This window comes from Camelus dromedarius, chromosome X, assembly GCF_036321535.1.
Source record: "Camelus dromedarius isolate mCamDro1 chromosome X, mCamDro1.pat, whole genome shotgun sequence".
In the NCBI taxonomy this organism is placed as follows: Eukaryota; Metazoa; Chordata; class Mammalia; order Artiodactyla; family Camelidae; genus Camelus; species Camelus dromedarius.
Genome location: NC_087472.1, coordinates 72,016,317 through 72,304,674, shown reverse-complemented (window position 1 = coordinate 72,304,674; position 288,358 = coordinate 72,016,317). Strand labels below are relative to the sequence as shown.

The 288,358-nt window shown below is 36.3% G+C and overlaps 3 protein-coding genes and 2 non-coding genes across 9 annotated transcripts; 3 read left to right on the top strand and 2 right to left on the bottom strand.

Annotated features, from left to right (window-relative positions):
* Nucleotides 1–14,548: 14,548 nt before the first annotated feature.
* Nucleotides 14,549–16,476, bottom strand: SPIN2B (spindlin family member 2B). Of its 3 annotated transcripts, none has more exons than XM_064483101.1 (2): nucleotides 16,125–16,476; nucleotides 14,549–15,497 (listed from the first exon to the last, which is right to left on the bottom strand). In XM_064483101.1, the coding sequence occupies exon 2, from the start codon at nucleotides 15,493–15,495 to the stop codon at nucleotides 14,719–14,721; it is 777 nt and encodes a 258-aa protein (XP_064339171.1). In that variant the 5' UTR covers nucleotides 15,496–15,497; nucleotides 16,125–16,476; the 3' UTR covers nucleotides 14,549–14,718. The 3 variants fall into 3 exon arrangements, with proteins under 3 accessions (XP_064339171.1, XP_031300893.2, XP_031300892.2); XM_031445033.2 differs by having other exon boundaries at nucleotides 16,120–16,474; XM_031445032.2 differs by lacking the exon at nucleotides 16,125–16,476 and adding an exon at nucleotides 15,961–16,042.
* A 9,382-nt stretch (nucleotides 16,477–25,858) lies between these two features.
* On the bottom strand, nucleotides 25,859–27,569 carry LOC116150678 (spindlin-2). 2 transcript variants are annotated; one of them, XM_031445029.2, is made up of 2 exons: nucleotides 27,430–27,569; nucleotides 25,859–26,807 (listed from the first exon to the last, which is right to left on the bottom strand). In XM_031445029.2, exon 2 carries the CDS (start codon nucleotides 26,803–26,805, stop codon nucleotides 26,029–26,031), a length of 777 nt encoding a protein of 258 aa, XP_031300889.2. In that variant the 5' UTR covers nucleotides 26,806–26,807; nucleotides 27,430–27,569; the 3' UTR covers nucleotides 25,859–26,028. The 2 variants fall into 2 exon arrangements, with proteins under 2 accessions (XP_031300889.2, XP_031300888.2); XM_031445028.2 differs by lacking the exon at nucleotides 27,430–27,569 and adding an exon at nucleotides 27,271–27,352.
* Nucleotides 27,570–63,114: 35,545 nt separating this feature from the next.
* LOC116151141 (U6 spliceosomal RNA) lies at nucleotides 63,115–63,221 on the top strand. Its single transcript, XR_004134917.1, has one exon. It is a non-coding gene; the product is annotated as a U6 spliceosomal RNA (small nuclear RNA).
* Nucleotides 63,222–72,855: 9,634 nt separating this feature from the next.
* FAAH2 (fatty acid amide hydrolase 2) lies at nucleotides 72,856–272,942 on the top strand. 2 transcript variants are annotated; one of them, XM_031445025.2, is made up of 11 exons: nucleotides 72,856–73,166; nucleotides 81,246–81,328; nucleotides 106,072–106,208; nucleotides 151,194–151,403; nucleotides 167,170–167,289; nucleotides 192,534–192,669; nucleotides 194,602–194,719; nucleotides 223,991–224,110; nucleotides 226,081–226,192; nucleotides 228,477–228,671; nucleotides 272,529–272,942. In XM_031445025.2, the coding sequence occupies exons 1-11, from the start codon at nucleotides 72,975–72,977 to the stop codon at nucleotides 272,702–272,704; spliced, it is 1,599 nt and encodes a 532-aa protein (XP_031300885.1). In that variant the 5' UTR covers nucleotides 72,856–72,974; the 3' UTR covers nucleotides 272,705–272,942. The 2 variants fall into 2 exon arrangements, with proteins under 2 accessions (XP_031300885.1, XP_031300886.1); XM_031445026.2 differs by lacking the exon at nucleotides 167,170–167,289 and having other exon boundaries at nucleotides 72,857–73,166.
* Nucleotides 272,943–273,702: 760 nt separating this feature from the next.
* Nucleotides 273,703–273,809, top strand: LOC116151054 (U6 spliceosomal RNA). The gene has a single exon (XR_004134848.1). It is a non-coding gene; the product is annotated as a U6 spliceosomal RNA (small nuclear RNA).
* Nucleotides 273,810–288,358: the final 14,549 nt, after the last annotated feature.

Below are 288,358 nucleotides of genomic sequence, written 5' to 3'. Positions count from 1 at the left end.
TGCTGTGTGCTCCGCCTCGGGTCGGCGCTCCACAGGCTGGCTCGGGGAAGACAAAGGAACAGCCCTGTCCCTGCTCCAGGCCAAAACCCAGCTCCTTGTTTGTCTTGGCAGAGCATGTTCTCTGAGGGACCAGGATGGAAGGATCCTATCTACCTCGAGCTGTAGCCAAGTCTCTGTCTGGCCTTTGAGGCTGCTAAGCCCTTATGTGGGGATGCAGGTTTCGCCCCTGCCCCCGCCTGTGTGCTAAGCGCCGGAGGATATGGCGGCTGTGCCTGAGCCTCGCGTCTCTTCACCGGAAAACTTCCCATGGGTTTTCAGAGATCAGCGTATGCACCCTTCCCCCCCAGGGCACATCAGTCGTGTTGTTTTATGGAGGGCCCAGGTTGTTCTGCCCTGTGCACCCACAGCCACGGCACGCAGCCCCCTGCAGTCTCCCAGGGCTGCCTCAGTGCAGCCGTCTCCGTCCTCCTCCTGGCTCGGGCAGCCTGCCCCTGCCCACAGCTCCCAGGCCGCATCTCAGGCTGGGTGTCACGGGAACCCTCTGTGCCCATTTATCTTAGTTATGTCAGTCAAGGCCTGCTCTGTACAGATCCAAGCCTCAGAGGTTCCCCTTCTGACCCACTGGCCTGTCGGTTGGAGAGGGTAGACCCAGCGAATGAGTGCCAGTCCTCCTTTGCCGCTCCCTCCCCGCAGGACCCATCCTGCCCTGCTTTGCCTTTTCTTCTTTCTTTTTTCCTTTTCTCCTACCAGATTGTTGGTGTCTCTATCTTTTGAAGTAGATGATGTTCTGTCGGAGTTCCACAGGTGCTCTGGTTGGCTGAGTGGGTCTGTGGATGTGAGTCTTTGTGCATTTGTGGGAGAGGGTGAGCTACAAGCGTCCTTCTACTCCACCATTTTGGCCTCCATCCGATATTCTGTATTTCTATGTTATTTGTTGTTATTTCTCCAATTTCCTTTGTTATTTCGCTTATTCGTGCTCTCTATTTTTTCTTCTTTGTATGTTTGGCCAGAGATATGTGGATTTGTTTTTTTACTTTTTCAAAAAATCAACTTTTAGTTTGATTGATTTTTCTTCTTTTTTTAATGTCTATTTCATTTATTTCCTCCCTGATCTTAATATTTCCTTCCTTCTGCAGACTTTTTTTTTGGCTCTTATTTTTCTAATTCTTTCAGGTGCTGGTTTAGATTGTTTATTTGAGTTTGTTCTTTTTTGAGGAAGGCTGTATTGCTATAAACTTTCCTCTTTGCACTGCCTTTGCTGCATCTCATAAATATTGTGTGGTTATATTTTCATTTTCATTTATCTCAATGTAGTTGCAAATTTCAATTTTGATTTCATAATTGACCCATTGTTTTTTTTTTTTAATAGCATGTTGTTTAATTTCCATGCTTTCCTTTTTTTCTCCTTTGTTTCTCTGTAGTTGATTTTTAGGTTCATGGTATTGTGGTCAGTATAGATGCTGACATAATTTCTATCTTTTTAAAATTGTTGAGGCTTCTTTTTTGCCCAAGTGTATGATCAATCCTAGAAAATGTTCCATGTGCACTTGAAAAGAATAAATGTCCTAATTTGGAGGGTATAATGCTCTGAAAATATCCACCAAATCTATTTTTTCTATTGTGTCATTTAATTTCTCTGTTGCCTTACTTATATTTTGTGTGGAAGATCAGTCTAATCATGTTAATGTGGTAAGTTCTCCAACAATGATTGTATTCCCAATAATATCACTTTTTATCTCTGTTAGTAACTGTTTTATGTACTTAGGTTCTCCTATATTGGGTGCTTATATATTAACTAGCATAATATCCTTATCTTGTATTACTCCTTTAATCATTATAAAATGTTCTTCTTTATCTTTCTCAATGGCCTTTGTTTTAAAGTATATTTTGTCTGAAATCAGTCTGTTACACCTGCTTTTTTTGCTTTTCCATTTGCATGGAATATCTTTTTTCATCCTTTCACTCTCAATCTATATGTGTCCATCTCTCGAATGTTGGTCTCTTGTATGCATCATATTGAAGGTTCTTGCTTTACTATCCAGTTTGCACTCAATACCTTTTGATGGAGCATTTAGTCCACTGTGATTTACAGTAATTAATGGTACATGTGTGTTTATTGCCATTTTGAACTTATTTTTGAAGTTGATTTTTTATTTCCTGTGTTCCTTTTTCTTCATTTTGTGGTTTGGTGATTTTCTTTTGTATTATCTTGAATTTTATTTAGTTTTTGTGACTCACTTGTAAGTTTCTGGCTTGTGGCTTTCCATTTTTGTAAGTATATTAACCCATTAGTATAACTGTTTGTATCAAAAAGATAGTAATATAAGCTCTGACCCATCCTAACAAGAACAAAAAATATTAAAAAGAAAATAAAGTACTCTGTATTTTCTTGTTACCCTCTCCCACTCTTAGTGATTTAGATTTCTTTTTTTACAATTTCATGTTTTTTCTATTTGTAATTCTTTATACTTATCACCTTTCCAGTTATGAGTTCCTCATTTTTGTATCATCATGCTTCTTTTCTATTTAGAGTAGACCTTACATTATTTCTTTTAGCATGTGTTTAGTATTGCTAAACTCTTCTAGTTTTCTCTTGTCTGTGTAGTTCTTTGTCTCTCCTTCTATTCTAAGGGATCACCTTGCTGGATTAAGTAGCCTAGGCTGCATCTTTTTTTCATACAGGACTTTGAATATATCTTGCTACTCCCTATTGGCCTGTAGTGTTTCTGTAGGGAAATCAGCTGAGAAACTTCTGGGGGCTCCCTTGTAACTCACTCTATTTTTCTCTTGCTGCCTTTAGGATCATTTCTTTATCCTTGACTCTGGCCATCTTGATTATGATATTTCTTTGCATGGGTCTGTTTGTGTTCTTCCTATTTGGGACCCTCTGAATTTCTTGGATATCTGATTCCTTCTTTAATTTTGGGAAGTTTTCAGTCAAGATTTCTTCAAATACCTTTTCAATCCCCTTTGTTCTTTCTTCCCCTTCTGGAACCCCTATTATGTGTAGGTCAGCACACTTTATATTATCCCATAGGTCCTTTATTTTGTTTTCATCATTTTTTATTTGTCTTTCTCTCAGCTGTTCTGATTGGGTGCTTTCTATTGTCCTGTCTTTTAGGTCACTTATTCGTTCATCTGCATTATCTAGCCTGCTTTGTACAGCCTTTAGATCAGCTCTCATCTCAGCAAATAAGTTTACCAATTCTACTTGGCTCTTCTTTATAGCTTCAGTTTCATTTTGACATATTTTATATCTCTAAAAACTATCTATTTTAGTTACTTCAGTACTTTGATCACTCCTTTTTTGTAATCTTGGTCTTGTAGGCAATCAATGTCTATTTCATTGATCATTCTTTCATGGGATTTCTCTTACTCTTTTAATTGGGAGTGGTCCTCTGCTTCTTCATCTTACTCATATCTCTCTGGCACTGTGGCTTATGCAGTATCAGTTATTTATTGTGTTCCTTAAGGAGTTTATTTATTTATCTATGTAACGCCTATGCAGGTATCAAACTTAAAAAATAAGCGATAAAATTTTTAAAGAAAGGAGAAAAGAAGTTTGAAAATAGTGTATAATCAATAATTCAAGAGCCAGTTTAATCAGAATAGCAATTGAGTTGAGACTTCTTTTTAAAACCTTAAAAAAAAGAGAGAAGAACTGAAAACAATATTTGAACCATGTGTGTAGTCAATAACAGGAGATCAAAACCAAGAGGGATAAAAATGAAATGAGATTGATTTTTCAAAATAATAATGAAAATATTTTAAAAAAATTTAAAGGGGATTAAAACTGGAAGCATATATAATTGTTTAAAAAGTAAAAATTTTAAAGGTTATAGAAAATAGAACAGATTAAAAAAAGGGGGAGGAATGTGTTCTCATGGAGACTGTGCACGCTTAATGATTTTATCAAGAGGTCTTTCTGTCTTCACCCTGTTTCGCATACTCAGCTCACTGCTTACAGAGGTCCTCCCATCTGTGCTGCTACCAGTGCCTGTTGTCAAACAGATCACACCCCCTCCCATCACCATGGTCAGATGCTGCACTCTTACATGGTGGGTGTGTGGGTCACACCCGATCCCTGCACCAAATTCAGGTGCTGTGTTCCTGCCAGGAGGGCAGGTGGCCACCCACCATCTCCCAGCACTGGTCTCTTCCCTGCTGTGTACAGCTGCCCGATTCACCGTGGGTCTGAGCTCCATTGGTAGGCTCTGGGAAGATCACAGAACAGCACCACCCTTGCTCCAAGCCAAAACTGATCTACTTGTTTGTCTTGGAGGCTTGAGTTCTCTGAGGAACCAGGGCAGAAAATGCTATCTGCCTCAGGCTGTAAATAAGTCTGGCCTTTGAGGGTGCAAAGCCCTTAGATAAGAATTCAGGTTTTGACCCCACCTCAGTCTGGGTGCTAAGCCCCAGAGGATTTGGCAACTGTGGTTGAGATCTGCCTGTCTTCTCTCATAATCCTTCAGTGGGTTTTCAGAGATGGGGGTATGGCACTCTTTCCCCCAGGATACATCAGCCATGTTGTTTTATGGAGGGCCCAGGTTGTTTTGCCCTGTGTACCCACTCATCCACAGTACACAGCACCCTGCTGTCCCCTGGGGTTCCCACAGTGCAGCTACCCTGGTCCTCGGCCCGGCTCAGACAGCCTGTCCCATCCCCAGCTGCTGCTTTGCCTCTAGGGCTGGGAGTTGCAGAGACCCTCTTTGCCCATTTAACTTAGTCCTTTTGGTCAAGGGGTGCTCCATACAGACCTGAGGCTGAGAGGTTCCCTCTCCATCCTGCTGACCTCTCCATTGGAGATTGGGAGACCCAGCAAATGACTGCTTTTCCTCTTTTGCTGCTCCATCCCTGCAGGACCAGTCATGCACTGTTTTGCTTTTTTTCTTTGCGTTTCATTTTCTCCTATCAGGTTTGTGGCATCTTTGTCTTTTGAAGAAGGCGATGTTCTGTCGGAGTTCAGCAGGTGCTCTGGTTGGCTGGGTGGGTCTGTGGATGTGAGTTTTGGTGTATTTGTGGAAGAGGTTGAGCTATGAGCGTCCTTCTACTCCACCATCTTGGCCCCTCCTCCAGTCTCACCTTTATTTCTGAAGAACAGTTTTGCTGAGTATAGAATTCTTGGTTGACAGCTTTTTTTCTGTCAATATTTTAAATATATCATCTCATTCTCTCCTGGCCTGAAAAATTTCTATTAAGAAATCCACCCAGGACCTACTGTATACCACAGGGAACTACATACAATTTTTTCTAATAACATATAATGGAAAAGAATATGAAAAGAAAAAAAATATATGTGTATGTGTATGTATAACTGAATTGCTTTGCTGTAACCTGAAAGTAACATTGTAAATCAGTTACACATCAATAATAAAATAAAATAAATCCACCCATAGTCTTTTACTTGTTGGGGGAGTCCCTTGTATAACTTATATCTTTCCTTTTCTTTCAAAATTCTTTCTTTGTCTTCACTTTTGACAATTTAATTATAATATGTCTCAGTATAGCTCTATTCAAGTTTAACATATTTGGGGTCTTTAGGGCCTCATAAACCTGGATGTCCATTTCTCTCTCCAGGTATGGAGTTTTTAGTCATTATTGTTTTCAACATACTTTTTGTCCTTTGTCTTTCTCTTGTGGAATTTCCATAACATGGACATTGTTTCTTTTGTTTGTGTTCCATAAGTCACATAAGATTTATTAATGCTTTTTCATTCCTTTTTCTTATTGCTCCTCTGACTAAATAATTTCAAAAGTTCTATCTTCTAGGTCACTTATTCTGTCTTTTACATGTTCAGGTAGCCTTTGTAGCTCTCTACTGTATTCTTCACTTCTGTCATTGCATTTTAGAGCTTTAGGTTTTCTGTTTTTTGTTTTTTTAGTAGTGTCTCTTTCTTTGTTAACCTCATTTTGTTCATGCATTGTTTTCTTAACTTAATTTAATTGTATATTTTTGTAGTTCACTAAACTTCTTTATGAGATTTATTCTGAATTTTGTCTGATAGCTCATAAATCTTCATTTCTTTATCTTACCTATTGGAGATTTACTAATTTACTTCAGGGATGTCTTGTTTTTCTGATTGTTTATGGTCCTTGATCCTTTATGTTGGTTTCTGTGTGTTTAAGTAAGCAGTCTCCTCTTTCAGACTTTATAGGTTCTCTGTTGAAGAGACAGTCTTTCTCCAGTCAGTTTGGTTTGGCTTTCTGTACATAGCTGCTGGTAATGTCCTTGGGCAGGTGAGGCTTTCCATCAAGGTTTATATTTTTGGGTAAGGCCACTGTCAAGCTCTGAGATTAAGGGAGGGTGATGCTGACTAAGAAAAGTTGTACGTGACTGCTGACTTGATTTGCTGTCCAAGCAAGGCTGTAGGTTGGGTTCTGCAGTTTTCTGGGTTCTTTGGTCAGACTTCCTAGATCACCAGGACTGGGTACTACACTCAGCAGTGGGTGGAGCTATGAATTAGTTTCCTGCCTGGTGGGGCAGCTGAACAGTTTTCAAGTTCTGCATGGGTTATTGTTTGGGAACATGAATACAGCTACAATGTGCACTGAATTCTCTGGCCAGACATGACCACAAGTTTTGCTCTGATGACAGGGAAAACCACTGGTTGTGGTCTCTGTTCAAGTGCAGCCATAAGCAGGACTGTTGGGTAGACTAGAGAGCTTCCTGTGTATTCTGGTTAAGTTCTCTTGTTTGGAAGACTGAATGCTGCATCCAGCAATTGATAAGGCTATGAATTTGTTTCCCTGCTTGGGCAGAATGGGAGAACCAGCTCTCAGGCTATTCCACTCCCCAATTCCTTGATTGAACTGAGACACTGGCTTTGCTCTGTGGATAATCAGCTCTGCCTGCTGAGCTCTCTGCTCAAGTGTTGCTGGATTACCCAGCTCTCCAGGTGTTCTGGCCAGGCTTTCTGGCTGGGTGGGGCTGGCGGGTAGATTCAGCACTGTGGGACTACAAATTAGCTCTTCTGCCAGATGGTGCAGGGAAGCTGCATCCAAGAAGCCTCCCAGGTGCTCCCTGTTACGCTTTCTGATCAGGGAATGTCCAGGAGCTACACTCAGGCATGGACTGGGCTTTGACTATCTCCTCTGCTTGGCTAGAGAGTGGGCAGAGCAGGCTCCAAATCCAGCAAGGCTCTTTGTTTGAGACCTTGAATCAGGCAGACTTGCACCCAGCCAATTTCTCTGGTCAGACTGCACTACTGTCTGTTTTCTGCAGATGAGAAAAGCTGCTGGTTGGGACAACTACATGAGTGCTACGAGTAAGAACTCAGTCTGCCTAGATCTGTGTGCTGGTTGTTGCAAGCACCTCCTTGTTCTCCATGACAACTGGATTCCCAGTGGTCAAGCCTTACACATTTCTCCACAATCCCTGTGAAGCAAGATCAGAATTTGGACACCCAAGAAACGCCCAAATGACTACACTGGGTTCTCTTTCCTCACTGGAGGAACTGTAATCTTGGGGGGATCTCTTGGTGTGGTGCAGTACCAGCCTGGGGGAGTGACAATGCAGTTGGCATGTGGCCACTCCTCTTAACATACTAGTGTGGACTGTCTTGGTCTCTGTGGTGCTGAGGGTAAGGAGGTACTCTAGTTTCATTCCATGTCTATTACTTTCTCAGTGTTATTCTGTCCATGTGTAGTTAGTTGTTCTTATTGTGAATGGGAATGAAGTTGGGACAATATATGTCACCATCTTGGTGATGTCATTTCTCCAGTTCCATAGTTTGAAGCCTCATAGACCCATATCTTCAATTTGCAATACTGTATCTTTCCATATGGTAGATCAAACTGTTACCAAACCAAACTTGGGGGGTCTGCTTGTCTGCACACAGTAAAGTCAATCACTGATACTGGTCTGTGGTGGAGGAAATTGCAGCATTTATTGTAGGGCACCATAAGAGGAGTCTGGGGACAGCTAGTGCTCAAAAAGTTGAAATCCCCAATGCATTTCAGCAAAGCAGTTTTAAAGGTCAGGTGAAGGAGAGGCATCTCAGGGTATGTGATCAGCTCCTGGACAGTTCTTTGATTGGCTGATGGTGAGGTAACAGGGTGGTGTCACAGGGGTTAACATTATCAATCCGTAGGCACCAGTAGGTTTGGGGGCTACATGCTTATGGTCATCAAGTAGTTAATTTCTTCAATTTGGTGGGGGTCTTAGCATCTCTAAAACAACTGAGGAAATGTGCATTAGATACTATTATCTAGGTACTTCAGAGAGGAGCTAAGGCAAAGGATATGGGGGAGGGGGTCTGTCCTGAGAAGGCTCCACAGGGTCCTGCTTGATTACAAAAAATCTAAGCTATTGTCAAAATGTCATGGGTCATTAAAAATATGACAAACTTCATCTAGGGGAGTATTACCGAGACCTATGAAAATGCCCTTGAGTCTGGACCCTGAGTAGCATGACCATCATCTGCTTTCAATTCTGCTTAGCTGATAGTAAGATTGAACATATGCAGCAGCACAGTGGACACCACCAGGTTTCAGGCTATCCAAACCATCAGTGAACTAGGCCTAGGTATTTAGATGAAACTCTAAATAAGTTGAGGCCTCACTTAGCTAGCAGATGTACTTCAGGTGGCAGAGTGGTTAATAGAGTTTCCCTGAAAGGTGTAATATCTACTTTTTCACCTAAAGTCTATATGTCATTGGGGTGAGGATGGGTAAGGTTATCAATATACTATTTACCTTTTTTTTTTTTTAAATACTATTTACCTTTGACAAGCAAGACTTATCTTTTCCCACTGTTATAGGTGTTAGGTTGTAATTAACCATTGCAAAAAAGGAACAACAGGGTAGAGAGACACAAGGCCTCCGTGGTTTAGGTGTTCACTTTTGAAAATAGATGCTTTTCAAAGGGGATATATCTAACATAAATATCAAAGAGAAGCTGAGTCCAAAATCCCAACTTACACCTCCAGGCAGAGAATGCTTCCCTTTGCCAGACTCCAGTTGGACAATTATCAGTTACAGGGACTTAAAGCTCAAAGTGGTTGTTATGAATGTAGGGCCCTAAATATAGTGTGCATGAAACAGCTTGCTTGACAGTTTCTATAGCAGAACGTTGTTTTGGGCCCCACTCAAAAGTTGCTAATTCTTATAGGTTAGCTAATATCAAGGTTCAAGCAGAATGCCCAAACAATCACAAGCTGTCTCCATTATCTGAGGAATCCAACTTGGTGACAGGCTTCCCTTTTAGTGGTGAGGGGCTGAACAGACACAATTTTTCTTCAACTGCCTGAGGACTCCATATTTTGAATTTGCCTAACAAAGTCTCAAGAAACATTACTGGGAAGCAGGCTATTGAATTTTGTTGAAGGTTTTCATCCACTCTTCCTAGGGAATGTGTGATAATACCACAACCAACACTTTTAAGACTGAAGCTTTTGAAGGCCAACTACAAGAACATTATGTATATAGTGAAAATTTTATGATTCAGAGTATATAAACACTTACACTAAATTCTGACCTCTTTCATTTTCAAAAATGACAATGAAGTTTAGGTAACTGAGAGAAGGTTCAGCTTCTCATTCTTTAGTGGCTAACTTCATTAATCAAATCTTGGGCAGTAAGAGCCTGAATACTACTCAATGACTCATTTATGGTGACTACAGGAGTTTGTTTATCTTAGAAAATCTCCCCAAGAGGGCCAAAATTCCCTTAAGCAGACAGCAAACACTACAAAAAGCAACCAAAAAACCAACAAAAAGTAACTGAATTATTTGCTGTTATCGCTGAATATATCTCAGGTTTGTATGATCATGCAAAGAATAGGCTGTCATAAGAAAGCTCAGTTGTTTACATTGTTCATTTACAATCATTATTTGCCCAGCCCTCTCATCTTCCAAGGCAACTACCAAAAGTTCTAAGGATTCTCCAGTTTCTGCATATGGTGCTTGTGATTTCCTTCCTTTAACTCTATCATTGTGTGTCTCTGTCACTGTTATCTGAAAAGACACCAAAAGTTCTGCTTACCTAGGATCAATCTTAGTACTATTTGTTATAATGGAGTGGGCATGAGGCTAATGAACAGATTGAGGAGTTTTATCACCAGGATTTGAATGATCAACAAACAATTCATGCTTCCAGCCTCTGCTTTGAACCTACTTCCCGGTATTCATCTTGCAACCATTTCCTAAATTCCTCTTTGTTAACAGTTCAATATTAGTCAGACTATCGGCAATTTTATCCTAAATCCCAGAGCCCCACTTAACACAAGGTGATAGGAAGTGGGCACCTGACACATATATACACAGTAGATTGCATTAGAGGAAAGGAAACTAGTTTAATTAACTTAATCTTTAAAATGGCCAGTAAACATGCTTTCCTTTTGCTCTGGAAGGAGACATTATATATATTATATTGCAGTAAACATTCATACCCATTACTACAGAGGGACGAACCACTACCCCATCTTGCAAAGATATTTGTTACTCAAACCTTCAAAAGAATGTGGCAAACAAAAAAAAATTCATTCCCTTACTTACAAAATGTACAGAGAGAGATCGATACAGAACAGTTCTTTAACAATGCAGAAGAATAAAATTGCTGAAAATATGTCATCTTCAAACTCACTAGATGATGGCAAACTTATTTCCAACTGAACTCCCACCAACAGTGTATGATACCTTCCACTTTTTTAACTGGTTGACAACACATATTTTTGAACTTCATACGTGAGATCTGATGCATATAAAAGTGTACATCATTCTAATTTCCAGTTTTCTGATTCCTTGGTGGGACATAAAGTCAAGAAATATTTACTAAGCATCTCCCATGTGTCAGAAACCATTTAAGTATGTAGGAAACCTCATTTAAAAAAAGAAGGAAAATCAAATAATTATAGACTTTATATTCTGGCAAGGAAACAAATAAAATTATTAACTAAGTAAGTTGTATATTATATTATAAGATCACATGACTTACGGGAAAAATAGAGTAAAGAAATGGAGAGCAGATTAAGATAATGCATACTTAATGACCACATAATGTCCTATTTTGGGAATGTCTGTTCAAATATTTGCTAATTTACCTATGGGTGGTTTGTTTTATTCTAATTGAACATATTTTTATGTATTTCATTCCTTTTAGCTATCACAGATTGTAGTCTAATCTTACTATATTCTAATACGCCAGTATACAGAATATTTTTGCTAATTAGAGGGATTTGGATTTTAAAAAACATTGATCAAATTTGCCATAAATCCCTGTCCATTTTGTACTTTTAATCTAAATTTTCACCACTCTCATAGGAAAAAATATAAACGCACTCTTCCATTTCACTCTAAAATGTTATAAATGTTAACTGAAATTGAGTATTAAATTTTTTTCCGACTTGGAATTTATTTGGTGTGAAAGGAGTAATGAACAGATTTGAGCTTATTTTCATGTATATGAAAAGTAGATTAATAGCACTGTTAATTGTAATAAAATATTATTCCCAACCATCTGATATGTCATCTCAATTACGATTCTAGTTTCTTATATGCAAATCTGTATATTAGGCGTCTCCTCTGTTTCACTGAAATATCTAACGTTTCTTTTTTAACCCTATTACAAACTAACTCCAGCGTTGTCAGAGTGATCCTATCAAAATATGAGACAAATCATGTTGCACATCTGCTGAAAACACTCGAACGGCTCCCCAACACACTCAGTGTAAAAGCCAAATTCCATTCTAGGCGCTCCAGGGCTCTAAGCTATCTGCTTCTCCCAGATCCCCATCACCTCTCTGAACTCACATCCTGATATTCTCTAACTTGCTCACTCAGCTCCAGCCATGCTGGTATCCTCGAGTTCTTCCAACGTGCCAGGCCTACTCCTGCCTTGGAGCCTCAGCACTTGGTGTCCCTCTACCTGGAATACCGCTTCCCCAGGGCCAGTTGTCTCACTACCTTCAGGTCTTCACTCAAAAACCAGTGCTCTCAGCGGGGTCCTCTCTGGCTTGCTTATCTATCCAACTTCAGCCTCCTCCTTGGAATTTCAATTCCCCATTCTTGGCTTCATTTTTTCCTTCTTGGCACTTATCACTTTGAAAATACTTTCTATTTTACTTACTGTATCTTGGCTACTGTCTGTCTCCCACGCTAATGAAAGTTCCATGAAGGTAAGGTTGTTTTATTTATTTCTTTTGTTTATAACCATACCATAAGTCCCTGTGCCTAGAAGACTGCCTGGCAGAGAGCCCACCTGAAGTAAGTACTGGTGAGATGAAGATAAAGCAAACAAATTAAAAAGCCAACGGGGTCAAAGTAAGCCAAAGAGGGGCTAGGCAGTGTCCCCTGGGCCTAGCCCCAAAGCTACAAATGCATTTGCATCCAGGGAACAACTGGGCATGTTATTAGAGTGAAGCAGACCGGCTGGGGGCGTGGCCAACTTGAGAGAGAATCCTGAGTCTAAAATGGGCTGAGCCTTTCCTCAGAGTCAGCTGCTTGTATCCTTGTTGGATTTGGGCCCTAATTCTTGGTTTATTGTTTTTGTTTTTCTCAGGTAAGCCAGAAATGTGGACTTCTGTCATGGGAAATCCCCCAAATGTTTAAATAGTTAATTGAAAGATGGAAAATATATAAAAACATGAAGATCAAACAAAATATGACAGCTGGCTGAAACTGGCCCACCAGTGGCCTGCAGTTGTTTGCTAGACTGAATTATGTGATGTATGAAAGAAAACTTATCCCCATTATGGTGAGGTGGGCTTGCCTTGTGGAGTTCTTGAGGCAAACAGCTGCAGGTCATGTTGGGTGGAGAGAATGACCTGGAGTTACCACCTTCTTTCAATTCCTGGAAGCTCCCTGTCTCGCCCTCCCCCTGCTATGCATGGGGTTAGGGATGCCTGGGCAGTGAGGAGTCACCAGAGCTGTTTCTTTGAGGGCAGGGGTATATTTTAGCAAAGTGTGGAGTGGAAAACAAACCAGAGAGAGGGTTTTGAAGGGGACTTCAACAGCTGGACTGGAGAAAGGCAAGGAGGAGAGGAAGAGAAGGACAAAGACCTATGTGTTGAGATACCATATCTCTGAGGGAATTTATTGCGGGTTATTGCATATTCTTCTCACCAACCACCACTCCTCTATGTGGCACTATATAGCTGAAGAAATAGCCATACAAAGTCACAACTCCCAGCCCAGTTGCCCATGCCATCTATCTCAGCTGGAAGGAGACCTAGACAAACTTCCATCACAGCTCCCCCTGTGCTTGAGGTGGGCAAGACTGGTCAGGAGGTACCTCTGAAGGGTCAGTAGCCACTGGCTTTGTCAGGGTATCACCAGAACAGGGCTTCTGGGGGCAGCAGACTTCCATTTGGCAAAGCACTGGGTGGGGCCACCTGTAGTTTCAGGCAGCTGCTGAGAGAAGCATGGACAGTCAAGTATTCCCCATGCTCTAGAGAGAAACTTTGGGGTCAGTCCTCTGATGCCCCTCCTCTGCAGGGAGGCCAGGTATAGTGCAAGAGGAAGCAGAACAGTGAGGGGACTGCTATTAACCGGGTTCAGCAAGATTCTATTTTTCTGGATAAAATACTTTCCAAATGCAAGGTGGCACATCTCTTAAGAGCTCAGCACCCCACTGACCCGTTTCCCACAAGAATCATTTATTCAGTGTAGAGGAAATGAATCAAGACCTTCAGGTCCAAGATTTACTGCACTTGGATGCTCTGGAAAATGTGAAGAAGCTGCCCACAGCCCCCTGCTTGTGGAGCACCACGTTAGTGTGTTCAGGCTGAGGGTTGGGGTTCTGCTCAGCAGCTGTGGCATGAACTCTCTGAAATAAGAAAAGCCTTTTAGGTATAAACTTGGCTCCTGCTTAACCCCTGAGACATTCCTGTCAAAATGCCCTTCTATAGAACAACCGGTCCATCTGATTTCTTTGCCTCCTGCCACATCATTTGTGTACAGGGCCAGGGAGGGTAATTTGGATACTGCCAGAAGTCGTACTTTTTCCTGGGTCTTCCCATCTCTTGCGCCCCACGCCTCACACTTCTTTTCCTGTATTCTCACTCTCTGTCAGTCTTTCTTAGAATTCTTCCTTCCTTGGTGTCCCTTCAGTTCTGGCCCCACACTCATGTATAGACACTCCCTTTTAGTATTCTTTAGCTTCTCCCCAGATCCCTGTCAACTTCATCTTTCTTTCCCTAGCTCTAGATCTCTTCTTGGCTTCTTTGTGTCCCTCTCTACTCAGTTTATTCTGTCCATTTTCCTTAAGCCCCAAGATCTCACTCTCCCTCTGTTATTCTTCACCTCCTCCCAGTTGAGTGCCTTCCCCTCTTAGGTCATCCCACTCCCTAGGGAGCCTCTCCATTTCTGGCCCCTCCCCACCTCCTTCTAAGCACTCACCTCCTGTTCTCCCTTCCCCCACAGCCCATCTCTAGTTCCTTCTCCTCCCCTCCTCCCTAGGCCTGACCAACTAAGTCCTATTCCATTTTTAGATGACTGATTAGGACTCTAGCTGAACTTTATTCACAGCCTAAATTTACAGCTGTTCCTTTCATGCCCCATTCACCAAACACACCCAATCTTTTCAACATGACAAATTCCTTACACACAGCATGTCATGTCCACATACATTTGTATTTTTCAGAACAAAACAACAGTTATGCTGGCAAAGATCTTGGATTAACAGGGACCCTTAAGCTTTCAATACACTGAAAAGTCACATTATTTTGCATGTCTACAGAGTACACATTCGTTTTCACAAATGTGGCAAAGTTTACCCTAACAATTAGGACTTTTTCACTAAATCATAGACATAGATATGGAAATCATCATCAAACTTGATGAAATACACAGAGGGTTTGGCTTCCACTTGGTGAATGACCATGCCGATCCGTTTGGAGCCATCTTCTTTGGTATATTCCACATGTTTACCTATCAGGCCATCTACAACTCCTCCAGGCTCCCTCTCCGCTGGAGGAGACTCATTGGACTCTGGCATGATTCGGAGGTCTCCTTCTTTATAGTCATCTAGGAGCTGGTACATGTACAAGACAGGATCTTTCTCATAGGTAATATAAAACCAGGCTTTCATAATAGGTGCTTGGGCTAAGACCATTCCTCTCCATTCATCCTTGGAACCATGCTCATCCTCAAACATATGTTCCACAGCTTTACCAATTATGGTATTTGCAAGGTTTGCATCACTGACTTGAGATGATGCCACCCTGTCGGAAAGAATTTTAAGAGACAAAACTCTTTCATCTCTGTGAAGTTCCAGTCCATAGACACAGTCAATTCCATCATATTTCACCAGATAAAGAGAAGGATTTATAGGCACCTGATCCAAAACGGTTCCTTTCCACTGGGTGATGGGCTCATCGCCTTCCTTCCATCCGTGTGAAATTCTGCAGCCCACGATGTTCCTGCGGGGCTGGGACGAAGGTCTGCCTCTCTGCTTCTTCTGGGAGGCTTTTTTCTTTGTCATGTTTGCAGACCCAGCGGCCCGTCCTGCAGCTGCCCTGGTTTGCTGCCCTTCAGCCTCCTGTGCGTTGGGGGTCTTCATGTCTGCAGGGAGAGGAGTGAAGATAAGAGAGGAACATTCAATATGCCATAATGTGAAGTTCTCCCGACAGCGATGTCTCCAGGTACCCTGCGCTGGCGCCTAGAATTTCCCCATGAGCCTGGCAGCAATGCTGGAAATCCTAGCTGTGTGCCTGAAAGTGCTCTCCCTCCTAGATTCCTTTAGGCTGCGGGGAAGGGAGACAGAGGCAGCGGTGCTGGCTGGGGTTAGGAACGCTGCAGGAGGAGGGGGCGGGTTATCTCCTTGTTCAGAGACCTCAGCCTCCACCACCCGCTACTGGCGCCCACTCTCAGTCCCCTGCAAAGCGCCTATCCCTCCACTGCCTTGCCTTGCATGCACTCACTGTCCTGCTTCTCTCAACACCCCAGTCTGCTACCCACACTCCCCCTATCCCTTAATCGCTTTCTTGGCCCTTTGCCCCCAGCCCCCTCGCAGCACGGTGCTCACCTTCAATGTCTTGCCTGGCTCCTAACGCCATCCCCTTTTCCTATTGCCCATCGCCATTTCCCCCACCCCAGCCTCACCGGGCTCCTGCCTCCCCTCTTATCTCCTGCAGGAGTTCGTCCCATCCCCCTTCTCTATCCTGGCGCCCACCAATGGCCTTGCCTTGCCTGGCGTCCACCGCCCCGGATCCCGGGCCTCAAGTGCCCAAATCGGACGCCTCGCTGCTTCCTTGGCGGTGAGCCTGTGTCCAAAGAGGATTGGCAGGCGGTGAGCAGGGTGCTTGCGGGAGCTGGGCGGGTGTTGGATTCCTAGGCGAGGAGCGCGTTCAGGAGGGAGGTGGGGTAGGTGAGAGGGATGGCGGCGTTGTCTCCAGTGCTGTGCTCGCGGGCCCTCTGCCTCCCTGTTGGTGGCGGCGGCCCCTCTGCCACATCGGTCTCCCACCAGCAGCTAGTGCTGCAGCAGCAGTCTCCTCCCTCTTTTCGTAGCGCAGCTTCCTGCCAGGATAGAGGCCTCCCCTTCCTGCCAAACACTGCCTGCCCCACCTCAGCTCTCTAGCTCACCACTGCCTTGGGCCTGGGAGGTGCTCCTTTTCTTTTGATCCCGCCTCTTTCCAAAAGTAGGAGCAGCTGGGCCTACAATCCTCCCTCCTATTGCCCCCTCCCCTCTCTTCCCCATTTCAAGGCCCTCTGGTTCCTGTGGTCCACCTCCACCCTGTCAGTGCCTCTGACCCATCTGCTTTCCACCTCCCAATAATTTGTCTTTTTTCCCCTAGTGCCCTCATGTAGTTATTATTTTAAATAAACATATATTTGTCATTCACAAGGATTTGTGGTAGGAAAGGAAAAATATGCTCAGTCTGCCATCTTGACCCAGTCTTTATGTAATTTTTCCTTGCTGGTCATTCCTCAACTTTACTTCTTTAGTATGTCTCCCCTTTTGTCTCTTTATTTTAAACTACTGCAAATGAATCTCTTCCACAATGTTAATACTGTGTACATTTCAGAAAATTGATATGGAGAAAATTATAATAAAGTGCAATTCTAGCTCCCATTCCCTAGGACTCAGAGCAAAATATTAATAGTCTTTTTTTCTTGCCATTTTTTCTAGGCTCTTACAATACTGGGATCATTTTGCATGAGCAAGTTAATACTCTAATTTTTTTCCATATAGAATATGTATTTTTTCAGAATATTTTGAAAACTATTATTTCTTTTATGCATTCATTAAACATTTATTGAGCACCTACTGCATATCTGGCCTTTGGTCCTGAAAACTGAATTTTACAGGGAGCACAATTTAACTTTTCTCCCATTACCAAACATTTGGAATTATGTTTCTACAATAAGTGGTAATGTGGTCAATTTACCAGAAAAGAGAGCTTTGGGAAAAATAAGTTTATAAGAAATAATTAGGTAAAATGATGGTTTTATATTTTAGTAGAGAATTATTCTTAAGGAATGATTCTTTAAAATTTCCAGGAAAATTTTACACTGAATTCATTCTAATATCAATAGATTTATTAAAATGTAAAATGCAACAGAGTAATACAGAAGAAAAAGCAAATTAATAAACTAGAAACTCAGTAAACAATATGAAAGTTTAATAATTACTTTTGATATATGAATCAGGCGATGTGTTAGTTGTTAACAGAACAACTCAGTTTAAAATAATAAAATAATTACTCAAAAGGAAAATAAGATCATAAAAATTTGATTCAACAAAGTATAAACATGTTAATATGATTGAGCAGGACAGAAGCACTTTGCATCTAGTGCTGATGCAAATTAAAATTCATAAAATTTTTTTATGGAAAGCAAATTGCAAACACACTTTAGTTTATGGGAGGGTTTATTTAGTTCTGGTTAACTTTATTCCTAGGATATCATCCTTGGAGTCCCAAAAGTAAAGGGATTTTACCAGGGCTCTGGACTTCAATTTCTTTCTCCTTAGCTTCAACAAAAGTCATAACCTCTTCTGAGCTCCTATGCCTTTGAGTAGTTCCCTTTAGAGTGGTTAAACATCCTCAAGGGAAAAATGTCCACCAAATACATTGTCTCTTTGATCTGCTCTCCTCCATATCTTAGCTGGGTAATTATTTCCTATCTTCTTAGTTTTCAGATGCTTCTGAGTTTACTTTTTACTATTTCATCCAGCCTTCATTGTTTCATTAATGAGAAAGTTGTTTTTGAATTGCTTATTCTCCTATCACTACAATCCAAAACTCTATGCTTTATTATAAAATGTGTGTGTTCAACTATTTGTAATAGCTCCAAACTGAGCATCACCCAAATTTCCATCATCAGTAGACTGCATTTATTGTGGTATATTCATACAATGGAATATCGTAGAGGATTGAGAATGAGCAAACTAGAAATACATGCAACAACTTGAATCAATCTCACAAATATGTTCACCAAAAAAAGAAGACAACAAAAGGGCACACATTTTCTTTGCAATTTATTTAATTTTCAAAAATAGTGAATAGTCCACTGCCTTAAAAATCAAAATAGCAGTTATTCTTGCAAAGATATTTTACAAAGAGATGATAACAATTCATATTCCACCAGTAAATGATGAAAGAACACAATGGAGGCATTCTTAATGTGTATGTATGGCAAGAATGGTTTATATAGATGCTGAGCCCCAAAATGTGTTGAATTGTAACATCATTTGGTGTTGCAGTCTAGCATTCAATCATACCTCTTCTGGTAATAGTGTGCCCATTTTGCTCTGGGGAACAACCTAAATCTGACTTTTCAGAGCACTGAAATACCCTCAGAGTGATTGTTTTAAGACTAAGCACCCAACCTAGTCAGAGCCAATGAGGCACAATGATGTTTTGAACAAACTCCTGGGTGTTATGTAAAATGATCATATCCACTGAAGATGAGTGAACCAGAGAAGATATGAGGTTCAAGATGCTCAGTTCACCTTACTATCATCTAGAGACTGAGGACAAAGCAGCACAAAGAGATTAGAGCTAAACTAAGCAAAAAAGGGAGACTGTTGTCCTAGTGACACATTCTGTACCTGTAGGTGGTCATGGCCACTGACTTTCCAATATTTATCCCATTGTAAAATGTTCCTCTAAGCTAATCGTGGTATTGCTATCCCCCACTGCAAGTGATTGGCTTAGCATGGGGCATATGATCTAATCCTGGCTGATTAAACATGCTATGTGTTGGCGGACTTCTGAAAAAAAAAAAACATTATTCTTAAGGGAAATTGGGAAATTATGTTTTATTTTCTTCTTTAGGATGATGCTATGTCTGCGTATGAGCCTTGGAATCTCTGTAATCAGCCTGAGGGCAAATCCAGCACACTGAAGATAGCAGAGGAGGGAATGGGAATATTCTGAGCCCTTTGATCAGTTCATTTAGCTGCTTATCATACCATTCCTGGAGTCCTAGTTCTGACTCCAAGTTATAAGAAACTTCTTTATAGGTAAAGCAGTTTGAGTCTGGGTTTTCTATTACTTGCATTTGAAGGTATCTAAAATGGCAAAGTGTCTATTTAATAAATGTATGTATAACTGTGCTTTATACATAAAATACATACACATAAAAGTAGCAGGCCTTATGTAGGGTTAAGAATGAATAAAATTTGAAGATAAAAGTTAAATTTAAAATTAGCAAACCATTAACTAGCAAACTATTGACATGTAACTTAACTGTATTTGTTGAATGACTTTTAATGGAATTTATTTACTTATATAAGTTATAACGTATAAAATTTACCTATTGCAAATAAGCAATTTATATATATATATCAGTATAATCAAAATTTTAAAAATAATTCAAAACCTATTTTTCTAGCAAAATAATGGAAAATTTTAATTTCTTAAAAGTTATTTTTAGTGAATTTGACTTTTAACTTTTGTTTGATGTGAGAAAATACGTTTTAACTCGCTGCTAGATATTCATTCATATTCACTGACGTTTTTTCTTTTTATCATTTGACATAATAAATGATATGCTGAATAACTTTGTAGAATTAAATAAATACTATTTTTATTTAATTCTCAAAGCCCAAGTCACACACAAGGGCATAGAGGACAGAATATAAGGGCTTTCAGTGGTAGCCAATAGGCACACTTAGGTCACTTCTCAAGATATGACTTCAGGAATGAGCAATGAATTGAAAGTCCTCTGATCACAGCCATTTTTCTTTTTTTGCTATGGTTTTCTAGCACTGATCTTGCATACATTTGGTATATTTCTATGAGCTCAATGCCATTGTTGCTCATGCAATATCCAAGAAAACCCAATGAGAGTAATTAAATTCTAAGGAATAAGATTTTGTCATATACAGTTGAGTTTTGGAAGGCCACAAACCATTGTAATAGCTAAGATTTTTTTTCACCTCCCATACCAAGGATCAATTTTCTCTCCTTTGGGGGCAATATCATTCTGGTTGAGAATGCACGATCTAGAGCTTGCAGGGCAAAGCAAGAAGATTGGATTGTATATCAACTGTAATAAGAAGCCTTTAGAGAGTTTTAAGCAATCTCATTTACAGTTTTAAAAGATCACTCCAGCTGTTATGGGGAGAATTGAAGGCAAGGAGACCTTCATTCCCAATACCCAATTTAGTCTTCTTTTCTAAATCCTTTAGTTGCTGAGATAACATCTTTCTCTCTTCATGCTGCCAAAGCATCAGGTCATGTGCTTACTGCTTTTGTTTTCAATTCTTTCTTCATTGTTGGTCTCTGGGGATTTTTCTCATAATCTTTAAAGCTCAGCTATATATTTAAAAGGAGATCTGTCGTATTTTACCCAACATTTTTAAGTGATTTAGTGAAAAAATTTTCCTCTACCCATATTTTACACTTTTTTAAGCCAGTGAGTTTATTAGCCACTTTTGTGGTCAACTACTGGTATACTTCTCTCCCTTCATGATGATTTATCTTCAAGAAGATTATATGAGAGTCAGTGAAGTCATGCCCAGACTCTGTGAAGACCTTCCTTCAAAATCTACTATTGTTTTTTTTTTAATGAGTGAGCTAGGGAGTTCTTGGTTTATTTCATATCCTCTCAAATTGACTTTAAAAGGACATTAAAGCCACAATGAAAATATTAATCCTTTGAACTATCACCCATTGCAAATTATGCCCACGTATGTTGTACAACCTATTAACTGCACAAGTTAAAAAATGGTGGGTGAAATTGATGAAGGGAGTCAAAAGGTACAAACTTCCAATTATAAAATAAATGTCATGTACAACAAGGTGACGAAACTTAATAATATTGTATTGTATACTGAAAGCTGCTAAGGGAGTAGATCTTAAAAATTCTCATCACAAGGAAAAAATTGGAATTATGAATGGTGATGGATATTAACTAAACTTACTGTGATCATTTTGAAAAATGTACAAAATCGAATCATTATATTGCATACCTGAAACTAAATAATGTTATATGCCTATTATATACCTAAAAAATAAAATGTAACTTTAAAAAATAAAATAGAAGTAAAAAATATTTTTTAAAAGGAGATTTCATTTTGTTTCTCCTGCAAAGTACTATGTATAGTGGTTGTCAAATAGGACCTTCATTCCCCTGGCTTCATATCTCCCAATGACTACTTTAACTGGTGAGTTTGAGAGGTTGGAAATGTGAGAATTCTTTTGAGTTGTTTCTTATATTTGTCTCTTTTAGGCATATTTTAAAATTTATTTTCAAATACAGAGTAAGTTTTGTGGGCCAGGGGCACCTGTACCTATCAGAGAGATTTGCTTTGCCTGTGAGGAATGAGGAAGTACTTATAGCTCCATAGCTAAGCATGTCCTCCAATCCAGCTTTTATCAATTATAAAGGATAAATTTTAACCTCCACTTGTGTCATTATTGTGCCAGTCTTTCAAATGGTTACAAACTTGCAATGAGAAGAAGGTTTTTACTTATTTGTCCTTTGGAACCTCAACCAAACATGTTGAGCTGTGGCACAAATTCAGTCTGGAAGGGAAGGAATAACCACTGCAAGTATGCCAGGAGCTGGCATTACTTCTCTAAGATAAATACAGGATCTAGGTTATTAGAGGGTGTACTGCCATTTCTAAGACATAAAAGGAAACATTTGGCATTCCAAAGTGGCACTTTGCAATTGTCTCCAGTAATGATCTGGGGAAAAGGTAGGGATATTCTGACAATATCTTTCTGATAGTAATGCAAGCACAAACCAAGACTGATAGTGTGATTCCATCACTAATGATCAATCACTAAAACCATACCCACCTCCATTTTAATTCAGAAAGGACAATATCATTTGGAATTGGAGAGGGAGGTTGGGATGTGATCTAGGAAATGTATTTAAAATAATTATACATTAATATAGGGATCTGTTCTTTTCCCAGAGAGGGTAAAATTTCAAGGCCTGTCCAAAACCTGCCTCCTTTTGAACAGCCAGATATATTAAATCCTGTGCTGTCTGATTTAAACCCATGACAAACTCTGTTTGGGATACCTGCTACCAATTACCATGATAGCAAATTTTAGTTCTTATCAGGTTCCAACAGAACTAGGGCACATTCCAAGAAGGTGAAGCAATAGTAGGAATGTATACAGTTTTTCTTTTTTTTTTTTTTTGGTCTGTTTCTCATTCTTACTTCATCAGCATTATACACCCAATTTAAGGTGGGAAGAGCCCAAAAGCTTCATCTGTTCTTTATCTTGAGAGACTGTGGCTCAAGGATATTAGGAAAGCTACTGTTGACATTGAAATTCCTGTGTTTATCTTTCACAAGATAATCTTGCTTAAGGGCAAATTAGGGAGGCTACTCTGCAAAATATAACCAGAACAAGACAAATTCAAATCACACCCACTGCTGCCAGACTGGTTTAAACTACGCTATCTCTTACCTGCATTATTGGAATAGTCCTGCATTGATGTCGCTTTTTCGATCCTTGTACCCCATTACAGGCTACTCTCCAGATATGCCAGAGTGAAACTGTCAAAATATGAGACAAATCATGTTGCACATCTGCTGAAAACACTCGAACGGCTCCCCAACACACTCAGTGTAAAAGCCAAATTCCATTCTAGGCGCTCCAGGGCTCTAAGCTATCTGCTTCTCCCAGATCCCCATCACCTCTCTGAACTCACATCCTGATATTCTCTACCTTGCTCACTCAGCTCCAGCCATGCTGGTATCCTCGAGTTCTTCCAACGTGCCAGGCCTACTCCTGCCTTGGAGCCTCAGCACTTGGTGTCCCTCTACCTGGAATACCGCTTCCCCAGGGCCAGTTGTCTCACTACCTTCAGGTCTTCACTCAAAAACCAGTGCTCTCAGCGGGGTCCTCTCTGGCTTGCTTATCTATCCAACTTCAGCCTCCTCCTTGGAATTTCAATTCCCCATTCTTGGCTTCATTTTTTCCTTCTTGGCACTTATCACTTTGAAAATACTTTCTATTTTACTTACTGTATCTTGGCTACTGTCTGTCTCCCACGCTAATGAAAGTTCCATGAAGGTAAGGTTGTTTTATTTATTTCTTTTGTTTATAACCATACCATAAGTCCCTGTGCCTAGAAGACTGCCTGGCAGAGAGCCCACCTGAAGTAAGTACTGGTGAGATGAAGATAAAGCAAACAAATTAAAAAGCCAACGGGGTCAAAGTAAGCCAAAGAGGGGCTAGGCAGTGTCCCCTGGGCCTAGCCCCAAAGCTACAAATGCATTTGCATCCAGGGAACAACTGGGCATGTTATTAGAGTGAAGCAGACCGGCTGGGGGCGTGGCCAACTTGAGAGAGAATCCTGAGTCTAAAATGGGCTGAGCCTTTCCTCAGAGTCAGCTGCTTGTATCCTTGTTGGATTTGGGCCCTAATTCTTGGTTTATTGTTTTTGTTTTTCTCAGGTAAGCCAGAAATGTGGACTTCTGTCATGGGAAATCCCCCAAATGTTTAAATAGTTAATTGAAAGATGGAAAATATATAAAAACATGAAGATCAAACAAAATATGACAGCTGGCTGAAACTGGCCCACCAGTGGCCTGCAGTTGTTTGCTAGACTGAATTATGTGATGTATGAAAGAAAACTTATCCCCATTATGGTGAGGTGGGCTTGCCTTGTGGAGTTCTTGAGGCAAACAGCTGCAGGTCATGTTGGGTGGAGAGAATGACCTGGAGTTACCACCTTCTTTCAATTCCTGGAAGCTCCCTGTCTCGCCCTCCCCCTGCTATGCATGGGGTTAGGGATGCCTGGGCAGTGAGGAGTCACCAGAGCTGTTTCTTTGAGGGCAGGGGTATATTTTAGCAAAGTGTGGAGTGGAAAACAAACCAGAGAGAGGGTTTTGAAGGGGACTTCAACAGCTGGACTGGAGAAAGGCAAGGAGGAGAGGAAGAGAAGGACAAAGACCTATGTGTTGAGATACCATATCTCTGAGGGAATTTATTGCGGGTTATTGCATATTCTTCTCACCAACCACCACTCCTCTATGTGGCACTATATAGCTGAAGAAATAGCCATACAAAGTCACAACTCCCAGCCCAGTTGCCCATGCCATCTATCTCAGCTGGAAGGAGACCTAGACAAACTTCCATCACAGCTCCCCCTGTGCTTGAGGTGGGCAAGACTGGTCAGGAGGTACCTCTGAAGGGTCAGTAGCCACTGGCTTTGTCAGGGTATCACCAGAACAGGGCTTCTGGGGGCAGCAGACTTCCATTTGGCAAAGCACTGGGTGGGGCCACCTGTAGTTTCAGGCAGCTGCTGAGAGAAGCATGGACAGTCAAGTATTCCCCATGCTCTAGAGAGAAACTTTGGGGTCAGTCCTCTGATGCCCCTCCTCTGCAGGGAGGCCAGGTATAGTGCAAGAGGAAGCAGAACAGTGAGGGGACTGCTATTAACCGGGTTCAGCAAGATTCTATTTTTCTGGATAAAATACTTTCCAAATGCAAGGTGGCACATCTCTTAAGAGCTCAGCACCCCACTGACCCGTTTCCCACAAGAATCATTTATTCAGTGTAGAGGAAATGAATCAAGACCTTCAGGTCCAAGATTTACTGCACTTGGATGCTCTGGAAAATGTGAAGAAGCTGCCCACAGCCCCCTGCTTGTGGAGCACCACGTTAGTGTGTTCAGGCTGAGGGTTGGGGTTCTGCTCAGCAGCTGTGGCATGAACTCTCTGAAATAAGAAAAGCCTTTTAGGTATAAACTTGGCTCCTGCTTAACCCCTGAGACATTCCTGTCAAAATGCCCTTCTATAGAACAACCGGTCCATCTGATTTCTTTGCCTCCTGCCACATCATTTGTGTACAGGGCCAGGGAGGGTAATTTGGATACTGCCAGAAGTCGTACTTTTTCCTGGGTCTTCCCATCTCTTGCGCCCCACGCCTCACACTTCTTTTCCTGTATTCTCACTCTCTGTCAGTCTTTCTTAGAATTCTTCCTTCCTTGGTGTCCCTTCAGTTCTGGCCCCACACTCATGTATAGACACTCCCTTTTAGTATTCTTTAGCTTCTCCCCAGATCCCTGTCAACTTCATCTTTCTTTCCCTAGCTCTAGATCTCTTCTTGGCTTCTTTGTGTCCCTCTCTACTCAGTTTATTCTGTCCATTTTCCTTAAGCCCCAAGATCTCACTCTCCCTCTGTTATTCTTCACCTCCTCCCAGTTGAGTGCCTTCCCCTCTTAGGTCATCCCACTCCCTAGGGAGCCTCTCCATTTCTGGCCCCTCCCCACCTCCTTCTAAGCACTCACCTCCTGTTCTCCCTTCCCCCACAGCCCATCTCTAGTTCCTTCTCCTCCCCTCCTCCCTAGGCCTGACCAACTAAGTCCTATTCCATTTTTAGATGACTGATTAGGACTCTAGCTGAACTTTATTCACAGCCTAAATTTACAGCTGTTCCTTTCATGCCCCATTCACCAAACACACCCAATCTTTTCAACATGACAAATTCCTTACACACAGCATGTCATGTCCACATACATTTGTATTTTTCAGAACAAAACAACAGTTATGCTGGCAAAGATCTTGGATTAACAGGGACCCTTAAGCTTTCAATACACTGAAAAGTCACATTATTTTGCATGTCTACAGAGTACACATTCGTTTTCACAAATGTGGCAAAGTTTACCCTAACAATTAGGACTTTTTCACTAAATCATAGACATAGATATGGAAATCATCATCAAACTTGATGAAATACACAGAGGGTTTGGCTTCCACTTGGTGAATGACCATGCCGATCCGTTTGGAGCCATCTTCTTTGGTATATTCCACATGTTTACCTATCAGGCCATCTACAACTCCTCCAGGCTCCCTCTCCGCTGGAGGAGACTCATTGGACTCTGGCATGATTCGGAGGTCTCCTTCTTTATAGTCATCTAGGAGCTGGTACATGTACAAGACAGGATCTTTCTCATAGGTAATATAAAACCAGGCTTTCATAATAGGTGCTTGGGCTAAGACCATTCCTCTCCATTCATCCTTGGAACCATGCTCATCCTCAAACATATGTTCCACAGCTTTACCAATTATGGTATTTGCAAGGTTTGCATCACTGACTTGAGATGATGCCACCCTGTCGGAAAGAATTTTAAGAGACAAAACTCTTTCATCTCTGTGAAGTTCCAGTCCATAGACACAGTCAATTCCATCATATTTCACCAGATAAAGAGAAGGATTTATAGGCACCTGATCCAAAACGGTTCCTTTCCACTGGGTGATGGGCTCATCGCCTTCCTTCCATCCGTGTGAAATTCTGCAGCCCACGATGTTCCTGCGGGGCTGGGACGAAGGTCTGCCTCTCTGCTTCTTCTGGGAGGCTTTTTTCTTTGTCATGTTTGCAGACCCAGCGGCCCGTCCTGCAGCTGCCCTGGTTTGCTGCCCTTCAGCCTCCTGTGCGTTGGGGGTCTTCATGTCTGCAGGGAGAGGAGTGAAGATAAGAGAGGAACATTCAATATGCCATAATGTGAAGTTCTCCCGACAGCGATGTCTCCAGGTACCCTGCGCTGGCGCCTAGAATTTCCCCATGAGCCTGGCAGCAATGCTGGAAATCCTAGCTGTGTGCCTGAAAGTGCTCTCCCTCCTAGATTCCTTTAGGCTGCGGGGAAGGGAGACAGAGGCAGCGGTGCTGGCTGGGGTTAGGAACGCTGCAGGAGGAGGGGGCGGGTTATCTCCTTGTTCAGAGACCTCAGCCTCCACCACCCGCTACTGGCGCCCACTCTCAGTCCCCTGCAAAGCGCCTATCCCTCCACTGCCTTGCCTTGCATGCACTCACTGTCCTGCTTCTCTCAACACCCCAGTCTGCTACCCACACTCCCCCTATCCCTTAATCGCTTTCTTGGCCCTTTGCCCCCAGCCCCCTCGCAGCACGGTGCTCACCTTCAATGTCTTGCCTGGCTCCTAACGCCATCCCCTTTTCCTATTGCCCATCGCCATTTCCCCCACCCCAGCCTCACCGGGCTCCTGCCTCCCCTCTTATCTCCTGCAGGAGTTCGTCCCATCCCCCTTCTCTATCCTGGCGCCCACCAATGGCCTTGCCTTGCCTGGCGTCCACCGCCCCGGATCCCGGGCCTCAAGTGCCCAAATCGGACGCCTCGCTGCTTCCTTGGCGGTGAGCCTGTGTCCAAAGAGGATTGGCAGGCGGTGAGCAGGGTGCTTGCGGGAGCTGGGCGGGGAGGATTTCTAGGCGAAGAGCGCGTTTTGTAGGGGGCGGGGTAAGCAAGGAGGATGGCGGTGGTGTCCTTATTGCTGGGCTGGCAGGCCCTCTGCCTTCTAGTTAGTGGCGGTGGCCTGTCTACCACATGGGGCTCCCACCAGCTGCTACTGATTTAGCAGTCTCCTCCCTCTTTCAGCATAGGACTAGGCTCTTACTTCTCTGTCAGTGAAGAGGCTTCCCCTTCCTGAGAACAGTGTTTTGCCGTCCTCCCTTGACCTGGAGGCGCTGGTGGGCTGCTCCTCCACTTTCCAAAATTCTAATCTCTGGAACCTGTAAGTTGTCCTTTCTCCTTCAGGTCTTTCCCACCTCCAACCTCTCAGGCTCTCTAACTCCACCCCTAGGCTCCTCTGCTAGAGTGCCTCTTCATTTTTCACACATTTTTCACATTTTTCTCATACAAATTCACGGGAAGCCTATCTGGAAACAGAAATCCTTTATATTCATACACAAATATATGTATATGCATATTTTTGTATATATATTTACAAATATTTATATTCAGAGGTACATAATCATTAAATACACACCTTTACCCAATCACATCACATAGAGTTGTTTCCTTTTTTTTTTGTATACACCTACACAGAAATACATAGAATATTTCTTCAAAGCAGGTGTAAGCATCTTTTAGTTTTGGAGATCTAGTATGGAGAAAGAGTGGCTTATTTTAAGTTTAGAGAGTTATTGTTGAATATGATTGAAATTTGTAACAAACCTTCTCTAGTTTTGCATAAAGTAGAATCCATTTTGAATCTGGTTTGTATACTTTTTGTTATGTATAGTTTTTTCCACGATATCCCATAATTCTTTAAAATATGAAGATTATGGTGTTATATTTGTAACATGTTATCAGTTACATGCAATTGGAAAGCATCTCAAACTGATTTAAATTAAATAAACTTATTTGGAATTTGAATAATTGAAAGGCTGTCAGATTAGGCTTAATCTAAATGCTTAGTGTTACTGGCTGAATAATTTCCCTTCCAAATTAATATGTTGAAGTCCTAAGCCCCTAGTACCTTAGAATGTGAATGTATTTGGAAGTAGGGTCTTTAAAGTGGTATTTATAGTGAATTGTGGTTGCATGGGAATGCTTTAATACAATATAACTTGTGTCTTTATAAGAAGAGATTAGAACACAGACTCACGTAGAAGAAAGTCCATGTGAAGACAGAGAGAGAGTATGGTTATCTTCAAGCCAAGAAGAGAGGCCTCAGAAGAAATCAAACTTGCTGACACCTTGATCTTGGACTCGTAGTCTCCAGAACTGTGAGAAAATAAATTTGTGTTGTTTCAGCCACTGAATTTGTGATACCTATTTTAAATGACAGCCCTTATAAATGAATATATGAAGTGCTGTTACCAAAACCTAATTTTGTTCTTTTTTCTATTTTCTCTCTGATGTCAGTTTCATTCTGAAGCTTATGTTTCAATATGGCTATTAGCAACTTTGGTATTTATATGTTCCCTATTCATATGCAGTGACAGAGAGAATCTCTTTACAGCAACTTTTGATCAAAATTTTGTTTTACTTTTACTGTGACCTTCATAGGTCATTTGCCTGCTGTTGTACTATGGCCAAAGACAAGATTATACTTACTTATTTTAGGTTCATTGTGTGTGCTTTTTTTTTAAGAAACAATCATATTAACAAAGTAGATATATTTGAATAATTGGCTTATGCTAATCAAGTGCCACTCTTGAATTTGGAGTTGGGGTCAATCCAACCAAAATTCCTACACAATCAAGGAGGATTGAAATGGATACTTGTGGGGCAATCAATAATGTCTGCAACAATTCCAGGTTATTATTTTGGAAAGCAACCTGAAAGTTTTTATTCTTTTAAAATTTGGTGTTTCTCTGATCCTATTCTTAGATATGTGAGTGCCAATTAATTGCAGATTTGTTCCCATTTTTTTGATTAGGTAGTAACAATTTACCCCCTTTCAAAATTTTTATTTCTAAATTCTTTCAGCTTTTTGGTATACTTACATTATTCTCTGTGACATCTCCTGTCCTTAAGTTTCACTTATGGAAATCTTCCACAGAGAATTAGACTAGTCTCTTTTAGTCATTCTTTCATAGTCATGATTTTTTTAATTGAAATATAGTCGATTGACATTGTTGTGTTGATTTCTAGTGTACTGTGTAGTGATTCAGTTATAAATATATATATATCTTATCATATTCTTTTCCATTATAGGCTATTACAAGATATTGAATCTGGTTCCCAAGTTTATACTTGTTTATCTATTTTATATGTAGTAGTTAGTATCTGCAAATCCTGAATTCCCAATTTATCCCTCCCTACCCCCTTTTCCATACCATAATTTTGTTTTCTATGTCTGTGAGTATGTTTCTGTTTCATAAATAAATTCATTTGTGTCATTTTTTTACATTTCACATATAAGTGATATCATATGGTATTTTTCTTTCTCTTTATGACTTACTTCACTTAGGATGACAATTTCCAGCTCCATCCAAGTTGTTGCAAATGGCATTAGTTTATTCTTTTTTATGGCTGAGTAGTATTCCATTGTGTGTGTGTGTGTTTGTGTGTGTGTGTGTGTGTGTGTGTTTGTGTGTTATATATCATATCTTCTTTATCTAATCATTTGGCAATGGACCTTTAGTTTGCTTCCATGTCTTGGCTCTTTTAAACAGTGTTGCTATAAACATTCCTCCAGATATATGTCCAGGAGTGGAATTGCTGGATCATAGGGTAAATCTATTTTCAGTTTTTCAAGGAATTTCCATACTGTTTTCCATAATGGCTGCACCTGTTTACATTCTCACCAACTGTGTAGGAGGTTTCTGTCCCAATAAGTATAACCAGTAGGGTTAGATTAGTATGTTAAATGTTTCAGATCATCAAAGCTTATACTGTATTTATAAATCAAAACAAATATCCACTCCTAAAATACAGCCTTCTGACCTTTTGTTGCAGGTCAATGTTTTCAAGGGAATCTGGAATAATTAGTGAGTGCTCAGCTATGTACCTTCTTGGGAATTAAGGTTGATGCAGGAATAATTTGATAATAGGTCCATTGGGTATCTACAGGAAGAACTTTAATGTTGTCTTAGAAAGTATTTCTCCCAGAGCCAATATAGCTAGAAACTATGCAATGTGTAGGAATGGTCCCTTAAATACTGACCAATGAGAAACTACCTTTCCAAACTGTTTTCATTTACACCACCTTGTTCTTTCTCCAAACCACAAAGGTTTTAAGGCCAGTTATATTTCTTATATGCTATATTTCTTTTGTCTTGGCCTTATTTATTTCTTTCTCAAAGTGACACCCACATCTTGCCATTTGCCTTTGAGATCACATTGCCCACAAATTTCAGTTTTCTTGTCCTCCTTTAAGACAGTTACTACACCTCAGATTCACCCTGAAAACCTCAGAATTCCACTGCACTTTCTTCATTTTCCCTGTGTCAATTTGACCATATATATATTAGGAAATTCCAGTTAAGTTCCTCAAGCTGAACATGTATGGCATTACATAGAGCTGTGGTACAAACTCAGTCTGGAAGAAAGCAAAAACCATTTCACATCTATGGTTTTTGGTCACTGGACTAGCACCTTACTTTTTAAAACACAAGTTTTTAGGGGACACAGTTGAAATGATTTTTACGAAAGGGGGAATTTTGTTGATGCCCACAACTACGTCTTTCATTGCTTTGTCATACCATATTGAGTTCTTCACTGTCTTTGGTTTGCTGTACTAGAGAATAAGGGCAACTTCTCACCATGAATGACATTTGGTAGAGTTGTCCAAAGACTGACTGGAGCTGGGATTACTGGCCTGGATGTGATAATTGTGTAGCCTATTCAGAAGTCTCATTGAAAGTATGTATAACCAATTTATGTGTGTTTGTGGACTTTCTCATCACATGTTCAGTTTCTTATAAAACTACATCTCACCATGATGCTATGGCAGGAAAGTACTGTCCAAGAAAGCAACAATGTTCTTTATATTTATGCATGTGGCAGACACTATACAGACTTTTAATATCTCAGCTTTTTGTTGGGGTAGATGACTTGATGGCTAAAATTCACAGAGTCATGAAGAGGAAGACATTCTAGAGCTGTGCTTTACATATGTCTGGAGTTTTAAGCTGAGAAGAAAAGGTTGGGTGTTTCTGATAATATTTATTTAATTGTAATGCATGAAAAGAAACAGGGCTGATTGACCTCATTACTCTATCTGTATATATTACCACTTCACCCATCCTAACTCACATTGAACCATTCTAGTGTGGCTTGGGAAATGGGTTGTGCTATGGACAGAAGTGTGTCCTTCCCCTAATTTTATATAATGAGACTCCAACTCGTGATGTTATGATATTTGGAGATGGAGCTTCTAGGAGATAATATGGGTTAGATGCTGTCATGTGGGTGGGGCCCTCATGATAGGATTAGTACCCTTATAAGAAGAGGAAAGGCATCAGTCCTGTCTCTACCATGTAAGGATACAGCAAAAAGGTGGCCATCTGTAAGCCAGAAAGAGAGCTTTCACCAGGAATCGAATTGCTCACACTTTGATCTTGGACTTCCAGCCTCTAAAATTGTGAGAAATAAATTTCTCTTGTTTAAGCCACCCAGTCTATGGCATTTTGTTATGGCAGCCTAAGCAGACTAATACAGGTTGTGACATTGGCAATAAGCCTTTAACAATTCTCCCTTCTACCCCTTTCCTAGACATATGTCTGCCCTGGGTCTTGATCTCCTTAAAAACAACTAATTTATTTATATCCTGCCTAACAGTTATAAGTCCTTGCCAAACTCACAATTGTACCTTACTCCTTACTGTTGGAAGTACTGGATGTGGAAGTCTCAGTATGTTAAAACCTTTTCCCCCCTCAATTGTAGGCTATCCCTTGATTTCTATGGAGACAACCAGTTGTCTTTGATTTCTGTCTTCCCAACAGATAAGGGCTTTAGCACAAAAAGAATCTAAGGATTACAATACATCCAGTCTACCGTGCATAAGAGTTTGGGATGATCAGCTTTGGGCAACCATGCTGCAATTCTTGGGACACTTTAGAGTTGAACTCTGCTTCAAGGCTTTAGGATTCTGCAGTAGAACATGAAAAACATTTCTACAGGGCATCTTATAGAGATAAGAGTATTCACCTACACTGGGAGACAAACTTTAGCCCAGTGAAACCAATTTCTCAGAGAAACAAACTCAGGAGTATTTGGCAACAGGCCAGAGTGGGCCTCCTGTATTTATATCCATTACATCTGAAAGAGTTCCTGAGGATGTTTAAGATCAATAGAGAGCATCACAGTCTCAGCCAAAGGAGGATCCCCACAGGCCTTGGACCCATGGATCCATTTCAACAGGTTTTGGCTGTGATCTCAGAGAATCTATGGGAAAATGATGGTAGCATATCCAATCAACTGTTAGGGGTGCAACTGACTCTAATCTTCCTACAAGTATTGTTAGTTAGCAGCAAGTAAGTGAAATAAATTCAGGTTTATACAAATCGAATTTCAAACAACTAGAATGGTTTCTTATTCTTCCTTGGTGTTCTGAAGCCATTGGAAAATCCTTTTAAGGGTTACTTTTCCCCTGCATGATTACATTCTAAGAGGTCATCTCTGTTGGCCTGTTAATTGTAAAGCAAATTGTTTAAAATGATAAGTTAAATTTGTGAATTGACAGTTATGCAAGGGTAATGAGTTTAGATGTAATTAGAAAAGATTTCACTGAGATGATGTGATAATAACTGCTTGCATTGGGATTTCTGATTAAAATATATTCTTACACAATAAGATATATAATATTGCCTATATTGTATATATACAATATTGCCTGCATTGGGATCCTGGTTGAAATAACTGTAAAATAATCATAAAATAAGAATTAACTACTTAAAGTAGTTTAAATTTCTTATTGAAGTACATTGAAAATATTTATAAGAGATTGACTTCCCTTGGAGCTATAGTCTCTTTTTCTAAATGATGATAATTAATGCCTTTGTCCTAGACTCTAGATGATATAGCCTAAGCCCTCCTAGAACTCAAACTTTAATGTGCCTAAGAATCAGCTGGGGGTATTATAAAATGCTGGTTTTGATTAAGTAAGTCTGTAGTAGGGCCTGAGATTATGCATTTCTAACAAGCTCCCAGGTGATGCCCATTCTTCTGGTATATTGACTACACATTGAGGAAGAAGGGGTAGAGTTTCCATTCAATAACTTCTTTGCCAAACAAAACTAGGATAGAATGTCTCCTAAGGAGCCTCAGTTAATGAGGCTTTTGTTTTCTCAATATGAAAAGAAGACTTGGTTATGAGAACTATAAAAGGCTACAAGAGTTTATTACCTGTATTTCTCTACCTATTGCACCAATATCTAGGATGTTATTTTGTGATATGTTTTATCTTATAAACCTCCACATATTCTTTGACAACATGAGATGTAGGTGTGGTGGATATCTACAAATGAAATTCATTAAGCTTGAATATATTGGTCTTTTGTAAGTCAACATCTTATAACAGTAGGCTTCAAACATTTTGACTCACATACTCACTGGGAGTATTCTGAAATACCAATGTACCCATTCACACTTTTTAGGGTGATATCAAAATGATTTCATTACAAGTGTATGTATTTACAAAGAAGACAACATCCTTTGTATTGTCAATACTGAAATTTTTAAATGAGATGGTTACATTACTCTTTTAAATGGAGCCAATTAAATAAAAATATCATATGTATTTGATATCTGCCATTATCCATTAAAAAATTAATGCACACAGTTTTCTTTAACTATTGGAAATTTAAAATAATTTATTTCTTTTTGAAGTTGAATTTCTATCCTACATTCATCACAGAATTTTATCCTAGTGTAGATTATTTTTATACATAAACACTTTTCACTCTCGCATTGCTTTGCTGCAGAAACATGCATATTGAAATTAAAAATTTAAAAATTGCTCTAGTGACCATACAGCATTATTAATTTTTTCTTCTAGATTGAATTATTAAAATTATTATTAGTATACAAATGCATACAATGGTATAAATGTATTATAAATATATATCATTAAACAGAAGGTAAAAATTTAGTGGAAATTCTTATCAATGCAGTCTATGCTGCTTTTTCCCCCACACAATTCGTTCATATGTTCAATTATTTATTGCTAGAATGAGACAAAATTCAGAACCAATATCAGCTCTATTTATCATCTGTATAAATGTAAATGGAGAGAATACTTATTCACATAAAAAAGCAGATGGGACTGAAAGGAATTTTGATATAAAAATACCACTCAATTCTCTAAATTCTAAGCTACATGACAAAAAACCCTTAGTAATCATTCATAAAAATTACTTTTTAAATAATATATCAGTGGAACAACTTAAGGGCTTCCAGGTGTTGGTTGAGAGCCAGTTAATTGTAAACGACCTGACTTGCGAAAGTATTTGTTACCCACTCATTAGAGTCAATTACTTTTTAGATTCAATCTTGGTGGACTGTATGTTACCAGAAACTTGTCCGTTTCTTCTAGGTTATCCATTTTGTTTTTATAGAGATATTCATAGTATTCTCATATGATATTTTGTATATCTGTGGTATTGGTTGTAATTTCTCCATTTTCCTTTCTTATTTTGTTTCTTTGTGCACTCTCTTTTCTCTTCTTTGTGAGCTTGGCCAGAGGTTTGTCAGTTTTGTTTAATCTTTCAAAAAAACCACTCTTGGTTTGATTGAGTTTTTCTACTTTTTTAATCTCTTATTTATTTCCTCCCTGATCATTATTATTTCTTTCCTTATGCTGACTTTTAGTTTCATTGCTCTTCTTTTTCTGATTCTTTTAGCTGGTAGGTTAGATTGTTTATTTGAAATTGTTCTTTTTTGAGGAAGGCCTGTATCACTATGAACTTCCCTCTTACGATTGTTTTTGCTGCATCCCAGAGATACTGTATTGTGTTTTCATTTTTAATGTCTCAAAGTATTTTTTAATTTCTTCTTTAATTTCATCATTGACCCATTGGTTTTTTAGTAGCATGTTGTTTAATACCCATGCTGTCATTTTTTTCTGCTTTGTTTTTCTGTAGTTGATTTCTAGTTTCATGGCATTGTGGTCAGAAAAGATGCTTGAAATAATTTCTGTCTTCTTAAATTTGTTGAAGCTTCTTTTATGCCAAAGTACATGATCTGTCTTAGAAAATATTCCACATGCACTTGAAAAGAATATATACTCTATTTTGGGAGGATGTAATGTTCTTAAAATATAAACCAAGTCTAATTATTGTATTGTACTATTTAATTTCTCTGTTGCCTTATTTATTTTCTGTCTGAAAGATCTGTCCAGTGATGTTAATCAGGTGTTAAAGTCTCCTACAATGATTGTATTCCCATTAATTTCTCCCTTTATATCTGTTAGTATTTGCATTATGTATTTAGGTGTTCCTGTATTGGGTGCATATGTTAATGAGTATAATATCCTCATCTTGTATTGTTCCCTTAATCATACAATGCCCTTCTTTATCTTTCTTTATGGCCTTTGTTTTAAAGTCTATTTTGTATGAAATCAGTATTGCCCACTCCAGCTTTCTTGTCATTTCCATTTACGTGGAATATATTTTTCCATCCTCTCACTCTCTATCTATGTGTGTCTTTCATCCTAAAGTGGGTCTCTTGTATGCAGCACATAGCAGGTTCTTGTTTTATTATCCATTCTGACAGTCTATGTTTTTTGATTGGAGCATTTTATCCATTGGCATTTAAAGTAATTATTGATAGATGTGTGTTTATTGCCATTCTGAACTTCATTTTGCAGATTATTTGGTATTTCCTTTTTTCCTTTTTGTGGTTTGATGATTTTCTTTTGTATTATCATGTTTTCTTTTTAGTTTTTGTGATTCTATTGTAAGTTTTTGGCTTGTGGTTACCCCGTTTTGTACATATATTAACCCATTACTATATCTGTTTACTTTAAACAAATAGTAATAGAAGCTAAAACCCATCCTACTGAGAACAAATGAAAAAAGAAAAAAAAGATAAAAAAATCTATAATTTCTTGCACCCCTCTCCCACAATTGAAGCTTAAGATGTCCTCTTTTATAATTTCATATTTATTCTGCTGTAATTCATTGTAGTTTTTGCCTTTCCAATTATGGTTTTCCACTTTCTGTAGTATCCTGCTTTTTGTTTTTATTTAGAGTAGATCTTTCAATATATCTTTTAACATAGGTATAGTGTTGCTAAATTATTTTAGTTTATGCTTGTCTCTGAGGGTTTTCTAAATTTTTTTTTAGCATTTTTAAATTGAGTTACAGTCATTTTACAATGTTGTGTCAAATTTCAGTGTAGAGCACAATTTTCTAGTTATACATGAGCAAACATATATTCATTGTCACATTTTATTTTGCTGTGAACAGCCACAAGATGTTGTGTCTATTTCCCTGTTCTATACAATAAAATATAGTTTATCTATTCTACATATGCCTGTCAGTATCTACAAATTTGGAACTTCCAGTCTGTCCCTTCCCACCCCATGCCACCTTGGCAACCACAAGTTTGTATTCTATGACTATGAGTCATGAGTCTGTTTCTGTTTTGTATTTATGTTCCTTTTTTTTTTTTTTTGATTCCACATATGAAAGATCTCATATGGTATTTTTCTTTCTCTTGCTGGCTTGCGTCACTTAGAATGACATTCTCCAGGAGCATCCGTGTTGCTGCAAATGGCATTATGTTGTCATTTTTTTAAATTTAAATTTAATTGTTTTTATACTGTTATATTGCCTGGTAAAAAGACTATACTGCTATTGTTTTAACTTGATTTATCTTTTTTTTTAAAGCTTTTAAAATTGAGTATATAGACATTTTACAATGTTGTCTCAAATTCCAGTGTAGAGCACATTTTTTCAGTTATACATGAACATATATATATTCATTGTCACATTCTTTTCTCAGTGAGCTACCATAAGATCTTGTATATATTTCCCTCTGCTATACAGTATAATCTTGTTTATCTATTCTACATTTTGAAATCCAAATCTGTCCCTTCCCCCCCCTGCCCCCTTGGCAACCACCAGTTTGTATTCTATGTCTATGAGTCTGTTTCTGTTTTATATTTATTTATTTATTTAACTTCGCATATGAGAGATCTCATACGGTATTTTCCTTTCTCTTTCTGGCTTACTTCACGTAGAATGACATTCTCCAGGAGCATCCATGTTGCTGCAAATGGCGTTATGTTGTAGGTTTTTATGGCTGAAAAGTAATCCATTGTATAAATATACCACATCATCTTTATCCAGTCATCTGTTGATGGACATTTAGGCTGCCTCCATGTTTTGGCTATTGTAAATAATGCTGCTATGAACATTGGGGCGCAGGTGTCATTTTGAAGTAGGGTTCCTTCTGGATATATGCCAGGAGTGGGATTCCTGGGTCATAAGGTAAGTCTATTCCTAGTCTTTTGAGGAATCTCCATAGTGTTTTCCACAGTGGCTGCACCAATTGCATTTCCACCAGCAGTGTAGGAGCGTTCCCTTTTCTCCATAGCCTCTTCAGCATTTGTCATCTGTGGATTTTTGAATGATGGCCATTCTGACTGGTGTGAGGTGATACCTCATTGTAGTTTTGATTTGCATTTCTCTGATAATTAGTGACATTGAGCATTTTTTTCATGTGCCTATTGATCATTTGTATTTCGTCCTTGGAAAATTGTTTGTTTAGGGTTGGGTTGTTTGTTTTTTTCTTATTATGTCACATGAGCTGCTTATATATTCTGGAGATCAAGCCTTTGTCAGTATCATCATTCACAAGAATTTTCTCCCATTCCGTAGGTTGTCTTTTTCTTTTACTTATGGTTTCTGTTGCTGTGCAGAAGCTTGTAAGTTTCATTAGGTCCCATTTGTTTATTCTTGCTTTTATTTGTTTTGCTTGAGTATACTGCCCTAGGATAACATTTTTGAGATGTATGTCAGATAATGTTTTGCCTATATTTTCTTCTAGGAGGTTTATTGTATCTTGTCTTATGTTTAAGTCTTTAATCCATTTTGAGTTGATTTTTGTATATGGTGTAAGGGACTGTTCTAGCTTCATTGTTTTACATGCTGCTGTTCAGTTTTCCCAACACCATTTGCTGAAGAGACTGTCTTTATTCCATTGTATATTTGTGTGTCCTTCGTCAAAGATTAGTTGACCTAATGTTTGTAGGTTTATTTCTGGGCTCTCTATTGTGTTCCATGGGTCTATATGTCTGTTTTTGTACCAATACCATGCTGTCTTGATGACTGTAGCTCTATAGTATTGTCTGAAGTCTGGGAGAGTTATTTCTCCAGCCTCTTTCTTTTTCTTCAGTAAGGCCTTAGCAATTCTAGGTCTTTGATGGTTCCATATAAATTTTATTATGATTTGTTCTAGTTCTGTGAAATAGGTCCTGGGTAATTTGATAGGGATTGCATTAAATCTGTAGATTGCTTTGGGCATTGTGACCATTTTAACCATATTGATTCTTCTAATCCAAGAGCATGAGATAACTTTCCATTTTTTAATGTCTTCTTTAATTTCCTTAATAAGTGTTTTATAGTTTTTCATGTATAAGTCTTCCACCTCTTTGGTTAGATTTCTTCCTAGGTATTTTATTACTTTGAGTGCTATTTTAAAGCGGATTGTTTCTTTACTTTCTTTTCTATTGATTCATCATTAGTGTAAAGAAATGCAACTGATTTTGGAACGTTAATCTTGTAACCTTGTTGAATTCTTCAATCATGTCTAGTAGTGTTTGTGTGGACCTTTTAGGGTTTGCTATATATAGTATGTCGTCTGCATCTAGTGACAGTTTTACCTTTTCTTTTCCAAAATGGACCCCACTTATTTCTCTCTCTTGCGTGATTTCTGTGGCAGGACTTCCAAGACTATGTTCAATAGTAGTATTGATAGTGGGGATCCTTGTCTTGTCTCAGATTTTTGTGGGAAGCTTTTGAATTTTTCACCGTTGAGTACTATGCTGGCTGTAGGTTTGTCATTTAGAGCTTTTATTATGTTCAGATATATTCCCTCTATACCCACTTTGGTGAGAGTTTTTATCATAAATGGGTGTTGAATTTTATCAAATCCTTTTTCTGTGTTGATTGAGATGATCATGTGGTTTCCGTCCTCATGTTCATGTGGTATATTACATTGCTTTATTTGCACATGTTGTACCACCCTTGTATCCCTGGGATGAAGCCAACTTGGTCATGAAGTGTAATGTTTTTTATTTGCTGTTGGATTGTATTTGCTAATATTTTCGTAAGGATTTTTACATCTATGTTCATCAGTGATATTGGCCTATAATTCTCTTTTTTTGTAGTGTCTTTGCCTGGCTTTGGTATCAGGATGATGATGACTTCATAGAATGGGTTTGTGAGTATTCCCTCCTTTTCAACCTACTGGAGGAGTTGGAGAAGGAGTGGTTTGAGTTCTTCTTTGTATGTTTGGTAGAATGTCCCGGTGAAGCCATCCATTCCTGGACTTTTATTTGTTGGGACTTTCGTATTGCTAATTCGGTTACTTTTCTAGTGACCAGTTTGTTCAAGTGGTCAGATTTTTCTTGATTGATTTCTGTTTTTATTTCTGTTAATATTTGTCTTACATGGTGTTTCTATTTTAAGTGCATATATATTTATGATTTTTATATTTTCTTCTAGCTTGATCCTTTGTTCATTAGGTAGTATACAACTTTTTCTCTTGAAACAGTCTTTATTTTAACGTCTATTCTGTCTGGTATAAGTATTGCTACTCCAGCATTCTTTTGGTTTCCCCTTGAATGGAAAACTTTTATCCATTCCCTCACTGTGATTCTCTATGTGTCTCTAGATCTGAAGTGAGTCTCTTGTAGGGTGTATCTATATGAGTTTTCTTTGGTATCCATTCAGCCACTCTATGTCTTTTGGCTGGAGCTTTTAGTCCTTTTGCATTTAAGGTAATTATTGATGTGTATATTTATTGCTATTTTGTTAATAGTTTTGGGGGTTTTTTTGTAGATATTTTTTCCTTTCCTTTCTTTTTTTCTTCTCTTATTTTGTAATTTGATGACTATTTTTAGTGTTATGTTTAGATTCATTTTTCTATTTTGTGTGTATATCTGTCATAAAGTTTTTTTGTTTGTGGTTACTATGAGTTTTTTTTTTATAGCAGTCTGTATACATACAAAATTCTTTTAAGTTGCTGATCTCTTATTTTCATATACATTTAAAAAACCCTGCTTTTGTTTTCTCCTCCCCTCATAATAAGTGTTTTGCTATTATATTTTATATATAATTATTTTGTGTATCCCTAAATTCTTATTTTGTGTATGTGTGATTTTAGTACTTTTGTCTTTTAATTTCCCAATTAGTTTGCGTGTGGATGATTTCCTCACTTTATTTTTGCCTTTACAGGTGACCTTTTCCATTTTATAATCTTCTTGTTTATAGATGTGGATTTTTCTTTCCCACTTAGGGAAGTTCATTTAGCATTTTTTGTAAACCTGGATTGATGCTGCTGAATTTCTTTCAGCTTTGCCTGCCTGTAAAGCTTTTGATTTCTCCATCCAACCTGAAGGAGAGCTTTCCTGGGTAGAGTATTTTTGGTTGTAGGTTTTTCCCTTTCTTTACTTAAATTATTTTAATGGAAGTATAGTCAGTTTACAATGCTTTGTCAATTTCTGGTGTACACCATAATATGTCATTCATGTATATGCATACATATTCATTTTCATATTCTTTTTCATTACAGGTTACTATATGATATTGAATATAGTTCCGTATGCTATACAGTATAAACTTATTGTTTATATATTTTATACATAGTGGTTAACATCTGCAAATCTTAAAGTCTCAATTTATCCCTTCTACCTCTTGTAACCATAAGTTTGTTTCTATGTCTGTGAGTCTTTTTCTATCTTCTAAGTTCATTTTCTTTCTCTTTTTTTATATTCCACGTATAAAGATATAATATTGCTCCACTCCCTTCTGCCTTGCATAATTTCTGATAAAAAAAATCAGCTGATAGCCTTATGGGTATTCCATTATATTTTATTTATTTCTCTTCCCTTGCTGCTTTTAGTATTCTCCCTTTAAGTTTATTGTTGTCATTTTGATTACAATGTGTCTTTGTGTGTTCCCCTTTGTGTTAATCCTACACTTCCTACACTTGGCAGTCTTTACACTTTGTGGGAATCCTACACTTTTGGACTCTCTACATTTCCTGGACTTGGGTGACTGTTTCCTTTTCTAGGTTAGGGAGTTTTTCAACTATTATCTCCTCAAGTATTTTCTCAGGCCCTTTCTCTCTCTTTTCCTTCTGGGTCCCCTATAATGCAAGTATTCTTGTCCTAGATGTTGTCCCAGAGGTCTCTTAAACTGTCCTCATGTCTTTTCATTCTTTTTTTCTTTTTCTCTTTTCAGCATCAGTGATTTTCAATACTTTGTCTTCTAGCTCACTGATCCATTCTTCTGCCTCATTCAGTCTACTATTGATTCCTTCTAATGTATTTTTCATTTCAGTTACTGTATTTTTCATCTGCTTGTTTTTTTATATTTTGTAACTGTTAAAATTCTAATTTCTTGCTCTTTGCTTTATTCCTCTCTTGAGTTCTTTGATCATCTTTATGATTATTACTCTGAACCCTTTCTTAGGTAGATCGCATATCTCCACTTCAGTTAGTTCTTCTGGGGTTTTATCTTTTTCCTTCTTATGGAACGTATTCCTCTGCTATCTCACTTTTTCTAAGTTGCTATCTGCATTTTTTTTGTATGTGGTAGGTTAGTTACATTTCTTGACCTTGGAGAAGTGGCCCTCTGTAGGAGACATTCTAAGTTTCCCTGCAGTGCAGTCCCCTCATCATCCAGGCTATATGCTCTACTTGTTCCTCCTAACATGGCTGTAGGGGTCCTTCTGTTTTGGCAAGATAATTATGTGGGCAGCATGGTACACATTTTTAGCCTCTAGTCTGTGTGGTTGCCAGGCTCTGCCTTGTACTGATGCTTCTGGCTGCTGTTTAATGGGGTCTGATCATGAGGTGACTGGTTACAAAACCATAGGGCTCCTGAGGGCTAATGCTCCCTCACTTGTGTGCAGAGTCAGGATACCAAAGATTCTGGGTCTATTTCCTGCCCACTGGAAGGTAAAGTCATATACTGGGATTTAGTGTCAGAGTACTAGCAGTCAGTGTGTTACTGTAGTCTGCCTGCAGGTCCTAGGACTCCCAGAGTTTGTTTCAGATCTTTGAGTAATGGGGTGCTTCCTGCTACAGTTGGGTATGGGTTCCATAACATCTTGAAAAATTTCATTGGTTTACTAGTGGGAAGGGCTATAGGCCAGCTTGTTGCAGGGTAAGTTATGGCCTGCTCTTGGTTAACTGGTTCAGCAGGTTGCAAGACTGTAGTTTTCTTTCTTCTGTTGTTTTCTGTCTGGTGGATGAGGCTAGTCTTGCCAGACTGTGCAGGCTTCCTTGTGGCAAGGGCTGGTGCTTGCCCACTGGTGTGTGGAACTGGGTCTTGCCTCTCTGGTAGGCAGAGCCAAGTCCATGGTGTGTCTTGAGGCAGCTGTGATCTCACTAAGTCTTTAGGCAGCCTGTTTGATGATGGGTGATGCTCTTTGACCTGAGGCCTTCCAGTATTGACACCTACAACTGTTGGATGGGGGTAGTTTATGGGACTAATTAGCCAATATGGCAGCTACCAGAAGTTTTAATGGGGTTGAATATTCCCAAATATGTCTGCTGCCAGTATCTATGTCCCCAGGGTGAGCCATAGCCTTTCCTCACCTCTCCCAGAGACTCTCCAAGACCAGCAGATAGGTCTGGCTGAGGCTTCTATCAAATTACAGATTTTGCCTTGGGTTATAACCTGCATAAGATTTTTTGTGTGCCCTTTAAGAATGAAGTCCCTATTTCCCCCAGTCCTGTAATTAAGTCCCACTGGCCATCAAAGCCAAATATTCTGGGGCTTCCTCCTCCCAGTGCCAGGTCCTTGGGCTGGGGAGACTGACATTGGGCTCAGAACTCTCTCTCTTGTAGTAGAACTTATGCAATATAATTTTTTCCAGTTTATGTGTCACCTACCTGGGGAGGCAATAGGATTTGATTATATCATTGGTTTACCCCTGTTATGTACATCTATCTCATTGTGATTCCTTCTTTATGTCTCTAGTTTTAGAAAATCTTTTCTGGTAGGTTCTAGTGTTTTTCATCAATAGTTTTTCTGAGTATAGTTGTGATTTTGGTGAGCTCATTAGAGCAGGCTTGCTCAGGGTCTTTCTGCTCTACCATCTTTCCTATTGTCTCAAGGCAATATCTTTTATCTTCTTTTTGAACTCAGGGTCTTGAAGGGTGAGGTCTGTTTAATTATTTGTTCTTTCAGGAAATTTCTTTTGTTCTGTAAATTTAATTCCTCTTCTTTTTCTTTTTACTCAACTATCTTTGTCTCTATGAATTTAGGAGAATCAGTTGTCTCCTGTGGCCTTTAATTTGTGTTTTTATGTGAAAGTGTCCCTGTATAAATTGTTTGAACCCAATATTTTTTATGGGAGAGATAGTTTTGGTATGGATATTAGTCACATCTTTCCTCAGAATGTGCTGGCCGTTATCCTCTTGATAGGGGGTATGATTATATTTGTGGTATCCAGAGCCTGCCTGGATGTTGTGTGGGGCCTCCTATTTGTTCTGTGGCTGTCACAGCCCTGTTGAAGGTGGAGTTTGCTCCCCTATTTTTGGAATAGAAGCCCCAATGGTCAGGATCAATCAGTCTCTGTTGCCTTGAGTACTTTCCCTGCCCCATATAAGGGGACACTAAAGTAGGTGTGGACAGGTGTATGCACTGCTTGTGCAGGTGTATGCAGTTCCTCCCTGAAGCAGCCCAGGGTTGTGTTCCTTTATCCATTGTATTTGTCCCAGACCTAGTGATCGTCTGTGGTGTGGAGTAGGCTTGGAATGAGGACCAGAGCATTGTGGTTGCAGGAACCGATGTGGTTGTGCTACCATCTGGGACCTGGGCTATCTCTGTGACAGACCTCTCTCAGAACCTGTCTGCCTCAGATTTTGCTCCAAGCTGAGGTGTGAGGTGGGTGTAGCTGGAGCCCACCTCTTGGGAAAAGAACCACTGCAGACTCCTTCCCATGGGCTTTCCACCCAAGATCTGTGTTCATGTTACACCACTTTATTCACAGGCAGGCAGCATTCACCATAACTGGGCCCACCCTTGCCTGTGTGCATGCTGACAATGGGCTGCTTGTTTCAGTCTAGACCAAGCCCCAGAGCCCTCTGGTTGTTCCCCCATCTTTGCTGCTCCTAGTGCTGGTATGTGGGTGGGTTGTGCTCCATCTGGAAGCTTTCATGTGTCACTGCTTTCTGCAAGGTAGGCGGGTGGGTCATGATGCCCCGTCTCAATGCTGTGGTCCTATACCATGCTTGTGCAAGTAGACTGAGGAATCACTCCCTTGTTCATTGTTGCACCCCATGCTGCGTTGGGTTAGAGCTCCTTAGGCGGGCTTAGAGATAGCAGCCACACCAGCACTTGCCCCTGTTCTGTGCCAGAACTCTGCTTCTTGTTCATTTGTCTTAGAAGCTTGAGTTCACAGAAGCACTGGGGCAGAACGTTCGTAACTGCTTGGGTCTGTAACAAATCTCAGTCCAGCCTATTAGGTTATGGAGCCCTTAGATATGGATTCAGGTTTCAACCCTGCCTCCACCTGAGATCCTTACACCTGAGAATATGGTGACTGTGGCTGAGCTCTGCCTCCCTTCTCCTGCAAAATCAACAGTAATAGTGCTGAGGGTCTGCAGAGTCAAAAGCTACAGTGCCTCTCCCCCCAGGGCACACTAGCAGTGTTGCTTTACATTATTTTTTCATATTTTATGGGGGACCCAGGGTGTTCTGATCTGTATACCTTCCCAGCAACAGCACACGTACACTGCAGTCCCCCAATATTGCCTCCACAGAGTTGACCTGAGTCCTCAGCCTGGCTCTGACAGCCTGTCCCATCCCACATGTGCTGGTTCACATCTAGGGCTGGGGGTTGTGGGGACCCTTTGCACCTGTTTAACTTAGTTCTGTTAGTCAAGGGGTGTTCCACACAGATCCAAGTTTCAGAGGATCCCCCTCCATGCCGCTGACCTCTCTGTTGGAGAGGAGGAGACCCAGCGTAAGAGCACTATTCCTCCTTTGCTGCTCCTTCTCTGCAGGACAATCCTGCATTATTTTTTTTCTTCACTTTTTTTCCCATTTTCTCCTACCAGATTGGTGGAGTATTTTGTTTTTTGAAGAAGGTGATGTTCTGTCAAAGTTCAGCATGTGTTCTGATTGGATGGGTGGATCTGTGGATGTCATTCTTCATGTATTCATGGGAGAGGGTGAGCTATGAGCCTCCTTCTACTCTGCCATCTTGGACCTTCCCCCTATACTTTTGTCTTTTATTTTCTATATTTGAATTAAAAGTGATTTTTGTACCACCATTGTATTGTTATTGAGTATTTGTCTATATATTTACCTTTTCCAGGAGACCTTAAATTTTATATGCTTTTTTTTCCTGTTCTTTTTTATTAAAATATGGTTCATTTACAATGTTGTATTAATTTCTGGTGTACAAGATTCACTTTTTAGACTTATTTTTCATTACAGGTTACCACAAGATATTAAATATGTTTCCCTGTGCTATACAGGGAAACAGAAGGACTTTATTACTTATCTATCCTGTACATAGTAGGTTGTATCTACCAATCCCAAACTCACAATTTATCTGCTCCCCCAGCAACTGTCATTCTCTTTTTCTATATCTGTGTGTCTCTTTCTGTTTTATAAATTAATATGTTTATGTCAATTTTCTAGATTTCACATATAAGTGATATTATAAGATGTGTATTTTCCTCCAACTGACTTACTTCACTTAGTATAATTATCTTTAGGTCCATCCATGTTGTGGAAATGACATTATTTCATTCCATCTTATGGCTGATTTATATTCCATTATATATATATATATATATGCCACATTTTCTTTCTCTATTAATCTGTCAGTGAATATTTAGGTTGCTTCCATGTCTTGGATATTGTGAAAATGACTGGCATGAAAATTGGGGTACATTTATCTATTTTTTTGGATAACAGTTTTCTCCAGATATATGTACCCAGGAGTAAGATTGCTGGCTCATAAAGTAACTCTATTTTTAGATTTGTACAAAACCTGCATACTGTTCTCCATAGTGGATTCATTATTTTGCATTCCTACTAACAGTGTAAGAGGGTTTCTTTTTCTCCACCCACTCTCCAGCATTTATTATTTATACTTTTTGATCATGACCATTCTGGTCGGTGTGAGGTGATACCTCACTGCAGGTTTTATTTGTATTTCTCTAATAATTGATGAAGTTGAACATCTTTTCATGTGCCTGTTGGGCATCTATAGCTCTTCATTGGAGAAATATCTATTTAAGTCTTCAGTCCATGTTTTGATTGGGTTTATTTTATTTGATACTGAGCTTCGTGAGCTCCTTGTATATGTTAGAAATTAATCCCACGTCAGTCATAACATTTTTAAATATCTTCTCCCATTCAGTAAGTAGTCTTTTCATTTTGTTTATGTTTTACTTTTCTGTACAAAAGCTTTAGTTTAATTTGGTCTCATTTGTATAATTTTGTTTTATTTCCATTACTGTAGGAAATGGATCAAAATATATTGATGCAATTTATGTCAGAGAGTGTTCCAGCTATGTTTTCTTCTAGAAGAATTATAGTATCTTGTCTTACATTTAAACCTTTAATCAATTTTCAATATAATTTTTGTATGTGGTTTTAGAGAATACACTCATTTATTATTTTCCATATAGCTATTGAGTTTCCTCAGCATCATTATTGAAGATATTGTTTTATCCATCATATTCTTGCCTTCTATGTCATAGATTAATTAACCATAAGTATATGGATTCATTTCTGGATTTTCTATCCTATTCCATTGACCTATATGGCAGTTTTTCTGTCAGTACAATAGTGTTTTGATTACTGTAGCTTTGTAGTATAGTCTGATGTCAGGGATCCTGATTCCTCCAGTTGTGTTTTTCTTTCTCAAGATTGTTTTGGAAATTTGGGGTCTTTTTTCTTTAAAACAAATTTGAAAAAGTTTTGTTCCAGTTCTGTGAAAAATACCATTTGTAATTTAAAGTGTATTGCATTGATTCTGTAGATTTCACAGGGTAGTATGACCATTTTAACAATATTGATTATTCCAATCCAAGAACATGGTATATCTTCACATCTGTTTGTGTTATATTGTTTTTTCATCAGCATTTGATAGTTTTTAGCATACAGATCTTTTAATCTATTTTATTTTTTAACATTTTTTATTGATTTAGAATCATTTTACAATGCTGTGTAAATTACAGTATAGAGCACAATTTTTCAGTTATACATGAACATATATATTCATTGTCACATTTTTTTCCTCTGTGAGCTACCATAAGATCTTGTGTATATTTCCCTGTGCTATACAGTATATTATTTATCTATTCTACAATTTTGAAAACCCATCTATCCCTTCCCACCCTCCAACACCTTGGTAACCACAAGTTTGTATTCTATGTCTATCACTCTTTTTCTGTTTTGTATTTATGCTTTTTTTTTTTGATTCCACATATGAGCAATCTCATATGGTATTTTTCTTTCACTTTCTGGCTTACTTCACTTAGAATGACATTCTCCAGGAGCATCCATATTGCTGCAAATGGCGTTATGTTGTCAGTTTTTATGGCTGAATAGTATTCTATTGTATAAATATACCACTTCTTCTTTATCCAGTCATATGTTGATGGACATTTAGGCTGTTTCCATGTCTTGGCTATTGTAAATAGTGCTGATATGAACATAGGGGTGCAGGTGTCATTTTAAGTAGTGTTCCTCCTGGATATATGCCCAGGAGTGGGATTCATGGGTCATACGGTATGTATATATCTAGTCTTTTGAGGAATCTCCATACTGTTTTCCATAGTGGCTGCACCAAACTACATTCCCACCAGCAGTGCAGGAGGGTTCCCTTTACTCCACAGCCTCTCCAGCATTTGTCGTTTGTGGATTTTTGAGTGATGGCCATTCTGACTGGTGTGAGGTGATACCTCATTGTAGTTTTGTACTGCATTTCTCTGATAATTAGTGATACTGAGCATTTTTTGATATGCCTATTGATAATTTGTATTTCTTCCTTGGAGAATTGCTTGTTTAGGTCTTTTGCCCATTTTGGATTGGGTTGTTTGTTTTTTCCTTATTAAGTCGTATGATCTGCTTATATATTCTGGAGATCAAGCCTTTGTCGGTTTCATTTGCAAAATTTTCTCCCATTCTGTAGGTTGTCTTTTTGTTTTACTTATGGTTTCCTTTGCTGTGCAGAATCTTGTAAGTTTCATTAGGTCCCATTTGTTTATTCTTGTTATTATTTCTATTGCTTGAGTAGACTGTTCTAGGAGAACATTTTTGAGATGTATGTCAGATAATGTTTTGCCTATGTTTTCTTCTAGGAGGTTTATTGTATCTTATCTTATGTTTAAGTCTTTGATCCCTTTTGAGTTTATTTTTGTGTATGGTGTAACGGAGTGTTCTAGCTTCATTGTTTTACATGCTGCTGTCCAGTTTTCCCAACACCATTTGCTGAAAAGACTGTCTTTATTCCATTGTATAGTCTTCCCTCCTTTGTCGAAGATTAGTTGACAAAAGTTTGTGGGTTCATTTCTGGGCTCTCTATTTTGTAACATTGGTATATATGTCTGTTTTGGTACCAATACCATGCTGTCTTGATGACTGTAGCTCTATAGTATTGTCTGAAGTCTGGGAGAGTTATTCCTCCAGTCTCTTTCTTTTTCTTCAGTAATGCTCTGGCAATTCTAGGTCTTTGATGGTTCCATATAAATTTTATTATGGTTTGTTCTAGTTCTGTGATATATGTCCTAGATAATTTGATAGGGATTGCATTAAATTGGTAGATTGCCTTGGGCAATGTAACCATTTTAACAACATTGATTCTTCGAATCCAACAGCATGTGATATATTTCCATTTTTAAAAATCTTCTTTAATTTCCTTCATCAATGTTTTATAATTGTCTGTGTATAATTATTTCACCACCTTCGTTAGATTTATTCCTAGGTATTTTATTACTTTGGTTGCTATTTTAAAGGGGATTGTTTCTTTATTTTGTTTTTCTGTAGATTCATCATTAGTGTGAAGAAATGCAACTGATTTTCAAAAGTTAATTTTGTAACTTGTTACTTAGTTAAATTCTTCGATCAGCTGAAGTGGTTTTTGTCTGGACCTTTTAGGGTTTTCTATATATAGTAACATGTCATTGACATATAGTGACAGTTTTACCTCTTTCTTTCCAATTTGGATTCCTTTTATTTCTCTGTCTTGCCTGATTGCTATGGCTAGGAATTCCAACTATGTTGAATAATAGTGGTGGTAGGGGCATCCTTGTCTTGTCCCAGATTTTATTGAGAAGCTTTTGAGTATTTCACCATTGAGTACTATGCTGGCTGTAGGTTTGTCATATATAGCTTTTATTATGTTGAGATATGTTCCCTCTATACCCACTTTGGTGAGAGTTTTTATCTTAAATAGGTGTTGAATTTTATCAAATGCTTTTTCTGCATCTATTTTTTAAACATTTTTTATTGATTTATAATCATTTTATAATGTTGTGTCAAACTCCAGTGTTCAGCACAATTTTTCAGTCATTCACGGACATATACACACTCATTGTCACATTTTTTTCTCTGTGAGTTATCATAACATTTTGTGTATATTTCCCTGTGCTCTACAGTGTAATCTTGTTTATCTATTCTACAATTTTGAAATCCCCGTCTATCCCTTCCCACCGTCCAACCCCTGGTAACCACAAGTCTGTATTCTATGTCTGTGAGTCTATTTCTGTCCTGTATTTATGCTTTGTTTTTGTTTCTGTTTTTTAGATTCCACATATGAGTGATCTCAAATGGCATTTTTCTTTCTCTTTCTGGCTTACTTCACTTAGAATGACATTCTCCAGGAGCATCCATGTTGCTGCAAATGGAATTATGTTGTCGGTTTTTATGGCTGAGTAGTATTCCATTGTATAAATATACCACCTCTTCTTTATCCAGTCACCTGTTGATGGACATTTAGGCTGTTTCCATGTTTTGGCTACTGTGAATAGTGCTGCTATGAGCATTGGGGTGCAGGTGTCATCCTGAAGTAGATTTCCTTCTGGATACAAACCCAGGAGTGGGATTCCTGGGTCATATGGTAAGTCTATTCCTAGTCTTTTGAGGAATCTCCACACTGTTTTCCATAGTGGCTGCACCAAACTGCATTCCCACCAGCAGTGTAGGAGGGTTCCCCTTTCTCCACAGCCTCTCCAGCATTTGTCATTTGTGGATTTTTGAATGACGGCCATTCTGACTGATGTGAGGTGATACCTCATTGTAGTTTTGATTTGCATTTCTCTGATAATTAGTGATATTGAACACTTTTTCATGTGCTTTTTGATCATTTGTATGTCTTCCTTGGATAATTGCTTGTTTAGGTCTTCTGCCCATTTTTGGATTGGGTTGTTTATTTTTTTCTTATTGAGTTCTATGAGCTGCTTATATATTCTGGAGATCAAGCCTTTGTCGGTTTCACTTGCAAAAACTTTCTCCCATTCCGTAGGTTTTCTTCTTGTTTTACTTCTGGTTTCCTTTGCTGTGCTGAAACTTTTAAGTTTCATTAGGTCCCATTTGTTTATTCTTGCTTTTATTTCTTCTAGGAGAAAATTTTTGAAATGTATGTCAGATAATGTTTTGCCTATGTTTTCCTCTAGGAGGTTTATTGTATCTTGTCTTATGTTTAAGTCTTTAATCCATTTTGAGTTGATTTTTGTATATGGTGTAAGGAAGTGTTCTAGCTTCATTGTTTTACATGCTGCTGTCCAGTTTTCCCAACACCATTTGCTGAAGAGACTGTCTTTATTCTATTGTATATTCTTGCCTGCTTTGTCAAAGATGAGTTGACCCAAAGTTAGTGGGTTCATTTCTGGGCTCTCTATTTTGTTCCATTGGTCTATATGTCTGTTTTGGTACCGATACCATGCTGTCTTGATGACTGTAGCTCTATAGTATTGTCTGAAGTCTGGGAGAGTTATTCCTCCAGCCTCTTTCTTTCTCTTCAGTAATGCTTTGACAATTCTAAGTCTTTGATGGTTCCATATAAATTTTATTATGATTTGTTCTAGTTCTGTGAACTATGTCCTGGGTAATTGGATAGGGATTGCATTAAATCTGTAGATTGCCTTGGGCAGTGTGACCATTTTAACAATTTTGATTCTTCCAATCCAAGAGCATGGAATATGTTTCCATCTTTTAAAGTCTTCTTTAATTTCCTTCATCAATGGTTTATAGTTTTCTGTGTATAATTCTTTCACCTCCTTGGTTAGATTTATTCCCAGATATTTTATTACTTTGGGTGCTATTTTAAAGGGGATTGTTTCTTTACTTTCTTTTTCTGTTGATTTATCGTTAGTGTAAAGATGCAATTGATTTTTGAAAGTTAATCTTGTACCCTGCTACCATGCTGAATTCTTAGATCCACTCTAGTAGTTTTTGCTTGTACCTTTTTGGGTTTTCTTTATATAGTAACATGTCATTGGAATATAGGGACGTTTTTACCTCTTCTTTTCCAATTTGGATCCCTTTTCTTTTTCTCTCTTGCCTGATTGCTGTGGCTAGGACTTCCAAGACTATGTTGAATAGTAGTAGTGATACTGGGCATTCTTGTCTTGTCCCAGATTTTAGTGGGAAGCTTTTGAGTTTTTCACCATTGAGTAGTATGCTGGCTGTAGGTTAGTCATATATAGCTCTTATGATTTTGAGATATGTTCACTCTATACCCACTTTGGTGAGAGTTTTTATCATAAATGGGTGTTGAATTTTATCAGATGCTTTTCCTGCATCTATTGAGATGATCATGTGTTTTTTGTCCTTTCTCTTGTTGATGTGATGTATTACATTGATTAATTTGCAAATGTTGAACCACCCTTGTGTCCCTGGGATGAACCGCACTTGGTCATGATGTATAATCTTTTTTATGTGTTGTTGGATACAATTTGCTAATATTTTTGTGAAGTATTTGGCATCTATGTTCATCAGTGATATTGGGCTTTATTTCTCTTTTTTGGTAGTGTCTTTGCCTGGTTTTGGTATCAGGGTAATGGTGGCTTCATAGAATGAGCTTGGGAGTATTCCCTCCTTTTCAAACTTCTGGAAGAATTTGAGAATGACTGGTATGAGTTCTTTGTATGTTTGGTAGAATTTCCTGGTGAAGTCGTGCGGTCTTGGACTTCTATTTTTAGGGAGGTTTTTTTTATTGCTATTTCGATTTCATTTCTAGTGATTGGTTTGTTCAAGTGGTCAGATTCTTCTTGATTCAGTCATGGTGGACAATGTGTTTCCAGAAACTTGTCCGTCTCCTCTAGGTTATCCAGTTTGGTTCCATATATTTTTTCATTATATTCTCGTATGATATTCTGTATTTCTATTTTATTTGTTGCAATTTCTCCATTTTGCTTTCTCATTTTGCTTATTTGTGCTCTCTCTTTTTTCTTCTTTGTGAGTTTGACCAGAGGTTTGTCGATTTTATTTATTTAAAAAAAAAAAACAGCTTTTGGTTTGATTAATTTTTTCTATGGTAGTTTTTAATCTCTATTTTATTCATTTCCTCCTTAATCTTTATTATTTCCTTCCTTCTGCTGCCTTTTTGGGTTTTTTGCTCTTCTTTTTCTAATTCTTTTAGTTGGTGAGTTAAATTGTTTATTTGACATTGTTCTTCTTTTTTGAGGAAGGCCTGTATTGCTATAAACTTCTCTCTGAGCATTGCCTTTGCTGTGTCCCATAAATTTTGTGTAGTTATGTTTTCATTTTCCTTTGTGTCAAGGTATTTTTTAGTTTCAACTTTGATTTCCTCATTGACGCATTGGATTTTTAATGGCATGTTGTTTAATCTCCATGCTTTCCTTTTTCTCTCCTTTGTTTCTCTGTAGTTGGCTTCTAGTTTCATGGCATTGTGGTCAGTAAAGATGCTTGTGATAATTTCAATTTTCTTAAAATTCTTGATGTTTCTTTTGTGCCCAAATACATGATCAATCCTAGAAAATGTTCCCTATGCACTTGAAAAGAATGTACATCCTATTTTGGGGGGCTGTAATGCTCTGAAAATATCCACCAAATCTAATTTTTCTATTGTGTTATTTAATTTCTCTGTTGCCTTATTTATGTCTGGAAGATCTGTCTAGTGATGTTAATGCAGTGTTAAAATCTCTGACTATGATTGTATTCCCATCAATATCCCCCTTTATCTCTGTTAATAATTATTTTATGTACTTAGGTGTGTCCTATATTGGGTGCATATATATTAATGAGTGTAGTATCCTCATCTTGTATTACTCCTTTAATTATTATAAAATGTCCTTCTTTATCTTTCTTTATGGCCTTTGTTTTAATGTCTATATTTTGTCTGAAATCAGTCCTGCTACACCTGCTTTTTTGGCTTTTCCATTTGCATGGAATATCCTCTTCTATCCTTTCAGTCTCAATGTATATGTGTCCTTCTCCCAAAATGGGTTTCTTTTATGCAGCATATTGAAGGTTCTTGCTTTATTATCCAGTCTGCCACTGTATGTCTTTTCATTGGAGCGTTATATCCATTAACATTGAAAATAATTAATCATAGATGTGTGTTTATTGCCATTTTCAGCTTATTTTTCATTTGATTTGGTATTTCCTATTTGTTCCTTTCTTCTTCCTTTTGTGGTTTGGTAATCTTTTCTATTATCATGGATTTTGTTTAGATTTTATGACTCTCTTGTAAATTTTTTGCCTGTGGTTACCCTTTTTTTGTTAATCTATTAGCCCATTACTATATCTTTAACCCCTCTTACCGAGAACAATTTAAAAAAGAAAAAATATTTCTGTATTTTCTTGCTACCCTCTCCCACTCTTAATGATTTAGATGTCTTCTTTTCCAAGTTCGTGTTTATTTTATTTGTAATTCATGAGTTATCATCTTTCCAGTTATGAGTTTCTCATTTCTGTAGCATCTTGCTGCTTTTCAATTTAGAGTATTCCTTTCAATATTCCGTTTAGCATGGGTTTAGTGTTGCTAAGCCCTTGTAGTTTTTGCTTGTCTGTGAAATTCTTTTTCTCTCCTAAGTGATAGCCTTGCTGGATACAGTATCCTAGGCTGCATCTTTTTTTCATTCAGGACTTTCAATATAACTTGCCACTCCCTTCTGGCCTGTAGTGTTTGTGTGGAGAAATCAGCTCAGAGCCTTATGCGTGTTCCCTTGTAACTCACTCCTTGATTTCTTTTGCTGCCTGTAGGATCATTTCTTTATCCTTCAGTCTGGCCATCTTGATTATGATATGTCTTGGTGTGGATCTGTATGAGTTCTTCCTATTTGGGACCCTCTGAGCTTCCTGTACTTGGATATGTGATTCCTTCTGTAAGTTTGGGAAGTTTTCAGTCATTATTTCTTCCAATACCTTTTTCAATCCCCTTTGATCTTTCTTCCCCTTCTAGGACCCCTATAATGTGAAGATTGGTACACTTTATGTTATCCCATTGGTCCCTTATGTTGTTTTCATTTGTTTTTATTTGTTTATCTCACAGTTGTTCTGATTGGGTGTTTTTTGTTGTCCTGTCTTCTAGGTCAGTTATTCGTTCCTCTGCATTATCTAGTCTGCTTTGTTCAGCCTTTAGATCATTTCTCATCTCACCCAATGAGTTTACCAGTTGTTCTTGGCTCTTCTTTATAGGTTCAATTTCATTTATGACATATTTTATATTTGTAAATACTATCTTTTAGTTCCTTCAGTACTTTGATCACTCTTTTTTTGGAATCTTGATCTAGTAGGCTATCGATGTCTATTTCATTGATCATTCTTTCATGGGATTTCTCTTGTTCTTTTAATTGGGAATGGTTTCTCTGCTTCTTCTTCTTGATCGGATCTGTCACTGTGGCTTAAGGTGTATCTGTTATCTATTGTGATCCTTAAAATTTTTTTATTTATCTATCTAATGCCTATGTAGGAATGAATCAAAAAAAAAAAAAAGGAGAGAGAGAGAAACAGGATTTTAAAAGGAGGGAGAAACAAGTTTCGAAAACAGTGTTTAATCAATTATAGAAGAGCAATTTGAATCAGAATAGCAATCAAATTGAGACGTGTTTTTAAAAACTGAAAAAAAGGAAAAAAGATCAAAAAACAATAATTGAAAACTCTGTATAATCAATAACAGGAGGTCACAACCAAAAGGAACGAAAATGAAATCAGGTCTGTTGTTAAAAATAATAGTAATATAACTACTTTAAATGAAAAAATTAAAAGGAATTAAAACTAAAAGCATATACAATTGTTCAGAAAGTAGAAATTTAAAAAGTAAGAAAAAACAGTACATGTAAAAATATATGATAAAGAGAGAATTTTAAAAAAGGGAAGAAAAAATGTTTGAAAACAGTTTATAATGAATAATAGAAGAGAAATTTGAAGCAGAATAGCAATTGGGTTGAGACGTCTCTTAAAAACCTTTAAAAAAGGAGAGAAGAGGAAAAAATATATTTGAAACCTATGTATAACAGGAGATCAAAACCAAGAGAAATAAAAATGACATGATGTGGATTTTTAAAAATAATATTAATTACATTATGTTAAAAGAAAAATTGTAAAGGGATTGAAACTGTGAGAATATATAATTATTTAAAAATAAACATTAAAAAGGTAATAGAAAATATAACAGGTAAAAACAGATTAAAAAAAGGGGAGGGGTGTTCTTCTGGAGACTGTGTGCTCTTAATTAGAAGTCTTTCTGTGTTCTCTCTCTTTCACGAACTCAACTTGCTGTTTCTAGAGGCCCTCTGTGCCCTCATCTGTGCTGCTCCCAGTGCCTGTTGGCAAGCAGATCTCGCCCCCTCCCAGCACTGGGTCAGGTGCAGCTCTCCTTCGATGTGGGCGAGAGGGACACTGCCCCTCCCGACGCCGCAGTCAGATGTTGCAGACTGACCACGTGTGTGGGCAGATCGCGCCCCCTCCCAGCACCGCAGTCAGGTGCAGCGTTCCTGTTGGAAAGGCAGGGGGCCACCCGCCATCTCCTGGCACCAGTCACTCTGCAGCTCTGTGCCACTTCGTGCTCTGCCTCAGGGCGGGGGGGCCACCCGAACTCTCACAGCGCCGGTCGCTCCGCAGCTCTGCACGGCCGTGTGCTCCACGCCGCTGAGCCCTCCGAGACAGGTCCGTGCTCCGCAGGCGGGCCCCGAGAAGACCGCGGAACAGCCCCGCCCCTGTTCCGTGCCCAAACTCAGCTCCTTGTTTGTCCTGGCAGCGCGAACTCTGTGAGACACCAGGGCGCAAGGATCCTATCTGCCTTGGACTGCAAGCAAGTCACCGTCTGGCCTTTGAGGCTGCTGAGCCCCCAGGTGCGGATTCAGGTTTTGCCCCTGCCCCCACCTGGGTGCCAAGCGCTGGAGGATATGGCAGCCATGCCTGAGCCCCACCTCTCCTCGCCAAAAACCTTCTGCGGGTTTTCAGAGATACGGGTATGCACCCTTCCCTCAGGGCAAATCAGCCATGCTGTTTTATGGAGGGCCCAGGTTGTTCTGCCCTGTGCAACCACTCATCCACGTTGTGCAGCACCCTGCAGTCCCCCGGAGCTGCCTGAGTACAGCTGCCCCCATCCTCCACCCACTCGGTCAGCCTGTCCCGGCCTCCAGCTGCTGGCTCGGGTCTCCGGCTGGGTGTCGCAGGGACCCTGTGTGCCTGTTTAACTTAGTTCTGTAGGTCAATGTCTACTCCATTCAGATCTGAGCCTCAGAGGCTCCCCCTCTGTCCCGCTGGCCTCTCCTTCGAGAGGGGGAGACCCAGCGAACGACCACTAGTCCTCCTTTGCCGCTCCCTCCCCGCGGGACAGTTCCTGCACTGTTTTGCCTTTTCTTGTTTCTTTATTTTTCTTTTCTCCTACCAGAAATTTGGCGTTTTGTCTTCTGAAGAGGACGATGTTCTGTCGGAGTTCTGCAGGTGCTCTGGTTGGCTGAGTGGGTCCATGGATGTGAGTCTTTGTGTATCTGTGGGAGAGGGTGAGCCACGAGCGTCCTACTACTCCTACATCTTGGCCTCTTCCTCTATCTTTAATGTTATGTTTGGATTCTTTTTTTGGGGGGATGCATATCTATTATAGACTTTTGGTTTGCTGTTACTGTGAGATACATACATATATATATATATAGTTTTAAGTTGCTAATCTCTTAATTTCAAATGCATTTTAAATACCCTGCATTCATATTATCCTACCCTCATGATGACTAGTTTTAATATCATATTTTACAACTAATTTTTTTGTGTACTATTTAACTGTTTATTGTGGAAACAGATGGTTTTACTACCTTTGTCTTTTAGCTTTCCTATTAGTTTGTGTGTGGATGATTTCCTAACTTTATTGTATGTTTGTCTTTAATGGTGAGCTTCTCTGTTTCTTGTTTTTCTTATTTCTCATTGTGACCATTTTTCCCCACCTAAAGAAGTTACTTCAGCATTTGTTGTAAAGCTGGTTTGGTGTTTCTGAATTATTTTAGCTTTTGCTTCTCTGTAATGTTTTTGATTTCTCTGTCAAACTGGAATGAACGCCTTGCTGGGTAACATATTCTTGGTTGCAAATTGATCCCTTTCATGATTTTTAATATATTGTGACACTGTCATCTAGCCTGAAGAGTTTCTGCTGAAAAATCAGCTGATAACCTTATGAGAGTTCCCTTTTATGTTATTTCTTGCTTTTCTCTTGTTGCTTTTAATATCTTCTCCTTACCTTTGTCAATAAGACTATTATGTGCCTCCGTGAGCTCCTCTTTGGGTTAAACCTGTATGGCACTCTCTGGACTTCCTGGGCTTGGGTGACTATCCTTTTCCAAGATAGGAAAGTTTTCAGCTATTATCTCTAATTTTTTTTTCAGGTCCTTTTGCTCTCTCTTCTTCCTCTGAGAACCCTATGATGCAAATATTAGTGCCTTTGATGTTGTCCAAAAGATCTCTTTAACTATACTCATTTCTTTTCATTCTTTTTTCTTTTTCTGTTCTGGAGTAGTGAATTCCACTACTGTCTTCTACCTCACTCATCTATTCTTCAACTTCGTTTAGTCTACTCTTGCTTCCTTCTAGTGTATTATTCATTTCACTTATTGTATTCTTTACCTCTGTTTGGTTGCTCTTTATATTTTTGAATTCTTTTCTAAAAACTTCTATCTTCTTGCTCTGTGTATCAATTCTCCTCCTGAGTTCTCTAATCATCTTCATGATCATTACTCTGAAATTTCTTAGATAGATTGCCTATGTCTTCATAACACTTTTTCTGTGATTATATTTTGTGACTTTGTGTGAAACATATTCCTCTGGCACCTTATTTTGTCTAAATTTCTATTTGTATTTTTATGTATGTTATAGGTTAGTTATGTTTCTTGACCTTGGAGAAGTGGTCCTCTCTAGGAGATGTTCTATGCATCCCAGCAGTGCACTCCCCTCTCATTACCCAAGGGCCAAGAGCCAGGTGGTCTGAGGGTAGAGTCTGGCCTGTGTTTGTAGACTCAATATACAGGTTGTGGGATTGTTGTTTTCTTGCTTCTGATCTCCCTCCCCTGGTGGATGAGGCTGACATAGTGACTTGTGCAGGCTTCCTGGGGGAGGGATTGGTACCTGTCCGCTGGCAGGTGAAGCTGGGTCCTGTCCCTCTGGTGGGCAGGGCCATTTACATGTTCATGTCTGGAGGTGGGTGTGGGCTCAGGAAGACTTTAAGCAGCCCATCTGCTGATTGGTAGGACTGTGTTCCCAGCCAATTTGTTGTTTGGCCTGAGGCATTCCTGAATTAAGCCTACAAGCTATTGGGTGGGGCTGGTCTTGGTGCTAATGACCCAAGCAAGATACCAGCCTCTAGATGTTTACCATCAGCTTTTATGTCTCCAGGGTGAGCCATGGCTATTCCCCAACCTCTCCAAGAGACCTTCAAAAACTAGCAGGCAGGTCTGGCCCAGGTTTCTATGAAATCACTACTTCTGCTATTGGTCATGGTGCACATGAGATTCTGTGTGCACTCTTTAAGAGATTGAAGTTTCTGTTCCCCAAGTCCTGTGAGTCTTCTGTAATTAATCCCTGTTGGCCTTCAAAGACAAGTGTTCTGGGGGCTCCTTTTCCTGATGCTGGACTCCCAGACTGGGGTGCCTGACATGGGGCTCAGAACTCTCACTGTTGTAGGAGAACTTCTCCAATATAATTATTCTGCAGTTTCTGGGTTGCCCACCCGGGGAGTATGGAACATGATTATTTTGTGAGTATGCCTCTCCTACTGTTCAAGTGTGGTTTTCTCTTTATGTCTTCAATTGAAGAAGATCCTTTTGGGTAGGTTCCACTCTTTTTTACTGATGGTTGTTCAGCAGTCGGTTGTGTTTTTCTTGTGTTCATGAAATGAGGCAAACTCAAGGTCCTGCTACTCCACCATCTTGCCAAGATTCCTCTCATATGCTTTTATACAACTTTTTAGAATCTCTTTATTTCAAATTGAAAGAAACTGTTTATTATTTCTTGTTAGGTATTTCTAGTATTGATGGACTCATTCAGATTTTATATGGAAAATTATTTATTTTATTTCATTTTTAAAGAATAATATCACCAAATATACTAATATAGCTTGAAGATTTTTCTGTATGCACTTTTAGCATAATATCTCACTCCATTTTGGATTCAGAGGGTTTCAACTGAGAGAATAACAGATAACCTTATGGGAGAATTTCTGGCACGTAAGTTTCATTTCCCTTGCCATTCAAAAAATACTCTCACTGTTTTAATTTTTACCATTTAAATACAATATATCTTTCTGTGGACTTCATGGGATGATCCTTTATGGTGATTTTTGGGTTTTCTTTGATTTTCTGTATCCATTTTTCCATCAATAGATATTCAGTTTGCTTCCATATCTTGGGTATTAAACATAATGCTGTAAGAGCATGACCATTCATATATCTTTTTGAGTTAATGTTTTAATTTTCTTCAGATAAATACCAGGAAGTGGAATTGATGAGTCATATGTTAATTCTATTTTTAATTTTCTGAAGAAACTCCATTCTGTTGTCCATAGTAACTGCACCATTTTACATTGCCATCTATAGAGCATAAGATTTCTATATTCTTGACATTCTCACCAACCCTTGTTATTTCTTGTCTTTTTGATAGTAGCCATTCTAATAGGTGTGAGATAACATCTCATTCTCATTTTGATTTGCAGTTTCCTGAAGATTAGCATTATTGATCATCTCTTCATGTACCTGTATATTTTCTGAGGAAAAATGACTGTTCAAAACTTCTGCTCATTTGTAAATCAAATTGTTTTTGGTATTGAGATGTATGGGTTCTTTATATAATTTGTATATGAATCCCCTATCATATATATTATTTGCAATTTTTTCTCCCATTCAGGAGGTTGCCTTTTTATTCTGTTGATGTTTTCCTTTGCTGTGCAGGAGCTTTTTAGTTTGATGTACTCCACATTGCTTATCTTTGCTTTGGTGCATTTGCTTTTGGTGTCATATTTAAAAAATATCACTAATATCTTTGTCAAGGAGCTTATCAGCTATATTTTCTTCAAGGCATCTTATGTTTTATGGTATTACATTAAGTCTTTAATCCATTTTGAGTTGACTTTTGCATATGATTGAGGATAGTGCCCCAAGTTTCTTCTTTTGCATATGACTTCCAGTTTTCCCAACACCTCTTATTAAAGTGACAATTATTTCTATATTTTATATTCTTGGCTGCTTTGTCATAAATTAAATGATCATATATATTTGAGTTTATTTCTGGACTCTCTGTTCTGTTCTATTTGTGTACATGTCTGTTTCTATGTCAAGCCCATACTGTTTTACATATTATAATGTTGTAGTATACTTTGAAGCCAGAAGCATAATGCTTCCAGCTTTTTTTTTTTCTTACTCAAGATTGCTATGGCTGTTTGAGGTCATTTGTGGCTCCATACAAACATTAGGATTGTTTGTTCTATTTTTGTGAAAATTTTCATTGGAAATTTGACAGGTATTGGGTTAAATCTATGCATTGCTTTGGGTAGTATGGACCTTTTACAACATTACTATTTTCAATCAATGAGCAATGGGATACCTTTATTTTTACTTTTGTCTTTTTATTTTCTTTCATTTCTGTTTTGTAGTTTTCATATACATGTTTCTCACCTCTTTGATTAAATTCACTGTGAGATTATTTTCTTTTTTGATGCAACTGTAAATTTTTTTCCTTAGGTTCTTTTTGTTATTAGAATAAAGCTAATTATTAGTATAAAGAACCACTACAGATTCTTGAGGACAGATTTTGTACTTTGAATTTTCTGAATTTATTCATTAGTTCCAAAAAATTTTGGTGGAGTTTTCTGGGTTTCTCATGTATAATGTCACATCATCTATAAATATTAATCATTTTACTACTACTTTTCCAATTTATATAACTTACTTATTTTCCTTACCTAACTGTTCTGGATAGGACGTCCAAAATTTTGTTGAAGAAAAGTGGTAAAATGAACATCTTTTTTGTGTTCCTGATCTTAGGAGAAAAATTTTTAACTTTTTACCATTGAATATGGTGTTAGCTGTGGGCTCATTATATACGACTTTTATTATGTTGAGGTACATTCCCTGTATACCCATTATGTTGAGAGTTTTATCATAAATGGATCTTGAATTTGCCAAGTGATTTTTCAGAATCTATTGAGATAATCATATAATTTCATCTTTATTTCATTTATGTGATGTCTTACACTGACTGACATGAAGATGTTGAAATATACTTGTACCCTTGGAAAAAAACCACTTTGACTGTGGTGTGTGATCTGTTAAATATATTGTATTTAGTTTGCTGATATATTGTTAAGGATATTTGCATCTATATTCATCAGGGATATTGGACTGCAATTTTCTTTTTTCATGGCATACTTGCCTGGTTTTGATATCAAGGAAATACTCACCTTAAAAAATACGTTTAGAAAATACCCTTTCTCTTCTATTTTTTGAAAGAGATTGACAAGCATAGGTATTAATTCATCTTTGAATGTTTGGTAGAACTTACCAATGAATGTTTGGTAGAAATTATCAGTGAAGCAAGCTATTCCTGAATTTTTGTTTGTTGGAATTTTTGAATACTGATTCAATAACATTAGTAGTCATTAGTCTGTTCAGATTGTCTATTTCTTTCTGATTCACTAGTGGAAAATATCATATTACTAAGAATTTATCCATTTTTTTCTAGATTGTCTAGTATGTTGGGATATAATTTTGTGTGGTGTCCTTTTCCCATCACTTGTACTTCTGTAGCTTCAGCTGTAATTTCTCCTCTTTTCATTTGATTTTTTAATATGGATTCTCTCTCTTTATTTTGATACATTAGGATAAATGTTTCCAAGTGTGTTTATCTTTTCAAAGAGCCAACACTCAGTGCTTGCTTAGGCAGCACATATACTAAAATTGGATCTATACAGAGAAGATTAGCATGGCCCATCCACAAGGATGACACACAAATTCGTGAAGCATTCCATACATTTAAATTTATGGGACGCAGCAAAGGCAGTGCTAAGAGGGAAGTTTATACCAATTCTGGCATTCCTCAAAAAAGAAGAACAATCTGAAATAAACAATCTAACTCACCAGCTAAAAAAATTAGAAAAAAGACCAAAGAAACCAAAAAAGGCAGCAGAAGGAATGAAATAAAGATCAGGGAGGAAAAAAATAAAATAGAAATTAAAAAAAAAACAAAATAATCAAATGAAAAACTGTTTTTTTCAAAAAGTAAATAAAACTGACAAACCTGTGCCCAAACACAAAAGAAAAAAAAATAGGAAAAGCACAAATAACCAAAATAAGAAAGGAAATTGGAGAAATTACAACAAATAACATAGAAATACAGAATATCATTTGAGAATATTATGAAAAACTATATGGAACCCAACTGGATAACCTAGAGGAGATGGACAAGTTTCTGGAAACATACAGTCCACCATGACTGAATCAAGAAGAAACTGACCACTTGAAAAAACCGATCACTAGACATGAAATTGAAATAGCAATTAAAAAACCTCCCTACAAATAGAAGTCCAGGACCGGATGGCTTCACCAGGGAATTCTACCAAACATACAAAGAAAAACTCATACCAATCCTTCTGAAACTCTTCCAGAAGATTGAAAAGGAGGGAATACTCCCAAACTCATTCTATCAAGCCACCATCAACCTGATACCAAAACCAGGCAAAGACACTACCAAAAAAGACGATTACAGGCCAATATCACTGATGAACATAGATGCTCAACATATTAGCAAATTGTATCCAACAACACATAAAAAAGATTATAAATCATGACCAAGTGGGGTTCATCCCAGGGACACAAGGGTGGTTCAATGTACACAAATCAATCAATGTAATACTTTACAACAACAAGAGAAAGTACAAAAACCACATGATCATCTCAATAGATGCAGGAAAAGAATTTGATAAAATTCAACACCCATTTATGGTAGAAACTCTCACCAAAGTGGGTATATAGGGGGCATATCTCAACATCATAAAAGCTATATATGACAAACCTACAGCCAGCATAGTACTCAATGGTGAAAAACTCAAAAGCTTCCCACTAAAATCTGGGACAAGTCATGGATGCCCACTATCACAACTTCTATTCAACATAGTCGTGGAAGACCTAGACACAACAAACAGGCAAGAGAGAAAAATAAAAGGGATCTAAACTGGAAAAGAAGAGGTAAAAACGGCACTATATGCCAATGACATATTACTATATATAGAATACCCTAAAAGGTCCACAAAAGAATGACTACAGCTGATTGAAGAATTCAGCAAGGTGGCAGGTTACAAGATTAACGTTCAAAAATCAGTGGCATTTCTATATACTAATGATGAATCAACAGAAAAAGAAAGTAAAGAAACAATCCCCTTTAAAATAGCACCCAAAGTAATAAGATACCTAGGAATAAATCTAACCAGGGAGGTGAAAGAATTATACACAGAAAACTATAAACCATTGATGAAGGAAATTAAAGAAGACTTTAAAAAATGGAAAGATATCCCATGCTCTTGGATTGGAAGAATCAATATTTTTAAAATGGTCACACTGCCCAAGGCAATCTACAGATTTAATGCAATCCCTATCCAATTACCCAGGACATAGTTCACAGAACTAGAACAAATCATAATAAAATTTATATGGAACCATCAAAGACCTAGAATTGCCAAAGCATTACTGAAGAGAAAGAAAGAGGCTGGAGGAATAACTCTCCCAGACTTCAGACAATACTATAGAGCTACAGTCATCAAGACAACATAGTATTGGTACAAAAACAGACATATACACCAATGGAACAGAATAGAGAGCCCAGAAATGCACCCACAAACTTTTGGTCAACTAATCTTTGACAAAGGTGGCAATAATCTACCATGGAATAAAGACAGTCTTTTCAGCAAATGGTGTTGGGAAAACTGGACAGCAGCATGTAAAGCAATGAAACTAGAACACTCCCTTACAGCATACACAAAAATAAACTCAAAAGGGATCATAAGACTATATACAATAAACTTCCTAGAAGAAAATATAGGCCAAACATTATCTGACATACATCTCAAAAATGTTCTATAACAGTCTACCCAAGCAGTAGAAATAAAAGTGAGAATAAGCAAATGAGACCTAATGAAACTTACAGGCATCTGCACTGCTAAGGAAACCATAATTAAAACAAAAAGACAACCTACAGAATGGAGAATATTTTTGCAAATGAAACCGACAAAGGCTTGATCTCCAGAATATATGAGCAGCTCATATGACTCAATAAAAAAAAAAACCCAATCCAAAAATGAGCAGAAGACCTAAACAAGCAATTCTCCAAGGAAGACATACAAATGATCAATAGGCATATGAAAAAATGCTCAATATCACTAATTAGTAGAGAAATGCAAATCAAAACTACAATGAGTTATCACCTCACACCAGTCAGAATGGCCATCATTCAAAAGTCCACAAATGACAAGTGCTGGAGAGGCTGTGGAGAAAAGGGAACCCTCCTACAAGTGCTGGCGGGAATGCAGTTTGATACAGCCACTATGGAAAACAGTATGGAGATTCCTCAAAAGACTAGGAATAGACATACCATATGACCCAGTCATCTCACTTCTGGGCATATGTCCAGGAGGAACACTACTTCAAAATGACACCTGCACCCCAATGTTCACAGCAGCACTATTTACAATAGCCAAGACATGGAAATGGCCTAAATGTCCATCAACAGATGACTGGATAAAGAAGAAGTGGTATATTTATACAATGGAATTCTATTCAGCCATAAAACCGACAACATAATGCCATTTGCAGCAATATGGATGTAAGTGAAGTAAGCCAGAAAGTGAAAGAAAAATACCATATGAGATCGCTCATATGTGGAATCTAAAACAAAAAAATAAACAAACAAACAAACAAAGCATAAATGCAAAACAGAAATAGACTCATAGACATAGAATACAAACTTGTGGTTGCCAAGGGGGCGGGGGGTGGGAACACATAGACTGGGATTTCAAAATGTAGAATAGATAAACAAGATTATACTGTGTAGCACAGAGAAATATACAGAAGTTCTTATGGTAGCTCACAGAGAAAAAAATGTGACAATGAATATATATGTTCATGTAAAACTGAAAAATTGTGCTCTACACTGGAATTTGACACAGCATTAAGTAAAATGATTATAGATCAATAAAAAATGTTAAAAAATAAAAGAATGGGAAAAGGAGATATTACAACCAATAGCACAGAAATACAATAAATGATAAGAGAATAATATAAACAATATATGTAAACAAATTGGATAGCCTAGAAGAAATGGAAAAGTTACTAGTAAGAAATCATCCCACAAGACTGAATCAAGAAGAAATAGACCCCTTGAATAGGCTGATCACTGCTACAGAATTATAATCAGCAATAAAATAACACCTGTGAACCAAAGTCCAAGATCACATGTCTTTACTAGGGAATTTTACCAAACAAAGAAAGAATACCTCATATTGATCCTTCTCAAACTGTTTCTAAAGATTCAAAAAGAGAGTACTCCCAAATGCATTCTATGGAGCCACCATCACCCTGATACCAAAACCAGACAAGTCACTATCAAAAAAGAAAATTAGAGGCCAGTATCACTGATGAATATAGATGCAAAAATCCTCAACAAAATATTAGTGAACAGAATCCAACAGAACATGAAAAAGATCATACAGCATGATCAAGTTGGATTCATCTCAGGCACAAAAAATGTTTCAACATATGGAAATCAATTACCATATCAACAAAAGAAGGGACAAAAACAACATGATCATCTCAAAAGATGTAGAAAATGCATTTTATAAAATTCCACACATGATTGTGAAAAAAAATACTCTTACCAAAGTGGGTGTAGGGGAACATCCCTCAACTTAATCAACATTCTTCTGCATTTATGGGAAACCCACAGGCAAAGTAATACTCAATGTTGAAAAGCTGAAAATCTTCCCACTAAAATCTGGAAGAGGACAAGGATGCCCCCTTTCACCACTTATATTCAGCATAATTTTGGAAGTCCTAGCTATAGCAATCAGGCAAGAAAAAGAAAGAAAATTGATCCAAATTGGAAGAGAAGAGGCAAAATTGTCACTATATGAGGATGACATGATACTATATATAGAAAACCCTAAAATCTCCACACAAAACATAGTAGAGATATGAGAATTGGCAAGTTAATAGTATGCAAGATTAACATACAGAAATCAGTTGCATTTATTTACAGTAACAATGAATATCAGAAAAGGAAAATAAAGAGAATATCCCCTTTAAAATTGCATCCAAAACAATAAAATATTTAGACATAAATCTGACCAAGATTTTGAAAGACTTACACATGGACAACTGAAAAATATTGATTAAGGAAATTAAAGATGATTTTATGAAATGAAAAGATACACCATGCTATTAGTTTGGAAGAATCAATATTATTAAAATGGCCATACTGCCTGAGGCAACCTACAGATTTAATTCAATTTCTATCAACTTAGCCAGGATATTTTTCACAAAGCTACAATAAATAATCCTAAAATGTATATGGAATCACAAAAGACCCAGAATTGCCAAAGCAATACTGAAGAAAATGAATGAAGCTGGAGGATTAATGTTCCCAGACTTCAGCCAATACTACAGAGCTACAGTTTTCAAAACAGCATGGTATTGGCCAAAAAACAGACATATGGATCAAGGGAACAGAATAGAGAAATGCAGAAATATACCCACAGACCTATTGTTAATTAATTTTTGACAAAAGAGGGAAGAATATACTATGGAGAAACAGTCTCATCAGCAAGTGGTGTTGAGAAAACTGGACAGCCACATATAAATCAATGAAGTTAGAACACTCCCTCACTCTATACACAAAATAAACTAAAATGGCTTAAAGACTTAAATATAAACTGTAAAGACACTATAAACCTCCTAGAAGAAAACATAGGCAAAACCTTCTGTGACATAAATCTTAGCAATATCCTCCTTGGGCAGTCTACCCAGTCAATAAAAATAAAAGCAAAAATAAACAAATGGGACCTAATTAAACTTCTAAGCTTTTGCAGAGCAAAGGAAACCATATGTAAAATAAAATGACAATCTATTAAATAGGAGAAAATAATTGCAAATGATGCAACAGACAAGGGCTTAATTTCCAGAAACAGCTCATGCATCTTAATAACCAAAAAAAACCCCAAAAACAACTCAATGCAAAAATAGGCAGAAGATTTATGCAAATAATTGTCTGATGAGACATCCGAATGGCTAGTAGACATATGAAAAAGTGTTCAATATCTCTAATTATCAGAGAAATGCAAATTAAAACTACAATGAGGTATTACCTTCCACCAGTCAGAATGGCCATCACTAAGTCCACAATCTATAAATGCTAGAGAGGGTGTAGAGGAAAGCGAATCCTCCTACAGTATTGGTCAAAATGTAGTTTGGTGTACTCATTATGGATAACAGTATGGAGACTTCTCAAAAAACTAAAAATAGACTTACCATATGATCCAGCAATCCCACTCCTGACCATATATCCAGAGGGAACTTTAATTTGAAAAGATGTGTGCACCCCAGTATTCATAGCAACACTATTTACAGTAGCCAAGACACGGAGACAACCTAAATGTCCATTGGCAGATGACTGAATAAAGAAGTTGTGGTATATTTATACAATGGAATACTATTCAGCCATTAAAAATAATAAAATAATGTCATTTACAGCAACATCAATGGACCTTGTTATTGCCATTCTAGGTGAAGTAAGTCAGGAAGAGAAAAGAAAATACCATATATCACTTACCAGTGGAATCTTAAAAAAAATTAACTTATTTACAAAACAGGATCAGACTCACAAACATAAAAACATAGTTATGGTTGCTGGGGAAAAAATGGTATAAAGGGATAAATTGGGAGTTCGAGATTTACAGATACTATTATATATAAGCTAAATAAGTTTATATTGTATACCACAGGGAACTATATTAAATATCTTTTAGTAACCTATATTGAAAAAGATTATGAAAATGAATATATGTATATATGTGTATGAGTGAAAAATTATGTTTTACACCAGAAATTGTCACAAAATTGTATACTGACTACACTTCATTGAAAAATAAAATCTGAGATGTCTTCTCTGACCATCCATGTTAAGTGCCCTATTTTTTATTCTTATAATATCTTTTGTAGAGTTTACCAAGTTTTTATTTGAAAAGAAGTATGATTTTTTGGTTTAATTTCTAACTGTCTGGATAACTGCTTATGAGAGGAGAAATATGTCTATCTTTTTCACTCATGTAATGCTAGAAACTAGCATAGTGGTTACTTAATAAATGAAAAAAAATCATATTCTTCAATTTCTTCCATTGTTCCTTTCTTTCTGTCTTTTTTCTGTGTTCTTTGCTTGTTTGTTCATATCATTCTGTTCCATAATGTACATTTAATATTAGTCCATATAATATAATCTTAACATTTGTATTAGCACAGAACATTATAGTTTATATATAGATATATACAAATATATTAGTGAGCATGCTAATTATTTTAAATAGTAGTTACATTTTGGAGACCACTATTTTAGAGAATTGCAAATAGTTTGCTTTAGTTGGAGCAATGAATGTGTGTGTGAGAAATTGGCAGGAGGTAAAACTAGGAGAGTCAGCAGTCTCCATGCCCTAATGGTCCCAACTCCAAGAAAGCATCTATGTGCATCTTTTACAAAAACTCTTTGCAAAAAAGGAAGTCACAAAAAAACAGGGAAAATATATGTGAATTGTTACTGATATACAATTGGGAAAGGATACTAAGGATAATATTGGTGGATGTAATGATAAAGGGAAAATTCAACTGATATGTTTACACAAATATTTAAAATATCTTTACATTTGAATAACTTTTAATAGTATTAAAAGTTAGATAACTTACTGGGGACATTATAAATATGTAAGTAATATACAAGGTTAAACCCTTATTATATTAAGAATTCTTACAAATTAATTTTTTAAAAGTTAAAAATCTAATAGAAAAATTGGCAGCAGACATGAACAGGTAAATCACAATAGAAGGGATGTAAATGACCATTAATCATATAAAAAGGTGTTCATCATCACTCTAAATCAAATAAATATAAATTTAAATAACACTGAGGATCAATTCTTCACCTATGAAATTGGCGAAGATTATACTACCCTCTTTCACGGGGATAAAAATGCAGGCCAAATATATATAGTATTAATAGGAGCATAAATTACTTTATCTGAAAAAAATAAAATTTAAATGAAGTGCATGGTTTTTAAAAAGGGACAGATTGAAGGCAATGTAACACCAATTAGGAAAGTATTACATAATTCAGGTAAGTAGCAGTGGGAGCGGAAAGTAGAGAATAGGTTACAGACACAGTAAGGACATAAGATCTATAGTGGAAAAAGATTTACGAAGGAGTCAAGGATAACTTTTGAGTCTCCACTTTTGATTGCTAATGAATGGTGGAAATACATAAATCCCCCTGACTTTCATACCACCTTGCCCAGCAAACACACAATATTTCTTTTATTTTCTCCTCTGGAACAAAATGTAGTTTCTCCCATCTCTTTTCCTTAAAATTAGAGTGTTTCTGTTTCTTTGCCTAGTACAAACAAATATAAAGAGTTTTGATGCACTTAAGAGGCACTGTCAGAAGATTTACATTCGTATCTGATTTAATCTTCATAACACTATAAGGTAGCTGTTAATGTTATTTCACAGATGAGGAAATACAAAGACATTAAGTGATTTGTACAAGGTTGCAAACATAATGAGTGGTAGGTCTAGGATTTGAATCCAGATCTACCTAGTCAGTGCTCCATCAGTGAGCATTCTCTGTATCACAGAGTCACATAATGGTCATTTACAATATAAATAATGTATCAAAAGTAAGTCACTTTTTCACTTTGACAAAGACTTTGGTACAGAAGTTTCACTCAGCTACAGATTTTGCTTAAAACTATAATGGAGCCTAGATTATGGCAATCTACTCTATTAGATGATTTTACTGGATCTGTCAGATGTTCCTATTATGATTACCCTACATTCCACTAGGTGCTTCCATCTAGGCTAGAGGTGCGGCAATGACAACTTCAGAATGCAAGTGAAAAGTAAATGCCTAGAATTACTCTTCCATTTCACTTAACCCAGGACATAAATGCCAAGCTTAAGTCTTATCTTCACATCAGTCACTCTTTGATAAACTCATACCTTCAAACTACAAACTTGTACTGACTGCATGCCAAGCCCTGTGTTGGGCTCTTACAAAACAAAGATGAATTAGAATGACCCTGTTTTTTAAGGAGTTCACATCTAGGTAAGGAGTAGACACAAAAGTCTAACATGTAAATAACCTAATTCTAAGGTTATGAATGCTGTGATATTGTTAATCTGTGGAGTGTGGGGTTACAATAAAGTGGCACCAAACCTGTTTGGGAGTTCAGAGATTTCCTGGAGGAGGTGGTACTTGTCCTGAGCCAGATGGAGAGGGACTTGTGAAAGCATATGCAAAGATATGGAGGGGAAAGAGACCCTTCAAATAGTTCAATTGAGTAGGAACATGTGAGTGATGGAATGGGCTAGGGATGAGTTACAAGGGTTTTCAGACATCAATTATTAGATCTTTGAATACCAAAGTAGATGGGGCTTGAACCTGAGGAAAACTGGGAATTACTGCAGTCACTGCATGGAAGTAACATGATTGGATTTGCATATTAGAAAGAACATCCCAAACAAAGGCAGGGTGATCAGTTCGTTATGTGTAGAAGTTCATGTAAATGTCAGTGAGATCTGAGCTAGGGCTGAATTAGGAGGGAAAGGTATTTACTGGACTTAGTGATGATTCATGAAGATGAGAGAAAAGGAAGAATCTGGGATGATTCCCAGATTCTTGGCATGGCTGACTGGGTGGATGAAAATATCATTCATGAACCTGGAGGGGCAGCAGGTTTGGGAAGATGATGAGTTTTGGACATGCTGAGTTTGAAGGAAACTGAAACATTCATATGGAAGTGTTAAATAGGCATTGGATTCAAGTATCTGGAGTTTAGGAGAGAGATCTGGGTGGAAATCTGATATTCATCAGTACTGTCTGTGATCTTCTAAGGATTAAAGTATATGGATATACGTAATATATATATGCTTGTTATTTAGTTGTTTGTTGAACATACCAAGTACATACAAAGGTATATTTACATCACTTTTTTTCACAGGTACAAATGCAATAAATTATAATGAAAATCACTTAAATCACACTATTTACCATGAATTGTGCTAAGTGTTTGATTATCTAGTGTTTAACATGATTTTTTTTTTTGATGTGGGAATAATTACTCTCCTGTTTTCATAAGAGCAAACTGACTACCAGAAGTAAAGTGTAAGTTGGCCAACGCCACCTAGTGGCAGAGTTGGGAACTCCAAAGCCAGTGTTTTATATCTCATTTTCTGGGCTGGATTACTCTAGCAGTAACAAAGAGTTTCACGGCACACAGGCCGTTGCTAGGAAGACAACTCCGCCCCTATCTCTGGCCCAGAGCCCAGCAGGTGATGACAAATAAGCCCCTGTGGAATTGTGGGTAGATACTGGACTTGGAAGGGATTCCTAAACACTTCCTTGCTTAGTAATTTATTTTCCTTTTGCCCAGGGTGCACGCAACCCTCAAGCACTAGGACCCTGCGGAATCCAGGCAGCGATGGCACCTCTGTTCACCGTCAGAATCCAGTTGCTGCTCCTGCAGGCTGTTGGCTTTCTCATAGGTCTCGTTGGCCAAGCTGTTCGAGCCTTTGGCAGCCCCAGGTTTAGCTCAAGGACGACCAGGCCTGTGACTGAACCATTACTCCTGCTTTCTGGGGTGCAGCTGGCCAAGCTGATCCGACAGAGGAAGGTGAGAGTGCTATGGAGGCTAATCAAAAGAGGGTGGGGGACAAGTCTTTCTCTGGACAACTACAGGAAGTTCGGTGATAGTGGTTGTTGCGGTAACGAGTTTGCGTTTGGTGGAAATCAATTTCCTTTCCATCCTCTACTAGGGCGACATAGGAAAGGCATTCATTCATTGAGGATGAAAGGCGACTTCTGGGAGTTGTAGTATACTTATACCCAGGCATTTGCTGTGGATATCAGTGGGACTATTTTGGCACCACTCATCCTTGTCCATTTGTCCTGTTTAAGCGTAATAATTCTGTCGGGCTAAATCAGGTGCAGTTTATAAGCTGATTTTCAGTCTTGGAAATTTTCTATCTCTCTCTCTGTATCTCTGTGTATGTCTCTCTCTCAGAAGTGGTTTACAAACTGACTCTCAGTCAGTGGCGCTCTCTCTCTCTCTCTCTCCTTCTCACCCTCCCTTTCTTTCTTTTTATCCTAGGTCTACTTGCCGCTTCTTGTCTAAGGGATTTTTTAATTGAAGAAATGTAGTTCCTGTTCTAGGATAATAATAGAGTGGCTAACCATAGTACATATCAAATATCATGCTGGTGCTTAAACATATCTTTTCTCACTCATGCAGTTATCTAGGTAATATCTCCATTTTACATTTGAGGGAACAGAGGTAAAAGGATTTGCACAAACACAAATATTGATGGAAATTCTTAATCCAAAGATTTAAGCATCTCAAACAATTGTTCTCTCTAGAGTTGTTCAGGCAGGGCCATCTATTTCTGTATCATATTGGTAGCTAGTTCCCCAAAGATAGTGGACCATAGTATTATTTCTATATTTTCCTCTTGTCTTTATTACTCTGTTCTCTCATTTGCTTTTCCTCATTGTTTTATTACAGTAATCTAGAATGCTAACTTACACTCCTGGTAACATTTCAGTGATATTTTCTATTTGGTTCCTGTATCCCCTTCAACCCCCTATTCTCCATTCATTCTTTTCCTAACAATTGGGGATACAGTGAGATGTAGTGGAAAGACAATGAGATGTAGTGAAAATTTTGGTCTACCTCTCTATACCTGTGAGATCCTGGAGAAGGTGTGCTATGGAAATTGCAGATAGTGCACATCAAGCACCTGGCACAGAGCAGACTGTGTAGCACAGTGATTAGAAGGGTGGGCTGTGGAGACAGACTGCCTGAGTTTAGAAATCCTAGCTCTCCTACTAATCTAGCTATGTAATCTTGGAAACATTCCATAAACTTGTTGTGCCTCCAATATTCTGTAAGAAATATACACTTGATAATAGAATCTACCTTATAGAGTTTTTAAAGGTTTAAATGAGTTTATAAATGTAAAACTCTTAAAAGTACTGCCTGACATAATAGTCCTGTATGAGTCTTAGCTGTTATTACTATCATCACACTTTTTGAAAAGAGCCATTAATAATTTTTATGCTTACCCATGAGAAGAGATTATCTACATGTAGTTTATTTTTAAAAAAGTATTCTGAAGTGGAGAATTGGACAGGATACAAAGTCTTTTTTGTCTTAGATTTCCCTCAGTTTCTCCAAGGTTCTGCCTCCCACAATGTGGATATTAACAACATCTGCCCTTCTTTGTTACAAATTGTTTGACATTTTCTTTCTTTCTCTGGAGCAATAGTTTTCAACTGGGGCAGTTTTGTCCCCCAGGGGATATGTTACAATGTCTGGAGACATTTTTGGTTGTTACAAGTTGGTGAAGATGCTACTTGCATTGAGTGGGTAGAGGCCAGGAATGTGGCTAAACATACTACAATGTACAGACAGGATAGCTCACTCCACAGCAAAGAATTATCTGGTTCAAAATGTCAGTAGTGCCAAGTCTGAGAAACACTGCTCCAAGACCACTGAGTATTTGAGAAAACTGGCTTCCTTTCAGTCTTTGTTAGGGCCTGGGAGGAAGTCACTAAAAATGATTTAACCTATTTCTTATGTAATATTAGGTCAGTACCAGTCATATTTTTTGTTAAGTTTAGGGCTCTAAAATTTACCATTTCAGAGTGTATACTGTGTACTAGAAACTTTGCATATTTGATCTTCAACTCTCATATTAAACAGCAAGAAATTACTCCAAGATGGAAGTGTAACTATGAGGGAACTGACACCTTTTTAAAGAGAATTAATTCCAACAGATTGTATATATTCACTGAGATGTTACCCATATGCATTCAGATGTTATCTTTTTGTGCCTGAATATATGAATGTGTAAATCCTGTACACTGGGTGAAGAAAGTTATAAAGTACTGGTATCTTCAGCTTGTCTTGACACCTTCCTCATAAAAGTCAAATGTTTTTGTTACCAAGTCCAAACTCATTCTGCTCACTGCATGACAGCCCAATAAATCAGGAGATGAGGTGTTGGAGCAAGGCAAGGAGTAGAGACTTTATTTGGAAAGCTGGCAGACCAAGAAGATGGCAGAATAATGTCCTGGAGAACCACCTTCTCCAAGTCAGAATTCAAGGTCCTTTTATACTAAAAAGGGCAGAGAGTGTGGTTGGTTGTTGCAAACTTCTTGGTGTAGGAATTCTTTCCTCTTGGAATCCTTTGTTCTCGCAGCTGTCCATGTGGTTCAGTTCATGGTGTCCCTTTATAAAACCTCCAACAAAACAAATGTTATTCTCTATTCTGCAACTTGTTATCTTTATAAGAGTGCAAAAGTTTTAATATCCTTCAAGGCTAGCGCCTTGAGAATAGGTTATCCTGTATATTTCAGGCTATAGGCAACATTCTTTTAGAAAAAGTGCCGAGCCAGCAAGACTAAGCCTAGAAAACAGGGCATAGGTTTAAAGCCAAAGGAACAGATCTAATATGGAGTCAGATTTTTTCTTTTCTATTACAATTCCCCACTGTCAATGTCCATTCCACAATCTTGTGGGAAAAGGTGTAACAACCATTCTGGCAACTTCCTGCTGAACAGGGGCAATGAATGGGTGATTATGGAATGGAATTGATTAGCTTTGGACTGGGAACATTCCTTAGAATCTTTAGTCAGTAGTATAATAATCTTTTTTTCCCTTTATTTACAACTATTTGAACCTGACAAAACTTCTTAGTACTTTGTTGAACTTGGAGTTTTGGTTCCAGTTCCCTATATATATCTATTAATGTTAATTTTTTACTGTACCATAATTACACGAGATTCCTGTGCTATTCATTTAGATAAGATTAAACAAATAGGTTGACCTTTTTCAAGCTACAATGAAATTATAATCTCAATACTTATCTTTTTAAAAGAGTAACCTTAAGTCTTCTAAGGGTTCACAAAACCATTGCTCCTCAGGCCTCTCAGGGATTGGGTTTGATTCTGATGACGGTGGTGCTGCTTTAGTCCAAGTGTGATGACTCCACAGCTTTACTCCAGCTAACTTGACAGATGAGTGCATAGTAATACCATGTGTGGTCCTCTCCACCTTGTAGTCAGCTGATGTTCAGGCCCTTGTTTCTCTGGTTTTAAGTAGGACTCAGTCTCCAGGTCAGAAAGGTTGTAAGACTACTTCAGTTGGATAGGCAGGCCTGTTGGAGGCAAACTCATGAACAGAGTTTAGTAAAGTGCCTAAAGTTTTAACATAATTTACAACTGCTAAGTCTTTTAGAGCATTTATAGATTCTCCTGCCCAGGGAGACACCTGGAATGGCCTACTACACGATATTTCAAAGGGACTTAATTTAAGCCTGCTTCTGGGAGCCACTCTGATCCATAGCAGGGCAACTGGCAAGGCCTTATCCCAAGTTAAATTAGACTCTTAACATATTTTAGCAATACTCCTTTTTAATGTATAATTCATTTTCTTGGTTTTTCTTGATTCTGGGATAAATTTATCTTACGGTTAATTTTCAATATTTTAGACACTTACTGAGTTATGCTAGAGCAGTCTGTTATCACTTTGGAGAGTATTAGTCAGTCCAAATTGAGGGATAATTTCTTTTAGGAGGGGTTAACAACTTTGGACTGTGTCCAATATTTCCAATATGTAACCTTTGTTTCCATGTCTGTATAAATGCCCATGAAAACTCAACAAAAAGTACTTCTTTTATTAATAGTGAATCATTATTGTAATTTCTGGGGAAAAAGTTTGAAAATATTCAGCCTTCATGTTAATATAGGTTAGGCCACCCAAAAGACAAAGCAAAGAGTTAACATTAAGTCATGGTCCAGGGTTTCACTTATGAGAAACAAATACAAGACTTATGGGACTTTATAAGTAAAGACCACCAAAGTAAACTGTATTTCAAATTCATTTATATAAAAACATATTAAAGATCACTTTAAAATAGTGTCCATCTTTTCTTTTAAATGGGTATACATTCATCTGCAATCATGTAAACTCAAACTCATGCAGTAAACTCAACTAATAGCTTTCTTAAGCTTTTAATACAAATGCAATTCCTTCTTTATGCAACCCAACAAAATAGTATAAAGTGAAGTTGTTAGAAAAATATGGAGCTTTCTGAATCTATATTGCATTTTTAATTTAAATTGGAAAACACTGTTCAGATCATATGAAACACATGAATTTCAGGTTTTAAGATTAGCTGTATCTTACAGAATATTAGCTATAGTCTTTATTTTGGCTGAAATGCAAAAATATGATTAATTTCTCAATAACAGATTGGTTACAAATACTTTCCATTGATAGCAGTGCCAGTCCTAGAACAAAATATGAGTGAAACATATTTGTAACTCATTTGTCTTTTAGTGCCCCAAATATGTAGATCCTAACACTAAGTCCTTAATATGCATCTGCAAGATGAGTGAAGGGAAAGCTCATATGTCTGGAAAACTGGAATTTAAACAATCCTGTAAATAGTTAAAATTTGAATTCAAAATTTAAGTAACGTTACATATTTTATTTAGACTAAACTTATGGTTAAATTAACTTGTGACACATTGGGTCATAACCACTAAATATGTAAAAAGATTAGAAAAAACCCTGTATGCAGAGATGAAACTAAACTCTGTAAGTGGTGCATGCTGAATAACCATTCACTGCAGCTGCTCTTTTGTTTGGCACAGTGACAGTGGTCAGATGCCTCAGGTACAGAATATCTCTGAACTCCAATTTCTATTTAGTTTGTTACCCAAGAATTCCTCAGGTACAGAATATTCAAGTACACACCTAGGTAAAACCAAGTCTTCTGTTTAGATTGTTTTTAATGGCAATAGCAAGACCTGTAATTCAACTTTATTTTCTTTGAATGTCATCACTATTTTTCAAGTGTTTGAAGGACCAGAGACAGCAAATTTTGACAGGGCTTCATTTTGGCCATTTTTTCCCCAAAGAGTTGATAGCAGTACACAATACCAGTTGAAATACCAAAGAGGCAGCCTTTCTCGGATTCCCATACCACTTGCCCCTACCACTTGTCAAAGTTACTCAGGGCTCCTGTGGGAAAATTGGAATTGGGTGCCTCAAGTCCAAGGGAGCCCCTGGGCCTCTTCATTCATCAGAATGTTTCTCTCTTTTTACCATATGAGAGGCACCTGTCCTATTTAATTGTTTTCCTGGATCAGACTCATAATTATGTATAATGTACATGTTGATGGGTAGAACTATGTATCCCAGAAAAATAAAAGGCACTGCATAGGCAAAGAATTGATACAAGAAGCCACCTCAAGGAAGCCCTAGCATTAGTCCTAGTCCAGAAAAAGTGTCAAGGCTTCCCAAAACTGTAGCCACATTATTTGGAAATGCCTTTGTAAGGATAGAAGAAGATGAAGTTATTGCTGCAGCAAAAGGTATTGAATCAGTTATTCTCATTAGAAAATACATAGCAATAAATGCTGGTCCTTTTAGAACTTGGTCCAATACAACAAAGAGAACTGTAATTTCTCCTGAGACAAATATTCTTGATACAAACACACATTTTACTCCAATATGTACATGATACTTTTCAAATACCAAAGATGCCAGCAAGTCCAACAAAGCATGATATCCAAGGATCATACTAATGATCTTTCCAGCCTTCTTGGGGAAAAAAAAGTGGAAGGATTGAATAGCACATCATAGAAAATAAGTCAGTGGAAGTTGCTGATACCAATATAAAAATCTGTTCTCTCAAAAGCAACCTGATTAAGTTTCTAAATATCAGAAGCCATTTCTTTAGATGTGGCATTTTATTACTGAGTAGGCTGAATGGTGGTGAAGAAATGGCATAGAATAGTTTGGCACTAATACAAGTCCCACATACCCAGCTGGTAAATTAAACTTCTCTAAAACAAAGAGGGACAGTGTAGGATCAAGGAAGCAAAAACATGAGCTGAGTGAGGTGATGATGAAGGCTATAAGGGCAACCTTGGGTAAAGGGATGAGTTTCCAGAATGAGTGTTTTCCTGTTGTTTAACACTTTAAGAGCAACATCTACCAATTGAGAAGGGTTTATTTCAAATACATCATCTAATTTTTGCAGTTTTATCATATTCATCATTCTAGCATTCTCAGGGGCCTTGGAATCTGCTGTAGACCTGATAAATCCTTTCCAAAAATTCAAAGGTGGTCTTTATTTGTTTTTTGCTGGATTTCTTTAATTTTGTTAAACCCATACTACTGGCTATTTGAATTTAGGTCCCCTATGGGATAATGTAGAAGAAATTGTCCTGTGCCCAGAGTGGTTCCTGGTTCAAACTGGGTGCCCTGTCAGGTCTTATATGGCAATACCACACCAGGTCTCTGTGCCCCAGTAACTAACATAGGATTTTAAAATTGATCCGTATGAGGAAAGGAAGTCAGTCCAACCACTTCCTGAGCCCCAGTGTCAGGAATTGGGGATGGCTGTGTAGAAATGGGAAGCAGTGGAAATAGTGCATACATTAACATAGCAGCCAGAGTGGCTGGGACAGCTGGCTCAGCCAGAGAGTTAAGGACATACTTATACTAAAAATTATGTGCTATTTATCTGAAATTCAAATTTAACTTCATATCCTGATTGTATCTAGAAACTGTGCCTTAATGGGCTTTTATGTCTCCACTACTCAACTCCTGGATTTTGCAAATCTGATGTATAATGTTAAGGTTCAGGGTATTACTATAAAATGATGCCTATTATGATACTGGTTATTTACTAGAAAATGTACTCCCTAGTTGAGTATATATACATAATATCTCTGAACTCCAATTTCTATTTACTTTGTTACCCAAGAATTCCAAGAATGGAGACTTGGTTAAGGCTAGAAAAAGGAAAAAAAAAAAAAAGCTTTTATTTGGGGTTTGTTAAGATTGCAGCAGAGGAAGTACGAATCCAAGAAAGCACCTAAATTGTGTTCCACCAGACTATAAAATGGAAGAACCTTATAAAGTTAAAAACTGCAAGGCCACAGTTAGTTACTTAAGTTGTTTGTCAAGAATTACAAATGGAGCTAGTAAGAAGTAAGGGTGGTTGTTAAGCAAGGTTGGAGTTTGAAATGATAATGATTACATAGTTGTGAAGTGGGGTGGGGAGTTTGAACCTATCAGATTGCAGCTAGCAGTTGCTAGCAGATACTGTTTGTTTTTAATGAGGGGGAGGTAATTAGGTTTATTCATTTATTTATGTTTAGAGGAGGTACTGGGGATTGAACCTAGGACCTTGTGCTTGCTAAGCATGCACTCTACCACTTGAGCTATACCCACCCCCCTAGCAGATACTGTTTTGAAAATGGCTGGTGTGGTCCTTGAATTTGATACAGTTCAGAAAGTTCAAGTTCTCAGTGATGTAGGAATGTCTAAGATAACATCCACAGTAGTTACCTTGCTCCATTTTGTCTGCCTGAATCATAGTTACTCCATTTTTATTTATAAATGATCTTAAATATGTCATCAACTTAGAGGGGAGTTTATGCCTTTTATCTCTACCTATCAATCAGAGCCTTCTAATACTGGTATACTATTGATTACTTAGCTTCAAGGTAGACATCTTTTATCTCCTCACAGTGGACTGTACTAGATAATTCACTGAAGATGTCCCAAATAAAAAGTGGTTGATGCACATACCAAACTTTCATTAAGTACTTGTTGAACAGATGAATTGTTCAATAAATAAACACCTGCTAACTAAATTATTATATTTTGCAGGTGAAATGCATAGATGTTGTTCAGGCTTATATCAACAGAATCAAGGATGTGAACTCAATGATCAATGGAATTGTCATGTACAGGTGAATATTTTTACTTTCTCATGGTTTTCCTTCTATTTCTATTGACATGCCAGCTTAGCATATTTCCTGGGTTGCTCTTCCCCTGTTTCTTTCCTTTGATTTCCTACTTGGACCTCCCCTGACTCCTAATTCAGCACTTCCTACCCTTTGTTGAGCATTTATATTTATATAATCTGCCTCCTCCTGCCCTCTATTGACTGTAACATCTTTGATAGTAAGGAATGAATTTCAGTGGATTTTACATATCTAATATCCGTAACAAGGCCTGAAACTTGGTAGACATCATCATCAAATGCTTACAAAATAAGTGAGCCTTTGGTTCTAATAAGAGAACCTTTCTTTCACCCCACATTTTCCAATGTAGATTTTGTATAGTAGAAGGTATTTTTTAAAGGTATTATATGTGGAACTTCTAGATCTCAGTTGCCAAGTAAACCTTTTTAGGGAGCTATGAGGTATTAAAGGGATAAAACTTGGATTTGTTTCCTGTGTCATTCTACGCACTGTCTAGAACAATTCTTATTGTATCATGACATAAGGTGGCATTTCCCAGATCTCCATCATTCATATACCATCTTTAGGATTTCTGTCTTGTTTGCACAGCAACTCTGTTGTTGTTAACTAATATACTTAATAAAACTGAATCACTTATTTTATATGTCAATCATTTTAAATGAAAATGTATATTATTACAAAAAATTGAAAAGTACTATCACGTGACACAGACAGTTACTGTATATTGACCTAAAACAGATAGCCAGATATTTCTCCAGAAAAGGTGAATTTATTTGGGATCAGGAAAAAATTGCAATTCAAGGTCTGCAACCATGGGGAGCCAAGTGCAAGTTCCTCACTTGGCAAGGGAAAGAGAAAACACTTTTATAGAGAGGAAAAGGGAGTTTGGAGGGCTATAGTAAGCAAAGAGTCTGTGGCTTATTTTTGGCTGAGTACTTGCCAGGAAGAAGAGTCTTTCATCTTACTGTTGGGCTCTACTGTGGTTGCAGAGCATGAGAACTCCCCATTTTAGTCTCCCTATTCTATTTGATTAATGTTTATTATTTTTATATGTATATAAAATTTTAAAAGTCACATTGTGAAATTATAAACATTTAAAACACATTTATGAACTACAAGCAGTACATCAAATTGATTTGCATTATACTAGTTACTTTGCTACAGATGTGAATACTGTGACCCAGAGAAGTTATTTTCCTAGGGTCATACAGCTATTATGTGACAGAGCAATGATCCAAATATACAGCCAATATACAGCCAAAAAAAAAAAAAAAAAAAAAAAAGGAAGTACATAAAGTCTTTCTGTTCTAGGAATTCTCCCTAGCCCTTTTCCTTTTTCTATGGACTGGTCCTATGTTCTAACACATTCAGCAGCTCTTCATCCCAGAAATATTTCCCCAGATTTTGCACTGGGTTTTTATTTGAAATGTAGTTTGGGGTTCATTTACTGATAGAATATGTCTTTAAATATTTGAGAAAGAGAAGGACCCCAATTCTGCTATTTTTATTTCTCTATTACCTTTTAAAGAGTGATTCATAAGGAGAGAGGTCTTTTGTTTCAGGGCTTGTTTCTGTGTGGATACTATTAAAGTTTTGACAGATTTAAATTGTCCTTGTGGAAAGTGATGATTTGGACCTATGAACAGGAGACTGCAGAGGTTGCTGGTGGGTGGATTGGAGGAGCAGGGCAGGACAGTGGCTATCAGAGACTGAAGATATGGAGAGAGATAAGACATGGATGCCTCTAGGAGAGATGTTCAGAAATAATTTTATGAAGTTTATTTGTCCTATGTGTAACATCAGTGTTTATTCCTATCTTAAAACACTCAAAATTGCTTTATTACCCTAATTATGTTTCTACTGTACTTGAAATAAGAATATTTGCAGTAAAGTGAAAAAAAAATATATGTAAGACATCTAGCATAGAACCTTAAATCAATCACTCCATGTTAGCAATTGCTCTTGTTATGGTTGTTATTACAAGAGAAGCTCAGTAAGTGGATCTGACCTTATGGTTATACAGTTTTACTGTATTACTATTCTTCATTTACTTGGCACTAAAACTTATTCTTAGGGCAGTTCAGTGATTAAAGTCACACAGCTATGAAATAGGAGGAGGGAATATAAACTATAATTCTGCTGGTTCCTAGCTTCCTCTTTCTACTCTTAACTGATCAGAAAATGTTCATCATTTTATCACCTTCTTCCCAAACTTGTTCTTCTACCCAGTCACACAAGTAAGACACCTGACTATAACAGTGGGCTCCAACTTCTTCCCTCCTTTCCAAAGTCTATCACTCAACCCTAATTAATTTAAAAGTTTTGCTAGCTCTTTTTCTTATTTCCCATTATGCCAACATTCTCTGTTCTTTTATATTCTACTCTTTTGTAATATTGGACTACTCTATTTCCCCTGACTTATTGTGCTCTCTCCTATCTCCATAACTTTACATATGTTGTTCCTTCTCACTGGAATATCTTCCCTTTCCCCACCTCTTGTATATTTGGCTGACAATATTTTAGAGCCCAGGTTAGGTCTCAGTTCCACTTTATTTCATCATCTTAGCCTGTTTGAAGCATCTACATTTGCGCTCCAAGAGCACATTGTGTACTTGTGACAATTGTTTCATTCAGGGTCCAGAAACCACACTATTTTAACAAAGAATGTAAATATGGAATTGTTGAAATAGATGTTTAAGAATTAAAAAATAAGGAGACGGAGAAGATGGCGGAGTAGAAGGACGCTCGCAGGTCACCTTCTCCCACAAATACACCAAGACCCACATCTACAGACTCACTCAGCCAACCAGAGCACCTGTGGACCTCTGAGAGAACATCGCCCTCTTCAAATGATAAAGACGCCAAAAATCTGGTAGGAGGAAAGGAAAAAAAGAAAGAACAAAAGGCAAAGCAGCGTGGGACGGGTCCCGCGGGGAGGGAGCGGCAAAGGAGGACTGGCGCTCGCTGGCTGGGTCTCCCCTCTCCAACTGAGAGGCCAGCGGGAAGGAGGGGGAGCCTCCGAGGCTTGGATCTGTACAGAGCAGCCCTTGACTAACAGAACTAAGTCAAACGGGCACAGAGCGTCCCCCCAACAACCAGCCTGAGACGCGGCCGGCAGCAGTGGGCAGGGCCAGGCTGCCCAAGCCGGATGGAGGACAGGGGCGGCTGCACGGAGGCAGCCCTGGGGGAACGAAAGGGGCTGCGCGCCGTGGCTGTGGGTGCACAGGGCAGAACAACCTGGGCCCTCCATAAAACAGCAAGGTTGATGTGCTCTCGGGGGAAGGGTGCACACCCCCATCTCTGAAAACCCGCGGAAAGTTTTCGGGGGAAGAGTGGCGGGGCTCAGGCACAGCCGCCATATCCTCCCGCACTAAGCACCCAGGCGGGGGCTGGGGCGAAACCTGCATCCACACCAAAGGGCTTAGCAGCCTCAGAAGCCAGACTGAGACTTGCCTACAGGCCGGGGCAGATAGGATCCTTCCATCCTGGTCCCTCAGAGAACTTGCTCCACAAAGACAAACAAAGAGCTGGGTTCTGGCTCAGAGCAGGGACAAGGCTGTCCCTCGGTCTTCCCCGAGCCCACCTGTGGAGCGCCGACCAGGGAGGAACGTGCAGCCGCACAGAGCAGCAGAGCCACGGGTGCAGGTAGAGGGAGAGCGGCCCCCCGCCTTTGGGGCAGGAACACAGCCCCTGACAGTGGTGGTAGGAGGGAGCACGACCCGCCTTCCTACCTGGCCAGTCTGCAACATCTGACTGCGGCATCGGGAGGGGCAGTGACCGGCCCGCCCACAGCAGAGCAGAGCTGCACCTGACCCAGTGTTAGGAGGAGGCGCGATCTGCTTGCCGACAGGTGCTGGGAGCAGCACAGAAGAGGGCGCCAACGGAAGGCCTCTGAAACAGCAAGCTGAGCTTCCAAAACAGGACTAAGACAGAAAGACTTCACATTAAAAGCACACAGACTCCAGGAGAACACCGACAAACCCCCCCCCCCCTTTTTTTTTAAATCTGTTTTTACCTGTTCTATTTTCTATTACTCTCTAATTTTTACTTCTTAATTCATTTCTATTTCTCTTGGGTTTTGATGTCCTGTTATTGATTAGACACAGGTTTCAAATACATCTATTCATCTCCCCCCCCTTTTTTTGTAAAGGTTTTAAAAGGACGTCTCAACCTGATTAATACTCTGCTTCAACTCACTCTTCTATTATTCATTATACACTGTTTTCAAACCCTCTTTCTCCCTTCCTTTAAAATTCTTTCTCTCTCTCTTATTTTTTTTTCTTTTTTTCCTAAGTTTTATTCCTAAATAGGTATTAGATAGATAAAATCCTTAAGGACCAAAATAAACAACTGATACTTCATAAACCACAGTGCCAGAGAGGTATGAGCAAGATGAAGAAGCAGAAAAACCTTTCCCAATTAAAAGAACAAGAGAAATCCCCTGAAAGAAAGATCAACAAAATAGACATCGATAGCCTACTAGATCAAGATTTCAAAAAAAGGAGTGATCGAATTGCTGAAGGAATTAAAAGAGATAGTGTTTAGAGATATAAAATATGTCAAAAATGAAATTGAAGCTATAAAGAAGAGCCAAGTAGAATGGGTAAACTAATTGACAGAGATGAGGAATCATCTAATAGCTGAGCTAAGCCGACTAGATAATGCAGAGGAACGAATTAGTGATTTAGAAGACAGGGCAATAGAAAGCACAAATTCAGAAGAACTACAAGATAAGCAAAAAAAAATAATGAAAATAGCATAAGGGACCTATGGGATAACATAAAGCGTCCCAATCTTCGCATAATAGGGGTCCCAGAAGGAGAAGAAAGATCAAAGGGGATTGAAAAGGTTTTTGAAGAAATCATGACTGAAAACTTCCCAAACTTAAAGAAGGAATCAGATATCCAAGTACAGGAAGTTCAGAGGGTCCCAAACAGGAAGAACCCAAATAGACCCACACCAAGACATATCATAATCAAGATGGCCAGAGTCAAGGATAAAGAAAGGATTCTAAAGGCAGCAAAAGAAAAGCGAAGAGTAAGATACAAGGGAACCCCCATAAGGCTCTCAGCTGATTTCTCTACACAAACATACAGGCCAGAAGGGTGTGGCAAGATGTATTCAAAGCCCTGGATGAAAAAAAGATGCAGCCTAGGATCCTTTATCCAGCAAGGCTATCCTTTAGGATAGAAGGAGAAATAAAGAGTTTCACAGACAAAAAAAAAAATCTACAGGAGTTTAGCAACAATAAACCCATGCTAAAAGAAGTATTGAAAGGTCTATTCTAAATAGAAAAGCAGCAGGATGCTACAGAAATGAGAAACTCACAACTGGAAAGGTGATAACTCATCAATTACAAATAAAGTAAACATGAAATTATAAAAGAAGACATACAAATCACTGAGAGTGGGAGAGGGAGGCAGGGAAATATAGAATATTTTTTTCTTTCTTTTTAAAATTTTTTTAACAGTAGGATGGGTTTGAGATCATGTTACTATCAGTTTAATAAAAACATTTATAGTAATGGGTTAATAGATTTACAAAAAAGGGTAACCACAAACCAAAAATTTACAAAGGAGTCACAAAAATTAAATAAAATCCATGGAAATACAAAGGAAAATTACCAAACTACAGAAGTAATAAGAAAGGAACAAAGAGGATATACCAATTCAACTGCAAAGATAAGTACAAAATGGCAATAAACACACATCTATCATTAATTACTGTAAATGTTAATGGACTAACTGCTCCAGTCAAAAGACATAGAGTGGCAGACTAGATAATAAAGCAAGAACCTTCAATATGCTGCATACAAGAGACCCACTTTAGGGAGAAGGACACATATAGATTGAAAGTGAAAGGATGGAAAAGGATATTCCATGCAAATGGAAAAGCCAAAAAAGCAGGTGTTGCAGTACTGATTTCAGACAAAATAGACTTTAAAATAAAGGCCATAAAGAAGGACATTTTATAATGATTAACGGAGTGATACAAGATGAGGATATTACACTCGTTAATATATATGCACCCAACATAGGAGCACCTAAGTACATACAAGAATTACTAACAGAGATAAAGGGGGATATTGATGGGAATACAATCACAGTTGGAGATTTTAACAATGCATTAACATCACTGGACAGATCTTCCAGACAGAAAATAAACAAGGCAACAGAGAAATTAAATACTACAATAGAAAAACTAGATTTGGTGGATATTTTCAGAGCATTACACCCCCAAAAATTAGGATATATATTGTTTTCAAGTGCACATGGAACATTTTCCAGGATGGATCATGTACTTGGGCACAAAAGAAACCTCAACAATTTTAAGAAGATAGAAATTATCTCAAGCATCTTTACTGACCACAGTGCCATGAAACTGGAAATGAACAACAGAGAAACAAAGGAGAAAAAAAGGAAAGCATGGAGATAAAACAATATGTTATTGAAAAAACAATGGATCAATGAGGAAATCAAAGCTGAAATTAAGAAATACCTTGAGACAAATGAGAATGAAAGCACAAACACTCAAAACCTATGGGACACAGCAAAGGCAGTGCTAAGAGGGAAGTTTATAGCGATACAGGCCTTTCTCAAAAAAGAAGAAAAATCTCAAAGAAACAATTTAACCCACCACCTGATTGAATTAGAAAAAGAAGAACAAAAAGCCCCAAAAAGCAGCAGAAGGAAGGAAATAATAAAGATCAGAGGGGAATTAAATACAATAGAGATTAACAAGACCATAGAAAAAATCAACCAAACCAAAAGGTGGTTTTTTGAAAAAGTAAATAAAATCGACAAACCTCTGGCCAAACTCACAAAGAAGAAAAAAGAGAGAGCACAAATTAGCAAAATAAGAAAGGAAAATGGAGAAATTACAACAAACAAAATAGAAATACAGAATATCATACGAGAATATTGTGAAAAACTATATGGAACCAAACTGGATAACCTAGAGGAGATGGACAAGTTTCTGGAAACATACTGTCCACCAAAACTGAATCAAGAAGAATCTGAACACTTGAAAAATCCGATCACTAGAAAGGAAATAGAAATAGAAATTAAAAACCTCCCTACAAATAAAAGTCCAGGACCGGACGGCTTCACTGGGGAATTCTACCAAACATACAAAGAAGAACTCATACCAGTCCTTCTGAAACTGTTCCAGACAATTAAAAATGATGGAATACTCCCAAACTCATTCTATGAAGCCACCATCACCCTGATACCAAAACTAGACAAAGACACTACAAAAAAAGAGAATTATAGGCCAATATCACTGATGAACATAGACGCCAAATTCCTCACCAAAATTTTAGCAAATAGAATCCAACAACACATAAAAAAGATTATACATCATGACCAAGTGGGGTTCATCCCAGGGACACAAGGCTGGTTCAACATACGCAAATCAATCAATGTAATACATCACATCAACAAGAGAAACAACAAAAACCACATGATCATCTCAATCGATGCAGAAAAAGCATTTGATAAAATTCAACACCCATTTATGATAAAAAATCTCGCCAAAGTGGGTATAGAGGGAACATATCTCAACATCATAGAAGCTATACATGACAAACCTACAGCCAGCATAGTACTCAACGGTGAAAAACTCAAAAGCTTCCCACTAAAATCTGGGACAAGAAAAGGATGCCTATTATCACCACTCCTATTCAAGTTAGTCCTGGAAGTCCTAGCCACAGCAGTCAGGCAAGAGAAAGAAATAAAAGGGATCCAAATTGGAAAAGAGGAGGTAAAAGTGTCATTATATGCTGATGACATGTTACTATATATAGAAAACCCTAAAAGTTCCACACAAAAGCTACTAGAGCTGACTGAAGAATTCAGCAAGGTAGCAGGTTACAAAATTAACGTTCAAAAATCAGTTGCATTTCTTTACACTAACGATAAATCAACAGAAGAAGAAAGTAAAGAAACAATCCCCTTTAAAATAGCACCCAAAGTAATAAAATATCTGGGAATAAATCTAACCAAGGAGGTGAAAGAATTATACACAGAAAACTATAAACCATTCATGAAGGAAATTAAAGAAGACTTTAAAAAATGGAAAGATATTCCATGCTCTTGGATTGGAAGAATCAATATTGTTAAAATGGTCACACTGCCCAAGGCAATCTACAGATTTAATGCAATCCCTATCAAACTACCCAGGACATATTTCACAGAACTAGAACAAATCATAATAAAATTTATATGGAACCATCAAAGACCTAGAATTGCCAAAGCATTACTGAAGAGAAAGAAAGAGGCTGGAGGAATAACTCTCCCAGTCTTCAGACAATACTATAGAGCTACAGTCATCAAGACAGCATGGTATTAGTACGAAAACAGACATATAGACCAATGGAACAGAATAGAGAGCCCAGAAATAAACCCACTAACTTTTGGTCAACACATCTTCGACAAAGGAGGCAAGAATATACAATGGAATAAAGACAGTCTCTTCAGCAAATGGTGTTGGGAAAACTGGACAGCAGCATGTTAAACAATGAAGCTAGAACACTCACTTACACCATATACAAAAATCAACTCAAAATGGATTAAAGAGTTAAACATAAGACAAGATACAATAAACCTCCTAGAGGAAAACATAGGCAGAACATTATCTGACATACATCTCAAAAATTTTCTCCTAGAAGAAATAAAAGCAAGAATAAACAATGGGACCTAATGAAACTTAAAAGCTTCTGCACAACAAAGGAAACCAGAAGTAAAACAAAAAGACAACCTACAGAATGGGAGAAAATTTTTGCAAGTGAAACCGACAAAGGCTTGATCTCCAGAATATATAAGCAGCTCATACGACTCAATAAGAAAAAAGTAAATAACCCAATCCAAAAATGGGCAGAAGACCTAAACAAGCAATTCTCCAAGGAAGACATACAAATGATCAAAAAGCACATGAAAAAATGCTCAATATCACTAATTATCAGAGAAATGCAAATCAAAACTACAATGAGGTATCACCTCACACCAGTCAGAATGGCCATCATTCAATAATCCACAAATGACAAATGCTGCTGAGGCTGTGGAGAAAGGGGAACCCTCCTACACTGCTGGTGGGAATGCAGTTTGGTGCAGCCACTATGGAAAACAGTGTGGAGATTCCTCAAAATTCTTGGAATAGACTTACCATATGACCCAGGAATCCCACTCCTGGGCTTGTATCCAGAAGGAAATCTACTTCAGGATGACACCTGCACCCCAATGTTCATAGCAGCAGTATTTACAATAGCCAAAACATGGAAACAGCCTAAATGTCCATCAACAGGTGACTGGATAAAGAAGCGGTGGTATATTTATACAATGGAATACTAGTCAGCCATAAAAACCGACAACATAATGCCATTTGCAGCAACATGGATACTCCTGGAGAATGTTATTCTAAGTGAAGTAAGCCAGAAAGAGAAAGAAAAATACCATATGAGATCGCTCATATGTGGAATCTAAAAAACAAAAAGAAAAAGAAAAAACAAACAAACAAAAACAAAGCGTAAATACAGGATAGAAATAGACTCACAGACAGAGTATACAGACTTGTGGTTACCGGGGGGTGGAGGGTGGGAAGGGATAGCCTTTCAAAATTGTAGAATAGATAAACAAGATTACACTGTATAGCACAGGGAAATATACACAAAATGTTATGATAACTCACAGAGAAAAAAATGTGACAATGAGTGTGTATATGTCCATGAATGACTGAAAAATTGTGCTGAACACTGGAACTTGACACAGTGTAAAATGATTTTAAATCAATAAAAAATGTTAAAAAATAAATAAAAAAAACCCCATCTCATCACACACACACACACACACACACACAAAAGAATGAGAAAACTAAACCATAGCACTAGAATAACAGAGAAATAATGACTGCAGTAACCAACTTCCACCGCTGAGTCTGAGAGAAGAAAGGAAAGAGATTGGGATTATTAGAACCTTAGAAACTCAAAGGAGATGCCTACAGATCTTGGACTCATACGTATGTGAATAGGGTGCTGCCTGGCTGCTGCTGCTATCTCAGAAGCTTAGAGAAGAAACCTTGTAGAGCTGTGGTTCCAACCTGTGAGGAGCAGTTGCCAGCTGACTGATAATGGTACTTCTGAGCAGGTGTAGTAAGGCTGGTTCTATAGTGTGGAAAGAAATAGAAAGCTGGAATCAACTATGTTGCCTGGATTAAAGGCCATTGTTTAGGTAATGTTGTCAGGAGCAGCAAACAAAGTGGAGGTACCAAATCTCTTCACTTTTTGCCTTGCTTTCCAGCCTCTAGGGCACTGTATTTGAAGAATCGAAGAAGACACCAGTTGGCAAAAGAAAACTTAGTTTTAACTTAGGAAAACTTTCCCATCACAAAGTGAGGGTATTGAATGCTTGGTTTGGGGCTGAGAGATGGTAGTATAATAACTGATTCAACTCTACAGTGACGCTGTGGTCTTAATTGTCTCACCTACTAGACTGAACTTCTCAATGGCAGGAACCATAAGTGATTCACCTTGATATTCTCAATTTCTTGCACATGTTCTGACATAATTGTTCTTAATTAAATGATGCATTTATTTGTTTTCTTAGGCTATGCTCATGTTTTAACTTAAAATGAGGCTTCCTCTTAAGCCCTGCAAACTGCCACATTTCCAAGTCCTTCTGAACTATGACTTACAGTCCACAGTTTCTCTTCCTTGTCTGGAAAAGTACAGATTTCCTACTAGTTTTAGGCCTTGCTCTTTAGAGCATATATGGTCATGCATTCCAGCCAATAGATACATTCTTTCCAAACATTGCACAACATTGAAAATGGTCAAGGCAAGCTTGCTGGGAGGCCTAGAATCCAGAGATCATAAGGCTAGCAAAAATGCATACTTATGGAGTCACACAGACCCAAGTTGGAATCCTTCTGTTATTTAGTAGTTGTATGGCCTTAACCATGTTTCTGAACCTCTCTGAGTCTTTGTTTCATTCTTTATAAAATGGAAAAATAATATAGACCCTTAAGATATATAGTTTTATGAAATTAAATGTTTATAAAACACCTGACACTTTCTCTCCTTTATCCAACAAACAATTGTTGAATTCCTTCTGTGTGCCTGATATTGTGCTAGATGTTAGGGAATACAAAGGTGAACAAAATGCAACCCCTGGCCTCTTTCACCTGACAGTCAAGTGGTTGAGCCATAAAAATAACTATTGTTTACAGCACAATGGGATTAAGGCTCTAATAGGATCAGAAGAGGATACTGTAGAAGCATAGAAGAGGTGTACCTATCCAGGACTCTGATCTTTTGTTTCTCTTCCTTCTGCTAAACTTGGTCTTAATTTGTTTTCATTTTTCTACTTCCATTAGGTTTAAAGTTACATTACTGATTTGAGATCTCTTTTTTATTTCTTTTCTAAAAATATTTTTATTGAAGTATAGTCAGCTTACAATGCTGTGTCAATTTCTGGTGTACAGCACAATTCTTCAGTCATATAGGAACATGCACATATTCATTTTCATATTGATTTTCACCATAAGTTACAAGACATTGAATATAGTTGCCTGTGCTATCCAGTATAAACTTGTTTATCTTTTTATATATAGTAGTTAGTATCTGCAAATCTCAAACTCCAAATTTATCCCTTCTTACCCCTTTCCCCCTGGTAACCATAAATCTGTTTTCTATGTCTGTGAGTCTGTTTCTGTTTTGTAAATACGTTTGTTTGCCTTTTCTTTCTTTTTCTTTTCTTTTTTAGATTTCACATATAAATGATGTCATATGTTGTTTTTCTTTCTCTTTCTGGCTTATTTAACTTAGAATGACATTCCCCAGACCCATCAGTGTTGCTGCAAATGGCATGATTTTATTATTTTTAATGGCTGAGTAGTATTCCAGTGTATTAGGATACCACAGCTTCTTTATCCAGTGACCTGTCAATGGACATTTAGATTGTTTCCATGTCTTGGATATTGTAAATAGTGCTTATATGTACATTGGGGTACATGCATCTTTTTGAATTAAGGTTCCCTTTGGATATAAGGCCAGGAGTGGGATTGCTGGGTCATATGGTAAGTCTATTTTTAGTCTTTTGAGGAATCCCCATATTGTTTTCTATAATGGCTTCACCAAACTACATTCCCACCAACAGTGTAGGAGGGTTCCCTTTTCTCCACACCCTCTCCATTTTTTATTGTTTGTGGATTTGAATGATGGCCATTCTGACTGGTGTAAGGTGATACCTCATTATAGTTTTGATTTGCATTTCTCTGATAATTAGTGATATTGAGCATTTTTTTCATGTGATGTGCCTTTTGGTCATTTGTATGTCTTCTTTGGAGAATTGCTTGTTTAGGTCTTCTGCCCATTTTTGGATTGGTTGATTTTTTTTGTTATTAAGTTGTATGAGCTGTTTATATATTCTGGAAATTAAGCCCTTGTTAGTTTCTTTATCTTTTGTGTATATATGTTTAGGTGCTATGAACATGAGTGCATATATATTTACAATTATTATATCAACTTTGTGGATAATGACTTTTTTATCTTGTTACACTTTTTGATAAAAAGTGTGTTTTATTTAAGTATAACTATTCATGTTCTCTTCTGTTTTCCATTTGCATGGTATATCCTTTTCTTTCCTCTCTGTTTTAGCCTGTGTGTGTCTTTAAGTTAATATTAGTATCCTATAGGCAGAATTTAGTTGGGTTTTCTTTTGTTTTTTCCCCCTCAGTCATTCTGTTTTCTGATTGGATACTTTAATCCATTTAAATTTAAAATAATTATTGATAGATAAGAATTTAGCATTGTCATCTTGTATATTTTTTTCTAACAATTTCATATTTCTATTTCCCTTCTATCTTCTCTTGCTATCTTCTTTTGCAATATGGTAATATTCTTTAGCAGTATGCATTGAATTATTTTTCTGTATCTTTATCAGCTTTTTGCTTTGTGGTTACTATGAAGCTTACATAAAACATCACTTAATTGCAACTGGCTAATTTAGATTGATAATGCATTTTATCACATACAAATCTTTACCCTTTTACTCCCTATTCCACATTTTGTGTTTATCATGTTTCAATTTATAACATCATATATTACATATATATTACAAATTATTGGACTTACAATAATTTTTAACATATCTTCCTTTTAAACTTTATACTAGAGGTAAATGACGTATACACCTTCATAACATTGTGACAGTATTCTTAATTTGACTATATGCATATCTCTACAATTGAGTTTTATACTTTCTTTTTTTAAAATCTTTTATTGATTTATAATCATTTTACAATGCTGTGTCAAATTCCAGTGTAGAGCACAATTTTTCAGTTATACATGAACATATATATATTCACTGTCACATTTTCTTCTCTGTGAGCTACCATAAGATCTTGTATATATTTCCCTGTGCTATACAGTATAATCTTGTTTATCTATTCTACATTTTGAAATCCCAGTCTATCCCTTCTCACCCCCCACCCCCTTGGCAACCACAAGTTTGTATTCTATGTCTATGAGTCTATTTCTCTTTTGTATTTATGCTTTGTTTGTTGTTGTTTTTGTTATTATTATTATTATTATTATTAGATTCCACATATGAGCAATATCATATGATATTTTTCTTTCTCTTTCTGGCTTACTTCTTTACACTGACATTCTCCAGCAGAATCTATGTTGCTGCAAATGGTGTTATGTTGTCAGTTGTTATGGCTGAGTAGTATTCCATTGTATAAATATACAACTTTTTCGTTGTCCAGTCATCTGTTGATGGACGTTTAAGTTATTTCCATGTCTTGGCTATCGTAAATAATTCTGCTATGAACATTGGGGTGCAGGTGTCATTTTGAAGTAGGGTTCCTTCTGGATAGATGCCCAGGAGCAGGATTCCTGGGTCATACAGAATGTCTATTCGCAGTCTTTTGAGGAATCTCCATACTGTTTTATACAGTGGCTGTACCAAACTGCATTCCCAGCAGCAGTGTAGGAGGGTCCCCTTTTCTCCACAGCCTCTCCACCATTTGTCATTTGTGGACTTTTGAATGATGACCATTCTGACTGGTGTGAGGTGATACCTCACTGTTGTTTTGATTTGCATTTCTCTGCTAATTAGTGAAATTGAGCATTTTTTCATGTGCCTATGGATCATTTGTATTTCTTCCTTGGAGAATTGCTTGTTTAGGTCTTCTGCCTATTTTTGGATTGGGTTTTTTTTTTCTTATTAAGTCATATGAGCTGCTTATATATTCTGGAGATCAAGCCTTTGTTCATTTCATCATTTGCAAAAATTGTCTCCCATTGGGTAGGTTGTCTTTTTGTTTTAATTATGGTTTACTTTGTTGTGCAGAAATTTGTAAGTTTCATTAGGTCCCATTTATTTATTCTTGCTTTTATATCTATTGCTAAGGTAGACTGCCCTAGGAGAGCATTTTTGAGATGTCTGTCTGATAATGTTTTGCCTATATTTTCTTCTGGGAAGTTTATTTTATTTTGTCTTATGTTTAAGCCTTTCCTCCATTTTGAGATTATTTTTTGATATGGTATAAGGGAGTGTTCTAGCTTCATAGTTTTACATGCTGCTGTCCAGTTTTCCCAACAACATTTGCTGAAGAGACTGTCTTTATTGCATTGTATATTCTTGCTTGCTTTGTTGAAGATTAGTTAACTAAAAGTTTGTGGGTTTATTTCTGGGATCTCTATTCTGTTCCATTGGTCTATATGTCTGTTTTGGTACCAATACCATGCTGACTTGATGGCTGAGCTCTATAGTATTGTCTGAAGTCTGGGAGAGTTATTCCTCCAGCCTCTTTCTTTCTCTTCAGTAATGCTTTGACAATTCTAAGTCTTTGATGGTTCCATATAAATTTTATTATGATTTGTTCTAGTTCTGTGAAACATGTCCTGGGTAATTTGATAGGGATTGCATTAAATCTGTAGATTGCCTTGGGCAGTGTGACCAATTTAACAATACTGATTCTTCCAATCCAAGAGCATGGGATATCTTTCCATTTTTTAAAGTCTTCTTTAATTTCCTTCATCAATGGTTTATAGTTTTCTGTGTATAATTCTTTCACCTCCTTGGTTAGATTTATTCCTAGTTATTTTATTATTTTGGGTGCTATTTCAAAGGGGATTGTTTCTTTACATTCTTTTTCTGTTGATTCATAAATAGTGTAAAGAAATGCAACTGATTTTTTAATGTTAATCTTGTATCTTGCTAACTTGCTGAATTCTTTGATTAGTTCTAGAAGTTTTTGTGTGGACCTTTTAGGGTTTTCTATATATAGTATCATGTCATCTGCATATAGTGACACTTTTACCTCTTGTTTTCTAATTTGGATATCTTTTATTTCTCTCTCTTGCCTGATTGCTGTGGCTAGGACTTCCAAGACTATGTTAAATAGGCGTGGTGATATTGGGCATCCTTGTCTTGTCCCAGATCTTAGTGGGAAGCTTTTGAGTTTTTCACCATTAAGTGTTATGTTGGCTGTGGGTTTGTCATATATAGCTTCTATTATGTTGAGATGTGTTCCCTCTATACCCACTTTGGATAGGGTGTTGAATTTTATCAAAAGCTTTTTCTGCATCTATTGAGATGATCATGTGTTTTTGGTTTTTGGTTTTGTTTTCTCCTCTTGATGTGATCTATTACATTGATCGATTTGTGTATGACACAACACCCTTGTGTCCCTGGGATGAACCCCACTTTGTTATGATGTATAATCTTCTTTATGTGCTGTTGGATTGTATTTGCTAATATTTTGGTGAGTATTTTTGCATCTATGTTCATCAGTGATATTGGCCTATAATTGTCTTTTTTGGTAGTGTCTTTGCCTCATGTTGGTATCAGGGTGATGGTGGCTTCATAGAATGAGTTTGGGTGTATTTCCTCCTTGTCAGTCTTCTGGAAGAGTTTGAGAAGGAGTGATATGAGTTCTTCTTTGCATGTTTGGTAGAATTCCCTGGTGAAGCTGTCTGGTCCTGGACTTTTATTTGTAGGGAGGTTTTTTTTTATTGCTAATTCAATTTCATTTCTAGTGATTGGTTTGTTCAAGTGTTCAGTTTCTTCTTGATTCAGTCTTGATGGACTGTAAGTTTCCAGAGATTTGTCCATCTCTTCTAGGTTATCCAGTTTGGTTCCATATAGTTCATCGACGTATTCTTGTATGACATTCTGTATTTCTATGTTATTTGTTGTAATTTCTCCATTTTCCTTTCTTATTTTGCTTATTTGTGCTCTGTCTTTTTTCATGTTTGTGAGTTTGGGCAGGGTTTTGTCAACTTTATTTCCATTTTCAAAAAACCAGCTTTTGTTTTGATTGATTTTTTGTATGTTTTTTTAAGATTATATTTTATTTATTTCCTTCCTGATCTTTATAATTTCCTTCCTTCTGCTGAATTTTGGGGTTCTCTTCTCTTCTTTTTCTAATTCTTTTAGCTAGTGAGTTAGATTGTGTTTTGAGATAGTTCTGCTTTTTTGAGGAAGGCCTGCATTGCTATAAACTTCCCTCAGAGCACTGCCTTTGCTGTGTCCCATAAATTTTGTGTGGTTTTGCTTTCATTTTCATTTGTCTCAAGGTTTTTTTTTTTTTTTAATTTCAGCTTTGATTTCCTCATTAACACATTGGTTTTTTAATAGCATATGGTTTAATATTCATGCTTTCCTTTTTTTCTCCTTTGTTTCTGTAATTGATTAGTAGTTTCATGGCATTGTGGTCAGTATAGATTCTTGAGATAATTTTTACCTTCCTAAATTGTTGAGGTTTCTTTTGTGCCCAAGTACATGATCAATCCTGGAAAATGTTCCATGTGCACTTGAAAAGAATGTAAATCGTATTTTTTGGGGGGAGTGTAATGCTCTGAAAATATCCACCAAATCTAATTTTTCTATTGTATTATTTAATTTCTCTGTTGCCTTATTTATTTTCTGTCAAGAAGATCTGTCTAGTGACATTAATGCACTGTTAAAATCTCCGACTATGATCGTGTTCCCATCAATATCCCCCTTTATCTTTGTTAGTAATTGTTTTATGTATTTAGGTGCTCCTATATTGGGTGCATATAGATTAATGTGTGTAATATCCTCATCTTGTATTGCTCCTTTAATCATTATAAAATGTCCTTCTTTATCTTTCTTTATGGCCTTTGTTTTAAAGTCTATTTTGTCTCAAATCAGTACTGCTCACCTGGTTTTTCGGCTTTTCCATTTGCATGGAACATCCTTTTCCATCCTTTTACTCTCAATATATATGTGTCCTTGTCCCTAAAGTGTGTCTCTTGTATGCAGCATATTGAACATTGTTGCTTTATTATCCAGTCTGCCACTCTATGTCTTTCGACTGGAGCATGTAGTCCATTAACAATTACAGTAATTAGTGATCAATGTGTGTTTATTGCCATTTTGAACTTATTTTTGCAGTTGATTTGGTATTTCCTTTTTGTTCCTTTCTTCTTCCTTTTGTGGTTTAGTAATTTTCCTTTGTATTATCATGGATTTTATTTCGTTCTTGTGACTCCCGTGTAATTTTTTGGATTGTGGTTACCCTTTATTCTAAGTCTACTAGCCCATTACTATAAGTGTTTTTATTAAACCAATTGTAACATGATCTCAAACCCATCCTACGGAGAACAAAAAAATTTAAAAAGAATGAAAATATTCTGTATTTTCCTGCCTCCCTCTCCCACTCTCAATGATTTAGATGTCTTCTTTTACAATTTCGTGCTTAATTTATTTGTAATTCATGAGTTATCACCTTTCTAGTTGTCAGTTTCTCATTTCTGTAGCATCTTGCTGCTTTTGTATTTTGACTAGACCTTTCAGTATTTCTTTTAGCATGAGTGTAGTGTTGCTAAACTCTTGTAGTTTTTGCTTGTCTATGAAATTCTTTATCTCTCCTTCTATCCTAAAGGATATCCTTGCTGGATACAGTATCCTAGGCTGCATCTTTTTTTCATTCAGGACTTTGAATATATCTTGCCACTCCATTCTGTCCTGTAGTGTTTTTGTAGAGAAATCAGCTGAGAGTCTTATGCAGGTGCCCTTGTAACTCAGTCTTGCTTTTTTTTTTTTTTGGCTGCCGTTTGGATCATTTCTTAATCCTTAACTCTGGCCATCTTGATTATGATATGTCTTGGTGTGGGTCTATTTGGGTTCTTCTTGTTTGGGACCCTCTGAGCTTTCTGTACTTGTATATCTGATTCCTCTTTAAGTTTGGGATGTTTTCAATCATGATTTCTTCCAATACCTTTTCAATCCCCTTTGATCTTTCTTCCCCTTCTGGGACCCCTATTATGTGAATATTGGCACACTTTATATTATCCCATAGGTCCCTTATATTGTTTTCATTTGTTTTTATTTGTTTATCTTGTATGTATTCTGATTGTGTGCTTTCTGTTGTCCTGTCTACTAGGTCAGTTATTTGTTCCTCTCCATTATCTTGTCTGCCTGCACAGACTTTTGATCAGTTTTCATCTCAGCCAATGTGTTTACCAGTTCTACTCGGCTCTTCTTTATATCTTCCATTTAATTTTTGACATATTTTATATCTCCAAACACTATCTCTTTTAATTCATTCAGTACTTTTATTGCTCCTTTTTTGAAATCTTCATCTAGTAGGAAATCGATGTCTATTTCATTGATCGTTCTTTCAGGGAATTCCTCTTGTTCTTTTAATTGGGAATGGTTTCTCTGCTTCTTCGTCTTGTTTATAGCTCTCTGGGACTATGGCTTATGGAGTATCAGTTATCTATTTTGGTCCCTAAGGAGTTTATTTATTTATCTATCTAATGCCTATGTCGGAATAAAACTTAAAGAAAAAGAGAGTGAGAGAGAAAGAATTTTAAAAGAAGGGAGAAGAAAACGCTTGTGAACAGTGAATAGTCAATTATAGAAGAGCAATTTGAATGAGACTAGCAACCGAGTTGAGACGTCTATTTAAAAACCCTTAAAAAGGAGGAAAAAAGATCAAAAAACAATATTTGAAGCCTCTGTTTAATCAATAGCAGGAGATCAAAACCAAAAGAAATGAAAATGAAATCAGGTGGATTTTTAAAAATAATAGTAATATAACTACTTTAAAAGAAAAATTTAAAAGGAATTAAAACTAGACACATATACAATTGTTTAGAAAGTAGAAATTAAAAAGGTAATACAAAATAGAATAGATAGTAAAAGATAAAATAAAGATAGAATTTTGAAAGAAGGGAGGAAAAAAATTTTGAAAACAGTCTATAATGAATAATAGAAGAGCAAGTTGAAGCAGAATAGCAATCGGTTTGAGACGTCTTTTAGAAACCTTTAAAAAAGTAGAAAAGAGGGAAAAATGTATTTGAAACCTCTGTATAATCAATAACAGCACATCAAAACCAAGATAAATAAAAATAAAATGACATGGTTTTTTAAAAATAATAATAATATTTCAAAAAAAATAAAAGGTATTAAAATTGGGAGCACACATAATTGTTTAAAAAGTAAAAATTAAAAAGGTATTAGAAAATAGAACAGGTAAAAATAGATTAAAATACTGGGGGGGCGGTTTTCTCATGATTATGTGCTCTTAATGTGAAGTCTTTTTGTCTTCTCCCTGTTTTGCGAACTCAGCTTGCTGTTTCCAGAGGCCCTCCACTGGCGCTCTTGTTTGTGCTGCTCCCAGTGCCTGTTTGACAAGCAGATTGTGCCCCCTCCTAACACTGGGTCAGGTGCAGCTCTCCTTTGTTGTGGGCGGGCTGGTCACTGCCCCACACGATGCAGCAGTCAAGTGTTGCAGACTGACCCATTAGGAGGGCTGGTCGCTCCCCCTCCCAGCACTGTGGTCAGGTGCAGCGTTCCTGCTGGAAAGGTGGGGGGCCACCTGCCGTCTTCTGGTGCCGGTCGCTCTGCAGCTTTGTACTGCTGTGCGCTCTGCCTCGGGTCCATGCTCTGTAGGCAGGCTCAGGGAAGACTGTGGAATAGCCCCGCCCCTCCTCTGGGCCAAAACTCAGCTCCTTGTTTTTCTTGGCAGTGCGAGTTCTCTGAGGGACCAGGACGGAAGGATCCTATCCACCTCGGACTGTAGACAAATGTCTGTCTGGCCTTTGAGGTTTCTAAGCCCTTAGGTGCAGATTCAGGTTTCACCCCTGCCCCTGCCTGGGTGCTAAGCGCTGGAGGTATGGCGGCTGTGCCTGAGCCCCGTCTCTCTTCACCTGAAAACCTTCCGTGGGTTTTCAGAAATGGGTTTATGCACCCTTCCCCCCAGGGCACATCAGCCATGTTGTTTTATGGAGGGCCCAGGTTGTTCTGCCTGTGCAGCCACAACCACAGCATGCAGCTCCCTGCAGTCTCCTGGGGTTTCCTCAGTGCAGCCACGCCAGTCCTCTGCCCAGCTCTGGCAGCCTGTCCTGGCCACAGTTGCCGGCTCTTGACTCGGGCTGGGTGTCTCAGGGACCCTCTGTGCCCACTTAGTTCTGTCGGTCAAGGGCTGTTCTGTATAGATTCCAGCCTCAGAGGCTCCTTCTCCATCCTGCTGGCCTCTCCGTTGGAGAGGGGGAGACACAGCAACCGATTGCTATTCCTCCTTTGTTGCTCCCTCCCCACAGGACCTGTCCCACACTGTTTTGCCTTTTCTTCTTTCTTTTTTCCTTTTCTCCTATTAGATTTTTGGCCTCTCTGTCTTTTGAGGAGGACGATGTTCTGTCGGAATTCTGCAGGTGCTCTGGTTGGCTGAGTGGTTCCGTGGATGTGAATCTTGGTGTATTTGTGGGAGTGGGTGAGCTACGAGCGTCCTACTACTCTACCATCTTTGCCTCCTCTCTATGTTTTCTTCTTTTATGTTACTACTTTTCATCCTTTCATTTGAGCTTCTAGAACTTTATTTAGCATTTCTTTAAAGGCAGTTCTGTGATAAGAAACTCCCTCATCTTTTGTTTGTCCTGGAAATTCTTTAAGTCTCCCTCATTTTTGATAGACAGCTTTTTTGTGTAAATTATTCTTCCTTTGTAGCTTTCATTTCTTTTAGGAATTTATATTTATCATCCCAGTCTCTCCAGACCTTTAAAGTTTCTGTTAAAAATTTTACTGATAACCTTATGGCAGTCTCTTGTATGAGATGATTTTTTTTCCTCTAGTTTCTTTCAAAAGTTTTCATTGTCTTTGATTTTTTTAGTTTTATAATTGATGTCTATGAAGTTGTCTTTGCATTCAATTTGTAAAGGATTACATGAGTTTCATGTATCTTGATATCCATTTCTCTCCCCAGTTTTGGGAAGTTTTCATCCATTATATTTTTAAAACAATTTTTCTGCCTTTTTCTCTCTCTCTTCTCCTTCTGAGAATTCTACAATATGACTATTATTTGATGGTGTCCCTTAATACAAGTAAGTTTTCTTCACTCTTTTTCAATCTTTTTCTTCATTAACTATGTAATTTCAAATGAACCATCTTCAAGTTCACAGATTCTTTCTTCTGCTGATTGGGTCATCTGTTGATGCTGTCTCTTTCATTTTTTATTTCATTTATTGTGTTCTTCAGATCAATAATAACTGGTACTTTTTCTGATTTTTATCTCTCTATTGAATCTCTCATGTTGCACATGTATTGTTTTCCTGACTTTGTTATTTATGTTGTCTTGTGGCTTACTGGGCTTCCTTAAAACTTTGATTTATTTTTCAGGAAGTTCATAGATCTTCATTTCTTTGTGGTCAGTTCTTGGAAAATTTTTGTTCTTTTGTTGGTGTTATGTTTCTTTGATTTATTTTTTGGTATTTTTGTATTGATATGTGCACATTTGATAGTGTGGCCACCTCTTCCAGACTTTATGGACTGGTGTTGGTGGGTCAAGACCTCCACCTGTGGGTGAGTTTGAGAGAGCCACTATGTGGAGCAAGGTGGTTCTGGCTTTTGGGAAAACTCAGTGGCATAGCATCTGTGTGGCTCTGTTAGCTTAGGTTATTGTCAGTGAAGATGCAGGGACCCACAGTGGCTAAGGTTTCAGGTGTCTGCAGTGGTCATAAGGGCTTGTGGGGACATCTTGGGGACAGTGGTTCAGGAAACTATGGCATTGGTATGCCACAGTGGCAATAACTTGTGCCTGACACATGGTCACATGCATACCAGACATGAAACCTGGGGCTGGAGTGTGGACACATGTGGACATACAGTTCATCTGAGGTCTAGGTCTCTGGCTAGCCACAGCAGTGTTGGCTCCTGTGCTTGAGACATGGGTGATCATAGATCTATGGATCATAGATCATAGATCATAGATTCACAGGCTGTGGAGCTGGGATTTGGAAGACAAGCACATGCAGAGTGGCCACAGAGCTAGGGTCTGTCATGAGTGTGCATGGGGTAGCCATGGAGTTGGTGTCTGAACTGTGGATGCATATGAAGCAGTTCTTTCTATGGGGTCTGAGATGTATGGGTTTGGGAAATTGACAGCCCTGATTTCAGGGTAATACAACAACAGCTATTTTTGGGGGAGGATACAGAAATTACTCTCTCTCTGGTGGGCTCGGGATGATGACAGCTGTTGATTACCTCAGTGGCAAAAGCTCCTGGCATTCCCTGCAGAATAATCTGTTGGGGTCTATGGTGATGAACACAATAGTATTCTCTTCTGTGAAAACTTCAGGGAGTTTGTAGCTATTGTGGCATCTGTTGAGGTCTTCAGCAGAAAAGGCTACTGGAATACTCCATAGAGCAGGCCATTGGGGATGATGTTGGCATCTCCTCCTTGGCTAGTACAGACAAACCCTGCCCTTTATTGTTCCTAGCTGTCTTACCATTCATGCTAATGAGCCAGTATTTCTCAGTAAAGACTACACAAATACCTCCACAGATTTTCACTAAAATGAGAAAATGCTATTTGTGAGTTCACCTCATATTTTAATACCTTCTGTTTGGAGTTTTATTTTTCTCTTTAACAGGAAGCATTAATAATAACAGAATAATTAACATATTAATGATTTGCATGTTTCAGGCACTGCTATAAGTGTTACACATGTGTTAAATAATTAAATCATATCAACAGTCTTGTGGGATAAACATTAATAGTTTCATTATTCATGTGAGGAAACTGAGTACAGAAAGTAAAGATAATATACCTAAGAAGACACAGTAAATAGTGGAGCTGGGATACAAATCTATGTATTTTAGCTGTGGATTAGTACTATGCAGTATAAATAAACATGAGCCACTCAAGTAAGTGTGAATATACTAGTAGCCATGATTTAAAAAGTAGAAAAGGAATGGGTAAAATTAATTTTAATAATATGTTATTATTTAAGTATGTCAAAATATAATTTCAACATATTGTACTAGTCACTTTTTAAATGCTCAGTAGAAACGTGGCTTACAGATACTGTGTTGGACAGCTCAGATCTAGAGTTTTAAAAAAAGCCAAATTTGGTATAGGCTTTAAAACCAACTAAATTTGGTATAAAATCATGTTTCTGATATTTAGTAGCTGAGTGGTCCTGAGCACAATTTTGAATATCTCATCTCAGAGCCTAACTTTCTTGATATGTAAATTGTGCATAATAATAGTACCTACTTCTCATGATTATTAAGATTGAATGATTGAGAAGTGTTTAGAACAGTGCCTGGCACATATCAATGATTGTTAACTATCATCATCATCATCATCACTTATTATTCTAACACACTCTATAATATACATTTCTTCCTTTTCTGGCAAATTGTCTAAGACATCTGGCAACAATAAATATTACTTATGGACTCTTAATGGTACTTTGCATCAGTTTTCTCACTGCATCCTTACAACCACACTGCTAGGTAGATATCTCAAGTTTACAACTTATGCAACTGAAACTAAGTGAGACAATAAAAACCCTGCATAGATCACAGAAGTAGAAAATGTGAGCTCTAGAATTTTTGTTCAATTTAAAGGCATAGACTTATTTTTGTGTAAATAGTTTGACAAATTGTTGAAGTAATTATTAAATAACGTTAATACTTCCAGTGAGACAAAAAGTCCTCTATCAGAGTTATCCTTAACTCACATTACAGTTTATTTGAAATATTTAAAATTCCTTTTTTCAAAAGCTAATTTTGAGACACTGAGATATTTAAGATGACAGTGCATAATTTAGTGATTGTATTACCATACATACTCAAATTGTTATTTTAGTTATTTTGATTAAATTGTATGTTTCTGAGCATTTCTGTAATATACACTTACTGTAGAATATTTGCAAATTACAAAAAAAGTTTACACATAATCTTAGTACCGTGAGTGTTTATTCACTGTTAGAACTTGTTTTGTTTACAGGAAGGTAATATGTCATGTACAATGCATATAATGTGAATTTTTCTCACATTAAGTTTAAATTAGAAGTATAACATTGCACCCTTCTTTTTCATTTAAATTAAATAATTTATATCATAATAATTGCCAAAGAGCAGTACAAATTTTAAGAAACACCATTATCATTGACTTACAGTTGTCCATAATAGATATCTATATTAATTTATTTGGTGGCAGTCATGTTGCTTTCACACTATTTCCAGTATAAATAATTGTGCACTGACTATCTTTTTGTATGTATTTTTGTAAGTATGTTGGATTATTGTACTTGTGACACATTTTTAAAGGGAGAATAACTGGCTCAAAGGGTCAGCTTTATAAGGCTCTTGAGAAGTACATTAATTTCAAAATGTCAAGCTATGTCCTTTTAGTAAAGTTGAGCAGATGGCTACTTTCTGTGGTTTATTTGGCTCTATTTCATTTTTTAGGTTTGAGGCGGCTAAGAAGGAGGCTCGTGCTATAGATAAAAAGCTTGCAGAGAATCAGGAAGATGAAGCCACCCTGGAAAAGAAATGGCCCTTCCTTGGGGTTCCTTTAACAGTCAAGGAAGCTTTCCAGCTAAAAGGTATTGTTCCTTGTATTTTCATTCTTTAGATAAATGAGGTGAACTCACAAATAGCATACATTTTCTGAACTTATAAACTGAAAAGGAGATTATTAAAGTGAAATGTTAATGTAACCTTCTTCATCAGTTTTTAAAAAATGTTTTTTATTGAAATAAGGGGAAATATTCTGGAAATTCCGTTGAGAAGAGAGACAATAATGACCATCATCTGTTAGACCTGTAGAGCGTATAAGGAACTATACTCAGTGCCCATTAAACTTCAAAGAAGACTATAAGAATAGTATTGTTACCTCATTTTTCAAAGAAATACATGGAGACTTGTGAACCTAAAGTAGCTTTACTAAAGCCAAGCTGTGACTCTGATAATAGCCTGTTTTCTCTCTATAATGCAATTCATATTTTATACCTTCTGTACCTCCTGGCTAGCCTCAAAAGTAAATTAAAATCCCAGATGCTTGGAAATTAAACAACATACTTCTAAATAACTGTTCAACTGATCAATAAAAAAATTGAAAGGGAACTTTTGAACTGACAGGAAACAAAAGTACAGTAAAACAAAACTTATGTGATGCAGCTAAAGAAGTTCTTAGAGGGAAATTTGTATCTTTGGGTGAGTATAATTGAATGAAAGAAATATTTTAAATTAATAGCCTAAGTTTCCACCTTACCAAACTAAAAAAAGGAGTACAAACTAAACCTAAGACAAATAGGAAGGAATCAATAAAGATTAGAGTGGAAATCAGTGAGGTAGAAAACAACAACACAATAGATAAAATCACTGAAATCAAGTTTGTTTAAAAATATCAATAAAATTGAGAAATTAACCAAAGGAGGAAGAAAATAAAAATTAATAAAATCAAGAAATAAATAGGTGGCATGAGTACAAATTTTAATTGTATTAAAGAGATTATAAATTAATAGGAAAAACTTCATGTAAACAAATTATATAATGCAAGTGAAATGAAAAGATTCCTAGAGAGACACAAAAAAACCCAAAAAATGACTCAAGAGAAAAAGGAAAATATGAATAGACATATGGCAAGTAAAGAGATTGAATTAGTACTTGAAAATCTCCTCACAAAGAAAAGCCCATACTCAGATGACTTTACTAGCAAATTCTATTACATATTTAATGAAGACATAATGCAGAATACTTCAAAAAGTCTTCTAGAAAATGAAAGATGTGGGTACGGAACAAAACATAAATGTGTAGACATATATCCCTCAAGAATGTAGGTGCAAAAATCCTCAACAAAATAATTTAAAAAAAGGAATGTCTAGACGGAATCATATATTGTGACCAAGTGGAATTTATCAAAAGAATGCAAGATTTGTTTAATAACTGAAAATTCTAGAACTAATTGATCAGTTCAGCATAGTCACAAGGTACAAGCACATTAAAGCTGATTTTTAAAAATTAGAGTATAAAAGGAAGTTGAAGGATTATCCTAAACCTGTAACTTTTACTTCTCTATGTGAGAGGGAACATAGCAGAATTAAATAAAAAAGAATTGGAGTCACATGGACTTACAATTTAATTATACCTCTCTCTTTTCTTGGCTGTGTGACATTGAATCCATTTTTTAAAAAATTTGAACTTCTTATGTGAGAGTGACATCATCAAGATGGCAGTGTAGGAATTCTCTACTGTCATCCCTCCATATAACATCAATTTTTGCACTCACTGAGAGATGATGGTACCTTGGAGGGTGTCAGGGTGTCCAGCAGAGAAGTTCCAGTGCAACTTTGGAGCACTTCAGTATTCTGAACTAAGGACGACAAAAGGGAGGTTCTCAACACCCAGCCCAGCTTTGTGGGTTTGAGAGAAGGCATACAGTTTTAAGAACTCCCCCGAAAAGGGAATAATAAGTGTACAGTTGCTACCTTGTAGAAAATGCCTGAGAAAGTCTCAGAATCCCAAGACTGACAAATAAAGTTATCTCTCTCTCTTAAATGCAGTCAGTAAGGACTGGAGGAGGTAATTGCTTCAGAAAATGCAAAAACAGAACCATAAAACTTCAAGGAACATGAAAACTCAAGGAAAAATGACACCATCAAAGGAACACAGTAATTTTTCAGTAAATAGACTCTAAGAAATGGAGATATATCTAAAAAAATACAAATTTTATTTAGAAACCAGAAATAGACTCACAGACAAAAAAAAAAAACTGTGGTTTTATATATATATATATTAGATAAACAACAAGAACCTACTGTATAGCATAAGGAACTTTATTCAGTTTTCTCTAAGGAGCTGTAATGGAAAAGAATCTGAAAAAATCTATATGCATGTATATGTATAACTGAATCACTTCACTGTACACATGAAACTAACATTGTAAACTGATTACAATAAAAAATGAGAATTAAAAAGATTAACAACCAGGTCCTCCTATATAGCACAGTGAAATGTACTTAGTATTACATTCAATTATATTCACTATATTGTAATAACCTATTGTGGAAAAGAATATATAAAAAGATACAGAGGAGGAGGCCAAGATGGTAGAGTAGTAGGATGCTCATAGCTCACTCTCTCCCACAAATACACCAAGATTCACATCCACAGACCCACTCAGCCACCCAGAGCACCTGTGGAACTCTGACAGAACATCGTCCTCCTCAAAAGACAAAGACGCCAAAAATCTGATAGGAGAAAAGGAAAAAAGAAAGAAGAAAAGGCAAAACAGTGTGGGACTGGTCCCATGGGGAGGAAGTGGCAAAGGAGGACTAGTACTTGTTGGCTGGGTCTCCCCCTTTCCAGTGGAGAGGCCAGTGGGACACAGGGGGAGCCTCTGAGGCTTGGATCTATATGGAGCGCCCCTTGACTGACAGAACTAAGTTAAACGTGCAGAGAGGGTCCCTGTGACACCCAGCCCCAGACGCAAGCCAGGAGCTGGGGGCAGGGACAGGCTGCCCGAGCCGGGCAGAGGACGGTGGCGGCTGCACTGATGCAGCCCCAGGGACTGGAGTGTGCTGCGTGCTGTGGTTGAGTGGGTGCACAGGGCAGAACAACATGGGACCTCCATGAAACAACATGGCTGTTGTGCCCTGTGGGGAAGGGTGCCATACCCCCATCTCTGACAACCCGTAGAAGATTTTTGGGTGAAGAGAGGCGGGGCTCAGGCACAGCCACCATACCTCCAGCGCTTAGCACCCAGGCGGGGGCAGGGGTGAAACCTGAATCTGCACCTAAGGGCTTAACAACCTCAAAGGCCAGACAGACACTTGTCTACAGCCCGAGGTACATAGGATCCTTCCTTCCTGGTCCCTCAGAGAACTCGCACTGCCAAGACAAACAAGGAGCTGAGTTTTGGCCCAGAGCAGAGGCTGGGCTGTTCCGCAGTCTTCCCCAAGCCCGCCTATGGAGCGCCGATGGGAGGATGAGCTGGCAGCAGCACAAAGCTGTGGAGCGATGGGCACCAGGAAATGGGTGGCCCTCTGCCTTTCTGCCAGGAACGCTGCACCTGACCGCAGTGCTGGGAGGGGGCACGATCTGCCCTCCTACCTGGCCAGTCTGCAACATCTGACTGCAGCATTGGGAGGGGCAGTGACTCGCCCGCACACAGCGAATGAGAGCTGCACCTGAACCAGTGTTGGAAGGGGGTGCGATCTGCTTGTTGAACAGGCACTGGGAGCAGCACAGATGAGGGCGCCAATGGAGGGCCTCTGGAAACAGCAAGCTGAGTTCATGAAACAGGGTGAAGACAGAAAGACTTCTCATTAAGAGCACACAGTCTCAGGAGAACACCACCCTCTTTTTTTTAAATCTGTTTTTACATATTCTATTTTCTATTACCTTTTTAATTTTTAAACAATTATATATGCTCCCAGTTTTCATCACTTTAAATTTTTTAAAATATATTTATTATTAATATTAAAAAATATCCACATCACTTCATTTTTATTTCTCTTGGTTTTGATCTCCTGTTATTGATTACACACAGGTTTTAAATATATTATTTTCCCTCTTTTCTCCTTTTTTAAAGGTTTTTAAAAGACATCTAACCTGATTTCTATTCTGCTTCAACTTGCTCTTCTATTATTCATTATACACTGTTTTCAAACCCTTTTTCCTCCCTTCTTTTAAATTCTCAATTTTATCTTTTTCTATCTGTTCTATTTTGTATTACCTTTTCAATTTCTACTTTCTAAACAATTGTATATGCCTCTAGTTTTAATTCCTTTAAAATTTTTCTTTTAAAGTTGTTATATAATTATTAATTTAAAAATCCACCTGATTTCATTTTCATTTCTTTTGGTTTTGATCTCCTGTTATTGATTACACAGAAATTTCAAATATTGATTTTTGATCTTTTTTTCTTTTTTTAATGGTTTTTAAAATGACGTCTCAACTTGATTACTAGTCTGATTCAAATTGTTCTTCTATAATTGATTATACACTGTTTTCAAAACTTCTTTCCTCCCTTTTTAAAAATTCTCTCATTTTATCTTTTTTATCTGTTCTATTTTCTATTACTTTTTAAGTTTCTACTTTCTAAACAATTGTATATGCTTCTAGTTTTAATTCCTTCTAAATTTTTCTTTTAAAGTAGTTATATTATTATTAATTTAAAAATTCCCCTGATTTCATTTTCATTTCTTTTGATTTTGATCTCCTGTTATTGATTATACAGCAGTTTCAGATATTGTTTATTGATCTTTTTTTCCTTTTTTAAAAGGGTTTTTGAAAAGACATCTCAAGTCGATTGCTAGTCTGATTCAAATTGCTCTTCTATAACTGATTATAAACTGTTTTCAAACATTTTTTCTTCCTTCTTTGAAAATTCTCTTTCTCTCTCTCTTTTCTTTTAAGTTTTATTTCTACATAGGCATTAGACAGATAAATAAATAAACTCCTTAAGGACCAAAATAAATAACTGATATTCCATAAGCTACAGTGCCAGAGAGACATGAGCAAGATGAAGAAGCAGAGAAACCATTCCCAATTAAAAGAACAAGAGAAATCCCCTGAAAGAATGATCAATGAAATAGACATTGAAAGCCTACTACGTCAAGATTTCAAAAAAGTGATCAAAGTACTGAAGGAACTAAAAGAGATTGTGTTTAGATATATAAAATACGTCAAAAATGAAATTGAAGCTATAAAGAAGAGCCAGGTAGAACTGGTAAACTCATTGGCGCAGATGAGGAATGATCTAACAGCTGTGCAAAGCAGACTAAATAGTAGAGGAACAAATAAGTGACCTAGATTATGGGACAACAAAAAACACCCAATCAGAACACCTGTGAGATAAACAAATACAAACAAATGAAAACAACATAAGGGACTAATGGGATAATATAAAGCGTGCCAATATTCGCATAATAGGGGTCTCAGAAGGGGAAGAAAGATCAAAGGGGATTGAAAAGGTATTTGAAGAAATCATGACTGAAAACTTCCCAAACTTAAAGAAGGAATCAGATATCAAAGTACAGGAAGCTCAGAGGGTCTCAAACAGGAAGAACCCAAACAGACCCACACCAAGATGTATCATAATGAAGATGGCCAGAGTCAAGGATAAAGAAATGATCCTAAAGGCAGTAACAGAAAAGAAAAGAGTTGCTACAAGGGAAACCCATTAGTCTCTCAGCTGATTTCTCTACAAAAACACTACAGGCCAGAAGGGAGTGGTAAGATATATTCAAAACCCTGAATGAAGAAAAGATGCACCCTAGGATAATTTATCCAGCAAGGCTATCCTTTATGATAGGAGAGATTGAGAATTTCACAGACAAGCAAAAACTACAAGAGTTTAGCAACACTAGACCCATTCTAAACGAAATATTGAAAGTTCTACTCTAAATAGAAAAGCAGCAGGATGCTACAGAAATGAGAAACTCACAAATGGAAAAGTGACAACTCATGATAAACAAATAAAGTAATCACAAAATTGTAGAAGAAGACATCTGAATAATTAAGAGTGGGAGAGAGAAGCAAAAAATATGGAGTATTTTTTGTGTTTTTTAAAAAAATCCTTTGTTCATAGTAGGATGAGATTCAGATTATGTTAATATCAGTTTAATAAGTACAGTTATAGTAATGGGTATTTGACTTACAAAAAAGGGTCATCACAAACCAATAACTTACAAGGGAGTCACAAAAACTAAATAAAATTCTGATGATACAAAGTAAAATTTCCAAACCACAAAAGGAAGAAGAAAGGAACAAAGAGGAAATACCAAATCAACTGCAAGAAAAGGTTCAAAATGGTAATAAACACACATCTATTATTAATCACTGTAAATGTTATTGGACTAAATGCTCCAGTTAAAAGACATAGAGTGGCAGACTGGATAATAAAGCAAGAACTTTCAATATGCTGCATACAAGAGACCCACATTAGGGAGAAGGACACTTATAGGTTGAGAGTGAAAGGATGGAAAAGTATATTCCATGCAAATGGAAAAGCCAGAAGAGCAGGTGTAGCAGTTCAGATTTCAGACAAAATAGACATTAAAACAAAGTCCATAAAGAAAGATAAAGAAGGACATTTTATAATGATTAAAGGAGCAATACAAGATGAGAATATTACACTTGTTAATAAATATGCACCCAATATAGGAGCACCTAAGTACATAAAACAATTATTAACAGAGACAAAAGGAGATATTGATGGGAATACAATCATAGTTGGAGATTTTAACACTGCATTAACATCACTAGACTGATCTTCCAGATAGAAAATAAATAAGGCACTAGAGAAATTAAATAATAGAATAGAAAAATTAGATTTGGTGGGTATTTTCAGAGCATTACACCTCCGAAAAATAGGATATACATTCTTTTCAAGTGCACATGGAACATTTTCTAGGATTGACCATGGACTTGGGCACAAAAGAAATCTCAACAATTTTAAGGAGATAGAAATTATCTCAAGTACCTTTACTGTACACAATGCCATGAAACTAGAAATCAAATACAGAGAAACAAAGGAGAAAAAAGGAAAGCATTGAGACTAAACAACACGCTATTAAAAAACCAAAGGGTCAATGAAGATATCAAATTTGAAATAAAAAAAAATACCTTGAGACAAATGAAAATGAAAACAAAATGACAAAAATTAATGGGGCACAGCAAAGGTAGGGCTAAGAGGGAAGTTCATAGAGATACACGCCTTCCTTAAAAAAGAACAATCTCAAATAAAAAAATCTAACCCATAACCTAAAAGAATTAGAAAAAGAAGAGCAAAAAAACCCAAAAAGCAGCAGAAGGAAGGAAATAGTAAAGATCAGGGAGGACGTATATAAAATAGAGTTTAAAAACATAGGAAAAATCAATCAAACCAAAAGCTGTTTTTTTAAACTTTTTAATAGATTTATAATCATTTTAAAATATTGTATCTAATTCCCATGTACAGCACAATTTTTCAGTTATACACGAACATATATATATTCATTGTCACATTTTTTTCTCCTTGAGCTACCATTTTTTGAAAAATTAAATAAAATCAACAAACCTCTGGCTAAAGTCATAAAAAAGAAATAAGAGAGAGCACAAATAAGCAAAATAAGAAAGGAAAATGTAGAAGTTACAATAAATAAAATAGAAATATAGACTATCATATGAGAATATTATGAAAAACTATATGGAACCAAGTGAATAATCTAGAGGATACAGACAAATTTATGGAAACATACTATCCACCAAGACACAACCAAGAAGAAACTGACCACTTGAACAATCTGATCACTAGAAATGAAATAGATTTAGCAATAACAAACCTCCCTACAAATAAAAGTACGGGACCAGGCGGGTTCACTGCGGAATTCTACCAAATATACAAAGAAGAACTCATGCCAGTCCTTCTCAAACCCTTCCAGAAGATTGAAAAGGAGGGAATACTTCAAAAATCATTCTATGAAGCCACCATCACACTGATACCAACATGAGGAAAATACACCACCAAAAAGAATTATAGGCCAATATCACTGACGAACATAGTGCCAAAATCCTCACCAAAACATTAGCAAAAGGAATCCAACAGCACATAAAAAAGATTATACATCATGACCAAGTGGGGTTCATCCCAGGGACACAAGGGTGGTTCAAAATACACAAATCACTCAATGTAATACATCACATCAACAAGAGAAAGGACAAAAACAACATGATGATCTCAAGAGGTGCAGAAGAAGCATCTGACAAAATTCAACACCTATTTATGATAAAAACTTTCACCAAAGTTGGTATAGAGGGAACATATCTCAACATCATAAAAGCTATATATGACAAACCTACTGCCAGCATAGTACTCAATGGTGAAAAACTCAAAAGCTTCCCACTAAAATCTGGGACAAGAAAAGGATGCCCACTATCACAACTCCTATTCAACATAGTCTTGGAAATCGTAGCCACAGCAATCAGGGAAGAGAGAGAAATAAAAGAGACACAAATTTGGAAAGAAGTGGTAGAAGTGTCACTATATGCTGATGATATGTTACTATATATAGAAAACCCTAAAAGATCCACACAAAAACTAACAGAGATGATTGAAGAATTCAGCAAGGTAGCAGGTTACAAGATCAATGTTCCAAATTGAGTTGCATTTCTTTGCACTAAAAATGAATCAACTGAAAAAGAAAATAAAGAAATAATCCTCTTTAAAATAGCACACAAATAAAATACCTAGGAATAAATCTAACCAGGGAGGTGAAAGAATTATACACAGAAAACTATAAACCGCTGGTGAAGGAAATTATAGAAGACTTTAAAAAATGGAAAGAAATCCCATGCTCTTGGATTGGAAGAATCAATATTGTTAAAATGGTCACACTACCCAAGGCAATCTACAGATTTAATTCAATCCCTATTGAATTACCCAGGACATATTTCACAGACCTAGAGCAAATAATAATAAAATTTATATGGAACCATTAGAGCCCTAGAATTGCCAAAGTATTACTTAAGAAAAAGAAAGAGACTTGAGGAATAACTCTCCCAGACTTCAGACAATACTATAGATCTACAGTCATCAAGACAACATGGTATTCTCTATTCTGTTCCATTGGTCTATATGTCTGTTTTGGTACCAATACCATGCTGTCTTGATGACTGTAGCTCTATAGTATTGTCTGAAGTCTGGGAGAGTTATTCTTCCAGCCTCTTTCTTTCTCTTCAGTAATGCTTTGGCAATTCTAGGTCTTTGATGGTTCCATATAAATTTTATTATGATTTGTTCTAGTTCTGTGAAATATGTCCTGGGTAATTGGATAGGGATTGCATTAAATCTGTAGATTGCCTTGGGCAGTGTGACCACTTTAACAATATTGATTCTTCCAATCCAAGAGCATAGAATATATTTCCATTTTTTAAAGTCTTCTTTAATTTCCTTCATGAATGGTTTATAGTTTTCTGTGTATAATTCTTTCGCCTCCTTGGTTAGATTTATTCCCAGATATTTTATTACTTTCGGTGCTATTTTAAAGGGGATTGTTTCTTTACTTTCTTCTTCTGTTGATTTATCATTAGTGTAAAGAAATGCAACTGATTTTTGAACGTTAATTCTGTAACCTGCAACCTTGCTGAATTCTTCAATCAGCTCTAGTAGCTTTTGTGTGGACCTTTTAGGGTTTTCTATATATAGTAACATGTCATCAGCATATAATGACACTTTTACCTCTTCTTTTCCAATTTGGATCCCTTTTATTTCTTTCTCTTGCCTGACTGCTGTGGCTAGGACTTCCACGACTATGTTGAATAGGAGTGGTGATAGTGGGCATCCTTTTCTTGTCCCAGATTTTAGTGGGAAGCTTAGAAATGAACCCACAAAGTTTTGGGCAACTCATCTTCGACAAAGGAGGCAAGAATATACAATGGAATAAAGACAGTCTCTCCAGCAAATAGTGTTTGGAAAACTGGACAGCAGCATGTAAAACAATGAAGCTAGAACACTTCCTTACACCATATACAAAAATCAACTCAAAATGGATTAAAGACTTAAACATAAGACAAGATACAATAAACCTCCTAGAGGAAAACATAGGCAAAACATTATCTGACATACATCTCAAAAATTTTCTCCTAGAAGAAATAAAAGCAAGAATAAACAAATGGGACCTAATGAAACTTACAAGCTTCTGCACAGCAAAGGAAACCAGAAGTAAAACAAGATGAAAACCTACGGAATGGGAGAAAGTTTTTGCAAGTGAAACTGACAAAGGCTTGATCTCCAGAATATATAAGCAGCTCATACAACTCAATAAAAAAAAATAAACAACCCAATCCAAAAATGGGCAGAAGACCTAAACAAGCAATTCTCCAAGGAAGACATACAAATGATCAAAAAGCACATGAAAAAATGCTCAATATCACTAATTATCAAAGAAATGCAAATCAAAACTTCAATGAGGTATCACCTCACACCCGTCAGAATGGCTGTCATTCAAAAATCCACAAATGACAAATGCTGCTGAGGCTGTGGAGAAAGGGGAACCCTCCTACACTGCTGGTGGGAATGCAGTTTGGTGCAGCCACTATGGAAAACAGTGTGGAGATTCCTCAAAAGACTAGGAATAGACTTACCATATGACCCAGGAATCCCACTCCTGGGCTTGTATCCAGAAGGAAATCTACTTCAGGATGACACCTGCACCCCAATGTTCATAGCAGCACTATTTACAATAGCCAAAACATGGAAACAGCCTAAATGTCCATCAACAGGTGACTGGATAAAGAAGAGGTGGTATATTTATACAATGGAATACTACTCAGCCATAAAAACCGAGAACATAATGCCATTTGCAGCAACATGGATGCTCCTGGAAAATGTCATTCTAAGTGAAGTAAGCCAGAAAGAGAAAGAAAATACCATATGAGATCGCTCATATGTGGAATCTCGAAAACTAAAACAAAAACAAACAAAAACAAAGTGTAAATACAGGACAGAAATAGACTCACAGACAGAGAATACAGACTTGTGGTTACCGGGGGGTGGAGAGTGGGAAGGGATATCCTGGGATTTCAAAACTGTAGAATAGATAAACAAGATTACACTGCATAGCACAGGGAAGTATACACAAAATGTTATGATAACTCGCAGAGAAAAAAATGTGACAATGAGTGTGTATATGTCCATGAATGACTGAAAAATTGTGCTGAACACTGGAATTTGACACATTGTAAAATGATTATAAATCAATAAAAAATGTTAAAAAACAAGACAGCATGGTATTGGTACAAAAACAGAGATATAGATCAATGGAACACAATAGAGAGCCCAGAAATAAATCCACAAATTTTGGTCAACTCATCTTCGACAAAGGAGGCAAGAACATACAATGGAATAAAAACAGTCTCAAGGCATTTTTTAATTTCAGGTTTGATATCCTCATTGACCCACTGTTTTTTCAAAAACATATTGTTTAATCTCCATGCTTTCCTTTTTTTCTCCTTTGTTTCTCTCTTGTTGATTTTTAGTTTTATGGAATTGTGGTCAGTAAAGATGCTTGATATAATTTCTATCTTCTTAAGATTGTTGAGGTTTCTTTTGTGCCCAAGTCCATGATCAATCCTGAAAAATGTTCCATGTGCATTTGAAAATAATGTATATCCTATTATTTGGGGGTTTAATGCTCTGAAAATATCCAGCAAATCTATTTTTCTATTGTATTATTTAATTTCTCTATTGCCTTATTTTTTTCTGTCTAGAAGGTCTGTCTAGTGAGGTTAATGCGGTGTTAAAATCTCCAACTATGATTGTATCCACATAAATATCCCCCTTTGTCTCTGTTAGTAATTGTTCTATGTACTTAGGTGCTCCTATATTGGGTGCATATTTATTAACTTGTGTAATGTCCTCATCTTGTATCACTCCTTTAATCATTATAAAGTGTCCTTCTTTATCTTTCTTTATGGACTTTGTTCTAAAGTCTATTTTGTCTGAAATCAGTACTGCAACATCTGCTTTGTTAACTTTTCCATTTACATGGAATATCTTTTTCCATCCTTTCACTCTCAATCTATATATGTCCTTCTCCCTAAAGTGAGTCTCTTGTATGCAGGATATTGAAAGTTGTTGCTTTATTATCCAGTGTACCACTCTATGCCTTTTGACTGGAGCATTTAGTCCATCAACATTTACAGTAATTAATGATAGATGTGTGTTTATTGCCATTTTGAACTTATCTTTGCAGTTGAATTGGTATATCCTCTTTGTTCCTTTCTTCTTACTTTTGTGGTTTGGTAATTTTCCTTAATATTATCATAGATTTTATTGAATTTTTGTGACTCCCTTGTAAGTTTTTGGCTTGTGGTTACCCTTTTTTGTAAATGTATTAGCCCGTTACAATAACTGTTTTTATTAAACTGATAATAAGAAGATCTCAAACCCATCCTACTGATAAAAAAATTTATAAAAGAAAGAAAAATATTCCATATTTCCCTGCCTACCTCTCCCAATTTCAGTGATTTGTATATCTTCTTTTATAATTTCGTGTTTATTTTGTTTGTAATTCATGAGTTATCACCTTTCCAGTTGTGAGTTTCTCATTTCTGTAGCATTCTGCTCCTTTTCTATTTAGAATCGACCTTTCAATATTTCTTTTAGCATGGGTTTAGTGTTGCCAAACTCCTGCAGCTTTTTCTTGTTTGTGAAATTCTTTATCTCTCCTTCTACGCTAAATGGTAGCCTTGCTGGATAAAGTATCCTAGGCTGCATCTTTCCTTCATTCAGGACTTTGAATATGTCTTGCCACTCCCTTCTGGCCTGTAGTGTTTGTGTAGAGAAATCAGCTGAGGGCCTTATGGATGTTCCCTTATAATTTACCCTTTGCTTTTTCTTGCGGCCTTTAGAATCATTTCTTTATCCTTGACTCTGTCCATCTTGATTATGATATGTCTTTGTTTGGGTCTATTTGGGTTCTTCCTGTTTGGGACCCTCTGAGCTTCCTGTACTTGGATATCTGATTCCTTCTTTAAGTTTGGAAGGTTTTCAGTCATGATTTCTTCAAAGACCTTTTCAATCCCCTTTGATCTTTTATCCCCTTCTGGGACCTCTATTATGTGAATATTGGGATGTTTTATATTATCCCATAGGTCCCTTATGTTGCTTTCATTTGTTTTTATTTGTTTATCTTGCAGTTGTTCTGATTGGGTGCTTTCTACTGTCCTGTCTGCTAGGTCACTAATTCATTCCTCTGCATTATCTAGTTGGCTTTGCCCAGCTATTAGCTCATTCCTCATCTCAGCCAATGTGTTTGCCCATTCTACTTGGCTCTTCTTTATAGCTTCATTTTCATTTTTGACATATTTTATATCTTTAAACACTATCTCTTTTGATTGCTTCAGCACTTTGATCACTCCTTGTTTGAAGTTTTGATCTAGTAGGCTATCGATATCTATCTGATTGATCTTTCTTTCAGGGGATTTCTCTTGTTCTTTTAATTGAGAATGGTTTCTCTGCTTCTTCATCTTGCTCATACCTGTCTGGCACTGTGGTTTATGGAGTATCAGTTGTCTATTGTGGTCCTTAGGGAGTTTATCTATCTAATCCCTATGTAAAAATAAGAATTAGGAAAAAGAGAAAAAATAAGAGAGAGAGAGAAAGTATTTTAAAAGAAAGGGAAAAAAAAGGTTTGAAATCAGCGTATAATGAATAATAGAAGAACAAGTCGAAGCAGAATATCAAGTTGAGATGTCCTTTTAAAAAAGGGGAAAAGATGAAAAGATGTATTTGAAACCTGTGTCTATTCAATAACAGGACATCAAAACCCAAGAGAAATAAAAATGAATTAAGAAGTAAAAATTAAGAGTGTAACAGGAAGTAGAACAGGTAAAAACAGTGTTAAAAAAAAAAAAAGGGAGTGGGTTGGTGTTCTCCTGGACTGTGTGTGCTTTTAATGTGAATTCTTACTGTCTTGGTCCTGTTTTGGAAGCTCAGCTTGCTCTTTCCAGTGGTCCTCCGTTGGCGCCCTCTTCTGTGTTGCTCCCAGTACCTGTTGGCAAGCTGATTGCTCCTCCTCCCAACACTGGGTCAGGTGCAGCTCTCCTTTGCTGTGGACGGGCGGGTCACTGCCCCTCCCAATGCTGCAGTCAGATGTTGCAGCCTGGCCAGGTAGGAGGGCGGGTCACTCCCCCTCCCAGCAGCGCGGTCAGGGGCTGTGTTCCTGCCCGCAAGGCGGGGTGCTGCCTGCCCTCTCCCTGTGCTGTTCTGTGCTGTTGATTGCTCCGCCTCGGGTCAGCGCTCCGCAGGTGGGCTCAGGGAAGACCGAGGAACAGCTTTATCCCTGCTCCGGGCCAAAACCCAGCTCCTTATTTGTCTTCACGGAGCAAGTTCTCTGAGGGACCAAGATGGAAGTATCCTATCTGTCTTGGGCTGTAGACAAGTCTCCATCTGGCCTTTGAGGCTGCTATGCCCTTAGGTGCGGATGCATGTTTCACCCCCACCTGGATGCTAAGTGCTGGAGAATATGGCAGCTGTGCCTGAGCCCCACCTCTCTTCCCCTGAAAACTTTCTGCAGGTTCTCAGAGATGGGGTATACACCCTTCCCCCCAGGGCACATCAACTGTGTTGTTTCATGGAGGGCCCAGGTTGTTCTGCCCTGTACACCACAGCCACGGTGCACAGCCCCTTGCAGTCCCCCGGGACTGCCTCAGTGCAGCCACCCCTGTCCTCCGTCCAGCTCGGGCAGCCTGGCCCTGCCCCAGCTGCCAGCCCGCATCTCAAGCTGAGTGTCAGGGGGACCCTCTGTGCCCTTTTAACTTAGTTATGTCAGTCAAGGTATTCTCTGTACATATCCGAGCCTCGGAGGCTCCCCCTCCATCCCGCTGGCCTCTCAGTTGGAGAGAGGAGACCCAGTGAATGATCGCCAGTCCTCCTTTGCCACTCCTTCCCCACGGGACCCGTCCAGCTCTGCTTTGCCTTTTGTTCTTTCTTTTTTCCTTTTCTCCTACTCGATTTTTGGTATCTCTATCTTTTGAAGAGGGCGATGTTCTCAGCAAGATGGAAAAAAAAAAAAAAGCTTATCTCTAACAAGGAAACTTCCTTGAGGTTATCAACAGATTTTTCAGCAGAAACTTTACAGGTCATGAATGAGTGGGATGGTAAATGCAAACTGATGAAACAAAAACCTGCCAATTTCTTGCCAACTACTTTATCTTGAAAAGCTCTCCTTCAGAAATGAAGAGATAAAAAACTTTCACAGACAAACAAAAACTGAGGAATGACTATTAAACCTGTCTGAAAAGAAATGTTAAGGAGAGTTCTTAAAGCTTAAATGAAAGGATGATGATTGGTAACATGAAAACTTATGAAAATATAAAACTCACTGGTAAAGGTAAGTATAATTAAATTCAGAATTCTCTAATACTGTAGTGTGGTGTTTAAATCAGTTAACTCTAGTATAAATATTAAAAGACAATCATTTTAAATATAATTATAGTTCCAATAATTTGTTATTGATACACAATATAAAAAGATACAAATTGTGACATCAGTAATTCTTTGAATTATCCTTTGAGCTGGTTGTAACATCTTATTGGTTTCTTTATTGACTTGTGCATTAATTAAACTCTGGCACATTAAAAAATGTGACATTAAAAATTAAAATGTATCTGACATACATTTAAAAAAATTTCTCCTAGAAGAAATAAAAGCAAGAATAAACAAATGGGACCTAATGAAACTTACAAGCTTCTGCACAACAAAGGAAACCAGAAATAAAACAAGAAGAAAACCTACGGAATGGGATAAAATTTTTGCAAGTGAAACCGACAAAGGCTTGATCTCCAGAATATATAAGCAGCTCATACGACTCAAAGAAAAAAATAAACAACCCAATCCAAAAATGGGCAGAAGACCTAAACAAACAATTCTCCAAGGAAGACATACAAATGATCAAAAAGCACATGAAAAAATGCTCAATATCACTAATTATCAAAGAAATGCAAATCAAAACTTCAATGAGGTATCACCTCACACCAGTCAGAATGGCCGTTATTCAAAAATCCACAAATGACAAATGCTGGAGAGGCTGTGGAGAAAGGGGAACCCTCCTACACTGCTGGTGGGAATGCAGTTTGGTGCAGCCACTATGGAAAACAGTGTGGAGATTCCTCAAAAGACTAGGAATAGACTTACCATATGACCCAGGAATCCCACTCCTGGGCTTGTATCCAGAAGGAAATCTACTTCAGGATGACACCTGCACCCCAATGTTCATAGCAGCACTATTTACAATAGCCAAAACATGGAAACAGCCTAAATGTCCATCAACAGGTGACTGGAAAAAGAAGAGGTGGTATATTTATACAATGGAATACTACTCAGCCATAAAAACCGACAACATAATGCCATTTGCAGCAACATGGATGCTCCTGGAGAATGTCATTCTAAGTGAAGTAAGCCAGAAAGAGAAAGAAAAATACCATATGAGATCACTCATATGTGGAATCTAAAAAACTAAAACTAAAACAAACAAACAAACAAAAACAAAGCATAAATACAGGACAGAAATAGACTCACAGACAGAGAATACAGACTTGTGGTTACCAGAGGGGTGGAGGGTGGGAAGGGATATACTGGGATTTCAAAATTGTAGAATAGACTACACTGTATAGCACAGGGAAATATACACAAAATGTTATGATAACTCGCAGAGAAAAAAATGTGACAATGTGTATATGTCCATGAATAACTGAAAAATTGTGCTGAACACTGGAATTTGACACAACATTGTAAAATGATTATAAATCAATAAAAAATGTTAAAAAAATTAAAATGTTTGGAAGCATTAAAGGGGTAGAGTTTTTGCATGCCACTGAACATAAATTGGTATCAGGTTAAAATAGACTTTTAATATGTTTTATGTAAGCCTTATGGTGATCGAAAAGCAAAGGCCAATAGTAGATGTATAAAATAGAAAGAAATCTAAACATATCACTATGGGAGATGATCATATCACAAAGGAAGAGAGAAGAGATATAACAAGGAAGTACAAAAAAAGCTAGAAAACAATCGACAAGATCGCAGTAGTTGAGTTTTTACCTATCAATAATTACTTTAAATGTAAATAGATTAAATTCTTCAATCAAAATCAGAGTGTAATTCATGTAGAGAAATATTTAATAACAGATGTAAAAAAGGATGTCTGTAAAAATCCTACTTGCTTGTTATGTTACAGAGTTATTTCAGGGAATGGATGTGATGGGCATTCTGTAGTGCATATAAGGAAGTGTTTAAGAATACAGGTAAAACAGATGTTTGCTGGAGTGCTACTTGCTATGTTGACAAAGTGTTATATTAGTGAATAGATGTGAGGACCATCCTGTAATGCATATAGAGTGATGGAAAAAAAGAGTGGCTGAATGAATAAAAATACAAAATCCAACCATATGTTGCCTACAAGAGACTCACTTCAGCCTTAAGGAAGCACAAAGTTTGTAAGTCAAGGGATGGAAAAGATATTCTATGTAAACAAACAACAAAAAGCAAGATTATTTATAACAGACAAAAATACTTTATTTCAAAAAGTGTAACAAATGATAAAGGTAATTTTATAATGATAAAGAGTTCATTTCATTAAAGGGATATAATAATTATAAAAAAATGCCTTAACATATTACTTAAATCCATGAATCAAATGTTAACCAATCTGAAAGACAAAATAGTCACAAAGCAATAGTAGTAGAGGCTTCAAAACCAATTTCTCAAATGGGTAGGTCACCCAGTCAGAAAATTAATAATGGACTTTGAATTATTATTGCTAGAGCAAGAGGACCTGACAGACATGTACAGAACACTTAAACCCATAATAGCAGAGTGCACATTTCTTCTCAACTTCACAAGGAACATTCTCCAGGACAGATAAATTGATATGTCACAAAAAAAGACTCAGCAAACTTTAGGATATTAAAATAATATCAAGTATCTTTCCCAACAACAGTGGAATGCAACAGTAAACCAATAATTTGAAGAAAGCTGGAAAAATAGCAAATATGTGGATTTTAAACAATACACTCCTAAACAACTAGTGGGTCAATGAAAAAATCAAAAGGAAAACAAAACAAACAAATGAAAATGGAAATGCTGCATACCAAAACTTACAGGAAATATAAAGAGTCATTGCTTAGAGACAAGTTTGACAATAAATGCCTACTAAGAGAAAAAAAAAAGGGAGATATCAAGTAAACAACCTAACTTTAAGTCTCATGGAATTAGAAAAAGAACAACAAACTAAGCCCAAGGTTAGCAGAAGGAATAGTGTAACAAAAATCAGAGCAGCGATAAATGAAATAGAGACATAATAGATAAGATTAATGATAGCAAGAGCCATTTTAAAAAAATCTCAAAATATTTTCTAGGTTTTATTTAAAGTTAAAAAATCTCATCTAGGCTAAAAGAAGAGAGAAAAATAAATAAATAAATCCAGAAATGAAAGAGAGGACATTTTTAGTTGATAACACAGAAATGTAAATGATTATAAGAGACTGGTATGAACAATTATGCCAACAAATTATATAACCTAGAAGAAAATTGGGTAAAATCCTAGAAATATACAATTCTTTTTTTAAAAAACTTTTTTTATTGATTTATAATCATTTTACAATGTTGTGTCAAATTCCAGTGCAGAGCACAATTTTTCAGTTATACATGAACATATATATATTCATTGTCACATTCTTTCTCTGTGAGCTACCATAAGATCTTGTATATATTCCCCTGTGCTATACAGTAGAAACATACAGTAGAAACATACAGTAGAAACATACAATTCTGAATTATGAAGAAATAGAAAATGTGAATGGACTTAGAACTAGTAGGAAAATTCAATCAGTAATCATAAAATGTCCTAATACAGAAGAATTGAGGGCCAGATCACTTCCCTGGTTATTACTATCAAATATTTAAAGAAAAACAACACCAATCTTTCTCAAATTCTTTCAAAGAATCAAAAGGGAGTGGGCACTAAAAACATATTTTATGAAGAGAACATTAACCTGGTACCAAAATCAGACAAGGAAAACACAGGAAAGCCAATATCCCTGATGATTCTAGATGCAAAAATCCTCAACAAACTACTATCAAGCACAAATCAACAGTACTTTAAGTGGATCATTCACTATGATCAAAAGATATTTATCCCTGGGATACAAGGATGGCTCAAAGCAAGGAAATCAATAAACAACATATACACCACATTAAAAGTATGCAATATAACAAATCATATTTTCTTCTGAATAGATACAGAAAAAATGATAAAAGGTCATATCTTTTTATGATAAAAGACTTTCAAGAAATTAAATGTTAAAGAAAATTTCCTCAACATGCTAAAGGCCATATATCATAAGACCATAGCCCATATTATATTCAATGGATTAAATTTAATAGCTTTTCTCTAAGATCAACACCAAGAAAAAGAAGCAACCTCAAGTTTTCTATCAGCAGAGTACTTAAAAACCTATCCAGAGCAGTTAGACAAGAAAAAGAAATAAAAAACATCCAAATCAGTAAAAAAGAATTAAAACAGTCTCTGTTTGCAGATGACATGATCTCAAGAAGGTGATAAAAATTCCACAAAAAACCCTGTAAGAACTAATAAACAAATTCAGTAAACTTACAGGTACAATAGCAATATAAAAACAGGTTGTGTTTCTATAAATTATCAACAAATTATCTGAAAGAGAATGTAAGAAATCAGCCCTATTTTCAATTGCATCAAAAATAATAAAATAGTTAGAATTAAATGTATCCAAGGAGGTGAATGAGCTGTAAACTGAAAACTGTAATTTTGAACAAAATTGAAAAAGACACAAATGAGAATTTATCATATGTACTTATAGGGAGAATTAATATTGCTATAATGACCATACTACCCAAAGCAACCTACAGATTCAATAAAATCACCATCTAGATTCCAATGACATTTTACACAAAAATAGATAAAAACAATTCTAAAAGTTGTGTGGACCAAGAAAATATGCTGAATAGCTGAAGCACTTTTGAGACTGAAAAACAAACCTGAGACATAACTCTTCCTGACTGCAAACTATATTACAAAGTTATTGCAATCAAAACAGTAAAACAAGCTCATGTGTAAATGAAACTGAATCAAAAGCCCAGAAATAAACTCATACAGGTGTGCCAAGAACACACAATAGGAAAATGACAGTTTTTTCATTAAATTTTGTTGTGAAAACTGTGTGTCCACAAGTAAAAGAATGAAATTAGATCCCTGTCTTACACAATTTATAAAAGTTTAACTTGAAATGGATTAAAGACCAAAAGCTCTTTATCATTGGTCTTGGCAATCACTTTTTTTAAAAAATAGAACACCAAAACACAGGCAGTGAAAGCAAAAATAAAGTGGGACTATTTCAAACTAAAAAGCTGCTTTGCAGCAAAGGAAAAAAAATAAGAATCAATCTAAAGGATGGCTAGAAATATTTGCAAACTGCATATCTGATGAGGGGTTAATATCTAAAATATAAAAGGAATTCATACAACTCAGTTGTAAAAATAAATAATCCAGTTTGAAAAATGGGAAAAGGACATATATAGACATTTTTCTAAAGAAGACATATAAATGACCAATAGGTGAATGAGAAAGTTCTCAACATCACTAATCATCAGGGAAATGAAAATACATACCATAATGAGATATCACCTCACACCTGTTAGGACGGCTATTAATGATAACAGAGTGATAAAAAATGTTGACACGGTTGTGGAGAAAAGGGAACCCTTGTAAAATATTGGTGGGAATGTAAATTGGTACAGCCATATGGAAAACAGTATGGATTTTCCTTAAAAAATTAAAGGTAGAATTACCACATGACCCATTATTTCCATGTCTGAGTATATATCTGAGAGATACAAAATCAGTATCTTGAAGAGATATCTGCATTCCTATGTTTACTGCAGCATTTTTCACAGTAATCAAGATGTGGAAACAACTTATGTATCTGTGGATAATTTAATAGATAAAGAATATTTGATACACACACACATAATGAAATATTATTCATACATTTAAAAGGAAGCAATCTTGCTATTTGTGACAACATGGATGAATCTTGAGGGCATTATACTAAGTTAAGTAAACTAGACAGAGAAAGTCTAACTCCTAGAAACAGAGAGTAGAATGGTGGTTGCCAAGAGGTGGGGGTGGAGAAAATGGTCAAATTCTACAAGTTGAATAAGTACACTATAGTGACTTTAGTTAATAGTAATATATTATTTACTTGAAATATACTGAGAGTAATCTTAAGCATTCTTACAAAAAAAGATAACTCAGTGAGGTGATGTATGAACTAATTATCTTGAAGTAGTAAATATCTCACAATATATACATATATTAAATTATTCTGTTGTGTTGTATAATTTAAATATATACAATTTTACTTGTGAATTATAACTTCAAAAAGGTGAAAATATTTTTATGTTGAAACAATTTTAAACTTATACAAAAATTGCAAGAATAGCATCAAGAATTCTAATATACCATTGTAAATAGTGCTGCTATGAACATTGGGGTGCAGGTGTCATCCTGAAGTAGGGTTCCTTCTGGATACAAGCCCAGGAGTGGGATTCCTGGGTCATATGGTAAATCTATTCCTAGTCTTTTGAGGAATCTCCACACTGTTTTCCATAGTGGCTGCATCAAACTGCATTCCCACCAGCAGTGGTAGGAGGGTTCCCCTTTCTCCACAGCCTCAGCAGCATTTGTCATTTGTGGATTTTTGTATGACGGCCATTCTGACTGGTGTGAGGTGATACCTCATTGAAGTTTTGATTTGCATTTCTCTGATAATTAGTGATATGGAGCATTTTTTCATGTGCCTTTTGATCATTTGTATGTCTTCCTTGGAGAACTGCTTGTTTGTCTTCTGCCCATTTTTGGATTGGGTTGTTTATTTTTTTCTTATTTTTTAACATTTTTTATTGACTTATAATCATTTTACAATGTTGTGTCAAATTCCAGTGTTCAGCACAATTTTTCAGTCATTCATCGACATATACACACTCATTGTCACACTTTTTTCTCTGTGAGTTATCATAACATTTTGTGTATATTTCCCTGTGCTATACAGTGTAATCTTGTTTATCTATTCTACAATTTTGAAATCCCAGTCTATCCCTTCCCACTCTCCACCCCCCTGGTAGCCACAAGTCTGTATTCTCTGACTGTGCATCTATTTCTGTCCTGTATTTATGCTTTGTTTTTGTTTGTTTGTTTTAGTTTTTGTTTTTTAGATTCCACATATGAGCGATCTCATATGGTATTTTTCTTTCTCTTTCTGGCTTACTTCACTTAGAATGACATTCTCCAGGAGCATCCATGTTGCTGCAAATGGCATTATGTTGTCGGTTTTTATGGCTGAGTAGTATTCCATTGTATAAATATACCACCACTTCTTTATCCAGTCATCCGTTGATGGACATTTAGGTTATCTCCATGTCTTGGCTATTGTAAATAGTGCTGTTATGAACATTGGGGTGCAGGTGTCATCCTGAAGTTGGGTTCCTTCTGGATATAAGCACAGGAGTGGGATTCCTGGGTCATATGGTAAGTCTATTCCTAGTCTTTTGAGGTATCTCCATACTGTTTTCCACAGTGGCTGTACCAAACTGCATTCCCATTAGTAGTGTAGGAGGGTTCCCCTTTCTCCGCAGCCTCTCCAGCATTTTTCATTTGTGGATTTTTGAATGATGGCCATTCTGACTGGTGTGAGGTGATACCTCATTGTAGTTTTGATTTGCATTTCTCTGATAATTAGTGATATTGGGCATTTTTTTTTCATGTGCCTATTGATCATTAGTATTTCTTCCTTGGAGAATTACTTGTTTAGGTCTTTTGCCCATTTTAACTTTGGGTTGTTTGGTTGTTTCTCCTTTCCATTTTTAAAGTCTGCTTAATTTACTTCATCAATGGTTTATAGTTTTCTTTGTATAATATTTTTACCTCCTTGGTTAGATTTGTTCCTAGGTATTTCATTACTTTGAGTGCTATTTTAAAGGGGAGTGTTTATGTACTTTCTTTTTCTATTGATTCATTTTTATTGTAAAGAAGTGCCACTGATTTTTGAACGTTAATCTTGTAATCTTCTACCTTGCTGAATTCTTCGATCAGCTGTAGTAGTTTTTGTGTGAACCTTTTAGAGTTTTCTATATATTTACATGTCATCAGCATATAGTGACACTTTTACCTCTTCTTTTCCAATTTGGATCCCTTTTATTTCTCTTTCTTGCCTGATTGATGTTGCTAGGAATTCCAAGACTATTTTGAATAGGAGTGGTGATAGTGGGCATCCTTGTTTTGTCCCATATTTTACTGTGAAGCTTAGAGTTGTTCATCAATGAGTACTATGCTGGCTGTAGGTGTTTCATATATAGCTTTAATTATGTTGAGATATGATCCCTCAATACCCACTTTGGTGAGAGTTTCTATCATAAATAAGTGTTGAATTTAATCAAATGTTTTTTTCTGCATCTATTGAGATGATCATGTTGTTTTTGTCCTTTCTCTTGTTGATGTGATACTACATTGATTGATTTGCATATGTTGAACCACCTTGTGTCCCTGGGATGAACACCACTTGGTCATGATGTATAATCTTGTTTATGTGTTGTTGGATTCTATTTGTTAGTATTTTGGTGAGGATTTTGGCATCTATGTTCATCAATGATATTGGCCTATAATTCTCTGTTTTGATAGTGTGTTTGTTTGGTTTTTGTGTCTGGGTGAAAGTGTATTCATAGAATGCATTTGGGAGTATTACCTCCTTTTCCATCTTCTGTAAGAGTTTGAGAAGGATTGCAATGAGTTCTTCATTTTATCTTTGGTAGAATTCCCTGGGGTATCTGTCTGCTCCTGGACTTTTGTTTATAGGGAGGTTTTTTATTGCTAAGTCGATTTCATATCTAGTGATTGGTGTGTTCAAGTGATCAGTTTCTTCTTGGTTCAGTCTTGGTGGACTCTATGTTTGCAGAAATTCGTCCATCTCATGTGGGTTATACATTATGGTTCCATATAAATTTTCATAATAGTCTTGTATGATATTCTCTGTTTCTATTTTGTTGTCATTCCTCCATTTTCCTTTTTTGTTTTGCTTATGTCTTCTCTCTCTTTTTTCTTCTTTGTGAGTTTGGCCAGAGGTTTTTCGAATTTATTTACGTTTTCAAAAAAACAGCTTTTGGTTAGATTCATTTTTTTGTCTTTTTTAATCTTTATTTTGTTTATTTCCTCACTTATCTTTATTATTTCCTTCCATCTACTACTTTTTGGGTTTTTTTTGCTCTTCTTTTTCTAATTCTTTTAGCTGGTGGGTTAGATTGTTTATTTATGATTGCTCTTCATTTTGATGAAGGCCTGTGTCTCTATAAACTTTCCTCTTAGCACTGCCTTTGCTGCATCCCATAAATTATGCGTGGTTGTGTTTTCATTTTCATTTGTCTCAAGGTTTTTTTTTTTTTTAATTTCAACTTTGATTTTCTCATTGACTCATTGGTTTTTTAATAGCATGTTGTTTAATCTCCATGCTTTCCTTTTTTTCTCCTTTGTTTCTCTGTAGTTGATTTCCACTTTCATGGCATTGTGGTCAGTAAAGATGCTTGAGATAAATTTTATATTCTTAAAATTGTGGAGGCTTCTTTTGTTCCCAAGTACATGATCAATCCTAAAAATATTCCATGTGCACTTGGAAAGAATGAATATCCTATTGATGGAGGGTGTAATGCTCTGAAAATATCCACCAAATCTAATATTCTATTGTATTATTTAATTTCTCTGTTTCCTTATTTATTTTTTATTTGAAAGATCTGTCTAGTGATGTTAACATGCTGTTAAAATCTCGGACAATGATTGCATTCACATCAATATTCCCCTTTATCTCTGTTAGTAATGGTTTTATGTACTTAGGTGCTCCTATATTGGGTGCATATATATTAACGGGTGTAAAATAATCATCTTGTATTACTCCTTTAATCATTATAAAATGTCCTTCTTTATCTTTCTTTATGGCTTTTGTTTTGAATCTATTTTTTTTTTTTTTTTGAAATCAGTACTGCTATACCTGCTTTTTCTGGCTTTCCCATTTGCATGGAATATCCTTTTCCATCCTTTCATTCTCAATCTATATGTGTCTTTCTCCCTAAAATGGGTCTCTTGTATGCAGCATATTGAAGGTTCTTGCTTTATTTTCCAGTTTGCCACTGTATATCTTTTGACTGGAGTATTTAATCCATTAACATTACAGTGATTAATGATAGATGTGTGTTTATTGCCATTTTGAACTTGTCTTTGCAGTTGATTTGGTATTTCCTTTTTGTTCCTTTCTTCTTCCTTTTGTGGTTTGGTAATTTTCCTTTGTATTATCATGGATTTTATTTAATTTTTGTGACTCCCTTGTAAGTTTTTGGCTTGTGGTTATCCTTTTTTTAAAGTCTATTACCCCATTACTTGAACAGTTTTTATTAAACTGATAGTAACATGATCTCAAACCCATCCTACCGAGAACAAAAAAATTAAAAAAAAAAAACTTTTCTATATATTCCTGCCTCCCTCTCCCACTCTCAATCATTTAGATGTGTCCTTTTACAATTTTGTGTTTATTTTATTTGTAATTCATGAGTTATAACCTTTCCAGTTATGAGTTTCTCATTTCTGTAGCATTCTGCTGCTTTTTTATTTAGAGTCGATCTTTCAATATTTCTTTTAGCATGGGTTTAGTGTTGCTAAACTCTTGTACTTTTTTCTTGTGTGTGAAATTCTTTCTCTCTCCTTCTATTCTAAAGGACAGCCTTGTTGGATAAAGTAACTGAGGCTGCATCTTTTCTTCATTCAGGTCTTTGAATATATCTGGCCACTTATTTCTGGCATGAAATGTTTGTGTAGAAAAATCAGCTGAGAGCGTTATGCGGGTTCCATTGTAACTCATTCTTTGCTTTTCTCTTGCTGCCTTTAGGATCATTTCTTTATCCTTGACTCTGGTCAACTTCATTATGGTATGTCTTGGTGTGGGTCTATTTGGGTTCTTCCTGTTTGGGACCCTCTGATCCTCCTGTACTTGGATATCTGATTCCTTCCTTATGTTTGGTAAGTTTTCAGTCATGATTTCTTCCAGGACCTTTTCAATCCTCTTTGATATTTCTTCCCCTTCTGGGACCCCTATTATGTGAAGATTGACATGCTTTATATTATCTCGTTGGTCCCTATTGTTGTTTTCATTTAGTTTTAGTTGTTTATCTCACATTTTTTCTAAATGTGTGCTTTCTGTTGTCTTGTCTTCTAGGTCACTTAGCCGGTCATCTTCATTATCTAGTCTGCTTTGCACCACCTTTAGATCAGTTCTCATCTCAGCCAATGAGTTTACCAATTCTTGGCTCTGCTTTCTAGCTTCGATTTCATTTTTGACATATTTTATATCTCTAAACACTATCTTTTGTATTTTGATGAAGGCCTGTGTCCTTCAATACTTTTTCTTCAATACTTTTATTGCTTCTTTTTTGGAATCTTCATCTAGTAAGCTATCATTGTCAATTTCATTGATCATTCTTTCAGGGTATTTCTCTTGTTCTTTTAATTGGGAATGGTTTCTCTGCTTCTTCATCTTGCTCATATCTCTCTGGTACTTTGGCTTAAGGAGTGTTATCTATTGTGGTCCTTTAGGAGTTTATTTATCTATCTAGCACCTATGTAGGATTAAACTTTAAAAAGAGAGAGAAAGAGAGAAAGAGTATTTTAAAAGAATGGAGAAAAATATTTGAAAACTTTTTATAATGAATTATAGAATAACAATTTATATGAGACTAGCAATTGAGTTGAGACATCGTTTTAAAAGCCCTTACAAGAAAAAAAAATAAAGAAATCAATAAAGAGTATTTGAAATCTGTTTATAATCAATAACAGGAGATCAAAACCAAAAGAAATGAAAATGAAATTAGGTGGGTTTTTTAAAAATAATAATAATATAACTACTTTAAATGAAAAATTTAAAAGAAATTAAAGCTAGACACATACACAATTGTTTAGAATGTAGAAATCAAAAATGTAATAGAAAATAGAACAGATAAAGAAATAAAATAAGGAGAGAATTCTGAAAGAAGGGAGAAAAAAGTTTGAAAACTGTGTATAATGATTAAAAGAACAGCAAGTTTAAGCAAAATAGCAATTGGCTTCAGAGGTCTTTAAAAAAAATTTTAAAAAAGGAGAAAAGAGAAAAAAATTGAAACCTGTGTATAATCAGTAACAGGAGATCAGAGCCAAGAGAAATAAAAATGAAATGATGTGGATTTCTTAAAATAATAATAATAAAAATATTTTAATAGAAAAATTTTAAAAAGTTTATAACTGGAAGCATATATAATTGTCTAAAAAATAAAAATTAGAAAGGTAATAGAAAATAGAACAGGTAATAACATATTTTTTAAAAAGGGTGGGGTTTTTCTCCTGGAGACTGTGTGCTCTTAATGAGAAGTCTTTCTGTCTTCTCTGAGTTTCACAACTCAGCTTGCTCTTTCTAGAGGCCCTCCATTGGCACCCTTGTATGTACTGCTCCCAGTGCCTGTTCAGTAAGTAGATTGCACCCCCTCCCTCCACTGGGTCAGGTGTAGCTCTCCTTTGCTGTGGGTGGGCGGGTCACTCCCCCTCCAGATACTGCAGTCACATGCTGCAGATTCGCCAGTTAGGCAGCCTGATCACGACCCCTCCCATTAACTCGATCAGGTGCTCCATTCTTGCTAGAAAGGGGGTGGCCACCCGTCCTCTCCTGGCTCCGTTCACTCCACAGCTCTGTGCTGCTGCCCACTCCATCACGTGTGCACCCTCCGTAGGTGGGCTGGGGGAAGACCACAGAACAGCTCCCCCCCTGCTCCATGCCAAATCTCAGCTCCTTGTTTGTCTAGGCAAGCGAGTTCTCTGAGGTACTAGGGCAGAAAGATACTATCTGCCTCGGGCTTTTGACAAGTCTCCATCTAGCCTTTGAGGTTGCTAAGCCCTTAGGTATGGATTCAGGTTTTGACCCTGCCCTTGCCTGTGTGCTAAGTGCAGGAGGATATGGCGGCTGTGACTTAGCACCACCTCTCTTCATTCGATAACCTTCCATGGGTTTTCAGAGATGGGGTATGGAACCCTTCCCCCAGGGCACATCAGATGTGTTGTTTTATGGAGGGTCAAGATGTTCTGCCCTGTGCACCCAATCAACCATGGCACACAGCACCCTGCAGTTTCCTGGGGTTGCCTCAGTGCAGGAGACCCAGTCATCTGCCTGGCTCAGCCTGTCCCAGCCCCCAGCTGTCTGCTTGTGTCTTGGGCTCAGTGGCGCAGGGACCCACTGTGCCCATTTAACATAGATCTGTCGGTCAAGGGGTGCTCTGTACAGATCCGAGCCTCAGAGGCTCCCCCTCTGTCCCACTGACCTCTCCGTTGGAGAGGGAAAGACCCAGTGAATGAGCGCTAGTCCTCCTTTGCCACACCCTCCCTGCGGGACCAGTCCCACACTGTTTTGCCTTTCCTTCTTTCTTTTTCCTTTTCTCCTATCAGATTTTTGGCATTATTGTCTTTTTTTTCTAACATTTTTTATATATTTATAATCATTGTATAATGTTGTGTCAAATTACAGTGTAGAGAACAATTTTTCAGTTATACATGAACATATATATATATATATATATATATATATATATATATATATATTCATTGTCATATTTTTTTCACTGTGAGCTACCATAAGATCTTGTGTATATTTCCCTGTGCTATACAGTAGAATCTTGTTTATCTATTCTACAATTTTCAAATTCCAGACTATCTCTTCCCACACCCTGCCCCCTTGGCAACCACAAGTTTGTATTCTATGTCTGTGAGTCTATTTCTGTTTTGAATTTATGCTTTTTTTTTTTTTTTTTAGATTCCGCATATGAGTGATCTCATATGGTATTTTTCTTTCTCTTTCTGGCTTACTTCACTTAGAACGACATTCTCCAGGAGCATCTATGTTGCTGCAAATGGCATTATGTTGTCACTTTTTATGGCTGAGTAGTATTCCATTGTATAAATATACAACTTCTATTTATCCACTCATCTTTTGATGGACATTTAGGCTATTTCCATGTCTTGGCTATTGTAAATTATGCTGCTATGAATATTGGGGTGCAGGTGTCATCCTGCTGCAGGGTTCCATCTGGATATATGCCCAGGAGCGGGATTCCTGGGTCATAAGGAATGTCTATTTGTGTCTTTTGAGGAATCTCCATTCTGTTTACCATGGTGGCTGCACCAAACGTGCATTCCCACCAGCAGTGAAGGAGGGTTCCCTTTTCTCCACAGCTTTTCCAGCATTTTTCATTTGTGGATTTTTGAATGATGGCCATTATGACTGGTGTGAAGTGATACCTCCTTGTTGTTTTGATTTGCATTTCTCTGATTATTAGTGATATTAGCATTTTTTCATGTGCCTATTGATCACTTGTATGTCTTCCTTGGAGAATTGCTTGTTTACCTCTCCTGCCCATTTTTGGATTGGGTTGTTTATTTATTTATTTTTTTTTATTGAGTCGTATGAGCTGCTCATATATTCTGGAGATCAAGCCTTTGTCGGTTTCATTTGCAAAAATTTTTTCCCATTCCGTAGGTTGTCTTTTTCTTTTACTTATGGTTTCCTTTGCTGTACAGAAGCTTGTAAGTTTCATTAAGTCCCATTTGTTTATTCTTGCTTTTATTTTTTCTGGGAGAAAATTTTTGAGATGTATGTGAGATAATGTTTTGCCTATATTTTCTTCTAGGAGGTTTATTGTATCTTGTCTTATGTTTAATTATTTGATCCATTTTGAGTTTATTTTTATGTGTGGTGTAAGAGAGTGTTCTAACTTCATTGTTTTACATGCTGGTGTCCAGTTTTCCCAACACCATTTGCTGAAGAGACTGTCTTTATTCTATTGTATATTCTTGCCTCCTTTGTCGAAGTTTAGTTGACCAAAAGTTTGTGGGTTTATGTCTGGGCACTCTATTCTGTTCCATTGGTCTATATGTCTGTTTTGGTACCAATACCATGCTGTCTTGATGACTGTAGCTCTATAGTATTGTCTGAAGTCTGGGAGAGTTATTCCTCCAGCCTCTTTCTTTCTCTTCAATAATGCTTTGACAAATCTAGGTCTTTGATGGCTCCATATAAATTTTATTATTATTTGTTCTAGTTCTGTGAAATATGTCCTGGGTAATTTGATAGGGATTGCATTAAATCTGTAGATTGCCTTGGGCAATGTGACCATTTTAACAATATTGATCCTTCCAATCCAAGAGCATGGGATATCTTTCCATTTTTTTAAAGTCTTCTTAATTTCCTTCATCGATGGTTTATAGTTTTCTGTGTATAATACTTTCACCTTCTTGGTTAGATTTATTCCTAGGTATTTTATTACTTTGGGTGCTATTTTAAAGGGTATTGATTTTTTTAGCTTTCTTTTTCTATTTATTCATCATTATTGTAAAGAAATGCCACTGATTTTTGAATGATAGTCTTGTAACCTTCTACCTTGCTGAGTTCTTTGATCAGCTCTAGTAGTTTTTGTGTGGACCTTTTAGGGTTTTATATATATAGTAACATGTCATCAGCATATAGTGACACTTTTACCTCTTCTTTTCCAATTTGGATCCCTTTTATTTCTTTCTCTTGCCTGACTGCTGTGGCTAGGACTTCCAGGACTATATTGAATAGGAGTGGTGATAGTGGGCATCCTTGTCTTGTCCCAGATTTTAGTGGGAAGGTATTGAGATATTCACCATTGAGTACTATGCTGGCTGTAGGTTTGTCATATATAGCTTTTATTATGTTGAGATATGTTCCCTCTGTAACCACTTTGGTGAGATTTTTTATCATAAATGGGTGTTGAATTTTATCAAATGCTATTTGTGCATCTATTGAGATGATCATGTGGTTTCTGTCCTTTCTCTTGTTGATGTGATGTATTACATTGATTGATTTGCATATATTGAATCACCCTTGTGTCCCTGGAATGAATCTCACTTTGTCATGATGTATAATCTTTTTTATGTGTTGTTGGATTCTATTTGCTAATATTTTGGTGAGGATTTTGGCATCTATATTCATAAGTGATATTGGCCTATAATTCTCTTTTTTGGTAGTGTCTTTGCCTGGTTGTAGTATGGCATCTTTGTCTTTTGAAGAGGGTGATGTTCTGTCGGAGTTCTCCTGGTGCTTTGGGTGGCTGAGTGGTTCCATGTATGTGAGTCTTGGTGTATTTGTGGGATAAGGTGAGCTACGAGGGTCCTACTACTCCGCTATTTTTGCCTCACCCTGAGTCATCTTTTAAAATCCTTAAAAGGAGAGAAGAACAAAAAATGTATATATTTGAATGAGTGTAACCAATGATAGGACATCAAAACCAAGAAAAATAAAAATGAAATGATGTGGATTTTATAATACAAAATAATAAAAATATTTGAAAAGAAAAATTTAAAAGGGATCAAAACTGGAAGTGTTTACAATTTATTAAAATGTAAAAATTAAAAATGTTTCAGAAAATATTATAGGTTATAAAAATAGAAACAGAAAGAATAAAAAAGGGGGGATGTGTTCTCATATAGACTATGCGCTCTTAATGATATTATCGAGCGGTCTTTCTGTCCTTTCCCTGCTACATAAATGCAACTCTCTGCTTCCAGATACCCTCTGTTGTCACCCGTGGCAGGCTACAGGTCACTCCCCCTTCTGATGCTTTGGTCAGATGTGTTTGCACAAGTTAGGCGGGCAGATCGTGCCCCCTTCCAACACCACAGTCTGGTGCTGCGTTCCTGATGTTAAGGGGAGTGGCCACCTGTCCTCTCCCATTGCTGGCTGTTGCCCTTCTCTGTGAATTTGTCCGCTCCACCTCAGTTCCATGCTCTGTAGGTAGGCTCAGGGTAGTTGGTGGAACAGCCCCACCCCTGATCCATGCCAGAACTCAGCTCTTTGTTTGTTTTCTTGGAAGCACGTATTCTCGGAGGTACCAGGACAGGATTATTCTATCTGTCTCGGGCTGTAATCGGGTCTCCGTCTTGCCTTTGAAGCTGCTAAGCCCTTAGATACTGATTCAGGTTTTGACCGCACCCCCGCCTGGGTGCTATAAACTGGAGGATATGGTGGCTGTGGCTGAGTCTCACCTCTCTTCTCCCAAAAACCTTCAGTATGTTTTCTGAGGTAGAGGTTATGGCACACTTCCCGTTGACCCCACCCCCGCCTGGGTGCTATAAACTGGAGGATATGGTGGCTGTGGCTGAGTCCCACCTCTCTTCTCCCAAAAACCTTCAGTATGTTTTCTGAGGTAGAGGTTATGGCACACTTCCCGAACCCAGGGTGTATCAGCTGTGTTGTTTTATGGAGGGCCCAGTTTGTTTTGCCCTGTGTACCCATTCTTCCCCAGCACACAGCACCCTGGAGTCCCTCGGGGTTGCCTCTGTGCAGCCTGCCCCATTCTTCAGCCCAGCTTGCGTAGGCTGTTCCAGTCCCAACTTCCGCTTTCCTTCTAGGGCTGGTGTTTGTGGAGACCCTCTGTGCCTATCTAACTTAGTTCTGTCTGTCAAGGGCTGCTCTGTACATATCCAAGCCTTTGAGCTTCCCCCTCCGTCCCTCTGACCTCTCCATTGGAGAGGGGAAGATCCAGTGAACAAGCGCTATTCTTTTGTTGCTCCCTCCCTTTGGGACTTGTCCTGGACTGTTTTGCTTTTTCTTCTTTCTTTTTTCCTTTTCTCCTACTAGATTCATGGTGTCTTTGTCTTTTGAAGAGGGCAATGTTCTATCAGACTTCAGCAGGTGCTCTGGTTTTCTGGGCGTGTCCATAGATGCAAGTTTTGGTGTATTTGTGGGAGAGAGTGAGCTACAAGCGTTCTTCTAATCCACCATCTTGGCCTGTCTCCTATTTTTCTATTTCTTTAAGTCATCTTTAATTTTCTGAATCAATGTTTTATAGCCCTCTGTGTACAATATGCCACCTACTTGTGCAGATTTATTCCTAATTATAGTATTGCTTAGGATACAATTTTAAAGGGAATTGTTTCTTTGTTTTCTTTTTCCAATATTTCATTGTTAGTGCAAAGAAATGCCACTGATTTTTGTATGTTAATTTTTATCATGCCACCTTGACAAATAATTTTATCAGCTGTATTATTTCTTGTGTGGATCCTTAGGATTTTCTACATATACTATCATGCCATCCATGTATAGTAACAATTTTACCTCTTGTCTTCCAATTTGGATCCATTTTGTATCTTTTTTACTTGTGTGATTGCTATGGCTAGGACATCCAATACTATGTTGAATAGAAGTGGAGAGAGTGCACATCCTTGTGTTGTTCCAGTTTTTAGCTGGAAGGCTTTCAACTTTTAACCATTGAGTATTATATTGGCTGTGGGTTTGTCATAAATAGATTTTATTATGTTGAGTTATGTTCCCTTTATACTGAATGTGGTAAGAGTTTTAATCACTAATGGATGTTGAAGTTTACTAAATGTTTTTTCTCCATCTATTGAGAAGATCATGTAATTTTTTTCTTTTTTTTAATTGCGGTATAGTCAGTTACAATGTATCAATTTCTGGTGTACAGCATAAGGTCCCAGTCTTACATATACATACATATATTTGTTTTCATATTATTTTTATTAAATGCCATAACAAGATATTGAATATAGATCTCTGTGCCATACAGAAGAAATTTTTTTAATCTATTTTATACATAGTGGCTAACATTTGCAAATCTCACACTCTCAAATTTATCCCTTTCCACCTCTTCTCCCTCAGTAACCATAAGATTGTTTACTATGTATGTAAGACTGTTTCTGTTTTGCAGATGAGTCCAACAGTATTCTCTTTATTTCTGTTTTTAAGATTCCATATATGAGTGATATCATATGATATTCCTTCTCTTTCTGGCTTACTTCACTTACAATGATGATGTCTAGGTTCTTCCAAGTTCCTGCAAATGGCATTAATTAATTTTTTATGTCTGTGTAGTATTCCATTGTATAAATAAACCACAACTTCTTTATACAGTCATCTGTCAATGGACATTTAGATTGGCTCCATCCCTTTGCTATTGTAAGTAGTGCTGCTCTGAATATTGGGGTGCATGTATCTTTTCAAGTTACAGATCCCTCTAGATATATGCCCAGAAATGGGATTGCTAGGTCATATGTTAAGTGTATTTTTATTTTTTTGAGGAGTCTCCATTCTGTTTTCCATAGTGGCTTCACCAAACTACATTCCTACCAGCAGTGTTGAATGGTTCCTTTTTTTGCACAAATTCCCTAGCATTTATTGTTTGTGGACTTTTGAATGATGACCACTTGGATTGGTGTGAGGTGATACCTCATTGTAGTTTTGATTTGCATTTCTCTGGTAATTAATGATATTTAGTATGCTTTTCATGTGCTTATCAGTCATTCATATGTCTCCATTGGAGGATTGCTTCTTTATGTCTTCTGCTCATTTTTGGATTGGGTTACTTTTGTTATTAAATTGTATGTGCTGTTTATATATTCTGGAAAATAAAACCTTTGTCAGTTGCATCATTTGCAAACATTTTCTTTCACTCTATAGGTTGTCATTTTATTTTACTTATGATTCCTGATGCTGTGCAAAAGCTAATGTTTAATTAGTTCCCATTTGTATCTTTTTGCTTTTAGTTCTTTTCCCAGGGTAGACATTCCTAGGAAAACATTGCTAAGATTTATGTCAGAGAATGTTTTGCTTATATTTTCTTCTAAGAGGTTTGTTATGTATTGTCTTATATTTAAGTCTTTAAGCCATTTTGAGTTTATTTTTGTGTATGGTGTGAGGGAGTTTTTAACTACATTGTTTTACATGCTGCTGTCCAGTTTTGCCAACACCACTTGCTGAAGAGACTCTCTTTCCTCTATTGCATTTTCTTGCCTCCTTTGTTGAAGATTAATTGACAAGAGGTCTGTGATTTCATTTCTGGGCTCTCAGTTCTGTTCCATTGATCCATATGTTTGCTTATGTGTCAATACACTGCTTTTTGATTACTGTGACTCTATAGTATTGTCTGAACCCTTGGATAGTTATTACTCCAACTTTGTTCTTTTTCTTCAATATTGTTTTTACAATTCTGTTTTGTGTGTGTGTGTGTGTGTGTGTGTGTGTGTGTGTGTGTGTGTGTGATTCCATATACATTTTAGGATTATTTGTTCTAGTTCTGTGAATACTGTCCTGGGTAATTTGATAAGTATTGCATTAAATCTGTAGATTGCCTTAGACAGTATGGCCATTTTAACCATATTGATTCTTCCAATCCAAGAGAATGAGATATCTTTCTATTTTGTTGGGTCATCTTTAACTTTTTAAACAATATTTTGTAGTTCTCCGTGTATAAGTCTTTCCCCTTGTTTGTCAGATTTTTTCCCAAATATTTTGTTGTTTTGGATGCAATTTGAAAAGGGAATGATTTTTAAAAATTTTTCTTTTCCTATTATTTAATTGTTAGTATAAATAAATTCAGTTGATTTCTGTATGTTGCTCTTGTATGCTGCTACCTTGCTTAATAATTTTATCAACTCTAGCATTTTTTTGTGTGCAGCTTTTAGGGTTTTCTATATATAGTATGTTATCTGCATATAGTGAGCATTTAGTCTCTTCTGTTCCCATATGGATCCCTTTTATTTCTTTTTCTTTCCTGACTGCTGTAGCTGGGACTTCCAGGACTATTTTGCATAGAAGTGGTGAGAGTGGGCTTCTTTTTCTTGTTACAGATTTCAGTGGGAAGTTTTTCAGTTTTTCACCATTGAGTATTATGCTGGCTGTGGGTCTGTTTTAAGTAGCTTTTATTAGGTTGAGATATGTTCCCTCTATATCCACTTTAGTATGAGTTTTTATAATAAATGGGTGCTAAATTTTAGCAAATGTTTTTTCCTGCATCTATTGAGATGATCATGTGATTTTTGTACTTTCAGTTGTTGATGTTGTGGCTCACACTGATTGATCATGGATGTTGAAGTTTCCTTGCTTCCCTGGGATGAATTGATCTTAATCATAGTGTTTGATTTATTTTATATGTTGCTGGATTCTGTTTGCTACTATTTTCTTGACAATTTTTGCATCAATGATCATCAATGATATTGACTTATAATTTGTTGTTGTTGTTGTGTATTAGTCTGGTTTTGGTATCAGGGTAATGGTGGTTTCATAGAATGAATTTGGAAATATTCCCTCTTCTTCAATCCTTTGGAAGAGGTTGAGAAGTAATGGTATGAGTTCTTCTTTGTATCTTTGTTGTAATTCCCGAGTGAAACCATCTGGTCCTGGAATTTTGTTTGCAGAGAGGTGTTCTTTTGTTTTTGTTTTTGTTTGTTTGTTTGTTTGTTTGTTTTTTTGCTGATTCTACTTTCTCGTGATTGTTCTGTTCAAATTAACTATTTTTTCTTGATTCAGTTTTTGTGAACTATATGTTTCTAGAAACTTTTCCATTTATTATAGGTTCTGCAGTTTGTTGCTATATAGTTGTTCATAGTGTTCTCTCATGTTTTTTGTTTGTTTTTTGTGTGTTTCTGTATTTTGATATTTTCACCATTTTCATTTCTTAGTTTGTTTTTGTGTGTCCTCTCTTTTCCCTTCTTGGTGAGCCTGGCCCAAGGTTTGCCAATTTTGGTTATCCATTCAAAAAACCAGCTTTTGTTTTCATTGATTTTTCTACTATTTTAATCTCTATTTTATTTTTTCCTCCCTGACTTTTATTATTATTTTTCCTTCTGCTGAATTTTAGTTTTGATTATTCATTTTTAAAAATTATTTTAGGTGGTAGGTTAGTTTATTTATTTGACATTATTCTTGTTTTATGATGAAGGCCTCTATTGCTATGAACTTCCTTCTTAGAACTGCTTTTGCTGCATTCCATAGATTTTGTGTGGTTGTTTTCATTTTCATTTATCTCAAGGTATTTTTTAATTTCTTTTTTGATTTCATCTTTTTTTTTTTTTTAGTAAAATGTTGTTTAGTCTCCATATAGTCCTGTTTTTTTGTCATTTTTGTTTGCTTTTTGTGGTTGATTTCTAGTTTCATAGCAATGTGGTCAGAAAAGATACTTGAAATAATTTTTATCCTCTTAAATTTGTTGAGGCTTCCTTTGTGTCTGACTGTGTGGTCTATCCTAGAGAATGTTCCATGCACACTTGAAATAAATGTGTATTCTGCTTTTTGGGGATGTAATGTCCTAAAAATATCAACTATGTCCAACTCTTTCATAGTGTTACTTAGTATCTTCATTGCCTTATTGATTTTCTATCTGGAACATCTGTCCAATGATGTTAGTGAAGTGCTAAATTCTCCTAATATTATTGTATTCCCATCAATTTCTTCCTTTATGTCTGTTAGTGTTTGTTTTATATATTTGTATGCTCCTATTTTGGGTGCATACATGTTAAGGTGTACATACCCTCTTCTTGTTCCTTTTATCATTATATAGAGTCTTTTTATATTTCTTATTGCCTCATTTTAAAGTCTATTTTGTCTGATACGAATATTGCTACCTCCACTTTCTTGTCATTTCTACTTAAATAAAATATCTTATTCCACCCTCTCACTTTCAGTCTATGTGTGTCCTTCACTCTAAAGTTGACCTTTTGTAGGCAACATATTTTAGGCTCTTGTCTTATTATCCAATCTTCCACTCTACATCTTTTGATGGGAGCATTTATTTCATTGACATTTACACTGATTAATGATAGATATGTATTTATTGCCATTTTAAACTTTGTTCTCCACCTGATTTGGCATTTCTTCCTTGTTCTTTTCTTTTTCTTTTTGTTTTTCTTTCTTTGGTTTGATAATTTTCTTTTCTACTAGCTTAGATTCTTTTGTTTTTTGTGACTCTATTGTATGCTTCTGATTTGTGGTTACCCTGTTTTCCAAGTATGTTAACCCATTACTATATCTTTTTGCTTTAGGCTGGCAGTCATGTAGGCTGAAACACATCCTAAAAAGTACAAAAAAAGAAACGAGGAGAGAGAAAAAAAAAAAACTATATTCCTTGCTCCCCTCTCCCACCTTTTATTATTTTGATGTCATTTTTCTTAACATCTTCATGTTTATTATCTTCAAGCTCATTGTAATCCATTTCTAATTATGGTTTTCTCTTTTCTAGAGCTTCTGGATTCTTTTCTATTTAGAATTGCTGTTTCAATGTTCCTTTTAGGATGAGTTTAATATTGCTGAATTCTTTTAGTTTTTGCTTGTTTTTGAAATTATTTATCTATCATTCTATTATAAAGGATAGTCTTGCTGGGTAGAGTATCCTAGGTTGCAGCTTTTTCTAATTCAGGACTTTGAATATATCTTGCCACTGTTTTCTGGCCATCAGTGGTTGTGTGGAGAAATCAGGTGAAAACCTTATGGGTGTTCCATTTTAGCTAACTTTTTTTTTTCTCTTGTTACCTTTAGAATATTTCTTTTATCTTTTGCCATTTTAATAGTAATATGTCTTGGTGTAGATCTGATTGGGTTATTCTTGTTTGGGATCCTCTCTGTGTCCTGTATTTGGATATCTGTTTCTTTCTTTAGGTTTGGGAATTTTTCAATCATGATTTCTTCAGACATCTTTTTGATCCCCTTTTATCTCTCTTCACTTTCTGGGACCCCTATTATTTGTAGATTGGCCAGCTTTATATTAGCTTATATTTACTTTATATTGCTTTCATTGTGTTTCATTTGCTTTTCTGTCTGCTATTCGGATTGGGTGATTTCTATTACCCTGCTTTCTAAACCACTTACTCATTCTTCTGCATTATTTAATCTTCCTTCAACTGACTTTAGCTTGGCTTTTATCACAGTAACTGAGTTTTTTTAAATTTTAATTGGCCCCTCTTTATAGTTTCTGTTCCTTTTTGAAGTATTCTCTGGGCCTACTCATAGTCTCTTATTTCCTTCAGTGTTTTTGTGAAGAAAAAGCTAGGCTGGACCTAACTCATAAATCTAAGTTTAAGAAGTGTTGGATTACTGATCTGAGTTCTGCTGGGCTAACTCGTAAATCTAAGTTAATAAGTGTCTGTCTGCTCGTGTTTTTTTTTTTGTTGTTGTTGTTTGTTTTTTTTTGTTTGTTTTTGTTTTTGTTTTTTTTTTTTGCTAGCCAGCTGGATTTTCAGAGGAACATATCTGGCCTTGGAATGTTGGTTTGCTGCCTCCCTGCCTCTGCTTTTGTGATAATGATGCTGCTAAAGCTGTTCCATGCCTATTGACCAAATACCCCAAGCTTGTAATTAACCCTATAAAACCTCATGCACACGTTTTGGAGGTGCTCAGAGCTTCAGAGCAAAAGCCTCTCTAAGCCCACTGGCATATAAATCTGAGTACTCCAACCCTATGAGTGGTGCTTGTTTCTTGGCTGGGCTATCATTTCCATAACATTTTTATTACCCTCTTTTTGAACTCATGATCTAGGAGAATGTTAAGATCTATGTCATTGTTCATACTTTCAGAAGACTTCTCTTGTTCTTTTCATTGAGAGTGGTTCCTCTGCATCTTCATTTCACTTATATTTCTCTGACTCTATGAATTTAGAAGTAATAGTTATCTAATATGGTTTTGATGTGCTTTTTTTTTTAAAGTGGGAGCATCATTTTGTAGACTGAGTGTCTAATAATTTTGTCATGAGGGCTGTTTTTGTATGGATAGTTGCCATGTATTTCTCTGTGTGTGTTGTTATCCCCATGTGTTTGGTTTTATGGTGACCAGAATCTGCCCTGGTTGTTAAGCCAGCCCTTCTCTTTGCTATTTGGTTGTTTCAGCCCTGTTGGGTTCCAGGTCTGCTCCCCCTGTTGGAATAGAGGCTTCCAGACCCATTTCTTAGCTATAATATGTGGTAGGCAGGATTGAAGTGCTTACACTTGAAGAGGAGTCACTGAGTATTCCTCTGAAGGAAATGTACACTGGGAAGTGCCCTCTGTGGTATTGTCTGTCACTTTTTATGCAGGCTTAAAATGTACATTTTGTTGATACTGCCTTTCTCCTACCTCATCCTTGAGAATGTTGGCAACACACTCTGGTGTCCCCCACATCTTGCACCCACAGAGCCACTGGTGTAGGTCCTCTGATGTCAGGTACTAGGACCTGCTGTAGAGTGCGTGCAGTCTCATAACTGGATCCACCATGTACCACATCATCAACCCAGACTCCAGCCCTGCTGCCTCATATGGTATGCAGGCCCACTGTTAATGCCAGTACCACCACTGCCATGTACTGGAACTCTGCTCATTTGTCTCAGAAGTGCAGGTCCACAAAGGCACCAGTGGAGCAAATCCACCACCACTGCCTGGAATTGAATCAAATCTCAGTCCCAACTGGGAGCTTGCAGGATCCCTGGATATAGATTTATGTTTCAGCTCTTCTTCTGCCCAGGAGCCACATACCAGTGATTGTTCAGCTCCAGAGCAAACCATGAAAATGGCTGTGTCTGAACCCCACTTCTCTTCTAATGAAAATGCTTGCCAACCATGGTGCTGAGCAAGGTCATGTGGGATGGCAGGGAAGCCTGCTATGGCTGGCTTGCATTACACCCCTCCCCCTCCCATTGTGCACCAGCAGTGTTGCTTTTCATGAGGGTCTTAGGCTGTTCTGTTCTGCACACTCCCAGCATAAGTCTGCATGACTCCAGTCCCCTGAGGCTGCATCTGCACAGTGAGCCCCAGTCCTCTTCTTGGGCTTATCTGCAGAAGCTAAAGCTCCAGAATCTTTGCCCAGCCCACCCTGTGTCTTGAGCATAGGGTTGCAAATACCGTCTGTTCCAGTTTCTCTCAGGTCTGTCTGCCAAGTGGCTGTTGCTTTCTCCTCAAGCCTCTGAAGCTCTCTTTCTGTCTACATTGACCACCCGATGGAGAGGGGTCTTCCAATAGTGAGGGTACTTTTCCTCCTTTGCCACTTTGTCCCTGGGGTACAGGTCTCACACCAATTTCTTTTTTCTTTTTCTCCACACCAGTTTTGTGTGGATTTCCTTGTATTTTCAATGCAAGATATATTCTGCCAAAGTTCATTAGGTATTTTGTGTGATTTTTTCCATATACAGATGTAGATTTTGCTGTATTCATAGAAGAGGGTGAGTTAAGCATCCTACTCCTCCACCTTGGCCTTATCCCCATCTTCTTTGTGATAACCATCTTAGTGGCTATAATAAATCTCATTGTGGTTTTCATTTGCAGTTTTGTATGAGCTAATTATTTTTCTTTTTAAAATGAGAAAGTAAAATATCATATAAAAATTGATGTGTCCTTTGCCCCTCATCCCCAGGTACAAGCATGTTTCCCTTTCTCTCCCTCTCTCCTGTATAGAAGATACAGCCACTATCCTCAATATGTTATTCTGCCTTTCAAGTATATTCTTAATACTTCTATGTGTTTATCAATTCAATATTGAATAATAAATGTTAGTACTTTTTCTGCCTTTTTTTCATGTATTGTCATACTGTGCATTTTCTGTAGTTTCCTTTGTCCAATTGAACATTACATTTGTGATTTTTATCCATATTTATATATGTATCTTTAGATCATTTATTTTCACTTATGATAATTATAACATGAATAACTTGAAGTTAATTTCCCCTTCCTCTTAGAAAGATTTTAATTTTTCCCATTATATACACCATGCATATGTGTCAGAGTTTTCCCTGGCTGTATGTATAATATTGGGATTGTTGACTCATAAAGTATGAAACATCTGCTATATAAGATATTGTGACATTGCTTAGTATACTATACTATCAGTTAAAATTCTGCTAGAGCTATATCAGCATTTTGATTTCTATTTTTGCTAGTATTTGATGCTGTTGCACTAATTTATTTTTTACCTTTTTAAATTGAGTTATAGTCATTTTAAAATGATGTGTCAAATTTCAGTGCAGAGCACAATTTTTCAGTTATACATGAACAAACATATATTCATTGTCACATTTTGTTTTTGCTGTGAGCTACCACAAGATCTTGTATATATTTCCCTAGCAATACAGAATTATCTTGTTTAACTTTTCTGCATATGCCTGTCAGTATCTACAAATTTGGAAATCCCATACTGTCCCTTCCCACCACCCTGTCCCTTGGCAACCACAAGTTTATTCTATGTCTATGAGTCTGTTTCTGTTTTGTATTTATGTTCTTTTTTTTTTTTTCAGATTCCACATATGAGTGATCTCATATGGTATTTTTCTTTCTCTTTCTGGCTTACTTCACTTAGAATGACATTCTGCAGGAACATCCATATTGCTGCAAATGCCGTTATGTTGTCAGTTTTTATGGCTGAATAGTGTTCCATGGCATAACTATACCACCTCTTCTTTATCCAGTCATCTGTTGATGGACGTTTAGGCTGTTTCTTTGTCTTGGCTATTGTAAATAGTGCTGTTATGAACATTGGGGTGCAGGTGTCATTTTGAAGTAGGGTTCCTTCTGGACAGATGCCCAGGAGCAGGATTCCTGGGTCATATGGTAAGTCTATTTCTAGTCTTTTGAGGAATCTCCATACTGTTTTATACAGTGGCTGCACTAAACTGCATTCCCACCAGCAGCGTTGGAGTGTTCCCTTTTCTCTACACCATATCCAGCATTTATCATTTGTGGACATTTGAATGATTGCCATTCTGGCTGGTGTGAAGTGATACCTCATTGAAGTTTTGATTTGCATTTCTCAGATAATTAGTGATACTGAGCATTTTTTCATGTGCCTATTGATCATTTGTATGTCTTCCTTGGAGAATTGCTTGTTTAGGTATTCTGCCCATTTTGGATTGGGTTTTTTTTTTCTTTTTAAGTCATATGAGCTGCTTATATATTCTGGAGATCAAGCCTTTGTTGGTTTCATCATTTGTAAAAATTATCTCCCATTGAGTAGGTTGTCTTTTTGTTTTACTTATGGTTTCCTTTGCTGTGCAGAAGTTTGTAAGTTTAATTAGGTCCCATTTGTTTATTCTTGCTTTTATTTCTATTGCTTAGGTAGACTGCCCTAGAACATTTTAAAGATGCATGTCAGATAATGTTTTGCCTATATTTTCTTCTAGAGGTTTATTGTGTCTTGTCTTATATTAATGTCTTTGATCCATTTTGAGTTGATTTTTGGATATGGTGTAAGGGAGTGTTCTAGCTCTTTTGATTTACATGCTGCTGTCCAGTTTTCCCAACAACATTTGCTGAAGAGACTGTCTTTATTCTATTGTATGTTCCTGCCTCCTTTGATGAAGATTAGTTGACCAAAATTTGTGGGTTCATTCCTGGGCTCTTTATTCTGTTCCATTGGTCTATATGTCTGTTTTTGTACCAATACCATGCTGTCTTGATGACTGTAGCTCTATAGTATTGTCTGAAATCTGGGAGAGTTATTACTCCAGCCTCTTTCTCTCTCTTCAGTAATGCTTTGGCAATTCTAGGTCTTTGAAGGTTCCATATAAATTTTATTATGATTTGTTCTAGTTCTGTGAAATATGTCCTGGGTAGTTTGATAGGGATTGCATTAAATCTGTTGATCGCCTTGGGCAGTGTGACCATTTTAACAATATTGATTCTTCCAATCCAGGAGCATGGACACAAAAAGATTATACATCATGAGCAAGTGGGGTTCATCACAGGGACACAAGGGTGGTTCTACATAAGCAAATCAATCAATGTAACACATCAACAAGAGAAAGGACAAAAACCACATGATTATCTCAATAGATGCAGAGAAAGCATTTGATAATATTCAACACCTATTTATGATAAGAAATCTCACCAAAATGGGTATAGAGGGAACTTATCTCAACATAATAAAAGTTATATGTGACAAACCTACAGCCAGCATAGTACTCAATGGTGACAAACTGAAAAGCTCCCCACTAAAATCTGGGACAAGACAAGACTGCCCACTATCACCACTCCTATTTAACATAGTCTTGTTAGACTAATTTTTTGTTATCAGTGCAATTGATGAGAAATGATATGTCATTGCTGTTTTAATTTGAAATTTCCTGGATTACTTTTGATGTGTAGAAGCTTCTCTTATTTTTCTGGCCTTGTAAGATTCTTTGTTAAATTTTGTTATTTTTTTCTGTTTTTTAAACAGCTTTTTTTCTCTTTCTATTGTTGATCTATAAGGTTTCTTCATATATTTTGCAGACTTACCCTTTCATTTTTATGGTGCTAATAACTTCTAGTGTTTTGCTTATCTTTTACCTTTGTTTATAACTCCTTTGTTGAATAAAGCTATATAATATCTTGAATGAATAAATCTTATATTTTGCAATTTCTGCTTTTATGTCCTGTTTACAGAAATATTCCCAAAACTTTTATTATGAAAATTTTACATGTATTTTCTTTGAAATTTAAATGTTTTATTTTCCACAGGGAAATATTTATATACATTCTGTTTTGTTTATAATAGGATGTAGAGAAATAAATATGTGTGTGTGTATATATATACACACACACACACATATATATATATATACACCCATATGAAAGTAAGTTTTCTAGTACCTTTCCTTACTGATATAAATGGCCCTTTTATTTCATAACAAGGTTTCCATGATTATGTGATATCTGTATCTATATCTATATCTACATCTCTCTCTCTATATATATATATCTATATATAGATATATAGATATATATATCTTTTTCTATCCTCTCTCTAGTGTTTCTGCATGACCTTGATATTGTACCTTTTTACTTCTCTAAAACTATTCTTCTCTAAGATAGGTTATAAAAGTACTTCACAAGGTTGTTTGGTGGTGGAAATTATAATAATAGCTTCTATTTATCAGATACTTTACATTCATTATCTCATTTATTCCATATAAGTCAGATTCAGAAAAGTTAAGTGACTTTCCTAAAATTAGTAGGATTGGAAAGCTACAGAGACAGGATTTGAACTCAGGTCTGTTTCCAAAGCCTCTGTACTTTCCAATAAGTTATTCAACCTCTCAGTACTAAGCAAATCTCCCACAATAGCTGGGCTGACTCATTGTAGTTACTCAGTAAATTGTTGTTATTGCTATTTAATAAGACTTTAACTTCCTTTTCTTGTGTCCCTTATAGGAATGCCTAATTCTTCTGGCCTTGTGAGTCGTCGTAATGCCATTTCCAAAACAGATGCCACTGTAGTAGCTTTACTGAAGGAAGCTGGTGCTATTCCCCTTGGCATTACCAACTGTAGTGAGCTGTGTATGTGGTATGAATCCAGTAACAAGATCTATGGCCGATCCAACAACCCATATGACTTACAGCGTATTGTAGGTGGAAGTTCTGGTGAGTTTGACATTTCAGTTAGTGAGTCACGTGGGGAGGTGGGTACAGATACTATTGCATGATCATCTGGGAAAGCCATAACCTGGCTTTTATAGTAAAGGCAATTCCAAAATGTGTCATAAATTGGTGAAGAGCATTGTGGAAAATGAGTATTCAACCTTTTGGTTCCTTTGCATGTGTCTCTGTGTGAAGAGAAATAGAAAGAGAGAAAGAGTGTGAGATTGGGAGAAAGGGAGGGGAAGAAGGAGAGAGAGAAAGAGAGAATGTGAGTTAGTGAAGCTCTAATGGGGTGCATGACAGATCCTTTCCATTTTGAAGGTTAAAAAGAGGAGACATACCCAGCAAAGGATATTGGGAATTAGGAAAAAGTGATATAGGAGGAAAACATAAGAGAGTATATTTGAGACTAGAATTTACAAAGTCTTTATCAAACTTGAAGATATGTATATGTGGGTTAGTGAAATATATTTAGGCTTGTGGTTTCTAGACCCAGATTATTTTGACAGTTCTTCACTACATACCCTTGGTCACATAATTAAGGTACTCAGTGGGTCAGTTTCCTCAACTTATACTATGGTCCTAATAAAGAAACCTGCCTTGTAAGTTTATTGTGATTATTGGAAATGTAAGTTTTACTTTAGGTTTCTGGGCTGGTATGTTAGGAGCTTGGAAGTTCTCATTTCCATTTCCACACAAAGAAATAAGCTGGACAAACTGAAAATCAACAGCTCTTCTCAGAACCATCAGAAAACTGATGTTGCAGGGAAACTACTGTCTCAAAAATTGAAGAGAGACAGGAAGATACAGAGAACAGACACTTGTTGTAGCAGAATGCCAGAAAGTGAAAATCCGAGAAGAATAATTACAATGGAATGAAAATCTAGACTGCAGTTGACCAATTGCTGGAGGTTCAGCGTGGACAAGTTTGAGAGTTAAAATTTCCAGGGGGACCCTACACTTTTATGAATTTTATATCCAAGAATACTATCAGTTTATCATAGTGAAGACTGGAGAAAAATGACCTTGTACAAAGGGAGAGAGAAATTACCTATCTTGATATATGGCCAGAAATTGTTTCTCTAACAAGGAGTGCACTCAAATAAACTATTTAACCAGAGGATAATTGACTGGGGTTCCATCAGAGTCTAGAGGAAGACTGGAGAAAGAGACCTAGCCTGGAGGAAGAGAAATACCCAACTCCAGCCCTCTCTAGTTTTCCTGTCCCAACTAAGTTGGGAAAACAAAACAAAAGTGAGAAGTGTGTGTTAAGGTTACAATATAGAGATGCAGGTTAATTAGCAACTAAGATCTAATCATACGACTATAGAATGATTTCCCTCCCCTACCACACATTAACACCACATTAGTAGAGCTCTTGCATAGTAGGGAAGTACAACTAAAAGAACTATGCATAGATGTTATTTACAGTGGCTCCAGGGAAACCCAAAGGCAGTATGGAGACAAAAACAAGGATGCAGAATGATGACTTAGCTTCTGACACCAACAGATAGAGCAAACAGTTAATACAGTTTAACCTCTAGCCAGATAAATATGAAACCTCACATTATAAGCCTATTTATCTCAGTTCTCATTACCAGTACATTTCCGGTTTTCAACAAAAAAGGCATACTAAATGATACAGTTTGGAGAGAGAGAGAGAAAGCAAGCAAGCATCAAAAGAAGACTTAGATATGGTAGGAATGTTGAAATTATCAGACCATGAATTTAAAACAATTATGATTAATCTGATAAGAGCACTAATGGAAAAAATGGACAACATGCAAGCACAGATGTGTAATATAAATGGAGAGGTGGAAACTCTAAGAAATAATAAAAAATAAATGCACATCATAATGGAAACCAAGAGCACCTTTGATGGACCAGTCAATACATTGGATATGTTGAGGAAATAATTAGTCACATTGAAGAAACATGAATAGAAACTTCAAAAATTGAAATTCAAAGAGAAAAAAGAATGAAAAAGGCTGAACAAAATATCTGATAACTGTGGGATTATAAAAGGTGTAACATACATGTAATGGGAATACTAAGAGAAGAAATATTTGAAGGAATTATGATAAATTTCCAAAATTATTTATAGATACCAAACTATCTATCATGCCTTTTACCATGAAGGTAAAAAAAAAACAAAAACCCACAAATATCAAAAAACTACACCTGGGTATCATACTCAATTTGCAGAAAATTGAAAAGAAAAAAATTGTGAAAAAAGTAAGAGGAAAAAATACACTTTACCATGGAGATGGAAGTAAAATTATGAAATGAAGTGAATTTGTTCCTCCAAATTTATATGTTGAAATTCTAGCCCCAAATGTGATAGTATTAGGAGAGCATGAAGAGGTTATTTTATCATGATGGTGGAGCCTTCATGAGTGGGAATTATGCCCTTATAAAAGGGACTTCAGTGAGTTCTCTTATCCTCTTTCCACCTTGTCAGAAAACAATGAGCATACAGATGTTTAAAACCCAGAAGAGGGCTCTCACCAGAATTAACCATGTTGTCACCCTAATCTTGGACTTTTAACCTCCAGAATGGTGGGAAATATATTCATAATTTATAAGCCATTTATTCTATGGTACATAGTTATATCAGACTAAACTGACTAAGACAAATTACATCAGAATATTTTTTTTATCAGAAACCATGCAGACAAGAAGACAGTTCAGTGAAGTATTTAAACTGATACAACAACAACAAAAAATGTACATCTCTAAATCCAGCAGAATTACCCTTAAAAATGAAGATGAAATAGAGTTTTGCTAGCAAACAGACTTGAGTGATATTGTCTACCAGTAAATTTCTACTGCAAGAAATATTAAATAAAATTAGTTCTTCAGAGAGAAGGAAATTGTTATAGGTCAGAAGCTCACATCTACATAAAAAAGAATCATTAGAGAAGGATTAAATGAAGCTAATGTCGTTTATTTTTCATTTGTTTTAAAAATTGAAGTATAATAGATATTTTTTACCTTCTTAACTGACCTAATAGATAACAGTTTATTTGATAATAATAACAATGTTTGGGTGATTATAACTTATGGGTAAATTAGATAAATGAGAGAAATGTTATAAAGATGAGAGGGCAGAGAATAGCTCAGTGGTAGAGTGCATGGTTAGCATGTATGAGGTCCCAGTTCAATCCCTAGTACCTTTATTAAATAAATGAATAAATGAATAGATAAATAAATAGATAAGCCTAATTACCCCCAATAAATAAATAAATAGAAAATTCCCCTTTAGAAAAATAAAGAAAAGAAAGAAGCAAAACAAAAAATAATGAAAATTTTAAAAGGGGTGGGCATAATGAATTGGGAATACTCTGTTATAAACTAATTTCATTACTAGGCAAGTGCCTTAGAGTTATTTAAAGGAAGTCTTGGATTAGTTGTGAATGCATATTGTAAACTGAAGAGCAAGGTCTAAAAGAAGTAAAACAAACAATAAAGCTCCACGTAATTTACCTGTAATAGAGGAGAAAAAATTAGAAACATTAAAAATGATCAATAAAAACCAGAGTAGACAGAAAAAGAAACAAAGTACTAAGGCAATGAAAACAATAGGAAAAAATATGGTAAATATTAATCTAACTATATGAATAATCACTTTACGTATCTGTATAATCAATTAAAAGATAGAGACTATCAAAATGAATTTTAAAAGACCCAATTATATTTTGTCTCTAAGAAACCTACTTTAAATATAAAAACAGAAACATTATAAATAGGACAGTGAGAAAGATATACCATAATACAATTAATCTAAAGAAGGCTGGAATAATTATATCAATTTCTGACTATGAAGACTTCAGAGAAAGAAAAAATTATTAGGGATAAAAAGTTCATGTCATAATGATACAGGGGTCACTTCTTCAAGAAGGCATAAAACTGTCTAATATATATGTGTGAAAAAACAAAATATAAATATGTGAGGATAAATGATAGAACTGCAAGGAAAAATAGTTTCATCCACTATTATAGCTGTTCACTGCAACACCTGTCTGTCAGTAATAGATAAATACAGAATGCAGAAAATTAGTAAGCACATTTTTGATCTGAGTATCACCATCAGTCAACTGGATCTATAGCTAAGAACTGCAGAATGTATATTTTTCTCAAACTCATATGGAACACTCACCAAATAGACCAAGTTCTGGGCCATAAAACATTCCTTGACAGATTTATAAGAATAGAAATCATATAACTATGCTTTCAGACCATAATGAAAGTAAACTTGACATCAATTACAGAAAGATAGCTGGAATAACCCCAAATTTTTGGAGATTAGACAGTGCACTTCTAAATAACACTTGGATGAAGAAAAACTAAATGAAAATGAAAATACAATTTATCAAAATTTGTGGGAGAGTGATGTCAGCAAGATGGCAGAGTAGTTAGTCCTAAACCTTTACTTCTCAGTAGAAATATTAAAATACAGCTAGAGACTGGCTAAAATAACTTTCTAGGAGCTCTGGAAAACATTAAAGGTCTATAGCCACTGAATGATTGCACAGTCAAAAAAACACATATTCAAAATAATAGGAAGTGTTACAACTTTTCTTATCCTTGCCCTGCTCCCTCTATGGCAGAGTGTGGTGTAGAGGAAGCAACCACTTAATTCCCCATGCCATTTCTCTAAACATAGGGAGCAGAACAGAACTTACATGCAATGTTCTAAACCATATGAAGACTACTGAAGAACTGGTCACTGTTTTCCCAGCTCTGAGCTCAGATGGGATACGTCAGCATAGCTTGGATCTCAGAATGGGAAAAGCCACAGTGATGGGTTGGTACTGGTCATGAAAGCTGCTGGGGGACTACAGATGTGTAGAAAACTAGGACAAGGGATTACAGGTATAAAAATACAATAGAACATCTGAGAATCCAAAAAGAAGCTGTGGTGAGACTATTTGGAAAGTCATGAGTTTTAAAAAGTACTTTTACACATAGAGGAAGTGAAAAACACATTTAAGATTTATTCTCCAAAAATACCTGAAAAGACTTTATGCCTTCTCCCCAGGCTGATCTAAAGGCTCAGGACATGTCTTATTAAATAGTAAAGATTTTTCCTCACATAGATCCAGTCTATAAAAACTGGAAGAAATGGCTGCTTTTTCAAATGCTTAAATTTCAACAAAAATATCACGAAGGATACAAAGAAACAGGAAAACATGGCTCATTCAAAGGAAGAAAATTAAGTGGTATAAGTTGTCAGTGAAGAAATGCAGGCATTGGACTTACTAGACAAAGGCCTTAAAACAACTATCAAATATGCTGTAATTGCTTAAGTAAAACATGGACATAGAACTAAAGGAAATCAGGGAAATAATTTGTGAACAAAAAGAGAATATAAAAAAGATATAAATTGTAATAAGGCAACAAAAGTAATTCTAGAGTTGAAAAAACTGGTAACTTACTTGAAAAATTTACAAGACAGTTTCAATAGTGTACTCGAAAAGATAAATGAAAGGATCAGTGAATTTGAAGACTGATCATTTGAAATTATCATGTCTAAGTAGCAAAAAAGAGAAAAAAACAGAATGAAGGAACATGAACAGAGACTAAGGAACTTACAGAACATAAACAAGCAAACAAAAACAATAGATGCTTTATGGGTTTCTTTAAAGGGAGAGGAAGGAAAGGGGAAAAGTATTTGAAGAAATACGGCCCTTAACTTTGCACATTTGAGGAAAGACATAGATTTACAAAATCAAAAATGAATTGCGAGTAGAGTAAGTACATGTAGACCCACACTGAGGCACATACTAAAACTGTTGAAAGACAAAGACAAAGAGAAAATCTTAAAGTGGCAAGAGAAATTGAGTGGTCTTGTAGACGGGATCCTTAATGAAATTGTCATTAGATTTCTCAGCAGAAACCTTGGAAGCAAGAAGGCAGTGAGATTATATATTAAGGATACTGAAAGAAAATAACTGTCAACAGACAGTTTTATATTCAGGACAACTGTCCTTTAGAGATAAGAAATAAATTAAGATATTCCAAGATAAACAAAAGCTAAAGGAGATTACTGCCACTAGATATGTCCTACAAAGGATGCTAATGAGCACCCTTAAATTGTAATGAATGGACACTAGAAATAAACTCAAAGCTATATGAATATAAAGATCTCTAGTAATACATGAGCAATAAATACATGAGCAAATATAACAACCAATATTAGTGTAATTTTGTTTTGTACATAAATTTTTATTTTATACAGGATTTAAAAGGCAAATGCATAAAGTTATTATAAATATGTTATTGGGTATTCAATATATATGGATGCAGTTTGCTGCATCAGTTACATAAGGTGGAAGAGCAGGAGATCCAAAGGAGCATAGTTCTTTCATACAATTGGACTTAAGTCAGCATACATTTAAAATAGAGAGTTATAAATTTAGGTTGATGACTTGTATCATTTATAAGATGGCCAGTTAATGAAATCACAAGAGGAGACAGAGGAGAAGCTCAGGAAAACAAAGTTTATTATGCTAAAAGGTCCTAGACATGAAAGGCACAGCAAATTGTGCAGGGTCACATGGAAAAGACACCACGAACATCAGGAGGCAGAAGAGAGTAACAAAGATTATTTAGCCTTTATTGGGAATTCTGCAGGAAAGGCAAGGCAGGATAAACAGTTTAGAATTGGCTAGTTTGAAAAATTTCAATGGGCTCTGAGCTTTAAGAGTAAACCCTGGGAGTGGTCTTAAACCTGAAACTGAGATAATTAAGGCAGAGGAATACCTCCTAAGGTGCTTTCAGACAGAGGAGGTATGGCTCTGAATTGATTTGTTTACATATCAAAGGCATGCTCATGAGTAGGCCATTTGCCATCTGTAAGAATTGGATAACCCAAGGAGGGGAAGTTTCTCCCCAATTAGAATGTATTTTTAAGGTGGCCAAGATGGCAGAGTAGAAGGAGCTGGAGCTCATCTAATCTCATGAACATACCAAAATCACAAATAATTATATAACAACCATCAATGAAAAGACTGTAACCTACTAGAGAAGATCTTCCATAACAGAAGAAATAAAAAAGAAACTACAGCAAGATGGGTAGGAAGGGCAGACTCGACATAGAATCAAATCCCATACCTTCCCAGGTGGGTGAACCACAAACTGGAGAATAATTACATTGCAGAGTTTCTCCCACAGGAGTTAGAGTTCTGAGCCCCACATCAGGCTTCCCAGCCCAGGGAAATGGGACCAGGGCAAGATGCTTCCAGAGTATTTAGTTTTGAAGGCCAATGATACTTAATTGTAGGCGCTCCAAAGGACTAGGGGAAATAGAGCCTTCACTCTTAAAGGATGCACACAAAATTCAAATGCTCACCAGAACGAAGAGCAAGAGCAGTAATTTTATAGGAGCCTGGACCAGACCTGCCTACTGGTCCTGAGGGTCTCTGGGGAACATGGGGGTGGGGTTGTGGCTCACCTTGGTGACATAGACATAGTGTCAGACATATCAGGGAGTATTTATCTGCATGAACTCCTCTTCCTGGAGGCTGACATCTTGCTTGGGTCTTTAACATCAAGTCCTGTCCTTACCGAATATCCTATAGGATCAAGTGGTGGGTTGCCTCAGGCCAAATAACTAACAAGGTGGGAACAGATCTCCATCTGTTAACAGACAGACTGCCTAAGATATCCTGAGCCCACAGATGCCTCTAGACACAAATCTAGACATGGCCCTGCCCACAAAAAGGCTCATACCCAGCTCCACCCATCAGTGGGCAGGCACTAGCCCCTTTGCCAGGAAGCCTGCACAAGCCTCTATACCAGCCTCACCCACCAGGGGGCAGACAACAGAAGCAAGTAAACTATGATCCTGCAGTCTATGGAATGAGTATACAAACACAGGCCAGACTCTACCCTAGGACCTGTTGGCCCTTGGCCCTTGGGTAATGAGAAAGAAGTGCACCACAGGGATTTATAAGATGTCTCTTACAGACAGCCGCTTCTCCCAGGTCGAGAAAAGTAACTAACCTACCACAAGCAAACATTCAAACAGAAATTTGGACAGAGTGAGGGGACAGGGAAATATGTTCCAGACAAAGGGACAAGATAAAATTCCAGTAGAAGAAATAGGTGATGAGGTGTTAGCCAAACTACCAAGAAGGAGCTCAGAGTAATGTTTGTAGAGATGCTCAAAAAACTCAGGTAGAGACTGGATACACAGAGCAAAAAGGTAGAAGTTTTTAACAAAGAGTTAGAAAATTAAACAACCAAACAGAGTTGCAGAATAATAAATGAAATGAAAAATACACTGGAAGTAATCAATAGTAGGTTAAATGGGCAGAAGAATGGATCAGTAAGTAATCTGTAATGAAAATGATGATCCAAAACCTATGGGACATCGCAAAAGCAGTTCTAAGAAGAAGGATAATAGTGATACAAGTTTACTTCAAGAAACAAGAAAAGAAAATCTCATATAAACAACCTAAAGTTACACCTAAAGCAATTAAAGAAAGAAGAACAAACAAAAAACAAAGCACAAGGAAGCAATTAGAGAAAGAAGACAAATAAAGCACACAGTTAGCAAAAGAAAAGAAATGATTAGATCAGAGCAGAAATAAATGAAATAGAGACTAAGAAAACCATAGAAAATTATTGAATCTAAAATCTGGTTCTTTGAAAAGATAAACAAAATGGATAAACCTTTACCTAGACTCATCAAGAAAAAAGAGAGATCCCCCAAAGGAATAAAGTCAGAAATGAAAAAGAAGTTACAACAAACACCACAGAAATACAAATGATCATAAGAGGCTACTATGAGCAAATATATGCCAATAAAATGGGAAACATAGAAGTAATGGAAAAATTCTTAGAAAGGTCCAATCTCCCATGTCTGAACCAGGCAGAAATAGAAAAATATGAATAGACCAATTACCAGTACTGAAAATAAATCATCAACTTAAAAACTCCCAATAAACAAAAGTCTAGGATCAGATGGCTTCAGAAGCAAATTCTACCAAAATATTTAGAGAAGAGTTAACATCTATTCTTCTGAAACTTTTCCCAAAAATTTCAAAAGAAGAAATAATTCCAAACTCATGCTATGAGGCCATAATCACTCTGATAACAAAACTAGACAAAGATATAACACACAAAAAAGAAAATTACAGGCCAATGCCACTGATGAACATATGAATAACTCCTCAACATAATAATGGCTAACTGCCTCCAACAAAACATCAGAAGGATCACACACCATGATCCAGTCTGACTTATCCCAAGGATGCAAGGAGTTTTCAACATCCACAAATCTATCACTATGATAATCCACATTAATAAATTGAAAAATAAAAACTATATTATCATTTCAATAGATTCAGGAAAAGCTTTTGATAAAATTCAACATTTATCTATGGATGTCAACATAGTAAAGGCCATATATGACAAACCCACAGCTAACATCATACACAGTGGTGAAAAGCTAAAAGCATTTCCTCTAAGATAAGGAACACGAAAAGTATTCTTAATCTCACCACTTTTGTTCAATGTAGTTTTGGAAGTCCTAGCCACAGCAGTAAGACAAGAAAAAAGAAATAAAAAGAGTCCAAATTGGAAAAGAAGTAAAACTCTCACTACCTGGAGATGACATGATACTCCACATAGAAAATACTAAAGAGGCTACAAGAAAACTACTAGATCTCTTTATTGAATTGATAAAGTTGCAAGATATAAAGTTAATATACAGAAATCTGTTGCATTTCTATACACTAACAATGAATATGAGGAAAATAATTAAGGGTTTATCCCATTTACCATCACATCAAAAAGACTAGATACCTAGGAATAAACCTACCTAAGAGGTAAAAATCCTGTAGTTGGAAAGGTACTGAAAGAAATTGAAGATGATACAAACAGATGGAAAGATATACTATGTTCTTGGATGAGAAGAATCAATATTGTTAAAATGGCCATACTACCCAAAGCAATCTACAGATTCAATGCAATCCAATAAAATTATTAATGACATTTTTCACAGAAGTAGGAAAAAAAATTTGTATGGAAACACAAAAGACCCCAAATAGGTAAAACAATCTTGGCAAAGGAGAATGGAGCTGGGGGGAATCATACTTCCTGACCTAGACTATACTACAAAGCTACAATAGTCAAAGCATATGATATTGGCACAAAAACAGGCACAGAGATCAATGGAATGGGATAGAAATCCCAGAAATAAACCAACACACTTAAGGTCAATTATGGACAAAGAAGACAAAAATATACAATGGAGAGGACAGTCTCTTCATTAAGTGGTGCTGGGAAGACTAGACAGCTACCTATAAAAGAATGAAATTCAAACATTCTCTAACAGCATATAAAAAAAATCAAAATGGATTAAAGACCTAAATGTATGACATGATATTATAAAACTCCTAGAGGAAAACACAGGTAGAACACTCTTTGACATAAATTGCAGCAATATTTTTTGGATCTATTTCCTAGTGTAATGGAAATAAAAGCCAATATAAGCAAATGAGACCTAATTAAACTTAAAAGCTTTTGCACAGCAAAAGTAACTATAAACAAAATGAAAAGACAATGTATGGAATGGGAGAAAATATATGCAAATGAGGTAATAGTGCAGCCTCTATGGAGAACAGTACGGAGTTTCCATAGAAAAGTAAACATAGAATTGCCATATGCTCCAGCAATCCCACTCTTGGGTATATATTCAGAGAAAATTGTAATTTGAAAAGACACATGTACCCCAGTGTTCATAGAAGTACTATTTACAATAGCCAAGGCATGGAAGCAATTTAAATGCCTATTGACAGATGAATGTATAAAGATGTGGTATGTGTGTACAATGGAATATCACTCAGTCATCAAAAAGAATGAAATGATGCTATTTGCAGCAACATATATGGACCTAGATATTAACATGCTAAGAGAAGTAAGTCAGACAAAGACAAATGTCATATATCACTTATATGTAAACTCTAAAAATGTAATACAAATGAACTTATTTATAGACCAGAAATAGACTCAGAGACATAAAAAGCAAACTATGGTTACCAAAGGGGAACATGCTGTCTACAAGTCTTTTTATTCCTTCAAGTTTTATTGAGACATGATTGACATACAGCACAGTATATATTTAAGTTGTATAGCATAATGAGTTGATATACATACGTCATGAAACGATTATCAGAATAAATTTAGGGAACATCCATCATCTCATATAGATATAAAATTAAGGAAACAGAAAGAAATTTTTTGTGATAAGAACTCCTAGGATTTATTCTCTAAACATCTTTTATATAAAATATCCAGCTGTGTTAATTATATTTATCCTGTTTTACATTGTGTCATTATTTATTTATCTTTTAACTGGAAATTTACATATTTTGATTGCCTTCATCCAATTTCTCCTACCCCTAGTCCCAAAATCCCTCCTTAGTAACCATAAATCTGATCTTTTTCTATGAGTTTTTTTGTTTAGTTTTGAAGAATAACACTATGTTAGTTTCTGTTACACAAAATAGTGATTTTATATTTCTATACGTTTCAAAATGATCACTACCATAAGTCTATTTATGACCTGTCACCATACAAAGATATTGCATAGTTATTTCCTATATTCCCTAGACTGTACATTTTATACCCATGCATCATTTATTTTGCAACTAGGAGATTGTACCTCTCAATCCCCTAAATCTCTTTCTCTCCTTCCCCTAACCCCCACTCCTCTAGCACTATATGTTTGTTCTCTGTATCTATACTTCTGTTGTAACAAATAGCCTACTATTTTCCTTCTTTGTGATAATCTTTGTCTGGTTTTGGTATCAGGGTAATGGTGGCCTAATAGCATGAATTTTAAGTATTCCTTCCCCTGAAATTTTTTTGAATAATTTGAGAAAGAGTTATGCTGACTCTTCTCTAAATGTTTGGTAGAATTCAATTATGAATCTGTATGGTTCTTGAATTTTGTTTGTTGGAAGTATTTTTATTACTGATTCAATTTCATTACTAGTAATTCTATTCATATATATTTGTTTAGTTCTTCTTGGTTCAGTCTTGGGAGATTGTACATTTCTAGGAATTTTTCCTTTTTTTAGATTGTTTATGGTAATCTTTTATGATCATTTGTGTTTTGCTTGTGTTGGTTGTAACTTCTTTTTCACTTCTAATTTTATTGATTTGGGCCCTCCCTGTTTTTTCTTCATGAGTCTGGCTAAAGGATTACCAGTTTTGTTCATCTTTTTGAATAAACAATTCTTAATTTCATTCATCTTATTTTATTTTATTTTTTAGTCTCTATTTCATTTATTTCTGCTTTAATCTTGATTATACCTTTCCTTCTACTAACTTTAGGTTTTGTTTCTTCTTTTCCTAGTTTCTTTAAGTGTAAAGTTCAACTTTTTATTTGAGGTATTTCTTGTTTCTTGAGGTAGGCTTGCATTACTATAAACTTCCCTCTGATAACTGTTTTTGCTGTGTTTCATATATTTTGGATAACTGTGTTTTCTTTTTTTTTGTTTTTCTCCAGGTATTTTTTTTTATTTCTTCTTTGACTTCTTCAGTGATCCATTTGTTGTTTAGTAGGCATATTATTTAGCTCCTGCATGTTTGTGTTTTTTGCAGTTTTTTTTTTTTCTTGTAGTTGATTTCTAATCTCTTACCATTATGGTCAGAAAAGATGCCCGATACAATTTAGGTTTTCTTAAGTTTATTGAGACTTGTTTTGTGGACCAATATGTGATCTATCCTGGATAATGTTCCCTGTGTACTTGAAAAGACTGTGTATTCTGCTGCTTTTGGATGGAATGTATATGTTTCTTTCTTTCTCATCTGATCCAATGTGACATTTAAGGCCAGTATTTTCTTATTGATGTTCTGTGACGAAGATCTGACCCTTGCCATAAGTGGGGTGTTAAATTGTTCTATTATTATTGTGTTATTGTCAATTTCTCCTCTTATGTCTGTTGTTATTGCTTTTGTATTTAGATGCTCCTATGTTGAGGGCATACATACTCACAATTACTATATCTTCTTTGCTTGACCCCTTAATCATTATGTAATGTCTTTCCTTATCTCTTGTTATGGTCTTTGTTTAATGTCTAACTTATCTGATATGAGTATTTGTACCCCAGATCTTCTATGTTTCCATTTACATGGAATATCTTTTTCCACCTCTTCATTTTCAGTATATGTTACTGACAAGTATATACTCTTTGCCGTTTTCTTAATTGTTTTTGTAGGTCATTTTAGTTCCTTTCTTCTTCTTTTAAAAACTTTGCTTTTTTTAGTTTTATGCTAGGATTCCTTTATCTTTTTGCATATGTATCTATTATTGATTTTTGAATTTCGGTTGTCATTGTGTTTATATGTTACAATCTGTTTACATGTATATGTATATGATTGTTTTAAGTGACTGATCTCTTAAATTCAAATGCATTTTAGCAATCCTGTATTTTTGCTGCCCCATTTGCCACATTTAACTTTTCTGACATTATAGTTCAAAATTTTTTGTTTTGTATATCACTAAACTTCTTTTTTTAAATTGATTTATAGTCATTTTACAATGTTGTGTCAAATGCCAGTGTAGAGGACAATTTTTCAGTTATACATGAACATATATATATATATTCATTGTCAGTTTTTTTCTCTGTGAGCTACCATAAGATCTTGTATATATTTCCCTGTGCTATACAGTATAATCTTGTTTATCTATTCTACAATTTTTAAATCCCAGTGTATCTCTTCCCAAACCCCCTTGGCAACCCCAAGTTTATATTCTATGTCTGTAAGCCTATTTCTGTTTTGTATTTATGCTTTGTTTGTTTGTTTGTTTGTTTTAGATTCCACATATGAACAATCTTATATGGTATTTTTCTTTCTCTTTCTGGATTACTTCACTTAGAATGACATTCTCCATGAGCATCCGTGTTGGTGCAAATGGCATTATGTTGTCAGTTTTTATGGCTGAGTAGTATTCCATTGTATAAATGTACAACTTCTATTTATCCACTCATCCATTGATGGACATTTAGGCTGTTTCCATTTCTTGGCTATTGTAAATAGTGCTGCTATGAACACTGGGGTGCATGTGTCATCCTGAAGTTGGGTTCCTTCTGGATATAAGCCCAGGAGTGGGATTCCTGGATCATATGATAAGTTCCTTTTGAGGAATCTCCACACTGTTTTCCACATTGGCTGTACCAAACTGCATTCCCACCAGCAGTGTAAGAGGGTTCCTCTTTCTCCACAGTCTCTCCAGCACTTGTCGTTTGTGGATTTTTGAATGATGGCCGTTCTGACTGGTGTGAGATGATACCTTGTTGTTGTTTTGATTTGCATTTCTCTGATAATTAGTGATATGCAGCATTTCTTTTTCATGTGCATATTGATCATTTGTATGTCTTCCTTGGAGATTTGCTTGTTTAGGTATTTTGCCCATTTTTGGATTGGGTTGCTTGGTTGTTTCTTATTAAGTCGTATAAGCTGCTTATATATTCTGGAGATCAAGCTTTTGTCAGTTTCATTTGCAAAAATTTTTCCCATTCCATAGGTCATCTTTTTGTTTTACTTATGGTTTCATTTGCTGTGCAGAAGCTTGTAAGCTTCATTAGGTCCCATTTGTTTATTCTTGCTTTTATTTCTATTCCTTGAGTAGAGTGTTCTAGGTGAACATTTTTGAGATGTATGTGAGATAATGTTCTGCCTATATTTTCTTCAAGGAGGTTTACTGTATCTTGTCTTATGTTTAAGTTTTTGATCCATTTTGAGTTGATTTTGTGTATGGTGTAAGGGAGTGTTCTAGCTTCATTACTTTACATGCTGCTATCCAGTTTTCCCAATACCATTTGCTGAAGAGAGTGTCTTTATTCTATTGTATGTCCTTGCCTCCTTTGACAAAGATTAGTTGACCAAAACTTTGTGGGTTCATTTATGGGCACTCTATTCTGTTCCATTGGTCTATATGTCTTTTTTTTGTACCAATACCATGCTGTCTTACTGCAAATATAGATGATTTTGCTACTTTTACTTTATCCTATCTACTAGCTTTATACATGTTCGATCTACTACCTTAAATTTATATTTGCCTTTACTAGTATGATTTTTTTCTTTCATAATTTTCATATTTCTAGTCATGACCTCTCTTTTCCACTTAATGAAATCTAACATTTCTTGCAAAGTTGATTTCATGGTGTTTAACACTTTTACATTTTGCTTCTCTGTAAAACTTTTGATTTCACCATCAAATCTGACCAAAAGCCTTGCTGTGTAGAGTATTACTGGTTTTTCCTTTTCATCACTTAAATATATTGTGCCCCTTCCTTTTGGTCTGCAGAATTTCTGCTGAAAAATCAGCTGACCATCTTATGGAAGCTCCCTTACACTTAAATAGTCACTTTTATCTTGCTGCTTTAAAATTTTTCTCTTTATCTCTGTTACTATTTTTATTAGTGTTTCTTGGTGGGGTGATAGTCTCTACATTGATCCTGTTTGGATCTTTTTTTTCCTTCCTGGACCTGGATGTCTGTTTCCTTTCCCAGATTAGGGAAATTTTCAGCTATTATGTCTTCAAATGAGTTCTCTTCAACTTTCCCACTCTTTTCCCCTTCTGGGACACCTATAATACAAACATTAGTAAACTTAGTATTGCCTGAGAAGAAGAAGCTCACTTCCATGTAAAGATCCAAAAGTTTAAAAATGAAATTATGGTAAAAGTTATTCCATGAAAATAGTAATAGTTTATTTATCTGAAAGGAATATTTTGCATTTCCTGTAGGTGGTGAGGGCTGTACCCTGGCAGCTGCCTGCTCTGTGATTGGTGTGGGCTCTGACATTGGTGGCAGCATTCGTATGCCTGCATTTTTCAATGGCATATTTGGACACAAACCTTCCCCAGGTAGGTTCTACTTTCATTAATTTAGAGTAATGCAGAAATTTCATACACAGCTGCATAATATTACTTACAATAATAAACTTGGTTATTATATATTTCTCTCTATATATATTTTAAAAGAGAATAGATACTGTTTATAACACAAACTGTGTGCTAATTACTGTACAAGTTTTCTCCTAAAACTAATTTTATTTAATTTCGATAGCAACTCTTTCAGGAAGAAATGGGTTTTTGTTGCCAAATTTGTGCCAGGCACATTGTGCTGCTGATATTTATGCCAAAGATTATATGTGTGATGTGTGTGTATAAACACACACATGCAAGATAGTAGATGCCAATTTCTTTACGTGTGTTTCTAGTGTGTGCACACACATAAACACAAGCAATTTCTTTTATGTTAAAAATAGGATCATAATTTATATAATTGTAATTACATTTTCACCCACTAGATTTTATATCAGCATTTTTCTATGACTTTAAAATGAATTGAAAGAACATAGTGAGTGCACATGTATCATATGTATGCCCTACAATTTAGCCAACTTATTTTATCATGTAGGATGTAGGTGTTAGTTTCACATTTTTAATTTTTTATATTATTTTTTAATTAAAAATTTTATTGAGTTAGAGTTAAATTCCAGGGTAGAGCACAATTTTTCAGTTATACATGAACATACATATATTCGTTGCCACATTATTTTTTGATGTGAGCTAACACAAGATAATGTATATATTTTCCTGTGCTGTAGAGTATAATATAGTTTACCTATTCTACATATGCCTGTCAGAATCTATAAATTTTGAAGTCCAAGACTGTCCCTTCCCAAACCTTTCCCACTTGGAAACAGCAAGTTTGTATTCTATGTCTATGAGTCTGTTTCTCTTTTGTATTTATGCTTTCTTTCTTTCTTTTCTATTATTTTCTTTTAGATTTCACATAAGAGCGATCTCGTATGGGATTTTACTTTCTCTTTCTGGCTTAATTCACAAAGAATGAAATTCTCCAGGGAAATCCGTGTTGCTACAAATGGCATTATGTTGTCAATTTTTAATGGCTGAATAGTATTCCACTGCATAAATGTACCAAATCTTCTCTATCAAGTCATTTATCGATGGACATTTAGCCTGTTTCCATGTCTTGGCTATTGTAAATAGTGCTGCCATTAACATTAGGGTGCAGGTGTGTTTTTGAAGTAGGGATCCTTCTGTATATATGCCCAGGAGTAGAATTACTGGGTAATATGGTAAGTCTACTCCTAGTCTATTGAGGAATCTCCAAACTATTTTCCACAGTGGCTGCACCAAACTGCACTCCCACCAGCAGTGTAGGAGGTTTCCCTTTTTCCCACAGCCTCTCCAGCATTTGTCATTTGTAGACTTTTGAATGATGGCCATTCTGGCTGGTGTGAGGTGATAACCTCATGGTAGTTTTGATTTGTAGTTCTCTGATAATTAGTGATATTGAGCAGTTTTTCATATGCCTATTGATCATTAGTATTTCTTCCTTGAAGAATTTCTTGTTAAGTTCTTTTGCCCATTTTTGGATTGGGTTGTTTGATTTTTCTTATTAAGTCATACGAGCTGCTTATATATTCTGGAGATCAAACTTTTGTCGGTTTCACTGGCAAAAATTTTTTTCCCATTCCGTATGTTGTCTTTTTGTTTTACTTATGATTTTCTTTGCTATGCAGAAGCTTGTAAATTTCATTAGGCCCCATTTGTTTTTCTTGCCTTTATTTCTATTGCTTCTGTAGTCTGCCCTAGGAGAATATTTTTGAGATGTATGTCAGACAATGTTTGGCCTATGTTTTCATCTAGAAAGTTTATTGTATCTTGTCTTATGTTTAAGTCTTTGATCCCTTCTTTTTTTTTAACATTTTTTATTGATTTATAATCATTTTACAATGTTGTGTTAAATTCCAGTGTTCAGCACAATTTTTCAGTCATTCATGGACATATACAAACTCATTGTCACTTTTTTTCTCTGTGAGTTATCATAACATTTTGTGTATATTTCCCTGTGCTATACAGTGTAATCTTGTTTATCTATTCTACAATTTTGAAATCCCAGTCTATCCCTTCCCACCCTCCACCCCCCTGGTAACCACATGTCTGTATTCTCTGTCTGTGAGTCTATTTCTGTCCTGTATTTACACTTTGTTTTTGTTTGTTTTTGTTTTTTAGATTCCACATATGAGCGATCTCATATGGTATTTTTCTTTCTCTTTCTGGCTTACTTCACTTAGAATGACATTCTCCAGGAGCATCCATGTTGCTGCAAATGGCATTATGTTGTCGGTTTTTATGGCTGAGTAGTATTCCATTGTATAAATATACCACCTCTTCTTTATCCAGTCACCTGTTGATGGACATTCAGGCTGTTTCCATGTTTTGGCTATTGTAAATAGTGCTGCTATGGACATTGGGGTGCAGGTGTCATCCTGAAGTAGGGTTCCTTCTGGATACAAGCCCAGGAGTGGGTTTCCTGGCTCATACAGTAAGTCTATTCCTAGTCTTTTGAGGAATCTCCACACTGTTTTCCATAGTGGCTGCACCAAACTGCATTCCCACCAGCAGTGTAGGAGGGTTCCCCTTTCTCCACAGCCTCTCCAGCATTTTTCATTTGTGGATTTTTGAATGACGGCCATTCTGACTGGTGTGAGGTGATACCTCATTGTAGTTTTGATTTGCATTTCTCTGATAATTAGTGATATTGAGCATTTTTTCATGTGCTTTTTGCTCATTTGTATGTCTTCCTTGGAGAATTGCTTGTTTAGGTCTTCTGCCCATTTTTGGATTGGGTTGTTTATTTTTTTCTTATTGAGTCGTATGAGCTGCTTATATATTCTGGAGATCAAGCCTTTGTTGGTTTCACTTGCAAAAACTTTCTCCCATTCCGTAGGTTTTCTTCTTGTTTTACTTCTGGTTTCCTTTGTTGTGCAGAAGCTTGTAAGTTTCATTAGGTCCCATTTGTTTATTGTTGCTTTTATTTCTTATAGGAGAAAACTTTTGAAATGTATGTCAGATAATGTTTTGCCTATGTTTTCCTCTAGGAGGTTTATTGTATCTTGTCTTATGTTTAAGTCTTTGATCCCTTTTGAATTTATTTTTGGATAAGGTGTAAGGGAGTGTTCTAGCTCCATTGATTTACATGCTGCTGTCCAGTTTTCCAAACACAATTTGCTGAGGAGACTGTCTTTATTCCATTGTATACTCTTGCCTCTTTGTCGACGATCAGTTGGCCAAAAGTTTGTGGGTTCATTTCTGGGTTCTTTATTCTGTTCCATTAGTCTATATGTCTGTTTTTGTACCAATACCATGCTGTCTTGATGACTGTAGCTCTATAGTATTGTCTGAAGTCTGGGAGAGTTATTAATCCTGCCTGTTTCTTTTACTGCAGTAATGCATTGGCAATTCTAGGTCTTTGATGGTTCCATATAAATTTTATTATGATTTGTTCTAGTTCTGTGAAATATGTCCTGGGTAGTTTGATAGGGATTGCATTAAATCTGTAGATTGCCTTGGGCAGTGTGATCATTTTAACAATATTGATTCTTCCAATCCAGGTGCATGGGACATCTTTCCATTTTTTAGAGTCTTCTTTAATTACCTTCATCAATGTTTTAAGTTCTCTCTGTATAATTCTTTCACCTCCTTGGTTAGATTTATTCTTAGGTATTTTATTACTTTGAGTGCTATTTTAAAGGGGATTGTTTCTTTACTTTCTTTTTCTGTTGATTCATCATTATTGTAAAGAAATGCAACTGATTTTTGAACATTAATCTTGTAACCTGCTACATTGCTAAATTCTTCAGTCAGATATCATAGTTTTTGTGTGGACCTGTTATGGTTTTCTATATATAGTAACATGTCATCAGAATATAGTGACACTTTTACCTGTTGTTTTCCTATTTGGAACATTTTATTTCTCTCTTTTGCCTGATTGCTGTAGCTAGGACTTCCAAGACTATGTTGAATAGGAGTGGTGATAGTGGGCATCCTTGACTTGTCCCAGATTTTAGTGGGAAGCTTTTGAGTGTTTTCACCATTGAGTACTATGCTGGCTGTAGGTGTGCCATATAAAGCTTTTTATTATGTTGAGATATGTTCCCTCTAACCCCACTTTGTGAGAGTTTTTAACATAAATGGGTGTTGAATCTTATGAAATTCTTTTTCTGCATTATTGAGATGATCATGTGTATTTTGTCCTTTCTCTTGTTAATGTGGTACATTACATTGACTGATTTGCATTTGTTGAAAGACTCTTGTGTCTCTGGGATGAACCCAACTTGATCATGCTGTATCATCTTTTTTTATGTGCTGTTGTATTCTATCTGCTAATATTTTGGTAAGGATTTTTGCATCTATGTTCATCAGTGTTATTGATCTGTAGTTCTCTTTTTGGTAGTGTCTTTGCCTGGTTTTGGTATCAGGGTGATGGTGGCTTCATAGAATGAGTTTGTTATTATTCCCTTCTTTTCAATCTTCTGGAAGAGTTTGAGTAGGACTGGTATGAGTTCTTCTTTCTGTGTATTGTAGAATTCCTCCGTGAAGCCGTCTGGTCCTGGACTTTAATTGTAGGGAGGTTTTTTATTGCTAATTTGATTTCATTTCTAGTGATCGGTTTGTTCAAGTATTCAGTTTCTTCTCGGTTCAGTCTTGGTGGACTGTATGTTTCCAGACATTTGTCCATCTCCTCTAGGTTATCCATTTTGTTTCCATATGGTTTTTCATAATTTTCTTATATGATATTTTGTATTTCTATTTTATTTAATTTCTCCATTTTCCTTTCTTATTTTGCTGATTTGTCCTCTCCCTTTTTTCTTCCTTGTGAGTTTTGCCAGAGGTTTTTCGATTTTATTTACTTTTTCAAAACACCTGGTTTTGGTACAATTTTTTCTATTTTTTAAAATTCTAATTTGTTTATTTGTTCCATAATCTTTATTATTTCCTTCCTTCTGCTGCCTTTTGTGGTTTTGTGCTCTTCTTTTTCTAATTATTTAAGCTGGTGTGTTAGATTGTTTATTTGAGCTTTTTTTTTGTTTTTTGTAAAGTCCTGTACTTCTATAAACTTCCCTCTTAGCCCTGCCTTTGCTGCGTCCCATGAATTTTTTATGGTTGTCTTTTTGTTTTCATTTGTCTCAAGGTATTTTTTAATTTCAACTTTAAGTTCATCATTGACAGGCTGTTTTTTTAATAGCATTTTGTTTAATCTACATGCGTTCCTTTTTTTTCTCCTTTGTTTCTCTTTATTTGATTTTATAGTTACATGGCATTGTGGTGATTAAAGATGCTTGAGATAATTTCTATCTTCTTCAAATTATTGAGGCTTCTTTTGTGCCCAAGTACATCATCACTCCTAGAAAATGAAGTACATGATCACTCCTAGAAAATGTTCCATGCGCACTTGAAAAGAACATATATCCTATTTTTGGGAGGTGTAACTCTTTGAAAATATGACCAAATCTAGTTTTTCTATTGTATTATTTAATTTCTCTGTTACCTTATTTATTTTCTGTTTGGAAGATTTGTCTAGTGATGTTAATGTGGTGTTAAAACCTCTGACAATTATTGTATTCCTATCAACATCCCCCATTATCTCTGTTAATAAAGGTTTTATGAACATAGGTGCTCCTGTATTGGGTGTTTATATGTTAACAAGTGTAACATCCTCATCTGGTATTACTCCTTTAATCATTATAAAGTGTCCTTCTGTATCTTTATGGCCTTTTTTTTTAAAGTCTATTTTGTCTGAAATTAGTACTTCTACCCCTGCTTTCTTGGCATTTCCATTTGCATGGAATATTCTTTGCCATCCTTCCCTTTCAATCTATACGTGTCCTTCTCCCTAATGTGGGTTTCTTGTATGCAGCATATTGAAAGTTCATCCTTCATTATCCAGTAGGAGACTCTATGTGTTTTGACTGGAGTCCATTTTCATTTGCATTCATTAATGATAGATGTGTGTTTATTGCCATTTTGAACATATTTTTGCAGTTGATTTGGTATTTCTTCTTTGTTTCCTTCTTCTTCCTTTTGTGATCTGGTAATTTTCTTTGTATTATCTTGGATTTAATTTAGTTTTCTTGACTCCTTTGTAATTTTTTGTCTTGTGGTTACCCTTTTATTATGTCTATTAACTCATTACTATAACTGTTTTTATTAAACTGATAGGAATATAATCTTAAACCCATCCTATGGAGAACAAAAATTTTTAAAAGAAAGAAGGAAAAAAAAACACTCAGTATTTTCTTGCTTCCTTCTCCTACTCTTAATGATTTAGATATCTTCTTTTACAATTTCATGTTTATTTTATTTCTAATTGTTGGTAGTTGTTACCTTTCCAGTTTTGAGTTTCTTATTTCTGTAGCATCCTGCTTCTTTTCTCTTTAGGATATATCTTTCAATATTTCTTTTAGCATGGGTTTAGTGTTGCTAATCTCCTCTAGTTTTTTCCTGTCTGTGATTTTTTTTTTATCTCTTCTTCTATTCTAAAAGATAGCCTTGCCGGATAAAGTTTCCTAGCCTGCATCTTTTTTTTTTTCCATTCAGGAATTTGAATATATCCTGCCACTTCCTTCTGGCCTGTAGTGTTTGTGTATATAAATCAGCTAAGTGCCTTATTGGGATTCCCTTGTAACTCACTCTTTACTTTTCTCTTGCTGCCTTTAGGATCATTTCTTTATCCTTGCCTCTGGCCACCTTCATTATTATATGTCTCAGTGTGGGCCTGTTTGGATTCTTCCTGTTTGGGACCCTCTGAGCTTTCTGTACTTGTATATCTGATTCCTTTTTTAAGTCTGGGAAATTTTCAGTCATAATTTCTTCTAATACCTTTTCAATCCCCTTTGTTCTTTCTCCCCCTTCTTCGAACCCTATTATGCATAGATTGGCATGCTTTATATTATCTCATAATTCCCTTATGTTGCTTTCATTGGTTTTCCTTTGTTTTTCTCTCAGCTCTTCTGCTTGTGTGCTTTCTGTTGTCCTGTCTTCTAAGTCACTTATTCTTTCATCTGCATTGTTTATCCTGCTTTTTTACAGCCTTTAGATGAGCTCTCATCTCAGCAAATGAGTTTACCAATTCTACTTGGCTCTTCTGTTTAGCTTCAACTACATTTTTGACATATTTTATATTTCTAGATGCTATCTCTTTTAGTTACTTCCATACTTTGATCACTCCTTTTTTGAAATCTTGATCTAGGAGGCCATCAATGTGTATTTCATTGATTGTTCTTTCAGGGGATTTCTCTTGCCAACTTAATCGGGAATGTGTCTTCTGCTTCTTCATCTTGCTCATAACTCTCTGGCACTGTGACTTATGGAGTATCAGTTATCTATTTTGGTCCTTAAGGATTTAATTTACTTATCTATCTATCTAATACCTATACAGGAATAAAATTTAAAAAAATGAGAAAGAGAAGTTTAAAATAAAGGAGAAAAAAGGTTTGAAAACATTGTATAATCAATAATATAAGAGCAATTTGAATAAGACTAGTAATCTCCAGGAGCATCCATGTTGCTGCAAATGGCATTATGTTGTCAGTTTTTATGGCTGAGTAGTATTCCATTGTATAAATATACCAGATCTTCTTTATCCAGTCACCTGTTGATGGACATTTAGGCTGTCCCCATGTCTTGGCTATTGTAAATAGTGCTGGAGAATGTCATTCTAAGTGAAGTAAGCCAGAAAGAGAAAGAAAAATACCATATGAGATTGCTCATATGTGGAATCTAAAAAACAAAAACAAAAACAAACAAACAAACAAACAAAAACAAAGCATAAATACAGGACAGAAATAGACTCACAGACAGAGAATACAGACTTGTGGTTACCAGGGGGGTGGGGGGTGGGAAAGGATAGCCTGGGATTTCAAAATTATAGAATAGATAAACAAGATTATACTGTATAGCACAGGGAAATATACACAAAATGTTATGATAACTCTCAGAGAAAAAAAAGTGACAATGAGTGTGTATATGTCCATGAATGACTGAAAAATTGTGCTGAACAATGGAATTTGACACAACATGGTAAAATGGTTATAAATCAATAAAAAATGTTATTAAAAAAACATATAAACAATAAAAAGTCTTAAAAAAAAGACTAGTAATCGAGTTGAAACCCTTTTAAAAACATCTTTAAAAAAGGCAAAATGAGCAAAAAACAATATTTGAAACCTGTATATAATCAATAACAGGAGATCAAAACCAGGAGAAATGAAAATGAAATCATTTTAATTTTTAAAAATAATAATAAAATATTTTAAAAGGTTTATAACTGGAAGCATATACAATTGTTTAAGAAATAAAAATTAAAAATATAATAGAAAATAGAACACATAAAGCAAGGTAAAATAAAAAGGGAATTTTAAAGACAGGAGAAAAAAAGTTTGAAAACAGTGTATAATCAGTAATAGAAGAGCAAGTTGAAGTAGGATAGCAATTGATTTGTGACGTCTTTTAAAAGCCTTTAGAAATGGAGAAACAGTAAAATAAACCATTTGAAACCTATGTATACTCAATAACAGAAGATCAAAACCAAGAGAAATAAAAGTGAAATGAGGTTTATTTTTTAAAAATAGTATTACTAAAAATAGTTTAAAAGAAATATTTAAGTGGAATCAAAACTGGTAGCATATATAATTGTTTAAAAAGTAAAAATTATAAAGGTAATTGAAAATAGAACATATAAGAACAGATTAAAAATTAATTAAAAAATGGTGTGTGTTCTCATGGAGACTGTGCACTGTTAATGATTTTAGATCGATGTCTTTATCTCTTTGCTGTGTTTCACAAACTCAGCTTGTTGTTTCCAGTGGCCCTCCATTGGCGCCCTCGTCTGTGCAGTTCCCAGTGCCTGTTGGCAAGCAGATTGTGTCCCCTCCCAACACGGGGTCAGGTGCTACTCTTCTTCATGTTGGGTGGGCGGGTCACTCCCCTTCCCGATGAAATAGTCAGATGCTGTGCTTCGGCAAGGTAGGCGGGTGGATCACGCCCCCAGCCATCACCTTGGTCAGGTGCTGTGTTCCTGCTAGGAAGTTGGGTGGCCCCCTGCCCTATCTGGGCTTTGGTCGCTCCCCTGCTTTGTGCAGCTACCTGCTGCACTCCACGTCTGTGATCCATAGGCAGGCTCAAGGAAGACTGTGGAACAGCCCCGACACTGCTCTGAGCCAAAATTCAGCTCCTTGTTTGTCTTGGTGGAGCAAGTTCTCAGAAGTACCAGGGCAGAAAGTTCCTATCTGCCTCTGGCTGTAAACAAGTCTCCATCTGGCCTTTGAGGCTGCTAAGCCCTTATGTAGTATTCAGGTTTCGACCCAATCCCAGCTTTGGTGCTAATCGCCGGATGATATGGCGGCTGTGCCTGAGCCCCGCCTCTCTTCACCCGAAAGCCTTTTGCGGGTTTTCAGAGATGGGGGCAGGGCACATCAGCCATATTGTTTTATGTAGTGCCCAGGTTGTTTTATCCTGTGTACCCAGTCATCCATGGTATGCAGCACCCTACAGTCTCCTGGGGCTACCTCAGTGCAACTGCCCTAGTCCTCTGCCCTGCTCCAACAGCCTGTCCTGTCCCCCACCTGCTGGCTCATGTCTCGGTCTGGGTGTCACAGGGACCCTTTTTCTACTTTAAACTTAGTTCTGTTGGTCAAGGGGTGTTCTGTACAGATCCGAGCCTCAGAGTCTCCCCCTCAGTCCCGCTGACCTCTTCGTTGGATAGGGGGAGACCCAGTGAATGAGTGCTATTCCTCCTTTGCCACTCCCCCTCTGCAACACTGGTCCCACAGTGTTTTGCTTTTTCTTCTTTCTTTTTTCTTTTTCTGCTACTAGATTCTTGGTGTCTGTGTCTTTTGACGAGGGTGATGTTCTGTCTGAGTTAAGCAGGTGTTCTTGTTGGCTGAGTGGGTCCGTGGATGTGAGTTTTGGTGTATTTGTGGGAAAGGGTGAGCTACCAGTGTCTTTCTACACTGTCATCTTGGCCCCCCCTACATATTTTTAATGTTATTTTGAATTAAGTTTTATTTATTTCTTTTTTAGATGTATCGCTATTATTGTGTAGAAATAAAAAAGTTTCTGTATGTTGGTTTTATATTTTGTAACATTACTGAAAACTTTGATTAGCTCCAACAGTTTTCTGATGAAGTCCTGGGGATTTACTCTATGTAAGATCCTACTACCGGCCAGTAGCAACAGTTTCACTTCTTCCTTTCTGACATGGAAACTTATTATTGTGTTACTTGCCTAATGGGTCTAATTGTACTTCAAGTACTATATTAACTACAACTGATGAGAATAGGCATCTTTGTCTTGTTTCTCACCTTAGTGGAAAAATTTCTAATTTTTTACCATTGATTATGTTATGTTATGTGAGTTTGTTGTATATAGCCTTTACTATATTGAAGTATGTTACTTATATAACTAATCTTATGAGAGTTTTTCCAAGTTTTACTGAGATATAATTGACATAGAGCACTGTGTAAGTTTAAAGTGTATTACATAACGATTTGACTTACAAACATCATGAAATGATTACCACAAGAAGTTTATTAACATTCATTATCTCATATAGATACAACATTAAAGAAATAGGAAAATAATTTTTATAATGTTGAGGACACTCAGGATTTGCACTCTTAACAACATTCATATATAATGTACAGTATTGTTAATTATATTTGTCATATATATTGCCTCCATAATACTTCTTTATCTTGTAACTAAAATTTTCTACCATTTGATTATCTTCATCTAATCCTCCCTTCCCCCAACTCCCAACTCTGGTAGCTACACATCTGATATCCTCTATGAATTTGTTTGCTTTGACATATAATTGACCTACAACATTATGTTAGTTCCTAGTATGCAACAAGGTAATTTAATATCACTATATAATTCAAAATGATCATCATGATAAATCTAGATGTCATTTGTCACCATTCAAATATATTATGTAATTTTTGACTATTTTCCTTACACTTTACATTTTGTACTGTGACATATTTATTTTGTAACTGAAAGTATGTACTTCTTAATTTCCCTCATCTATTCATCCATTCTCCAAACACCTCTCCACTAGCAACTAACTGTTTTCCATATCAATTACTCTGTTTCTGTTCAGTTAAGTTTGTTCATTTGTTTTGTTTGTTAGATTTTACATAAAAGTGAAATCATACAAATTTTGTTTTCCAAGTCTCACTTATCTCACTTAACATAATATCCTCAAGGATCATCAATGTTTTCTTTTTTTAATCAAAACAATTTTTATTGATTTATAATCATTTTACAATGTTGTGTCAAATTCCAGTGTAGAGCACAATTTTTCAGGTATACATGAACATATATATATATTCATTGTCATATTTTTCTCTCTGTGAGCTACCATAAGATTTTGTATATGTTTCCTAGTGCTATACAGTATAATCTTGTTTATCCATTCAACAATATCGAAACCCCAATCTATCCATTCCCAACCTCCGCCCCCTTGGCAACCACAAGTTTGTATTCTATGTCTATCACTCTATTTGTGTTTTGTATTTATGCTTTGTTTGTTTGTTTTTAGATTCCAAATATGAGCGATCTCTTATGATCTTTTTCTTTCTCTTCCTGGCTTACTTCACTTAGAATGACATTCTCCAGGAGCAACCATGTTGCTGCAAATGGCATTATATTGTCGGTTTTTATGGCTGAGTAGTATTCCATTGTATAAATATACCACCACTTCTTTATCCAGGCATCTGTTGATGGACGTTTAGGCTGTTTCCATGTCTTGGCTATTGTAAATAATGCTGCTATGAACATTAGGGTGCAGGTGTCATACTGAAGTAGGGTTCCTTCTGGATATATGCCCAGGAGCAGGATTCCTGGGTCATAGGGTAAGTCTATTCCTAATCTTTTGAGGAATTTCCATACTGTTTTCCACAGTGGCTGCTCCAAACTGCATTCCCACAGCCTCTCCAGCATTTGTCATTTGTGGATTTCTGAAGGATGGCCATTCTGACTGGTGTGAGGTGATGCTTTATTGTAGTTTTCATTTGCATTTCTCTGATAATTAGTGATATGGAGCATTTCTTCATGTGCCTATTGATCATTTCAATATCTCCCTTGCAGTATTGGTTGCTTAGGTCGTTTCCCCATTTTTGGATTGGGTTGTTTGGTTGTTTTATATTAAGTCATATGAGCTGCTTATATATTCTGGAGATCAAGCCTTTGTCGGTTTCATTTGCAAAAGTTATTTCCCATTCCGTAGGTTGTCTTTTTGTTTTACTTATGGTTTCCTTTGCTGTGCAGAAGCTTGTAAGTTTCATTAGGTCCCATTTGTTTATTCTTGCTTTTATTTCTATTGCTTGAGTAGATTGTTCTAGGAGAACATTTTTGAGATGTATGTCAGATAATGTTTGGCCTATATTTTCTTCTAGGAGGTTTATTGTATCTTGTCTTATGTTTAAGTCTTTGATCCATTTTGAGTTATTTTGTGTGTGTGGTGTACGGGAGTGTTCTATCTTCATTGCTTTACATGTTGCTGTCCAGTTTTCCCAACCATTTGCTGAGGAGACTGTCTTTGTTCCATTGTAAATTCTAGCCTCCTTTGTCAAAGATGAGTTGACCAAAACTTTGTGGGTTCATTTCTGGGCTCTCTATTCTGTTCCATTGGTCTACATGTCTGTTTTGGTACCAATACCATGCTGTCTTGATGACTGTAGCTCTATAATATTGTCTGAAGTCTGGGAGAGTTATTAATCCAGCCTGTTTCTTTTACTTCAGTAATGCTTTGGCAATTCTAGGTCTTTCATGGTTCCATATAAATTTTATTATGATTTGTTCTAGTTCCGTGAAATATGTCCTGAGTAATTTGATAAGGATTGCAATAAATCTGTAGATTGCCTTGGGCAGTGTGACCATTTTAAGAATATTGATTCTTCCAATCCAGGAGCATGAGATATCTTTCCATTTTTTAAGTCATTTTGAATTTCTTTCATCAATGGTTTATACTTTTTTGTGTATAATTCTTTCACCTCCTTGGTTACATTTTTTCCTAGGTATTTTATTACCTTGGGTGCTATTTTATAGGGGATTGTTTCTTTACTTTCTTTTTCTGTTGATTCCTCATTAGTGTAAAGAAATGCAACTGATTTTTGAACGTTAATTTTGTAACCTTCTACCTTGCTGAATTCTTCAATCAGCTCTAGTAGTTTTTGTGTGGACCTTTTAGGGTTTTCTATATATAGTAACATCATTGACATATAGTGAAACTTTTACCTCTTCTTTTCAATTTGGATCCCTTTTATTTCTCTCTCTTGCCTGATTGCTATGGCTAGGACCTTCAAGACTATGTTGAATAAGAGTGGTGATAGTGGGCATCCTTTTCTTGTCCCAGATTTTAGTGGGAAGCTTTTAAGTTTTTCACAATTGAATACTCTGTTGGCTGTAGGTGTGTCATATTTAGCTTTTTATTATGTTCAGATATGTTCCCTCTATAATCGCTTTGGTGAGACTTTATATCATAAATGGGTGTTGAATCTTATCAAATGTTTTTCTGCATCTATTGAGATGATCACATGGATTTTGTTCTTTATCTTGTTGATGTGATTTATTTCGTTGATTGATTTGCATATTTTGAACCACCCTTGTGTCTCTGGGATGAAACCCACTTGGCATGATGTACAATCTTTTTTATGTACTTCTGGATTCCATTTGCTAGTGTTTTGGTGAGGATTTTGATATCTGTGTTCCTCAGTGATATTGGCCTATAATTCTCTTTTTTGGTAGTGTCATTGCCTCATTTTGGTATCAGGATGATGGTGGCTTCACAGAATGAATTTGGGAGTATTCCCTCCTTTTCAATCTTCTTCAAGAATTTGAGAAGGACTCATATGAGTTCTTCTCTGCAAGTTTGGTAGAATTCCCCGGTGAAGCCATATTGTCCTGGACTTTTATTTGTAGGGAGGCTTTTTATTGCTAAGTCGATTTCATTTCTAGTGATCAGACTGTTGAAGTGGTCAGTTTCTTTTTGATTCAATCTTGGTGGACTGCATGTTTGCAGAAAGTTGTTCATCTCCCCTAAGTTATCCAGTTTTGTTCCATATAGTTTTTCATAATATTCTCATATGATATTCTGTATTTCTATTTTATTTGTTGTAATTTCTCAATTTTCCTTTCTATTTTGCTTATTTGTGCTCTCTCTTTTTGCTTCTTTGTGAGTTTGGCCACAGGTTTGTCGATTTTATTTATTTTTCAAAACACCAGCTTTTGGTTTTAATGATTTTTTCTATTTTTTTTTAAATCTCTATTTTGTTTATTTCCTCCCTGATCTTTATAATTTTTTACTTTGGTGCCTTTTGGATTTGTTTGTTCTTCTTTTTCTAGTTCTTTCAGCTGATGGATTAAATTCTTTATTTGAAATTGTTCTTTTATGAGGAAGGCCTATATCACTATAAACTTCCCTCTTAGCACTGCCTTTGCTGTGTCCCATAAATTTTATGTGGTTGTGCTTTCATTTTCATTTGTCTCGAGGTATTTTTTAATTTCAGATTTGATTTCCTCATTGGCCAATTGGTTTTTGAATAGCATGTTGTTCAATCTCCATGCTTTCCTTTTTTTTTTTCTCATTTGATTTTTAGCTGTTGATTTCTAGGTTAATGGAATTGTGGTCAGTAAAGATGCTTGAGATAACTTCTATCTTCTTAAAGTTATTGACGTTTCTTTTGTGCCCAAGTACATGATCAAACCTGGAAAATGTTCCATGTGCACTTGAGAAGAATTTATATCCTATTTTTGGGGGGTGTAATGCTCTGAAAATATACACCAAATCTAATTTTTCCATTGTATTATTTAATTTCTCTGTTGTCTTATTTATTTTCTGCCTGGAAGATCTGTGTAGAGATGTTAATACAGTGTTAAAATCTCCTACTATGATTGTATTCCCATCAATATCCCCCTATATCTTTGTTAGTAATTGTTTTATATATTTAGGTTCTCCTATATGGGTGCGCATATTTTAACGAGTTTAATGTCCTCATCTTGTATTACTCCTTTAATCATTATAAAATTTCCTTGTTTATCTTTCTTTATGGCTTTTGTTTTAAACTCTATTTTGTCTGAATCAGTTCTGCAACACCTGCTTTTTTTGGCTTTTCCATTTACATGGAATATCCTTTTCCATCCTTTCACTCTCAATCTATATGTGTCCTTCTCCCTAAAGTGGGTCTCTTGTATGCAGCATATTGAAGTTTCTTGCTTTATTATCCAGTCTGCTACTTTATGTCTTTTGACTGGAGCATTTAGTCCATTAACATTTACAGTAATTAATGATAGATGTGTGTTTATTGCCATTTTGAACTTATTTTTGCAGTTTATTTGGTATTTCCTCTTTGTTCCTTTCTTCTTCCTTTTGTGGGTTGGAAATTTTCCTTTGTATTATCATAGATTTTATTTAATTTTGTGACTCCATTGTAATTTTTTGGCTTGTGGCTACCCTTTACTTTTTTTAAAATATTTTTTATTGATTTATAATCATTTTACAATGTTGTGTCAAATTCCAGTGTAGAGCACAAATTCTCAGTCATACATGAACATGCATGTATTCATTCTCACATTTTTTTCTCTGTGAGCTAACATAAGATCTTTTGTATATTTCAATGTGCTATACAGTATAATCTTGTTTATCTATTCTACATTGTTTAAATCCCCTCTATCCCATCCCACCCTCCACCCACTTTGCAACCACAAGTTTATACTCTATGTCTATGAGCCTAATTCTGTTTTGTACTTATGATATTTATTTTTGTTTTTGCTTTTGTATTTGTTTTTTAGATTCCACACATGAGCGATCTCATATGGTATTTTTCCTTCTCTTTCTGGCTTACTTAACTTAGAATGACATTCTCCAGGAGCATTCATGTTGCTGCAAATCACTTTATGTTGTCGATTTTTATGGCTGAATAGTATCCCATTGTATCAATATACGACCACTTCTTTGTCCAGCCATCCGCTGATGGACACTTAAACTATTTCCATGTCTTGGTTATTGTAAATAATGCTCTATGAATATTGGTGTGCAGGTGTTATCCTGAAGTAGGGTTCCTTCTGGGTATAAGCCCAGGAGCGGGACTTCTGGGTCATATGGTAAGTCTACTCCTAGCCTTTTGAGGAATCTCCATACTGTTTTCCATAGTGGCTGCACCAAACTGCATTCCCACTGGCAGTGTAGGAGGGCACCCCTTTCTACACATCCTCTCCATATTTGTCATTTGTGGATTTTTGAAAGACGGCCATTCTGACTGGTGTGAGGTGATTTCATTGTAGTTTTGATTTGCATTTCTCTGATAATTAGTGATATTGAGCATCTTTTCATGTGCTTATTGGCTATCTGTATGTCTTCACTGGAGAATTGCTTGTTTAGGTCTTTTGCCCATCTTTGGATTGGGTTGTTTGTTTGTTTGTTTCTTATTAAGTCGTATGAGCTGCTTATACATTCTGGAGATCAAGCCTTTTTTGCTTTCATTTGCAAAAATTTTCTCCCATTCCTTAGATTGTCTTTTTGTTTCACTTATGTTTCCTTTGATGTGCAGAAGCTTTTAAGTTTCATTAGGACTCTTTTATTTATTCTTGCTTACATTTCTTCTAGGAAAAAATTTTGAGATATATGTCAGATAATGTTTTGCCTGTATTTTCCTGTAGGAGGTTTATTGTATCTTGTCTTTTGTTTAAGTCTTTGATGCATATTATTATTTTATATGGTGTAAGGGAGTGTTCTAGCATCATTGCTTTCCATGCTGCTGTCCAGTGTGGCTACCCTTTTTGTAAGTCTATTAGCCCATTACTATATCTCGAACCCATCCTACAGAAAACCAAAAATTTAGAAAGGGAAAAAATACTCTATTTTCTTGTTTCCCTCTCCCACTCTTAATGATTTAGATGTCTTCTTTTACAATTTTGTGTTTATTTTAAAGGATAGCCTTGCTGAATAAAGTATCCTTGGCTGCATTTTTTTTTTCATTAAGGACTTTGAATATATCTTACCACTCCCTTCTGGCCTGTAGTGTTTGTGTAGATAAGTCAGCTGAGGGCCTTATGGGGGTTGCTTTGTAACTCACTGTTGTTTTTCACTTACTGCCTTTAGGAACATTTCTTTTTCCTTGAATCTGTCCATCTTGATTATGATTGTCTTAATATGGGTTTGTTTGGGTTTTTCCTGTTTGGGAACCTCTGAGCTTTCTGTACTTGGATATCAGATTCCTTCGATAGGTTTTGGAAGTTTTCAGTCCTGATTTCTTCCAATACTGTTTTTTTTTAATTTCTTAAGAACTGTCTTATAGTTTATTTTTCTTTTTTTTGAACATTTGTTATTGATTTATAATCATTTTACAATGTTGTGTCAAATTCTAGTGTTCAGCACAATGTTTCAGTCATACATGGACATATACACACTCATTATCACATTTTTTCCTCTGTGATTCCCTGTACTATACAGTAAAATCTTGTTTATCTATTCTACAATTTTGAAATCCCACTCTATCCCTTCCCACCCTCCACCCCCTGGCAACTACGAGTCTGTATTCTATGTCTATGAGTCTATTTCTGTCCTGTATTTATGCTTTGCTTTTTTGTTTGTTTGTTTTTGTTTGTGTTTTTTGTTTTTTAGATTCCACATATGAGTGATATTATATAGTATTTTTCTTTCTCCATCTGTCTTACTTCACTTAGAATGAAATTCTCCAGGAGCAACCATGTTGCTGCAAATGATGTTACGTTGTTAGTTTTTATGGCTGAGTAGTATTCCATTGTATAAATATACCACCACTTCTTTATCCAGTCACCTGTTGATGGACATTTAGGCTGTTTCCATGTTTTGGCTATTGTAAATAGTGGTGCTATGAACATTGGGGTGCAGGTGTCATCCTGAAGTAGGGTTCCTTCTGGATACAAGCCCACGAGAGGGATTTTTGGGTCAAACGGTAAGTCTATTCCTAGTCTTTTGATGAATCTCCATAATGTTTTAACAGTGGCTGCACCAAACTGCATTCCTACCAGCAGTGTAGGAGGGTTCCCCTTTCTACACAGCCTCTCCGGCATTTGTCATTTGTGGATTTTTGAATGATGGCCATTCTGACTGGTGTGAGTTGATACCTCATTGCAGTTTTGATTTGCATTTCTCTGATAATTAGTGCTATTGAGCATTTTTTCATGTGCCTATTGATCAATTGTATTTCTTCCTTGGAGAATTGCTTGTTTAGGTCTTTTGCCCATTTTTGGATTGGGTTGTTTATTTTTTTCTTATTGAGTCATATGTGCTGCTTATATAATCTGGAGATCAAGCCTTTGTCGGTTTCATTTGCAAAAATTTTCTCCCATTTTGTAGGTTGTCTTTTTGTTTCACTTATGGATTCCTTTGCTGTGGAGATGCTTGTAAGTTTCATTAGGTCCCATTTGTTTATTCTTGCTTTTATTTCTATGAGGAGAAAATTTTTGAGATGTATGTCAGATAATGTTTTTGCCCATGTTTTCCTCTAGGAGGTTTATTTTATCTTGTCTTATGTTTAAGTCTTTGGTCCATTTTGAGTTGATTTTTGTATATGGTGTAAGGAGTGTTCTAGCATCATTGATTTACATGCTGCTGTGCAGTTTTCCCAACACCATTTGCTGACAAGGCTGTTTTTATTCCATTGTATATTTTTGCCTCCTTTATCAAAGATTACTTGACCAAAATTTTGTGGGTTCTTTTCTGGGCTCTCTATTGTATTCCATTGGTTTTCATGTTTGTTTTTGTACCAATACCATGCTGTCTTGATGACTGTAGCACTTTAATATAGTCTGAAGTCTGGGAGAGTTATTCCTCCAGCCTCTTTCTTTCTCTTCAGTAATGCTTTGGAAATTCTAGGTCTTTGATGTTTCCTTACAAATTTTATTATGGTTTGTTCTAATTCTGTGAAATATGTCCTGGGTCATTTGATAGGGATTGCATTAAATCTGTAGATTGCCTTAGGTAGTGTGACCATTTTACAATATTGATTGTTCCATTCCAAGAACATGGGGATCTTTCCATTTATTAAAGTCTTATTTGATTTCCTTCATCAATGGTTTATAGACTTCTGTGTAAAATTCTTTGACCTCCTTGTTTAGATTTATTCCCAGATATTTTATTACTTTGGGTGCTATTTTAAGGGGATTGTTTGTTTAATTTTTTTTTCTGTTGATTCATCATTAGTGTAAAGAAATGCAACTGATTTTTGAATGTTAATTTTGTAACCTGCTAGTTTGCTGAATTCTTCAATCAGCTCTTGTAGTTTTTGTGTGGAACTTTTATGGTCTTCTATATATAGTAACATGTCATCAGCATATAGTTACACTTTTACCTCTTCTTCTCCAAATTGGATCCCTTTTATTTCTCTCTCTTGCCTGATTGCTGTGGCTAGGACTTCCAAGAGTATGTTGAATAAGGGTGGTGAAAGTGGGCATCCTTGTCTTGTCCCAGATTTTAGTGGGAAGCTTTTGAGTTTTTCACTTTTGAGTACTATGCTGGCTGTGTTTGTCATATATAGCTTTTATTATGTTGAGATATGTTCCCTCTATACCCACTTTGGTGACAGTTTTTATCATAAATGGCTTTTGCATTTTATCAAATGCTTTTTCTGCATCGACTGAGATGTTCATGTGTTTTTTGTCCTTTCTCTTGTTGATGTGATGTATTACATTGAAGATTTGCTTACGTTCAACCGCCCTTGTGTCCCTGGGATGAATCCCACTTGGTCATGATCTATAATCTTTTTTATTTGTTGTTGGATTCTATTTGCTAAAATTTTGGTGAGGATTTTTGCGTCTATGTTCATCAGTGATATTGGCCTATAATTCTTTTTTTCTGCAGTGTCTTTGCCTGGTTTTGGTAACAGGGTGATGGTGGCTTCATAGAATGAGTTTTAGGCTTCATTTGTCTCAATAATATTCCCTCCTTTTCAATCCTCTGGAAGATTTTGAGAAAGACTGGTATGAGTTTTTCTGTGTATGTTCATTAGAGTTCCCTGGTGAAGCCTTCCAGTCCTGGAGTTTTATTTGTAGGGAGGTTTTTAATTGCTATTTCTATTTCCTTTCTACTGATCAGATTGTTGAATTGTTTAATTTCTTCTTGACTCATTCTTGGTGAACAATGTGTTTCCAGAAACTTGTCCATCTCCTCTAGGTCATCCAGTTTGGTTCCATATAGTTTTTCATAATATTCTCATATGATATTCAGTATTTCTATTTTATTTTCTGTAATTTCTTCATTTTATTTTCTTATTTTGCTAATTTGTGCTCTCTCTTTTTTCTTCTTTGTGAAATTTCCCAGAGGTTTGTTGATATTATTTACTTTTTCAAAAGACCAGCTTTTGGATTGGTCGATTTTTTCTGTGGTCTTGATAATCTCTATTGTATTTATTTCCTCCCTGATCTTTATAATTTCCTTCCTTCTGCTGCCTTTTGGGGCTTTTTGTTCTTCTTTTTCTAATTAATTCATCTGGTGGGTTAAATTGTTTATTTGAGACTGTTTTTCTTTTTTGAGTAAGGTGTGTATCACTATAAGCTTGCCTATTAGCACTGCCTATGCTGTGTCCCATAGATTTTGAGTGGTTGTGCTTTAATTCTCATTTGTCTCAAGTTATTTTTTAATTTCAGCTTTGATTTCCTCATTGACCCTTTGTTTTATCAATAACATATTGTTTAATCTCCATGCTTTCCTTTTTTGCTGCTTTGTTTCTCTTTTGTTGATTGCTAGTTTCATGGCATTATGGTCATTAAAGATGCTTGAGATAATTTCTGTCTTCTTAAAATTGTTGAGGTTTCTTTTGTGCCCAAGTACATGATCCATCCTGGAAAATGTTCCATGTTTACTTGAAAAGAATGTATATATTAATTTTTGGGGGTGTAATACTCTGAAAATATCCAGCAAATCTATTTTTCTATTGTAGTATTTAATTTCTCTGTTGCCTTGTTTATTTTCTGTCTGGAAGATCTGTCTAGTATTGTTAATGCAGTGTTAAAATCTCCAACTATGGTTTTATCCCCATCAATATCCCCCTTTATCTCTGTTAGTAATTGTTCTATGTACATAGGTGCTCATATATTGGGTGCATATATATTAACGAGTGTAATGTCCTCATCTTGTATCTCTCATTTAATCATTATAAAATGTCCTTCTTTATCTTTCCTTATGGCCTTTGTTTTAAAGTCTATTTTGTCTGAAATCAGTACTGCGACACCTGCTTTTTTGGCTTTTCTATTTGCATGGAATATCCTTCTCCATCCTTTCACTCTCAATCTGTATGTGTCCTTCTCCCTAAAGTGGGTCTCTTGTATGCAGCATATTGAAGGTTCTTGCTTTATTATCCAGTCTGCCACTCTATGTCTTTTGATTGGAGCATTTAGTCCATTAACATTTACAGTAATTAATGATAGATGTGTGTTTATTGCCATTTTGAACTTTTCTTTGCAGTTGAATTGGTATATCCTCTTTGTTCCTTTCTTCTTCCTTTTGTGGTTTGGTAATTTTCCTTTGTATTATGATGGATTTTATTTAATTTTTGTGACTCCATTGTAAGTTTTTTGCTTGTGGTTACACTTTTTCTTAAATCTATTAGCCCATTACTATAACTATTTGTATTAAACTGATAGTAACATGATCTCAAACCCATCCTACTGATAAAAAAATTCAAAAAAGAAAGGAAAATATATATATACTATATTTCCCTACCTTCCTATTCTACTCTCAATGATTTGTATTTCTTCTTTTATAATTTCATGTTTATTTAGTTTGTAATTGATGAGTTATCACCTTTCCAGTTGTGAGTTTCTCATTTATGTAGCATTCTGCTGCTTTTCTATTTTGAATAGCCCTTTCAATATTTCTTTTAGCATGGGTTTAGTGTTGCTAAACTCCTGTAGATTTTTCTTGTCTGTTAAATTCTTTATCTCTCCTTCTATCCTAAATGACAGCCTGCTGGATAAAGTATCCTAGGCTGCATCTTTTTTTTCATTCAGGACTTTGAATATTTCTTGCCATTCCCTTCTGGCCTGTAGTGTTTGTATAGAGATATCATCTGAGAGCCTTATTGGGGTTCCCTTGTAACTCACTCTTTGCTCTTCTCTTGCTGCCTTTAGGGTCATTTCTTTATCCTTGACTCTGGCCATCTCGATTATGATATGTCTTGGTTTGGGTCTATTTGGATTCTTCCTGTTTGGGACCCTCTGAGCTTCCTGTACTTGGATATCTGATTCCTTCTTTAAGTTTGGGATGTTTTCAGTCATGATTTCTTCAAAAACCTTTTCAATTCCCTTTAATCTTTCTTCCCCTTCTGGGACCCCTATTATGTGAAGTTTGGGATGCTTTATATTATCCCATAAATCCCTTATGCTATTTTCATAATTTTTTTTGTTTCTCTTGTAGCTTTTCTGATTGGGTGCTTTCTATTGTCCTGTCTTCTAGGTCACTAATTCATTCCTCTGCATTATCTAGTCGGCTTTGCACAGCTATTAGATCATTCATCATCTCAGTCAATGAGTTTACCCATTCTACTTGGCTCTTCTTTATATCTTCAGTTTCATTTTTGATATGTTTTGTATCTCTAAATACTATCTCTATTAATTCCTTCAGCACTTTGCTCACTCCTTGTTTGAAATCTTGATCTAGTAGGCTATTGATATCTATCTTATTGATCTTTCTTTCAGGGGATTTCTCTTGTTCTTTTAATTGGGAGTGGTTTCTCTGCTCCTTCATCTTGCTCATGCCTCTCTGGCACTGTTGTTTATGGAGTATCAATTATCTATTTTGGTCCTTAAGGAGTTTATCTATCTAATGCCTATGTAGGAATAATGCTTATGAAAAAAATAAGAGAGATAGAGAAAGAATTTTGAAAGAAGGGGAAAAAAACTTTGAAAACAGTGTATAATGAATAATAGAAGAGCAAGTTGAAGTAGAATATGAATCGGGTTGAGACGTCCTTTTTAAACCTTTTTGAAAAAGGGGAAAAGATGAAAAAATGTATTTGAAACCTGTGTCTAATCAATAACAGGACATCAAAACCCAGGAGAAATAAAAATGCATTAGGAAGTAAAAATTAAGAGGGTAATAGAAAATAGAACAGGTGAAAATAGATTGAAAAAAAAAAAGGTGGTGTCAGTGTTCTCCTGGAGTCTGTGTGCTTTTAATGTGAAGTCTTTCTGTCTTCATCCTGTTTTGGAAGCTCAGCTTGCTGTTTCCAGAGGCCCTCAGTTGGTGACCTCTTCTGTGCTGCTCTTCGTACCTGTCGGCAAGCAGATTGCTCCTCCTCCCAACAGTGGGTCATGTGCATCTCTCCTTTGCTGTGGGTGGGCGGGTCACTGCCCCTTCCGATGCCGCAGTCAGATGTTGCAGACTGGCCAGATAGGAGGGCAGGTCGTGCCCCCTCGCAGCACCGCAGTCAGGTGCGTTCCTGCTGGAAAGGTGAGGGGCTGCCTACCCTCTCCCAGCACCTGTCGCTCTACAGCTCTGTGCCACTGTGTGCTCTGCCTCGGGTCGGCTCTCCGTAGGGGGGCTCCTGGAAGACCGTGGAACAGCCTCACCCCAGCTGTGGGCCAAAACCCATCTCCTTGTTTGTCTTGGCATGGCAAGTTCTCTGAGGGTCCAGGACAGAAGGATCCTATCTTCCTCGGGCTGTAGACAAGTCTCTGTCTGGTCTTTGAGGCTGCTAAGCCCTTAGGTGTGGACTCAGGTTTCACCCCCACCCCCACCCCCACCTGGGTGCTAAGCGCTGGAGGATATGTCAGCTGTGCCTGAGTCCCGCCTCTCTTGACCTGAAAACTTTATGCGAGTTTTCAGAGATGGCGTTATGCTCCCTTCCCCCCAGGGCTCATCAGCCATGCTGTTTTATTGAGGGCCCAGGTTGTTCTGCCCTGTGCATCCACAACCACATCATGCAGCCCCCTGCAGTCCCCTGGGGCTGCCTCAGTGCAGCCACCCCTGTTGTCCGCCTGGCTCAGGCAGCCTGGCCCAGCCCCCAGCTGCCAGCCCGCATCTCGGGCTGGATGTTGGGGGACCCTCTGTGCCCATTTAACTTCGTTCTGTCAGTCAAGGGCTGCTCTGTACAGATTCGAGCCTCGGAGGCTCTCCCCATCCCACTGGCCTCTCGGTTGGAGGGGGGAGACCCAGTGAATGAGCGCTAGTCCTCCTTTGCCACTCTCTCCCCACGGGACCCATGCAGCACTGTTTTGCCTTTTCTTCTTTTTTTTTCCTTTTCTGCTGCCAGATTTTTGGTGTCTCTGTCTTCTGAAGAGGATGATGTTCTGTCAGAGTTCCGCAGGTGCTCTGGTTGGCTGAGTGGGTCTGTGGATATGAGTCTTGGTGTATTTGTGGGAAAGGGTGAGCCACGAGCATCCTTCTACTCCACCATCTTGGCCTCCTTCCATCAATGTTTTCTTAAATGACAGGATTCCATTCTTTTTATCGCACATATATTATATTTATCTTAAACTAAACACTAAATAGATTTGCAAAAATGTAGAATGACTTCTTCACTAAATGTAATACATTTCTGTTTTAGAAAATATAGCTTTTTAAATCGAATATGGTTATTTTTAATTACATAATTTTAAAAATATTGTATCAACATATGGAATTACTGTTTTTAAAACAAATTTATATATGAATATTTTAATATGTTAGTTTCAATTTCTAATATATCAATAATTGATATATTTAATTTGCATAAACTTAAGTTGTTTGGAATTTCTTATAATTCTGTAGAGCATAAAAGGATCCTGAATCCAAAAAATTTATAAGAGTAACTGGTTTTAGTAATTAAGAGCATATTCTGGGGAGCTAGTCTGCAACTTTGTATCTACGTGATTTTAGGCAAGATATTTAATGTCTCTATGCCCCTTTTGTCTCATAAAAAAAGGTATAACTAATACTACCTACTTCATAAAGTTATGAAAATTATATGAGTCAATATTTGTAAAGCTCCTAGAAGAGTATCTGACACATAGTAAACACAATTTTTTATATTAAAATAGAAGACATGTATGAAACACCCACATCTAGCGTCATACTTACTGATGAAATCTCTGAAAACATTTCTCCTATGTTAAGGAACAAGAAAATGATGTCTGCTTTTGCCACTTTTATTCAATATTGTAGTGGAACATCTAGCCTCCAGGATTAAAATAGATTAAATATCATGGTGAAAAACAACATCCAGAGATTATGTATTATTGTGTACAGATAACCTGTTTGTCTAACATTTCAGGTGTGGTCCCCAACAAGGGTCAGTTTCCCATGGCCATGGGAGCCCAGGAACAATTTCAGTGCACTGGCCCAATGTGTCGCTATGCTGAAGACTTGGCTCCCATGCTGAGGGTTATGGCAGGACCTGGGATCAAAAAGTATGCTTGTGTTTTTCCTTTATTTCCTTTCTCTCCTTTCCAGACTTTCATTTCTCATTTTATTATTAGACATAGAGATAAAATTCCAGTCTTCAAGCAAATAATTATGAGTTTTTATAAGAGAAGTTTTGCATATGTGGATATGATGCTTCACAAATTAGTTTGTAGAAATATTTCACTGTGTAAAAATATTACACAAAGAGAGGCCTTACTGTAAGATTAAAACTGTGGATTTTTTGTTGTTATTCATTTGTCAGTTTGAGTATAAAAACTTAGTTCACTTTATATTGAGCCTTTTTGGTTCTTCTGACATCTGTCACCACAAACTTATTTTCTAATCTTATTTCAGCCATTGATACTGCCTGAGTGTCTCTATTTCTCTAGATAGCTCTTTATCACATTATCCATAGAAATGATATCAAAGTGCCCCCACTTCCAGGAAACCTGTGATCACCTCATCTCCCTTTTATGCTCAGTAAATGATCCCATGTTCTACCTCATCAAGAAAATGCAATCTGTGTGGAACTTCAGTTTCTTACCATCAAATTTTTCTAAGTCCCCAGCCTCTTTTTATCCTCTTAGAGTGAAGTAAACACCTTTTCTCTTTTTGCTTTAGTATTTAAGTTCTTTGACCCATGCTTACACTCTGGATCTCATGTGCTGTTGTGTTCTCTCAGATCTAATTTCTATTACTTATTTTATTTTCCTATGACTTTAAACATATACAAGTGCACACATGCACACTATACAAAATTTTCTCTCATCTATATATGTATATACATAAGTACCCACACACTATATACAAATATATAGTGCCCCCTTTGTTATCATTAACATGTCTGAGTGTCTCTCATTTTAAAAATATATAATTTTTTCTCAAATACACATTCTCCTTCAGCTTCTACTCTACCCTTTTCTATCTTCATTACCAAATATAAATTATTTATACTTATAAGCCTAGATTCTCACACTACCCTCTCATTTCTCAACCCACTACATACCGGTTTTCACTACTGAAATTTTTCTTGCCAACATCTCTATTTTTTCCGTTTTTGCAAAAATTAATGACTACTTTTCAATACTTATATGAACTCTTTATAAGCAGTGACACTGTTGACTATGCCCTCCTTGAAACAATATATACCCCTGGCTTTTGTGACTTACACTCTTCAGATGTAACTCCTGTATCTGTGACTTTCCCTTTTTATTCTCCTTTGTGGCTCTCTTCTCTTCCTGCTTATCCCTCAAATATTGTTACTCTATTGTCTCACTTTCCTCTTCTGGCTCTACCATCATCCCAGGTTTACTCCATTTACACATGCTATTTAAATTACCTCCCATACATAGAGGATACACAAATCTGAATCTGTGGCTCATTCTCCTCACCTAAGCCTCAGGACTGTACATTCACTGGCGTCCTGGGTATCTCAGTGACTTGAAACTCAATATATCTAAAATTGATTTCATTCTTCTTCCAAGCCTCAGAAACCTGATTTTCCATCTTATTTTTCCCTAATTTCATTGACCCAATCATAATTAATCCAGTGACTAAAGCCCAATTTCCTATTTCTATTACTCTTTATATCTGAGCAATCACCAAGTCCAATGAAGACTACCTCCTAGTTACTTCTTACACAATTATATTTATCTCTGTCCCTATGGTTACAATTCTAGTTTAGGCTATGATACTTTCTCACCTAGACTACTACTGCAGTCTTCTGATTTTTCATTCTATTTCATACTGTTTTCTCTCTTGTTACCAGAGTAACATTCTTAAGTGCAAATCTGAATTCTAAAGGTTTAACACTGTTTCTGGCACAGTTCTATGGGAAAAACAAAACTACATTAAAGCTGAAGCTCAGTTGTTAGGCTTGAACTAGTAACCATATGTAATTAATTTGTTGATATCATTTTCTTTTTAACCCTCCACAGGTTAAAACTCAATGATAAGGTAAATTTAAAGGATTTGAAGTTTTACTGGATGGAACATGATGGAGGATCATATTTAATGTCAAAAGTGGACCAAGATCTCATTCTGGCTCAGAAGAAGGTAATTATGAATATAATCTCTTAATGGAATTAATATTTAGTCAAAGAGATGCCATTCTAACACTTTTACTTCATTGTCTGCCAGATATTATGTCAACATATATAATTTAGGTTATCAGAGTAATTGTACTAATTTTTGGTATAAATTTTCATAGTCATTTTAGATATTTTAACTATTTTTAGTAATAAAAAGGAATATTTTTTAAAATAAAATATGATGAAGCAAAGAAAGATTTTGCTCAGAGGTAACTGCTATTAATATATTGGCATAAGTTAATGTCTCTGTTTTTCTCAAATATATGCCTAGGAGTGGAGTTATTGGGCCATGTGGTGGATCTATTTTTGTATTTTTGAGAAACCTTAATATTGTTTTCCATAGTGGCAGCACTAGTTTGCATTTTTACCAACAGTGTACAATGGCTCCCTTTCCTCCACATCCTTGGCAACATTTGTTATTTGTGTTCTTTTTGATGAAGGCCATTCTTACAGGTGTGAGATGATATCTCATTGTGATTTTGATTTGCATTTCCCTGATATTAATGATGTTGAGCAGCTTTTCAGGTTCCTGTTGGCCATCTGCATTTCCTCCTCTGGAAAAATATCTGTTCAGTTCTTCCACCTGTGTTTTAAATGGGTTGTTTTCTTGTTTGTTTACTTTTTAATTGAAGTATATTGGATTTATAATGTTGTATTACTTTCTGGTGTACAGCATTGATGGACTTGGAGGGCATTATGCTAAGTGAAATAAGTCAGACAGAAAAAGACAAACACTGTAAGATATCACTTACATATGGAATCTAAAATCAATATAACAAACCAGTGACTATCACAGAAAAGAAACATACTCACAGGTGTAGAGAAGGAATTAGTGTTTACCAGTGGGTGTGGGGTAAGATGGAGGTGGAGGATTAAGAAGTACAAACTATCAGGTATAAAATACACTACAAGGATGTATGGTACAACATGAAGAATATAGCCAATATTTTAAAATAGCTATAAATGGAGCAAAACCTTTAAAACTTTTGAATTACTATATTTAAACCTGTAACATGTAATATTGTACATCAACTATACTTAAATTTAAAAAATATGATATTGCAAAATAAATGCATAAATAAAAAATAAAAACAAACATATTTGGCATGTTTCTGCCCAGTTATTCATTTATGCATATATGTAGATGTAAACTTTATGATTGAGATCACATTATGCATAAAATAATTCTGCTTTTTATTTTAAATACTTTTACAATCAGATGAAAAATGAAATAAATTTATCTTTTTTAAAAAACAAAGCATTTTAAAAAGAAGAATAATATAGAGTTCTGTCAAATTTTGAAAATATCTTTTCAAAAAACTACAATAAGTCAGTATATGACTATTTAAAAAAAACACAAATTATTATTTCCAAAAAATATAATTGTACATCTCAGTCCTCAAGAGAATTCATGTAAAAACCATTACAGTAAGAATTAACAAAGTGACTTAATGAAAGTAATATAATCCTTAAATTAGAATCATCTCAATATACCAGAAACAACTAGTAGAAAAGGCTTTTACAATACCTATGAATTAGATGAAATGTACACATGATACTTACAAGGAGACAGCTACAAACTTGAGTATTATAAAAGCTGGCTTTAATATCTGAAGACATCATTGTGTTATGGGATTTGAAGACCATGTTATAAATGTATAGATTATTGTTAAATCTGTAGGTAAAATGTAATTCAAATAAAAACCCAGTCGATTTTTCCATTTCTTTCTTTTTTTCTTTTTTTTGGACTGTTTCTTTGGGTAAAGAGACAAATAAGATCTGCATGATAAGTTGTAAACTGAGAAACAAATTTGTCATGTATTAACATTTTATATATATTAAAATAGCTTCACAAATTTACATTAATAACATTGTAAAAGAAGCAATTACAGGAAATATGGTCAATAAAAATGATAAAGGATTATTAACCTTATTTAGGCTATAACCTATGACAAGAAGAATATCACAAGAGCCATAGGAAAAGGAGAAAGGTAAATTATAAAAGAAGATAAATATAAATGAATAGTGAAGTCATGAAAATGTTCAACATTACAGGTAATAAAGGAAAACAAACCATAGAAAAATTAAGGTAATATATAGTGATTGCTTCAATTGATAAGACAAATAGTCACATAATGCCAATGGAAAAGAAAACTGGTTAATTTTGGAGGGAGTATGGGGTGAAGGAGACAATTGTAAAACCATGAAGCCAGGAGCAGGAGAAAGTAGGACAACAAGTGGATCCATGGAAGTAAATTAGTCACATTGAATCCTGACTCAGCCCCATTCTCACACAGCATAATGATACCACCCTAAAAGTTCAGTAAATTAAGCAAAAATTTAATAACTTACTGTATAGCTTCTTTATGTTATTTACTAAAGTTTCTAGCATATTTAGTATTCAAAAATCCTTCCTTTTTCCATATGGAAACAGTGTTTCATAGGTACTGTACGAATTACCAAAATGCCCTAAGTTATTTTCCACTGTTGATACTAATCAAGAGTCACATTTTGACAAACTGAGACTCTCCCTGGAGTGCCAGAAGTGAAAAACATATAGACTTTGTGACCGGTCAGCATTAGGTAGCAGGCAGATTCACCGAGGAACTGTTTGAAATAACAATTGAAAATAGTCATATGCTATATAGGAGATAGACTGAATAAAATGTAAAGACTTTCAGTAGTTTCATATCATACTGCAAAATTTAGAACAAGCTCTAGTAAAGATGAGCAGACTGAAGAAAAAGCGTTATAGTATAGTAATTTACATTATCATTTGGATAAAAAAGAAAAACTTATAATCTCTATATTTGCCCAAAAGATATTTCATAAAGTTCATATGTCTATTTTTTTAACATTATTCATTGAGTTATAGTCATTTTACAATGTTGTGTCAAATTCCATGAAGGGCGCAATTTTTCAGTTATATATGAACATACATATGTTCATTATCACATATTTTCCACTATGAGCTAATACAAGATCTTGTATATATTTCCCTGTGCTATATAGTATAATCTTCCTTATCTATTCTACATATGCCTGTCAGTATCTACAAATTTTGAAATCCCAGTCTGTTCCTTCCTAACCCCCGCCTCCTTGGAAGCAACAAGTTTGTATTCTATGTCTATGAGTCTGTTACTGTTTTGTATTTATGTATTTACTTTTTAAATTCCACATAAGAGTGATCTCATATTTATTTTTCTTTCTCTTTCTGGCTTGCTTCACTTAGAATGACATTCTCCATGAACACCCATCTTGCTGCAAATGGCATTATGTTGTCATTTTTTAATGGCTGAATAGTATTCTATTGTATAAATATAGCACATCTTCTTTATCCAGTCATCTATTGATGGACATTTAGGCTGTTTCCATGTCTTGGCCATTGTAAATAGTGCTACTATGAACATTGGGGTGCAGGTGTATGTTTTAAATAGGATTCCTTCTGGATATATGCCCAGGAGCAGGATTCCTGGGTCATATGGTAAGCCTATTCTTAGTCTTTTGAGGAATCTCCATACTGTTTTCCACAGTGGCTGTACCAAACTGCATTCCCACCAACAGTGTAGGAGGGTTCCCGTTCCTCCATAGCATCTCCAGTATTTGTTATTTGTGGATTTTGAATGATGACCATTCTGGTTGGTGTGAGGTGATACATCCTGGTACTTATTTTTTTTTTCCAAGTTTAAGCATACAGTTTAATGGCTTTTGATACATTCACATCAAGGGGCAACCATCAACACAGTCCACCTCCAGAACTCTATTCCTTTTTGTTTTTGTTTTTTAAAAATTTTTATTGAGTTACAATCATTTAACAATGTTGTGTCAAGTTCCAGTGTAGAGGACAATTTTTCAGTTATACATGAACATACATACATTCATTGTCACATTTGTTTCTCTGTGAGCTACCATAAGATCTTGTATATATTTCACTGTACTATACAGTATAATCTTGTTTATCTATTCTATATTTTGAAGTCCCAGTCTTTCCCTTCCCACATCCTGCCCTCTTGGCAACCACAAGTTTGTATTCTATGTCTATGAGTCTGTTTCTGTTTTGTATTTATTTATTTTTTGATTCCACATATGCGTGATCTCATATGGTATTTTTCTTTCTCTTTCTGGCTTACTTCACTTAGAATAACATTCACCAGGAACATCCATATTGCTGCAAATGGCGTTATGTTGTTGGTTTTTATGGCTGAATAGTATTCCATTGTATAAATAAAACACCACTTCTTTATCCAATCATCTGCTGATGGATACTTAGGCTGTTTCTTTTTTTTTTTTTTAACATTTTTATTGATATATAATCATTTTACAATGTTGTGTCAAATTCCAGTGTAGAGTACAATTTTTCAGTTATGCAGGAACATATATATATTCATTGTCACAATTTTTTTTCTGTGAGCTACCATAAGATATTGTATATATTTCCCTGTGCTATACAGTATAATCTTGTTTATCTATTCTACAATTTTGAAATCCCATTCTATCTCTTCCCACCCCCTGCCCCCTTGGCAAACACAAGTTTGTATTCTATGTCTGTTAGTCTATTTCTGTTTTGTTTTTATGCTTTGGTTTTTTTTAGATTCCACATATGAATGATATCATATGGTATGTTTCATTCTCTTTCTGGCTTACTTCACTTAGAATGACATTCTCCAGGAGCAACCATGTTGCTGCAAATGGCATTATGTTGTCGGTTTTTATGGCTGAGTAGTATTCCATTGTATAAATATACCACTTCTTCTTTATCCAGTCACCTGTTGATGGACATTTAGGCTGTCCCCATGTCTTGGCTATTGTAAATAGTGCTGCTATGAACATTGGGGTGCAAGTGTCATTTTGAAGTAGGGTTCTTTCTGGATAGATGCCCAGGAGCAGGATTCCTGGGTCATACGGTAAGTCTATTCCTAGTCTTTTGAGGAATCTCCATACTGTTTTCCACAGTGGCTGTACCAAACTGCATTCCCACCAACAGTGTAGGAGGGTTCCCCTTTCTCCACAGCCTCTCCAGCATTTGTCATTTGTGGAATTTTGAATGATGGCCATTCTGAATGGTGTGAGGTGATACCGCATTGTAGTTTTGATTTGCATTTCTCTGATAATTAGTGATATTGAGCAGTTTTTCATGTGCTTATTGATCATTTGTATTTCTTCCTTGGAGAATTGCTTGTTTAGGTCTTTGGACCATTTTTGGATTGAATTGTTTGTTATTTTCTTATTATGTCATATGAGCTGCTTATATATTCTGGAGATCAAGCCTTTGTTGGTTTCACTTGCAAAAATTTTCTCCCATTCTGTAGGTTGTCTTTTTGTTTTGCTTATGTTTTTCTTTGCTATGCAGAAGCTTGTAAGTTTCATCACATCCCATTTGTTTGTTCTTCCTTTTATTTCTATTGCTTGGGTAGACAGCCCCAGGAGAGCATTTTTAAGATGTATGTCAGATAATGTTTTGCCTATATTTTCTTCCAGGAGGTTTATTTTATATTGTCTTATGTTTAAGTCATTGATTCATTTTGAGTTGATTTTTGTGTATGGTGTAAGAGAGTGTTCTAACTTCACTGATTTACATGCTGCTGTCCAGTTTTCCCAACACCATTTGCTGAAGAGACTGTCTTTATTTCACTGTATATTCTTGCCTCCTTTGTTGAAAATTAGTTGACCAAAATTTTGTGGGTTCATTTCTGGGCTCCCTGTTCTGTTCTGTTGGTCCGTATGTCAATTTTTGTACCTATACCATGCTGTCTTGATGACTGTAGCTCTATAGTATTGTCTGAAGTCTGGGAGAGTTATTAATTCAGCCTCTTTCTTTTTCTTCAGAAATGCTTTGGTAATTCTAAGTCTTTGGTGGTTCCATATAAACTGTATTATGATTTGTTCTAGTTCTGTGAAATATGTCCTGGGTAATTTGATAGGGATTGCATTAAATCTGTAGACTACCTAAGGCAGTGTGACGATTTTTAACAATATTGGTTGTTTCAATCCAGGAGCATGGGATATCGTTCCATTATTTAAGTCTTCTTTAATTTTCTTCATCAATGGTTTATAGTTTACCGTGTAATAGATTTTCATCTTCTTGGTTAGATTAACTCCTAGGTATTTTATTACCTTGGTTGCTATTTTATAGGGGATTGTTTCTTTACTTTCTTTTCCTGTTGATTCATCATTAGTGTAAAGAAATGCAACTGATTTGTAAACGTTAACCTTGTAACCTACTACCTTGCTTAGTAGTTTGTTTAGTTCTAATAGTTTTTGTGTGTACCTTTTAGGGTTTTCTCTATATAGTATCATGTCATCTGCTCCTAGTGACATTTTTGCCTCTTCTTTTCTTATCTGGATCCCTTTTATTTCTCTCTCTTGCCTGAATGCTGTGGCTAGGACTATCAAGACTATGTTAAATAGGAGTGGTGATAGTGAGCAGCCTTGTCTTTTCCCAGATTTTAGTGGGAAGCTTAAAGTTATTCATCATTGAGTACTATGCTGGCAGTTGGTGTGTTATATATAGCTTTTACTATGTTGAGATATGTTTCCTCTACATCACTTTTGTGAGTGTTTTTATCATAAATGCGTGTCAAATTTTTCAAATTCTTTTCCTGCATATATTGAGATGATCATGTGGTTTTTGTCTTTTCTCTCATTGATGTGATATATTATATTGATTGGTTTGCATGTGTTGAAAGACCCTTGTGTCCCTGGGATGAATCCCACTTTATCATGATGTATCAGTTTTCTATGTGCTGTTGAATTCTATCTGCTAATATTTTGGTAAGGATTTTTGCATCTATGCTCATCAGTGTTATTGGTCTGTAGTTCACTTTTTTGGTAGTGTCTGCCTGGTTTTGGTATCAGGGTGATGGTGGCTTCATAGAATGAGCTTGGGAGTATTCCCTCTTTTTCAATCTTTTGGAAGATTTTGAGAAGGATCGGTATGAGTTCTTCGTTGTATGTTTGGTAGAATTCCCCAGTGAAGCAGTCTGATCCTGGAGTTTTATTTGTAGGGAGGCTTTTTATTGCTATTTTGATTTCATTTCTAGTGATAGGTTTGATCAAGTGGTCAGTTTCTTCTTTATTAAGTCTTGGTGGACTGTATGTGTCCAGAAAATTGTCCATCTCCTCTAGGTTATCCATTTTGGTCCCATAAAGTTTTTCGTAATATTCTCGTATGATATTCTGTATTTCTATGTTATTTGTTGTAATTTCTCCATTTTCCTTTCTTATTTTACTTATTTGTGTTCTATTTTCTTCTTTGTGAGATTGGGCATAAGTTTGTTGATTTTATTTACTTTTTCAAAACCCAGCTTTTGTTTGATTGATTTTTTTTCTGTTTTTTTTTCAATCTGTATTTTATTTATTTTCTCCCTGATGTTTATTATTTCCTTCCTTCTGCTGACTTTTGGGTTTTTTTTTCTCTTCTTTTTTAATTCTTTTCTCAGATGGATTAGATTGTTTATTTGAGATTGTTCCTTTTTTTTTTTTTTTTTTTTGATGAAGTCCTGTATCTCTATTAACTTCCCTCTGAACTTTGCTGTGTCCCATAAATTTTGTCTGGTCTTGTTTTGATTTTAATTTGTCTCAATGTATTTTTTTCTTTCTTCTTTGATTTCATCATTGACCCATTTATTTTTCATGACATATTATTTAATATCCATGCTTTCCTTCTATGCTCCTTTGTTTCTCTGTAGTTGATTTCTAGGTTCATGGCATTGAGGTGAGTAAAGATGCTTGAGATAGTTTCTATTTTCTTCAAATTTTTGAGGCTTTTCTTGTGCCAAAGTTCATGTTCAATCAGAGAAAATGTTCCGTGTGCACTTGAAAAAATGTATATCCTCTTTTTTGGGGGGTGTAATTCTCTGAAAATATCCACCAAATCTAATTTTTCTATTTTATTATTTAATTTCTCTGTTGCCTCATTTATTTTCTGTCTGGAAGTTCTCTCTAGTGATGTCATTACAGTGTTAAAATCTCCGAAAATTATTGTATTCCCATCAATATCCTCCTTCATCTCAGTTATTATTTTATGTACTTAGGTGCTCCTGTATTGAGTGCATATATATTAACAATTTTAATATCCTCATCTTCTATTACTCCTTTAATCATTATAAAATGCCCTCTTTTATCTTTCTTTATGGCCTTTGTTTTAAAGTCTATTTTGTGTGAAATCAGTACTGCTACACCTGCTTTTTTGCCTTTTCCATTTGCATGGAATTTCCTTTCCCACCCTTTCACTCTCAATCTATATGTGTCCTTCTCCCTAAAGTGGGTTTCTTGTATGTAACATATTGAAGATTCTTGCTTTATTATGCAGTCTTCTACTCTATGTCTTTTGACTGGAGCATTTAGTCCATTAACATTTACAATAATTGATGATATATGTGTGTTTATTGCCATTTTGAACTTATTTTTGCAGTTAATTTGGTACTTCCTCTTTTTTCCTTTCTTCTCCCTTTTGTGGTTTGGTAATCTTTCTTTGTATTATCTTGGATTTTATTTATATTTTGTGACTGACTGAAGTTTTTGGCTTGTGTTTACCCTTTTTTGTAAGTCTATCAACCCATTATTATAATGTTTTGTATTCAGCAGATAGTAATATAAGTTCAAGCCCATCCTACCGAGAAAAAAAATTAAAAAGAGAGAAAAAAACCTATACTTTCTTGCTTCCCTCTCCCACTCTTAATGATTTAGATGTCTTCTTTTACTATTTTGTGTTTATTCTATTTGTAATTCATAGTAGTTATTGCCTTTCCATTAATAAGTTTCTCATTTCTGTAGTAACCTGCTTCTTTTCAATTTAGAGTAGACCTTTCAATTTCTTTTAGCATTGGTTTAGTGTTGCTAAACTCTTCTTGTTTTGGCCTGCCTGTGATGTTCTTTATTTCTCCTTCTATTCTAAAGGATAGCCTTGCAGTATAAAGTATCCTAGGCTGCATCTTTTTTTCATTAATTAGTTTGAATATATGTTGCCACTCCCTTCTTGCCTTTAGTATTTGTGTAGATGAATTTGATGATGGCTTTATGGCGGTTCCCCTGTAACTCACTCTTTTCTTTTCTCTTGCTGCCTTTAGGATCATTTCTTTATCATTGACTCTGGCCATCTTCATCATGATATGTATCAGTGTGGGTTTGTTTAGGTTCTTCCTGGTTGTGACCCTCTGAGCTTCCTGTACTTGAATATCTGATTCCTTCTCTAAATTTGGGAAGTTTTCAGTCATGATTTCTTCAAATACCTTTTCAATCCCCTGTGTTCTTTTTTCCCCTTCTGGAACTCCTATTATGCATAGATTGGCACACTTTTTATTATCCCACAGGTCCCTTATATTGTTTTCATTGTTTTTTATTTCTTTTTCTCTCAGCTGCTCTGCTTGGGTGCTTTCTGTTGTCCTGTCTTCTAGGTCACTTATTCGTTCTTCTGCATTATCTAGTCTGCTTTGTGTAGCCTTCAGATCAGTTCTCATCTCAGCCAATGAGTTTACCAATTCTACTTGGCTTTTCTTTATAGCTTCAATTTCATTTTTGACACATTTTACATCTCTAAACACTGTCTCTTTTAGTTCCTTCAGTACTTTGATCACTCCTTTTTTGAAATATTGTTCTAGTACGCCATCAATGTCTATTTCAGGGTATTTCTCTTGCTCTGTTAATGGGTAGTGGTTCCTCTGCTTCTTCATCTTGCTCATATCCCTCTGGCTGTGTGACTTATGGTGTATCAGTTTTTTATTGTGGTCCTTAAGGAGTTTATTTATTTATCTGTTTAATGCCTATGCAGGACTAATTGTTAAAAAACAGAAAGAATTTTAAAAGAAAGGAGAAAAAAGTTTTAAAACAGTGTATAATTAATAATAGAAGAATCAGTTGAATCAGAACAGCAATGGAGTTGAGACATCTTTTAAAAACCTTAACAAAAGGAGTAAAGAGCAAAGAACAATTTTTTAAACCTGTGTGTAATCAATAACAGGTGTTCAAAATCAAGAGAAATGAAAATAAAATGAGGTGATTTTTAAAAATAATAATAATAAAATTATTTTAAAAGAAATATTTTATAGGGTTTCAAACTCGAGACATATGCAATTGTATAAAAATTTAAAAAAACAAATAGGTAATAGAAAATAGAACAGATAAGAAAGATAAAATAGAAAGAGAGAATTCTAAAAGAAATGAGGGAAAAATGTTCAGAAACAGTATATAATCAATAATAGTAGTGAAAGTTGAAGAAGAATAGCAATTGGGTTGAGACACCTTTTAAAATCTAAAAGAGATGAAAAAAAGCAAAAAATAATATTTGAAACCTGTGTTTAGTCACTAACAGGAGATCAAAACCAAGAGAAAGGAAAATGAATTCAGGTGGTTTTTAAAAAATAATAATAATAAAAATATTTTATAAGAAAAATTTTGAAGGGATTAAAACTGGAAACATATATAATTGTTTAAAAAATAAAAATTTAAAAGGTAATAGAAAGTAGAACAGATTAAAGAAAAAGGGAGTGATATGTTCTTGTGGAGACTGCACACTCTTAATGATTTTATCCAGTGTTGTTTTTGTATTCACCCTGTTTCACGAACTCAGCTTGCTGTTTCCAGAGTACCTCCATTGATGCCACTCATCTGTGCTGCTCCCAATGCCTTTCAGCAAGCACATCGCGTGTTCTCCCAATACTGCGGTCAGCTGCTGTGCTTTTACATGGTGGGCCGGCGGGTCTCACCCCCTCCCGATGCCACAGTCAAATGCGCTTCTGCCAGGAAGGTGGGTGGCTACACGCTGTCTCCTGGCGCTGGTCGCTCTCGAGCTCTGTGAAGCTGCCCACTCCACCTCGTGTCCACACTTCATAGGTGGGCTCAGGGAAGATGGTTGAACAGCCCCACCCCTAATCTGTGCCAAATCTCAGCTCCTTGTTTGTCTTGGTGGCCTGCATTGTTCTCTGAGGTACCAGGGCAGAAAGATCTGATCTGCCTCAGGTTGTAAACAAATCTCTATCTGGCATTTGAGGCTGCTAAGCCTTTAAGTGCAGTTTCAAATTTTGACTCCACCTCCACATGGGTGCTAAGTCCTGGAGGATATGATGGCGTGGCTGAGCCCTGCCTCTTTTCTCCCAAAAACCTTCAGAGGATTTTCAGAGATTGGGCTATGGCACACTTCCGACAGGGCACATCAGCTGTGTTGTTTTATGGAGGGCCCTGGTTATTTTTCCCTGTGTACCCACTTATACAAGGAGCACAGTACCCGGCAGTCCCCCAGGGTTGACTCAGTGGAGCTGCCCTAGTCCTCCACCGCACTGGGGTAGCCTATCCTGTCCCCCACCTGCCACTTTGCCTCTAGGGCTGGGACTTGTGGTGATCTTTTATGCCTATTTAACTTAGTTCTATTGGTTGAGGGGTACTCTGTACAGATCTGAGCCTCAGAGGTTCCCCCTCCGCCCTGCTGACCTCTCCGTTGGGGAGGAGTAGATTCAGCAAACAAGCATTCTTCCTCCTTTGCCAGTCCCTTTCTGCAGGACTGGTACCACACTGTTTTGCTTTTTCTTCTGTCTTTTTTCCTTTTCTCCTACCAGATTCATGGCATCTTTGTCTTTCGAAGAGGGTGATGTTCTGCCAGAGTTCAGCAGGTACTCTGTTTGGCTGGGTAGGTTTGTGGATGTGAGTTTTGGTGTGTTTGTGGCAGAGGGTGAGCTACTAGCTTCGTCTACTCCACCATCTTGGCCCCCTTTCAAATGTCTATTCTTAACTAAAGAAAAAAGAATCTTAAAAAATAGTTTTCATACTTTGTTATTATTTTAAATTATACATATGTAAAATCTAGTGGAATTCTCAGTAAACTAAGGACTACAATAAGCATGGCAACTATCACTATTATAATATATAGGGTGTACCTGAATGAAAAGTTATAACAAGTATAACTATGGAAAAAGAAGATAAACAATTATTTGTAAATTAAGATATGAGTATATTGGCATACTTGACTGGCATTATTAAAAATCTCTTAGAATAAAGGAGTTTAACAAAAGTATGTTATAAGATGAATGTGAGGAAAACCATAGCTAACATATTTATCAGTAAAAACCAGTTAGAAAGTAAAATGTGGAAGACAAAACCAAAAAGAAACAGAAAAGTACACCAAGTACCTAGGGTCACCAAAACTAAAGACACAGGACCTACCTGAGGAATATTATAAAACTTTACTAAGGATTCTAAATTGAATGAAAGAAGAAACCTAGATTTATAGCTTGGATTTTTTGGTAATTACGCCTCAAGCCTGTAGAATTACAACTACTGTCTCATATTTTTGATGTACCTATGCACATCACAAATCTACATCAGTCACAAAGAGGTTTCTAAAACTGCAGGCATGCTGTCTTATGAAGTAATTCTTCATTCCATGCAGTGGTTTGTTTATATTCCATTTATCTTTTTTTGCCATATTGAGGAAGATGAGAGTGAATGTTGTGTGTATCTGAGTAAGGTGGAATTCAGTGAAAAAACCACATTATTGCACATGATTGGGAATGGTAGTGATGAGAGTGTGTCCCACCTTCACCTTTCCAAAGACTTTGCAACAAAATACAATGTTTGGGGATGGGGAGGACATATTTCATATCAAGTAAGATCAAATTGGTAATTTTCTTATGCAAGTTGAGAAAATGATGCTTATCCTCTACCAGAATAAACAAGGGTATCATATTCTAGAGTTTTGCAATGGTGTAATTTATTTAAATATTTCCCTAAAATTAACTTAATGAAGCAATTTAAACTTTAGCCACCTCCAGGTTCAATAAAAACAGAGAGCTGTTTTGATTTTCTAGGCATAACCTCAATATCTGCTAACTGTCTTTGGTATTTAACTCTTCCTAGGTTGTGAAGGAAAAGGAAGAGATTAGGGCATCAAACTTTGTTGAGGATATTTTATGGCCCAGACCTTGTATCATTTCTTTTTTCACAGCAACACTTTCAGGGAGGTATTATTTTTATCTATTTTATAAGAAAGGAGGCAAAGGCGTTCTGTTGTCAAATTTTTTTATTAATAGATTTATTTTTAGAAAAGTTGTATATTTATACAAAATTAAGCAGATAATACAGGGTGTTCACATTTGTTCCCATTTCCCTACACAGTTTCCTCTGGTATTAAATCTTGCATAGAAACAGCCCCCTTTTTTATATCTATTTTACCTGTTCTACTTTCTAATACCTTTTTAATTTTTACTTTTTAAACAATTAAATATCCTCCCAGTTTTAATCCCTTTAAAAATTTTGTTTTAATGTTATTATTATTATTTTAAAAATCCATATCATGTCATTTTTATTTCTATTGGTTTGATCTCCTGCTATTGATTATACAAAGGTTTCAAATATATTATTTTCTTCTTTTCTCCTTTTTTAAAAGTTTTAAAGAAACGTCTCAACCCGATTGCTGTTCTGCTTCAACTTGATCTTCTATTACCCATTATACACTGTTTACAAACCATTTTCCTCCCTTTTTAAAAAAGTCTCTCTTTATTTATATCTTTTTTTTATGTTCTATTTTCTATTACCTTTTTAATTTCTACTTTCTAAACAATTGTATATTCTTTTAGTTTTAATTCTTTTTAAATTTTCTTTTAAAATAGTTATATTATTATTATTGTTAAAAACCCACCAGATTTCATTTTCATTTCTTTTTGTTTTGATCTCCTGTTATTCATTATATAGAGGATTCAAAATTTTTTTTATCTTTTTTCCCTTTCTTTAAGGGTTTTTTAAAAAATACGTCTTAACTTGATTACTAGTCTGATTCAAATTGCTCTTCTATAATAGGTTATACAGTGTTTTCAAACTTTTTTCTCCCTTTTTAAAAATTCTCTGTTTTATCTCTTTTTATCTGTTCTGTTTTCTATTACTTTTTAAATTTTCACTTTCTAAACAATTGTAAATGCTTATAATTTTAATCCCTTCAATTTTTTTCTTTTAATGTAGTTGTATCATTATAATTAAAAAAAAAAACTACCTGATTTCATATTCATTTCTTTTGGTTTTAATCTCCTGTTATTGATTATACATAGGTTTCAAATATTGTTTTTTAATAATTTTTTTTCCATTTTCTTAAAGGGTTTTTAAAAAGACGTCTGAACTTGAATGCTAGTTTGATTCATATTGCTCTTCCAGGATTGATTATACACTGTTTTCAAACCATTTTTTCTCCCTTCTTTAAAATTCTCTTTCTCTCTCTCACTTTTTTTTCAGTTTTATTCCTACATAGGCAATAGGTAGATAAATAAAAAAAAAACTCCTTAAGGGCAAAAATAGATAACTGATACTCCATAAGCCACAGTGCTAGAGAGATATGAGCAAGATGAAGAAGCAGAGAAACCAATCCCAATTAAGAGAACAAGAGAAATCCCCTGAAAGAATGATGAATGAAATAGACATTGATAGCCTACTACATCAAGATTTCAAAAAAGCAGTGAACAAAGTACTGAAGGAACTAAAAGACATAGTGTTTACAGATATAAAATATGTCAAAAGTGAAATTGAAGCTATAAGGAAGAGCCAAGTAGAATTGGTAAACTCATTGACTGAGATGAGAACTGATCTAAAGGCTATGCAAAGCAGACTAGATAATGCAGAGGAAAGAATAAGTGACCTAAAAACAGGACAACAGAAAGCACCCAATCAAAAGAACTGTGAGATAAACAAGTAAAAACAAATGAAAATAGCAAAAGGGACCTATGGGATAATGTAAAGCACGCCAATCTTCACATAATAGGGGTCCCAGAAGGGGAAGAAAGATCAAAGGAGATTGAAAAGGTATTTGAAGAAATCAGACTGAAAACTTCCCAAGCCTAAGGAAGGAATCAGATATCCAAGTAGAAGAAATTCAGAGGGTCTCAAACAGGAAGAACCCAAACAAACCCACACAAAGACATATCATAATGAAGATGGCCAGAGTCAAGGATAAAGAAAGGACCCTAGAGGCAGTAAGACAAAAGCAAAGAGTGAGTTACAAGGGAACCCCAACAAGGCTCTCAGCTGATTGCTCTACACAAACACTACAGGTCAAAGGGGAGTGGTAAGATATATTCAAAGTCCTGAGTATAAAAAAGATGCAGCCTAGGATACTTGATCCAACAAGGCTATCCTTTAGGATAGAAGGAGAGATAAAGAATTTCACAGACATGCAAAAACTAAAAGAGTTTAGCAACACTAAACATATGTTAAAAGAAATATTGAAAGGTATACCCTAAATAGAAAAGCAGCAGGATGCTACAGAAATGAGAAACTCACAAAAGGAAAGGTGATAACTCATGAATTACAAATAAAATAACCCCAAAATTGTAAAAGGAGACATCTAAATCATTAAGAGTAGGAAAGGGAGGCAAGAAAATATAAAATATATTATTTCTTTATTTTTTTAATATTTTGTACTTGGTTGGATGGGTTTGAGATAGAGTAATGGGCTAATAGACTTACAAAAAAGGGTAAACACAAGCCAAAAACTTACAAGGGATTCACAAGAAGGAAAATTACCAAACCACAAAAGGAAGAAGAAAGGAACAAAGAGGAAATACCAAATGAACAGCAAAAAGTAATTTAAAATGTCAATAAACACACATCTATCATTAATTACTGTAAATGTCAATAGACAAAATGCTCCAGTCAAAAGACAGAGTGGCAGGTGTGATAATAAAACAAGAACCTTTAATATGCTGCATTAAACAGACCAAATTTAGGAAGAAGGAAACATATAGATTGAGAGTGAAACGATGGCAAGGAATATTCCATACAAATGGAAAAGCCAAAAAAGCAGGTGTAGCAGTACTGATTTCAGACAAAATAGACTTTAAAACAAAGGCCATAAAGAAAGATAAAGAAGGGCATTATATAATGATTAAAGAAGCAATACAAGATGAGGATATTACACTCATTAATACATATGCACCCAATATAGGAGCACCTAAGCACATAAAACAACTACTAACAGAGATAAAAGGGGATATTGATGGGAATATAATCATAGTAGGAGATTTTAACACCACATTAACATCACTAGACAAATATTACAGGCAGAAAATAAATAAGGCAACAGAGAAATTAAATACTACAATAGAAAAACTAGATTTGGTGGATATTTTCAGAGCAATACACCCCCCCAAAATAGGATATACATTCTTTTCAAGTGCACAAGGAACATTTTCTAGGATTGATCATGTATTTGGGCACAAAGGAAAACTCAACATAGAGATTAAACAACATGCCATTAAAAAACCACTTGATCAAAGATGAAATAAAAGTTGAAATTAAAAAAAAATACCTTGAGACAAATAAAAATGAAAACACAATCATACAAAATTATGGGACACAGCAAAGTCAGTGCTAAGAGGGAAGTTTATAGTGATACAGGCCTTCCTCAAAAAATAAGAACTGTCTCAATTAAATAATCTAACCCACCAGATAAAAGACTTAGAAAAAAGAAGAGCAAAAAACCACAACAAGCAGCAGAAGGAAAGAAATAATAAAGATCAGGGAGGAAATAAATAAAATAGAGATTAAAAAACCGTAAGAAATATCAATCAAATGAAAAGCTGGTTTTTAGAAAAAGTAAATAAAATCGACAAATTTCTTGCCAAACTCAAAAAGAAGAAAAAAGAAAGAGCACAAATCAGCAAAATAAGAAAGGAAAGTGGAGAAATTACAACAAATAAAAGAGAAATACCGAATATCATACTGAATATTATGAAAAACTTTATGGGACCAAAATGGATAACCTAGAGGAGATGGACAAATTTCTGGAAACATACAGTCCACCAAGACTGAATCAAGAAGAAACTGACAACTTGAACAAACTGATCACTAGAAATGAAATCAAAATAGCATTAAAAAAAAACCTCCATACAAATAAAAGTCCAGGACCAGATGGCTTCACTGGGGAATTCTACCAAACACAGATAGATGAAGACATACCAGTCCGTCTCAAACTCTTCCAGACAATTGAAAAGGAGGGAACACCCCCAAACTCTTTCTATGAAGACACCATCACCCTGATACCAAAACCAGGCAAAGACAACACCAAAAAAGAGAATTATAGACCAATATTACTGAAGAACATAGATACAGAAATCTTCCCCCAAATATTAGCAAATCGAATCCAACAGCACATAAGAAAGATTATACATCATGCCAAGTGGGTTTCATCCCAGGGACATAAGGGTGCATCAGCATATGCAATCAATCAATGTAATACATCAAATCCACAATAGTAAGGACAAAAACCACATGATCATTCAATAGATGAAAAAAAAGCTTTTGACAAATTTCAACACCCATTTATGATAAAAAATCTCACCAAACTGGGTATAGAAGGAACATGTCTCAACATAATAAAAGCTATATATGGCAAACCTACAGCCAGCATAGTACTCAACGGTGAAAAACTCAAAAGCTTCCCACTAAAATCTGGGACAAGACAAGGATGCCCATTATCACCATTCTTATTCAATGTAGTCATGGAAGTCCTAGCCACAGCAATCAGGCAAAAGAGAGAGATAAAAAGGATCCAAATTGGAAAAGAAGAGGTAAAAGTGTCACTATATGCTTACGACATGTTACTATATATAGAAAATCCTAAAAGGTCCACACAAAAACTACTAGAGCTGATCAAAAAATTCAGCAAGGTAGCAGGTTACAAGATTAACGTTCAAACATCAGTTGCATTTCTTTACACTAATGATGAATCAACAGAAAAAGAAAGTAAAGAAACAATCCCCTATAAAATAGCACTCAAAATAATAAAATTCATAGGAATATATCTAACCAGGAGGTGAAAGAATTATACACAGAAAACTATAAACCATTGATGAAAGAAATTAAAAAAGACTTAAAAAATGGAACAATATCCCATGCTACTGGATTGGAAGACTCAGTATTGTTAAAATGGTCACACTGCCCAAGGCGATCTACAGACTTAATGCAACCTCTATCAAATTACCCAGGACATATTTCACAGAATTAGAACAAATCATAATAAAATTTATATGGAACCATCAAAGACCTAGAATTGCCAAAGCATTACTGAAGAGAAAGAAAGAGGCTGGAGGAATAACTCTCCCAGATTTCAGACAATACTATAGAGCTACAGTCATCAAGACAGCATGGTATTGATACAAAAAAAAAAAAAAAAGACATATAGACCAATGGAACAGAATAGAGAGCCCAGAAATGAACCCACAAACTTTTGGTCAACTAATCTTTGAGAAAGGAGTCAAGAATATACATTGGAATAAAGACATTCTCTTCAGCAAATGGTGTTGGGAAAACTGGACAGCAGCATGCAAAGCAATGAAGCTAGAACACTCCCTTACACCATACACCAAAATAAACTCAAAATGTATCAAATACTTAAAAATAAGACAAGATACAATAAACCTCCTGGAAGAAAACATAGGCAAAACATTATCTGACATTCATATGAAAAATATTCTCTTAGAACAGTCTACTCAAGCAATAGAAATAGAAGCAAGAATAAACAAATGGGGCCTAATGAATCTTACAAGCTTCTACACAGCAAAGGAAACCATAAGTAAAACAAAAAGACAACTTATGGAATGGGAGAAAATTTTTGTAAATGAAACCGACAAAGGCTTGATCTGCAGAATATATAAGCAGCTCATACGACTTAATAAGAAACAACCAAACAACCCAATCCAAACATGGGCAAAAGACCTAAACAAGCAATTCTCCAAGGAAGACATACAAATGATCAATAGCCACATGAAAAAATGCTCAATATCACTAATTATCAGAGAAATGCAAATCAAAACTACAATGAGGTAACACCTCCCACCGGTCAGAATGGCCATCATTCAAAAATCTATAAATGACAAATGGTGGAAAGGCTGTGGAGAAAGGCAAACCCTCCTACACTGCTGGTGGGAATGCAGTTTGGGGCAGCCACTGTGGAAAACAGTATGGAAATTCCTCAAAAGACTAGGAATAGACTTACCATATGACCTAGAAGTCCAGCTCCTGGGCTTATATCCAGAAGGAACCCTACTTCAGGATGACACCTGCACCCCAATGTTCATAGCAGCACTATTTACAATAGCCAAGACATTGAAACAGCCTAAATGTCCATCAACAGATGACTGGATAAAGAAGAAGTGGTATATTTATACAATGGAATACTATTCAGCCATAAAAACCGACAACATAACGCCATTTGCAGCAACATGGATGTTACTGGTTAATGTCATTCTAAGTAAGCCAGAAATAGAAGGAAAAATACCATATGAGATCGCTCATATGTGGAATCTAAATTAAAAAGTAAACAAGCAAACAAACGAAGCATTAATACCAAACAAAAACAGACTCATAGACATAGAATACAAACTTGTATTTGCCACGGAGTTTGGGGGTGGGAAGGGACAGACTGAGATTTCAAAATGTAGATTAGATAAACAAGCTTATACTGTATAGCACAGGGAAATATATATACGATCTTATGGTAGCTCACAGAGAAAAAAATGTGACAATGAATATATATGTTCATGTGTAACTGAAAAATTGTGCTCTACAGTGAATTTGACACAACATTGTAAAATTGTAAAGTTATTATAAATCAATAAAAAATGTTAAAAAAATAATCTTGCATAAGAGTGGTACATTTTCACAGCTGATGTCCTGATAATTTATTATTAGCTAAAGTCCATAGTTGGCATTAGTGTTCACTGTTTGTTTTGCAAGGTTTCTCTAGGTTTTGAGAAATGCGTAATGGCCTGTATACAGCATTAGAGTTTCATACAGAATAGTTTCACCACTCTAAATCTCCTCTATCCTTCACCTATTTTTCCTCTCCTCTGTACACTCCCTATGGAAACCATTGATGTTTTTGCTTTCGTTATAGTTTTACCTTTTTAAGAATGTCATATACTTGGAATCATGCAGTATGTACCCTTTTCAAACTGACTTCTTTCACTTGTTAATATGCATTTATTGCTCCTTTGTGTCTTTTTATGGCTTGATAGCTCATTGTTTTTAATTCCCAAATAATATTGTATTGTAAAGATGTACTGCATTTATTTATCCATTCACCTAGTGAAAGGCATCTTGGTTACTTTAAGGTATTGGCATATGTGAACAAAGCTGCTATAAAAATTCTTGTGTAGCTTTTTGTATGGACATAAGTTTTGTATTCAATATACTTAACTTTGTGCGAGACTGCTGACTGTAAACTGGTTTTCAAAGTGGCTGCATTAGAGTCCTCTAGAGGAACATATTTTGTATTTAAAGTAATTGGCTGGCTCATGCAGTTGTGGGGTATGGCAGATCTGAATACTGTAGAACACACAAGCAGGCCGGAGACCCAGGGAAGGGTTGACGTTGCAGCTAGAGATGAAAGCATTCAGGAGGTAGAATTCCCTCTTCTTTGAGGTCTCTCAGCCTTGTCTGGAGCCTTCAACTATTTGGATGAAGCCTACTCGCATGATGGAAGATAACAAACTTTACTCAAGATCAACTAATTTAAAAAGTACTGTCTAAAATGTATCTTCACAGCGACATTTAGACTGGTACTTGTCCAAATATCTGAGTACCTTGGCCTAGCCAAGCTGACATACAAAATTAGCCTTTATTATTTTTTCCATGATAAAATCTACCTAACTTTTCCCCTGGCTTTATTGAGGTAAAATTGACAAAGAAAAATTGTATATATTTAAAGCACACAACATGATGTTTTAGTATTTGCATAGATTGTGAAATGATTGCCACAATCAACTTAAGTAACATATCTATCTCCTCACATAGTTGCCTCTTTGTGTGTGTGGTGAGAACACTTAAAGTCAACTCTCAGTAAATTTCAAGTATACTATAGTCAACATGCTATACATTAGATCTCCAGAACTTATTCATCCTTTATAACTGAATACTTGTACCCTCTGTGCTACATCTCTCTATTTCCCTTACTTCACAAGCCTCTGACAACCACCATTTTATTCTCTGCTTTTATGAGTTGATCTCTTTTAGATTCCACTTATAAATGGATCGTGCAGTAGTTGTCTTTCTGCATCTGACTTATTTCACCTAGCTTAAAAATTACATGTCATATACATCTCCTTAAACCATACTTAATCTCCAAAGACACTAACAAGGTCATGTTTTGACATAACGTGATACAACTATTCTGCATAGAACTGAAAATGTACTATTTCCCTAGAAGAGAATGCAAAGTCCATGGAAGATATTTACCCCTGGATTTTTTTTTTAACTTGAATAGTATGATGAAAAATTAACAATACTTAAATACTATCTTGTAAAGTCAATAATTATATGATACATGGAAAGTGATGATAAAGGGAAGAAAAATAGATATTTGCTTAATTACACAAAAGCGTGTTTATTAAAAAAAGAAAAATCCTCATGGCAATTATGGTTGTCATTTCTGTAACAGGTCACATGATGGTAGTTGGTGTTTATAACTACCTTCTTCATTCCCTTTGCCTTCAGCAAGCACCACAGCTGATTTTGTTCATAACCTGGTGAAGGGACCTTTGAAGTTAAGACGTTTAATCCAACAGAGTACAAGGTTGGAGAACAGCAAACAAAAACTGTGCTAGTAGATTACTATGGGTAGTAGTAAGTGTTGGCCACTTCCTTTCTACTCTTTGATTACTGGGCCCATTAATTCTGGCTATGGGAGGAATAGCACCATATACTGGAGACTGACACAGAGCATATACAGACCCCTGGAAACCTTGGGTTGTTTATTTGTTTGTTTTTTCTTATTAAGTCATATAAGCTGTTTATATATTCTGGAAACCAAGCCCTTTCAGTTTCATTTTTTGCAAGTATTTTTTTCCCATTCTGTTTCCTGATTTTTTGTTTTGCTTATGGTTTCTTTTGCTGTGCAAAAGCTTGTAAGTTTATTTAGGTCTCATAGGTTGATTTTTGCTTTTATTTCTATAGCTTAAGTAGACTGCCCTAGGAAAACATAGCTGAAATGTATGTGAGTCCTAGCTTTACAATGTCTTGCCACATGGCTTGCACTGTAACTGAGTCTCCAAAAGGTAATTTCACTATTTTATCAAGCCAAATGTTTCAGGATATTGGGAGTACTAGTCAGTTTCAGGTTCCATAAAAAAATTCCATAGCTTGGGTGGCTTAAGCAACAGAAATTTATTTTTTCTAAGTCTGGAGGCTGTAAATCTGAGATCAAGGTGGCAGCATGGTCAAGTTCTGCTGAGGACTCTTTCTGGCTTATAGACAGTTGCTTTTTCACTGCACTTCTCACATGGCAGATCTCTCTCTCTCTCTCACACACACACACCCCACACTCCTTATAAGGCCACACTCCTATTGGATTACTGCCCTACACTTATGGCCTCATTAACCTTAATCCCCTCGTAAAGATCCTATTTCCAGATACAGCTACACTGGGCATGACAGATTCAGCACAGGTACTTTGACAAGACACAATTCAGTCCATTACAGTTGAGAACATGGTAAGGCCAGTGATTTCAAAAAGCATGGCCATTGCTTCATTTTATTTGCTGTAAAATGTTTCTTCATCAGAAGCAATCCTATGTCAGATAACATGATATCAAATAAAGCACATTGTAAGTCCATGGATAGTGTTTTTGGCAGATAAATTTGTGCATTGAAGGCAAATACATCAAGATTGAAGTTCTATATTATTAGTACAACATAGTACTGCATATATATATATATATATATATATATATACTTTTAAGATAATTATTCATTACAGGTTATTACAAGATATTGAAAATGGTTCCCTGTGCTATTGATCCCTCCCCCATCTTTCCCCCGGTAACCATAAGTTTGTTTTCTATGTCTGTGAGTCTATTTGTTTTGTAAATAAGTACATTTATATCATTTATTAGATTTCACATACAAGTGATATCATATGCTACTTATCTTTCTCTGTCTGATTTATTTCACTTAGTATGATAATCTCTAGCTTTATCCATGAAAATGACATTATTTCATTTTTTAATGGAGGAGATAGACAGATAGATAAATAGACCACAACTTTTTTTATCCAGTCTTCTGTCAATGGACATTTAGTTTTCTTCCATGTCTTGACTATTGAAAACAGTGCTGCTATGAACATTAGGGTGCATGTAACTTTTTAAATAAGACTTCTGTATTTTCTCAGATATATGCTCAGGAGTGTGATTGCTGAATCATATGATAACCCTATTTTTAGTTAATTTTTATTGAATTACAGTTAGTTTACCATGTTGTGTCAATTTCTGGTATACAGCAAAATTTTTCAGTCATACATGAGTATACATATATTTATTTTCATCTTCATTTCACCATGAGCTACTACAAAATCTTGAATATATTTCCCTGTGGTATACAGTATGAACTTGTTTATCTATTCTATATATACATGTCAGTATCTATAAATCTCTAACTCCCAGTCTGTCCCTTCCCACCCGACTCCTCTCTGACAAAGTTTGTATTCTATATCTGTGAGTCTGTTTCTGTTTTATATTTAAGTTCATTTGTCTTCTTTTTTATTTAGATTCCACATATGAGTGATATGATATGGTAATTTTCTTTCTCTTTCTGACTAACTTCACTTAGAATGACATTCTCCAGGGACATCCATGTTGCTGCAAGTGGCATTATGTTGTCAGTTTTTATGTATGAATATTATTCCATTGTATAAATATAACACAACTTCTTTGTCCAGTCATCAGCTGATGACATTTCTGTTGTTTCCATGTCTTGGCTATTGTAAATATTGCTGCTATGAACATTGGGGTGCAGGTGGCTTTTTGAATTAAGTTTCCCTTTGGATATATGCCTAGGAGTAGGATTGCTGGATCATATGTTAAGTATTTTAAATCTTTTGAGAAACCTCTAGACTGTTTTCCACAATGGCTTCACCAAACTGTGTTCCCACCAAAAGTGCAGGAGGGTTCCATTTCCTCCACACCCTCTCCAGCATTTATCATTTGTGGACTTTTGAATGATGGCCATACTGGCTGGTGTGAGGTGATACCTCATTGTAATTTTGATTTGCATTTTTTTGATAATTGCTGATATTGAGCATTTTTCATATGCCTAAAGGTCATTCATATGTGTTCATTGGAGAATTGCTTATTTAGGTCTTCTGCCCATTTTTGGATTGGGTTGTTTGTTTGTTTGTTTGTTTCTTATTAAGTCATATAAGCTGTTTGTATATTCTGGAAATCAAGCCCTTGTCAGTTTCATTTTTTGCAAGTATTTTTCCCATTCTGTTTTTTTAATATTTTTTATTTTTTTTAACATTTTTTATTGATTTATAATCATTTTACAATGTTGTGTCAAATTCCAGTGTTCAGCACAATTTTCCCATTCTGTTTGTTGACTTTTTTGGTTTGCTTATGGTTTCTTTTGCTGTGCAAAAGCTTGTAAGTTTATTTAGGTCTCATAGATTGATTTTTGCTTTTATTTCTATAACTTAAGTAGACTGCCCTAAGAAAACATAGCTGAGATGTATGCGACATAATGTTTTATCCATGTTTTCTTCTAGGAATTTTATTGTGTCTTGCCTTATGTTTAAGGGTTTAATCCATTTTGAGTTTATTTTTGTGTATGGTGTGAGGCAGTATTCTAACTTCATTGATTTCCATGCTGCTGTGCATGCTGCTGTGCAGTTTTCCCAATACCAGTTGCCAAAGAGACTGTCTCTATTCCACTGTATGGTCTTAACTCCTTTGTCACATTTTAATTGATCAAATTTTGCTGGTTCATTTCTGGGCTCTCTATTCTGTTCCATTGATCCATATGTCTGTTTTTGTACCAATACCATTCTGTTTTGATTTCTGTAGCTCTATATTATTGTCTGAAGTCTGGGAGGGTTAGTCCTCCAGGTTCACTCTTTCTTCAGTAATACTTTGGCAATTTTGGCTCTTTTGTGATTCTATATATATTTTACTGTGATTTATTCTTGTTTTGTGAAATATGTCCTGGGTAATTTGATAGGGATTGTGTTAAAGCTGCAGATTGCCTTGGGTAGTATGACAATTTTAACAATATTGTTTCTTCCAATCTAGAAGCATGGGAAATCTTTCCCTTTTTATGTCTTTTCCAATTTCCTTGATGAATGTTTTGTAGTTCTACATGTATAAGTCTTCCACCTCTTTGGTTAGATTTATTCTTAGGTATTTTATTACTTTGGGTGCTATTTTAAAGGGGATTGTTTTTTATTTTCTTTTCCTGTGTATTTATTGTTAGTGAAAAGAAATGCAAGTGATTTTCGTACATTATTCTTGTATCCTGCTACCTTTCCAAATTCGTTGATTAGTTCTAGTAGTTTTTGTGTGGCACATTTAGGGTTTTCTATATATAGTATCATGTGGTCTGCATACAGTGACAATTTTACCTCTTCTTTTCCAATTTGGATCCCTTTTATTCTTTTTCTTGCCTGATTGCTGTGGCTAGTACTTCCAAGACTATGTTGAATAGAAATGGTGAGAGTGGACAGCCTTTCTTGTCCCAGATTTTAGTGGGGAGGTTTTCATTTTTTCACCACTGAGTACTATGCTGGCCATAGGGTTGCCATAAATTTTATTATGTTGAGATATCTTCCCTCTATACTCATTTTGTAAGGGTTTTTTATCATTAATGGGTATGGAATTTTTTCAAATGCTTTTTCTGCATATATTGAAATGATCATTTGGTCTGTATTGCTTGTGTAGAAAAATCACCTGAAAGCTTTATTGGGGTTCCTTTGTAACTAACTCTTTGCTTTTGTCTTGCTATTTTTAGAATCATTTCTTTATCCTTAATCCTGGCCCTCCAAATAATATGTCTTGATTTGGATCTGTTTTGTTTCTTCTTGTTTGGTACCCTCTGTGCTTCCTGTACTTGGATATCTGATTCCTTCTTTAGGTTTGAGGTGTTTTCAGCCATGATTTCTCCAATTATCTTTTCAATTCTGTTTGCTCTTTCTTCTCTTTCTGGTATGCCTATTATGCACAGCCTGGAAAGCTTTATATTATCCCATAGGTCCCTTATATTGTTTTCCTGGGTTTTTGTTTTCCTCTCAGCTGTTCTCATTGGGTGATTTTTGTTTTTCTGTCTTCTAAGTCACTTATTTATTCCTCTGCGTTATCTAGCCTACTTTTTATAGCTTATAAGTCAGCTCTCACCTCAGTAAATATGTTTTCCAATTTTAAGTGGCTCCTCTTTATAGTTTCAATTTTCTTTTTGATATATTATCTGTCTCTATTCACAATCTCTTTTAATTCCTTCAGTACTTTGATCACTCCTATGTTGAAATCATGATCTAGTAGACTATCAATGTCTATTTCATTGATTATTCTTTCAGGTGATTTCTCTTTTTCTTTAATTGGGAGTGGTTCCTCTGCTTCCTCATTTTATTTATATCTCTTTGGCACCATGTATAATGGTGTATCAATTATCTACTGTGGTCCTGAATAGGTTTGTTTGTTTTTTTGTTTATATAAAGTGGATTTAGAAATAATAGTAAAAAAAGAAATTTAAAAGAAGAAAAGTATTTGAAAATAGAGTGTAATCAATAACAACAGAACAAAACAGAAATAAAAATCGAGTTGAGATAAATTTTTAAAAACTTTAAAGACAAAAATTGGTTTGAAAACTGTATAATCAATAACAGAGGAACTAAGCAAAGGGAAATAAAAATCAAATTTAGTGAAATATTTAAAAGAATTGAATATAAGTAAAAATATTTGAAAACAGTATTATCAATAACAGAACAAAACAAAGATAAATAAAAATGAAATTGAGGCAAATTTAAAAAATAATAAAAATATTTTAAAAGAAAAATTTAAAGGTATTAAAAAATAGAAACACAAAATTGTTTAAAACAAATTATAAATAAAAGGGAAAAAGGAAAAAGAAAAGAAAAAGTGGATGTCTTCCCTTGGAGACTGTGTGCTCTTAATGATTTTGTCTAGATATCCTTCTTAAGTATGAGTGATTGCCAAGTCTTCCTTCCATGCCTTTGCCTGTTTTACCTTTTGTTGGTGTTGTGGCCAGTGTTCTGATATCCAGAGTCTGCCCTGCCTATTGAATTTTGCCTCCTTTTTGTTCTGTGGTTATCCCTACTCTGCCCTTGCCCTGCTGGGTGAATTCCACTTGCTGGTTCCAGAGACCCTTAGGTCATGCCCCTGATCTCTGCTGCTCCTAGTGTCAGTCAGGTGGGCGGGTCACATATCCCAATTCCAGAGCCCATAGCCCTGCTCCTGCTAGGTACTTGGGCAGGTTGCTCTCCAATTCAGTGTCCCTCCCCACACTGCATCAGGTCTGTGCTGCATTGGTGGCCTTGGAAATAATGGCTGCTCCAGCCCTTGCCCTTGCTCTGTGCCAGATGTCTGCTCCTTGTTCATTTGGTTTAGAGGCATGAGTTCACAGAGGCACTTGGACAGAGCACTCCTATCTGCCTGGGGCTGTAAACAAATCTAGGTCATGCCTATGAGGTTGTGGAGCCACTAGGTATGGATTCAGGTTTCAATCCTGCCTCCACCTGGGAGCTGTGCACCTGAAAATATGGAGGCTGTGGCTGAGCCCCGCCTTTCTTCTCCTGAGAACATGCCAGTAATAGTGCAATGGGTCTGTGGAGACAAAGGCTATGGCCCCCTCCCCTAAGGGCACATGAGTAGTGTTATTTTTTTTCATATTTCATGGGGGACCCAGGCTGTTCTTATCTATATACCCTCACAGCAACAGCACACAGCACACTGCAGCCCCTTGAGGTTGCCTCTGTTCAGTTGGCCTGTGTCTTCTGCCTGGCTTGGGCAGCTTGTCCTGTCCCACCCCTGCTGGTTCACATCTGGGGATCAGGGTCATGGGGACCCTTTGTGCCATTTGTCTTAGTTCTGTCAGCCAAGGGCTATTCTTTACAGATCTGAGCCTCATAGTTTTCTCATCCGTCCCACTGACCTCTCAGTTGGAGAGTGGGAGATCCAGCAAATGAGTGCTATTTCTCCTTTGCTGTTTCCTCCCCACAGGACTGGTGTCACACTCTTTTCTTTTTACCTCCTTCTTTTTTTTCCTTTTCTCCTAGCAGATTGGTCATGTATTTTGTATTTTGAACAAAGCAGTATTCTGTCAAACTTCAGCAGGTGTTCTGAGTGGATGGGTGGATCTGTGTATATTAGTCTTGCTGTATTCATGGGAGAGGGTGAGCTAAGAGCTTCCTTCTACTCTGCTAGCTTGGCCCTTCCCCTTCTGGTTATTTCTTTATTATAATTTGTATCTGTGCTTTTATATTTTAATTTTGTTAACATTTTCCCTGAGTTTTATTTCTCCATGTTCTCCTTTAACTCATTGCACAGTTGTTTTAAAGTCTTTAAGTAACACAGGTCTGTATTTCTTTAGTGTCCTTTAGGATTCTTTTGGGTATCTGAAGATTTATTGTGTTCCTTTAAGTTGTCTACATTGCTCAGTTACTTTGGCATGCATTGTGATCTTTCTTTTTAAATTAGGTATTTGAACTAACAGCCATCTCTCCTAGACTTCTTAGCCTGGCTTTGTGTAGAAGAAGTCCTTTACTAATAGGACTGGCCTAAACAGAATCACCTCTCAAAACTTTTTTGTGGATGGGTCTTTTGTGGCCTGCACATTTTAAAAAAATTCAGCTCCTCTGTATGAGTACTTTTTAATGTCTTAATTTCCCCAAATGTCTCATCTTTGTTTTTCTCAAGCCCTTAGTTGTTTTATTTTATTTTTTCTGCCTGAAATATCTTGTATTAAGGAACACACAGGTTTTCAGTAACCCTGCAACTCTCTCATGTGCAGCTCTGACCATGGCTTTTTGGAAGCTTCCAAACTGATATCCAAACTTTGCCTCTATTTCCATCAGTTCTCCCCATCAGGCAAGAGAAAAACCAGTCCTTCAGGCTTCCTCTCTACTAGTTAGAACTCTACAAGCAAATTCCACTCTTTTCCTTTCCATACCAAGGGAGGATTTGGTAGTTAGATGGCCTCCTCCTGATCTTTCTGCACTATACCATGAAGGGGGTGGGACAAGGGTAAGCAAAGGTACAATGGAATTTCCTAGAATTTTTAATGTGACTTTTCATTTTTAGGCATTTACTTTGTTACTGTAGATTCTTAACTGATTTTCATGAGTCACACAAATACTTTGTTCTGTTGTTTCCATGAAGGAATGAGGGTGTAGAGCTTCTTTGTTTGCCATCTTTCTGACATCACTCTCCAGTCATATTTCTTTTTCTAATCATGTTTGTATATTTTTATATCTTCATTTTTTAAGGTTGTAGCTCACCTGGAAACCATATTAGGAGTTTCAGTCCAACATGTTAAACTGAAGCAAATGAAATATTCTTTTCAGTTATGGGTCACAATGATGTCAGCGAAGGGACATGATGGGAAGGTATGTTTACTTCTTTTATTTCTTCCTCCCTTCTCTCCTCTTGTAAGTATTTATTGGTCTTCTATTGTGAGTCATACATTATAAATATTGAGAAATAAAATTCTTAAGAAAAACAAATGATAGAGTTAAATAATTAAAAGCTACGTGATTCAGTGAGTGCCATACTGTACAAACATATGTTGTAGAATCACAGAGGATGGGCTTATATATATATGGTAGTTAGTGAAATATTCCTGGTGGAGGAGTTGCTATCCCACAATACTTTAATTATTTGGAAGACTTAACCAGTTATAAAAGGGATTAAAGTGTATTCCAGGCAGAGAAGATATCATGATTGACAAGGGTACAGGGTTGTGAGGTTTATCTGAGTATGGCATGTGCTAGGGATCAGAGAATTTAGGTTTTAATAAAGCATAAAGTGATTCGGTAACCCCAACTGTCAATACCCCAGTTTTCCACCCCTCTCAGAGGTATTTTAGACACACACACATGCAGTTATCTGCTTTTCTTTTATCTATTTTCCGCTCCTGTTAATATCTGCTGAGTGGAAGTTGATATGGATACATGTGAAAGACACTTTATTTATGTTTTATTCAAGCTTGTTGAGATTTTAAATATGAACTCTTTAAATAAAATAAATTGTCTTTGACATTATGAAGAGATAGAACATTTATTTTCAAGTATTTAAATTTTTGTACATACAATTGCAGACAGCAATGTGTTTTAGAGTGTGACAGACACAAATTAAAATCACGAGCCACTTCCTAAGTGGTTTTTTTTTCTTATCTATTCTTCACTTTACTATTCTGTGAAATTAAGCTATTAATATGCTATTACAGAATTATTTTGTGGATGAAGAATATTTCTTGTAAAATGCCTGACATATAGTAGCCCTTCAATAAGGAAGAACTCTCATGATCCCTTTCTACTTTAAGAAAAATAAAATCTCAGTCACTATGCTTATGTTTAAGAAAATGCATAGCCTGTTTCTTTATATAAGATCCTTGGAAATCTCTCAGAATAGTTTATGTAAAGCTGCAAGCTAAGGATGTTTGGCTCTGAAATGTAGGTTTATAATCAGAGTATTACACCAAAACTGAAGCAAGATTAGTAACAAATATGTTCATTCTGAGTTCACTTGGAGAAGATGCTCTCTTGTAACTTGGAGAAATTTTTAACATAGGTAATGATTGTTAAAACTTTTCTTGAAATAAAGAACCTGAAATAAGACAAAGGGGAGAACAAAGTTGCTCTCCTCTCACCTTGAATTATGATATCTGACTCAAAACTGGTAGTCATAAGAACTTTACCAGATTTCTCACTAATAGTTCATATTTGAAGAGCAGGCAGATTATGTGGTTAGTATTTGAAACGTTTAGAAAGAGATGTGGTCATTTTCTCAACCATATTTTTAATAGCAATGTAGCTGCTTTATTGTAAGAGGTTTATTGAGTTATAATTTACATACCATGTAAACTGTCCATTTAAAATATACAATTCAATGATTTTAATATATTATCAGAATAGTGCAACCGTCACCATATTCAATTTTGAACATTTTCATCACCACAAAAACAGGCCATACCCATTAGTTGTCACTGTCTCCAATCTCCTTACCAACATCCCAGGATTAAGTAATAACTAATCTACCTCCTGTCCCTTTGAAATTGTTTATTCTGGGCATTTCAAGTAAATGGAATAATACATTGTATGATGCTTTGTTACTGGCTTCTTTCACTTAACATACCATTTTCAAGTTTTATCCATGTTGTAGCAATGTATCAGTATTTTATTCCTTCTTACAGCTGAAAATATTCTATCATATTGATACATTTTATTTATCCATTCATCATTTGATTGCTATATGGCTATTATTAATAGTGATGCTATGAAAATTCCTGTATACATTTTTGTCTTAACCAGAGTTTTCTGAGAGAATACGTATATTTTCTTTATTTTATTCATCTCAGGAACCTGTGAAATTTGTGGACCTGCTTGGTGACCATGGGAAGCCTATCAAGCCTCTGTGGGAACTGATCAAATGGTGTCTGGGCCTGTCAGTACACACCATCCCTTCCATTGGTATATAAATAATTTTTTATTTGGAGACCAGTTTAATGACTTTGGGGTAGGGAAGAGCATCCTGCCAAAAGTATACTAATAAGAACCACTTGTGGAGTTTTGAAGAAAGCTGACATATGTAAATAAATGAATCAGTACCAAGTATATACTGATCTCTCACTATTCATCAAGCACTCTCCTGTGCACTTTATCATACCAATTTGCAATGTGTCTATTATGATGACCATTTTATAGATTTACAAACATTAGTTCAGAAATGTTAGATGGTTACCAACTTAAGGAATGCACTTCAAATGCTTCTTATAAACTGAAATACTTATGATGCTTTCTCTGTGTCATGTATTGTATTTCAATAGCTAAACATAAATTTTGGAAAATATATTTGACTTTATGGATAGGCCCATTCAGAAAAATTTGGTAAGTTAGCCTATCAAAATGTTAAATATTGTTTATGAGAGTTAGTTAAGTTGAAGCATCTAAGCAGAAAATTAGTGTGGCTATGGACACTTGTTGCAGAGTTGGTAATTAGTGTTATTTTAACTAAATGCTCATTGAGTACCTGGATGCCAAATGTTAGATTTTTGGTATGTGTTATCCCCTTATACACTCAGGAGAGCCTGATAGTATGAGTATTGTTAACTTTTCTTAGTGAGAAACTGAAGCTAAAAGAGATTAGTTAACTTATTCTAGACTGGAGTCTAATTCTAAATTTTCTGGATCCTAGCTTGCTTAACCTCCATTCAAATGGTTATATTGTAAGTGATTCATTTTTTTCATCTATGAAATAGAACTAGTAAAAGTATGTACTACTTATGTGATTGAATGTATTAAATAGTATATATTTTCTTGCATTGTTTGCCAGTTAAATGAGGTTATGCATCTAAAACATGTAAGATAAAACCTAACCATGCATGTACTGGGAATTTCTAATTTATTTTTGAAGATGGAAATGGAGACCTTGGAACATCATAAAGTTTCAATAAGTAGAAGCTCTTTTCATTATTGTTATTTTATCACATGGCTCTATGAAGGAGGTCTCTATCAGAAATTACTCTATTGTTGAAGAAAGACACTGTGCTTTCAATGATCATGGTGCTTTCAGTGACTAAAGTGTAAATGGAGTGGGCAAGTTCTGAGTGTAAAATCAGAGTGGGGAAAAGTGTTTTTAAGATTAGCTCCTGTTTGCCCATAAAGAGGCCTCAGCAGAGACATCAGAAGAACTCTGCCATGGGCCTCAGATAAAGAGATATAGGAGTGAAGGTGCTTTGGCTAGAAATGCAAATATACACAAGAGCATAATAGGCCAGAGAGGCCTGAGTCCTTGACTGCAATACCCTATGGAGATTATAGTGTAGTTTCAATGCACAATGTCTGGTTTGGAGAGGGCAGCTTTCCTCCTTGAGTCTTCACAAGGAAAAATCTTTATAATTGCCCTTTGCCACTCCCAGAAAATCACTCATGGGGATTGTGGCCAGGAGTCAGACACTTAAGATTAAAAAGTTTCAAGCTATAGTAAGCATTTTATTCATATGGATGTACAAAGCAGTATGTTTTAAAATAACCCAAAATTGGAACCACCATAAATGTTTAACAAAATAGGAAGAGGTAGTAAATTATGCTTCATATATAGGATAAAATTTTATGCAGTTATTTAAGATCAAGTTTATGAAATTGTTGAAGACATGGATATTTTTAAGTAGGTAAATTTTATTTTTAAATAAATAAATATTGCATACAAAGTATTTAGGATGTGTACATATGTATGCATTTATATTCTTTATTATAAAATAATTAAAAATTATTAGATATTATTAGAAGATAAATTAGAATCCTCTAAAATATAATTGTATTATAAGGTTTTGCTAAGAATTATGTACATGAAGATGTTTATTGCAGCATTTAAATTATAGAAATAGTCTATATACTGAACAATCATGGTATAGTTAAAGAAAAAATGGTACATTTTTACAATTAAAATATTATGCAGTCAGAATATAAACATGTCTATAATGGTTTTCAGGATTATGACAAATTTTTACAGTGTAATATTCTTTGGGAGAGGCTAGGAACTCTATAACATTATCAAAAAAAGAGTGAGTTCACATTAAATGATCAGCAATGCTCATGTACTGGCAGCAAGGTTATAATGTTTCTTTTTCATCATGCTTTTACTTTCTCAGTGTTCTAGAATGAGTATCTATTACTTGAATAAGAAAAGATAAGAAATATTAATATTTAAAAATTAAATTTCATACCTTAAAGTCTGTATGTCATCAATCTATAGGACTGGCCTTGTTGGAAGAAAAGCTCAAATATAACAATGAGAAATGCAGAAAATTTAAGGCAGTAGAAGAAAGCCTGCATAAAGAACTGACCGAGATGCTAGGTGATGATGGCATCTTCTTATATCCCTCCCATCCCACAGTGGCTCCCAAGCACCATGTTCCTCTGACAAGGCCTTTCAACTTTGCTTACACAGGTACCTAAAGTTACTATGATTTTTATCATGTGTTTTTTGTTTTTTGTCTTTTGTTTTTATGTAGTGTGTCACATTGTTAGACTTGCAGATATTAAAACATTTTTGCTTCTGTGGAGCAAATCCCACTTGATCATGGTGTGTGATCATTTTAATACATTGCTGGATTGGATTTGCTAATATTTTGAGAAGTTTGCATCTATATTCATCAGGAATATTGGCCTGAAAATTTCTTCTTTGTAGTGTCTGGTTTTGATATCAAGTTACTGATGGCCTTATACAATGAATTTGGTAGTGATCTATCTTCTTCAGTTTTTGGGAGCATTATGAGAAGGATAGGTATTAGCTCTTCTTTATGTTTGGCAATAATCCCTTGTGAAATTTTCCGATTCAGGACTTTTGTTTCCTTGGAGTTTTTTTTTTTTTTAACTGATTGAATTTCACTACTAATTATTGGTCTGGTAGATTGTCTGTTTCTTCCTGATTGAGACTTGGAAGATTTTATGGTTCTAGAAATTTATCCATTTCTTCTAGATTGTGCAATTTATTGGCATATAACTCCTCATAGTATTCTTTTATGATTTTTGTTTATCTCTTTTTTTATTGGATGTAATTTATCTTCCTTCATTTCTTATTTTACTTGGGTTCTAATTTTTTTTTTTTTTGATGAGTCTGGTTAAAAGCTTACCATTTTTTTTGCCTTTTCGAAAAATGAGGTATTGTGTTTTTTTAAATATTTTTCTATTGTATTTTGGTCTCTGTTTTATTTATTTCTTCTCTGATCTTACTATTTCCTTTCATGTGCTGATTTTGTGCTTTATTAGTTTTTTTTTCTATTTTCGTTAGATGATAGGTTACTTTTTTATTTGAGATTTTAAAAATTTGTTTAGGAAGGCTTGTATCGACATAAACTTAGAACAGCTTTTGATGCATCCCGTAATGTTGGAAATTTGTGTTTCCACGTTCATGTCTTGAGATATTATCTGATTTCCTCTTTGATTTATTTATTGACTCATTGGTTTTCAAGTAGCATATGATTTAGGCTGCATGTGTTTGTGCTTTTCCCATTTTCCTTTTTGTAATTCACTTCTAGTTTCATATTGCTGTGGTTGGAAAAATGCTTGATATAATTTCTATATTCCTAAGTAAGTTGACACATGTTTTGTGGCCTAGCATGAGATTGATCCTGGAAATTGTTCCATGTGCACTTGTAAAGAATGTATATTCTGCTGTTTTAAGATGTAATGTACTACAGATGTTAATCAAACTTGTTTTCTGTCATTTAAGTTCACTGTTACCTTATTGTTTCTGTGGATGACCTGTCCTTTTATGTTAGTGGGGTAATAAAATCTCTACCATTATGGTACTATTGTCAATTTCTCCCCTTATGAACGTTAATATTTGCTATATATCTTTAGGTGCTCCTGTACTGGGTGCATAAATGTTACAGATGTTCTATTCTTTCCTTCTATTGATCTCTTTATTATCATATAATGCCCTTCTCTGTATTTGTGATAAGATTTTAAAGTATACTTTGTCTTATGTATAGCTAGCTCAACTTTTTTTCAATTTTATTTGCATAAAATACTTTATCCAATCCCACTCTCTCAAGCTGTTTCTGAAGTGATTTTTTAACATTTTTTATTGATTTATAATCATTTTACAAATTTGTGTCAAATTCCAGTGTTCAGCACAATTTTTCAGTTATTCATGGACATATACACACTCATAGTCACATTTTTTTCTCTGTGAGTTATCATAAAATTTTGTGTATATTTCCCTGTGCTATACAGTGTAGTCTATTCTACAATTTTGAAATCCCAGTCTATCCCTTCCCACACTCCACCCCGCTGGTAACCATCAGTCTGTATTCTCTGTCTGTGAGTCAATATCTGTCCTTTATTTATGCTTTGCTTTTGTTTGTATGTTTTTGTTTTTGTTTTTTAGATTCCACATATGAGTGATATCATATGGTATTTTTCTTTCTCTTTCTGGCTTACTTCACTTAGAATGACATTCTCCAGGAGCATCCATGTTGCTGCAAATGGCGTTATGTTGTCGGTTTTTATGGCTGAATAGTATTCCATTGTATAAATATACCACTTCTTCTTTATCCAGTCACCTGTTGATGGACATTTAGGCTGTTTCCATGTTTTGGCTATTGTAAATAGTGCTGCTATGAACATTGGGGTGCAGGTGTCATTCTGAAGTAGATTTCCTTCTGGATACAAGCCCAGGAGTGGGATTCCTGGGTCATAAGGTAAGTCTATTCCTAGTCTTTTGAGGAATCTCCACACTGTTTTCCATAGTGGCTGCACCAAACTGCATTCCCACCAGAAGTGTAGGACGGTTCCCCTTTCTACACAGCCTCTTCAGCATTTGTCATTTGTGGATTTTTGAATGACGGCCATTCTGACTGGTGTGAGGTGATACCTCATTGTAGTTTTGATTTCCATTTCTCTGATAATTAGTGATATTGAGCATTTTTTCATGTGCTTTTTGCTCATTTGTATGTCTTCCTTGGAGAATTGCTTGTTTAGGTCTTCTGCCCATTTTTGGATTGGGTTGTTTATTTTTTTCTTATTGAGTCGTATGAGCTGCTTATACATTCTGGAGATCAAGCCTTTGTCGGGTTCACTTGCAAAAATTTTCTCCAATTCCATAGGTTTCTTGTTTTATTTCTGGTTTCCTTTGATGTGCAGAAGCTTGTAAGTTTCATTAGCTCCCATTTGTTTATTCTTGCTTTAATTTATTCTAGGAGAAAATTTTTGAGATGTATGTCAGATAATGTTTTGCCTATGTTTTCCTCTAGGAGGTTTATTGTATCTTGTCTTATGTTTAATTCTTTAATCCATTTTGAGTTGATTTTTGTATATGGTGTAAGGGAGTGTTCTAGCTTCATTGTTTTACATGTTGCTGTCCAGTTTTCCCAACACCATTTGCTGAAGAGACTGTCTTTATTCCAATGTATATTCTTGCCTCCTTTATCAAAAATGAGTTGACCAAAAGTTTGTGGGTTCATTTCTGGGCTCTCTATTCTGTTCCATTGGTCTATATGTCTGTTTTGGTACCAATACCATGCTGTCTTGATCACTGTAGCTCTATAGTATTGTCTGAAGTCTGGGAGAGTTATTCCTCCAGCCTCTTTCTTTCTCTTCAGTAATGCTTTGGCAATTCTAGGTCTTTGATGGTTCCAGATGAATTTTATTATGATTTGTTCTAGTTCTGTGAAATATGTCCTGGGTAATTGGATAGGGATTGCATTAAATCTGTAGATTGCCTTGGGCAGTGTGACCATTGTAACAATATTGATTCTTCCAATAAAAGAGCATGGAATATCTTTCCATTTTTTAAAGTCTTCTTTAATTTCCTTCATGAATGGTTTATAGTTTTCTGTGTATAATTCTTTCACCTCCTTGGTTAGATTTATTCCCAGATATTTTATTACTTTGGGTGCTATTTTAAAGGGGATTGTTTCTTTACTTTCTTCTTCTGTTGAATTATCGTTAGTGTAAAGAAATGCAACTGATTTTTGAATGTTAATTTTGTAACCTGCTACATTGCTGTATTCTTCAATCAGCTCTAGTGGCTTTTGTGTGGACCTTTTAGGGTTTTCTATATATAGTAACATGTCGTTGGCATACAGTGACACTTTTACCTCTTCTTTTCCAATTTGGATCCCTTGTATTTCTTTCCCTTGCCTGACTGCTGTGGCTAGGACTTCCAGGACTATGTTGAATAGGAGTGGTGATAGTGGGCATCCTTGTCTTGTCCCAGATTTTAGTGGGAAGCTTTGGAGTTTTTCACCATTGAGTACTATGCTGGCTGTAGGTTTGTCTTATATAGCTTTTATGATGTTGAGATATGTTCCCTCTATATCCACTTTGGCGAGAATTTTTATCATAAATGGGTGTTGAATTTTATCAAATGCTTTTTCTACATCGATTGAGATGATCATGTGGTTTTTGTCCTTTCTCTTGTTGATGTGATGTATTACACTGATTGATTTGCGTATGTTGAACCACCCTTGTGTCCCTGGATGAACCCCACTTGGTCATGATGTATAATCTTTTTTATGTGTTGTTGGATTCTATTTGCTAAAATTTTGGTGAGGATTTTGGCGTCTATGTTCATCAGTGATATTGGCCTATAATTCTCTTTTTTTGAAGTGTCTTTGCCTAGTTTTGGTATCAGGGTGATGGTGGCTTCATAGAATGAGTATGGGAGTATTCCCTCATTTTTAATCATCTGGAATAGTTTGAGTAGGACTGGTATGAGTTCTTCTTTGTATGTTTGATAGAATTCCCCGGTGAAGCCATCCGGTCCTGGACTTTTATTTGTAGGGAGGTTTTTAATTGCTATTTCTATTTCCTTTCTAGTGATCAGATTGTTCAAGTGTTCAGATTCTTCTTGATTCAGTTTTGGTGGACAGTATGTTTCCAGAAACTTGTCCATCTCCTCTAGGTTATACAGTTTGTTTCCATATAGTTTTTCATAATATTCTCGTATGATATTCTGTGTTTCTATTTTGTTTGTTGTAATTTCTCCATTTTCCTTTCTTATTTTGCTAATTTGTGCTCTCTCTTTTTTCTTCTTTGTGAGTTTGGCCTGAGGATTGTTGATTTTATTTACTTTTTCAGAAAACCAGCTTTTGGTTTGGTTGATTTTTTTGAATGGTCTTGTTAATCTCTATTGTATTTAATTCCCTTCTGATCTTTATTAATTCCTTCCTTCTTCTGCTTTTTGGGGATTTTTGTTGTTTTTTTTTTCTAATTCAATCAGGTGGTGGGTTAAATTGTTTCTTTGAGATTTTTCTTCTTTTTTGAGGAAGGCCTGTATCGTTATAAACTTCCCTCTTAGCACTGCCTTTGCTGTGTCCCATAGGTTTTGAGTGTTTGTGCTTTCATTATCATTTGTCTCAAGGTAATTTTTAATTTCAGCTTTGATTTCCTCATTGATCCATTGTTTTTTCTATAACATATTGTTTAATCTCCATGCTTTCCTTTTTTTCTCCTTTGTTTCTCTGTTGTTCATTTCCAGTTTCATGGCATTGCGGTCAGTAAAGATGCTTGAGATAATTTCTATCTTCTTAAAATTGTTGAGGTTTCTTTTGTGCCCAAGTACATCATCGATCCTGGAAAATGTTCCATGTGCACATGAAAAGAATGTATATCCTATTTTTTGGGGGTGTAATGCTCTGAAAATATCCACCAAATCTAGTTTTTCTATTGTAGTATTTAATTTCTCTGTTGCCTTGTTTATTTTCTGTCTGGAAGATCTGTCTAGTGATGGTAATGCAGTGTTAAAATCTCCAACTATGATTGTATTCCCATGAATATCCCCCTTTATCTCTGTTAGTAATTCTTGTATGTACTTATGTGTTCCTATATTGGGTGCATGTATATTAACGAGTGTAATATCCTCATCTTGTATCATTCCTTTAATCATTATAAAATGTCCTTTTTTATTTTTCCCTATGACCTTTTTATTGAAGTCTATTTTGTCTGAAATCAGTACTGCAACACCTGCTTTTTTGACTTTTTAATTTGCATGGAATATCTTTTTCCATCCTTTCACTCTCAATCTATATGTGTCCTTCTCCCTAAAGTGGGTCTCTTGTATGCAGCATATTGAAGGTTCTTGCTTTATTATCCAGTCTGCCACTCTATGTCTTTTGACTGGAGCATTTAGTCCATTGACATTTAAAGTAATTAATGATAGATGTGTATTTATTGCCATTTTGTACTTATCTTTGCAGTTGAATTGGTATATCCTCTTTGTTCCTTTCTTCTTCCTTTTGTGGTTTGGTAATTTTCCTTTGTATTATGATGGATTTTATTTAATTATTGTGAATCCTTTGTAAATTTTTGGCTTGTGGTTACCCTTTTTGTAAATGTATCAACCCATTACTATAACTGTTTTTATTAATCTGATTGTAACATGATCTCAAACCCATTCTACTGTTAAAAAAATTTTAAAAAGAAAGAAAAAAATATTCTAAATTTCCCTGCCTCCCTCTCCCACTCTCAGTGATTTGTATGTCTTCTTTTAAAATTTCATGTTTACTTTATTTGTAATTCATGAGTTATCACCTTTCCAGTTGAGTGTTTCTCATTTCTGTAGCATCCTGCTTCTTTTCTGTTTAGAATAGCCCTTTCAATATTTCTTTTAGCATGGGTTTAGTGTTGCTAAACTCCTGCAGCTTTTTTTTTGTCTGTGAAACTCTTTATTTCTCCTTCTATCCTCAAGGATAGCCTTACTGGATAAAGGATACTAGGCTGCATCTTTTTTCATTCAGGGCTTTGAATATATCTTGCCACTCCCTTCTGGCCTGTAGTGTTTGTGTAGAGAAATCAGCTGATAGCCTTATGGGGGTTACCTTGTAACTTACCCTTTTCTTTTCTCTTGCTGCCTTTAGAATCATTTCTTTATCCTTGTCTCTGACCATCTTGATTATGATATGTCTTGGTGTGGGTCTATTTGGGTTCTTCCTGTTTGGGACCCTCTGAGCTTCCTGTAATTGGATATGTGATTCCTTCTTTAAGTTTGGGAAGTTTCCAGTCATGATTTCTTCAAAAACCTTTTCAATCCTCTTTGATCTTTCTTCTCCTTCTGGGACCCCTATTATGCGAAGATTGGGATGCTTTATATTATCCCATAGGTCCCTTATGCTATTTTCATTATTTTTTATTTGCTTATCATGTAGTTCTTCTGAATGGGTGCTTTCTATTGCCCTGTCTTCTAGATCACTAATTCGTTCCTCTGCATTATCTAGTCGGCTTTGCACAGCTATTTGATCATTCCTCATGTCTGTCAATGAGTTTACCCATTCTACTTGGCTCTTCTTTATAGCTTCAATTTCATTTTTGACATATTTTATATCTCTAAAGACTATCTCTTTTAATTCCTTCAGCAATTCGATCACTCCTTTTTTGAAATCTTAATCTAGTAGGCTATCAATGTCTATTTCATTGATCTTTCTTTCAGGGGATTTCTCTTGTTCTTTTAATTGGGAAAGGTTTTTCTGCTTCTTCATCTTGCTCATACCTCTTTGGCACTGTGGTTTATGGAGTATCAGTTGTTTATTTTGGTCCTTAAGGATTTTATCTTTCTGATGCCTATTAAGGAATAGAACTTAGGAAAAAAAGAAAAAAAAAATAAGAGTGAGAGAGAAAGAATTTTAAAAGAAGGGAGAAAGAAGGTTTGAAAACAGTGTATAATGAATAATAGAAGAGTGAGTTGAAGCAGAGTATTAATCGGGTTGAGACGTCCTTTTACAACCTTTACAAAAAAGGGGGGGTAGATGAATAGATGTAGTTGAAACCTGTGTCTAATCAATAGCAGGACTTCAAAACCCAAGAGAAATAGAAATGAATCAAGATGTAAAGATTAAGAGAGTAATAGAAAATAGAACAGGTAAAAACAGATTAAAAAAAAAAAAGGGGGCTTTTGTCGATGTTCTCCTGGAGTCTTTGTGCTTTTAATGTGAAGTCTTTCTGTCTTAGTCCTGTTTTGGAAGCTCAGCTTGCTGTTTTCAGAGGCCCTCCATTGGCGCCCTCTTCTGTGCTGCTCCCAGCACCTGTCAGCAAGCAGATTGTGCCTCCTCCTAACACTGGGTCAGGTGCAGCTCTCTGCTGTGGGAGGGCGGGTCGCTGCCCCTCCGGATGCCGCAGTCAGATGTTGCAGACTGGCTGGGTAGGAGGGCGGGTCGTGCCACCTCCCAGCACCTCGTTCAGGGGCTGTGTTCCTGCCTGAAAGGCGGAGGGACGGTCTCGCTCTACCTGGGCTGCCGCCTGTAGCTCGGCTGCTCTGTGCTGCTGTGCGCTCTGCCCTGGTCGGCGTTCCACCCTGGTTGGCGCTCCGCGGGTGGGCTCGGGGAAGACTGAGGGACAGCCCTGTCCCTGCTCCGAGCCAAAACGCAGCTCCTTGTTTGTCTTTGTGGAGCAAGTTCTCTGAGGGACCAGGATGGAAGGATCCTATCTGCCCCGGGCTGCAGGCCAGTCTCAGTCTGGCCTTTGAGGCTGCTAAGCCCTTCAGTGCGGATGCAGGTTTCGCCCCCGCCCCCGCCCGAGTGCTCAGCGCGGAGGATATGGCGGCTGTGCCTGAGCCCCGCCTCTCTTCCCCCGAAAACTTTCCGCGGGTTTTCAGAGATGTGGGTGTGCACCCTTCCCCCGAGAGCACATCAACCTTGCTGTTTTATGGAGGGCCCAGGTTGTTCTGCCCTGTGCACCCACAGCCACGGCGCGCAGCCCCTTGCGTTCCCCTGGGGCTGCCTCTGTGCAACCACTTCCGTCCTCCGTCCGGCTTGTGCAGCCTGGCCCTGCCCGCCGCTGCAGGCCTGCGTCTCAGGCTGGGTGTCGGGGGGACGCTCTGTGCCCGTTTAACTTAGTTCTGTTAGTCAAGGGCTGCTCTGTACAGATCCGAGCCTTGGAGGCTCCCCCTCCGTCCCGCTGGCCTCTCAGTTGGAGAGGGGAGACCCAGCGAGCGAGCCCAGTCCTCCTTTGCCGCTCCCTCCCCGCGGGACCCGTCCCGCGCTGCTTTGCCTTTTGTTCTTTGTTTTTTCCTTTTCTCCTACCAGATTTTTGGCGTCTTTATCTTTTGAAGAGGGCGATGTTCTGTCTGAGTTCCACAGGTGCTCTTGTTGGCTGAGTGGGTCTGTAGATGTGGGTCTTGGTGTATTTGTGGGAGAGGGTGACCTGCGAGGGTCCTTCTACTCCGCCATCTTCTCTGTCTACCTGAAGTGATTTTTGTAGGTATCATATAAAAGAGTGTTTTTTTAACACTGCCATTACTGTTTATTTATTTATTTTATTTGAAGTACAGTTAATTTACAATGCTGCATTAGATTCTGTTGTAAATTATATTGATTCAGTAACACACACACATATAATATATATACTTCTTTCATATTATTTACTATTATATTTTCTTACAAAATATTAATTATAGTTCCCTATGTTAAAAACTAGGACTTGTTTTTTACTTTATATATAATAGTGAGTATCTGGAATTACAAATTTCTAATTTATCCCTCCCTTCTTCTTCCTTGAAAACCATAAGTTTGCTTTCTATGTCTCTGAGTCTATTTCTGTTTGTAAAATAATTCATTAGTGCCATTTTTTGATATCCTACATGTAAGTGATATCAAATGATATTTGTCTTGGTTTCATCTACCTCACTTACAATGAGAATCTCCAGATTCATCCATATTGCTGCAGAAGGCATTACTTCATCCTTTTTTATGGCAGAGTAGTATTCCATTGTTAATATGTATAAAATATCTTTATCCAACCATCTGTTGATGGCCATTTTAGTTGTTAATGTCTTGGTTATTTTCTTTTTTTTTAACTTTTAAAAATTGAGTAATAGTCATTTTACAATGTTGTGTCAAATTCCAATGTAGGGTGCATTTCTTCAGCTATACATGAACATATATATATATATTCATTGTCACATTATCATTCGCTGTGAGCCACAAAAAGATCCTGTATATATTTCCCTGTGATACACAGTACAATCTTGCTTATCTATTCTACATTTTGAAATCCCAGTCTGTCCCTTCTCACCCCCCGTCACCTGGAAAAAAAAAGTTTGCATTCTATGTCTATGAGTCTGTTTGTTTTGTATTTATGTTTTTTTTTATTCTGTATATGAGCGATCTCATATAGTATTTTTCTTCACCTTACTGGCTTACTTAACTTAAAATGACATTCCCCAGGAACATCCATGTTGCTGCAAATGGCATTATGTTGTTGGTTTTTCTGGCTGAATGCTATTCCATTGTATAAATATACCACCACTTCTTTATCCACTCATCTGTTGATGGACATTTAGGCTGTTTCCAAGTCTTGGCTATTGTAAATAGTGCTACTATGAACATTGGGATGCAGGTGTCTTTTTGAAGTAGGTTTCCTTCTGGATATATGCCTAGGAGTGGGATTATTGGGTCATATGGTAAATACATTCCTAGTCTTTTGAGGAATCTCCATACTGTTTTCCACTGGGGCTGCACCAAACTGCATTCGCATCAGCAGGAGGGTTCCCTTTTCTCCACAGCCTCTCCAGCATGTCATTTGCAGACTTTTGAATGATGGCCATTCTGACTGGTGTGAGGTGATACCATATTGTAGTTGTGGTTTGCATTTCTCTGACAATTAGTGATATTGAGAATTTCTTCATGTGCCTTTTGATCATTTGTATTTCTTCCATGGAAAATTGATTGTTTAGGTCTTATGCCCATTTTTGGATTCGGTTGATTGTTTTTTCCTTATTAAGTTGTATGAGCTGCTTATATACTCTGGAGATCAAGCCTTTGTCAGTTTCATTTGCAAAAATTTTCTCCCATTCTGGACGTTGTCATTTTGTTTTGCTCAGGGTTTCCTTTGCTATGCAGAAGCTTGAAAGTTTCATTAAGCCCCATTTGTTTATTCTTCCTTTTATTTCTATTGCTTGAGTAGACTGTTCCAGGAGAACATTTTGAGATGTATGTCAGATAATGTTTTGCCTATATTTTCTCCTAGGAGGTTTATTGTATCTTGTCTTATGTTTAAGTCTTTGATCCATTTTGAGTTGATTTTTGTGTATGGTGTGAAGGAGTGTTCTAGCTTCATTGCTTTACATGCTGCTGTCCAGTTTTCCCAACACCATTTGCTGAAGAGACTGTCTTTATTCCATTGTATATTCTTGCCTCCTTTGTCAAAGATGAGTTGACCAAAAGTTTGTGGGTTCATTTCTGGGCTCTCTATCCTGTTCCATTGGTCCATATGTCTGTTTCTATACCAATACCATGCTCCATTGATTACTGTAGCTCTATAGTATTCTCTGACGTCTGGGAGAGATATTCCTCCAGCCTCTTTCTTGTTCCTCAGTAACGCTTTGTTAATTCTAAGTCTTTGGTGGTTCCATATAAACTGTAGTATGATTTGTTCTACTTTAGTGAAATATGTCCTGGGTAACTTGAAAGAGATTGCATTAATTCTGTAGATTGCCTTGGGCAGTATGGCCATTTTAACAGTATTGACTCTTCCAATCCAGGAGCTTGGGATATCTTTCAATGTTTTTAAACCTTCTTTAATTTCCTTGATCAGTGTTTTATAGTTTTCGGTGAATAAATATTTCACTTCCTTGGTTAGATTAACTCCTAGGTATTTTATTACTTTGTGTGCTATTTTAAAGGGAATTAATTTTTTACTTTATTTTTCTGTTGATTCATCGATAGTGTAAAGAAATGCCACTGAATTTTGAATGCTAATCTTGTAACCTGCTACCTTGCTGAATTCTTCGATCAGCTCTACAAGTTTTGGTGTGGATTTTTAGGTTTTTCTATATATAGCACCATGTTATCTGCATATAGTGACACTTTTACCTCTTCTTTTCCAACTTGGATCCCTTTTATTTCTCTCACTTGCCTGATTGCAATGGCTAGGACTTCCAAGACTATGTTGAATAGGAGTGGTGATAGTGGACATCATTGTCTTTTCCCAGATTTTAGTGGGAAGCTTATGAGTTTTTCACCATTGAGTTCTATGCTTGCTGTAGGTTTGTCATATATTGCTGTTATTATGTTGAGATATGTTCCCTCAATACCTACTTTGGTAAGAGTTTTTACAGTAAATGGGTGTTGAATTTTATCAAAAGCCTTTTCTGCCTCTATTGAGATGATCATGTGGTTATTTTCCTTTCTCTTGTTGATGTGATGTATTACATTCATTGATTTGAGTATGTTGAACCATCCTTGTGTCCCTGGGATGAACCCCACTTAATTATGATGTATAACCTTTTTTATGTGTTGTTGGATTCTATTTGCTAATATTTTGGTGAGGATTTTGGCATCTATGTTCATCAGTGATATTGGCCTGTAATTCTCTTTTTTGGTAGTGTCTTTGCCTGGTTTTGGTATCAGGGTGATAGTGGCTTCATAGAATGAGTTTGGGAGTATTCCCTTCTTTTCAATCTTCTGGAAGGGTTTGAGAAGGACTGGTATGAGATTCTCTGTATGTTTGTTAGAATTCCCCAGTGAAGCCGTCTGGTCCTGGACTTTTATTTGTATGGAGGCTTTTTATTGCTATTTCAATTTCATTTTTAGTGATCGGTTTGTTCAAGTGGTCAGTTTCTTCTTGATTCAGTCTTGGTGAACTGTATGTTTCCAGAAACTTGTCCATCTCCTCTAGGTTATCCAATTTGGTCCCATATAGTTTTTCATAATATTCTCATATGATATTCTGTATTTCTATTTTGTTTGTTGTAATTTCTCCATTTTCCTTTCTTATTTTGCTGATTTTTGCTCTCTCTTTTTTCTTCTTTGTGAGTTTGGCCAGGGGTTTGTCGATTTTATATATTTTTTCTAAAAACCACCTTTTGGTTAGATTGATTTTCTTATGGTTCTTTTAATCTCTATTTTATTTATTTCCCCCCTGATCTTTATAATTTCTTTCCTTTTGTTGCCTTTTTGAATTTTTTCTTTTTCTTTTTCTAGTTCTTTCAGCTGGTGGGTTAAACTGCTTGAGATTATTCTTCTTTTTTGAGGAAGGCCTGTATTGCTATAAACTTCCCTCTTAGCACTTCCTTTGCTGTGTCCCATAAATTTTGTGTGGTTGTGCTTTCATTGTCATTTGTCTCAAGGTAATTTTTAATTTCAGCTTTGATTTCCTCATTGACCCATTGTTTTTTTTTTAATACCATATTGTTTAATCCCCATGCTTTACTTTTTTTCTCCTTTGTTTCCCTGTTGTTGATTTGTAGTTTCATGGCATTGTGGTCAGTGAAGATGCTTGAGATAATTTCTATCTTAAAATTGTCAAGGTTTCTTTTGTGCCCAAGAACATGATCAATCCTAGAAAATTTTCCATTTGCACTTGAACAAAATGTATATCCTCTTTTTTCGGGGTGTAATACTATGAAAATATCCACCAAATCTCATGTTTCTTTTGTATTATTTAGTTTTCTGTTGCCTTATTTATTTTCTCTCTGGAAGATCTGTCTACTGATGTTAATGTGGTGTTAAAATCTCCAACTATGATTGTATTCCCATCAATATCCTCCTTTATCTCTGTTAGTATTTGTTTTATGTATTTAGGTTCTCCAATATTGGTTGCACATATATTAATGAGTGTAATGTCCTCATCGTGTATCATTCCTTTAATTATTATAAAATGTCCTTTTTTATCTTTCCCTATGACCTTTTTATTGAAGTCTATTTTGTCTGAAATCAGTACTGCAACACCTGCTTTTTTGACTTTTTCATTTGCATGGAATATCCTTTTCCATCCTTTCCCTCTCAATCTATATGTTTCCTTCTCCCTAAAGTGGGTCTCTTGTATGCAGCTTATTGAAGTTTCTTGCTTTATTATCCAGTCTACCACTCTATGTCTTTTGACTGGAGCATTTAGTCCATTAACATTTACAGTAATTAATGATAGATGCGTGTTTATTGCCATTTTGAACTTATCTTTGCAATTGAATTGGTATTTCTTCTTTGTTCCTTTCTTCTTCCTTTTGTGGTTTGGTAATTTTCTTTTGTATTATTATGGATTTTATTTAGTTTTTGTGACCCCCTTGTAAGTTTTTAGCTTGGGGTTAACTTTTTCTGTAAGTCTACTAGCCCATTACTATATCTCAAATGCATCCTACCAAAAACAAAAAATTTAAAAAAGAAAGAAAAAATATTCTATATTTTCTTATTTCCCTCTCCTACTCATGATTTCGATGTCTTCTTCTACAATTTCATGCTTATTTTATTTGTAAATCATGGTGGTTATCACCTTTCCAGTTATGAGTTTCTCACTTCTGTAGCATTCTGCTGCTTTTCTATTTAGAGTAGATCTTCAATATTTCTTTCAGCATGGGTTTTGTGTTACTAAACTCTTTTAGTTTTTACTTGTCTGTGAAACTCTTTATGTGTCCTTCTGCCTTAAAGGATAGCCTTGTTGGATAAAGTATACTAGGCTGCATCTTTTTTTCATGCAGGACTTTGAATATATCTTTCCACTCCCTTCTGGCCTGTAGTGTTTGTGTAGAGAAACCAGCTGAAAGCCTTATTGTGGTTCCCTTGTAACTCACTCTTTGCTTTTCTCTTGCTGCCTTTAGGGTAATTTCTTTATCCTTGACTCTGGTCATCTTGATTATGATATGTCTTGGTGTGTGTCTGTTTGGTTTCTTCCTGTTTGGGACCCTTTGAACTTCCTGTACATGGATATCTGATTCTTTCTTTAAGTTTATGAAGTTTTCAGTCATGATTTCCTCAAAATCCTTTTGAAACCCCTTTGAACTTTCTTCCCCTTCTGGGACCACTATTATGTGAAGATTGGCATGCTTTATGTTATCCCTTAGGTCCCTTATGTTGCTTTCATTTATTTTTATTTGTTTAGCTTGCAGTTGTTCTGATTGGGTGCTGTCTGTTGTCCTGTCTTCTAGGTCACTAATTCGTTCCTCTGCAATATGTAGTCTGCTTTGCACAGCCTTTAGATTCATTCTCATCTCAGCCAATGTGTTTACCAATTCTACTTGGCTCTTCTTTATATCTTCAATTTCATTTTTGACATATTTTATATCTCCAAACACTATCTCTTTTAGTTTCTTCAATAGTTTGATCACTCCTTTTTTGAAATCTTCATGTAGTAGGCTATCGATGTCTATTTTATTGATCGTTCTTTCAGAGGATTTCTCTTTTTCTTTTAATTGGGAATGGTTTCTCTTCTTCTTTCTTGCTCATATCTCTCTGGCACTGTGGCTTATGGAGTATTAGTTGTCTATTTTGGTCCTTAAAGGAGTTTATTTATCTATCTAATGCCTATATAGGAATAAAACTTTAAAAAATTAAAAAAGGAGAGAGAGAGAAAGAGAATTTTAAAAGAAGAAGAAAAAAGGTTTGTAAGCAGTGTATAATGAATAATAGAAGAACAATTTGAATCAGACTAGCATTCGAGGGGAGATTTCTTTTTTTTTAAACCCTTAAAAAATGGAAAAAAGATCAAAAAATGATATTTGAAACCTATTTATAATCAGTAACAGGAGATCAAGCCCAAAAGAAGTCAAAATGTAATCAGGTGGATTTAAAAAAAATAAAAATTTAGCCACTTTAAGAGAATAATTTAAAAGGAATTAAAACTAGAAGCATATACTATTGTTTAGAAAGTGAAATTTAAAAAGGAATTAAAACTAGAAGCATGTGCAATTGTTTAGAATGTAGAAATTAAAAAGGTGATAAAAATATAACAGATGAACAAAGATGTTTAAGAGGTAATTTTGAAAAAGGGGAGAAAATAAAGCTTTGAAAACAGTGTATAATGAATAACTGAAGATTAAGTTGAAGCTGAATAGCAATCGGGTTGAGATGTCTCTTAGAAAGCTTTAAAATAGGAGAAAAGAGGAAACATATATTTGAAACTTGTGTATAATCAATAACAGGAGATCAAAACAAAGATGAAAACGACATGACGTGGATTTTTTTAAAATAATAATAATACTATTTTAAAAGAAAAATTTATAAGGGATTAAAAATGGAAGGATATATAATGGTTTAAAAAGTAAAAAGTAAAAAAGTAATAGAAAATATAACAGTTAAAAACAGATTAAAAAAAAAGAGAGAGAGAAGGGGAGGGTGTGTTCTCCTGGAGGCTGTGTGCTTTTAATGAGAAGTCTTTCTGTCTTTACCCTGTTTCACGAGCTCAGCTTGCTGTTGTTTCCAGAGGCCCTCCATCGTCTGTGCTGTTGCCAGTGCCTGTCGGCAAACAGATCACGTCCCCTCCTAGCACAGCGTTCCTGCCGGAAAGGCAGAGGCCATCCACCGTCTCCTGGAGCCAGTCTCTCCGAGGCTCCGTGCCACTGCGCACTCCACCTCAGGTCGGGGCTCCACAGGCGGGCCCCGGGAAGACCTTGGAACAGCCCCACCCCTGCTCCGTGCCCAAACTCAGCTCCTTGTTTGTTCTGGCGGCGCTAACTTTGCAAGGCACCAGGGCAGAAGGATCATATCTGACTCGGGCTACAAACAAGTCACTGTCTGGCCTTTGAGGCTGCTGAGCCCCCAGGCACGGATTCAGGTTCCGCCCCCGCCCCCATCTGGGTCCCAAGCGCCAGATGATATGGAGGCTTTGCCTGAGCCCTGCCTCTCCTCGCTGAAAACCTTCCACGGGTTTTCAGAGAAAGGGGTATGCAGCCTTCCACCCAGGGCACATCAGCCTTGCTGTTTTATGGAAGGCCCAGGTTGTTCTGCCCTGTGCACCCACTCATCCACTTTGCGCAGCACCCTGCAGTCTCCCAGGACTGCCTCAGTGTGGCCACCCCCGTCCTCCATCCAGCTCAGGCAGCCTGTCCCGGACCCCAGCTCCCAGCTCGGGTCTCAGGCTGGGTGTCGCAGGGACCCTCTGTGCTGGTTTAACTTAGTTCTGTCAGTCAAGGGCTGCTACATATAGATCCGAGCCTAAGAGGCTGCCCCTCCGTCCAGCTGGCCTCTCCGTTGGAGAGGGGGAGACCCAGTGAATGAGTGCCAGTCCTTCTTTGTCACTCCCTCCCCGTGGGACCGGTCCTGCAGTGTTTTGCCTTTCTGCTTTCTTTTTTTCCTTTCTCCTACCAGATTTTTGGCGTCTTTGTCTTTTGAAGAGTACAATGCTTTGTCGGAGTTCCACAAGTGATCTGTTTCGCTGAGTGGGTCAGTGGATGGGAGTCTTTGTGTATCTGTGGGAGAGGGTGAGCTATGAGCATCCTACTACTCCACCATCTAGGCCTCTTCCCACTCTATGTCTTTTGACTGAAGCACTTAATCCATTAACATTTACAGTAATTAATGATAGATGAGTGTTCATTACCATTTTCAACTTGTTTTCGCAGTTGATTTGGTATTTCCTCTTTGTTCCTTTCTTCTTCATTTGTGGTTTTGTAATTTTCCTTTGTATTATCATGGATTTTATTTAGTTTTTCTGACTCATTTGTAAGTTTTTGGCTTGTGGTTACCCTTTTTTAAAGTCTATTAACCTATTACTGTAACTGTTTGTACTAAACAGATAGGAATATAATCTCAAACCCATCAACTGAGAAAAAATTTTTAAAAAGGGAAGAAAAAAATACTATATATTTTCTTGCTTCCCTTTCCCATTGTTAATGATTTAGATTTCTTCTGTTACAATTTCGTGTTTCTTCTATTTGTAATTCATGGTGGTTATCACCTTTCCAATTATGAGATTCTCATTTCTGTGGCATCCTGCTGCTTTTCTATTTAGAGTAGACCTTCCAATATTTCTTTTAGTATGGGTTTAGTGTTGCTAAACTCTTTTAGTTTTTGCTTGTCTGTGAAATTCTTTATCTCTCCTTCTATTATAAAGTATAGCCTTGCTGGATAAAGTATCCTAGGCTGCATCTTTTTTTCATTCAGGACCTTGAATATATCTTTCCATTCCCTTCTGGCCTGTAGTGTTTTTTTAGAGAAATCAGCTGAGAGACTTATTGGGGTTCTCTTGCAACTCACTTTTTGTTTTTCTCTTGCTGCCTTTAGAACCTTTTTTTTTTTTTTTATCCTTGACTCTGGCCATCTTGATTATGATATGTCTCAGTGTGGGTCTGTTTGTGTTCTTCCTGTTTGGGAACCTCTGATCCTCCTGTACTTGGGTGTCTGATTCCTTCTTTAGGTTTGGGAAGTTTTCAATCATGATTTCTTCCAATACCTTTTCAATCCCCTTTGTTCTTTCTTCACCTTCTGGAACCCCTATTATGCGTAAATTGACATACTTTCTATTATCCCATATGTCCCTTATGCTATTTTCATTTGTTTTTATTTGTTTATCTTGTAGTTGTTCTGATTGTGTGCTTTCTGTTGTCCTGTCTTCTAGGTCACTTATTCGTTCTTCTGTATTATCTAGTCTGCTTTGTACAGCCTTTAGATCAGTTCTCATTTCTGCCAATGAGTTTACCAATTCTACTTGGCTCCTCTTTTCAACTTCAATTTCTTTTTTGACATATTTTATATCTCTAAACACTGTCTCTTTTAGTTCTTTCAGTACTTTGATCACTCCTTTTTTGAAATCTTGATCTAGTAGGCCATTAGTGTCTATTTCATTGATCATTCATTCAGGGGATTTCTCTTGCTCTTTTAATGGGTTGTGGTTCCTCTGCTTCTTCATCTTGCTCATATCTCTCTAGCACTGTGGCTTAAGGAGTATCAGTTATCTATTGTGGTACTAAGGAGTTTACTTTTTTTATCCATCTAAAGCCTATGCAGGAATGAAATTTAAAAAAAAAGAGAGAATCTTAAACGAATGGAGGAAAAATGGTTTAAAAGCAGTGTATAATCAATAATAGAAGAGCAAGTTGAAGTAGAGTAGCAATCGAGTTGAGACGTCTTTTAAAAATTTTAATAAAAAGGAGAAAAAATAAAAAAGCAATATTTGAAACCTGTGAGTAATCAATAAGAGATCAAAACCAAGAGAATTAAAAACGAAATGAGGTGGATTTTTTAAAATAACAATAATAAAAAGATTATAAAAGAAATATTTAAAAGGGATTAAAACTGTAAAGCTATACAACTTTTTAAAAAGTAAAGATTTAAAAGGTAATAGAAAATAAAACAGATATGTAAAAGATTTTAAGAAGTACATGTTCTCCTGGAGACTGTGTGCTCTAAATGGTTTTATCAAGAAGTCTTTCTGTCTTTGCCCTGTTTTGAGAACTCAGCTTGCTGTTTCCAGAGGACCTCCATTTGTGTCGTCATCTATGCTGCTCCCAGTGCCTGTCGGCAAGCAAATCACACCCCCTCTCAACACTTGGTCAGAAGCTGCATTCCTGCCAGGAAGGCGGGTGGCCATCCCCCTCTCCCAGCGTCGGTCACTCGGCTGCTCTTTGCAGTTGCCCACTCCACCTCTGGTCAGCACTCCATAGGCGGGTTCAGGGAAGACTATGGATCTGCCCCACCCCTGCTCCGTTCCAAAACTCAGCTCCTTGTTTGTCTTTGTGGTGCGAGTTCTCTGAGGTACCAGGGTAGAGAGATCCTATCTGTCTCAGGCTGTAAACAAGTCTCAATCTTGCCTAGGAGATTGTGGAGCCCTCAGGTGCAGATTCAGGTCTTGGCCCCACCCCTTATCATGCATTGCACACAGGGAGATATGGTGGCTGTGGCTGCGCCCCACCTCTCTTCTCCCGAGAATCACCAGTAATGGTGCCATGGATCTGAGGACACAAAGGCTACTGTGCCCCTAACCCTAGGGCACACCAGCAGTGTTTCTTTGCTTTTTTTTCCCCATAATTTATGGGGGTCCCAGGTTGTTCTGCTCTGTATCCCCTCCCAGCCATGGTGTGCAGTACCCTGCAGTCCCCCAGGGCTGTGTGAGTGCTGCTGCCCCAGTGTTCTGCCCGGCTCAGGCAGCCTGTCCCAGACCCCAGGTGCTGGCTCACATTTGAGGCTGGTTGTTGCAGGGACCCTTAGTGCCCATTTAACTTGGTTCTATCAGTCAAAGGGTGCTCAGGGCAGATCTCAGCCTCAGAGGCTCCCCCTCTATCCCATTGGCCTCTCTGTTGGAGAGGGGGAGATTCAGCGAACCAGTGCTGTTCCTCCTTTGCTGCTCCCTTCCCGTGGTTCCTGACTTGCACTGTTTTGCTTTTTCTTCTTCCTTTTTCCATTTTCTCCTACCAGATTTTTGGCATCTTTGTCTTTTGAAGAGGGCGATTGCGATGTTCTGTCAGAGTTTGGTAGGTGCTCTGGTTGGCTGAGTGGATCTGTAGATGTGAGTTTTGGTGTATTTGTGGGAGATGGTGAGCTACTAGCGTCCTTCTACTCTGCTATCTTTGAGATCTACCTTGTTTTGGTTACTTTAAATAATGTTACCATGAACTTTGGGATGCATGCATCTTTACGTATTAGAGTTTCCTCAGGATATATTCCCAGGAGTAGAATTGCTGGATTATATGGTAAGCCAATTTTGAGTTTTTTAAGAAATCTCAATACTGTCTTCCACAGTGGCTGCACCAAGTTACATTCTCACCAAAAGTGTTGAAGTGTTCTCCTTTCTCCTCAACCTCTTCAACATTTATTATTTGTGGGCTTTTCTATAATGTCCAGTTGGATCAGTGTGAGACGATGCCTCATTGTAGTTTTGATTTGAATTTCTTCAATAATTAGTGATATTGAACATTTTTTATGTGCCTATTATCCATTTGCATGTCTTCATTAGAGAAGTGTCTGTTTAGGTGTTCTGCCCATTTTTTGATTGAATTGTTTGTGTTTTTGTTATTGAGTTTTATGTGTTGTTTTATTATCTGGAATTTAAGCTCTTGTTAGTCACATTGTCTGCAAATATTTTCTCCCATTCTGAACATTGTTTTATGATTTTTTATGGTTACCTCTGTAGTGTGAAAGCTGATAAGTTTGATTAAGTCCTATTTGTTTATTTTTGCTTTTATTTCTGGTGCCTTGGGAAACAGACCAAGGAGAACATTGCTGTGATTATGTCAGATAATGTTTTGTCTAAGTTTTCTTCTAGGAGAATTATGGTGTCCTGTTTTATCTTTAAGTCAGTTAGCCATTTTGAGTTCATTTGTGTGTATGCTGTGAGGGAATTTTCATTGACTTACAAGTGGCTGTCCAGCTTTCCCTGCTTCACTTGCCAAATAGAATGTCATTTCTTCATTGTATATTCTTGCCTCCTTTGTCCAAGATTAATTGACTGTAGGTGTGAGGGTTTATTTCTATGCTCTCTATTCTGATCAATTCATCCATATGTCTTTTTGTGTGTGTGCCAGTATTACTCTCTGTATTACTGTAGTTTTGTAGTATCATCTGACATCTGGAAGATTTATGCTTTCGGCTTCTTTCTTTTTCTTTGTTGTTGCTTTGGAAATTCTGGGTCTTTTGTGATTCTATATAAATTTTAGGATTATTTGTTCTAGTCCTGTGAAAAATATCCTGGGTAATTTGATAGGGATTGCATTAAATCTTCAGATTGCTTTGTACAGCATGACCATTTTATCAATATTAATTTTTCCAATCCAAGAACATGAGAAATATTTCCATTTTTAAAAATCACCTTTAATTTCTTTAATCAATGTTTTATAGTTCTCTGCATATGTCTTTCACCTCCTTGGTCAGGCTTATTCCTAAGTTTTTTTTTTTATTACATTTTAAGAGGAATTGCCTTTTTACTTTCCTTTTCTGATATTTCATTTTTAGTGTAAAGACATTTAAAAGCTTTTTGTATGTTAATCCTGTATCCTGTTACCTTGCTTTATTCGTCAGCTCTAGTATTTCTGTGTGGAGTCTTTAAGGTTTTCTATATATACACTACTATATCATCAGCAAATAGTGACAGTTTTACATCTTCCCTTCCAATTTGGATAAATGTTATCTATTTTTCTTATCTGATTGTTATGGCCAGGACTTCCAACACTACGTTGAATAGAAGTGGTGAGAGTGGGCACCCTTACCTTGTTCTAGATTTTAGTAGGAATGCTTTTAACTTTTCACTGTTGAGTATTATGTTCACTGTGGGTTTGTCATAAATAGCTTTTATTATGTTGATATATGATTCCTCTATACCCACACTGGCAGATTTTATCATGAATGGATGCTGAAATTTATCAAATGCTTTTTCTGCATCTATTAAGGTGATCATGTGGTTTTTGCCCTTTCTTTTGTTGATATGCTGTATCTCATTGATTGATTTGTGTATGTTGAGGCATCCTTGTATCTCTGGAATGAATCCAACCTGACCTTAGTGCATGTTCTTTTTTATGTGTTGAGTTCTATTTGCTAATATTTTATTGAGATTTTTTGCATTATATTCATCAAATATGTTAGCCTGTAATTTTCTTTTTTGGTACTATCTTTGTCTGATTTTGGTATCAGGGTGATGGTGGCTTGATAGAATGAGTTTGGGAGTGCTCCCTCCTCTTCAGTCTTTTGGAACAGTTTGAGAAGGATTGGTATAAGTTCTTTGTATGTTTCATATAATTTCCCAGTGAAACAATCCAGTCCTGGAGTTCTGTTGGTGGGAATTTTTTTTTTTAAATTTCAGATCGTATTTCACTTCTAGTGATCAGTCTTTCCAAATTATCTATTTCTTCTTCACTCAGTTTTGGTGGACTCTATGTTTCTATATAATTTTCCTTTTCATCTAGGTTGTCCATTTTTTGGCATATAGTTGTTTATAGTGTTGTCTTATAGTTTTGTTATTTCATTGTTGTTGGTTATTTCTCCTCTTTCATTTCTTATTTTGTTTATTTGTGCCTTCTCTCTTTTCTTCTTGGTGAGCCTGGCCAGACTGGTGTGATGTGATACCTCACTGTAGTTTTGATTTGCATTTCTCTGATAATTAGTGATATTGAGCATTTTTTCATGTGGCTATTGATCATTTGTATGTCTTCCTTGGAGAATTTCTTGTCTAGGTCTTCTGCACATTTTTGGATTGGGTTGTTTGTTTTTTCCTTATTAAGTCATATGAGCTGGTTATATATTCTGGAGATCAAGCCTTTGTTGGTTTCATTTGCAAAAATTTTCTCCCATTCCATAGGTTGTCTTTTTGTTTTACTTATGGTTTCCTTTACTATGCAGAAGCTTGTAAGTTTCATTAGGTCCCATTTGTTTATTCTTCCTTTTATTTCTATTGCTTGAATAGACTGTTCTAGGAAAACATTTTTGAGATGTATGTCAGATACTGTTTTGCCTATATTTTCTCCTAGGAGGTTTATTTTTTCTTGTCTCATGTTTAAGTCTTTGATGCATTTTGAGTTGATTTTTGTGTATGGTGTAAGGGAGGGTTCTAGCTTCATTGCTTTACATGCTGCTGTCCAGTTTTCCCAACACTATTTGCTGAAGAGAGTGTCTTTATTCCATTGTATATTCTAGCCTCCTTTGTCAAAGATTAGTTGACCAAAAGTGTGTGGGTTCATTTCTGGGCTGTGTATTCTGTTCCCTTGGTCTATATGTCTGTTTTTGTACCAATACCATGCTGTCTTGATGACTGTAGCTCTATAGTATAGTCTGAAGTCTGGATAGTTATTCCTCCAGCCTTTTTCTTTCTCTTCAGTAATGCTTTGGCAATTCTAGGTCTTTGATGGTTCCACATGAATTTTATTATGATTTTTTCTAGTTCTGTGAAGTATGTCCTGAGTAATTTGATAAGCATTGCATTAAATCTGTAGATTGCCTTGGGCAGTGTGACCATTTTAACAATATTTTGTTTATTCTTTCCAAAAAAACCCGCTCTTGGTTTTATTGCTTTTTATTATTTTTATTTCTATTTCATTTATTTCCTCCATTATCTGTATTATTTCTTTAGTTCTGTTTATTTTAGGTTTTGGTTGTTCTTTTTCTACGTCTCCTCGGTGGTAGTTTAAGTTTTTTATTTGAGGTTTTTGTTTTATTTTGCTTTTTTGTTATTGAGTTTTAGTCAGTTTACAATGTTTCAATTTCCAATGTAGAGCACAATTTTTCAGTTATACATGAACATACATGTATTCATTGTCACATTCCTTTTGGCTTTGAGCTACCACAAGATCTTGTATATATTTCCATGTGCTATACAGTGTAATCTTGCTTATCTATTCTACATATGCTTGTCAGTATCTACAAATTTCAAACTCCCAGTCTGTCCCTTCCCACCCCACTGCCCCCTGGCAACCACAAGTTTGTGTTCCATGTTTTTGTTTCTTTTGCTTTTTGTTGTTGTTTTGTTTTGTTTTTAGATTCCACATATGAATGCTTTCATATGGTATTTTTCTTTCTCTTCCTGGCTTACTTCACTTGAAATGACATTCTCCTTTGTTTTGTTTTCTGAAGGATGCCTGTATCATTTCGAACATCCTTCATAAGACTGCTTTTGCTGTGTTTCATAAATTTTGTGTGGTCGTGTTTTGAGTGTTATTTGTCTTAAGATATTTTTTAAATTTTTTCTTTGATTTCATCATTGACCCATTACTTTTTAGTAGCATGTCATTTGGTCTCCAAGCAGTTGTTCTTTTCTCATTTTTCTTTCTGTGATTGATTTCTAGTTTCATGTCATTGTGGTCAGAAAAGATGCTTGAAATAATTTCTGTCGTCCTAAATTTGTTAAGGCTTCTTTTGTGTCTGAGTATTTGGTCTATCCTATATGTACCTAAAAAGAAAATATATTCTGTTTTTTTGGGGGGGTCTAATGTCCTGACGTTATCTATTCATTCTCTTTTGTCATTAAGATCTCCATTGCCTTGTTGATTTTCTGCCTGGAAGATCTGTTCATTGTTGTTAGTAGGGTGTTAAAGTCTACTACTATTATCTTTTTCCATCAATTTCCTCCTTTATGTCTGTTGGTATTTGTTTTATGTATTTACAATCTCTTTTATTGGAAGTATATATGTTAATGAGTGAAATATCCTCTTCTTTATCTTTCTTTATGGACTTTGGTTTAAAGTCTATTTTTTCTGATGTTAAATTTTGCAACCCTGCTTTCTCATCATTTCGTTTGTATGAAATGTTTTTTATCTGGTCAGGTTCAATCTATGTGTGTCATTTGCCCTAAAGTTGGTCTCTTTTAAGCAGTATATTTTATTATCCAATCTGCTGCTCTATGTCTTTCCATTAGAACATTTAGTCCATTGACATTTAAGGTAATTATTGATAGATATGTGTTTATTGTTATTTTAAACTTTGTTTTCCAGTGGATAATTGTATTTGTTTATGCTCCTTTGATTTTCTTCTTTTTTTCCCTTTTGTGGTTTGGTTATTTTCTTTTGTATTATGCTTGAGTTCTTTTCTTTTTGGTTTATGTGACTCTATTGTATATTTTGGGTTTGTGGTTACTTTATTCTTCTTTATATTAACCTATTATTATATCTACATGCTTTGACTGGTAATCATATAGTCTCAAACACATTCTAAAAAATAAATAAATGGGAAAATTCCACTTTCTGAATCCCTAACACACATTTTATGATTTTGATATCCTCTTTTACATCTTCACGTTTATTCTTTTTCTGTTCCTTGTAGTTATATTTACATTTCCAATTGTGATTTTCTCTTTTCTATAGATTCTTGCTTCCTTTATTTTTATTTAGAGAAGAACTTTCGATGTTTCTTTTAGGATAGGTTGAGTATTTCTCTATTCTTTTAGTTTTTGTTTGTCTCACAAATTTATTATCTGTAATTTTATCTCACTAGGTAGCAGATTTTTCTCGTTTAGGGCTTTTAATATATCCTATCCCACCCCCCACCTGCAATGTTTCTGTAGAAAAAATAAGTTGGTAACCTTATGAGGATTCCCTTGTAACTAACACTTTTTCTCTTGTGGCCTTTATAATCTTCTCTTTATTTTTAACTTTTGCCATTTTATTGTAATATATCTTGGAGGTCTGCTTGGGTTTATCTTGATTGGGACCCTTTGTGCTTTCAGTACTGGGATATCTGTTTCCTGTTTTATGTGTGACATTGTTTTATCCATGATTTCTTCAATTAAATTTTTAATCCTCTGTTCTCTTTCTTCTTCTCAGACCCCTATTATGAGTAGATTGGCACCCTTTAATTATCCTATAGATCTCTTATATTGCTTTCATTTTTTTAAATATTGTTTTTTTCTATCTGCTGCTCTTTTTGAGTGAGCTCCACTATTTGCCTTCCAGATCATTTAGTTGTTCTTCTACATTATTTAGTCTGCTATTTATTGCCTTGAGCTTGACTTTCATCTTGGCAGTTGAGTTTTATGATTTTAGTTGATTTATCTTTATAGTTTCTAGTTATCTTTTATAATTATCTACATTTCAATCAATAGCCTTTCTTAATTTCTTCAATTATTTTAGTATTATATGCTTTTTATTTTACTTTATTGAATGATTGATTGGTGAGGGAGAGGTAATTAGGTTTATTTATTTTTTCTTTGAGGAGGTACTGGGGACTGAACCCAGGACTTCATGCATACTAAGCATGCACTCTACCACTTGAGCTATACCCTCCCTGTTTCTTCAATATTTTTATTTTTTAAAAAAATATTTAAAAAAACTCAATCTCTGGTAGACTGAAGAGATCTATTTCATTTTTTTTAGGGGATTTCTCTTATTCCATTATTTGGGAGCAGTTCCTGTCCTTCTTCATTTTACTTATATTTTTCTGACTTTATGGATTTTGGTGTAACAGTTATCCACCATAGTCTTGCAGGGCTGTTTTTATGTGGGAGTGTCACTGTGTAGCCTGGATACATGTAATATTTTGGTTGTGAAGACTGTTTTTAGTATAGATGGCTGCCATGTCTTTTCTCTGTGTGTGCTGGCTGTTAACTCCTTGATAGGGGGTGTTATTGGTTTGTGGTGACCAAAGCCTGTACTGGATGTTAAGTAGGGCCTTTTTTTTTTTTTTTTGCTCTGTGCTTGTCACAGCCCTGTTGGAGGCCAGGTTTGCTTCCCAGGTGTTGGAGTAGAAGCCCCCAGATCCATTTCTGAGCTTCCATGTGAGGTAGGCAGGACTGGAGCACTTCTGCTGGGAGAAGAGCCACTGAGTATTCATCCCTAGATGTCTACCAGAAAGTGCACTCTGTGATGTGGAGTTGGCTGTCACTCTGTGTAGGCTCTCAATGTACAATGTTGTTGGTGCAGCCCTCAGCCTTACATGAGCCTTTGGAATGCAGGAAGTATGCCATAGTGCCCCTGATATGCTGTGCTCACAAAGCCACCAGGGAAGTTTTGTGGAGGTAAGGCACCAGGACCCACCATAGTCATGTGTTGCTGTGCACCTGGATCCATTGTGGGCTACAGGGTCAGGCCAGACTTCAACCTTGCTTCTGCATGCATGTGCCCACTGTTAATGCCAGAACTGCCCCAGCTGCATATCTGCTCCCCACTCAGATGTCCACAGGCACCAAGTCCACAAAGGTACTGGTGGCATAAATCTACCAAACCTGCCCAGGACACTGCTCAGATTTCAGCCCTACCTCTGAAGCCACATGGCCCCTGGGCCCAGTCACATGGCAGTGGGCCCAGATCTCAGCCCTTCCTCTGTATGTGCATGCCTGCTATTAACACTGAATCTACCCCAAACACGCACCAGCTCTCTGCTCAGATATCCTGCATGCATAGAGCCCACAAAGGCACTGGCAGCACAAATCTGCCAAAGCCACCCTTAACTTGATGCAGACCCCAGCCCCACCTCCAAAGTCATATGCCTCCTGGATCAGGCTCAGACCTTAGTCCTATTACATCTGCAGGGGCAACCCAACAGAGACTGGGACCTCCCAGAGCTCCCAGAGGTGGAGCCAACCCAACCTATAGAAAGCTGAGAAGGATACCACTCTGGTGGGGTCCCACCCCTTCCCTCATAAGTGTGTGATAACAATGGGGCTTTTTATGCTCCACTCTCCCTTGCAGACACTCCCAGTTTCATCCCATACCACACTACTGCTCCTTTAGGCCGTCTCCATGAAGAAAACCCTTGTATTCTCCCTAAGTCTGTCCTCTGAAACCTGAGCTTTAGTACCTAGCCCCTATACACACCAGCAGTCTTGTTTCTTGGGCTATGGAGCATAGCAAGCTTGCCCAGATCCTCTGTGCCAATTTTTCTCTGTTTTGGCTGTGTCAAAGCAGTTGCTGTACTCTCCTCTGATCCTCAAAATCTCCCTTTCTGTCCTGGCTGATCTCAGCACTGGTGAAGGGGGTTCCCAGGGTGAGGGAACTTTTTCTCTTTCAATGCTCTGTCCCAGGGGCACAGGTCCCATCCCACTTCTTGTTTTTCCTTTTCTTTTTTTTTTTTTGTCCTACCCAATTTTTTTTTGTAGCATTGCTAGTATAATATCTTCTGTCAGAATCCAGTAGGTTTTCTGTGAGAATTGTTACACATGTAGATATATTTTTGATGTTTTTGTGTGAGGAGGTAATCTCTGCATATTTCTATTCCACCATCTTGAAGCCCCTTGTGATTGTTGTATTTTTTATCCAATCAGCCATCCTGTGTCTTTTTTTTTTTTCAAGTAAAAGTAACTTTATTCAGGAAGATACACTTTTTATAGTGTGTGGTCTGTCTCACTGAGATGGGAGAACTGTTTAGGAGATAATACATTCCATAGGCAGAATGTGAGCCACTTCAAAAAGCAAGAGGGAGAGAGCCCATAAGGTTTGGGGGTGTTTAATTTAAACTAAAAGTAGATACACACTCCATAGACAGAGTACAGGCCATCTCAGAAGTTAAGAGAGACAGTGACCATGAGGTGTGGGGCTGTTGGTTTTTATAGACTTGGTAATTTCACATGCTAATGAGTAAGATGACTATTCCAACGATGTTGGAGAAGGAGTGGAGATTCCAGGAATTGGGCCCCTGATAGTTTTTTGGACTTTTATGGTCAACCTGGGAACTGTCATGGCACACGTGGGTGTGCCATGAGGCTCAAGGTCTACTGGAAGTCAAATCTTCACTATCTTGACTCTAACCAGTTTGTCCTCAATTTCTGTGCCATTCCTTCAGTGGTTGTGCATTGCTCCCTTTCCTGCTGTCACATTCCCCACCTCTGAAATATTATTCCCATAATTTTATGGGGGAGCAGAGGAGCAATGATCCTTCTTCTTTAGCTACTTCAGAGGTGAGTAGGGGTATCAACCCTGGTGGTCTAGGGGCTAGGATTTGACACTTTTACCTTATGCCTTTTGACTGGAGCATTTAGTCCATTGACATTTAAAATGATTATTGATATGTATGTACTTATTACCATTTTGTTACTTATTTTCTGATATTTTTTAATTCATCTCTCTTTTTTTCTTTAGTTTCTTTTTTCTGTGTGTGTTTGGATGATTTTTTTTAATGGTATGCTTATGTTCCTATCTCCAGTTTTTGTGTATGTAGTGTTAGTTTTTGTTTTATGATTACCATGTCTTCATATATATTGATCTTTAAAACTGGTAATTATTTAAGTTTATACACATTCTAAAGAATCTACATTTTTACTCACCTCCTCTACATTTTGTGTTTTGAATGTCATATTTTACATCCTTATGTCTATCTTTTAACTTTTTATTTTAGTTATAGTTGGTTTTACAATTTTTGCCTTTTAATCATTGTACTAGCTTCTTTAAGTGGTTGATCCACAGTCCTATATATAGTCCATTTGCTAGTTGGTTTTTTCTTTTCCTATAAGTTATTTACTTGTTTCAGCCTTTGTCTTTTCCAATTAGAGGAGATCCTTTAACATTTAGTGTAGGGTTGGTTTAGTATTGATTAAATATTTTCATTTTTGATTGCCTGATAAGTTCTTCATGTCTCCTTCAATTCTGAATGATAACCTTGCTGGTAGATTATCTTATACTGTAAGTTTTTCCCTTTCAGCACTTTAAGTATATTGTGCCACATGCTTCTGGCCTGAAAATTTTCTGTAGAAACACAGATGAAAGCCTTATGCAGGTTCCCGTGTATGTGATTCTGTTTATCTCCTGTTGCATTTATCTTTGTTTTTCCATTTTAAATATATCTTAGTGTGGGTCTCCTTGGATTCATCTTTTTTGGGACCCTCTGTGCTTCTTGTACCTGAAAAGCTTTTTACTTCCTCGTCTTTGGGAATTTTTCATCCATAACTTCATCAGGTACTTTTTCTACACCCCTTTCACTCTTTTCTACTTCTGGATACCCTATAATGTGAATGATAGTATGCTTAATGTTGTCCTAAGGATCCCTTAAGTTATTCATATTTTTTATTTGGTTTTCTTTTTGCTGTTCTGAAAGTGTAATTTCCATTATTCTATCTTCCATATTGCCTATGTATTATTCTATACTATGTAGTCTGCTGTTATTTTCTTCTAGTGTATTTTTCATCTAAGTTATTGCATACATATGCTCTGAATGGTTCTTTTTAGATTGTCTAGTTACTTGTTAAAATTATCACTGTGTTCATTTTTTCCATTCCAGGTTCAGTTAGCATTTTTATTACTAATGCTCTGAACTCTTTATCTGGTAAGTTATTTATCTCTGTTTCATTAGGGTTTTTTTCAGGCAATTTTTCTTGTTCTTTCTTTTGAAACAAATTCCTGTCTTTTCATTTTAATTAACTCTCTCTGTCTCTATCTTGATTTTAAAGGAGTATCCTTAGGTGGGCGCATCCCTACCTATGCAGTTTGTATGTGTCCAGTGTCTTTGTGGGAGAGATGGATCTCACATGAGCAGAGGTTGCATCTTTCCCTGGGGTAATCTAGCAACTACTACACTGACAGGAAGTAGAGCTGGAGATGGAGAGGATAGAGCAAGAACAAATTGTGATCTCAGGCTTCTCTTATGCTTAGTGTCCATCACTATGCTATCAAAGTCCAATGTGCTGGAGCAGAAGCCCTGAGATTTGGGTCAGAGCAGATTCTATTCCCTATAAGTGTGGACTTTTCCCCTGGTGAGGGCATTTTTGCCCTAATTGGAAACAGCAACCGAGCAAGAGGAGCTGGAGTAGTCACCCAGTGCAGGCTGAGGTGCACCATGAGGCATTTGAAGGAAGCCAGCCAGAGCCCAGGCCATTTTCAATGTGCTTCCACTGTGTTGTTCCTGAGTGAGTAAGCAAGTATATGTACTCTCTTCATGATCAAAGTGTCAGTTTTTTATGGCCCGCTGATAAGTCCTACTGGTTTTCAAACCAGCTAAGAGGAGCCATTTTCTTAGTTCTGTACACCAGGGTTAGGGTGTCCAATATGTGGCTTGAACCTCCCACTCTCCAGAGAGGATCTCCAAGCCCATGATATCCTCTTCCTCTCCTGTGTCCCCTGTTAGAGGTACAGTACCAGAACTGAATGTTTCTTTCTACCTGACTCCATGTGAATCTTTCTTTACAGCTCCATTTATAGTAAAGCCTTTCAGTATCTAGTTTGTTTTCAGTGAGAGTTGATCCACATATAGATGCATCTTTGATGTTTTTGTCAAAGAAGGTGAACTCAGTGTCTTCCTACTACACCATTTTGATCTCCCTCCTTCTGTAGCCTGTAATCTTTAAGAAATGAAGGTGTTTTGCAAGAAAAGCATAATTTCCTTTTGCTGTTGGACAAGGTTTACACATGCATGTACCAAAATTCTATGTAATTTAAAACAAATTCCAGAATACATTTTCTAATATTATGTGTAGCATTTTGCTAATATCTGCATTCTCTCCAGTAACCTGCAAGTGGATATGAGTATCCTGGTTTTTAGCACTGAGCCTCAGAGAGGTTCACTGACTTGTCTTCAGTCACACAGTATAAACTCACTGAATCCAAAGGCTATCTTTGTTAATCTGATGCATGGAAAATCAAGTCATCTTTTTCCCCAGAATTTGTGACTTCTCAAAAGATGTTAGTAGAAAATATAATTCTCCAAAGTGGCCATTTATTTGCCTTAGCTATCTTCCCTTCTGAGTTTGATTCATTCTATTGTTCACACAATTATTTCACTTCAGTTTCAATTGGCTTGGGAGCTGTGACCCATCATTTGGAGAGGTCTAAAGTCTGCTGGAAATGTGCTAGGTCAGTTTCTGTGTTTTCTCTAGGGTCTCTTTCAGGGAACTATACTGCTTTTGGAGATGAGATGTAAAGGTCTCCATCAAATACACATTTGTACTCTAGAAACCTCTGGTCTAATTTAACTTGGAATGTGGAATTCTGCTTACTTGTGTTCAAATACTTGGCTCTACCAGTTTCTACCTGTGCAAGACAGTCATCCTGGAGCAAGACATTGAATCTTTCTGAACATATTTCCTCATCTAGAGAGTCAGAATAACCCAAAACTTGTACTGTTGCTGTCAAGAGTAAATGAAATAATGCATGTAAAGTTCTTGGCATAAGGGTTTTAGAGGATGAATGAGAGAGGGTACCAATAAAAGTTTCTATCCTTCATTTACTCATCCCTACTCTAAATTTTGGCTTTGCTCACTCACCTCCAATTCTTTGAGTTTTGAAATAAATTTCTGCCTAAATCGCCCTGCCTTAGTTTCTTTTACCTAACTGCTCAAATTCTGAAGACAGGGAAATAATTAAGTCTATAGGAGAGAACCTAAGACCAATTACAGACTTTAGGGTTTGTCACTGTTGTTGTTTTTTGTGGTTTTGTTTTTATGTTTTTAATCATATATATGTAATTCAGTAGCTTACTCACTAATTAATTATTAACACCAGAGATTAATCTAGTATGATGTTCCCTGAGATTGAGAAAAGCAATTAAGCCTGAGTTTTAGCCCAAGACCAACTTCTCAAAAATCTAGTTCTTATCTCTGAGCACTCCCATACTCACTCCAGAGGGGATATTCCTTCTTGTTTTATTAGAGATCTTTTTTTTCATGTTTGTGCCTTAACTCCATCTAGATCATGTTCCTTGAGGAAAGGTATTGTTTTACAAGGCTTTTCTTTTCTTGTTGAGATTGAGGTTTCTGTGTGATATTCAGATAAAGGTGTCAAATAGGAATTTGGTTACATAGTTCTGAAATTTAGGTCAGGAGATATAGATGTAGAGGGCATTTGCTCGTAGATTATAGCTGAAATCATAAGAATGTCTGAGATTCCTGGGTAGAAGTAGTATCATAAAAACGTAAAAGGACAGACTTCAGCCTCCCAGATCTTCCTCTCTCTGATGTCTGCTCATCTAAACAGCCTCAATAGACAAGAATCTCAGAAACCTTCCACTCTTAACAATGCAAATGGTCTTGCTTTTTTAATCACATTTGTCTCCTGATCAACAAAGATGGCTTTGGAAAGCTGGCTCTGAATAGTCTATTTAGCCCAGTCTGGTAGGCTTATGTACATCCCTCATGTAACAGATGTAGGAAAATCAATACTTTACATAGGACCTCACAGAAGCAGATAGTTGGACCCCATTGCTTACCCAAGTGCTCCCAGCCCTTCTGTAAAAATTCCTAGGAAGACAGGAAAGTATGAAAGTATGAAGAATGTGTTTTATCAGTGATACACAGCAGCAGCCAGCTATCTCTAATAATTATTTGCATGTTCATACAGAGATCTGGTCAACAAGAGAACTCAAGTTCAGAAAAACTCCTCCTTGGTAATATACACCACAATTCCACAAAGTGTTTTCATAATTTACTGTATCTCTGCCCTGCTGTTATTTGAAGAACAATGTGTAATTCAAAGCTTATAAGAATAAATAAAGTTGGATCCTGTACCATAGTTTGGGACACTGTCATAGCGATCTGCCTGGTGATTCAATTCTGGCACTAAAAATCACACTCCTGCTTCTTAATATTTATTTGAGAACTCTTTCTATGCCCTAACAATAGTTTTCTAAAAGTTTAATCTATCTTCTAAAGGTTTTATCAGCCTCAGCTCATGAAGCAATATAACATCACTCAAGGATTATCCAGTAACCTGAAACCAAATGAAGGCTGATTTTGTGAAAAATTAGCCTCAAACTATACTATCTATAAGCTTCTCTGCAACTCATTTTCTATCCATTGTACACTGAATGCCACTGTTAGATATTAGACATCATCTATCCATGTTGTTTAAATTATCTTCTACAATTTGCTAATGGAGTATTCATCCATTTCTGCTGGGACATCCCGGGAATGAGAAATTCACTATCTCCTAGGCTAGTGCATTTAATTTTTAGGTGGAACAGTTCCAGTTTTTTGGAAGTATTTTCCTCATATTGAAGTTTACCATAATTTGCAACTTTTCCCTCTCATTCAATCCTAAGCACATTTACAGAGTGTCCTTTGTGATCAAGGTGATATGCCAAGTGATATGGATACAAAACCCATAATAGATAATTGCTGCTCTTCTAAGTATCTAAAATGCACCAAATACTTTGGGCTAGGAAATACTATACATTATCTCATTTAAGGCTCCCAGAAGTCCCTCATAGCAGGTGCAGTTATCCTTATGTGAAAGATGAGGAAACAGAGTGACTTATGAGTCATAATCGAGACTGGAATTCAACTGTATTCTATCTGACTTCAAAGCTAGTGTGATTTCCACTACATACATGGATAATGAACATTTACTCCTGTTTTGTCTTTATTCTCTCTACTGAAGCTGAAAATTTACCAGGTTTGGGAGACCTTCTGTCAATAACATAGACTTGTAGGATGCCAGATAGCTTGATGTTTTAGCATCCAGCATCAGAGTAAATCTCAAGATTTCATATATCACTTTTGGCAAAAGCATAGGACACCATCCTCAATGGTCCCTCTTATACTTATGGCAGCCATTAATAATTGATCATGGAGTTTTTCCCTCTTAGAACAAACTTGGCCTTATGATATTTCAATAAACTGGGTTTAGCAACCTCACTAATTGATAAGCTAAGCACACAAGATGAAACTTCCATGCATTCTAAGCATAGATTCTATATAACCCTGCTATATTATAAGCTCCATGAAGGCCATGTAAATGTCTATCTTGTTTACTTGTGTAATTCCTACTGACTAGCAATTGAATTGTTGCACAAAGTAGGTGCACAATTAATTTTTATTAACAAAGCAAATAAATACATAAATTAACAAATATGAATTCATAAAAATGGGCTTTCCAAAATGGCTGTGTGAAGAGCTTGGAAAATACTCTCTCCAAAATAAAAACAGTGAAGCTGGGACAAAGTCATCAAATAAAACCATTCAAGTTTTTAAAATTAATCAAAGGGCATAATAAAATTTGAGAATCACTTATTCAAGAAAATCTACTGGTTCTTGATAAGAATAGTTGAAGTCTATGGCATTTAAGCTGATGACTGTCCCCATCCTCCCTCAGTTCCAACTTAGAGGTGCATAGGCTTCAATCTGGGTAGGCAGGGAAGACAAGAATGACAGTTTCCATTCTTCCCAGGCCCATGTTGCTGGTCTGTTGTGGGAAAGCAGGAAAGGCTTTGAGGTCCATCCTTTTGGTACCATATTGTGGAAGTTCTAACGAAGATCATGACAGGCAATAAGTAATTGAAACTGCAGCCTTGCTTTGGGGGGTTGATTTTACATGGAGCAAAACACGTAAGATCTTAGTTGCAAAAAATCAGTGAAGCCTAAGCTTTCTGTAATACTAGCTTAGACAAAACAAATAGCAGTAGCCAAAAATTTAACTAAGATCCCAAGAAAAGAGACAGGTAAAGAGAGCACTGTTATGATCACATTCATGTCTGTTGGTCAGGAAGGAAGTATGCATGTGCAAAGCTGCACTTGCTCAGGAAAAAATAGAGAGGGTATAAAATGTGTGGCTTATTTGCTAAAACTTTAACACTCCTAAAACTTTGAAAGTGTTTTCAAAACCACATGCAGGTTTGATAACAAAAGGTAAGGTATTGACTGCTTCAAGGGAATTAAGAAAAATCTCTGACCAATTATTCTTTTATCATTATGATATGCTGACATAGAGTTAACCTGTAGAAAACCAGGCTTAAAAATAAAAACAAGGGAAAAGAAACTGTGCAGTGACATCAGAGGCTACACCTATTGGGGGGAAATAGATTTCATAGAAGTAGTCCAGGCAAGTCAGTAAATAAACAAAACCTAGCAACAACAAGCCCCAGAGACAGGGACGAATCAGAAATGAGAGCTGATAAAATATATTGTTTAAAATGTTTAGTTTTCAACAAAAAAATTATGAGGTATGAAAAAAATAAGAAAGTGTGACCCATATACAGAAAAAAAAAGGCAAAAAAACGCCTTTGATGTTGGACTTAAAGGATAAAGAATTCAAAGCAAATATTTTATTTTACTTTATTTCTTTTTTAGTTTTATTTTTGTAAGTATAGTTGATTTACAATATTAGTTTTACGTGTGCAGCAAAGCAAGTCAGATATATATATATATATCTGAATATATATATATATTCAGATTCTTTTCCATTATATGTTATTACAAGAAATTATATATAGTTCCCTGTGCTATACAGTAGGTCCTTGTTTATTTTATATATAGTGATGTGTATCTGTTAATCCAAAAGTCCTAATGTATGCCTCCTCCCCAGTTTCCACTTTGGTAACCATAAATTATTTTCTATGTCCTTGAGTCTATTTCTGGTTTGTAAATAAAATTTGTATCTATTTTTAGATTCCACATATAAGTGATATCATATGATATTTGCCTTTTTCTGTCTGACTTACTTCACTTAATATGATAATCTTTAGGTCCATCCATGTTTCTGCAAATGGCATTATTTCATTATTTTTCTATGGATGAGTAATATTCCATTGTGTGTGTCTGTTGTGTGTATGTGTATATATCTATATCTATATCTATTTCTATATATATCACATCTTCTTTATCCACTCATCTGTCAATGGACATTTAGGTTCTTGGCTACTGTAAAAAGTCTTGCCATGAACATTGGGGTGCATGAATCTTTTTGAGTTATAGTTTTATCTGGATATATGGCCAGAAGTAATATTACTTGCAGGAAATGGGTTTTCAGTCCCTCTAACACCATAATCAAGCAAACTTGCCAAACCACTCCACTTAGATCAGTTGCAAATCATCAGTAAAGAAACTGACTCAGATTTCCAGAGAAATTCTAGACCTTAAACAGCACATCATAAATCCTACTGTCCTTATTTTGGACAAGAGTCAAAAAGCAGATATCCAGGTATCATCAAACATAATGACACTTTTTCCTGGTCAGTTGTAAATCAATAGTATCTCCAACCACCCAAATGGCAATGATAAGAGAATTAGAGTGGTTATACTAGTGACAACAATTTTAAGGCAAAATTTTGTTAGAGAGAGTAAGGGTTTTTTGTAATAATAAAAGGGTCAATAAAAGATGAAGACGTAACAATTTTGTGTGTGTGTGTATGTATATATTTTCATCTTAAAGACAAGAGGCCCCAAAATACATGACTTAAAATACTGACAGAATTGAAGGAGACATCACTACCAATTTTAAGTGAATTAGAAGTATTACAAGGGAATATTATGAACAGCTGTCTCCCAAAACAGTAAAAAATCTTAGATGAGATGGATAAATCCTTAGAATATCACAAACTGCCAGAACTGATTCAAGAAAAATTAGAAAACCTGTAATAAGCTAACTGATTAAATTAGTAATTTAAGAAGTTCCTGCAAACAAAAGATCACTTCCAGATAGCTTCACTGATGAATTCTACCAAACACTGAAAGAATTAATGCCAATATTTTGCAAATGCTTCCAGAAAAAAAGGAACACTTGAAAGTATTCTATGAAACCAGCAATAAATAACATTATTTATTTATGTATTTTTTGTTTATTGATTCATCCATTCATTTTGTAAGGCTAGTCACTCTGATACCAAAGCCAGATAAAAACATCAAAAGAAAAGAAAATTACAAATCAATGTCCCTCATTAATATACACGCTAAAATCTGTAACACAATATTACCAAACCAAATTCAGCAACATAGGAAGGATTATACACAACTAACAAGTACAATTCTAGGAATGTGAAGTTGTTTTAACATCCAAAAATCACTTAATGGAATATATCATATTAATAAAATAAAGGGCATAAAAATACATGATCATCTGAATAGATGCCAAAAAAAAAAAAAAAAGAATTTGACAAAACCCGATACCCATTATGGTAAAAATTCTCAGCAAACTAGGAATAAAAGAGAATTCCCTTAACCTGATATGTAAAATGTATATAAAAAAAGCCCACTGATAACTTCATAATTAATACTAAAAGACATTTTTCCCCTAAGATCTGAAACAAGAAAAGGATTTCCACTCTCACTACCTGTGTTCAACATTGTTTTGGAGGTACTAGCAAGTGCATTTAACCAAGGAAAATGACATAAAAGGCACCCAGATTTTTAAAAAGCAAGTAAAACTGTCTTTATTTTCTAAATGCATGATTAGCATGTACAAAATCATAAGGAACATTCTAAAACCTAAAAATAATAGATAAATCAGCAAGTTCATAGGATAAATCGTCCATATTCTGCAAAGAAGACAAATACAAAGACATACAAAGAAAAATATGAACATGAAATTAAGAAACAATTATATTACCAATAATATAAAAATAGTAAAATAATTAGGAATAAATTTAACAAAAAAAGTGCAAGACTTGTGCAATGAAAACATTCCTGAAGGAAATTAATGAAATTCTAAACAAATGGAAAGTTATCCCATAATCCTGCATCAGAAGAATTAATATTAGTAAGAAAGAAATATTCCCTAAATTGATCTACAGATTCAGTGCAATTCCTATCTTAATGTTTCCTGTTCTTTTTTTCAGAAATGATTAGTTTATGCTAAAATTCATATGGAAATCTAAAGGAACTTAATTAGCCAAAACAGTCTTGTAAAAAAGAAACCATTGGAGTACACATAATCCTCAATTTACAAAGCTATAGTAATCAATAAAGTGTAGTTCTGGTATAAGGATAGATATCTAGGTCAGTGGATTAGAATTCAGAGTACAAAAATAAGTCCCTACATTTACATTCAATTCATTTTTGACAAAGATTCAAAAGTAATTTGATGCAGAATTCACAGTCTTTTCTATAAAAGGTGCTGGGACAATGGATGTCAACTTCCAAAAGAATGAACCCAGACCCCTATCTCACATCTTATACAAAAATTAACTTAAAATGGATCACAGACTCAAATGTAAAAGCTAAAAAAAAAAATTTTACAAGAAAACATAAGAGTAAATTTTTGTATATATATGCACCCAATATAGGAGCACCTAAGTACATACAAGAATTACTAACAGAGATAAAGGGGGATATTGATGGGAATAAAATCATAGTTGGAGATTTTAACACTGCATTAACATCACTAGACAGATCTTCCAGACAGAAAATAAACAAGGCAACAGAGAAATTAAATACTACAATAGAAAAACTAGATTCGGTGGATATTTTCAGAATATTACACCCCCCAAAAAAAGGATATACATTCTTTTCAAGTGCACATGGAATATTTTCCAGGATCGATGATGTACTTGGGCAAAAAAGAAACCTCAACAATTTTAAGAAGATAGAAATTATCTCAAGCATCTTTACTGACCATAATGCCATGAAACTGGAAATGAACAACAGAGAAACAAAGGAGAAAAAAAGGAAAACACGGAGATTAAACAATATGTTATTGAAAAAACAATGGATCAATGAGGAAATCAAAGCTGAAATTAAAAAATACCTTGAGACAAATGATAATGAAAGCACAACCACTCAAAAACTATGGGACACAGCAAAGGAAGTGCTAAGAGGGAAGTTTATAGCGATACAGGCCTTCCTCAAAAAAGAAGAACAATCTGAAATAAACAATTTAACCCACCAGATGAATTAATTAGAAAAAGAAGAACAAAAAGCCCCAAAAAGCAGCAGAAGGAAGGAAATAATAAAGATCAGAGAGGAATCAAATACAATAGAGATTAACAAGACCATAGAAAAAATCAACCAAACCAAAAGCTGGTTTTCTGAAAAAGTAAATAAAATCGACAAACCTCTGGCCAAACTCACAAAGAAGGAAAAAGAGAGAGCACAAATTAGCAAAATAAGAAAGGAAAATGGAGAAATTACAACAAACAAAATAGAAATACAGAATATCATACGAGAATATTATGAAAAACTTTATGGAACCAAACTGGATAACCTAGAGGAGATGGACAAGTTTCTGGAAACATACTGTCCACCAAAACTGAAACAAGAAGACTCTGAACACTTGAACAATCCGATCAGAAAAAAAGAAATAGAAATAGCAATTAAAAACCTCCCTACAAATAAAAGTCCAGGACCTGATGGCTTCACCGGGGAATTCTACCAAACATACAAAGAAGAACTCATACCAGTCCTTCTCAAACTCTTCCAGACAATTGAAAAGGAGGGATTACTCCCAAACTAATTCTATGAAGCCACCATCACCCTGATACCAAAACTAGGCAAAGACACTTCAAAAAAAGAGATTTATAGGCCAATATCACTGATGGACATAGACGCCAAAATCCTCACCAAAATTTTAGCAAATAGAATCCAACAACACATAAAAAAGATTATATATCATGACCAAGTGGGGTTCATCCCAGGGACACAAGGCTGGTTCAACATATGCAAATCAATCATTGTAATACATCACATCAACAAGAGAAAGGACAAAAACCACATGATCATCTCAATCGATGTAGAAAAAGCATTTGATAAAATTCAACACCCATTTATGATAAAAATTCTCGCCAAAGTGGGTATAGAGGGAACATATCTCAACATAATAAAAGCTATATATGACAAACCTACAGCCAGCATAGTACTCAACGGTGAAAAACTCAAAAGCTTCCCACTAAAATCTGGGACAAGACAAGGATGACCACTATCACCACTCCTATTCAACATAGTCCTGGAAGTCCTAACCAAAGTAGTCAGGCAAGAGAAAGAAATAAAAGGGATCCAAATTGGAAAAGAAGAGGTAAAAGTGTCATTATATGCTGATGACATGCTACTATATATAGAAAACCCTAAAAGGTCCACACAAAAGCTACTAGAGCTGATTGAAGAATTCAGCAAGGTAGCAGGTTACAAAATTAACGTTCAAAAATCAGTTGCATTTCTTTACACTAACGATAAATCAACAGAAGAAGAAAGTAAGGAAACAATCCCCTTTAAAATAGCACCCAAAGTAATAAAATATTTGGGAATAAATCTAACCAAGGAGGTGAAAGAATTATACACAGAAAACTATAAACCATTGATGAAGGAAATCAAAGAAGACTTTAAAAAATGGAAAGAGATTCCATGCTCTTGGATTGGAAGAATCAATATTGTTAAAATGGTCACACTGCCCAAGGCAATCTACAGATTTAATGCAATCCCTATCCAATTACCCAGGAAATATTTCACAGAACTAGAAAAAATCATAATAAAAATCATATGGAACCATCAAAGACCTAGAATTGCCAAAGCATTACTGAAGAGAAAGAAAGAGGCTGAAGGAATAACTCTCTCACACTTCAGACAATACTATAGAGCTACAGTCATCAAGACAGCATGGTATTGGTACCAAAACTGACATATAGACCAATGCAACAGAATAGAGAGCCCAGAAATGAACCCACAAACTTTTGGTCAACCCATCTTAGACAAAGGAGGCAAGAATATACATTGGAATAAAGACAGTCTCTTCAGCAAATGGTGTTGGGAAAACTGGACAGCAGCATGTAAAACAATGAAGCTAGGACACTCCCTTACACCATATACAAAAATCAACTCAAAATGGATTAAAGACTTAAACATAAGACAAGTTACAATAAACCTCCTAGATGAAAACATAGGCAAAACATTATCTGACATACATTTAAAAAATTTTCTCCTAGAAGAAATAAAAGCAAGAATAAACAAATGGGACCTAATGAAACTTACAAGCTTCTGCACAGCAAAGGAAACCAGAAGTAAAACAAGAAGAAAACCTACGGAATGGGAGAAAGTTTTTGCAAGTGAAACCGACAAAGGCTTGATCTGCAGAATATATAAGCAGCTCATATGACTCAATGAGAATAAAATAAGCAACCCAATCAAAAATGGGCAGAAGACCTATACAAGCAATTCTGCAAGGAAGACATACAAATGATCAAAAAGCACATGAAAAAATGCTCAGTATCACTAATTATCAGAGAAATGTAAATCAAAACTACAATGAGGTATCACCTCACACCAGTCAGAATGGCTGTCATTCAAAAATCCACAAATGACAAATGCTGGAGAGGCTGTGGAGAAAGGGGAACCCTCCTACACTGCTGGTGGGAATGCAGTTTGGTGCAGCCACTATGGAAAACAGTGTGGAGATTCCTCAAAAGACTAGGAGTAGACTTACCATATGACGTAGGAATCCCAGTGCTGGGCTTGTATCCAGAAGGAAATCTACTTCAGGATGACACCTGCACCGCAATGTTCATAGCAGCACTATTTACAATAGCCAAAACATGGAAATAGCCTAAATGTCCATTTAGGTGACTGGATAAAGAAGAAGTTATATATTTATACAATGGAATACTACTGAGCCATAAAAACCGACAACATAATGCCATTTGCAGCAACATGGATGCTACTGGAGAATGTCATTCTAAGTGAAGAAAGCCAGAAAGAGTAAGAAAAATACCATATGATATCACTCATATGTGGAATCTTAAAAAAAAAACAAAAACAAAAACAAACAAACAAAAACAAAGCGTAAATAAAAGACAGAAATAGACTCACAGACAGAGAATACCGACTTGTGGTTACCAGCGTGGTGGAGGGTGGGAAGGGATAGACTGGGATTTCAAAATTGTAGAATAGACTACACTGTATTGCACAGGGAAATATACACAAAATTTTATGATAACTCACAGAGAAAAAAATGTGACAATGAGTGTGTATATGTCCATGAATAACTGAAAAATTGTGCTTAACTTTGGAATTTGACACAACATTGTAAAATGTTTATAAATCAATAAAAAAAAATGTTAAAAAAAAAAGAAAAAAAAAAGAGGAAATTTTTGTGACCCTGGTTTAGGCAAAAATTTTTTAGATTCAGCATCATAAGCACAGGAAATACAAGAAAAAATGATATTTGAACTTCATCAAACTTAAAATCTTTTTCTATTCAAAAGATTTCTTCAAGAAACATACAGACTGGAAGAAATTATTTGCAAATTATATATCCACTAAATGATTTATATTCCAAGTTTATGAAGAACTCTTGCAACTCAAGCGAGTGAAATCCAAATTAAAATGAAAAATGAATTTCAATAGATATTTTCTGAAGGAGACATGCAAGGGGACACTAAGTGTATGAAAAGATGCTCAATATCATGTCATTAAAGGAATGCATATTAAAATCACTGTACAATATCACTGTACACCCACTAGCAGAGCTGTAATCAAAAACTGTAATTGTTAATGAAGATGTGGAACCTTCATACATTGCAGCTAAGACTGTTGCAAAAATGGTGCAGCCTCTTTGGAAAACATTTTGACATTTCCATTAAATGGTTAAATGTAAATTTGCCATATGACCCAACAATTTTAATCCTATGTACATACTCAGGAGAAATGAAAACATATGTCTATACAAAGATTTCTACATGAATATTGATCATAGCATAATTAATAATAGCCCCAAAGTGTTAATCTAAATGCCTATAAACTCATAACTGGATAATCAAAATTTTGTATATCCATTCAACAGTTATACTTTTTGGTAATAACACAGAACCACTTGGATGAACCTTGAAAACATTATGCTAAGTAAAAGAAGCCAGACTCATATGATTCCATTTACAGGAAATGTCTAGAATAGTAAATCCATAGAGAGAAAATGTAGATTATTAGTTCCTAAGGGATTGAGGAATAGAGGAATGGAGAGTAACTATTAATTGTTATGAATTTTCTTTGTGGGATGATGAAAATGTTCCAAACATAGATTTTGGTGATAGTTGCACAGTTTTAAAATTTACTACTAATAATTTAATTGTACCTTTGAAACAGGGGAAATCTTATTTTATGTAAGTTGAAATGCAAAAACACTTTATAAAACATGAATAAGGTAAAGAATCACAACTTACAGCTCACAAAATTATATTAGAATGTTCATAAGTAAAATGAAAATCTAAAATGTGAAAACATATTATGCCATATTAACATTTACTTTATTTATTTATTTATTTATTTTTGAAAATACTACAGAGGACAAGTTAAGAGTAGCATAGTGGAAAAGAGTGCAAGCTCTCATTCACATTTTCTGCATCCAGATCCTGACTCTAGTTTTTAGTAGCCAAATAATGGATATGTCATCTAACTTCTCTTATACTTTAATAATTTCATTTGTAAAATAGGAATAATTAATAGTTTCTATCTCAGGGGTTTGTTGTGAATATTTAAATGTTTAATACATATCAAGTCTCTAGAAGAGTACTCAATGGATAGTAAATTTTAACTATATATTTGCATCTATTGTCATCATTATTGTAAAAATGAGGGGAGAAAATCTGTTTTCAAGAATAGGCCTTGATTTCTCACATTTTTCTTGTTTATTCAGGTATCTTCAATGCCCTGGGTTTACCTGTGACTCAGTGCCCACTGGGTCTGAATGCCAAAGGACTTCCTCTAGGTATCCAGGTCGTTGCTGGACCCTTTAATGATCACCTGACCCTGGCTGTTGCCCAGTACTTGGAGAAAAGTTTTGGGGGATGGGTCTGTCCTGGAAAGTTTTAGTGGGGTCTTCCCAAGATGTGTTTGTGTGTTTTTATAGGTTGGGTGAAATCAAGCACCAAAAACCAAGTAGAGGAAAAAAAAATGAGTATTTATTCATTTGTTCAGTTATTCTTCCACTCTTATTTCCTTCACTAATTATTGTCCTTACTAACATAGTAATATGTGACTCCTGCCTTCAGCTTACTGGAGAAGTTGGACATGTAAACGAACATGTGCAATAAAGTTTCCTAAATGCTGTTATGATGTCTGTTTTGAGTACAATAGAGAGATCAAAGCTGGGAATATTTGGTTTTAATTAGAAGATCTTAGGCAACTTTATAAAGGAGATGATGCTTAAACCAAGAATTGAAAGACAGTATTTGTTTATGAGGCAGGCCATGAAGTAAGGGAATTCTGCTTAGAAGGAATTATATTGACAAAAGCAAGGCATGAGGCTACATATTAATTTACACTTCTGTAAATTAATATGAGAAGCTGGATAGAAGCATGGAAACAAGAAGACTGCAACAAGGAAAGCTCCTCTAATATCATCAGAAAAATTATATTTCATAGTTCTGTCCACTAAGAGGGTCTAGAACCAATGGTATCACAGTACAAATGATCACATACATCACCCAGATTTTTATTTCCAAATAATTTTTTCCAATATAAGGAACCAAAGCTTCTTAGAGAAAAACCTGACTTGGGGCTGAGAGAAGCTGTAAGATGAGCCTAGAACATGTTGTTGTGCCAAAAAGTTAAGAAGTGCTCAAAAGTGAAGAATATGTCAAAATGACGTATGACCAGTTTAAAGAGGCTCTCATTTGCAAAACAAGACAATTTGAATATCAAAATGAATGACAATGATTGATTATAACTCAATGATGGGAGTGGAGGTAAGAGAAAGTATATATAGATATATAAATTGATATTGATATAGATATATACATAGATAATATATATTTTTGATGGTTGCAAAATGATGACTTTCTAACTCTAATTGATATATATAATAATATGTTATCACTTCAGCAGCACATATACTAACACTGGAACAATACAGAGAAAATTAACATGGCTACTGCACAAGGATGACATGCAAATTCATGAAGTGTTCCATATAAATATACATATATACAACACACAATATATAAAGCTATAGAATATAGTTTTAAAGTTTTATATACTTTTAAAGTAAATGTATTAGTAAATTAATAATTTATATAAACCTAAATTATATATAATAACAAAATAATATAGGCTTAGAAATATATAAAAATGGAAGCTGTCTATACTTCAATAAAAACATATTAAAAGAAGTGCTCAGAGGATAAAAGCTTGTTCAAAAAAGAAATATGAAACAATGGAATAAGAAAGTCATCGACTGGATAAAGATGAGGTATATTTATACAATGGAATACTATTCAGCTATTTAAAATGACAACATAACGCCATTTGAAGCAACATGATGTCCCTGGAGAATGTCATTCTAAGCGAAGTAAGCCAAAAAGAGAAAGAAAAATACCATATGAGATCTCTCATATATGGAACCTGGAAAAAAAAGAATATAAATACAAAACAGAAACAGACTCATAGACAGAATACAAACTTATGATTGCTGAGGGCGAGGGGAGTGGGAAGAGACAGACTGGGAGTTCAAAATTTGTAGATACTGATAGGCATATGAAGAAAAGGTAAACAAGATTATACTGTATAACAAAAGGAAATGTATACAAGATCTTGTGGTAGCTCACAGTGAAAAAAATATGAGAATAAACATATGTATGTTCATGTATATCTGAAAAATTGTGCTCTAAACTGGAATTTGACACAACATTGTAAAATGACTATAACTCAATACAAAATGTTAAAAAAAAAAGAAAGTCATCATCTTGCAATCATCAAAATAATACTTAATTTAGACACTCCTCACCAATGGATGCTAAAACCTTTGATAAAAGTTATTTGGGGAACATTTGTTGAGGAACTGAAAAGCTGTTTCAGTCTTAAAATAACTCTCCACTTATCACTTACTAATTACAAGGGTGGGGATGTTGCATTTCAAGTGGAGATATTTGGTAGACATCACCTTAATCAAATGATCGAAATTAATATGAACAATAATGGAACAAATCCCATGTCTTCTGGTGATATGCACTGAGAAGGATATATTATTACTTCTGTGATGTTCCTGCCAAAAATGCATCACTTGAATATAATTAGAAGAAAACATCAAAAGAAAACAAATGTATGGAGACTTAAAAAAATATCTTCCCATATTCATTTTTTAAAGTCAATGTTTAAAACCAAAGAAAGACCGAGGAACTGTTCCAGGTTAAAGATGACTAATGACACATGATAACTAAATGCAAAGTGTTACCTTAGATTGGATAAAATAAAGTTGCATCTGATGATAGCATTAAGACAGTTGGCAAAATATGAATATGGGCTTTATGTGAGATAATTTACCATTGTAGAAATTTCTGAATTTTATAATTGCACTGCAACTATGTCAGAGAATATCCTTATTCTTACAAAGGGAAGAGATGTGAACCAGGCAAGGAAGCTTGCTACATGGATGTGACAATACAGCAGGGTAAAAACTAGGTAAAAGGAGAAAATGCAAATATATAATTGACTTTGTGTTGCATTCTGTCCTCAGGATGCCTTGAGTAATAGTAAGAAAGCTAGCAGCTCCTGAAATGCACTTGACATGTATTACCTTATTTGTAGCTTGCACAAGCAACTCTGTGAAATAAGTGCAGTTATTATTCTCACCTCACAGATAAGGAAAGTGAGGCACAGAGAGGGTTAATCCTTTGCCTATGCTGACAAATCTTATGTGGCAAATTTTAATCCATATTATCTAGCCTGTTATCCAGAGACTACTTCTCTCAGGAAAATCTGCATTGCTTATTGTGTTAGTTAAGATGCTTTGTCTTTAAACAACAGAAAACTTTAATCAAACCATTATATAGTCTGATGTAACAGGCAGTCCAGTGGTAAGTTGAGTTTCATGCAAAGAGGTTATCAGTGCAACAGAGATGGTATCAAGGGCCCCAGTTTTTATGTCCCTGCTCTTCCATGTTCAGAGTTGGCCTTCTGAAGCTTGTCCTCAGATGGCTGCCCCAAATTTAGCATTCACATCAAGATAGGATGATGTCCAGGGACAGAAAACCATCTCTTCCTGGGGCTCTTCTTTATAGGGATGGGAAATTTTCTCACCTTAACCCTTCCAGCAGACATTGCCCATAAGCATATTGGGAATCCTTGGGTCATATGCCCATTTCTAAATGGTTCTGTGCCTGGGTCTTAATTTAAAAACGAGTGGGGGAGCAGCCAAAATGGCAGAGTAGAAGGATGCCTTTAGCTCACCTGCTACCACAAATATACAAGACGGAAATCCACAGATTCACCCATTCACTTAAAACATGTCCTGAACTTTGATAGAATATTTCCTTCTTCAAAAGAAAAATTCCTCAAAAAACTGATAGAAGAAAAAACAGGAAAAGAAAAAGGAAATTAGTGTGGAACTTGTACAGCAGGGAGAAAGCTGAAAAGAAGGAACAGTGCCCTTATGCTAGGACACACCCTCTCGAACAAAGAGGTCAGGGGGACAGAGGGGAAACCTTCAGAGCTCAGATCTGTGCACAGCAACCACTTGGCTGACAGCTTAAAAGAAACTGGCACAAAGGGTCCCTGTGATCCCCAGCAGTGGTAGACTGGGTTTGGCTGGCTGCCCATGCAAGGCAGAGGCTGACTGTAGTGATGCAGCCTCAGGGGGCTGAAGGGTGCTGTGTGATAGGGTTGGGAGTGTATATAAAACAAAATAGGAATTACTGGGGGATCAGCCAAGATGGTAGAGTAGAAGGGCTCTCATAGCTAACCCTCTCCCACAAATACAGCAAAATTTACATCCACGGACCTACCCAGCCAACCAGAGCACCTGTTGAACTCTGATAGAACATCGCCTTTTTCAAAAGACAAAGACGCCATGAATATGGCTGGAGAAAAGGAAAAAAGAAAGAAGAAAAAGCAAAACAGTCTGGGACCAGTCCCACAGTGAGGGAGCAACAAAGGAGGAATATGCTCATTTGCTGGGTCTCCCCCTCTCCAATGGAGAGATCAGCAGGATGAAGGGAGAACCTCTGAGGCTTGGATCTGTACAGAAAAGCCCTTGACTGAAAGAACTAAGTTAAACAGGCACAGAGGTTCTCCACCACCCAGGGCTAGAGGCAATGTGGCAGGTGGGGGACAGGACAGGCTGCCCTAGCCAGGTGGTGGACTGAGGCAGGCTGTACAGAGGCAACCCTGGGGGACTTCAGCATGCTGTGTGCCATAGTTGGGAGGGTATACAAAGAACAACCTGCGTCCTCCATAAAATATGATAAAAAAAAAAAAGCATCATGGCTGGTGAGCTCTAGGGGGAAGTGTACCATAGACTCCATCTCCAAAAACCTGCTGAGCCAGTTTTTGGGAGAGAAGGGAGGTGGGGCTCAGCCACAGCCACCATATCCTCCAGTGCTTAGCACCCAGGTGGGTGCAGGGTTGAATCCTGAATCCAGAACTAGGGGCTTAGCAGCCTCATAGGCAAGAGGGAGACTTGTTTACAGCTTGAGGCAGATAGGGTCATTCTGCCTAAGTACCTCTGAGAACTCATGCCTCCAAGACAAACAAACAAGGAGCTGAGTTCTGGCATGGAATAGAGGTGAATGTTGTTCTGCCATCTTCCCTAAACCTACATATGGAGCATGGACCTGAGGCAGAGCTAGCATCTGCACAGAGCAGGGGAGCAAATGGCACTGGGTGAGGGTGAGATCACCCACCCACTTATGTGCAGGAGCACAGCACATGATCTCAGTGCTGGGAGGGGGTGCAACCTGCCCGCCTACCATGTGCAAGCACATCTGACCACAGCGTCAGGAAAGGGAGTGATCTGCCTGCAGACCAGCACTGGGAATACCAGAGACCAGGGATACCAACAGAGGGTCTCTGGAAGCAGCAAGCAGAGTTCACACAGCAGGGATAGGACAGAAAGACCTCTCAATAAAATCGTTAAGAGTGCACAGAACCAAGGGAACACATCTACCTTTTATTTTTTAATTTTTTTCTTTTTCTCTGTTCTTATGCTTCAGATAGATAAATAAATAAACCCTTAAAGGACCACAATACATGACTAATACTCCATAAGACACAGGGTCATAGAGACATGAGCAACATAAAAAAGCAGAGGAAATAATCTCAATTAAAATTTAAGAGAAATCCCCTGAAAGAATGATCAACGAATTAGACATTGATAGCCTGCTAGATTAAGATTTCAAAAAAAGAGTGATCAAAGTACTGAAGGATCTAAAAGAGGCAGTGTTTAGAGATATAGGATATGTCAAAAATAAAATTGAAGCTATAAAGAGGGGCCAATTAAAATTTGAAAACTCATTGGCCAAGATGAGAGCTGATCTAAAGTCTGTAAAAAGCAGGCTAGATAATGCAGAGGAAGAAATAAGTGACCTAGAAGACAGGACAATAGAAACCACCCAATAAGAAAAGCTAAGAGAAAAACAAATGAAAACCAGTAAAACCAAAATGAGGGACTTATGGATTAATATAAAGTATGCCAATCTATGCATAATAAGGGTTCCAGAAGGGAAAGAAAGAACAAAGGGGGTTGAAAGGTATTTGAAGAAATCATGACTGAAAAATTCCAAAGATCTAAAGAAGGAAACAGATATCCAAGTACAGGAAGTTCAGAGGATCCCAAACAGGAAGAAACAAAACAGACCCACACAAAGAAATATTATAATCAAGATGGCCAGGTATAAGGATAAAGAAATGATCTTAAAGGCTGCAAGAGAAAAAAGAAAGAGTGAGTTACAAGAGAAGGCACATAAGGCTCTTATCTGATTTCTCTACACAAACACTACAGGCCAGAAGGGAGTGGCAAGATATATTCAAAGTCCTGAATGAAAAAAAAAAAAAAGATGCAGCCTAGGATACTTTATCCAGCAAGATTATCCTTTAGAATAGAAGGAGAGATGAAGAACTTCAAAGACAAGCAAAGACTAAAAGAGTTTAGCAACACTAAACCCATGCTAAAAGAAATATTGAGAGGTGTACTCTAAATAGTAAAGAAGGATGTTACAGAAATGAAAAAAACATAACAGGAATTACCGTGATAATTACCATGAATTACAAACAGAATAAACATGAAAATGTAAAAAAGACAACTAAATTATTAAGAGTGGGAGAGGGAAGCAAGAAAATATAGAGATTTTTTTTTTTACTTTTTAAAATGTTTTGTTCTCATTAGGATGCATTTGAGATTATATTACTACCTGTTTAATACAAAGAGTTATAGTAATGAGTTAATAGTCTTAAAAATGGGTACCCACAAGCCAAAAATGTACAACTGAGTCACAAAACTAAATAAAAATCCAAGATAATACAAAGGAAAATTATCAACCACAAAAGGAAGAAGAAAGGAACAAAGAGGAAATACCAAATCAATTGCAAAAATAAGTTCAAAGTATCACTGAATGCACATCTATCATTAATTACTATAAATGCCAATGGACTAAATGCTCCAATCAAATACATAGAGTGGTAGATTGGATAATAAAGGAAGAACCTTCAATATGTTGCTTACAAGATACCCACTTTAGGGAGAAAGACACATATAGATTGAGAATGAAAGGATGGAAAAGGATATTCCATGCAAATAGAAAAGCCAAAAAAGCAGGATTAGCAACACTGATTTGAGACAAAATAGACTTTAGAACAAAGGCTATAAAGAAAGATAAAGAAGGACATTTTATAATGATTAAAGGAGTAATGCAAGATGAGGATATTACACTCATTAATATATATGCACCAGTATAGGAACACCTACGTACATAAAGCAACTAGTAACAGATATAATGGGGGAAGTTGATGGGAGTACAATCATTGTTGGATACTTTAACATGGCATTATCATCACTGGACATATCTTCCTGACAGAAAATAAATAAGGCAACAGAGAAATTAAATGATACATTGGAAAAATTAGATTAGGTGGATATTTTCAGAACATTACACCCCCCAAAAATAGAATACAAATTCTTTTCAAGTGCACATGGAACATTTTCTAGGATTGATAACATACTTGGGCACAAAAGAAGCCTCAACAATTTTAAGAAGATAGAATTTATCTGAAACATCTTTAATGACCACAATGCCATGAATCCAGAAATCAACTACAGAAAAAAGGAGAAAATAATGACAGCGTGGAGATTCAACAACATGCTATTAAAAAAAAAAAAACAGTGGGTCAGTGATGAAATCAAAGCTGAAATTAAAAAATACCTTGAGACAAATGTTAAAGAAAGCACAACCACACAAAATTCATGGGATGCAGCAAAAGCATTGCTAAGAAGAAAGTTTATAGTGATATAGGCCTTCCACACACACACACACACACACACAAACACACACACAAAATCTCAAATAAAAAATCGAAATCACCAGCTAAAAGAATTAGAAAAAGGAGAGGAAAACAAACCCCAAAAGTCAGCAGAAGAAAGAAAATAATAAAGATCAGCAAGGAAATAAAGAAAATACAAATTAGAAAAAACCAAAAAACCAGGAGCTGGTTTTTTGAAAGAGTAAAAAATATTGACAAATCTCTGTCCAAACTCACAAAGAAGAGAAAAGAGAGACCACAAATAAGCAAAAAGAAAGCAAAATGGAAAAATTACACTAAATAACATAGAAATATAGTATATCATATGAGAATATTATGAACAACTATATGGAAATAAAATGGATAACCTACAGGAGATAAACAAGTTTCTGGAAACATACAGTCCACCAAGACAGAATCAAGAAGAAACTGATCACTTGAACAAACCGATAACTAGAAATGAAATTGAATTGGCTATAAAAAATCACCCTACAAATAAAAGTCCAGGACTGGACAGCTTGACAGGCTAATTCTACCAAATATACAGGGAAGAACTCATACCAGACCTCCTCAAAATCTTAGAGAATATTGAAATGAAGGAAATAATTTGAAACTGATTCTATGAAGCCATTATCACCCTGATACCAAAAGCAGGCAAAGACACAACAAAAAAGAGAATAACAGAACAATATCACTGATGAACATAGATGCAAAATTCCTTACCAAAATATTAGCAAATAGAATCCAACAGCACATAAAAAAGATTCTACACCTCGATCAATTGGAGTTCATCTCAGAGATACAAGGATGGTCCAACATACACAAATCAATCAGTGTAATATATCACATCAAAAAGAGAAATGACAGAGCAAGAAGAGAGAAGATGGCAGAGTAGAAGGATGCTCGCAGCTCACCCTCTCCCACAAATGCACCAAGACTCACAACCACAGACTCACTCAGCCAACCAGAGCACCTGTGGAACTCCGACAGAACATCACCCTCTTCAAAAGATAAAGCCACCAAAAATCTGGTGGGAGAAAAGGAAAAAAGAAAGAACAAAAGGAAAAGCAGAGTGGGACACATCCCGCGGGGAGGGAGCGGCAAAGGAGGGCTGGTGCTCGTTCGCTGGGTCTCCCCTCTTCAACTGAGAGGCCAGCAGGAAGGAGGGGGAGCCTCCAAGGCTCGGATCTGTACAGAGAAGCCCTTGACTGACAGAACTAAGTTAAACGGGCACAGAGGGTCCCCCTGACACCCAGCCTGAGATGCAGGCCGGCAGCTGCAGGCAAGACCAGGCTGCCGAAGGGGGGCGGTTGCACTGAGACAGCCCCAGGGTACTGCAAGGGGCTGTGTGCAATGGCTGTGGGTGTACAGGGCAGAACAACCTGGGCCCTCCATAAAACAGCATGGTTGATTTGCTCTTGGGGGAAGGGTGCATACCCCCATCTCTGAAAACTCATGGAAAGTTTTTGGGGGAAGAGAGGCTGGGCTAAAGCACAGCCGCCATATCCTCCTGTGCTTAGCATCCAGGTGGGGGCGGGGGCAAAACCTGCATCCACACCTAAGGGCTTAGCAGCCTCAAAGGCCAGACTGAGACTTGTCTACAGCCCGAGGCAGATACACTCCTTCCAATTTGGTCCCTCAGAGAACTTGCTCCGCCAAGATAAACAAGGATCTGAGCTTTGGCCAGGAGCAGGGACAAGGCTATCCCTCGGACTTCCCCGAACCCACCTGGGGAGGGACGACATGAGGTGGAGTGCAGCCGCACAGAGCAGCGGAACGACCTGCGCCAGGAGAGGGAGGGCGGCCCCCTGCCTTTCGGGCAGAAAAACAGCCCCTGACCACGGTGCTGGGAGGGGGCGTGGCCCGCCCTCCTACCTGGCCAGTCTGCAACATCTGACTGTGGCATCGGAAGGGGCAGTGACCCGCCCGCCCAAAGCAGAGGAGAGCTGCACCTGACCCAGTGTTGGGAGGAAGGGCATTCCGCTTGCCGACAGGCACTGAGAGCAGCACAAAAGAAGGCGCCAACAGAGGGCCTCTAGAAACAGCAAGCTGAGCTTCAAAAACAGGACTAAGACAGAAAGACTTCACATTAAAAGCACACAGACTACAGGAGAACACCGACAACCCAACCTTTTTTTTTTTTAAATCTGTTTTTACCTGTTCTATTTCCTATCACCCTCTTAATTTTTACTTCTTAATTCATTTCTATTTCTCTTGGGTTTTGATGTCCTGTTATTGATTAGACACAGGTTTCAAGTACATTTTTTAATCTCCCCCCCCTTTTTTTAAAGGTTTTAAAAGGACGACACAACCTGATTGATATTGTGCTTAAACTTGCTCTTCTATTATTCATTATACACTGTATTCAAACCTTCATTCTCCCTTCTTTTAAAATTCTTTCTCTCTCTCTTTTATTTTTCTTTTTTTTCCTAAGTCTTACTCCTAAATATGCATTAGACAGATAAACTCTTTAAGGACCAAACAAATAAATGATAGTCCATAAAGCACAGTGCCAGAGAGGTATGAGCAAGATGAAGAAGCAGAGAAACCATTCCCAATTAAAAGGACAAGAGAAATCCACTGAAAAAAGATCAGTGAAATAGATATCAAAGCCTACAAGATCAAGATTTCAAAAAAGGAGTGATCAAAGTGCAGAAGGAATTAAAAAAAGATAGTATTTAGAGGTATAAAATATGTCAAAAATGAAACTAAAGCTATAAAGATGAGCCAAGTAGAATGGGTAAACTCACTGACAAGGATGAGGAATGCTCTAATAGCGGTGCAAAACCGATTAGATAATGCAGAAGAACGAATTAGTGACCTAGAAGACAGGAAAATAGAAAGCACCCATTCAGAACTACAAGATAAGCAAATAAAAAATGATGAAAATAGCATAAGGGACCTATGGAATAATATAAAGCATCCCAATCTTCGCATAATAGGGGTCCCAGAAGGGGAAGAAAGATCAAAGGGGATTGAAAATGTTTTAGAAGAAATCATGACTGAAAATTTCCCAAACTTAAAAAAGGAATCAGATATCCAAGTACAGGAAGCTCAGAGGGTCCCAAACAGGAAGAACCCAAATAGACCCACACCAAGACATATCATAATCAAGATGGCCAGAGGCAAGGATAAAGAAATGATTCTAAAGGCAGCAAAAGAAAAGCAAAGAGTAAGTTACAAGGGAACCCCCATAAGGCTCTCAGCTGATTTCTCTATACAAACAGTACAGGCCAGAAGGGAGTGGCAAGATATATACAAAGTCCTGAATGATAAAACAGAAGCAGCCTAGGATAATTTATCCAGCAAGGCTATCCTTTAGGATAGAAGGAGAAATAAAGAGCTTCACAGACAAGGAAAAGCTGCAGGAGTTTGGCAACACTAAACCCATGCTAAAAGAAATATTGAAAAGTCTATTCTACATAGAAAAGCAGCAGGATGCTACAGAAATGAAAAACTCACAACTGGAAAGGTGATAACTCATGAATTACAAATAAAATAAACACGAAATTATAAAAAAAGACATACAAATCACTGAGAGTGGGAGAGGGAGGCAAGGAAATATAGAATATTTTTTTCTTCCATTTAAAAATTTTTTAATGCTAGGATGGGTTTGAGATCATGTTACTATCAGTTTAAAAAAATAGTTATACTAATGGGCTAATAGATTTATGAAAAAGGGGAACCAAAGCCAAAAACTTACAAGGGAGTCAAAAAATTAAATAAAATTCATGATAATACAAAGGAAATTTACCACACCACAAAAGGAAGAAGAAAGGAACAAAGAGGATATACCAATTCAAATGCAAAGATAAGTTCAAAATGGCAATAAACACACATCTATCATTAATTACTGTAAATGTTAATGGACTAAATGCTCCAGTCAAAAGACATAGAGTGGTAGACTGGATAATAAAGCAAGAACCCTCAGTACGCTACATATAAGAGACCCACTTTAGGGAGAAGGAAACATATACATTGAGAGTGATAGGATGGAAATCGATATTCTATGCAAATGGAAAGACCAAAAAAGCAGGTGTAGCAGTACTGATTTCAGACAAAATAGACTTTAAAACAAAGGCCATAAAGAAAGATAAAGAAGGACATTTTATAATGATTGAAAGAGTTATAAAAGATGAGGATATTTTACTTGTTAATATGTATGCACCCAATATAGGAGCACCTAAGTACATACAAGAATTACAAACAGAGATAAAGGGGGATATTGATGTGAATACAATCATAGATGGAGTTTTTAACACTGCATTAACATCATTACACAGATCTCCCAGGCAGAAAATAAACAAGGCAACAGAGAAATTAAATAATACAATAGAAAAACTACATTTGGTGGATATTTTCAGAGCATTACACCCCCCAAATTGGATATACTTTCTTTTCAAGTGCACATGGAAAATTTTCCAGGATCAATCATGTACTTGGGCACAAAAGAAACCTCAACAATTTTAAGAAGATAGAAATTATCTCAAGCATCTTTACTGACCACAATGCCATGAAACTGGAAATGAACAACAGAGAAACAAAGGAGAAAAAAAGGAAAGCATGGAGATAAAACAATATGTTATTGAAAAAACAATGGATCAATGAGGAAATCAAAGCTGAAATTAAAAATACCTTGAGACAAATGATAATGAAAGCACAACCACTCAAAACCTATGGGACACAGCAAAGGCAGTGCTATGAGGGAAGTTTATAGTGATACACGCCTTTCTCAAAAAAGAAGAACAATCTCAAATAAACAATTTAACCCACCACCAATATGAATTAGTAAAAGAAGAACAAAAAGCCCCAAAAAGCAACAGAAGGAAGGAAATAATAAAGATCAGAGAGGAAATAAATGCAATAGAAATTACAAGAACATAGAAAAAATCAACCAAACCAAAAGCTGGTTTTTTGAAAAAGTAAATAAAATCGACAAACCTCTGGCCAAACTCAGAAAGAAGAAAAAAGAGAGAGCACAATTTAGCAAAATAAGAAAGGAAAATGGAGTAATTACAACAAATAAAATAGAAATACAAAATATCATACGAGAATATTATGAAAAAATGTATGGAACCAAATTGGATAACCTAGAGGAGATGGACAAGTTTCTGGAAACATACTGTCCACCAAGACTGAATCAAGAAGAATCTGAACACTTGAACAATCTGATCACTAGAAAGGAAATAGAAATAGCAATTAAAATCCTCCCTACAAATAAAAGTCTAGGACCGGATGGCTTCATTGGGGAATTTTACCAAACATCCAAAGAAGAACTCATACCAGTCCTTCTCAAACTCTTCCAGACGATTGAAAAGGAGGGAATACTCCCAAACTCATTCTATGAAGCCACCATCACCCTGATAACAAAACCAGGCAAAATACTACAAAAAAAGAGAATTATAGGCCATTATCACTGAAGAACATAGTCGCCAAAATCCTCACCAAAATTTTAGCAAATAGAATCCAACAACACATTAAAAAGATTATACATCATGATCAAGTGGGGTTCATTCTAGGGAAAAAAGGATTTCAACATACGGAAATCAAACAATGTAATACATCACATCCAGAAGAGAAAGGACAAAAAACACATGATTATCTCAATCGATGCAGAAAAAGTGTTTGATAAAATTCAACACCCATTTATGATAAAAACTCTCGCCAAAGTGGGTATAGAGGGAAGATATCTCAACATCATAAAAGCTATATATGACAAACGTACAGCCAGCATAGTATTCAACGGTGAACAACTCAAACGCTTTCCACTAAAATCTGGGACAAGACATGGTTGACCATTATCACCACTGCTATTCAACATAGTCTTGGAAGACCTAGCCACAGCAATCAGGGAAGAGAAAGAAATAAAAGGGATTCAAATTGGAAAAGAAGAGGTAAAAGTGTCACTATATGCCGATGACATGTTACTATATATAGAAAACCCTAAAATGTCCACACAAAAACTACTAGAGCTGATTGAAGAATTCAGCAAGGTAGCAGGATACAAGACTAACGTTCAAAAATCAGTTGCATTTTTTACACTAATGATGAATCAACAGAAAAAGAAAGTAAAGAAACATTCCCCTTTAAAATAGCACCCAAAGTAATAAAATAACTGGGAATAAACCTAACCAAGGAGGTGAAAGAATTATACACAGAAAACTATAAACCACTGATGAAGGAAATTAAAGAAGACTTTAAAAAATGGGAAGATATCCCATGCTCTTGTATTGGAAGAATCACTATTTTTAAAATCGTCACACTGCCCAAGGCAACCTACAGATTTAATGCAATCCCTATCAAATTACCCAGGACATATTTCACAGAACTAGAACAAATCATAATAAAATTTATATGGATGAATCAAAGACCTAGATTTGTCAAAGCATTACTGAAGAGAAAGAAAGAGGCTGGAGGAATAACTTTCCCAGACTTCAGACAATACTATAGCTACAGTCATCAAGACAGCATGGTATTGGTACAAAAACAGACATATAGACCAATGGAACAGAATAGAGAGCCCAGAAATGAACTCACAAACTTTTGGTCGACTAATCTTCGACAAAGGAGGCAAGAATATACAATGGAAAGAAGACAGTCTCTTCAGCAAATGGTGTTGGGAAAACTGGACAGCAGCATGTAAAACAATGAAGCTAGAACACTCCCTTACACCATATTCAAAGATCAACTCAAAATGGATCAAAGACTTAAACATAAGACAAGATACAATAAAAGTCCTACAGGAGAACGTAGGCAAAACATTATCTGGCATGCATTTCAAAAATTTTCTCCTAGTAGAAATAAAAGCAAGAATAAACAAATGGGACCTAATGAAACTTACAAGCTTCTGCATAGCAAAGGAAACCAGAAGTAAAACAATAAGACAACCTACGGAATGGGAGAAAATTTTTGCAAATGAAACCAACAAAGGCTTGATCTCCAGAATATATAAGCAGCTCATATGAGTCAATAAGAAAAAAATCAACAACCCAACCCAAAAATGGTCAGAAGACCTAAACAGGCAATTCTCCAAGTAAGACATACAAATGAGCAAAAAGCACATGAAAAAATGCTCAATATCAGTAATTATCAGAGAAATGCAAATCAAAACTACAATGAGGTATCACCTCACATCAGTCAGAATGGCCATCATTCAAAAATCCACGAATGACAAATGCTGGAGAGGCTGTGGATAAAGGGGAACCCTCCTACACTGCTGGTGGGAATGCAGTTTGGTGCAGCCACTATGGAAAACAGTGTGGAGATTCCTCAAAAGACTAGGAATAGACTTACCATATGACACAGGAATCCCACTTCTGGTCTTGCATCCAGAATGAACCCTACTTCAGGATGACACCTGCACCCCAATATTCATAGCAGCACTATTTACGATAGCCAAAACATGGAAACAGCCTAAATGTCCATCAACAGGTGACTGGATGAAGAAGAAGTGGTATATTTATACAATGGAATAGTAATCAACCATAAAAACCGACAACACAACGCCATTTGCAGGAACATGGATGCTCCTGGAGAATGTCATTCTAAGCGAAGTAAGCCAGAAAGAGAAAGAAAAAGACCATATGAGATCGGTCGTATGTGGAATCTAAAAAACAAACAAACAAACTAACAGACAAACAAAATCAATGCGTAAATACAGGACAGAAATAAACTCATAGATAGAGAATACAGACTTGTGGTTTGCCAGGGGGGCGGAGGGTGGGAAGGGATAGAATGGGATTTCAAAATTGTAGAATAGTTAAACAAGATTATTTTGTATAGCACAGGGAGATATACACAAAACGTTATGGGAGCTCACAGGGAATAAAAATGTGACAATGAGTGTATATATATCCATGTATGACTGAAAAATTGTGCTGAACACTGAAATTTGAGATAACATTGTAAAATGATTATAAATCAATAAAAAATGTTAAAAAAAAAGAGAAAGGACAAAATCCACTTTACCATCTAAATACATGCAGAAAAAAACATGTGATAAAATTCAATACCAACTTATGATAAAAACTCCCACCAAAGTGGGTATAGATGGAACATATCTCAACATAATAAAAAGCTATATATGACACACCTACAGCCATCTTAGTAGTCAATGGTGAAAAACTCAAAGTTTTCCCATTACAATCTGAGATAAGACAAGGCTGTTCACTCTCACCACTCCTATTCAACATAGTCTTGTAAGTTCTTGCCACAGCAATCAGGCAAGACAAAAATAAA

What these genes read in the sequence shown, in the direction of transcription:
- FAAH2 (XM_031445025.2), top strand. Translation starts at nt 72,975, where the DNA reads ATGGCACCTCTGTTCACCGTCAGAATCCAGTTGCTGCTCCTGCAGGCT. An exon ending in GGAAGCTTTCCAGCTAAAAG is followed by an intron (nt 106,209 to 151,193) that starts GTATTGTTCCTT and finishes TGTCCCTTATAG; the next exon opens with GAATGCCTAATTCTTCTGGC. An exon ending in TGGACACAAACCTTCCCCAG is followed by an intron (nt 167,290 to 192,533) that starts GTAGGTTCTACT and finishes CTAACATTTCAG; the next exon opens with GTGTGGTCCCCAACAAGGGT.
- SPIN2B (XM_031445032.2), bottom strand. Translation starts at nt 15,991, where the DNA reads ATGGCGTTAGGAGCCAGGCAAGACATTGAAG. An exon ending in AGCCAGGCAAGACATTGAAG is followed by an intron (nt 15,498 to 15,960) that starts GTGAGCACCGTG and finishes CTCTCCCTGCAG; the next exon opens with ACATGAAGACCCCCAACGCA.
- LOC116150678 (XM_031445028.2), bottom strand. Translation starts at nt 27,301, where the DNA reads ATGGCGTTAGGAGCCAGGCAAGACATTGAAG. An exon ending in AGCCAGGCAAGACATTGAAG is followed by an intron (nt 26,808 to 27,270) that starts GTGAGCACCGTG and finishes CTCTCCCTGCAG; the next exon opens with ACATGAAGACCCCCAACGCA.